The sequence below is a fragment of the Hyla sarda genome, chromosome 1, assembly GCF_029499605.1.
Source record: "Hyla sarda isolate aHylSar1 chromosome 1, aHylSar1.hap1, whole genome shotgun sequence".
In the NCBI taxonomy this organism is placed as follows: Eukaryota; Metazoa; Chordata; class Amphibia; order Anura; family Hylidae; genus Hyla; species Hyla sarda.
This window is the reverse complement of record NC_079189.1, coordinates 152,057,210-152,328,060: the sequence shown is the minus strand read 5'-3', so window position 1 is coordinate 152,328,060 and position 270,851 is coordinate 152,057,210. Positions and strand designations below refer to the sequence as shown.

At 41.5% G+C, this 270,851-nt stretch overlaps 1 protein-coding gene and 1 long non-coding RNA gene across 9 annotated transcripts; one reads left to right on the top strand and one right to left on the bottom strand.

Moving 5' to 3' along the window:
- Positions 1-82,720: 82,720 nt before the first annotated feature.
- Positions 82,721-107,777, bottom strand: LOC130359970 (uncharacterized). The gene is made up of 4 exons (XR_008890510.1): positions 107,641-107,777; positions 94,607-94,847; positions 93,757-93,856; positions 82,721-82,955 (listed from the first exon to the last, which is right to left on the bottom strand). It is a non-coding gene; the product is annotated as an uncharacterized LOC130359970 (long non-coding RNA).
- On the top strand, positions 107,588-247,202 carry GAB1 (GRB2 associated binding protein 1). 8 transcript variants are annotated; one of them, XM_056562890.1, is made up of 12 exons: positions 108,246-108,378; positions 197,164-197,284; positions 197,381-197,458; positions 201,440-201,638; positions 205,697-206,286; positions 209,018-209,097; positions 209,183-209,486; positions 233,759-233,848; positions 236,422-236,509; positions 237,385-237,508; positions 239,467-239,589; positions 241,174-247,202. In XM_056562890.1, exons 1-12 carry the CDS (start codon positions 108,277-108,279, stop codon positions 241,330-241,332), a joined length of 2,058 nt encoding a protein of 685 aa, XP_056418865.1. In that variant the 5' UTR covers positions 108,246-108,276; the 3' UTR covers positions 241,333-247,202. The 8 variants fall into 8 exon arrangements, with proteins under 8 accessions (XP_056418868.1, XP_056418865.1, XP_056418861.1 ...); XM_056562892.1 differs by lacking the exon at positions 108,246-108,378 and adding an exon at positions 183,883-184,043; XM_056562893.1 differs by lacking the exons at positions 108,246-108,378; positions 197,164-197,284 and adding an exon at positions 107,588-107,604.
- The last annotated feature ends 23,649 nt before the right edge of the window (positions 247,203-270,851 follow it).

Sequence of the window (270,851 nt, the reverse complement as noted above, 5' to 3'; positions counted from 1 at the left end):
AAGAGAAATGTAGCATGTTTCAGAAGTTATGAAACATGTTTGCTTTTAGTCAAAGAACCATATGCTAGTCTTGAAGATATACATTGCCTAATAAAAATAATAATAACAAATAATGTTAGTTTTGCTACAGCAAGCATTAAGCATTGACAGAGGTGTCTGATAGATGTCTGGGAACACATAGAAATAGCTTGACTTACTATACTAAGTAATTTTGGCATGACGCTGCTTCTATAAATAGAAGATTGCATTGAAAACATCAGGTCATATAGGTTTTGCTATATCAGTCTTGTGTTTTGGGGATATTTTGTGTAACCTTGTTGAGAAGGAATATGTGAACAATTAGGCTATGTTCGCACTCAAACTATGGCAAAATGGGTATAAAAAGTGGCATTTGTTTTTCACAATCTAATATTTAAGTCTGATAAAGCTGCACACAAATGGCCCCGTATTATCAATCTGCCTAATACAAAAAACACTGGTTTTGCCCATAGCAACCAATCACAGCTCAGCTATCACTTTACCAGTGCTTAACCCCTTAACACCTTAAAGGGGTACTCTGGTGCGGACTTTTTTTTTATTTTTAGGTCTTAATAAACTGGTGGCAGAAAGTTACAGATTTGTAAATTACTTCTATTAAAAATCTTAACCCTTCCAGTACTTATCAGCTTCTGTATACTACAGAGGAAGTTGTGTAGTTCTCTTCAGTCTGACCACAGTGCTTTCTGCTGACACTTCTGTCTGTATCAGGAACTGTCCAGATTAGAATCCAATCCCCATAGCAAACCTCTCCTGCTCTGGACAGTTCCTGACATGGACATAGGTGTCAGCAGAGAGCACTATGGACAGAAAAAAAGAAATGCAAAAAGAAAAGTATTTCCTCTGTAGTATACAACAGCTAATTAGTACTGGAAGGATTAAGATTTTTTAATCAAAGTAATTTACAAATCTCATATATCAGACGCAACAGTCTGCACAACCTTCTCCAGCAACTGAAGCTATGCTAACGTGATGAGTCCATACAGATAGGAGAATCTATGAGCCACAGAGGTGCTCAATCTCTATAGTGTTCATGCGACAAGAATCCAAGAGGAAAGCGAAAGGAAGAGAGTTCACTCACATCTTCTGGTGCTCAGGCTTTACTTCAAGGTGCAGTACAAAAAGCGCATAAAAGGGTTTGGGCTCGGACGCCACATAAAAGAATGACAGCACTGTTTTGCACCACCTTGGTGTTTCTTCAGACTCAATTTAACCTGTGCAGGGGAGGTATAAATTCACGCCCTGTCTGACGTAGGTAAGAGGCGTGTTTAAGAATACAAGTTAAAAACAAATATATGTACACACTGAATAAATTCTAAGCAAAATGTATTCAGGTCTTGTCTATCATTCAATACTGCATTCCCTAAGGCTCTTGTCCTAATAATCCAACAGGCTTCACTTTGTAATAAAGCTTTTTGTCTGTCTATATGCCATTCTGCGGGGGCACCCTTTCAATGCTGAGCATTTTGAGGCATTTATGATGTCCGTGTACTTCACGCATATGAGAGATCAATCTGGGTGCTCCTTTCCCTGTTCTCAGGGAGTATACATGCTCTCTAAAGCGGTTCTTTAGTGCCCTGCTCGTGCATCCGATCCAAACTTTGGAGATCACTGTGCGGTGGTTTCTAAGCCGTGGCCCTCTAAATCTTGTAAAACTACAACTCCCAGCATGCACCTCATGCTGGGAGTTGTAGTTGCGTACCTCCTGCTGTTGCATAACTACATCTCCCAGCATGCCCTTCGGCGATCAGCACATGCTGGGAGTTGTAGTTTTGCAACAGCTGGAGGCACACTGGTTGGAAATGCTGAGTTAGGTAACAGAACCTAAGCCAAGGTTTTCCAACGTTGCGTACTGGGAGTTGTAGTTTTGCAACAGCTGGAGGTTTGCACGGGGTACATTCACACGGGCAGGTTTACAGTGAGTTTCCTGCTTCAAGTTTGAGCTGCAGCAAATTTTCTGCCGCAGCGCAAACTCCTAACGGGGAACTCGACTGTGCGAATGCACCCTGAAAACACTACACTACACGAACACATAATAAAGGGTAAAACACTACATATACCCTCCCCCAATAAAAATGAAAAACGTATTGTACAGCAGTGTTTCCAAAACAGAGCTTCCAGCTGTTGCAAAACAATTACTCCCAGCATTTTCGGACAGCCACTGACTGTCCAGGCATCTTGGGAGTTTAGCAACAGCTGGAGGCACCCTGTTAGGGGTATTCTATGCCAGTGATTCCCAATGTCCACCCCTATGCCATCCCTAATTTAGTCCTCAAATCTGCATGGTGCTCTCTCACTTCGGAACCCTGTCGAATTTCAAGGAAACAGTTTAGGGCCACATATGGGGTATTTCTGTACGTGGGAGCAATTGTTACAAATTTTAGGGGGCTTTTACCCCCTTATGAATAGGAAAAGTTGGGGTCTACACTAAATTTTTTCACACTAACATGCTGGTGTTGCCCCATACTTTTTATTTTCACGAGAGGTAAAAGGGAAAAAAAATAAAAAATTTGTAACACACTTTCTCCTGAGTACAGAAATACCCCATATGTGGGCGTAAAATGCTCTGCGGATGCACAACAAGGCTCAGGAGAGAGAGCGCGCTATGTACATTTGAGGCCTAAATTGGTGATTTGCACAGGGGTGGCTGATTTTACAGCGGTTCTGACTAAATGCAAAAAAATTTATACCCACATGTGACCCCATTTTGTAAACACGGAACGTAACAAGATGTTTGACAAACTTTTGCTAAAGTTGGATGGGAAAATGAAAAAAAGTTTTTCACTAAAATGCTGGTGTTACCCTAAATTCTTCATTTTCACAAGGGAAAATATAAAAGCCCCCCAAAATTTGTAACCACATCTCTTCTGAGTAAGCATACCCCATATGTGGATGTAAAGTGCTCTGCAGGCAAACTGCAATACGCAGAAGAGAAGGAGCGCCATTGGGCTTTTGGAGAAAAAAATCTGACCGAAATTGAAGGCCACGTCTGTTTACAAAGTCCCCTTAGTGCCAGAACAATGACCCCCCCCCCCCCTCCCACATTTTGGAAACTATACCCCACACAGAATTTAATAAGGGGAGCAGTAAGCATTTGCACCCCCACAGGTATCTCACAGATTTTTGGAACAGTGGTCTGTGAAAATTGAATTTTTCATCTGCACAGCCCACTGTTCCAAAGATCTGTCAAATGCCAGTGGGCTGTGAATGCTCACTGCACCCCTTATTAAATTCTGTGAGGAGTGTAGTTTCCAAAATGGGGTCACGTGTGGGGGGGGTCCACTGTTCTGTCACCATGGGAGCTTTGTATACGCACATGGCCCCCGACTTCCATTCCAAACACATTCTCTCTAAAAGCTCAATTGCACTCTTCTTCTGAGCCCTGTAGTGCGCCAGCAGAGCACTTGATGTCCCGGTATTTCCATACTCATAAGAAATGGGGTTACAAATTTTGGGGGGCATTTTCTAATTACCCCAGCATTTTAGTAAAAAAAAAAAATAATTTTCATTTACACATCCAACTTTAACTCCTTAACTTTAGGGGGCTATAACACTGCACACACTGATCTTTTACATTGATCAATGATTCTGCCACTTTACCGCTTATGTCTGGATCTCGGGCACTGAGCAGTCATGCGGTGATCGGACAGCGAGGAGGAAGGTAGGGGACCCACCTGCTGTCCTACAGCTGTTCGGGATGCTGCGATTTCGTTGGGATGCTGCAATTTCAACTCTGAACGCCGCATCTAAAGGCTTAATAGGGCACGGCACCGCGATCAGTGCCGCGCGCTATTAGCCACGGATCCCGGCCGCTGTTGCCCCGTGTTATAGAACGGGAGCGGACTCGGGGTGTACAGGTATGCCCTAAGTCCTTAAGGAGTTATGGTGAAAATGGGCTCGGTCCTTAAGGGATTAAGGACCCAGGGCGTACCAGTATGCCCTTGGTCTTTGGTGCTTATATGGGCACTCTCATTAAAACAAATTAAAACACTCTCATTAAAACAAAGCTACCACTAGGTGTCTCCCTACTTGTCCAGAGCACATTTTCCCCTATCTCTTGCACAGACTTTGGACTTCTGCTGGCCTGGCAGAAGTCCAAGAACAGGAAATACTGAGGGGGGTGCATATAGCCTTATCCAATCATAGCTCATCTCACACACTGAATTGCTTTGGGCTGTGTGTGTCGCAGAGTGAGGGAGGAAGTTCTCCCCTGTATGGCTTCAGATGATGTCATGCCTGCTGAGGAACACCCCTTCCCAGTCTGTGAATCCGACTGAGAAGAAAATACAGAGCAATATCAAGGTAGTAAACTAAAAAAAATACAAAAAAAAATAAAGGCAGTGGGTGGTTTATCGTGATTGGGGCAGTGAACTGGGAGGATTATAAAATTTTACATCATGAGAGGTAATCTGTGAGGGGCGAGTGCTTACATGTATGCCTTGGTCCCATTACCGGTGTTTGAAGCGTGTTTACGAGCTGCACATGCTTCATATCTGTTGGGTCCCGGTTGCTATAAGCAGCCAGGACCCACGGTTAATGCTGGGCATTGCCAGTCAGGCCAATGCCAGACATTAACCCTTTACACGCCGCAATCAAAGTGGATTTCGGAATCTAAATGCTGGGTTAACCATGTCGGTTAACTCAGCGGAGCTGATTGGGATCACTGCGGTGAAATTGTGATGTCCCGATCAGCTGAATGGGCGGCAGGAGGGCCCTTACCTGTCTCCGATTGGTCCTCTGCTGCTCTAGGAAGCCCCAGCAGAGCAGAGCACCGATAACACTGATAAAGGATGAGCCATCAAAGCTCACCATTGAATAGTGTATGCAATCGAATGATTAATAAAAGTTAATCATGTTGTACCACCATGTGCGTAGAGGTCCGAACTATTAAAATTATAAGGTTAGTTTAACTGCACGGTCGATAGCATACACATAAATAAATTAAAAATACCAATGTCCAAAATTGCGCATTTTTGGTCACTTCATAAACCATAAAAAAATGTATAAAAAGTTATCAAAAAGTCCCATCAAAACAAAAGTGGTACTGATAAAAACTATAGATCACCGCATGAAAAAATAAGCCCTCATATAGCCCCATATGCGTAAAAAGTTATAGGGGTCAGAAGATGACCATGTTAAACATACTGATTTTGGTGCATGTAGATATAATTTTTTTTTAAAGTAGTAAAATAAAATGTATATACCATATTTATCGGGGTATACCGCGCACCGGCCTATAACACACACCCTCATTTTACCAAGGATATTTGGGTAAAAAAAGTTTTTTTACCCAAATATCCATGGTAAAATGAGGGTGCGTGTGTGCGCGTGTATACCCCGATACACCCCCAGGAAAGGCAGGGGGAGAGAGGCCGTCGCTGCCCGCTTCTCTCCCCCTGCCTTTCCTGGGGTCTAGAGCCCTGCTGCCGGCCCTTCTCTCCCCCTGGCTATCTGCGCTGACATCATGCGCCGCGCCGTGCAGCGCATAGCAACGACGCAGGGGACCCGACCCCGGCAACAGGTAATTATGCCACCGGGGATGGTGGGAGGCAACGGGGGAAGGCCGCTGCCCCTTCTCTCCCCCTGGCTGTCGGGGCGCCGGCAACGATAGTCAGGGGGAGAGAACGGGCAGCGGCGCCGATAGCCAGGGGGAGAGAAGGGCCGGAAGCAGGGCTCTAGACCCCAGGGCAGGCAGGGGGAGAGAAGCGGGCAGCGACGGCCTCTCTCCCCCTGCCTTTCCTGGGGGTGTATCGACGTATAACACTCACATAGACTTTAGGCTAAAAATTTTAGCCTAAAAAGTGCGTGTTATACGCCGATAAATACGGTAAATTGGATATCCTTGTAACCGTATGGACCTATAGAATAAAGAAAAGGTGTCATTTTTACCCAAAAGTGCACTGCGTGGAAACAGAAGCCCCCAAAAGCTACAAAATGGTGTTTTTTTTTTTATTTTACCCCACAAATATTGTTTTGGTTTTGACGCAGATTTTGGTATAAAATAAGTGATGTCATTACAAAGTACAATTGGTGACGTAAAAAACAAGCCCTTAAATGCTTATATGAGTCTGTAGGTGCAAAATTGAACGCATTATGATTTTTAGAAGGGGAGGAGGAAAAAAAATGAAAGTGCAAAACTAAAATTAGCCTGGTCCTTAAAGGGGTACTCCGGTGGAAAACTTTTTATTTATTTTTTAAATCAACTGGTGCCAGAAAGTTACAGATTTGTAAATTACTTCTATTAAAAAATCTTAATCCTTCTAGTACTTATTAGCTGCTGAATAATACAGATGAAATTCTTTTCTTTTTGGAACACAGAGCTCTCTGCTGACATCATGACCACAGTGCTCTCTGCTGACCTCTCTGTCCATTTTAAGAACTGTCTAGAGTAGAAGAAAATCCCCATAGCAAACATATGATGCTCTGGACAGTTCCTAAAATGGACAGAGATGTCAGCAGAGAGCACTGTGTTCCGAAAAGAAAAGTTTTCCACCAGAGTTCCCCTTTAACCTGTTAAGGACCCAGGGCATACCTGTACGTCCTGAGTCCGCTCCCGATCTATAACGCAGGGCCACAGCTTGAAAGAGAAACCATGCCGGTTAGCTCAGTGAGCTGTTCGGGATAGCCGAGGCGAAATCGCGGCATCCCGAACAGCATGACAGCTGGAGGATCCCTACCTGCCTCCTCGCTGTCCGATCGCCAAATGACTGCTCAGTGCCTGAGATCCAGGCATGAGCAGTCAAGCGGCAGAATCATCGATCACTGGTTTCTTATGAGAAACCAGTGATCAATGTAAAAGATCAGTGTGTGCAGTGTTATAGGTCTCTATGGGAGCTATAACACTGCAAAAAAAAAAAAAAAAGTGAATTAAGATCTATTAACCCCTTTCCTAATAAAAGTTTGAATCACCCCCCCCCTTTTCCCATAAAAAAAAAGTGTAAATAAAAATAAACATATGTGGTATCGCCGCAAATGTCCCAATTATAAAAAATATATTGTTAATTAAACGGTCAATGGCGTACGCGCAAAAAAATTCCAAAGTCCAAAATAGTGCATTTTTGGACTTTGGATCAATAAGTCCTATCAATGCAAAAATTGTACTGCTAAAAACTTCAGCCCTCATACCGCCCCATATTTGGAAAAATAAAGAGTTATAGGGGTCAGAAGATGACAATTTTAAACGTATACATTTTCCTGCATGTAGTTTAGATTTTTTTTTTTTCCTGTTTCGCCGTAGATTTTTGGGTAAAATGACTGACGTCATTACAAAGTAGAATTGGTGGCGCAAAAAATAAGCCATCATATGGATTTTTAGGTGAAAAATTGAAAGTTATGATTTTTTAAAGGTAAGAAGGAAAAAACAAAAATGGAAAAAACCCGGGTCCTTAAGGGGTTAACCCCTTAAGGACCAAGCCCATTTTAACCTTAAGTACCAGGCCAATTTTATTTTTGCGTTTTCGTTTTTGCCTCCTCACCTAAATTCCATAACTCTTTTTTATATTTCCATTTACAGACCCATATAAGGGCTTGTTTTTTGCGTGACCAATTGTACTTTGTAATGAAACCTCTCATTTTACCATAAAATGTACGGCGAACCCCCCCCCCCCCCCCAAAAAAAATTTTTTAGGGAGGAAATTTAAATGAAAACCACATTTCTGCACATTTTGGAGGGTTTTGTTTTCACACTGTACTTTTTACGGTAAAAATGGGTAAAAATTACATGTGTTCTTTATTCTGTGGGTCAAGTCAATATGACTAAAATGATACCCATGACTAGATACTTTAATATTTTTGTACCGCTTAAAAAAAAATCTAAAACTTTTTGTACAAAATCAGTACAAAAATCTAAAATCGCCCTATTTTGACCACCTATAACTTTTTCATTTTTCCGTATATAGGGCGGTATGAGGGCTCATTTTTTTTACAGTCATCTGTACTTTTTATCAATACCACATCTGCATATATAAAACTTTTAGATAATTTTTTATAAAAAAAATGTTGAATAAAATGTGACAAAAAAGCAGCATTTTTGGACTTTTTTTTTCTTTTTTACGTTTACGCCATTCACCGTACGGGATCATTAACATTATATTTTGATACTTTTGACATTTACACACGCAGAGATAGCAAATATGTTTCCAAAAAATATTTTTTTATTCTTTTTGGGGGTAAAATGGGAAAAACTGGCAATTTTAATTTTTAAATTTTTTCTTTACTTTTTATTTTTACATTTTTCAACTTTTTTTTTACACTTTTTATGTCCCCATAGGGGACTATCTATAACAATCATTTGATTGCTAATACTGTTCAGTGCTTATGCATAGGACATAGCACCGATCAGTATTATCTGTGATCTTCTGCTCGATCTCAGACCAGAGCAGAAGACCCCGGGAGATGGCCGGAGCCAGGTAAGGGGACCTCCGGCCACCATGCTGGATGATCGGATCGCCGCGGCAGCGCTGCGGGCGATCAAATCATCCATTCAAAGTACCGCACTACCGCAGATGCCGTGATCTGTATTGATCACGGTATCTGAGGAGTTAATGGCGGTGTCAGGCCCAAGGCCTGATTATGGAAACATGCATGTGTTTTTATTGTATCTGTGTATAACCGAAGACCTCGGGGTGAGAGGTCATTCAGACTGTGGGTTTGTGTATAGCATTTTATTGGGGGGTCTGGCTGTTTGTTTACATCTCCTTTGAAGTCAAAGGCTTTTTTGAAGTCATGCACTCTGGTCCCATCATATAATCAAACAGATAAGGGGCCAGGAAGAGAGAAGACCCCCTGGTGGGATCAGAGGGGAGGGCGGAATGGAGTCTCCCTTCCAAAAAGGCAGATATATAATATTTAACAATGCTAGACTCGGGGTGTTCAATGCTGTGCAACAAGCTGACAAGACCATCCTAAGAACAGCTGGAACTCACTCTCATGGACTGCTATATCATCATGCTGTAAGAACTTCATCTTTTGTTTCCTGAACTTGTCTTGCAAAACTTTTTTAGATATTGTTATACCTGTATGTCATTTGTTCCTGTATTTTTATATATTTAGCACTGTGATACCTTTTATCAGATTAAATGTTTAATTAATCAGTTCTGGTCTTTGATCTCTAAATATATGAGCTCACCTTTCTGAAGGCAGCTCTGGTGGAAACACGTTTATCTAAGGGTTAATTTGGTGACTTGCTGGGACTAGTAGTGGATACCCAGAGGTCTGGTGGCCTTAACCCTTGCACCATCACACTCTCTCTAGCGTCTTAGCTGGACCGATAGGGTGTGGTCGTGACAGGCGGACATCCGCACAATCGCAGATGTCTGCCATAACGGCGGGTCCCCGGCTGCCGTGTATGACGTGAGCACCGTTCCGATGCTCGCAGTCATACACAGGCCGTAAATGTACGTCCTGGTGCGCGAACTCCCGCCAAATCAGGACGTACATTTACATTCGTGGTCGTTACGTGGTTAAGGACCAGGCCCATTTTGGCCTTAAGGACCAGACCAATTTCATTTTTTGCATTTTCGTTTTTTCCACCTCGCATTCTAAAAATCATAACTCTTTTATATTTCCATCCACAGACCAATATGAGGGCTTGTTTTTGCGTCACCAATTGTTCTTTGTAATTACATCACTTATTTTACCATAAAAGACTATTTATAGCAATCATTTGATTGCTAATACTGTTCAGTGTTATGCATAGGACATAGCACTGATCAGTATTATCGGTGATCTTCTGCTATGGTCTGCTCGATCTCATACCAGAGCAGAAGACCCCGGGAGACGGCCGGAGCCAGGTGAGGGGACCTCTGGCCACCATGCTGGATGATCGGATGTGACAAATTTTTGGACTTTTTAATTTTTTACGTTTAAGCCGTTCACCATACGGGATCATCAACATTTTGATAGTTTGGATATTTACGAATACGGCGATACCAAATATGTTTATTAAAAAAAAATGTTTACGCTTTTTGGGGGTAAAACATGAAAAACGGACAATTTTAATTTTTATTGGGGGAGGGGATTTTTCACATAAAAAAAATGTTGAATAAAATGTGACAAAAAAGCAGCATTTTTGGACTTTTTTTTTCTTTTTTACGTTTACGCCATTCACCGTACGGGATCATTAACATTATATTTTGATACTTTTGACATTTACACACGCAGAGATAGCAAATATGTTTCCAAAAAATATTTTTTTATTCTTTTTGGGGGTAAAATGGGAAAAACTGGCAATTTTAATTTTTAAATTTTTTCTTTACTTTTCATTTTTACATTTTTCAACTTTTTTTTTACACTTTTTATGTCCCCACAGGGAACTATCTATAGCAATCATTTGATTGCTAATACTGTTCAGTGCTACGCATAGGACATAACACTGATCAGTATTATCAGCGATCTTCTGCTCTGGTCTGCTCGATCTCAGACCAAAGCAGGAGACGGACGGAGCCAGGTGAGGGGACCTCCGTCTGCCATTATAGATGATCGGATCACCACGGCAGCGCTGCGGGTGATCCAATCATCTATTTTAACATGCGCATTGCTGCAGATGCCGTGATCTGTACTGATCACGGCATCTGAGGGGTTAATGGCGGACATCCGCGCAATTGCGTACAATTGCGTACATAGCAAGTACGTACATTTACGTTCGTGGTCATTAAGGGGTTAAAGACGCAGCCCTTTTTTTGCAAATCTGATCACTGTCACTTTATATATTAATAACTCTGGGATGCTTTTACCTTCCATTCTGATTCCGAGATTGTTTATTTGTTTATTTATTTATTTTCAGGACATATTCTACTTTAACATAGTGGTAAATTGTTCGTCATTACTTGCATCCTTTCTTGGTGAAAAATCCCCAAATTTTATAACTTTGAAACTCTCTGCTAAGGAAAATGGATATTCCAAATAAATTATATATTGATTCACATATACAATATGTCTACTTTATGTTGTCATCATAAAGTTGACATGTTTTTACTTTTGGAAGACATTATAGGAAGTTCAGTAGCAATTTTTAAATTTTTCCTGAAAATGTCAAAATTGGAATGGTTGAATGGCTGAAATGGTTTTTGGGGGGAATGTTGCATTTATGAGGCCCCTCAAGGAAAGTTTTTTCACTAAAATGCAGTTTTTTCCCCAAATTTCAAAATTTTTTACAAGGGGTAATAGGAGAAAATTTTCTCTCCAAAAGCCCAATGGTGCTCCCTCTCTCCTGAGCATTGTAGTTCGCCCGCAGAGCACTTTACATCCACATATGGGGTAAATTTAGGGTAACACCAGCATTTTAGTGAATTTTTTTTTCTCATTTTCCCATCCAAGGTTAACGGAAATTCGTCAAACACCTGTGAAGTTCTGTGAGGGAAACAGACACCCAGGCACCTCTTGTCAAGTTCTGTGAGGGGTGTTGTTTTCAAAATGGGGTCATACGTTGGTATTTAATTTTTTTTCTGTAAAATCAGCCACCCCTGTGCAAATCACCAATTTAGGCCTCAAATGTACATAGTGCACTCTCATTCCTGAGCAATGTTGTGCACCCGCAGAGCATTTTACATCCACATATGGGGTATTTGCGTACAAAGGAGAACTTGTGTTAGAAATTATGTTTTTTTTTTTCCCCCTTTTACCTCTTACCGCACAGTGATCTCCAAACTGTGGCCCTCCAGATGTTGCAAAACTACAAATGCCAGCATGCCCAGACAGCAAACTGCTGTGTGGGCATGCTGGGAGTTGTAGTTTTGGAACATCTGGAGGGCTACAGTTTAGAGACCACTGCACAGTGGTCTCCAAATTGTTGCCCTGCAAATGTTGCAAGGCAACTACTCACCTCCTGCAGCAGGATTGCCGCGCAAGCTGGAGGATCGCCATTTGCCGCCCGGTAAGGGACCACCACCGCCGCTCACATCACAGTTCCATTGCTCTGCCTGGACTACCGTGGGTCGGCATAGTGGGGGAACCGAACTTTTAACCCCGCCTCCGATCTGCTATTGGTCAGTCGCTTCTGGCCGACCAATAGGAGGGGTGACGTAGGAGGGGTGGCACCCCTGCCACCTCACTCCTATCCTTTCCCTTATTTTCCGGGTCACCAGAGACCCGTATGACCCGGAATCACCGCAGATCGCCGACTTGGGGGGGTCTCAAGACCCCCTCGGCGATGTTCCGGGATGCCTGCTGAATGATATCCCGATTGGTTTAATTGACTTTATATTTTAATAGTTCGGACATTTATGCACACAGCAATACCACATACATTTGTTTATTTTTGTTAACATTTTTTTTATTTAAAAAAAAAAGGGAAAATGTGGTGATTCAAGCTTTTATTAGGGAAGGGGTTAATTCACATATGAACTTTTTTTTTTTTTCAATTTTTTTAATCCCCATTTTGTCCATCAGTGTTATCGGCCCTCTATTGCTCCAGTGCGCCGATCAGATGGCGAGGAGGAAGGTAAGAGACCTCTCTCCATACTCTCAGCTGATCGGGACACCACGATATAGTCGCGCTGGTCCCAATCAGCCCACTGAGCTATCCGGGATTAGGTTCCTCCCATTTTAGACACCACAATCCACTTTGATTGCAGAGTTTAAAGGGTTAATTCTGGACATTGGCCTGATTGGCAATGTCCGGCAATAGCTGCACATCCTGGTTGCTGACAGCAACCTGGACCCACCAGGTATGAAGTGTGCCCAGCTCCTGAGTGCGCTTCATACAGCGGGAGCGACAATGGAAGTAAATGTATATCCGTTGTCGTTCAAGGTTAAGGTCTGAAAGCTGAGCTGTGATTGGTTATTATGGGCAAAAAACAGAGATGTTTAATTTCAGGTAGATTGGTAAAATCTGGTTAGCCAAAGATACCTAATTGTATTACTTTTAAAAAATGTAAAGCTTTTTTCTTTTTAAGAAATATACTTAGAATCACCCTATTCTGACTACATATATATTTTTTTCTGTCTACGGAACTGTGATTATGCAGCCAGGGGGGGATTAATTTTTTTACACTCAGGGGTATGTATGCCTATAAATCACCCCCTGACTTTATAAACGTGTCCATCATTCTCATTATTAAAAGTAAGTTCACCCCCATCTGATAGACTCCCTGAATTGTCAGACAAACTCTAAACCTAGATATTTTAGGAACAGAAGTTCGTATCAAGAAACTGTAAAAAACTGTGTGCTAAGTGTACTATAAGCGATTTAATGGTAAAGCAATTTCATTTTTTTGAGGACTGGAAACCGGTCCTCTTTTAAAAGCGTACCTGTCATCACTGAGCCAAAAAAACAAACAAACACTGCAGTCATACTTGGTTATGATCTCTGATCTCCTTTCCAGCCTTTTCTTTTGTTTTGGTCTGCCCTGTTGCTCTAAGCACCCATAATGTCCAGTATAGGATTTTGCTGTTCTCCTGAACTCTGTGGGCGTTCCCAGGCAGTTATGATGCTCGCCCTCACTGCTGTAAGTTTCCTGTCCTTTAGTTGTCAGGTTGACAGCAGCAGCCAATCAGCTGCCGTCTCCTCTCTATTGGCCTTGGCAGTAGCTACAGAGAGGAGTGAAGTATGGAAGCTCAGTACACACACATCTCAGCCATAGACACTCATCTCCGCTACACACAGCTTAGCCATATACACACTCATCTCTACTACACACTCTGCTCTGCTACACACAGCTCAGTAATACACACTGTTCTACTACACACGCCTCAGCCATACACACTGGGGGACATGTATCAAAGATTTGACCCCTGTTTTGTGTGTATTTTTCTGCGCAAAATTTTGCGCAAGCCCTTTTTTTGCGCAATTTTTTTGCGCACGTTTTGGTAGAGCATGTCCTCCAGATGTGGTGAATCAGGGTACCTTGGAGTGACATCTATAGTACACATGGATTTATTACCTGAGTACTTTTTTTTTATAGCAAAAATTTTGCCGCAAGAGCTGTTTTTTTTGCGCAAATATAAGCCATCTTGGACTTAACGTAGCAAGATGCTCTAAATCATTGATTCTATTTTCCAAAGAGTGGATTTAGGAGATGACTACATTTACCCGCAATTTATGAAGCTCATTGCACTTGATTGATAAATTTAGCGCGTCTGCACATAATTTAGAATTCGGGAAAAGGGGTAAAATGCTTCTACCATACACAAATAATGATACATGTCCCCCACTGAGCTGTGCCCACCCCCACTTCCTGTGTCTCGACTGTGCAGCACTGTTGCTACAGTCGGTTAGGACATAGAGACAGGTGGACATAAATGTACGTGGTATGGGGAACCCCAGTAGACAGAACTTTTTCCCATAAAAAAAGGTCAAATATTTCATTTAAACAAGTTGCAAAGTTGCCTAATTTTATAGAATCTATTAAAAAATTAAGTAGTTTATGGTGGCAGTGCCCATTTAAGTCTCACAACATGTAAATAATTTTGCCAAAGTGGTGGGGACTAACCTGATGCTGCTGTAAGAGGAGGGAAGGATCCTGATGATATGGATAGTACTGTTGATGGTGTGGGAAAGTGCTCACCTGGTGATCGAAAAAATTGGGAATGCAATGACTGAATTACATAAAAATATGCATAATAGTTAATTGAACTTCTATCTGTAAAACATGGTCTACCTTTAAAAGATCGGTCACGCTGGTGCGAGCGATGGTGGTTGGAATGGCAAATATGGTAGACTGAAGGAGTGATATTCCTACAAATGAAACAATCTAGTTGTGGTGAAAAGTGTAATGAATACTTTCAGCAGTGTCGTTCTTATTAATACCTGTTCATTAGTTGTATTTCTGATTCTATATGGATATTGTAGAGGCGGATGCTTGATGCTGTGGGCTCTCCCTGAGGGTACTCCAGAGGTTTAAAAGAAATGCAAATGAAGCCCCTTTGCACCGTTCCGTTCTGTATGGTTGATAATAATAATATAGTCACCGCAGAGTCTGGTAAGCTGATGGAATGTCCACAGAGTATAGAAATATATACACAAGTAGATGATTACTATTATGACACTTAGGGGCGTACCTGGTAAATCTCCCGCGGGTACCTGTTGCGCGGTCAGCACTGTGGCGGGCCCTCAGTGAAGGTTTTCCTGAATTGATAAGCAAGTGTGGAGTTGAAGTTCAGTCCGGGAAATAGTTAGTTGTAATCCGATTAGTTCAAGGGAGCGTTTGACGGCAGTGGGAGTGCGCCCCGGCCGGTGGCGTCTCAACCTACCTGCACGCTCGCTGTTAGGTGAATCAGGTGGAGGTGATTTGGATCTGAGTGACGTCACTACGGTATCCTCTATGGTCCACAAACCTATCGACGCGTTTCGGAAGACTGTCGGCTTCCTTCGTCCAGACAACTAACTATTTCCCGGACTGAACTTCAACTCCACACTTGCTTATCAATTCAGGAAAACCTTCACTGAGGGCCCGCCACAGTGCTGACCGCGCAACAGGTACCCGCGGGAGATTTACCAGGTACGCCCCTAAGTGTCATAATAGTAATCATCTACTTGTGTATATATTTCTATACTCTGTGGACATTCCATCAGCTTACCAGACTCTGCGGTGACTATATTATTATTATCAACCATACAGAACGGAACGGTGCAAAGGGGCTTCATTTGCATTTCTTTTAAACCTCTGGAGTACCCTCAGGGAGAGCCCACAGCATCAAGCATCCGCCTCTACAATATCCATATAGAATCAGAAATACAACTAATGAACAGGTATTAATAAGAACGACACTGCTGAAAGTATTCATTACACTTTTCACCACAACTAGATTGTTTCATTTGTAGGAATATCACTCCTTCAGTCTACCATATTTGCCATTCCAACCACCATCGCTCGCACCAGCGTGACCGATCTTTTAAAGGTAGACCATGTTTTACAGATAGAAGTTCAATTAACTATTATGCATATTTTTATGTAATTCAGTCATTGCATTCCCAATTTTTTCGATCACCAGGTGAGCACTTTCCCACACCATCAACAGTACTATCCATATCATCAGGATCCTTCCATCCTCTTACAGCAGCATCAGGTTAGTCCCCACCACCTAGCCATAATAGCCATAATAGATTTGTGTCTGATACAGCGCTTGCCAATTCAATAATTTGTTTTGCCATATCCATTATATTTCGGTGTGCATTTTCAGGAGAGCACATATATTGGCTAAGCAGCAGTCCAGCCACTGATTACATCCAAATCCATTCAGCGCTAGTGAATCTTTTGAATTTTGCCAAAGTGTTAGTGGCTATTACCAGGTGTAGCATTCTTCCTACTGGTGAGGCCTTAGGCTATGTTCACACAATGGAATTTCCATGCAGAATTATGCAGCAGCAGAGTCCGATGGATATCAATGGAATTCTGCTGCGCTTCACAGATGGCGTAATTTCCGCAGCAGATGTTTCTGCTGTGGAAATCCCAATTCAGGAGTCCGCACTGAAATGCATTTTCGAGCAGTCCTAGCGCTGACATGAGATTTTCTGTGCAGACATTCCCTTGTCTGAACATAGCCTTTGAAGAAAAAGCTTGATCTAACAAGTACATGCATTTACTTCGCTGTGTCCTGGTACTTAGCACACAGCAACATACATCTATGTCGTGGCAATTTTACTTTTTATGTAGTGAGCGCAAAATCTGCGATTGTTTCATAGGCCGCAAGTTTCAGCTGATTTCAGCAGCCGGGGACCTGCTGCAAATTACTGCCATTATCCCTTTGCATCCAGTGACCAATGCCTATCATGGCATGTTAAGGCATACCGTCAGGTGCCAGTAAATTTGATAAGCTCATCAGATCCCTCGCAGTGAGATTGCAGGGGTCTGATGAGTTAAAGTGAGGAAGGAGGTCCCCTTACCCTCCTCATATTGATCCACAGAATAAAGCTATTGTGTCAGTTTACCAGAAAGTGCACTGTTTAACAATGAAGCCCCAAAAGTTGCAAGTTCTCCTCCACAAATAATATTTTGATCTTGCTGTACATTTTATGCTTATAAAAAAAAAAAAAAAAGCGTTTCCGGATACAATGGCAAATATTAAATGACCCCTTCCTCAGTAGCAATAATGTTCAAATGGGTTTCTCTTAAGTTAAACCAGATAAAGCCATTTGAAAATTATCGCTACTGAGGAAGGGGTCAGTTAATATTTGCCATTGTATCCTGAAACGTGTTTAGCCTTGTCTACATTCTCCCTCGTACCTCAAGGGTCACCAGCTGCAACAATTCCCCTGTATTCATGCAGTCCGGCTATTCAGGCTTAGTGGGCTGTGGGATGGCACATACTGCCGAGTATATCATATACAGTCCATTGGATTTTAAGCGCATAGGGGGAGATTTATGAAACTGTGTGAGAGAAAAAAAAAGAGTGATTTTCCCACAGCAGCCAATCACAGCTCAGCTTTCACTTTACCAGAGTCGTTATCTGAGCTGTGATTGGTTGTTGTGGGGAAATCCCTCTATTTTTTCTCTCACACAGTTTGATGAATCTGGACCATAGTGCTCTGAACTAAACTCTTGGGGATAGAATCTGAGTGATTTACTAAGTGATATGCACCAACTCCCCATAAACACCTGACAGCACTACAATATGTTGGACTTGAGGTTTTTGTGCATTTTTTATCAATAGCTCAGTACAGAACCCATCAGCCAAATTTATATGCTGGATGAAAAGTGATTGTTATTTAGGTCTGAATGGTTTTTATTTTTAGATCTTCATGAAACTTTAGGAATCTATTTGCTAGTGGAGTTCATATATCTATTATAATAGTTATTTTATTCATCATTCATGAGCGATATTACTTTATTAATTTATGTTTTTATCCCCTTCACAAGGGCCCTGTGATTGAGTTTAATTTTTAAATAATTTTCTATGCTTTTGCTCTTAACCCCTTAACGACCACGGGCGTATATACACCTCCAGGAGGGATGCACCTTCCTATACCTGGAAGAGTATACACGATGGTTCTCATTGGTACTGCCCAGTGTACCCGCGAGATTGCGGCAAGGACTCAGCTGTAACACACAGCCGGCACCCTGCTGCACTTTAACCCTTGCAGCCGCAGTCTGAAGTGACAGCAGGTTGTAAGTGGTATGACAGAGAGAGATGCTGACGTATACTGTAGCAGCCCCATACTTTTCTAAATGAGATTGCTACAGTATACACTGGTATGACTCCAATGGATTTTTTTTTTAACACCCAATGATGGTAACACATCATGGAATGTGCTGAACTGGCTTAATGTAGAGATGGTACAAGATAAGTTAAGTAAAGTAAATGTAAGCAAATCTCCAGGGCCGGATGGACTACACCCAAGAGTTCTTAGAGAAGTAAGTTCAGTAATATCTGTACCCTTGTTCATGATATTTAGAGATTCTCTGGTGTCTGGTATTGTGCCAAGGGACTGGCGCAAGGCTAATGTGGTACCAATCTTCAAGAAGGGCTCTAGGTCTTCGCCAGCCAATTATAGACCGGTAAGTCTAACGTGCATTGTGGGTAAATTGTTTGAAGGACTTATAAGGGATTACATACAGGAATACATAGGGGATAATAGTATTATAAGTGATAGCCAGCATGGGTTTACTAAGGATAGAAGTTGTCAAACCAATCTAATTTGCTTTTATGAAGAGGTGAGTAGAAGCCTTGACAGAGGAATGGCTGTAGATATAGTGTTTCTGGATTTTGCCAAAGCGTTTGATACTGTCCCTCACAGACGTCTGACAGGTAAGTTAAGGTCTTTGGGCTTGGAAACTTTAGTTTGTAACTGGATTGAACACTGGCTCATGGATCGTACCCAGAGAGTGGTGGTCAATGATTCGTACTCTGATTGGTCCCCGGTTATTAGTGGTGTACCCCAAGGTTCAGTACTGGGCCCGCTGTTGTTTAATTTATTTATCAATGATATAGAGGATGGCATTAACAGCTCTGTTTCTATCTTTGCAGATGACACCAAGCTTTGTAGCACAGTACAGTCTATAGAAGATGTGCATAAGTTACAAGATGACTTGGATAGACTAAGTGTCTGGGCATCCACTTACATAGTTACATAGTTAGTACGGTCGAAAAAAGACATATGTCCATCAAGTTCAACCAGGGAATTAAAGGGTAGGGGTGTGGCGCGATATTGGGTAAGGGATGGGATTTTATATTTCTTCATAAGCATTAATGTTATTTTGTTCCAGGAATGTATCTAATCCTGTTTTAAAGCTGTTAATTTTTCCTGCTGTGACCAGTTCCTGAGGTAGACTGTTCCATAAGTTCACAGTTCTCATGGTAAAGAAGGCGTGTCGCCCCTTGAGACTAAACTTTTTCTCCTCCAGACGGAGGGAGTGCCCCCCTCGTCCTTTGGGGGGGTTTAACCTGGAACAGTTTTACTCCATATTTTTTGTATGGGCCATTAATATACTTATATACGTTTATCATATCCCCCCTTAAACATCTCTTCTCAAAACTAAACAATTGTAACTCCTTTAATCGCTCCTCATAGCTAAGATGTTCCATGCCCCATATTAGTTTAGTCGCGCGTCTCTGCACCCTTTCCAGCTCCACAGTGTCCCTTTTATGTACAGGCGACCAAAACTGAACAGCATATTCCAGGTGAGGCCGTACCAATGCTTTATAAAGGGGGAGTATTATGTCCCTGTCCCTTGAGTCCATGCCTCTTTTGATACATGACAATATCCTGCCGGCTTTGGAAGCAGCAGCGTGACATTGCATGCTATTCTGTAGTCTGTGATCCATAAGTACACCCAGATCCTTCTCTACCAGTGACTCTGCCAGTTCAATCCCCCCTAAGACATACGACGCATGCAAGTTATTAGTACCCAGATGCATAACTTTACATTTATCCACATTGAACCTCATTTGCCAAGTGGATGCCCAGACACTTAGTCTATCCAAGTCATCTTGTAACTTATGCACATCCTCTATAGACTGTACTGTGCTACAAAGCTTGGTGTCATCTGCAAAGATAGAAACAGAGCTGTTAATGCCATCCTCTATATCATTGATAAATAAATTAAACAACAGCGGTCCCAGTACAGAACCTTGGGGTACACCACTAATTACCGGGGACCAATCAAAGTACGAATCATTGACCACCACTCTCTGGGTACGATCCATGAGCCAGTGTTCAATCCAGTTACAAACTAAAATTTCCAAACCCAAAGACCTTAACTTACCTGTCAGACGTCTATGAGGGACAGTATCAAACGCTTTAGCTAAATCCAGAAACACTATATCCACAGCCATTCCTCTGTCAAGGCTTCTACTCACCTCTTCATAAAAGAAAATCAGATTGGTTTGACAACTTCTATCCTTAGTAAACCCATGCTGGTTATCACTTATAATACAATTATCCCCTATGTATTCCTGTATGTAATCCCTTATAAGTCCTTCAAACAATTTACCCACAATGCACGTTAAACTTACCGGTCTATAGTTTCCTGGGGAACACCTAGAGCCCTTTTTAAAGATTGGCACCACATTCGCCTTGCGCCAGTCCCTTGGCACAATACCAGACACCAGTGAATCTCTAAATATCATGAACAGGGGTACAGATATTACTGAACTTACCTCTCTAAGAACTCTTGGGTGTAGTCCATCCGGCCCTGGAGATTTGCTTACATTTACTTTACTTAACTTACCTTGTACCATCTCTACATTAAGCCAGTTCAGTACATTACATGATGTGTTACCAGCGCTGACCTGGCCAATGTCAGCTCCTTTTTCCATAGTGTATACAGAACTAAAGAACCCATTCAGTAGCTCCACCTTCTCTTGATCGCCCTTGGCAAATGAGGTTCAATGTGGATAAATGTAAAGTTATGCATCTGGGTACTAATAACATGCATGCATCGTATGTCTTAGGGGGGATTAAACTGGCAGAGTCACTGGTAGAGAAGGATCTGGGTGTACTTGTGGATCACAGACTACAGAATAGCATGCAATGTCAGGCTGCTGCTTCCAAAGCCAGCAGGATATTGTCATGTATAAAAAAGAGGCATGGACTCAAGGGACAGGGACATAATACTCCCCCTTTATAAAGCATTGGTACGGCCTCACCTGGAATATGCTGTTCAGTTTTGGTAGCCTGTTCATAAAAGGGACACTGCGGAGTTGGAAAGGGTGCAGAAACGCGCGACTAAACTAATATGGGGCATGGAACATCTTAGCTATGAGGAGCGATTAAAGGAGTTACAATTGTTTAGTCTTGAGAAGAGACGTTTAACCCCTTAAGGACCAAGGACGTACCGGTACGTCCTTGGTCCTGCTCTCCTGATATAACGCGGGGATACACAGTAACCCCGCGTCATATCACGGCGGGCACGGCGTCATAGTGAAGCCGGGACCCGCCTCTAATAACGCGCAGCGGCTAATAGCGAAAGCGAAAGTTGCAGGCTAGCTCAGTCGGGCTGTTCGGGATAGCCGCGGCGAAATCGCGGCATCCCAAACAGCTTACAGGACAGCGGGAGGGCCCCTACCTGCCTCCTCACTGTCCGATCGCCGAATGACTGCTCAGTGCCTGAGATCCAGGCATGAGCAGTCATGCGGCAGAATCGTCGATCACTGGTTTCCAATGAGAAACCAGTGATCAATGATGAAGATCAGTGTGTGCAGTGTTATAGGTCCCTATGGGAACTATAACACTGCAAAAAAAAAGTGAATAAAGATCACTTAACTCCTCCCCTATTAAAAGTTTGAATCACCCCCCTTTTCCAATAAAAAAAAAAACACAGTGTAAATAAAAATAAACATATATGGTATCACCGCGTGCGGAAATGTCCGAATTATAAAAATATATCATTAATTAAACCGCTCGGTCAATGTCGTGCACGCAAAAAAATTCCAAAGTCCAAAAAAGTGCATTTTTGGTCACTTTTTATATAATTTAAAAATGATCAATAAGTCCTATCAATGCAAAAATGGTACCGTTAAAAACGTAAGATCACGGCGCAAAAAATGAGCCCTCATACCCCCCCATACACAGAAAAATAAAAAAGTTATAGGGGTCAGAAGATGACAATTTTAAACGTATTCATTTTCCTGCATGTAGTTATGATTTTTTCCAGAAGTCCGACAAAATCAAACCTATATAAGTAGGGTATCATTTTAATCGTATGGACCTACAGAATAAAGATAAGGTGTAATTTTTACCGAAATATGTACTACGTAGAAACGGAAGTCCCCAAAAGTAACAAAACTGCGTTTTTTTTCAATTTTGTTGCACAATGATTTTTTTTTCCGTTTCACCGTAGATTTTGACTGACGTCATTACAAAGTAGAATTGGTGGCGCAAAAAATAAGCCATCATATGGATTTTTAGGTGCAAAATTGAAAGAGTTATGATTTTTTAAAGGCAAGGAGCAAAAAATGAGAATGCAAAAACGGAAAAAACCCCGGTCCTTAAGGGGTTAAGAGGGGATATGATAAACGTATATAAGTATATAAATGGCCCATACAAAAAATATGGAGAAAAACCGTTCCAGGTTAAACCCCCCCCCCCCCCCCCCCCCCAAAGGACGAGGGGGCACTCCCACTGTCTGGAGAAGAAAAGGTTTAGTCTAAAGGGGTGACACGCCTTCTTTACCGTGAGGACTGTGAATTTATGGAACGGTCTACCTCAGGAACTGGTCACAGCAGGAACAATTAACAGCTTTAAAACAGGGTTAGATACATTCCTGGAACAAAATAACATTAATGCTTATGCAAAATTATAAAACTACATCCCTTCCCCTTATCCCCTTACACCCTTCACTTCATTCCTGGTTGGACTTGATGGACGTATGTCTTTTTTTATCCATACTAACTATGTAACTATATATTCGTCATGGGCGGGTGCTGATTCCCACACATGACGAATATATCCATCAGGAACTTTAATTGTCACAGACAGCTGTGCATCACTGCTAGCCGACCAAGAACCGATCAGAGCGGTCCCTGGTCCATCTAATACATATTTCTTTCTGAGACAAAAATTTTGCGGTCCACATGGGGTCACTTGTGGTGATGCGGTGTCGTTCTGCCAGCTCCAATTCTTTGCAGGCATGGACTGGGGTCTATAATTCATATAATGATGTCCTGAAAGCCAAAGGGGGCTCCTCTCCTTCTTGGTCCTACAAGGCGGTCAGGCAACCAGATATGGCCTCAGTGGGCATACTGCCCAGCCTGGGACGAATTTGTGAAAATGTAAGAATTTGTGAAAAAAAAAGCAAATTTCAATTTTTTTTTCATTGACTTTGAAATTATTCTAGCCACACAATAAGGGCTCAACTTTTGCTCTAGGTGAATATTTTAGGGGGTCTAGTTTCAGAAATGGGGTCACTTTTGGGGGTGCGGTATTGTTCTGACAGCTAGAATGCTTTGCAAAATGAAATGCGGCCTATAATTTTTATATTGATATCCTGAAAGCCAAATTGTGCTCCTCTCCTTTTGGGTCCCACCATGTGGCCATGTAACCAAATATGGCCTAAGTGGGGGTATTGCCGAACACAGGATAAACAGCGTAATAAAATATGGGGCGCATTTCCTCCTTTTCAGACAAAATGTACAAAAAATATACGTCCCACAAATGATGCATTTGTGGAAAAAAAGTTAATTTCGATTTTTCCACAGATTTTGTAACCATTCCAGCCACACAAAAAGGACTCAAAGTACTCCCTTTTGGCCTAGATGAATACATTATGGGGTGTAGTTTCCAAAATGGGGTCTTTTGTGGGGGTTCTGTATGGTTCTGGCAGCTAAAACCCTTCGCAGGCACAAAGTGCGGCCTATAATCCATTTGGCCTAAAATGGTTTCCTGAAAGCCAAATGGCGCTCCTCTCCTTCTGGGTCCTACCACACAGACAAGGAGCCAAATATGGCCTAAGCGGGGGTATTTCCAAACACGGGACGAGCAGCTCAATAAAATACAGGGTGCATTTCTTTCAATATCAGAAGCGATGTACAAAAAATATGTCCCACAAATTATGCATTTGCGAAAAAAAAGCAAATATCATATTTTTAACACTGACTTTGTAATAATTCTTGTAACAAATCTATGGTGTTAAAATGCTCACTGTACCCCCTAGCAAATACCTTGAGGGGTCTAGTTTTTAAAATGGAGTATCATTTGGTTGGGGGGGGGGGGGGGGTTCCTATGTTCTACCACCTTCAAGTTTTGCACACCTTGCTAGAGATGAGCGAATTTACAGTAAATTTGATTCGTCACGAACTTCTCGGCTCGGCAGTTGATGTCTTTTCCTGCATAAATTAGTTCAGCTTTCAGGTGCTCCGGTGGGCTGGAAAAGGTGGATACAGTCCTAGGAGACTCTTTCCTAGGACTGTATCCACCTTTTCCAGCCCACCGGAGCACCTGAAAGCTGAACTCATTTATGCAGGATAAGTCATCAACTGCCGAGCCGAGAAGTTCATGACGAATCGAATTTACTGTAAATTCGCTCATCTCTAAACCTTGCATAGCACATGGAAAAAAATGTACTTTTCAAATTTAGAAAATTTCAAGTAAAATTGTTAGGATTTTAATTCATTTTAAGTGTTAATAAAAAAAAAATAAGTGCTTTCAAAATAAAGTAGACATCTGAAAGTAAACGTTTCATAAACTATGTGCTCAGTAAGTATAAATATATGCAACCTATTAGTGTTAAAATAGCCAAAATCGATTTTTTTATTTTATGATTTTTTGCATTGTAAAAAAATAAATAAAAAAATATACAAATGAGATCAGCTTACTTTTACTATGTACATAAAGTACAACTTGTTACAAATTAGAATTATTGTGATAGTCAAAATGTTACCAGAGTTATTCTGTAATAAAGTAAGACATCCCGATTTGAAAAAACAGGCTTCATCTTTAACCAATTAAGGACGCAGCCCTTTTTCTCCATTCTGACCACCGTCGCTTTACGAATTAATAACGCGAAAACGCTTTTACCAAATATTCTGATTCTGAGATAGTTTTTTCGTGACATATTCTACTTTATTTTGGTGGTAAATTTTTGGCGTTTCTTGCATCCTTTTTTGGTGAAAAATCCCAAAATTTCATGAAAATTTTGCATTTTTCTAACTTTGAAGCTCTCTAATTGTAAGGAAAATGGATATTCCCAGTAAATGTTATTTTTTTTCACAAATACAATATGTCCACTTTATGTTGGCATCATAAAATGGACATATTTTAGCTTTTTGAAAAAATTAGAGGGCTTCAAAGTAGAGCAGCAATTTTCAAAAATTTCATGAAAATTGCTAAATCTGAAGGGACAGATGTTACAGAACTACAACTCCCAGCATGCCTGGGCAGTCTAGGCATGCTGATAGTTGTAGTTTGGCAACATCTGGAGGGCTACCGTATGGGCACCACTGTAACAGTGGTCTCCAAACTGTGACCCTCCAGATGTTGCAAAACTATAACTCCCAGCATGCCCTTTGGCTGTCTGGTCATGCTGGGAGTTGCAGTTTGGCCTTCCTAGTGGTTGCCACAGTAAAGATCGTTTTACTTTCACTTTCAATTCCCCTGTCCCCCCCCCCCCCCCCCCCCACTGTCGCTTCCCTACCTGAGCCAGGATCCAGCAGTCTCCAGCGAAGATCGGGGGGTCCCCAGGCATCTTCTTTGCAGGTACCGGCCTCCATCTTCTGTCCATGTTCCCCTCGACATCCAGGGGTGGGCAGAGTGAGGGGTTGCCATGGCACTGCGACCTCACTCCTAGCCCTCAGGATGATCGGGGCTGTCCCTGACAGCTCCGATCATCGCTATTTTCCGGGTGATCGGGTCACCAGAGACCCGATCAGCCCGGAATAGCAGAAAATCGTATGTCTGAATTGACATGCGATTTTCTGCGATCGCTGGCATGGGGGGGTCTCAGGACCCCCCTGGGCGATGTGCCAATGTGCCTGCTGAATGATTTCAGCAGGCATCCTGGTCCGGTCCCCAACCGGCTAGCGGCGGGGACCGGAATTCCCACGGGCGTATGCATATGCCCCACGTCCTTAAGGACTCGGGATGCAGGGCTTATGCATACACCCGGCGTCCTGAACAGGTTAAGGGGCATACAGGCTTTATTGTCTTGGTCCTAAAAGGGGTATTCCAGGAATTTTTATTATTTGACTATGCTACAGGGGCTGTAAAGTTAGTGTAGTTCTTAATATAGTGTCTGTACCTGTGGGTGACGGTTTTCGCACAATTCTTCGGTGATTTTCACCCCACTATTTATGTTTACCAGCATACAAAATGACTGTTGTCTCGGATTTTTCCCAGCTTGCAATGCGGCCGAGACCTGACTCACTAGTCAGCTGATGACAGGGAGCCTGTCTGCTTCAATGGGTGGAGAGATCGCTTCGTGGGAGAGAGATCAATCTGCAACTAATGCAACAGCTGTAGGCACCCTGATTGAAAACCACAGGTCTTTAGTTTCAATGGGTGGGGTGGCTTATGTGTGGGAGGGAGGAATATGGAATTGTGGGATTTGTAGTAAAAAAAACATAAGTCAAACAGGAAATACAAGTTCACAAAAAGCTAGCCACAGTGTTATGGTAATCTCATGACATAGCCATTTAGCCCCAAGACAAGCGCAGATCCTTCCTAAGCATGTCCATTACTGTCTGCCAGGTACGTACTAAAATCACCTTATGGTGGATAACCCCTTTAAGAGGTTAAATAAACAGTCATTTATACTTGAAGCATGATCTCTCATATCCATTTATTTTACAATTATTCTTACAATTACATCGCTACACATATTATTCAGAGGACATTATGCGCTGGTTCATTTTATTAACTAGTGATATCCTAGAGGACTGGAATTCTTTGGTATATTCTTTTAATTCTAATACACCATAGGGTAAAGGTGTTTCTCCAGTTGACCTCACTTTTAAGCTGTGAGCTGCACACACATTCATTCTCTTTTTGAAGAATTAAAATATGTTTAATTTCACTTTATGTATTTCTTACAATGTGCTTTGTGAGGAATTTCCTTACTAATCCCCCATGTGCCTGCTTTGTTTTTACCATATTATGAAATCCAAAAAGGTGGTCACATGCGCTCTGTTCAGCTACATTTTTGTGGTCTAAGCCCTGGAAGTATTGGCAGTTAATGTTAACTGCATATGCAAGCAAGGAGGATTGTGGGAAAGCATGTAAAACGTCACAGCATGGCCACCATTAATAGAGGAAACCAGCAAGTGATCGGGTCAATAGGTGGTGCAAGCTATTATGCCTAAGAATGGCACATATGTACTCCTGACCATTAGATATGGTGCACATCTGATTTTTCTAACTTTGCTTAATTGGAAACCCCTTTGAGACATGCAAAATGCAGGTAAAGTAGATTACATCCAGCAGAGCTTCACGAGTTCAAAAACCGCATCTTCAATGAAGCCTCAATAACATTTTGAAGGAATACGGTGTAATGTAATGCGGTTGAAAGACATCTTAGTTAAATTGTGCAGAGGTCTTTGATGATTTTGTCATTTGTCTTTATATTACAGTTTGCTATTCTCTTTACTCTCAGAGAAAATGATGGTAATATTGTGCTGTAATACTATATGAAAAGAGACAAGCCTAATAGTGCAATAATACAGCAGGAATTGATGGACAAAGTAGGCAGTTTTCTCCTGTAGGTCCATTAAAGGGGAACAAAGGCACTTTACTTTGTATTACTTCATGTGAGCTTAATGTTGGTTGGAAAATGCAGGCAAAGTTATAATTTTATCTGAGCAATAGAATGGTGCAGCACATCAAAGCCTCCGAGAACAATAGATTTGAAAAATAAAGATATTAGGGGTGTATTGTTATTACACATCACTCAGAGCATTATATTATTACATACATGTTCTTACATTTCTATAAGAGAATAACAATAATAATACTCCCATTTCTAGACAACTTTTGTTTAGCTAGATAGCAGAATGTATTTTAAAGTATTGAACATTTATATTTTTGTTTCTTTCTGCGATCATCAGGCACTAGTATTCTCTACCGTAACGGGTGTCTATCCTACTCTCTATCTCTAACTAAACAGTAGGGGATCTAAAACACAAAAACAGGGCGCTCCATAACGTAGTATATTCAGGATATTAAATATTGGGGAGGTAAACAATGATTGCGCTTACCCCAAGAAGTTGTGTACCCCATACACAACCATGGACAAAGCTTGAGTGTCCTGCAGCCTTTCCACCAGAGTAACCAATGATGTATAGAGAAAGCTTGCTTCAAACAGGGTGGATCAACATGTTGCTAGACACAATCAGGGAGTAAGCTCTTGGAAGACTTTATTTACCCAGAATGCAACGCGTTTTGCAGTACAGCTGGCTGCTGAAGCAGCCAGCTGTGCTGCGAAACACGTTGCATTTTGGTAAAATGAAGTCTTCCAAGAGCTTACTCCCTGATTGTGTCCAGCACCGCGTTGATCCACCCTGTTTGAAGCAAGCTTTCTCTAAACAGTAGGGGGAAGGATTTCATACAGTGACCCAGATTTATGAATCTGCCTGAAAAGAAAACTACCTGTTTATTTCCCATAACAGCCAATAACAGCTCAGCTTTGAGATGTTATGAGCTGTTGTAGAATGGGAGCTGAGCTGTTATTGGTTGTTATGGGCAAAGCCAGACCATTTTGGGTTAAGGCAGATTAATCTGGGCCATTTTTTCTCCCAATTTACAACGTTGTCAGTAACATCCATATACAGTCATGGCCGTAAATGTTGGCACCACTGAAATTTTTCAAGAAAATGAGATATTTCTCACAGAAAAGGATTGCAGTAACACATGTCTTACTATACACATGTTTATTCCCTTTGGGGGAGATTTTTGAAAACCTGTGGAGAGGCAAAGTTGACCAGTTGCCCATAGCAACCAATCAGATCACTTCTTTCATTTTTCACAGGCCTTGTTGCGAATGAAAGAAGCGATCTGATTGGTTGCTATGGGCAACTGGGTAACTTTGCCTCTCCACAGGTTTTGATAAATCTCCCCCTTTGTGTGTATTGGAGCTTAACCAAAAAAGGGAGGAAAAAAAGCAAATTGGACATAATGTCACACCAAACTCCAAAAATGAGTTGGACAAAATTATTGGCACCCTTAACTTAATATTTGGTTGCACTCCCATTGGAAAAAAATACTGAAATCAATTGCTTTCTATAACCATCAATAAGCTTCTTACACCTCTCAGCCGGAATGTTGGACCACTCTTCCTTTGCAAACTGCTCCAGGTCTCTCTTATTGGAAGGGCGCCTTTTCCCAACAGCAATTTTAAGATCTCTCCACAGGTGTTCAATGGGATTTAGATCTGGACTCATTGCTGGCCACTTCAGAACTCTCCAGTGCTTTGTTGCCATCCATTTCTGGGTGCTTTTTGACGTATGTTTGGGGTCATTGTCCTGCTGGAAGACCCAGTACGACCCAAAATCTGTTGGTAAACCTCAGATTTCATGATGCCTTACACACATTCAAGGCACCCAGTGCCAGAGGCAGCAAAGCAACCCCAAAACATCATTGAACCTCCACCAAACTTCACTGTAGGTACTGTGTTCTTTTCTTTGTGGGCCTCATTCTGTTTTCGGTAAACAGTAGAATGATGTGCTTTACCAAAAAGCTCTGTCTTGGTCTCATCTGTCCACAAGACATTTTCCCAGATTTTGGCAAAATGTAGTCTTGCTTTTTTATGTCTTTGTGTCAGCAGTGGGGTCCTCCTTAGTCTCCTGCCATAGCGTTTAATTTCATTTCAATGTCAACGGATAGTTTGTGCTGACACTGATGTTCCCTGAGCCTGCAGGACAGCTTGAATATCTTTGGAACTTGTTTGGGGCTGCTTATCCACCATCCGGACTATCCTGCGTTGACACCTTTCATCAATTTTTCTCTTCCGTTCATGCCCAAGGAGATCAGCTACAGTCCCATGGGTTGCAAACTTCTTGATAATGTTGTGCACTGTGGACAAAGGAAAATCTAGATCTCTGGAGATGGACTTGTAACCTTGAGATTGTTGATATTTTTCCACAATTTTGGTTCTAAAGTCCTCTTTCTGTTGTCCATGCCTAGTGTGGCACACACAGGCACACAATGCAAAGACTAAGTGAACTTCTCTCCTTTCTATCTGCTTTCAGGTGTGATTTTTATATTGCCCACACCTGTTACTGGCCCCAGGTGAGTTTAAAGGAGCATCACATGCTTGAAACAATCTTATTTATTCACAATTTTGAAAGGGTGCCAATAATTTTGTCCAGCCAATTTTTGGAGTTTGTTGTGACATTATGTCCAATTAGCTTTTTTTCCTCCCTTTTTTGGTATAGTTCCAATACACACAAAGGGAATAAACATGTGTATAGCAAAATGTGTTATTGCAATCCTTTTCTGTGAGAAATACTTCATTTTCTTGAAAAAATTTCAGGGGTGACAACATTTACGGCCATGACTGTAATGTATGAGTAAGCAGCATGTCAATTTACATTGCATATTTGGCACATAATTGTTGCTGAATTTCCCCACAGACTTGAATGGGGGCAGGCACAATCCAAATATGCAGGTGTAGTTTATTTATGTATGAATTTATTTAGTTATTTATTTTGTTTTCACAATACACCAGTTTAGATGCATACTCAACACCAGCAGCATGTTATGAGTTTTCCGGTATGTGTGTGTGTTTGAGAAAACTGTGTCAGAGTCTCAGTAAAAGGGCCATGGCTTAAAAAAATGCACCAACGTTAAGGAACCAACTAACAGTTGGTCTAAACTTTGACTAAGCAGTCTAAAACATAACAGACTGAGCCCCTTATCTTGCTAGTAATTTCTCTATAGACTGCTATTAATAGCATGAATCAAAGAGAATCTGTCAGCTCGTACTTATAATAAGAGCTGCAGACATGGTCAGATAGGTAGCTGGACAACAATATGAAACATACTTTTGGGACTGTTAATGGGTTCTCACAACTTATAAAATTATGATTTTTCTTCCTAGGCTCAAGCTGCTTAAAGGCAATGTGCCATCAGAAAATTACCTATTATTTAACCTGTTAAGGACAAGGGCATACAGGTATGCCTTTGTGTCCTGGTACTTAAGGAAGAAGGGCGTACCTGTACACCCTGGTCCCATTACTGGGGTTTGAAGCATGCTCACGAGCTGAGCATGCTTAAAACAAAGTGGGTCCTGGTTTCTATGAACAGCCAGGACTCAGGGTTAATGCAGGGCAAGGGTTAATGCAGGGCATCGTCGATCGGACCGATGCCTGTCCTTAACCCTTTAGATGCCATGATCAAACTTGATTGCGGCATCTGAAATATTAAAATGTTGTGCACCACAAGACTTGCACTTTCCAACGTCAAGTTGTAATTTTTGGCTTGGAAAATTGTGTATATATTGATCACTGTATACAGGTTAATGAGATTAACCCCTTAAGGACCGGGGGTTTTTCCGTTTTTGCATTTTCGTTTTTGCTCCTTGCCTTTAAAAAAACATAACTCTTTCAATTTTGCACCTAAAAATCCATATGATGGCTTATTTTTTCCGCCACCAATTCTACTTTGTAATGACGTCAGTCATTTTGGCCAAAAATCTACGGTGAAATGGGAAAAAAAACCCTCTGTTTTGTAACTTTTGGGGGCTTCCGTTTCTACGTAGTACATTTTTCGGTAAAAATGACACCTGATATTTATTCTGTAGGTCCATACGATTAAAATGGTACCCTACTTATATAGGTTTGATTTTTTCGGACTTCTGGAAAAAATCATAACTACATGCAGGAAAATTGATATGTTTAAAATTGTCATCTTCTGACCCCTATAACTTTTTTATTTTTCCATGTATGGGGCGGTATGAGGGCTCATTTTTTTGCGCCGTGACCTGAAGTTTTTAACGGTATTATTTTTGCATTGATAGGACTTATTGATCGCTTTTTATTCATTTTTAAATGATATAAAAAGTTACCAAAAATGCACTATTTTGGACTTTGGAATTTTTTTGCGCGCACGCCATTGACCGAGCGGTTTAATTAATGATATATTTTTATAATTCAGACATTTCCGCACGCGGTGATACCATATATGTTTATTTTTATTCTTATTTACACTGTTTTTTTTTTTTATTGGAAAAGGGGGGTGATTCAAACTTTTAATAGGGGAGGAGTTAAATGATCTTTATTCACTTTTTTTTTCACTTTTTTTTGCAGTGTTATAGGTCCCATAGGGACCTATAACACTGCACACACTGATCTCCTATGCTGATCACTGGTTTCTCATAAGAAACCAGTGATCAACGATTCTGCCGCATGACTGCTCATGCCTGGATCTCAGGCACTGAGCAGTCATTCGGCGATCGGACAGCGAGGAGGCAGGAAGGGGCCCTCCCGCTGTCCTGTCAGCTGTTCGAGATGCCGCGATTAGCCGCGGCTATCCCGAACAGCCCGACTGAGCTAGCCAGGAACTTTCACTTTCAGCCGCGCGGCTCAGCTCTGAGCGCGCGGCTAAAGGGTTAATAGCGCGCGGCGCCGCGATCGGCGCTGCGCACTATTAGAGGCGGGTCCCGGCTTCACTATGACGCCGGGCCCGCCGTGATATGACGCGGGGTAACTGTGTAACCCCGCGTTATATCAGAAGAGCAGGACCAAGGACGTACCGGTACGTCCTTGGTCCTTAAGGGGTTAAAAGAGGTAGTATGTTTTAAACACTAGAGGCTGACATTTAAGAGGATAAATGTACAGTACACATATTGAATTCATATCTAAAACTTGAAAAGCATTAAAAATGTATATCACATGAAGGGTAGCTTGAGGGTTAAACCTCTTTGTGATTGTGGGAATATAAGTGAATTTTGGGGGACGCTTGTTCAGACACTGCATTAAAGGGGTACTACCGTGGAAAACTTTTTTTTTTTTAAATCAACTGGTGCCAGAAAGTTAAACAGATTTGTAAATATGTTTGCATATGTTTGCTATGGGGATTTCCTCCAGCTCTGGACAGTTCTTGAAATTGACAGCAGAGGTTAGCAGAGAGCACTGTGGTCATGACATCAGAGGAATTGCATTTCTTTTTTGGATTTCTCTTTAGTATACAGCCCCTAAAAAGTACTGGAAGGAGTAAGATTTAAAAAAAAAAAAAAAATGTGTGCAGCTCACAAATCTACAATCCGAGGATATAGTTGGTTATATGCCGAAACCCCAACGGCCGGGAATAAATAATATGAAGAGAAAATATATAACCAATCCTTCTAGGATTTTACCCCGAAGGGTACACAATGAATTCAAAAATAATATAGAGAAATTGATATAAATTTTATTAAACATATATAAAACAGTTGATGAAAATGTATAAAATTATTCTAATCCTGGCACAGATATATATAGGTGAATATTCCACTGGGCCCTAGTGGTATTGATCACCTAAAGTGGGAAGACGTTGTTCTAACAATCATATATAATAGAAAAATTATTTAAAAATTATTAAAAATTATAGAAAAATATATATACCGGTCTGAAAAAGATATTAAGTCCTTCTCTGGTGCAGCTGATATATTATCTTAGCGATGAATAGATGGACCAGTAGTGTATCCACTATGCAGTTGATTTTATCAGTCTATTGACTAGTACAGGCTTACTGGTCTGTGTTAGATACTGCTGTCACAGTGTGTCTCACCCGCTCCTGGCGCTTGATGTTGTCTCCGTCCACCATACGCCGGCTGCGCTGGCACAGGGCTGTCACTTGTGCAGAGTTTTACTTATGCAGGGGTACGTTTGGCACAACGTCCCCAGTGGCCTCCGTGTTGCTCCTGTGATGGTATTGCAGGGCGGGCGCAGCGCTGGCGTCCCTCGTGGTGGATGATGATGGAGAGTGGTGTTTTCTCAGGGCGGGTGGAAGATGGATCTTTCCCAGCAGATTCGGGGTGGTAAGAAATCGCGGTGTGAGTCCAGATCGGACTGCAGCTGCAGTAATTGATGCTTCCAATATGTAGCAAGTCTCTGTGCCAGGTTCACACCATCGATATGTAACAAGGTGCGGCAATTTAACCTAGACGCGTTTCAGGGTTCTTTTGCTAAATTGCATGACCCTTTCTTCAGTAGGGTCATTTATATATGGTGGTTCACATTTGGAGCTAATTCGTTGAAAGAACAGAAATAATATCTGGCCTGGATTACACAACTGAATCTAGTATCTATTAGTCCAGTTCATACTGGATGATAGCGTTTTTGTTCACATATATATGTGTTATATTGCAGGAGAGGGGTTAGACAGCAACATGAATCTTACTACTATAAACACAAGAATATCCTATAAAATCGCATCCAACTTATTGGATGCAAAAAAGAACTACATCTTTACAATAAAACAATATTATCTATGAATACAATGAAAAAATAACAATAATAAAACATATTCATATATTCTTAACATATTTTATATAATAAAAAAATATATATGGAAAGAAAAATGTATTTGAAAGTGCATAAAATTAAATAAACAAAAAACTATAATAAATGAAAATGAATATAGATATGAAAATAAATAAAAACAAAAATTTATGTAAAAAATGAAAATAAATGATAAAATATGATATGATAAATAAAATGAAAAATGAATAAAAGTAAATAAAAATATAAATCAGAATAAAAATAAAGAAAAAATAAAATTAAAAATAAAATAAAAAGTAATAAAAATACAAATAAAAATGAAAATGAAATGAAAAATTAGTAAAAATTGATTAAATAAAAATAGACATAAATAAAAATAGAAATAAAAATAAAAGTGAGAATAAAAATAAAATACAATGAATATAAAAGTGAAAAAATATATTTTTAATACAAAGTAGCAAAATGGACATTATATATCATATTGGGGATGGAGATGACTTTCTTGTTGAGGTCGGGGGGGGGGTTTGTATCGTCTCCAGTGGGCGCCTCCTGTTGATTAAATAGAGGCGCACAATGGTAGAGGTGCAAACCCCCTCAAAGGAAACCGAATAGTTCCAGACTTGAATTGAGACCATTGGGTTCCAAAGAGCCGAACTCAAATATCTTTTTGCTTTCAGCTTTTGACATCTGGATCATATAACTTCCACCCCTCCAGCTTGGCTTAACAGTTTGAAAACCTATGAAAGTGAGACTTGATGGATCTTTTTTATGAAACTTAGTGAAATGTAATGATAGAGGGTGTTTTTGTTCACCTTTTTTTTTATATTATTAATGTGTTCTGCAATCCTCATTTTTAAAGGTCTTTTAGTTCTGCCCACATATTGTTTATTGCAACCACATTTAAGTATATGTAATACACCTTTTGTGGTGCATGTGATGTATTCATTTATAACCCATTTAAAATTATCACTTGAAGATGTTAATTCAGAGTTTTTTTTAGGTCCTGTAGTGTTTTTGCAGTTGTTGCAATGTCCACAACGAAAAAAAACTTTTGTGGCCAGCCATGTCTCACTTTCTTTATGTTTGGCAGGGGGTTTAATGGAAGGTGCTATTAATATCCCTAAATTGGTTGCTTTTTTATATACTATTGATGGATGTTCTGATACAAGTGTTCCAATTGTTTTATCCTCTTTAATGATGTCCCAGTGTTTAGAAATGATGTTTTCTACCTGTTATTACAATAATTTTTTTTTTCCATTTCGCCGTAGATTTTTGGGTAAAATGACTGATGTCATTACAAAGTAAAATTAGTGGCGCAAAAAATAAGCCATCATTTGGATTTCAAGATGCAAAATTGAAAGGGTTATGATTTTTTAAAGGTAAGGAGGAAAAAACGAAAGTGCAGAAAACCCCCTGGTCCTTAACCCGTACAGGACCTAGGGAGTATGGATACGCCTTCTGTACCTGTGTCTTAAGGACCCAGGGCGTACCTGTACGCCCGTGGGAATTTCGGTCCGCGCCGGGCGGGGACCGGGCCGGTGTGACTGCTGATATCGATCAGCAGGCACCCCGTGCAAATGCCCAGGGGGGTCATCAGACCCCCCCCCCCATGTCGGCGATCGGCGCAAATCGTAAGTGAATTCACACTTGCGATTTGCGCCGATTCCAGGTCATTCGGGTCTATGGTGACCCGGTAACCCGGAATATAAGGGGGATTGCGGTTGTCTAAGACACCCACGATCCCCCTGTAGCAATAGGAGTGAGGTGGCAGGGGTGCCACCCCTCCTATCTCTGCTATTGGTGGTCTAGATGCGACCACCAATAGCAGATCAGAGGCGGGGTTTACTTTCGTTTTCCCCGTTCTGCCCACCCACAATAGGCGGGGCAGGACGGGGAAACGACGGGGACCGAACGCCGAAGATCCACTTACCCGTCGGTGGAAGCTGCGGGACGGGATCGGCGGCGGTGATCGGCGCGGGCGGCGATGTCGTGCAGCAGAAGAGGACGGCTCCCTGGATCCGACGGAAGCCGGTAAGTTGCCTAGCAACATCTAGAGGGCTACAGTCTGAGACTGTAGCCCTCCAGATGTTGCAAAACTACAACTCCCAGCATGCCCAGACAGATGGTGGGAGATGCAGTTTTGCAACAGCTGGAGGTCTACAGTTTAGAGACCACTGCACAGTGATCTCTATACTCTAGCACTCTAGATCTCGCAAAACTACAACTCCCAGCATGCCCACATAGCTGTTTGCTGTCTGTGCATGCTGGAATTTGTAGTTTTGTCTATGTCCACCCCTATGCAATCCCTAATTTAGTCCTCAAATGCGCATGGCGCTCTCTCACTTCAGAGCCCTGTCGTATTCCAAGGAAACAGTTTAGGGCCACATATGGGGTATCTCCGTAATCGGGAGAAATTGCATTACAAATTTTGGGGGGCTTTTTCTCCTTTTACCCCTTATGAAAAGGAAAAGTTGGGGGCTACACCAGCCTGTCAGTGTAAAAAAATTTAAAATTTTACACTAACATGCTGGTGTTGTCCTTTACTTTTTATTTTCACAAGTGTTAAAAGGAAAAAAAGCCCCCCAAAATTTGTAACGCAATTTCTCCTGAGTACGGAAATACCCCATATGTGGGCGTAAAATGCTCTGCGGGCGCATAACAAGGCTCAAGAGTGAGAGCGCACGATGTACATTTGAGGCCTACATTGGTGATTTGCACAGGGGTGGCTGATTTTACAGCGGTTCTGACTTAAACGCAAAAAAATAAATACCCACATGTGACCCCATTTTGGAAACTACACCCCTCACGGAAAGTAACAAGAGGTATAGTGAGCCTTTACACCCCACAGGTGTTTGACGAATTTTCATTAAAGTTGGATGGAAAAATGAAAAAAAAAAAAAATTCACAAAAATGCTGGTGTTACCCAAAAATTTTCATTTTCACAAGGAAACATAGGAAAAAAGCCCCCCAAAATTTGTAACCCCCTTTTTTCTGAGTAAGAAAATACCCCATATGTGGATGTAAAGTGCTCGTCGGGCGCACTACAATGCTCAGAAGAGAAGGAGCACCATTGGGATTTTTAAGATAAAATTTGTCCGGAATTGAAGGCTACGTGTGTTTACAAATCCCCCATAGAGCCAAAACAATGGACCCTCCCACATATGACCCAATTTTGGAAACTACACCCCTCACTTAATGTAATAAGGGGTACCGTGAGTATTTATGCCCCACAGGTGTCTGACAGATTTTTGGAACAGTGGTCCGTGAAAATGAAAAATGTAATTTTTCATTTTGTTCCAAAGATCTGTCAAACGCCAGTGGGGTGTAAATGCTCACTGCACCCCTTATTAAATTCTGTGGGTGGTGTAGTTTCCAAAATGGGGTCACGTGGGGGGGTCCACTGTTCTGGCACCACGGGGGGGCTTTGTAAACCCACATGGCCCCCGACTTCTATTCCAACCAAATTCTGTCTTCAAAAGCTCAATGGTGCTCCTTCTCTTCTGAGCATTGTAGTGCACCAGCAGATCACTTGATGTCCACACATTGGGTATTTCCATACTCAGAAGAAATGGGGTTACAAATTTTGGGGGTCATTTTCTCCTATTACCCCTTGTAAAAATATAAAATGTGGGGGAAAACCAGCAATTTAGTGAAAACATTTTTTTTTTTTCATTTACACATCCGATTTTAGCAAAAAGTCGTCAAACACCTGTGAGGTTTTAAGGCTCACTGTTCCCCTTGATGTGTTCCTTGAGGGGTGTAGTTTCTAAAATAGTATGCCATGTGTTTTTTTTTTGCTGTTCTGGCACCATAGGGGCTTCCTAAATGCGACATGCCCCACAAAAACCATTTCAGAAATTTCACTCTCCAAAATCCCATTGTCGCTCCTTCCCTTCTGAGCCCTCTACTGCGCCCGCCGAACACTTGACATACACATATGAGGTATTTCCTTACTCAAGAGAAATTGGGCTACACATTTTAGGTAGATTTCTCTCCTTTTACCCCTTGTAAAAATTCTAAAACTGGGTCTACAAGAACATGCCAGTGTAAAAAATTAAGATTTTGAATTTTCTCCTTCAATTTGCTGCTATTCCTGTGAAACACCTAAAGGGTTAACAAACCTTTTGAATGTCATTTTGAATACTTTGGGGGGTGCAGTTTTTATAATGGGGTCATTTGTTGGGCATTTCTAATATGAAAGCCCTTCAAATCCACTTCAAAACGGAACTGGTCCCTGAAAAATTTTGATTTTGAAAATTTTGTGAAAAATTGGAAAATTGCTGCTGAACTTTGAAGCCCTCTGGTGTCTTCCAAAAGTAAAAACATGTCAACGTTATGATGCAGTCATAATGTAGACATGTTGTATATGTGAATCAATATATAATTTATTTGGAATATTAATTTTCCTTTTAAGCAGAGAGCTTCAAAGTAAAAAAAATGCAAAATTTTAAATTTTTTCATCAAATTTTGGAATTTTTCACCAAGAAACTATGCAAGTATCGACAAAATTTTACCACTAACGTAAAGTAGAATATGTCACGAAAAAACTATCTCGGAATCAGAATGAAAGGTAAAAGCATTCCAGAGTTATTAATGCTTAAAGTGACAGTGGTCAGATGTGCAAAAAATGGCCGGGTCCTACAGTGAAAATTGGCTGGGTCCTTAAAGGGTTAAGGGGTTAAGCTTCGTGCTCAGGCATCTGATACATTTATACATGTCCTATTAGGTGGTGTATGTTTGCACACAAAAAAATAGGCTTTGCGCAGAAGTTGTGCGCATAAAAACTATTTGCCGCACATGGTAACTTTATGCCCACTACACAAAGTGCTCCACGATGCCCCAAACAATACACTGGTTTGAAAAATGGTCACACAAAAAAGCTGCAACAACGGTAATTGCATAAAATTTGACGCCTAATAAATACCAGAAAAACGGTGTACATGCATTGATAAATGTATCCCATGGTATCTATTGATAAAATGCTTAGCCAGGAAGTACACCAAGAATTACCTTGTAAAGATTGGAATTTTTTTTTAAAATAATCTAGGAAATACCAATGAAATGGGACTTGATTATAAAATACAGTGGTCCATCAACATACGATGGTAATCCGTTCCATCGTTTGTTGAAACCATCGTATGTTGAGGGATCCGTGCAATGTAAAGTATAGGACAGTGGTCTACAACCTGCGGACCTCCAGATGTTGCAAAACTACGTGGGAGTTGTAGTTTTGCAACATCTGGAGGTCCGCAGGTTGAAGACCACTGGTATTGGAGGTTATACTCACGTGTCCCCGCCGCTCCGGACCGTCACCGCTCGTCACTGCTGCCCTGGATGTCGCCTTCCATCGCTGTCGCCGAGTCCCCGGGGTGTCCCCGACGCTCCAGCAAGGCCTCTGCTTCCCCAGCATCCTCGCTCTTACGTCGCCGCCATCACATCGCTACGCACGCTACTCCTGTTGGATGATGGGACGGCGTGCGCAGCGACGTGATGACGACCATGGAGAGTGCCGACGATGCAGGGGATCCCGAAGAGGACGCGTCGGACCCCCGAGGACAGGTAAGTGATCGTCAGTGGACCACATGGGGGCACCGTAAACGGCTATCCGGTTGCAACTGAAGCAGTCTGCGCCGCCGGATAGCCATTTATGCGATGGCCCTGACATACAAAAGCAACGTATGTTGATGCTGCCTTCAGCATGCGATGGCCTCTGAGATGCCATTGTATGTTGAAATGATCGTATGTCGGGGCCATCGTAGGTCGGGGGGTCACTGTAAATATTAACTTGCTCTCAATAAACTCCGGACATAGGTTAATCCAGTAAAATTGCTCCATTATTTTCCAATCAGATTGTTTCAGTGTATTCGGAATACCCTAAGGCTAAGTTTCTACTTGTTTTTTTGTCCCGCGTTTTTTGGTTTGAAAAAAACGCAAGAAAAAAAACCAGTGCAATTTCCTGCATCTGGCGTTTTTTCTGGCGTTTTTTCATTTGTGTGGAAATAGCATTTTTAGCGTTTTTTTCTGGCACCCAAAATTTGTTTGGTACCAAAAAAAAAAAAAAAAGGATGCAGTAGTGATGGGAAATAAATTTATTTAACTAAATTTATATTTATAGTACCTGCAGTTAAGGAAAGATCACAGTGGATGTCACTCCTGACACCCGCTGTGATCCTCCTGTATGATCTATAGATGCGGCCGGCCAATCTTCTATGGTCCCCTGCACTGATGTATATAAATACACCTATTAATATTTCCCACAGAGAGTTGTGATTGGCTGGAACCATCTGAAATATAAATAGGTGTATATATATATATATATGGCAGTGCAGGGGACCATAGAAGAGCGGCCGGCTGCATCTATAAATTATACAGAATGATCGCAACGGAACCCGGGGCGATCTGTCAATTAGTACAGGGACTACTACTACTCCCATCATGGAACAGTGTGTGTTCCATGCTGTGAGTAGTACCACCTAAAGAATAAAAAGTGAAAAACACACACACTACATCGGCTACATTTTTAGTACCTGCCCACATAAATTGATCCCTGTTTAAAAATTAATAAAAATTTTGCTAGAAAAAATATAAATTTTGGTTAAATACAATTTTTTCCATCACTACTGAATCTTTTTTATTATTGTTTTTTTAATGGTACCCTACGAAATAAAATAAAAAAAAGGTATCTCCATCACTTTTTTGGATCACTAAAGTCCAAAAGAGAATAAAAACTGCCTGAAAAAACACCAAAGTTAAAACCCACATGGCATCTTTCTTGGCATTTTTTTCTCCCATAGACTTCTATGGGAGAAAAACGCCATGATTTCATTGAAAAAAACGGCAGTGGCTCAACATGCTGCGATTTTGCAAAACCGCCAAGGAGCTGAAAAACGCCAAAAAAGAGTTTAAAAAAAACGCCAAAAGGATAAAAAAAAAAACGCCAAACTGAAAAACGCCAAGTGGAAAAATAATTTTGTGATTTCTCATTGATTCACAGCTAACATCTGGCCGCAGTGTTTTTTGGCCAAAAAAACACCATGCGGCAGAATTGGCGTTTTTCTTGGCGTTTTTCCCCCCCAAAAAGTAGAAATTTAGACTCAATGTAAGCAGGAACAGGCAGATTTGGTTCATATTATTTAACTATGATAGTTAATGTGGGAAAGAAGTCTGAAGATCGCTGCCAGAAGATGTGGAGAAACTGGCTTCCAAACAGATTGGGGAGATTTATCAAAACCTGTCTGGAGGAAAAGTTGCTGAGTTGCCAATCAGCTCGCTTCTTTCATTTTTTTAGAGGCCTTTTCAGAAATGAAAGAAGCAATCTGATTGGTTGCTATGGGCAACTCAGCAACTTTTCATTTGGACAGGTTTTGATAAATCTCCCCCAAAGTTCATATTGTCTGTCTATTCTTTTTCTCCTTGTCCAACTAGGGAGAGGAGGTTGAGTTATATGGAAAAAAAATTGTATCATGTATAGTTATGGATAAAAAAGAAAAAAAAAAGTATATATATATATATATATATATATATATATATATATATATATATATATTAAAAAAAAGAAAAAGCAGGATAGGGGATAGGTTTTAGATTGTGGGTGGTCCAAATGCTGGGGGTGATCTCCTCTATAGCCCCCAGCTCTCCCCAGGAACACAGCGCCACGACCCTTGCACAAAGAGGCGGCTGACACGCCTCCTCCATATATCTCTATGGGAGAGCCAAACATAGCCGATTGTGGGGGGCCCCAACGGTCAGATCCCCCGTGGTTAAAAAATTATCCCCTATCCTTTGGATAGGAGATAAGATTTCTTCCATGATACGTCTCCTTTAATGACATGTAATTTTTGTATTAGCTACTGTACTAATTACTTTAGACCTGGGTATAAGCAGGTCTGCCATAGGGCTACATATAAAAGAATTCCTAAATGTTTGTAAACAACCACAAAGTATCGATGAAGCTGCAGTGATTCATGTGTGTTCTCTGGAGGATGTCCAGTAGACGTCAGTGCTTCTGTCTCTCTCGCATGTGTATATTACAAGGTGTGGAAATCCCTCAAGGCACTGCATTCCACACAATCCAATCTCAGTATGACTTGCTATGTGATGGCACAAAGTAAAACAATGACTTCCCTTCTTGGGTGTGTTCCCTATTGTCATGCTGAGAAATGACCACTCTTTAGTTGCTCCAAGTTTTCATTAGGCCTCTAATTAGCCAAAAATAAAGGTTTACTGAAGAATCGCACCCAGGGGAGAATTCCCCTCCAGGTTGCTTTTGCTTTCCTTTCAAGAAGTGAGATTCAAGATTAAAGTGTAAAAGAAACTAAGGTTTCCTTCAAGCAGTTTTTGTCCTGCATTTTTTGTGGGGCAGAAAAAAAATGCACTTTTTCCTCCTTTTACAATCTTTTTATTGGGTTTTTAAAACATAAAAGACATTTTTAACATAGCGTTAAACAGTCATGACATCTCTTACATGGGGGATGCCCAAAGTTCTACATACTTGGCTCCAGGAACCCGTAAAAGAAAAAGAGAAAGGACTAAAAACTTTTTCCTCCTCTATGAAGCAGTTTTTGAGGTGTTTTTCCCTAAAATATATTATTTTAGTATATGCATTTATATGCAGAGCTTTTTTCCCCCCATTCATTTCTCTCATTGGCCATTTGATTCTGTGATCATGTGATTCATTGATTTCTTTAAAAAAAAAATGTAAGGAGAAAGATGGCCACACACATTTACACATGCATTTCTCATACACATTTTTTTTTCTACTTATAGACGTCTAGTAGAGTTAAGGTATGTTCACATGTGAACATACCCTTAAAACACAAACTGGATGAAAAACACTAGGGCCAGAGTATGCTGTGTTTTTAAAAATCTGAACCAGTCCAAAACAAGCACCACTAAAGGGAGATAAAAGGCCATGAATAACAAAAGCATTGTAGTTAAAGCATTTCCTATTTTCTATTGAATCCCATCTGGAAGTGGCGTTTAAAGGGGTACTCCGGTGGAAAATAATTTATTTTTTATTTTTTCCAAATCAACTGATGCTACAAAATTTTAAAGATTTGTAAATTAGTTCTATTAAAAAATCTTTATCCTTCCAGTACTTATTAGCTGCTGAATACTAAAGAGGAAAATATTTTCTTTTTGGAACACAGAGCTCTCTGCTTACATCATGACCACAGTGCTCTCTGCTTACATCATGACCACAGTGCTCTCTGCTGAGATGTCAGCAGAGAGCACTGTGGTCATGATGTCAGCAGAGAGCACTGTGTTCCAAAAAGAAAAGAATTTCCTCTGTAGTATTCAGCAGCTAATAAGTACTGGAAGGATTAATATTTTTTAATAGAAGTTATTTACAAATCTATAAGGGAAAAAAAGGGAGGTACCAAATGCCTCTAGACTAATACCATAGAATGGTACATGATGATGGAATTACAGAAAAAATAAATCGGACTGTGCTTCACTTTAAATGATGTACAAATGTAATATAAATATAAAATATTACAAATAAGACATGAAATAAATAATGCAAATCTAATACATAAATGCCTCCTACCACAGGGCCCTTGTGGGGAGGTATGATATTTGAATACAAAGCATATATTAAAAGATATTAAAATATAGCATGTGGATTATATTCTACCGCTATCCCAATATATTGCAAACCGACATAGTGTACTTTTGTGCGGTACACTCCGTTCTCATGTGATCTAGAACAGTTCACAAAGTGATATAGTTACCAACTCCTAATGGTGGTTTTGGCTGGACGTCCGAGAGATGCATATGTGGGGGCTGTGTCCAGCGCTAGCGTGCGCTTACGGTGACGGGCCCGGATGCCACAGGCCAAAAAAGGTCACCGGTCACTGAGTAATTGCAGGCTCGATGGCAGATGTAGTGGAGGCTGTGTCCAGCGCTGGCATGCGCTTGCGGTGACGGGCCTGGTTGCCGCAGGCCGAGGAGAAGTCACCGGTCACGGAGTAGCTCCGGAGGTGGAGATGTACTCGGAGATAGATGGATCTTGCTCCGGAAAGGAAAGCCTCGTGGAAGATCTCTCGGCGTCTGGTGGAATGGCGAATAGATTACAGCCAGGTGTGAAATCAGCAGATAATGGAGTTGTGTCGGAGGTAGGTGATGGCGGTTTGTGGGTTGCGGTGATCATGCGGTAAATATTTCTTTCTCTAGACGCGTTTCAGGGTACTTTATGTATGACCCTTTCCTCAGTAGAGATATCTTTAACAGTGAAGCTCAAAGTCCTTTTATACATGTTACCTGTCTAATTGTTACAGGTGTGTTTCTGTTTAGATCTTCCGCAAATAGCGGAATGGAACAGGAAACATGGGGTTGTTTCATCTTGATAAAGTAGTGTTCACATTTAGAATCAGTATGTATGCATTCTTATTTAAATATAGTATTATATATATTGTAAACATTGGAATGGTACATATAGCACACAGTAAGATGTACAGATAGAGTGTATAATACTGAGATAGAAATATTAATAAAAATAAATATAAAAATATGAAAAAATATAAAAAATAAAAAGTATAAAAATAAAAATAATACAAAAAAGATAAATAAAATATATAAGTAGAAATAAATGAAAATGAAATAAAAATTAGAAGTAAAGTAGAGAAATACAGAAAACAAAAATAAAAAAGGATAATAAATAAAAAGATAAATATAGAGTAGGTGCATAAATGAAATAAAAAACTATAGATTTACATAATAAAGTTACTGAAAATAATTAGTGTACAGGAAGGTTGAAGGATGGCCCGTCACGCAGAACAAAGATAGAGTGGGTCCAACCCCTCCATGGGGGCCCCCCATGTAGATTTACAAATCTGTTTAACTTTCTGGCCCCAGTTGATAAAAAAAAAAAGTTTTCCACCGGAGTACCCCTGTATTCATCATCTGCTGTATACTCCAGAGGAAATTGTGAAGTTCTTTTCAGTCTGACCACAGTGCTCTCTGCTGACAACTCTGTCCATGTCAGGAACTGTCCAGAGCAGGAGAGGTTTGCTATGGGGATTTGCTTTTACTCTGGACAGTTCCTGACACGAACAGAGGTGTCAGTAGAGAGCACTGTCGTCAGACAGAAAAGAACTACACAACTTCCTCTGGAGCATACAGCAGCTGATAAGTACTGGAAGGATAAATATTTTTATACAGAAGTAAATTACAAATCTGTTTAACTTTCTGGCACCAGTTTATTTAAAAATTATCTTTTCCACTTGTTCTCCACCGGAGTACCCCTTTAAGGGCACACTATAATCTCTCTCAGCTATGCAAATTGCCCAGTAGAATGTGTAATAGGCTGAGGTAAGCTTTTACATCTCTTATGAAACAGTTGTAAACTATGCATAACAAAAAAATCTATATATATTAGAGATGAGCGAATCGAAGCAGACGAACCCGAATTCGTTACGAATTTCAGGATTTATTCGATTTGCAATGAATGCGAATATTGCCGCAATTCTATCACGCAAATCGCTTAGTTAAACTCCATTTTACAGCGTTCCAGGCTCCAGGACACCTAAAATGGCGGATCCACATGTCAGTACATGGGGCAGGGGATGCTGGGAAGGCAAGGCGGGAAGGGAGGTATAGGCGGGATGACCCTGAATCACATGCGGGATGCAGCCTATCAGCATTCATTGACCCCTGTGATGTCACAGCCCTATATAATCGGCAGCCATTTTGCGGCTTCTCATTTCATGCCATTCACTGCAGAGAGAGAGGATGACTGCATGTCTCTGTGTGTTACACAGACACACTGAATTGATCATACTGCAGTGTTCCACTTCCAACTGCTAAGTCACATCAGCATTGTGGACAGAGAGCAGTGAAGTGCAGTGCTTGTTGTTACTGAGAAGGATTTTTACGCCAGCCATTAACCTCCCAGTCACTTTATTCAGCATTTTATCAGAGAGGGGCAGATAGCTTTTTGTTGCCTCATACATATCAACAAGCTGCCTGAACTTCATGAACCTTATCACAGGAGGCAGGAATGATTTTTCAGTGCAATTCTGTGTATTTTTTCCACAAGAAATCATCTGCTGCTTATACTAGTCTGTAGACGGTATAATAACCAGCAGTTCACACCATTCTCAAGACTCTCTGACAGAGTGCAATTTATTTATATATTTGTTTACCGGCTGGTATTTTACAAAATAAGTTTTCCAAGTGTACTGTAGCGCATTTTTTTGCCCTCATACATGCATACCACATGCCTACATCTAAGTAGTGCACTTTTTTGTACCTGTAAATCTTTAACAAGCCTACATACAGTGAAAGGCCAGGGAAAACTAATCACTGGCAGTTGTTTTATGAAAATATGTTTTCCAAGTGTACAGTAGCGCATTTTTTTGCCCTCATACGTGCATACCACATACCTACATCTAAGTAGTGCACCATTTTGTACCTGTTAATCTGTCAAGGGCCCACATACTGTGAAAGTTCAAAGCAATAGTACTCACCGGCTGGTGTTTTACAAACATACAGAGTTTTTAATGCGTATTGTAGCGCATTTTTCTGCCCTCATCAGTGCATACCGCATACGTACATCTAAGTAGTGTACCATTTTGTACCTGTTAATCTGTCAAGAGCCTACATACTGTGAAAGGACAGCCAATAGTACACACCTGCTGCTGTTCTAGACAAATATTGTTTTAAGTGTAGTGAAACGTATTGTACACCCTTCATATACGCACTAAGTATGTCAGGAAGAGTATTGCCTGGATGTGCACAGGGGAGTGGCAGAGGCCTAAATTCATCAGGCTCAGGCAGAAGTCGCAGCAGATTAGAGGTGTGTGCCAGCCGGAGTTGCAGCGAGAGGTCTGAGCTCCCGGTGTCAGCTAGCAGTCGTGTCGTGACCAGCAACCCAGCAGCCATGATTGATCGGTTCACTCGGTCATCCACTTCATCTCAAGTGACATCCCACACCCCCAGTCAACAGTCGGTGGGTTCCTCACACTCAACCTCAGTTGGTATGGCCCTCATGCTGCTGCTGCCACCTCCAGGCTCTTTCATTGTGCTGCTCTATGGTCTCCTCATGCTATTGCTACCACCTCCAGGCTCTGTCATTGTGCCACAACATGGTCTCCTCATGCTGATGCTGCCACCTACAGGCTCTCTTATTCTTCTGCTCTATGGTGGTCTCCTAATGCTAATGCTACCACCTCCACGCTCTGTCATTGTGCCGCCATATGGTCTCCTCATGCTGATGCTACCACCTCCAGGCACTGTCATTGTGCTGCTCTATGGTCTCCTCATGCTGATGCTAACACCTCCAGGCACTGTCATTGTGCTGCTCTATGGTCTCCTCATGCTGATGCTAACACCTCCAGGCACTGTCTTTGTGCTGCTCTATGGTCTCCTCATGCTGATGCTACCACCTCCAGGCTCTCTCATTGTGCTGCCATGGATACTGCAAAACATAATTAAGGTGCTGGTCCCCAGTTTCAGAAATCCCTTGCATTAAGATCACTTTCAGGACTCCTGATGCCACCTCCAGGCTGTGCCATTCAGCCACTAAATGGTATCCTCATGCTTCAGCCACCTACAGGCTGTGTCATTCAGCCACTATATGGTCTTCATATATTGACTGTGTATTGTAGGAAACACCTGGCTATCCTTGAGTTACTCTCCCAGCATTATTGCCATGTTGATACCAGACCAGTAATAAAAGGAATATTGCCAAGGATTAGCAGAAACAGGGAACTGTGGATACTGACCACCGGCTGTTGCAGAATTAAGTTGTATCATGTTTTCCTGTTCCTCCGATGAACTAATGTCACTGGAACACACAATACTCATATTGTCATCTAATGAAGGATCCTTTTCTTCAGAAAACGTATCTATCATTTTATTATTTTGAATGTCAGGTGGTATTCTGACAATTTTTGTGAACCCTGGGGTCTCCTCATGCTTCAGCCAACTCCAGGCTGTGCCATTCAGACACTATAGGGTCTCCTCCTACTGATGCCACCTCCAGGCTCTGTCATTGTGCTTACATGTGACATGGGACTCCTTGTTAGATTAGGTCCTTTGTACCCACACGCCGGGGCCCGGGCCACTAAAACTTGGGAGTTAAAAGTTCCATTTCAAAATCATCAATTTCATTTTCAAAATCTTAAATTTCTATTTAAAATTCTTGTATTTCAGTGGTTTCCTCATGTTTCAGCCACCTTCAGGCTGTACCATTCAGATACTACATGAGCTCCTAATGCTTTTCCCTCCTCCAGGCTGTGTAATTCAGCCAATATATCGTTTTCTGATGCTACTGGGACTGGGATATTAACTCCAAATATGTTCTGGTAGCACTAGCTAACATAAATGCTTAATTGAGATTTCAAGATTGATCTTTCAATGTAAGGGGTTATGAAACCCTCTGGTGTACTGCGGATGCCTGCTCCGGACTGTTCCTGTGTCTTTCAGGAATTACTTGGCTTACTGATGCTTCTGGGCTTGGGCCCTACATTTTTGGATGTTTAGCACAAGCTAAATACATGCTTAATAGAAATATCAACATTGATCTTTCAATGTAAGGGGTTATGAAACCCTCTGGTGTAATGCTGATGCCTGCTCCTGACTGTGTGTTTCAGGAACTACTTGGCTAATTGATGCTTCTGGACTTGGGCCTTAAATTTTTGGATGTTTAGCACAAGCTAAATACATGCTTAATAGAAATTTCAACATTGATCTTTCAATGTAAGGGGTTATGAAATCCTCTGGTGTACTGCTGATGCCTGCTCCTGACTGTGTGTTTCAGGAACTACTTGGCTTATTGATGCTTCTGGGCTTGGGCCTTAAATTATTGGATGTTTAGCACGAACTGAATACATGCTTAATAGAAATTTCAACATTGATCTTTCAATGTAAGGGGTTATGAAACCCTCGGGTGTACTGCTGATGCCTGCTCCTGACTGCTCCTGTGTCTTTCAGGAATTACTTGGCTTACTGATGCTTCTGGGCTTGGGCCTTACATTTTTGGATGGTAGTACTAGCTAACATGCATCTTCAATAGAGATTTCAACATTCACCTTTTAAGGTTAGGGGTTTTGAATCCCTCTTGTGTACTCATGCTGCTGCCTGCTCCTGTATGTGTCATATAGCAACTACATGGTTTAGTGATGCTGCTGAGCCTAGGACATTACCTATATATGTTTATGGTAGCACTAGGTACAATACATCTTCAATTGCAATTTCAAAATTCATCTTGAGATTGTGAGGCCCTATTGTCTCCTCATCTGCCGCCAACTCCAGGTTGTACCATTCAGACACTATATCAGTGGTTCTTAACCTTGTTGGAGGTAATGAACCCCACCAGTTTCATATGCGCATTCACTGAACCCTTCTTAATTGGAAAAATAAAATATGATTTTTTCAAATTCAAAACATAGGAGGTATATATTTAAGTATATATTTATACATAGGTGCACAAAATGAACAAAACCATTAAGAACAAAGAACAAAACCATGAAAACATGATTTTCACACAAAAACATAATGAATATTTACTGCAAATCAGTGTGACTTCTGCTGTTGTCTTTCAGAGACCAGTTCAGGAATGCGCGGCTTTACCTTGGCAAGTGCCACTCTCATGTCATTTTCGCAACAATGGCAGTGTTCCCCCACATTAGGCAGACAGAGTTCCCCCACAATAGGCAGGCAGTGTTCCCCCACATTAGGCAGGCAGTGTTCCCCCACATTAGGCAGGCAATGTTCCCCCAAATTAGGCAGGCAGTGTTCCTCCACATTATGTAGGCCAGTGGTCTTCAACCTGTGGACCTCCAGATGTTGCAAATCTAGTGGTCCACAGGTTGAAGACCACTGATGTAGGCAGTGTTCCCCCACAGACATACAGCCTCCAGCCATATACAGTGTATGGCTGTAGGTTGTATGCCTGTGTACTGCCCACTTCAGTGCTCCAACCACCGCTCTGGCTATAGCAGTAGGTCTCGGGAGCGGTGGTCGGAGCACCGAAGATGACGTGCCGCTGGTCACTTACCAAGCTGGCCAGCGCGCGTCTTCCTCCTTCTCTATCCTCCAGTCCTCGGCGCCTTCATTTCCATGGGCGCACACACGGGACGTCAGTGACGTCCCGGCAGCCCCTGCGTTTTTAAACTTAATAGTGATGGGGGGGAATTAATAGTGAGTTAATAGTGATGGGGGAATGGCCCCGTCGCTACAGGACGGGCAAACACCGGCTCTGCTCGGGGCCCCGGGTCAGCTCGGGGCCCTAAGCAATTGCTTGGTTTGCCTCTCCTGTTGCGACCTCCCCCGCCAAACCCCCGGGACTGACTCACCGAACCCCTGGGGTTCGATCAAACCCAGGTTAAGAACCACTGCACTATATGGTCTCCTCATGCTGCCATCACCTCCACGCTGTGTCATTCAGCCACTATATGGTCTCCTCATGCTTCAGCCTCATCCAAGATGTGTCATTCAGCCACTATATGGTCTCCTCATGCTGCCAACACCTCTACGCTGTGTAATTCAGCCACTATATGGTATCCTCATGGTGCCAAAACCTCCCCGCTGTGTCATTCAGCCACTATATGGTCTCCTCATACTGATGCCACCTCCAGGCTCTGTCATTGTGCCGCTCTGCGGCAGTGATTCTAAAAGCGATGCCGGTAATCTGCATGTTATTCTGAATAACAGTATTATTTCACTAACCCAGCACACTCCATATGCGTGTTCTATACCCCTGTTGAGGCTCTCTGTAGGCCAGACATAGCCGTTTTTATAGATTTGCCGCAAATAAATTCTGATGGAAACTATTTTTTTCGAAAAAAAATCGAATTTTTGAAAAGTTCGCTCATATATATATATATATATATATATATATATATATATATTTATATAATTTTTTTTTTTTTGCTAAACATTGATATCATTGGTATTGTTGTTTGGTTCTTGTAAACACCTCCCAATTAATCTTCCCTTATCCCTGGATGGCATTCATGTTTAAATATTCTATTCCTGACCACACATTTAATTTTTAAATCCTGAAGATATGATTTATACCAGGCAGACCTCTGACCTGTTCTGGTTATAATGGATCTACTTTGTAATGCTCCATATGATCGGGCAAGGTCTTTAGTGGATTCATTACTTCTAATAACAATTTGTAGTAGTTATTTAAGTTATAATTTTTCATTATGAGGCTATAGTGGATTTATCATACTTTGAGTGTACTGATCCTTATTATAGCACGGGACTATATTTTATTATCTATTATTTATACAGTGCAAACATAATCCAAAGAACAGACTGGCTCATTTAGTATATATCTTCAAAAAGGCTTACTTTACTAAATTTTTGCTATAGTATCAGACATACACATTTTCACGAAAACATTAAAATGCTTTTTAGTGGGGAAAATATCAAGGTGCTAAAAAGAAAATCCTATAAACATGGAAAGAAAATATAATCTTAATATATTTTACTGGTTAAGTACTTTTGAATATGTGATATATAAAAAATAAAATATAATAATATAAAAACAATATAAAAAATAAAATATGTCCTTAATAGTAATCCAAATGATTAAATTAAGAATTTTTTAAATAAAATTACTTTATTATAAATCAATCCTCATAAACATACTAACAAAAACAAGTACTGTGACGCAGCGCAGGCTGCACACAATAAATGTATTACCGTACATAGCAAGACAGTACAACATATGACCAACTGTGGCTAAAATTCTAAAATAGAAAAACGTGAAGTAAAATATACTTACACACACTGGCCACTTTATTCGGTACACCTGTTGAATTGCTTGTTAGCACAAATAGTTAATCAGCAAATCGCATGGCAGCAACTCAATGGATTGGGCATGTAGATGTGGTCAACTTCTGTCTATTTAAAAAATGTAAACCTTCTAATCCTTAGCTGCTGTATACTACAATGAAAGTTGTGTAGTTTATTCCAGTCTGACCACAGTGCTCTCTGCTGACACCTCTGTCTGTGTCAGGAACTGTCCAGATTAGAATCCTATCCCCATAGAAAACCTCTCCTGCTCTGGACAGTTCCTGACACAGACAGAGGTGGCAGCAGAAAACACTGTGGTTAGACTGGAAATAACTACACAGCTTTCTCTGGAGCATACAGCAGCATATACCAGCATAGTACTAGAAGGATTAAGATTTTTAAATAGAAGTTATAAACAAATCTGTTTACCTTTATGGCACCAGTTGATTTGATAACTTTTTTTTTTCCCCACCAGCGTACCCCTTTAATGACATCCGAATGCTAGACAACCAATGCCAACTTATGCATTTTAGGCTAGGTTCAGACTACGGAATTTCCGCCGGAATTTTCGCTTTGAAATTTCCGGCAGAAATTCCGCTTACTATAATGCATAGTGTAGTGAATGGTTTTCCGTTCACAAATTCACACTTCGGAATTTGTGAAGCGGAAAATCCGGATGAAAAATCTGCTAGAAAATTTCCGCCTGAAGAAAGGGGTTGCTCTTTCTTCAGGCGGAAATCCTAGCGGAACACATAGCAGTCTATAGGAGACTGCGGTGTCCGCGCGGTCCTAGCGCCGACTAATTCAGTCGTCGCAGGTGGAACTCGGAATCTCCGGGCGGAAATTTTCTGCCCGGAGATTCCATAGTCTGAACCTAGCCTTCAGGGCATTAGGGATCAGTCCCCTATGGTTTGCAGTGTCCTCTTATTTATAGTGCTTTGTAGTCCATTTTACTTGGTTATTTAGTTTGGGTTTCTAATGGTAAGAAGAGAAGCAACCTCGGCACAGCAGGTGTCTAATGTCAGCGATAGCGTTGGAGTAAGGGTGTAACTTCGCCGGGGTATGGGGTGCTACACGTCAGTAACAGTTCATGGCAACTACCGAGCATAAGAAGAATAATGACGTAGCACTCACCATCATTAGATATATTCTGTCTTTCTTGTAGAATTTTAATCTTAAAGGGGTACTCCGGTGGAAAACTTTTTTTTTTTTTTGTTATTATCAACTGGTGCCAGAAAGTTAAACAGATTTGTAAATTACTTCTATAAAAAAAAATCTTAATCCTTCCAGTACTTATTAGCTGCTGAATACTACAGAGGAAATGATTTTCTTTTTGGAACAGAGAGCTCTCTGCTGAATCACGAGCACAGTGCTCTCTGCTGACACCTCTGTCCATTTTAAGAACTGTCCAGAGTAGGAGAAAATCCCCATAGCAAACATATGCTGCTCTGGATAGTTCCTAAAATGGACAGAGATGTCAGCAGAGAGTACTGTGCTCGTGATGTCAGCAGAGAGCACTGTGTTCCAAAAAGAAAATAATTTCCTCTGTAGTATTCAGCAGCTAATAAGTACTGGAAGGATTAAGATTTTTTAATAGAAGTAATTTACAAATCTGCTTAACCTTCTGGCACCAGTTGATAAAAAAAAAAAAAATTCCACCAGAGTACCCCTTTAACAATGACACGAAGACGTGGTACAGTACACGGAGGGAAGACAGGTGCGGCGGTGTGGCTGAGACGACAGAACTATTTTGCATCAAAAGACACTTCCTCTGGCCAATTATAACTGAGGATTCTCTTGCTTAGAAATGCTGTAGGCCTTACTTGCACTCCACTCAATATTTTAATCAATTTTAAGTGCTTTTAAATGTCCTTTGTTTCTGTGCATCTATTAAAGTTTACTATTGTTCATTTAATTGTGGTATGTCCTCTTTTTTTTGAGTGTGCAGAATTATGCATTTTTTCATCAGTTGTGGTATCAGTTGCAGTCAGTTGTAGACTGGGTTCACTGGGTGAACTCAGCCTAAGCTGCACCTGAGCTGCATAGTCATAGGCAGCCACATAGAGGAGGAAAGAAGCACTGAGTGGGGAACTGCAAGGAAAGAACTGGATTGTCTGAAGAAGGGACAAAAGGGGTAGAACCACTCAATGTTGCATGACGCTACAAAATTGAGCTTAAATGGGTTGGCAACATTTATTACCTTTTTAAATAAATCATTGCTGTGATTATAGTGATGTTACTGACACACACTAAGAGGCTTCTCTGTGGCCCTGTTCTCTTACATCACATAAGCCTGATGGCTTATCATCCATACATGGCTACCTATGGAGGATAATGTGATGATACACAGCACTGTGCTTCCCCCATAGCTGTGCACTGCACTCAGAGAAGCAGCGCAGGTACAGTGGAGGAGGCATGGTGATGTGTTGATATCACATGTCATCACAATGTTCCAGAATTACAGACATATGTGGCTCCTGTCTCCTCTTCTGGTCAGAGATGATTCCAGAGTACCCCAAAGCCTCTGCCTTCCAGACCCTTCTGTCTTGTCCAGACCCCACTGTCTTCTCCAGACCCCTCTCTGTCCTCTGTCTCCTTCAGACCCCTCTCTGTCCTCTGTCTTCTCCAGATCCCTCTCTGTCCTCTGTCTTCTCCAGACCCCTCTCTGCCCTCTGTCTTTCCCAGACCCCTCTCTGTCCTCTGTCTTCTATAGGCCCCCTTTCTGTCCTCTGTCTTCTCCAGACCCCTCTCTGTCCTCTGTCCTCTCCAGATCCCTCTCTGTCCTCTGTTTTCTCCAGACCCCTCTCTGCCCTCTGTCTTTCCCAGACCCCTCTCTGCCCGCTGACTTCTCCAGATCCCTCTCTGTCCTCTGTCTCCTCTAGACCCCTCTCTGCCCTCTGTCTTTCCCAAACCCCTCTCTTTCCTGTCTTCTCCAGACCCCTCTCTGTCCTCTGCCTTCTCCAGGGCCCTTTCTGTCTTCTGTCTTCTCCAGGGCCCTTTCTGTCCTCTGTCTTCTCCAGACTCCTCTCTGTCCTCTGTCTGTCTTTTGCCTTCCGATTTCTATCCCCCAGACCTCTCTTTCTTTGGTTACCCCCTCCCATATGATTTCCTACACACATAAGATAATGTAATTGCATTTAATACACTTTACAAACAAATTCTGTTGACAATGAGGTGACTATATGCATAGAGAGCATGGAAGCGAACATATAGCTAATTTATGTGATATTGTGTGTGTTGTGTTTTATAAGTATGCTTTGTTCAGTTCAGTGCAGGTGTTGCCACTGTAAGAGGTTAACTGGATACACGCATGCCATTTATTAGATGACTACAAATCTGGTGCCATTCCCTCTGCTGAAAAGTTTCTCAGTAAATCTTGGCATTGTGCAGAATAATGTTGTGGTTGTGAACAGAAGCATGAAGGATTTGTTTGTGAATAATTTAGCAGCCAACTAAAATAAGATGCTGATTATATTACTACTCAAGAATGCTGTCTCTTCAATGATAAGCGTTTAGATTTTTGAAGTTTAAACAGTATGGATTCCTGTTATCCACATAATATATCATTATTATTCTATTACATGCCATACAATCCTCACATAGCTTGAACAAACAGCAATCTAATCTATATACAGTTTGAAAGCAATGGAAGCTGAAATGAACCACAGGCAGTCTTCCTGAGTAGGTCATAGTATCCCTAAAAAGACAGAAAGGTGAGAAGGATGTGCACCGGTGGTGAGCGTAATTGTACTATTTAACTCACAAGACACAAAACGTAATTCTCTAGTAATTTATTGTATATGTATCTGTAAAGAGGAACGGGTACCTGGCTAATACAGTTGTCGAAATGGGAAGTGATCTCATAATGCTTACTTCATAGTGAAAATTCTCATTTACCTATTTCCTGTAGCTGAGATATATTAAAATACAGAACTAGAATGGATTTTATAAGCCTTACTGATAGGTAGATGAAAAGAATTGGATAACTGAGATTTCCTTTTGTATTCACTTCCAGGCAGTGGAAAGAGAGGTGGTAACTATAAAAGAAAGTATACTAAGTGATTGTCTGAGCTAGTGATTGTGTTTGTATACAAGAGTGTGAAGTATACAAGTGAGTGTAAGTATAAAAGTGAAAGGGACTTAAAATTAAGGAAGTTTAATTGAAATATTTGATTGTTTTTTCAGTTAGTTTTTGCAATCCCCAAATCTAGTATGACCTCCATGTTGGAAAAGGCAGTCCAGTGTGCATCTTGCACAATGTAGGCAATCCTTGAACAGCAGTTTGAGGGTGCATATTGTTGTGCGAGATGTGTGCGAGTTGTTCATTTGGAAGCCTAGATCCTGGATCTAGAGGAGCAACCGGCAACACTGAAATGCATTGACAACTTGGAGAGGAGTCTCCTGCTCGCTGAGCAAGTACTCTCTGGGGTAGGGGTGGGGGGAGGATAGTGGGACGGAGGTGCAGGACAGTCAGGCAGCTAGCTGGGTTACAGTTAGAAAATGGGGTAGAGGAAAAAGTGTCAGGGAGGCTAGTCCTGATCTTGCACACCCCAAACAAGTTTGCCCCGTTGGCAGATGAGGGGGATGCAATTTCAGAGCTAGCAGCACTGCAGCAAGATACTGCCTCTGACTGCCAGGGGGGTATCTGCTCCAGTAAGGAGAGAAGGAGGAGTGCAGGTCAAGCCAGACAGGGCAATCTGTTGCAAAGACCAGGATCGCCGAACAGTGTGTTGTCTTCCTGTCGCTCAAGTTTGGCACATCGCGGATCGGGTTGACAGGTTGCTGGGTGGGGCTGGAGAGGACAAAGCAGTCATGGTACATATTGGCACCAATGACAAAGTAAGAGGTAGGTGGAGTGTCCTTAAAAATGATTTCAGGGACTTAGGCCGCAAGCTTAAGGCAAGGACCTCCAAGGTAATATTATCTTAAATATTACCTGTACCATGAGCCACACCAGAGAGGCAGCGAGAGATTAGGGAGGTAAACAAGTGTCTCAGAAGCTGGTGTAGGAAGGAGGGGTTTGTGTTTACGGAGAACTGGGCTGACTTCGCTGTCAAATACCCCCTCTACTGTAGGGACAGGCTGCACCTCAATGGGGAGGGTGCAGCTGTGCTTGGGGAGAAGATGGCTAGAAGGGTGGAGGAGGGTGGAGAAGTTTAAACTAGAGACTGGGGGGAGGGAATCTACAACGTAGAGGGGGAAGATAGTGTAGATAGAGAGGGGGGACTTATTAACCTGTTAAAGAAGGGGAATTTTGGTCCCCTCCGGGGGGCAACGGACCGGGATGCCTGCTGAAATCATTCAGCAGGCACCCCGTGCAAACCCCTGGGGGGTACCTGAGACCCCCCCATGTCGGCGATTTGTGGTGATTCCCAGTCAATAGGGTCCCCAGTGACCTGGAAAAAAAGGGTGATAGGTGCTGTCCGACATGGCACCTATCACCCTTTAGCAGCAGGAGTAAGGTGGCACTGGTGCCACCTCACGATTGTCCTGATTCATCGTCCGTTACCGGCCAACGAATCAGGACGCTTGCTGTGGGGGTGTCCCTAACGGCACCCGCTCCGCCCCTACTCCGGAGGGCGAGAGCGGGTGCCGGGAGTATGTATTTGAAGTGGGGGCCCCGCGATCCCCGACATCGGCGATGAGATCGGGGCCCCCAGAACAAAGACAGCAGCGGCAGGCAGGATCCGGCGTGTGCAGCAGCAGGAGGTAAGGCCGTGCCTCCTGCTGTTGCTTAGCAACAACTCCCAGCATGCACAAAAGGACATGCTGGGAGTTGTTGTTATGCAATAGCAGAAGGCACAACTACAACTCTCAGCATGCTCTTTGGTAGTTTGTGCATGCTGGGGGTTGTAGTTATGCAACAGCTGGAAGAACATTTTTTCTATGAAAAAGTGTGCCTCCAGCAATTGCATAACTACAACCCCCAGCATGCACAAACTACCAAAGGGCATGCTGGGAGTTGCAGTTGTGTGCCTCCAGCTGTTGCTTAACTACAAGTCCCAGCATGCCCTTCAGATGTAAGTGCATGCTGATAGTAGTAGTTTTGCAACAGCTGAAGGCACACTTGTTGCAAAACACAGAGATTGTTAACTAACTCAGTGTTTTGCAATCTGTGTCCCTCCAGCTGTTGCAAACTGCAACTTCCAGCATGCACTGATAGACCCTACATGCTGGGAGTTGTAGTTTTGCATCAGCTGGAGGCACACTGGTTGCAAAACACTGAGTTAGGTAACAAACTCTCAGTGTTTTGCAACCAGTGTGCCTCCAGCTGTTGCATAACTACAACCCCCAGCATGCACTGACAGACTGTACATGCTGGGAGTTGTAGTTTTGCAACAGCTGGAGGCACACTGGTTGCAAAACACAAAGTTTGTTACCTAACTCAGTGTTTTGCAACCAGTGTGCCTCCAGCTGTTGCAAACTACAACTCCCAGCATGCACTGACAGACTGTACATGCTGGGAGTTGTAGTTTTGCAACAGCTGGAGGCACACTGGTTACGAAACACTGAGTTAAGTAACAAACTCTCAGTGTTTTGCAGCCAGTGTGCCTCCAGCTGCTGCATAACTACCACCTCCAGCATGCACGGACAGCCAAAAAGCATGCTAGGAGTGGTAGTCTTGCAACAGCTGGAGGCTTGCCCCCAGGCGCATTCACATGGGCGTGGGTCTATAGTGAGTTTCTCTCTGCAAGTTTGAGATGCAGCAAATTTTCCTCTGTAGCTAAAACTCCCAACGGGAAACTACTTCCTGTAAACCCCAGCCCATGTGAATGTACCCTAAAAACACTACATTACACCTACACAAAATAAAGGGTAAAAAAATACATATACCCCTATACAGTTACCCCCCCCCCCCCCCCCAATAAAAATGAAAAACGTCTGGTATGGCAGTGTTTCCAAAACGGAGCCTCCAGCTGTTGCAAAACAACAACTCTCAGTATTGCCGGACAGCCATTGACTGTCCAGGCATGCTGGGAGTTTTGCAACAGCTGGAGGCACCCTGTTTGGGAAACACTGCCGTAGGGTAGTTTTGGTATTGTAGGCTAGTGTAATTCTTGCATCCGGGTCTGTCCCTATGCAAAACCTTAATTTAGGTCTCAAATACGGATGGCACTCTCTCACTTCAGAGCCCTGTCGTATTTCAAGGAAACAGTTTAGGGCCACATATGGGGTATTTCCGTACTCGGGAGAAATTGTTAGCAAATTTTGGGGGGCTTTTTCTCCTTTCACTCCTGTCTACTCCAGCATGTTATTGTAAAAAAAAATATATATATATATATTTTTTTTTTTTTTGCACTAACATGCTGGTATTGCCCCATACTTTTAATTTTCACAAGAGGTAAAAGGAAAAAAAAGACCCCCAAAATTTGTAACGCTATTTCTCCTGAGTAGGGAAATACCCCATATGTGGACGTAAAATGCTCTGCGGGCGCACAACTAGGCTCAGGAGTGAGAGAGCCATGTACATTTGAGGTGACTTGCACAGGAGTGGCTGATTACAGCGGTTCTGATGTAAAAGCAAAAAAATATTTAAAAAAACATGTAACCCCATTTTGGAAACTACACCCCTCACGGAACATTACAAGGGGAATAGTGAGCCTTAGCACCCCACATTTTTTTCCACTAAAATGCTGGTGTTATCTCAAATTTTTCATTTTCACAAGGGGTAATAGGAAAAAAGCCTCCCAAAATTTGTAACCCCAAATCCACACATGGGGTATACGAATACCCCATGTGTGGATGTAAAGTGCTCTGCTGGTATACAGTGAGCATTTACACCCCACCGGTGTCTGACAGATTTTTTGAACTGTTTCAAAGATCTGTCAAACACCAGTGGGGTGTAAATACTCACTGCACCCCTTATTACATTCTGGGGGTGTTGTTTCTAAAGTGGGGTCACATGTGGGGGGTTCCACTGTTCTGGCACCATGGGGGCTTTGTAAACGCACATGGCCCTCGACTTCCATTCCAAACAAATTCTCTCTCCAAAAGCCCTTCACTTCTGAGCATTGTAGTTCGCCCGCAGAGCAATTTACATCCACATATGGGGTATTTCCATACTCAGAAGAAAATTAGCGGAATTTTGGCAAACACCTGTGGGGTGTTAAGGCTCACTGTACCCCTTGTTACGTTCCTGAGGGGTGTTATTTCCCAAATGGTGTTCCATGTGGGGCTTTTTTGCTGTTCTGGCACCATAGGGGCTTCCTAAATGTGGGCAAACTACAATGCAAGCAAACTAAAAAGCCTCCAAAAACATTTCAGCTAAATTTACTTTCAAAAAGCCAAAACTTCTCTTCTGAGCATTGTAGTGTGCCCGCAGTCCACTTGACGTCCACACATGGGGTATTTCCATACTCAGAAGAGATGGGGTTACACATTTTGGAGATATTTTCTCCTATTATACCTTGTAAAAATGTAATATTTTTTGGGGGAAAAACAGCATTTTAGTGAAAAAAAAACATTTACACATCCAATCTACCCTGTTGAGTGTTTATGGGCGCAAACCTCCAGCTGTTGCAAAACTACAACCTGGGAGTTGTAGTTTTGCTACAGCTGGAGGCACATTGGTGGGAAAACACTGAATTAGGTAACAGACTAACTCAGTGTTTACCCACTAGTGTGCCTCCAGCTGTTGCAAAACTACAACTCCCAGCATGTACTGACAGCCATTTGCTGTTGGGTCTGCTGGGAGTTGTAGTTTTGCAAGATCTGGAGGACCACAGTTTGGAGACCACTGTGTAGTGGTTTCTAAAGTGTGGTCCTCCAGATCTTGCAAAACTACAACTCCCAGCATGCCAAGACAGGCATTGGCTGTCTGGGCATGCTGGGAGTTGTAGTTTTGCAACAGCTGGAGGCACACAACTACAACTCCCAGCATGCCCAGACAGCCGTTTGCCGCCGGACATTCTGGGAGTTGTAGTTTTGCAACATCTGGAGGACCACAGTCTGGAGGCCACTGTGTAGGGGTTTCTAAACTGTGGCCCTCCAGATCTTGCAAAACTACAACTCCCAGCATGCCCAGACAGGCATTGGCTGTCACACTAGGACATTAGCTAAATAACACGATCAGCACATTGGGAGCGCACATTTAATGAATGCCGTATATATATACAGCGGAATGCGGGAAGGTATCGTGTCATCCGCCGTGTATATACAGCGTTCTGTGTGAAGGGGTTAAAGAAGAAGTTAAAGGTCTGTGAGAGTCAGAAATCTTGCTTGTTTGTAGGTGACCAAATATTTATTTTTCACCATAATTTGCAAATAAATTCTTTAAAAATCAGACAATGTGATGTTATGGATTTTTTTTCTCATTATGTCTCTCATAGTTGAGGTAAACCTATGATGAAAATTACAGGCCTCTCTCATCTTTTAAGTGGGAGAACTTGCACAATTGGTGGCTGACTAAATACTTTTTTACCCCACTGTATTTACAAGCTGACACCGATACCGCTCCCCTTCATCCTCATCCTCACTCCTCCCTTGGCTAAACTATATGGACTCTTTTTTCATCTGTACTATGTAATGTCATGGAAATATTAAGTTGTCACATTGCCTTCATATTGTGCGATAGAGCGTAGAATTATGTGTTGTCAACTGGTCACCATAGCTGCAGATGTGGGGGTTATTGATGGCACATGGAGGTGTGTCATATATTCTGGAGGCTGAATCATTACCTTGTAACCTAATGCTGACTGTATGTATAGGCGGGGCTTTGTACGGTGTTTGTGGGAGTGGCTTTGTAAACCCTCCCTTTTGTTAGGTATAAATAAACATAACCCACACTAGCAAGGGGGATTCTTCCTGAAGCTGGTGGGAAAACCGCATTGTTGGATCACAATATTTTGTTTGTGCTTCTTCAACTATGGCGAATTCGCTATCCTGGCAGAGCACACTGAGCCCTAATTACTACAAGTCTGGATTCCTACAACAGTAACTACGATGATTTGGAATGTATATTCCTATGTAGGCCTTTACTGCAATAGGTCTCTATAGAGAGCCTTGTAGCACTGTGGAATCAGTACTTCACCATTAAAGAAAAAGTTTTTTTAAAGTTTTAAAAAGAAAATTGTAGATAACATTGTCATGCTATTTAAAGTTGTAAAATATATTTCTTGTTCATATTGACATGAGTATCCTAAAAACAGGAACAAGCTAAGTTGTGAAACATAATATGGAACATTTGCAAATAAAAAGTAAAGGTCATTTGATAGCTTTGCCTACTTATACATCATAAAACAATGGCTTTTGGGCAAAACACATAGAATCACAGAGTTATGATTACAGAATTCTTTAACCTCTTAAAGACGCAACAATTTTTAATTTTTGCTTTTTGTATTTTTTCTCTTCGCTTTCTAATAGCCGTAACTGTTTCAATTTTCAAACCTACAGACCCATATGAGGGCTTGTTGTTTGCACCATCAATTGCACTTTGTAATGACAACACTCATTTTACCAAAAAATCTGTGGTGAAACAAACAAAAATTTCTACTGTTTTGTAGGACCATAGCATTGCAAGGATTTCCACTTTATATAGGTTTTTATTTTATTTTACTACTTTTAAAAAGTTATAATTTTTTTGTTACAAAATGAGTAATTTAAAAATTGCCCTCTTCTGACACCTATAAAACTTTTATTTTTTTGTTTACGCACTGTATGAGAGCTCAATTTTTGCGCTGTGATCTGTACTTTATATCGGTACCATTCTTGTTTTGATGGGACTTTTTATTAATTTCTCTCTGGGATATAAAATGACCAAGAAAAGGAAATTACCATATTCATTACAAGGGTGGGCATATTGATGGATATTGAGGAGGCAAGGAAGCACCACGAGCCAGGAAGCCTTCATTGCGTAGAGAAGCACAATAGCAATAGGGGAATAAAACAGACAGTCGCAGACACAGCTAAAAACACCCAAGAATGGCTAAAAGCAGAACATTGTTCCAAAGTGTTCAAGGGAAAAGCATTGTAGCTCACCCCACGTAGTCGCCCCACTGCAGCATGGACAGAAGCAGACCAACTCCAAGGGTTCAAGCACATGAAACAGAAAACTGTCCAGCGCAGTAGCTCAGTGTAAAATCCTTAATCCTTTATTAGCAACTGAATACAGACATAGAGGGTAACAGGTGACGCGTTTCAGCTGTCTTATGCAGCCTTAGTCACTAGATAAGACAGCCGAAACGCATCACCTTTTACCCTCTATGTCTGTATTCGGTTGATAATAAAGGATTAAGGATTTTACACCAAGCTACTGTGCTGGACAATCTTCTGTATCATGTATTATTCCAAAGTGGCCTTCTTTTAGCCCTGAACTCAATCTTATTGAACATCTGTGAAAGTAGCTAAAACATGCAGTCTGGAGAAGGCATCTTTAAACCTGAGACAGCAGGAGCATTGAGAAGTAGGCCAAGATACTTGTAGACAAGTGCAGAAGTCTCATTGACAGTTACAGAATTCTTTGATCGTTGGTACAAAATACTGCAATATACTGGATAGCACTCATGGTTATTTGGTTTTCCATGGGTCCATGACAGTACCAGTGAGAGACTGCCTCCATTTGGAGAAGAAACAGGTATCATTTATGGGTCTGTTAGGAGGTATTACCTAATAACTACTAAAATAAGCATATACTGCTAAAATACAGATGTGGGCAAAATTGTTAATACTTTTCTGTTAAAGGCTTTAGGATGTAGTGAGGAAGAGCGTTCACGCAGCCGCATGCTCTCACACCCTAGTGTCATGAGAGTGAAGAAATTACCATATTTATTACAGGGGCTGACATATTGATGGATATTGATACCAATTAAAGTAAGTGACCACTCGTTTTAATGCTGTTCACCCCCCACTATAATCCAGTATATTGGGTTAAAGGGGTACTCCGGTGAAAAACTTTTTTTTTTTAATCAACTGGTGCCAGAAAGTTAAACAGATTTGTAAATTACTTCTATTAAAAAATCTTAATCCTTCCTGTACTTATTAGCTGCTGAATACTACAGTGGAAATTATTTTCCATTTGAAACACAGAGCTGTCTGCTGACATCATGAGCACAGTGCTCTCTGCTGACATCTCTGTCCATTTTAGGAACTGTCCAGAGTAAAAGGAAATCCCCATAGCAAACATATGCTGTTCTGGACAGTTCCTAAAATGGACAGAGATGTCAGCAGGGAGCACTGTGCTCATGATGTCAGCAGACAGCTCTGTGTTTCAAAAAGAAAAGAATTTCCGCTGTAGTATTCAGCAGCTAATAAGTAAAGGAATGATTAAGATTTTTCAATAGAAGTAATTTACAAATCTGTTTAACTTTCTGGCACCAGTTGATTTAACCCCTTAAGGACACATGACGTTCTCATACGTCTCCATTTCCGAGTCCTTAAGGACACATGACGTATGAGAACGTCATGTGTTTTACCGGCCCCCCGCAACCATCTGGAGCGGAGCCGGTCCCCGATGCCTGCTGAAATTGTTCAGCAGGCATCGGGGCATATCGCCCAGGGGGGTCATTATGACCCCCCATGTCGGCGATGGCCGCAGATCGCTGGACAATTCAGTCCAGCGATCTGCGGCGGATTCCGGGTCAATCGGGTCTCCAGTGACCCGGTGACCCGGAATTATTGGCTGATCGGGGCCGTCAGAGACGGCCCCGATCAGCCAGAGCCAGCAGGGGTGAGGTGGCACTGGTGCCACCTCACGATCGCCCTGATTTGTCGGCCGGATTACCGGCCGACCAATCAGGGCGCCTGCTGCGGGTGTCACTCCCGCAACCCGCTCCGCCCCTCTTCCGGAGGACGTGAGCGGGTGCGGGACGTGCACCCCGGGTGCTGGGGACCCCGATCCCCGGCGCCCCTGTTGGGATCGGGGCCCCAGGAGCAGCGGCGGCGGCGGAGACGACGAGGGACTGACCTGTGCGGCGAGGATCGTTGGAGGTGAGTGACAGCCTCCTGCTGTTGCTTAGCAACAGCTCCCAGCATGCAAAAAGGGCATGCTGGGAGCTGTAGTTATGCAACAGCAGGAGGCAGACCACCACAACTCCCAGCATGCCCTTATGGGCATGCTGGGACTTGTAGTTTTGCAACAGCTGGAGGCACATTCTTTCTATGGAAAAGTGTACCTTCAGCTGTTGTGTAACTACAACTCCCAGCTTGCACAATCAGCTAAAGTGCATGCTGGGAGTTGTAGTGGTGCATCTGGTGGTTGCATAACTACAACTCCCAGCATGCCCGTTGGCTGTCGGTGACTGCTGAGAGTTGTAGTTTTGCAACAGCTGAAGGCACACTGAGTTAAGTAGTAAACCAGTGTGTCTCCAGCTGTTGCATAACTACAATCCCCAGCATCCCCAGCCAAAGTAGTATGCCTCCAGCTGTTGCATAACTACAACACCCAGCATGCCCTTCCGCTGTCCGTACATGCTGGGGGTTGTAGCTTTTGCAACAGCTGAAGGCACACTGGTTGCAAAACAGTTTCACAACCAGTGTGCCTCCAGCTGTTGCAAAACTACAACTCCCAGCATGCACTGATAGACCGTACATGCTGGGAGTTGTAGTTTTGCAACAGCTGGATGTTCCCCCCCCAATGTGAACGTACAGGGTACACTCACATGGGCGGAGGATTACAGTTAGTATCCGGCTGCAAGTTTGAGGTGCGGCAAAATTTCTGCCGCAGCTCAAACTGCCAGCGAGAAACTACTGTGAACCCCCCGCCCGTGTGACTGTACCCTAAAAACACTACACTACACTAACACACAATAGAATAAAAAGTAAAAAACACTACGTATACACATACCCCTACACAGCCCCCCTCCCCTCCCCAATAAAAATGAAAAACGTCTGGTACGCCACTGTTTCCAAAACGGAGCCTCCAACGGTTGCAAAACTACAACTCCCAGCATGCACTGATAGACCGTACATGCTGGGAGTTTATAGTTTTGCAACAGCTGGATGTTCCCCCCCCCCCCCCCAATGTGAATGTACAGGGTACACTCACATGGGCGGAGGATTACAGTAAGTATCCGGCTGCAAGTTTGAGCTGCGTCAAATTTTCTGCCGTAGCTCAAACTGCCAGCGAGAAACTACTGTGAACCCCCCGCCCGTGCGACTGTACCCTAAAAACACTACACTACACTAACACAAAATAAAATAAAAAGTAAAAAACACTACATATACACATACCCCTATACAACCCCCCTCCCCAATAAAAATGAAAAACGTCCGGTACGCCACTGTTTCCAGAACGGAGCCTCCAGCTGTTGCAAAACAACTACTCCCAGTATTGCCAGATAGCCGTTGACTGTCCAGGCATGCTGGGAGTTTTACAACAGCTGGAGGCACCCTGTTTGGGAATCACTGGCGTAGAATACCCCTATGTCCACCCCTATGCAAGTCCCTAATTTAGGCCTCAAATGCGCATGGCGCTCTCACTTTGGAGCCCTGTCGTATTTCAAGGCAACAGTTTAGGGCCACATATGGGGTATCGCCGTACTCGGGAGAAATTGGGCTTCAAATTTTGGGGGGTATTTTCTGCTATTACCCTTTTAAAAATGTAAAATTTTTGGGAAAACAAGCATTTTAGGTAAAAAAAATATATATTTTTTTACATATGCAAAAGTCGTGAAACACCTGTAGGGTATTAAGGTTCAAATTACCCCTTGTTACGTTCCCCGAGGGGTCTAGTTTCCAAAATGGGATGCCATGTGGTTTTGTTTTGCTGTCCTGGCACCATAGGGGCTTCCTAAATGCGGCATGCCCCCAGAGCAAAATTCGCTTTCAAAAAGCCAAATGTGACTCCTTCTCTTCTGAGACCTGTAGTGCGCCAGCAGAGCACTTTTCACACCCATATGGGGTGTTTTCTGAATCGGGAGAAATTGGGCTTCAAATTTTGGGGGGTATTTTCTGCTATTACCCTTTTTAAAATTGTAAAAATTTTGGGAAACCAAGCATTTTAGGTAAAAAAAATATATATTTTTTTACATATGCAAAAGTCGTGAAACACCTGTAGGGTATTAAGGTTCACATTACCCCTTGTTACGTTCCCCGAGGGGTCTAGTTTCCAAAATGGTATGCCATGTGTTTTTTTTTTTGCTGTTCTGGCACCATAGGGGCTTCCTAAATGCGGCATGCCCCCAGAGCAAAATTTGCTTTCAAAAAGCCAAATGTTACTCCTTCTCTTCTGAGACCTGTAGTGCGCCAGCAGAGCAATTTTCACCCCCATATTGGGTGTTTTCTGAATCGGGAGAAATTGGGCTTCAAAATTTGGGGGGTATTTTCCGCTATTACCCTTTTTAAAAAATGTAAACATTTTGGGAAAACAAGCATTTTAGGTAAAAAATAATTTTTTTTTTTTACATATGTAAAAGTCGTGAAACACCTGTAGGGCATTAAGGTTCACGTTACCCCTTGTTACGTTCCCCGAGGGGTCTAGTTTCCAAAATGGTATGCCATGTGTTTTTTTTTTTGCTGTTCTGGCACCATAGGGGCTTCCTAAATGCGGCATGCCCCCAGAGCAAAATTTGCTTTCAAAAAGCCAAATGTGACTCCTTCTCTTCTGAGACCTGTAGTGCACCAGCAGAGCACTTTTTACCCCCATGCGAGGTGTTTTCTGTATCGGGAGAAATTGGGCTTCAAATTTTGGGGGGTATTTTCTGCTATTACCCTTTTTAAAAATGTAAAATTTTTGGGAAACCAAGCATTTTAGGTAAAAAAAATATATATTTTTTTTACATATGCAAAAGTCGGGAATCACCTGTGGGGTATTAAGGTTTACTTTACCCCTTGTTACGTTCCCTGAGGGGTCTAGTTTCCAAAATGGTATGCCATGTGTTTTTTTTGCTGTCCTGGCACCATAGGGGCTTCCTAAATGCGGCATGCCCCCCAAAAACCATTTGTCGCTCCTTCCCTTCTGAGCCCTCTACTGCGCCCGCCGAACAATTAACATAGACATATGAGGTATGTACTTACTCGAGAGAAATTGGGTTTCAAATACAAGTAAAAATTTTCTCCTTTTTATCCCTTGCAAAAATTCAAAAATTGGGTCTACAAGAACATGCGAGTGTAAAAAATGAAGATTTTGAATTTTCTCCTTCACTTTGCTGCTATTCCTGTGAAACACCTAAAGGGTTAATACACTAACTGAATATTTTTTTGAATACTTTAGGGGGTGTAGTTTTTATAATGGGGTCTTTTATGGGGTATTTCTAATATGAAGACCCTTCAAATCCACTTCAAAACTGAACTGGTCCCTGAAAAATAGTGAGTTTGAAAATTTTGTGAAAAATTTCAAAATTGCTACTGAACTTTGAAGCCCTCTGGTGTCTTCCAAAAGTAAAAACTCATAAATTTTATGATGCAAACATAAAGTAGACATATTGTATATGTGAACCCAAAAAAAATATATTTTGAATATCCATTTTCCTTACAAGCAGAGAGCTTCAAAGTTAGAAAAATGCAAAATTTTCATTTTTTTCATCAAATTTTGGGATTTTTCACCAAGAAAGGATGCAAGTTACCATAAAATTTTACCACTAAGTTAAAGTAGAATATGTCACGAAAAAACAATCTCGGAATCAGAATGATAACTAAAAGTATTCCAGAGTTATTAATGTTTAAAGTGACAGTGGTCAGAATTGCAAAAAACGCTCCGGTCCTTAAGGTATAAAATGGCCTGGTCCTTAAGGGGTTAAACAAAAAAAAAAAAGTTTTTCACCGGAGTACCCCTTTAAGTGTGGTTAAATTGCCTGTTAGTTTCCCTTTAGGCTAAGTTTCCACTTGGGTTTTTTTCTGGCAGTTTTTGGTAACTGCCACTGCGGTTTTTGAGCCAAAGTCAGAAGTGGATCCATAAGGGAGGAGAAGTATAAGTCCTTTCTTTATATGTCCTATTCCTTTTGAATACACTTCTGGCTTTGGCTCAAAAACTCCAGTGGCAGATATCCAAAAACTGCCAGAAAAAAACAAACAAGTGGAAACTTAGCCTTAAGGTTCATGGGACTGTGATCAATCTCCCAGGATGTGGCCGCAAGAGGAGAATAAAGGAAAAAATAAGAGATGGATAATACGCATGGTAACCAAAGAGCACATAATACCTTCCATAGACATTAGAGATAAACTCCAGGGTCAAGGTATGTCAGTGTGAGATCACACCATCCTTTGCTGTTTGAGCCAAAGTAAGCTTGAGGCTAAGTTTCCACTTGGTTTTTTGTCCTGCGTTTTTTGGTTTGAAAAAAACGCAAGAAAAAATGCCTGAAAAAATGCCAGTGCACTTTCCTGCATCTGGCGTTTTTTCTGGCGTTTTTTCATTTGTGTGGAAATAGCATTTTTGTCCCCTTTGGCATTTTTTTTTTTTTTGTACCCAAAATTTGTTGGGTACCAAAAAAATAAAATAAAAGAATGCAGTAGTGATGCAAAAAAAAATTATTTAACAAAATGTATAATTTTTATAATAAAATTTTATTTAATTTGTGTGTATGTTTCACTTTTTATTCTCTCTTTTTTGAAATTTTTTAGGTAGTACTACTACTCCCAGCATGGAACACACTGTTCCATGATGGGAGTAGTAGTACCTGTACTAATAGACATATAGCCCGATCGTCCATAATATAGCAGAGATGCGGAGCGGCTCTATACAGCGCTCACATCTCAGCGCTGTACTCCGGCCAGTGATGTGAATAGAACATCACTCATTCATATTTTCCGCCCAGAGTGGGGATTGGCCGGATGGTTGCAGCCAATCACAGCTCTCAGAGGGAAATATGAATGAGTGATGTTCTATTCATCTAGTGCAGAGACGAGGAGCACAGGAGAAAGCCGCTCCGCATCTCTGTAATAGATAGGACGATCACAGCGGATGTCAGGAGTAATACCCGCTGTCATCTTTCAACTGCAGGTACTACTACTCCCATCATGGAGCACACTCTGTTCCATGTTGGGAGTAGTAGTACCTGCAGTTAAGGAAAGATCACAGCGGAAGTCACTCCTGACACCTGCTGTGATCCTCCTGTATAATGTATAGATGTGGCAGCCGCTCTTCTATGGTCCCCTGCACTGACGTATATATACACCTATTCATATTTCCCAAAGAGAGTTGTGATTGGCTGGAACCATCTGGCCAATCACAGTGTAACACTCACGTTTCTGAAGACAGGAACTCCGTTGTATGTGGATCCGCTGGACCTGTGTGGCAGATGACTTGGACCGTACCAGGGAGCGGCATCTAAGGTGCCGCTGGTCTTCACCAGAGGCCGCCGCAAAGCAGGATGGGCTTGCAGCTGCAGGCGACACCCAGGTTGCTACCCCTGGCACAGCTCAACCACACAGGCGGCTGAGGAGATGCAAGGCACACGAGGGATGAGGCAACTTGTAGTCAGGATAGCAGAAGGTCAAGGCAGGCGGCACAGTAGCGTAGTTGGGACATAGCAGGAGTTCAGTAGGCAGGCGGCAAATAGCAAGGTCAAGTCACAAGAGCAGGAGATCTGGTACACGGCAAGGCAATACTAAGGAAAGTTTTCACTTGGGCACAAGGCAAAACAAAGATCCGGCAGAGAACTGAGGAGGTTGGAGGAATTTAAAAACAAGCCACAGGTGATTACATTAATGAGCGTACTGGCCCTTTAAATCTTAAAGCTCTGACGAGCACGCGCACGCCTTAAGGGACGGGGACACGCGCCGGGGCAGAGAGATGGAGGCGGAGGCAGGAGAAACACCTGGAGAGTGACGGACTAGGGCCAGCCCCGTTGGCAGTAGAAGGTAAGAGGACCATGCGATCACGGCCAGCATGTGAGGCCGGAGCGCATAGTGTAACAGTACCCCTTCCCTTTGGTCTCCCCCTCCTTTTAGGAGAGAGAAAATTCCTAAAAAGGTCACGGTCCAGGATATTCTCCTGAGGTTCCCAAGATCTCTCCTCAGGACCGTAACCCTCCCAATCGAGGAAAAATAATTGTTTACCTCTCACAGTTTTTGCAGCAAGAATATGTTTCACTTTGTAGACGTCAGATGACCAGAGGCTTGAGGAGAGAGACGTGGAAGGAATTGGGATTACGTAACGTAGCAGGTAGACGGAGTTTGTAGGAGACAGGATTGATCTTTTGTAGAATCTGGAAGGGACCAAGGTAGCGGGGACCGAGCTTGTAACAGAGGATCTTGAAGCAGATGTATTTGGATGAAAGCCACACCATGTCACCAGGAGAGAAGGACGGAGGAGGTCTTCTACTTTTATCCGCTTGCGCCTTCATGCGTGAAGAAGCTAGGGACAGCGACTGTCGGGTCTGTTGCCAGATGGTGGAGAAGTCACGGACCAGCTCATCAACATCAGGCACACCGGAGGAGTCTGGGAGAGGAAGAGGAGGACGGAGATGGAGTCCGTAGACAACAAAAAAGGGAGACGACCTTGTGGACTCAGAATCCTTAAGATTATATGAGAATTCTGCCCAGGGGAGTAGGTCGACCCAATCATCTTGGCGAGCTGAAACAAAATGCCGAAGATAAATCTCAAGGATTTGATTAACCCTCTCCACCTGACCGTTGGACTGAGAGTGGAAGGCCGAGGAGAAGTCCAGGTTGATGTCCAGACGGTTACAAAGGGCTTACAACTTAGAGACAAACTGCACCCCTCGATCCGAAACTATATGCTGTGGAAGACCATGTAATCGAAAGACATGCAACAAGAAGTACGGAGCAGAAGGAAGACCTGGTAGAGGAATGAAATGGGCCATCTTGGAAAACCGATATACCACGACCCAGATGACAGTGTTATTATGAGAAAGTGGCAAATTGGTGATGAAATCCATGGCAATATGGGACCAGAGAGTCTCTGGAATGGGTAAAGGCTGTAAGAGTCCTGCAGGTCTTCGTCGAGGAGTTTTGTCACGTGCACAAGTTACACAGGACCGAACAAAGTTAGAAACATCACGTTCAAGATGGGGCCACCAGTAGTGTCGGGAAATAAGAAGTAGGGTCTTGCGTATTCCAGGATGTCCTGCTGTCAAGGAAGAATTTCAGGACCCCATTTCAGGATCTTGCGTTTCAATCTGGTGGGCGCAAAGGATTTTCCCGGAGGAACTTGCTGAATCTTGGCAGGAGCGGCAGGAATCAAACGGTCAGTAGGAATAATATGCCTAGGCGTGGAGTCCGAACCAATGACGTCAGAGGACCTGGAGAGAGCATCTGCCCTGATGTTCTTGTCTGCTGGACGGAAGTGAATGAAGAAGTTGAACCTGGAAAAGAACAGTGACCATCTTGCCTGGCGGGATTCAAACGCTGAGCAGACCGAAGGTATAGAAGATTCTTATGATCGGAGTAGATGCTGACCGGATAAGAAGAACCCTCTAATAGAGGGTTCAGGATCTCCAATGGAGTAATTCCTCTCAGCAGGAGAGAAAGTCTTGGAGAAGAACCCACAAGTCACACTCTTGCCCTTGGTGCTTTTCTGAGTGAGGACGGCACCCGCTCCAATAGATGAGGCATCAACCTCCAAAGCAAAGGGCCTCTCTGGATCTGGTCTTGTAAGCACGGGAGCAGAAGCAAACGCAGACTTTAAATGGGAGAATGCCAAGATTTAGGATTAGATGGCTTTTTAGTGAGATCCACAATTGGAGCAACCAAGGATGAAAAATGTGGGATAAACTGATGATAATAGTTAGCGAATCCCAGAAAGGGATGGCTGGAACCATCTGGCCAATCACAGTGTAACACTCACGTTTCTGAAGACAGTGTATGTGGATCCACTGGACCTGTGTGGAAGATGACTCGGACTGTACCAGGGAGCGGAGTCTAAGGTGCCGCTGGTCTTCACCAGAGCTCGCCGCAAAGCAGGATGGGCTTGCAGCTGCAGGCAACACCCAGGTCGCTACCCCTGGCACGGCTCGACCACACAGGCGGCTGAGGAGATGCAAGGCACAGGAGGGATGAGGCAACTTATAGTCAGGATAGCAGAAGGTCAAGGCAGGTGGCACAGTAGCGTAGTCGGGACGTAGCAGGAGTTCAGTAGGCAGGCAGCAAAGGAGCAAGGTAAATTCACAAGAGCAGGAGATCTGGTACACGGCAAGGCAATACTAAGGAATGCTTTCACTTGGGCACATGGCAACACAAAGATCCGGCAGAGAACTGATGAGGGTGGAGGAATTTAAAAACAAGCCACAGGTGATTACACTAATGAGCGTACTGGCCCTTTAAATCTTAAAGCTCCAGCACGCGCACGCCCTAAGGGACGGGGACACGCACGCAGGAGCAGAGAGGTGGAGGCGTAGGCAGGAGAAACACCCGGAGAGTGACGGACTGGGGCTCACATGCAGGCGCGTCCCATGATGCGAGTCCCTTCCCCGTCGGCAGCAGAAGGTAAGGGGACCATGCAATCACGGCCAGCGTGTGAGGCCGGAGCGCATAGTGTAATACACAGCTCTCTGCGGGAAATATGAATAGGTGTATATATACGGCAGTGCAGGGGACCATAGAAGAGCTGCGAGCCGCATCTATACATTATACAGGAGGATCGCAACAGACACGGGTGATCTGTTAATTAGTACAGATACTACTACTCCCATCATGGAACAGTGTGTGTTCCATGCTGGGAGTAGTAGCACCACCTAAAAAATAAAGAATAAAAAGTGAAAAACACACACACACACACTAAATTTTTATCACTGTCGGCTACATTTTAGTGCCCTGCCCGCCTAAATTTATCCCTGTTTAAAAATTAATAAAAATGTTGTTATAAAAAAGAAAAATTTTGTTACATACAATTTTTTCCATCACTACTGTATCGTTTTTTATATATTTTTTTAATGGTACCCTACGAAATTTTATTTAAAAAGTCCAAAAGAGAATAAAAACCGCCTGAAAAAACTCCAAAGTTAAAACCCGCATTTTCTTTTTTACTCCCATAGACTACTATGGGAGAAAAACGCCATGATTTCAAGAAAAAAACACCAGTGGCTCAACATGCTGCGATTTTGCAAAACTGCCAGGGAGCTGAAAAACGCCACAAAAGAGTGAGAAAACACCAAAAGGATAAAAAAAAAAAATGCCAAACTGAAAAACGCCAAGTGGAAAAAGAATTTTGTGATTTCTCATTGATTTACAGCTAACATCTGGCCGCAGCGTTTTTTGGCCCTAAAAACGCCATGCGACAGAATTGGTGTTTTTCTTGGCGTTTAAAAAAAAAGTAGAAGCTTAGCCTAATGGAAGTCTGCTGAGGAGGACATCATAAAAATGCAAGACCAGAAATTGCCTAAATGCATATTGACAAACCACAAAGCTTCTGGGAGAACGTCCTTGGACAGATGAGACAAAATTGGAGCTTTTAGCAAGTCACATCAGCTCTATGAAATCTGAAAACTATCCAGGTATTTTGGAGGGAAATGTGCTCCCCAATGTCAGGAAGCTTGGTCTCAGTCGCAGGTTATAGGTCCTCCGACAGGATAAAAACACCCAAGAATGGCTAAAAGCAAAACATTGGACTACTCCAAAGTGGCCTTTTATTAGCCCTGATCTCATTCTTTTTGGACATCTGTGGAAGTAGCTGAAACATGCAGTCTGGGGAAGGCATCCTTCAAACCTAAGACAGCAGGAACAGTGAGCAGTGGGACAAGTGCAGAAGTCTCATTGAGAGTTACAGATATCGCTTGATCACAGTAACTGCCTCAAAAGGTTGTGCAGCAAAATATTAATTTCAGGGAACCATCATTTTTGGCCAAGCCAGTTTCATTATTTTATACAATTGCAGCAGGTCTCAGGCATGAGACATGGTGAGCAACATGCCCAAAAATTTTTAATGACAGTAAACTATCACCTGGTCTAAATGACCTTTACTACTGAAGGAATCACATTCAAATGCCATGCCATTGTATGCAGATTTCCATGGATCCTGAAATAACAAGTCCTTCCTCCCTGGCAGAACTCAAGGGTCTGTGATAGGAAACCTTCTGTACCAGGTGAACTGCATCATCTTTGGCCATAAATGAGCTATAACTATAACCCTGACTTCCATCTCACTTATCTTATTATTACCTTTGAAAGACAACAAAATGGGGAAAAGACATAGGGGGAGATTCATGAAAACCTGTCCAGAGGAAAAGTTGCTGAGTTGTCCATAGCCACCAATCAGATCACTTCTTTTATTTTTCAGAGGCCTGAAAGAAGCTATCTGATTGGTTACAATTGGCAACTCAGCAACTTTTCCTCTGGACAGGTTTTAATAAATCTCCCCCAGAGTGAAAGTGAACTTTTCAGGAATGACAAAGGGCATCTATCTCAGCTGGGTGACCCAGAGGATCCATATTATTTTCGCAGGAAGAGGGAGATAAGTGTCTTACCCTATCTCTAGGTAGACAACAGAATCAATCCGGCTGTGTAATTCTCCCTGGGATGGGAAGAGTTAACCTTCTTTACTTCAGCACTGGGAGGATATATAAGACCTCTTCAGGTGCTGTTCTGTGCTGGTGATTAGACCTGTATTCTTGCCATGTTGGCTTGATCGTCACTATATCTGTCTGTGCACATATTCTGAGTTTTAACCATGGTTATCTGTCCTGTTTGATATATAGATTTCAGCCTGCTTTGTTTTAGTACATTTGTCGGGTTTTAGTATTCTTGTATGTTCCTTCTGCATTTGCTTTGTGTTGCTTAGTCTGTATTCACACTGTGCGTTTTGTCAGTCCTGTTTTGACCTTGTTTGATCCTTCAAATCTGAGGATAGAATCCTGTTCTGAGCCTTGTGCTCTCCATCTATCTAGGAGTGAGTTAGTCTTGTGCCTGTATCCGTGTTTATTTTGTTTGTTTACATTTAGGATTTTTATTTCCTCCTAGGCCAGTATTCTGATCAATCGGTGGAGAGTGCCCACTGGCTAGAAGCCTATTTGGCTTTGGTATTGATGTTCCTCCATGCTTGGAGTGGGTGTCTGGTATGTTCCTTGTTCTGAGTCCTTGTTCTGAGTCCAGTGTTCTTGGTTTCCTGACCCGTTTAGTGTTCTGACATTCAGTTAACCTGTTCATCCCCTGCATCCCATGGTTTTGTCTGCTGTAAACTTATCCCCACATCTAGTTCATATAATCATATCTGATGTTAATCTTGATTTCGGTTTCTGAACTGTATCTTAGTATGCTATATCCTGCCTTGTTTGTATTTATATATCTGTTTATTGGTTCTGTTATGTTCCTGACTTGTTTCCCAATTTTGTACAGTTCTTTTTGTTTTGTCACTTTAGTGCAGGAAGAGACCGGGTTTAGGGTGGACAGGCAAGTAGATGGGGAGAGTGGTTCATAACAGGCTGATGTTCAGAAAATCTTATTAAAATTGGCAAAATACTCTGAGGTCTTATGCTTGCTTAAGTTCATATATTACATTGTGGTAAGTATTCACGTTTGAACTAGCATTAACCACAAGAATGTAAAAAGGAAATTTTCCACTATTTACAATAGAAAAAGATTATGTACATCACAACTAGCAGGCAGTTCAAGGTATAATGCATTATAATGTTTCAAGAGATGTCAAACAGACATATGGATTGTAGGAAAATATTTAGCCATTTATAGTAAAAGATATATATTATTATGCAAACTCTATTGATTAGTATAAAAACTGATCATAACACACTGATGCAATACAAAGAAGATCATCAGCTCACACGGGCGAGATGCATGGCTTTATTCACAGAAACAAACAATCAACATTCCAAAATCATCTTAAAAATGGCCCATACAAAGTCTTCTCAGGTATATAAAACATGGATTAAATGCAGAAGAAAAATGTCTAGCATGTTTCACATCTCTGAAACATGTTAGACCTTTTTCTACAGTATTTAACCCATGTTTTATTTATTTATTTATTTTTAGGATGGTTTTGGAGTAAATAAGATTTTATCAGCGTGCCAGCATTCGTCTGCTGTTGGTCATCACACATGGACCCTATGTCCTCCATATTTAACTCCTTAAGGACCCAGCCATTTTACACCTCAGGACCCGGCCATTTTTTGCAATTCTGACCACTGTCACTTTAAACATTAATAACTCTGGAATGCTTTTAGTTATCATTCTGATTCCGAGATTGTTTTTTCGTGACATATTCTACTTTAACATAGTGGTAAAATTTTGTGGTACCTTGCATCCTTTCTTGGTGAAAAATGGATATTCCAAATAATTTTTTTGTTCACATATACAATATGTCTATTTTAAGTTTGCATCATGAAATGTACGTGTTTTTATTTTTTGAAGACACCAGAGGGCTTCAAAGTTCAGCAGCAATTTTCCAATTTTTCACAAAATTTCCAAACTCACAATTTTTCATGGACCAGTTCAGGTTTGAAGTGGATTTGAAGGGTCTTCATATTAGAAATACCCCACAAATGACTCCATTATAAAAACTGCACCCCCCAAAGTATTCAAAATGACATTCAGTCCGCGTTTTAACCCTTTAGGTGTTTCACAGGAATAACAGCAAAGTGAAGGAGAAAATTCACAATCTCCATTTTTACACTCGCATGTTCTTGTAGACCCAATTTTTTAATTTTTACAAGGGGAAAAAGGAGAAAATGTATACTTATATTTGTAGCCCAATTTCTCTCGAGTAAGCACATACCTCATATGTCTATGTAAAGTGTTCGGCGGGTGCAGTAGAGGGCTCAGAAGCGAAGGAGCGACAAGGGGATTTTGGAGAGTATGTTTTTTTTAAATGGTTTTTGGGGGGCATGTTGCATTTAGGAAGCCCCTATGGTGCCAGAACAGCAAAAATCCCCCACATGGCATACCATTTTGGAAATTAGACCCCTTGAGGTACGTAACAAGGAATAAAGTGAGCCTTAATACCCCACAGGAGTTTCACGACTTTTGCATATGTAAAAAAATAAAAATAAAATTTCACTAAAATGTGTGTTTTCCCCCCAAATTTCACATTTTTGCAAGGGTTAATAGCAGAAAATACCCCCTAAACATTGTAACCCCATCTCTTCCGAGTATGAAGGTACCCCATAAGTTGACCTGAGGTGTACTATGGGTGAACTACAATGCTCAGAAGAGAAGGAGTCATATTTGGCTTTTTGAGAGCAAATTTTGCTCGGGGGCATGTCGCATTTAGGAAGCCCCTATGGTGCCAGGACAGAAAAAAAAAAACCACATCGCATACCATTTTGGAAACTAGACCCCTTGTGGAACGTAACAAGAAATAAAGTGAGCCTTAATACCCCACAGGGGTTTCACGACTTTTGCATACGTAAAAAAAAAAAATCACTAAAAGGTGTGTTTCCCCCCCCAAATTTCAAATTTTTGCAAGGGTTAATAGCAGAAAATACCCCCCAAAATTTGTAACCACATCTCTTCTGAGTATGGAGGTACCCCATAAGTTGACCTGAAGTGCACTACGGGCGAACTACAATGCTCAGAAGAGAAGGAGTCATATTTGGCTTTTTGAGAGCAAATTTTGCTCGGGGGGCATGTCGCATTTAGGAAGCCCATATGGTGCCAGGACAGAAAAATAACCCCCACATGGCATACCATTTTGGAAACTAGACCCCTTGAGGAACGTAAGAAGGCGTAAAGTGAGCATTTACCCCCTACTGGTGTCTGTCATATCTTTGGAACAGTGGGCTGTACAACATTTTTAATTTGCACAGCCCACTCTTCCAAAGATCTGTCAGACACCTGTGGGGTGTAAATTCTCACTGCACCCCTCATTACATTCCGTGAGGGGTGCAGTTTCCGAAATGGGGTCACATGTGGGGTTTTGTTTTTTTTGCGTTTGTCAAAACCGCTGTAACAATCAGCCACCCCTGTGCAAATCACCTCAAATGTACATGGCGCACTCTCCCTACTGGGCCTTGTTGTGCGCCCCCAGAGAAGTTTGCGCCCACATATGGGGTATCTCCGTACTCGGGAGATATTGCGTTACAAATTTTGGGGGGCTTTTTTCCCCTTTACCTCTTGTCAAAATGAAAAGTATAGGGCAACACCAGCATTTTAGTGTAAAAAGTTTATTTTTTTACACTAACATGCTGGTGTAGACCCCAACTTCACCTTTTCATAAGGGGTGAAAGGAGAAAAAGACCCCCAAGATTTGTTAGTCAATTTCTCCCGAGTACGGTGATACCCCATATGTGGCCCTAAACTGTTGCCTTGAAATACGACAGGGCTCCGAAGTGAGAGCGCCATGTGCATTTGAGGCCTGAATTAGGGATTTGCATAGGGGTGGACATAGGGGTATTCTACGCCAGTGATTCCAAAACAGGGTGCCTCCAGCTGTTGCAAAACTCCCAGCATGCCTGGACAGTCAACGGCTGTCCGGCAATATTGGGAGTTGTTGTTTTGCAACAGCTGGAGGCTCCATTTTGGAAAGAGTTTCGTACCAGGCGTTTTTCATTTTTATTGGGGAGGGAGGGGGGCTGTGTAGGGGTATGTATATATGTAGTGTTTTTTACTTTTTATTTTATTTTGTGGTAGTGTAGTGTAGTGTTTTTAGGGTACAGTCACACGGGCCGGGGATTACAGCGAGTTTGAGCTGCCGCGCAAAATTTGCTGCATTGCAAACTTGCAGCCCGATACTCACTGTAAGCCCCCTGCCCATGTGAATGTGCCCTGTACATTCACAGGGGGGGGGGGGGGGGGCCTCCAGCTGTTGCAAAACTACTACTCCCAGCATGCCTGAGAATGTTTGGGAGTTGTGGTTTTGCAACAGCTGGAGGCACACGGGTTGGGAAACACTGAGTTAGGAAATGTTTCCCAACCAGTGTGCCTCCAGCTGTTGCAAAACCACAACTCCCAAACATTCTCAGGCATGCTGGGAGTAGTAGTTCGGCAACATCTTTAGAGCCAGATGTTGCCGAACTACAACTCTCAGCATGCTTGGAGTTGTAGTTTTGCAACATCTGGAGGACTACAGTTTGCAGACCACTAATACAGTGGTTCCCAATCTGTGCCCTCCCTTCCAGATGTTGCAAAACTACAACCCCCAGTATGCCAAAACTGTCCAGGCATGCTGGGAGTTGTAGTTCTGCAACATCTGAAGGGCCAGATGTTACAGCACTACAACTCCCAGCATGCCTGGACAGTAAAGGCATGCTGAGGATGTGTAGTTTTGCAACATCTGGAAGGGCACAGTTGTCCAAAAACTGTGGACCTCCAGATGTTGCAAAACTGCAACTCCCAGCATGCCCAGACGCCAAGGGCTGTCTGGGCATGCTGGGAGTTGTAGTTTACAGGGTCCTATTACAGCAATGCATGTCGCTTTACGGCGACGTGCATTGCTGTAAAGGGCCCGACCGCGGCTGAAGATATACTGACCTGTCGCCGCCGCCGCCATCTTCATCGTCTGGATCCGGGTCTTCAGGGAAGAGGTAAGTACCGGGGCCGGTCCCCAGCACTCCCCTGTCCCCCGCCGCGTCCTCCGGTCTTTCTCCCGTCCTCTCCGGACTTTCAGGGGCCGGGCAGGACGGGAGGAAGTAACCGCCCCCCCCTCCTGCGATTGGTCGGTTAACTAACCGACAGATCGCAGGGTATAGGAGGAGGTGGCAGGCTTTCCACCTCACTCCTATACGTTAGCATGGTCCTGGCTGTCTGTGACAGCCGGGATCATGCGAAATTACTGGGCGGTCGGGTCCCAGAGACCCGATCAGCCCGGTATCGCCGCAGATCGCAAGGGCGATTTCCCTTGCGATTTACGGCGATCGCCGACATGGGGGGCCTACATGGCCCCCCTCGGCGTTTGCCCTGGATGCCTGCTGAAGGATTTCAGCAGGCATCCGGTTACGATCTCTGCCCGCCAAGCGGCAGAGACCGGAAAACGCCAGGACGTACGGGGACGTCCTGGGTCCTTAAGGCCCAGGGTGCGGGGAAGTCCCCGTACGTCCTGGGTCCTTAAGAGGTTAAAATACTATCATAGGGGGTTGATAAATTTGGAGCTTTTCTCTCCATAATAGACAACACAGTTCATAAATATAAAAAAAATTGGTATATAAAACATTATGTTCATCCAGGGTCCTCCTACTAGACGTGCTAGACACTCTTTGTTTGCCGGATCATTTTCGCCCACTCCCAGGCAGGAGGAGTGTCTAGCGCGTCTAGTAAGTGCACCCTGGGTGAACGTAATGTTTTATATACAAATTATTTTATATTTATGGACTGTGTTGTCTATGATGGGGAAAAAAAGCTTACATAAGAAAAATAGACTATCTGTGTTGTTTGAATTCTATTTGCTATGGTTGTATACTTAACGTGGAGAGGGAGCCTCCACATTGTTCACACTGCTTCACCCGGGTGCTAATAGGTTATTTTTATATTTCTTTTATAAAATAGGTAAACGTAAGTAAAACAAAAAAGTTGCAGCTGAGATTTTTGTGAGATTTGTTTTGTGACTGTTTAAATTTGCTCATGTACTAGAGTTTTGCACTCAAGGTCAGACCTGAAGCAGACTTGCGACTTTTTTTTTAAAACTGAAATTTGCTTAGGTAAGGCTGTTTGTAAGTTTTTGCTCACCCACAAAAGTCACACAAAAAAGGGCTTAAGCGCACGTGCGACTTTTTGTGCTCTTGGTGTAAGCAAAAAAAAAGGCTCTAAATACCTTGATAAATGTCCCCCCTATGTGGGCACATTTCTGCACCTATAACATGGCTGACCAACCACGTCTCTTATGACCTGAACTTGTACTGATTGTTTGGGAGAGAAGGCCCACAGTCAGGATGGGATTTAGGGATGCAATACGCGCAAAGAAATGTGCCCGCAGTACACTTATGTGACTTGCCTAAATCTTTTCCTATACAATACTTTAGTCATGTTGAATTGAAGTTTGGCTGAATTACTGCTACTGAATAGGAGGGGGCCTCCACCAAAATCTTTATCCAGTGTCTTCCAGCAATCTTGACCCAGGGCTGACCTGCATGCATAGATGAACTAAGCCAAAACAATGGCTTATCCAAGAAAAATGGCTTATCAAAAAACATTTTTGAGTTTCACTTGTCACGCTTTTTTCATGTCGTAATTCTGCAGTTTCCAATTTATTCACTGTGTGTTAGGAGCCTGTAATAATATCTGAAGTGCCATTATTTAAAGAATAGGTGTACTGATTTATACAGATAGCTTATGCATATCATTGCATCAAAAGTTATACACACTATAAAAATAGCCAGATTATTTTCACTTACTTAACAGCATAGCATGAATTTAGTAAATTGGTATTGTGGCTCATCTCCAACCTAATACGCTATATATTGTCTAACTTCATCATCCTTCTGTGAGCCAAAATACCTTTCAACCATATTATATATCCTAGAAGAGTAAGAAGCCTAATGGTTTGTATGACTGCCCTTCGATTTCTTCTGATGTTTTACTGCTAAGTATATTTAGCAAACAAATCAAATTTAAAGCACACCAAACACCTCAAAAACTTGTAAATTGTATGTACAGCTATCTACAAGGTACAGTTCATCATTACATAACAAGTAAAAAAACAAGTAAAATCCCATAGCCATGTGACAAAAATTCATGAGACTAAAGTTCAGTTGAATAGACCATCTAATTTATTGTGCAACCTAAAACTGTAAGATTCTACATCTGATACATTTACAAGAGCAATGTAATAATTTCCAAAAATATATAGTCCTCCAAGTATTTTTGTTTTTGTCTGTAACAGTGGTGGCTAAGAGTAGATCATATTCTACTAGTATACTTCATAACAAAGATCAGTAGATCACCATTCTCCTTATGGCTTCCACATAGATGTTCTTCCTCATAGGTTCATGTTTCATTGTTCCTGTCAGCACAGCTTTCTAGTAAATTACTCTAGTGGATCGTGACTTGTGATCCTTGACCAAATGCTATTAGCTGGAGTAAATCTCAAACACTTCCTGACAGCTAATATATACTCTAGCACAGGCGAGGGCAGGGGAAGAGCATTGCAGTCATGTATGAAGAAGGCATTGCTGTAGACAAAAAGGTAATCAGTAATTAACAGGTAAAATTACATTTGCATTCACATCTCTTCCTCTCCAATTAAATATATAAGAAACAGAAAAATTTCCTACTTTGACTTCCAATATTGATCCAATGACATACATCTATATTGAGTATAATTAGGCTTCCTTTACATATGTCTGGCATCCGGGGACCTTTCCCTTCTGTACTGTAGAAAAAGCACCAGAGGGAAACTGTTTGTAGAAATAATCCCATTCATTTTATTGGGACAGTTAATATTCATTTGGCATCTCCAGTTGGACGCCAGATGGTGGAATACACTGCATGGGCGCCGGAGAGGGAAACGCATCTTGCTGTGCAAATGTGAACCCAGCCTAACTATGTGTTTGCTCCTTTATTAAAGGGGTACTCCACTGGAAAACATTTCCTTTTAAATCAACTGGTGCCAGAAAGTTAAACAGAATTGTAAATTACTAAATTACTTACTAATCTTAATCCTTCCAGTACTTATCAGCTGCTGTATACTACAGAGGAGGTTCTTTTCTTTTTGAATTTCCTTTCTGTCTTACCACAGTGCTCTCTGCTGACACCTCTGTCCATGTCAGGAATTGTCCAGAACAGGATAGGTTTGCTATGGGGATTTGCTCCTACTCTGGACAGTTCCTAAAATGGACAGAGGTATCAGCAGAGAGCACTGGGGTCAGACAGAAAGGAAATTCAAAAGAAAAGAACTTCCTCTGTAGTATACAGCAGCTGATAAGTACTGGAAGGATTAAGATTTTTTTTAATAGAAGTCATTTACAAATCTGTTTAACTTTCTGGCACCACTGGATTAAAAAAAAAAATGTTTTCCAGCGGAGTACCCCTTTAACCCCTTAACGACGCAGGACGTAAATGTACGTCCTGGTGAGATGGTACTTAACGCACCTATGCATAACCGCAAGCATCGTCATGCGCGGCAGGTCCCGGCTGCTGATAGCAGCCAGGGACCCGCCCGTAATGGCGGACATCACCTTGCTCCGGCCGTCTCCCGGGGTCTTCTGCTCTGGTCTACGATCGAGCAGACCAGAACAGAACATGACCGATAACACTGATCAGTGCTATACATAGCACTGAACAGTATTAGCAATCGAATGATTGCTATAAATAGCCCCTATGGGGACTATTAAAGTGTAAAAATAAAAGTAAAAAAAGGAAAAAATAAAAGTAAAAAAAACTTGAAAAACCCCCTCCCCCAATAAAAACGTAAATTGTCCCATTTTCACTATTTCAACCCCAAAAAGTGTAAAAAAAAATATTTTATATACATATTTGGTATTGCCGCGTGCGTAAATATCCCAACTATTAAAATAAAATGTTAATGATACCATACGGTGAACGGTGTGAACGTAAAAAAAAAAGTCAAAAATTGCTGCTTTTTTATAACATTTTATTACAAAAAAAATTATTAAAAAAGTATTAAAAGTTTTATATAAGCAAATATGGTATCATTAAAAAGTACAGATCACGGCACAAAAAATGAGCCCTCATATCGCCGCTTATATGGAAAAATGAAAAAGTTATAGGTCTTCAAATTAGGGGGAATTTAAACGTACTAATTTGGTTAAACAGTTTGCGATTTTTTTTAAACGCAACAGTAATAGAAAAGTACATTATCATGGGTATCATTTTAATCGTATTGACCCAAAGAATAAAGAACACATGTCATTTTTACCATAAATTATACGGCGTGAAAACGAAACCTTCCAAAATTTGCTAAATTGCGGTTTTCTTTTTAATTTCCCCACACAAATAGTATTTTTTGGTTGCGCCATTTTTTGGTAAAGTGAGGGATGGCATTACAACGGACAACTGGTCGCGCAAAAAACAAGCCCTCATACTAGTCTGTGGATGAAAATATAAAAGAGTTATGATTTTTTGAAGGTGAGGAGGAAAAAATGAAAACATAAAAATAAAATTGTCTGCGACCTTAAGGCCCAAATGGGCTTCGTGGTTACCGTATATACTCGAGTATAAGCCGACCCGAGTATAAGCCGAGACCCCTAATTTCAACCCAAAATCCCAGGAAAAGTTATTGACTCGAGTATAAGCCTAGGGTGGGAAATAACTCATCCCCCCCTGTCATCATCCAGACCCGTCATTAACATCCTCATCATCATCCCCTTGTCATCATCCCACACATCCCCCCTTCATCATCCCCTTATCATCCCACACATCCCCCTTCATCATCCCCTTGTCATCATCCCACACATCCCCCCTATCATCCCCTTATCATCCCGCACATCCCCCCTTCATCATCCCCTTATCATCCCACACATCCCCCCTTCATCATCCCCTTATCATCCCGCACATCCCCCCTTCATCATCCCCTTATCATCCCACACATCCCCCCTTCATCATCCCCTTGTAATCATCCCCCCCCCTTCATCATCCCCACCCCCCTTCATCATCCCCACACCCCCCCTTCATCATCCTCTTCTCATCATTCACCCTCAGTGGTCTTCAACCTGCGGACCTCCAGAGGTTTCAAAACTACAACTCCCAGCAAGCCCGGGCAGCCATCGGCTGTCCGGGCTTGCTGGGAGTTGTAGTTTTGAAACCTCCGGAGGTCCGCAGGTTGAAGACCACTGCGGCCTTCAACATCATCCAGCCCCCTCTCACCCCCTTTAGTTCTGAGTACTCACCTCCGCTCGGCGCTGGTCCGGTCCTGCAGGGCTGTCCGGTGAGGAGGTGGTCCGGTGAGGAGGTGGTCCGGGCTGCTATCTTCACCGGGGGCGCCTCTTCTCCGCGCTTCCGGCCCGGAATAGATGCGTTGCCTTGACAATGACGCAAATGACGCACCTCTGCGTCGTTGTCACGGCAACGTGACTATTCTGAGGCCGGGCCCGAAGCGCTTAGAAGAGGCCTCCCCGGTGAAGATAGCAGCCCGGAACCACTATCCCACCGGACCACCTCCTCACCGGACAGTCCTGCAGCACCGGACCAGCGCCGAGCGGAGGTGAGTACTCAGAACTAAAGGGGGTGAGAGGGGGCTGGATGATGTTGAAGGCCGCAGTGGTCTTCAACCTGCGGACCTCCGGAGGTTTCAAAACTACAACTCCCAGCAAGCCCGGACAGCCGATGGCTGCCCGGGCTTGCTGGGAGTTGTAGTTTTGAAACCTCTGGAGGTCCGCAGGTTGAAGACCACTGCGGGTGGGGGAGTTCACTCGAGTATAAGCCGAGGGGGGTGTTTTCAGCACGAAAAATCGTGCTGAAAAACTCGGCTTATACTCGAGTATATACGGTAAGTGTATGTCCACATGGAAATGCTATACAATTTCTGAAGTGGAAAATCCACTGCATTTCCACATTAAAACTGCAGTGATAAATTGTGCTGATTATGGTGTGGTTTTGCTGCTGTGGATTTGAAGTATATCCATAAAATGAACTAACTTGTAACTGATTTAAAGCATTACTGTTATTTGTCAAAAGTTAAGAGTGGTTGGGGTCTCAATTATGGGCAGGTGAAGCTTGTGGTAGGAGAGGTGGAGCTTCACTCCCTGGCTCACGGTAAATGCTGGTTCTGCCGACAACTGTCTCTTCCAATCCCCATCTACACATAGGGGGAGAGTTATCAAAACCTGTAAGAGGAAAAGTTGCTGTGTTGCAACTCAATCAGATTGCTTCTTTAATTTTTAAAAAGGCCTCTGAAAAATGAAAGACGCTATAGACAACTCAGCAACTTTTCCTCTGGACAGGTTTTTTATAAATCTCCCCCATAAACCCTTGGATTGGGTGTTTATGTGTGTGAATAGGGGAGAGGTAGAGTAATGTGCCTGATCATTCTCTCCTCCATCATCATCAACTGGTGGGATTGGTCGCTACATGTGTAATATTTATGGGGGCCTTTTTTATTAAATCACACAGAAACAAGACAAGACATTACAACTACTGTTCAGGGGTGGACTTACAACACTCGGGGCCCCCAGACCAAAAAAAGGCAAGGGCCCCTGCTAAGCTCTGCAGCTCGTCAATCTTCTGCCACGCCCCTATTCCACCCAAATCCCACACACAATAAACTAAAATTTATATATGTAAGAAACACATTAACGTAGGTAAATTTCCATGACCAATAATACTGGCATACAAGGAGTAAATATATACCACTACACAATAACTGGATAATACCGCCATATTGTACTGAATATAACCACTATACACCAGTATACTACACAGGATCTGTATACTATATAAGTGATTATACACAGGACCATATGGCAGTAGATATCAGCTATACACAGGATGTGTATACTATATAAGTGATTACAGTTACATTTTGGGACTCACGCCTCCTCTTTCCCATAGGTATATGCAGAGTTAAAACAATAAAAAATAAATTATGCTCAGCTGATGTCCCACGCAGCGATCTCCTCAGCAGCAGGGCCCGTGTCTTCTCCACAGTCACGCCGGCACACGGCTCTGCCTCCAAAACTCACTACACGCATAGGGCTGCCGCCGGAAAGCTGCGTATACGCCAGGTGGGAACGCACCCTAAGTATGTATTAGGCGAGGGCTACACTGTGACTTTTTGTAGTGCTACAGATGTTCATTACTGAGTGACATCTGCAGTCCAGAATAAACTGTCTATGACACAATGAGGGAGATTTTCCAAAACCTGTGGAGAGGAGGAATGGTGCAGTTGCCCATTGCAACCAATTAGATGACTTCTTTCAATAAAAAAAAATGAAAAAAGCTATTTGGTTGCTATGGACAACTGCCCCTCTCTTCATCTACACAGGTTTTGATAAACATCCCCCAATGTATTGATATGCCCTGCAGTTGTAGCTCAATATTGCAAATACATTAGTAGGGCTACAAAAGGTAGCAGTGTAGCCCAGACCTGTATACATAAATGATCTTGGGTTTATTTGTGCTGTGGGATCCAGATGTTGACGTCATGCTACTCATGCAAAATGTAATCATATTGCTAAAGTGTTTAACATAAGTTCTAACATACTGTTCTTGTGCCATTTAAGTGCTCTAAAATGTGGTTGATGTGGGAGAAAACTGTGCAAATTTCCATTCCTAAAATGGTTCTCTAGATCCTACTTTTTTTTTTTTTTTACATAGGGGGATTTTTTTTATTTTCACCATCATTTAGATGTGATCTTCTGTTTAGATACCATTGTTTCTAGTGTACACACCTGTGTTTGCCAATTACCATATCCAAGGGCAATCTACCATCTGACAGCAGCTATGTAGTTGGTATTAATAAAGCTATAAAACAACATATGTATGTATGTTCCAGCATAACTTCCAAATGGCTGAAGATATTTAAAAGAAACTTGGTGCATGTTTGTCTACTGAAAAATATACTACAGATAAATCCGTCCTAACCCACCCCCTCAAGTGATGGTGGGGTTTTTGTCTTAACTCCTTAACCCCTTAAGGACTCAGGGTTTTTCCGTTTTTGCACTTTCGTTTTTTCCTCCTTACTTTTAAAAATCATAACCCTTTCAATTTTCCACCTAAAAATCCATATTATGGCTTATTTTTTGCGTCGCCAATTCTACTTTGCAGTGACATTAGTCATTTTACCGAAAAATGCACGGCGAAACGAAAAAAAAATCATTGTGCGACAAAATCGAAAAAAAAACGCCATTTTGTAACTTTTGGGGGCTTCCGTTTCTACGCAGTGCATATTTCGGTAAAAATTACACCTTATCATTATTCTGTAGGTCCATACGGTTAAAATGATACCCTACTTATATAGGTTTGATTTTGTCGCACTTCTGGAAAAAATCATAACTACATGCAGGAAAATTTATACGTTTAAAAATGCCATCTTCTGACCCCTATAACTTTTTTATTTTTCCACGTACGGGGCGGTATGAGGACTCATTTTTTGCGCCGTGATCTGAAGTTTTTATTGGTATGATTTTTGTTTTGATCTGACATTTTAATCACTTTTTATTCATTTTTTAATGTTATAAAAAGTTAACAAAATACGCTTTTTTGGACTTTGGAATTTTTTTGCGCGTACGCCATTGACCGTACGGCTTAATTAATTATATATTTTTATAGTTCGGACATTTACGCACGCGGCGATACCACATATGTTTATTTTTATTTTTTTTTACACTGTTTTATTTTTTTTATGGGAAAAGGGGGGTGATTCAAACTTTTATTAGGGAAGGGGTTAAATGACCTTTATTAACACTTTTTTTTTACTTTTTTTTTGCAGTGTTATAGGTCCCATAGGGACCTATAACACTGCACACACTGATCTCTCATCCTGATCGCAGGCGTGTATTAACACGCCTGTGATCAGCATTATCGGCGGTTGACTGCTCCTGCCTGGATCTCAGGCACGGAGCAGTCATTCGTCGATCGGACACCGAGGAGGCAGGTAAGAGCCCTCCCGGTGTCCGATCAGCTGTTCGGGATGCCGCGATTTCACCGCGGCGGTCCCGAACAGCCCGACTGAGCAGCCGGGATACTTTCAGTTTCACTTTAGAAGCGGCGGTCAGCTTTGACCGCCGCTTCTAAAGGGTTAATACCGCACATCGCCGCGATCGGCGATGTGTGGTATTAGCCGCGGGTCCCGGCCGTTGATTAGCGCCGGGACCCACGCGATATGATGCGGGATCGCGGCGCGATCCCGCTTCATATTGCGGGAGCCGGCGCAGGACGTAAATATACGTCCTGCGTCGTTAAGGGGTTAAGGACCCAGCCATTTTACACCTTAGGACCCAGCCATTTTTTGCACATCTGACCACTGTCACTTTAAACCTTAATAACTCTGGAATGCTTTTAGTTATCATTCTGATTCCGAGAGCGTTTTTTCGTGACATATTCTATTTTAACATAGTGGTAACATTTTTTGGTAACTTGCATCCTTTCTTGGTGAAAAATCCCAAAATTTGATGACAAATTAGAAAATTTAGCATTTTTCTAACTTTGAAGCTCTCTGCTTGTAAGGAAAATGGATATTCCAAATAATGTTTTTTTTATTCACATATACAATATGTCTACTTTATGTTTACATCATAAAGTTGACATGTTTTTACTTTTGGAAGACACCAGAGGGCTTCAAAGTTCAGCAGCAATTTTCCAATTTTTCTAAAAATTTCCAAACTCACTATTTTTCAGGGACCAGTTCAGGTTTGAAGTGGATTTGAAGGGTCTTCATCTTATAAATACCCCACAAATGGCCTCATTATAAAAACTGCACCCCCCAAAGTATTCAAAATGACATTCAGTCAGTGTTTTAACCCTTTAGGTGTTTCACAGGAATAGCAGCAAAATGAAGGAGAAAATTCACAATCTTCATTTTTTACACTCGCTTGTTCTTGTAGACCCAATATTTTAATTTTTACAAGGGGTAAAAGGAGAAATTTTATACTTATATTTGTAGCCCAATTTCTCTCGAGTAAACACATACCTCATATGTCTATGTAAAGTGTTCGGCGGGCGCAGTAGAGGGCTCAGAAGGGAAGGAGCGACAAGGGGATTTTGGAGAGTACGTTTTTCTGAAATGGTTTTTGGGGGGCATGTTGCATTTAGGAAGCCCCTATGGTGCCAGAACAGCAAAAAAAAACACATGCCATACCATTTTGGAAACTAGACCCCTTGAGGAACGTAACAAGGAATTAAGTGAGCCTTAATACCCCACAGGTGTTTCACGACTTTTGCATATGTAAAAAAAATAAAAAATAAATTCACTAAAATGTGTGTTTCCCCCCAAATTTCAAATTTTTGCAAGGGTTAATAGCAGAAAATACCCCCCAAAATTTGTAACCCCATCTCTTCTGAGTATGGAGGTACCCCATAAGTTGACCTGAAGTGCACTACGGGCGAACTACAATGCTCAGAAGAGAAGGAGTCATATTTGGCTTTTTGAGAGCAAATTTTGCTCGGGGGCATGTCGCATTTAGGAAGCCCCTATGGTGCCAGGACAGAAAAAAAAAAAAAAAACACATGGCCTGCTATTTTGGAAACTAGACCCCTTGAGGAACGTAACAAGGAATAAAGTGAGCCTTAATACCCCACAGGGGTTTCACGACTTTTGCATACGTAAAAAAATATTTTTTTTTCACTAAAATGTGTTTTTTTCCCCCCCAAATTTCACATTTTTGCAAGGGTTAATAGCAGAAAATACCCCCAAAATTTGTAACCCCATCTCTTCTGAGTATGGAGGTACCCCATAAGTTGATCTGAAGTGCACTACAGGCGAACTACAATGCTCAGAAGAGAAGGAGTCATATTTGGCTTTTTGAGGGCAAATTTTGCTCGGGGGGCATGTTGCATTTAGGAAGCCCCTATGGTGCCAGGACAACAAAAAAAAACACATGGCATACCATTTTGGAAACTAGACCCCTTGAGGAACGTAACAAGGGGTACAGTGAGCATTTACCCCCCACTGGTGTCTGTCAGATCTTTGGAACAGTGAGCTGTCCAAAAATTTTTATTTGCACAGCCCACTGTTCCAAAGATCTGTCAGACACCAGTGGGGTGTAAATTCTCACTTCACCCCTCATTACATTCCATGAGGGGTGTTGTTTTCGAAATGGGGTCACATGTGGGGTTTTGTTTTTTCTGAGTTTGTCAAAACCGCTGTTAACAATCAGCCACCCCTGTGCAAATCACCTCAAATGTACATGGTGCACTCTGGGCCTTGTTGTGCGCCCCCAGAGCACTTTGCACCCACATATGGGGTATCTCCGTAGTCGGGAGAAATTGCATTACACATTTTGGTGGGCTTTTTTCCCTTTTACCTCTTGTCAAAATGAAAAGTATAGGGCAACACCAGCATGTTAGTGTAAAAAATTTATTTTTTTACACTAACATGCTGGTGTAGACCCCAACTTCACCTTTTCATAAGGGGTGAAAAGAGAAAAAGGCCCCCAAAATTTGTTAGGCAATTTCTCCCAAGTACGGCAATACTCCATATGTGGCCCTAAACTGTTTCCTTGAAATACGACAGGGCTCCAAAGTGAGAGCGCCATGTGCATTTGAGGCCTGAATTAGGGATTTGCATAGGGGTGGACATAGGGGTATTCTACGCCAGTGATTCCCAAACAGGGTGCCTCCAGCTGTTGCAAAACTCCCAGCATGCCTGGACAGTCAACGGCTGTCCGGCAATACTGGGAGTTGTTGTTTTGCAACAGCTGGAGGCTCCATTTTGGAAACAGTGCGGTACCAGACGTTTTTCATTATTATTGGGGAGGGGGGCTGTGTAGGGGTATGTGTATATGTCGTGTTTTTTACTTTTTATTTTATTTTGTGTTAGTGTAGTGTAGTGTAATGTTTTTAGGGTACAGTCACACGGGCGGGGGATTACAGCGAGTTTCCCGCTGCGAGTTTGAGCTGCCGCGCAAAATTTGCTGCATCGCAAACTTGCAGCCTGATACTCACTGTAAGCCCCCTGCCCATGTGAATGTACCCTGTACAGCTGGATGCATTTCAGCAGGCATCCGCTTCCGATCTCTGCCCGGCGCGCGGCAGGGACCGGAAAACGCCAGGACGTATGGGGACGTCCTGGGTCCTTAAGGGGTTAAGTCCCATGTAGGTCTATGAGATTTACAGTACATCTCCTGATCACGTTACTCTTGAGTAGGGATCGACCGATTATTGGTTTGGCTGATATTATCGGCCGATATTCACTATTTTGGACATTATCGGTATCGGCAATTACCTTGCCGATATGCCGATAATGAGGGAGGCAGACGCGAAGATGTAGTTTTTTAAAAAGATAATCTCTGGTTATCGGCATATCTGCCATCTCTGGTTATCGGCATATCGGCAAGGTAATACTTCTGGCTTTACACTATTTGTGGACGGATTTCAGCTCCTACCCACTACCCCACAGCTCTGCACCTCCTCCATGAATCGGCACGTGTACCCAGCTAGTTTGGGCTATATGCGCATAAATTTAGCGCTCCAGGTGAACACAAAAATATCTTTCCTAACACATTTTTCTGTCCAAAAGGTAATGCACTAGGCGCCCTGTGTGGTTGCTTTTCTTTTTTTCCCTGTCACCGTCAGTGCGCACAATGACCGTTCAGGAAGCCGCCAGAGCCAGAAGTAGCGCGGACCCCGGGAACATGTTATTATAAAACCGGGGATGGGGGAGACAACGGGGCAGCGTGCAGTTCATTGATCTGCAGCGGCTTCTGCGGGGGGGGGGAGTGTTAGCCGATAACTTATCGGCCTGAAAGGTCACTGATTCGATCTCTACTCTTGAGCTGCAGAGATTGCTAGGGACTTTTAACCCCTTAGCGACAATGGATGTACATTTACGTCCATTGCCAGCTCCTGCTATATGAAACGCGCTCAGGAGCTGGGACACGCTTCATACTTGGTGAGTCACAGTTGCTATCAGCAACCAAGATCCGCAGCTAATGCTGGACATCGCCAATCGGGCTGATGTCCGGCATTTAGACGCCGCGATCAAAGTGGATTGCGGCGTCTAAACTGGAGAAAACAAATCCTGACTGGCTCAATCGGCTATGAAATCGTGGCATCCCGATCAGCTGAGAGGACAGCGGAAAGTCCCTTACCTGGCTCCCAGCCATTCGATTATAAAATAAACATAAACTAATGTGGCGTTGCCGCGTGTAAAAATGTCCAAACTTTTAAAATATGACAACGTTATTGCTTTTGACATAATAGCTGTTGCTACATCTACAGAGTGACTCAAAAGTCTCCATATGTATAGACTACTGCAACTCATGAATTTTGTGTTCCTGGATTGTGTTTATAAGGTAATGGTAAGCGCTAATAGGGATTTACAGAAAAGTGATATGAAGCAGTGTTACTTGTGCATACCTGAACTTGAGACAGTGATGAACTTGTCAAATTGGAGAGCTTGTCAGTGAAGCAGGTATAAGCAGAGAAGTTGCAGTAAAAAGATGATGAACTGAGAGATCTGTGTAGTTAGAAACATAGAATGTGTCAGCAGATAAGAACCATTTGGCCCATCTAGTCTTCCCAATAATCTGAATCCAATCAATAGTCCCTGGCCCTATCTTATTTGAAGGATAGCCTTATGCTTATCCCATGCATGTGTAAACTCCTTCATTGTATTTACAGCTACCACTTTTCCATGCATCCACTACTCTCTCAGTAAAGTAATACTTCCTGATATTACTGTATAAACCTTTGCCCCTCTAATTTAAAACTATGTCCTCTTGTGGTAGTTATTCTTCTTTTAAATATGCTCTCCTCCTTTATCGTGTTGATTCCCTGTATGTATTTTAAAGTGTCTATCATATCCCCTAGTTGGACAAAGTGAAATAATTATTAAATCTTGTATAGTAGTGGGGGTACACTTTCCTCAAGCCTGGGCTTGGATAAACCAATAGTGTTCGGTATGTGATGTAAAATAGTGTAAAATGTCCAGTATATTAAAACAATTGATTTAAACAACAAATTCAAACAATAGTGCTCTCTGTGGTGTCCTTTGTAGGGCCCTTTCATCAGACAAACCACAATAGAAATTTTTATATGCATAGTCAAAATATATATGAAAATGTTCATATAATAAAATCGATGAATAAAATATATTAGACGGTAAATTCAACTCGTATGATAACAGTACCCCAATTAGCAAAATATAAGTAGCGCTATATACGTGCAGACCGAGGTTGTGCTGTAATTGGCAGACTGTGCCTCTTACCAGTACTGCCGTGGAGTGTGATTGCCAGACTCGGATTTCCACCAGGGAAATGTTCGCTGGCCAGCGAAATGCGTACTCTTGTATAATCCTTGCAGTCCAGTTGGTGGTGGTGAGGATCATCAGGCTTGCCAATGTTAGGGTAAAAGCAGGTGTCTGGTATAGGCTAGACGCATTTCGAGATACTCCTCTATCTCTTTTTCAATAGCAAGTCTCCCTCTATCTCTTTTTCAATAGCAAGTATCTAAAATAAAAGAAGTAAAGGAAGAAGGGGGGGAGGGAAAAGGAGAGTGAAAATTGTGGGTTGGAATGAGTAGACTGAGCTGAAGAAGTGGTTTTAATAACTGCAAAGAACTTTAATTATCTTTCATGCACATGGCTATTTTTACTGGCTATTTTTCTTTTTCTTTTATCTTTACTAGTGTTCTGCGCGAATATTTGAATAGCGACGTTTAATCACCAATATCGGCACTTTGCTATTTCCCAAATATTTAGAATATAGCGAAATATATTCCTTATGACGAATATTTTTATTTTTTTCACAGTACACATCAAAAAAATGTTTCACAGTACACATCAAAATTATGTGAACTGTGTAAATAAAAAGTGATCATCCCTCCCTTCTTTTAGCTTGTGGGCCAATGAGAAGGATGCAAATACAGTTGTCAGAGGTTAGCAACATCCCTAGTAACCAATAGGAAAGTAGTTGAAAGCTATAATCGCAAATGTGCATTTTGCTAATTTCATTACGAATTTCGCATGGAAAAAATTGAACAAATACGTGAAATTTGTGAATATAGGACGAATATCGAATATCGCGAATTTGAATATGGCCTATGCCGCTCATCACTAATCTTTACACTACATCTTTTTGTTTTGTATCTTTATCAATACACTTTATGTACTATAGAAAGGAGTTTATTTATAAATAAAATTAGTTCTTTATAGCTTTGTTGTTGATCAATGAACGAACATCTAGGGCTAACCAAAACTGACATTAACATGTTGCGGAATCTGTCAAAGAGCTTTAAAAGTATGATGACTCAATTTTCCTAATGTGAATGCACATACTTATTGCCTTTATGATTGTGACACTGAATTTACTACATCAGAACAAAGTACTGGATCCCCCTAAAATAAAAGCTATTTAACTGTTTAACCACCCAATTTAAAGGAGTACTGTGGTGCCATAAAACTTATCCCCTATTTCCTATCTTGGGGGAGATCCGACCGCTGGGATCCCCCGTGATCTCTATGCATCACAGTACTCCTTTAAAGCGCAACTGTCATACTTTTTTAACCCCCCAGACTACTACAATGTTGATGCTGATAACTATAAAGTGAATGTAGCCATACCTTTATTGCCGCTTTTCCTTCTTTTATAAGTTATAAAAATAATTTTATCCAGCAGTCAGGCACAGTCAGATAGGTGTGGCTTGGGGTTCGCAAAGCCCCACCGCAACACCTATCCTCTCTATCAGTGCTGAGACCGCTGTGTGGTAAGACACAGCGGTCCACAGGGCATACGCCCCTCCCTGCTGGCTCTGACGTGTGCGAGCCGCACATAGCTGTAAAGTTATGTGTAGTGAAAGTCATAATACAGCTATATTATAGCATGTAATACTGTGGAAAGTAAACATTCCAAAAAGTGTTCCAATTGATTATGCATTTTTGCGCCAAAAAAAACAGGAAAATGTACCACACTGGACAAGTGTGTGTGGCCTTCCTCCCTTTTGTTGTTAGAAACTCTTCTCATGTATTGTCTACATAATTTGGTGTACATTTGGGAACACTTGCCCAAACGCCCTGTTGAGTGGATACCCTATGACAGATCTTTTCAATGTGACAGCTCTGGAGATGCACAATTCATTTTGACAAATTCGGCAATTTGCTCCAAACTATAAATTAAAACAAAAGGACTTTTTTATTTTTAAATTTGTTAAATGGGCACTGTCAGATTCAAAAACATTTCATATGTTGTACATCTTCGCAAAAAATTAAATGGGCGCTGTCATTAAAAGTTATTTTTAATACGTTGTAGATATTATATTATAAAACAACTTTGTAATATATTTCATTAAAAATTTACATTTATATGTTTAATTTCACTGTAAATTTTTGGCCACTAGGTGTCTCCCTTTCAGGTCCCGCCGCATTCTCTGTCTCCTCGCTTTGGGGTTTTGGTCTCCCTTCAAGGAGCGTGCTCTCAATTCACCCTATGCAAGCAAAAAGTGCAATTGTTCACACACATGTGCACGAGGATGCAGTCCATTGCAAGCCTTTCTCCAACAGGAGAGAGCCCCCCCCCCCCCCCCCCCAACAAACCAAACCCTTCACCTTTGGGCTAAAAGGCTCCTGCAAGGCTCCAGGTACAATGTCTCCTCTCGCTGAAGCTACTCAGAAGGGACTGAAAAAGTGCTCCTGGCAAACAACTAGGCATTAACAAAGTTGCCACTGAGGAACCAGTAAAACCCTGTGATACAGGAATGCCTGGGGTATGGCAGGGAGGTGAGGGACCTAATGGCCACACACTGGCAGGAGGGACAACTCGAAGGGCTACCGCACCCAGGTCAAATCCTAGTGTACATAAAAAGAACATTAACGTGAGCACAGTGACAAAATATAAAGAATAAATAAGTGGATGTGCCAGTGTGCAGTGCTGGCGCGGTCTGAAAGCATGTGCTGGTCAGCGCTCCCGGCAAGAACTGTCAGACCACGCCAGCGCTGCACACACACAGGATCCCCACCAGCCAGCACCTTCTCATTCTACTAGTCTTGGGAAGTGCATTGTATATTTGGACCTGAGGAAGGCACTCCTTGTGTGCCGAAACGCGTCGTCCGTATTTTCAAAGATAAAATATTTATTGTCCTGTGCTGGCTTGAGTCTATCCAATTTGTGACAACCCCCTGAGCAGTGCCTCCAAGACCATTCTTCTTTTTCCTTGTTACTTGCATTCTTCTGCTGGCCCCCATATGGGAGTCCAGATCCGGTCGGAGTGCAGCAGCCATCCTTATACCTACCCCTACCTTATATCTACCTACCGTCTGTGAGCCACGACCCATAGGAGCCATGGGACATTTCACCAAATTAGGTGAGTACATCACTTAGGTGTGGTGGAGGGTCACAACATGCGGATGTACATTACAAGGAAGCGACCCCTGTTTTTTTTTTTTATCTCTCCCAAGATCGTCATTAGCGGATGAAGAGACCCAGCACTCAGGGAGGAAGATGAGTCATGCAGAGTGAGAACATGCCCCCTTCAAAGCACAGAATGACAATGCAAGTGAGAAAAAGAGAGAAGGTATTTATGAGAAATATAGGTGCTAGACACATAAAAATTATTTGTACATGATCAGGATTAGGTACTGAATAACATATAACTTTTTTTTGTGGGATATGACAGGTACGCTTGAATAATATTTCAGAATTTATTGGGCATTATTTCAACAGAAGACTTTAATGATACATTATTTAGACGTGTTGTAAGAGTCACACTACTTGAAGGTTTGGAACCGCAACCCACATCAAAAACAACTTGAACTCCACTGAAAATAAGTTAAAAGTTCATTATTGTTAAAAAAAAAAAAAATAAATCACAAACTTAAATCAACTACGTCTGCCAAGCGGTATATAAGTATTACAGCAGATGTCTGCTTAGATAATTCCCATCCTTTGGATTAAGTTCTGATAGATTTAGTAGAGGATGTTTTCCTAGAAGGTTTTCTGTTATTTTGGGGTGTACATACATAAAATCTATAAAAATTCATATCTACTTATGGTGAAAACAGTTATGCAGGTCCTGATCTATTTTGTTTACATACTAATCAGTTATTCCAAGTATTTTACTTCCAGAAATCCAGGAGAAACACTACAGGAGAAATACTACAGTTTTGTAAATCTGGCTTGTTTAAGTTATATATCGGGATGTGGTATTTAACAGCTGCCTTTGTGGCAACCCAGCAGAATAAAAGAAGAATATGTTTTGAGATGTGAGAATCCCATAAGATGACACAATTCAACACCTATTAATTCAAACAATTTCCTGATTTTTTTTTTGTGATACTGAGTTTTTTGTAATGCAACTATAATAAAAGTCAGAGTTTTTCCTAGTAAGAGAGAATGTTAGAGCAGTAGTAGACCCTACATTTTCAGTTCACATTACTTCTGTGTATTTCCTGCCATATATGAGAGGATATCCCATCAGAATTAAGTAGTTAACCTCTACTATAACCTCTTCTATAACCATGTAAATGTGTCCAAAGGTTATGGTGGAATGCCCTGCATATCTGACAATCAGGGATATCCAGAAACAGAATCATGTACTCCATTTGGTGACTTTACCCACAGGATGTGAATTACACTCAAAAGACAGTGAAAGCTCCAAAAATAGAACACACGTGTACAATACAACTTGTGGAGTTCCCTCTAAGAAAAAACTATTATCTGGGTCTTAGTTCTTAGGTATAAACTGAGATGTTATAACTATTTCATGAACCAATTGGCATAAATATTCTTCACCTGCTGGCAAAACATATTTACATGGAAGATAGTTACAAGTGGTAAAACCTGTATTATATATTAATTCTAATATTACTCAATTTAAATCATTTTCTCAGTGAGACACAGATAACGTGTACGTAAATCTTAGCTTATTCTTACAAACCAAAATAAGTGCATACTTGATGGACTTTCCAAGCATAATCTGCCAAAAGAAAAGGCAATTCTATTCTTTATTTGCAGATGCCGGAATTGGGGTTTCCACAGTAGAAACATCTGCCACGGATATTCCACCGTAAGAACAGTGCAGCTCTGCTGCAGCGGAATGTCCGTGAAGAATATACCATTAACATACCCTAAGTCTGCCTGCTGTCCTTTCATTTACCATCAGTATCTGTCTTAAAATGGATCCAGCACTGCATCATTATTTAAATCTAAAATAGAAAATTTTACATGGTGGATTTAAAGGGGTACTCTGGTGGAAAACATTTTTTTTTTAAATCAACTGGTGCCAGAAAGTTATACAGATTTGTAAATTAATTCTATAAAAAAATATTTATCCTTCCAGTACTTTTTAGCAGCTGTATGCTACAGAGGAAATTCTTTTCTTTTTGAATTTCTTTTTTGTCTTGTCCACAGTGCTCTCTGCTGACACCTGATGCCCGTATCAGGAACTGTCCAGAGCTGGAGAAAATCCTCATAACAAACCTATGCTACTCTGGACAGTTCCTGACACGGACAGAGGTGTCAGCAGAGAGCACTCTGGACAAGACAAAAAAGAAATTCAAAAAGCAACAAATTTCCTCTGTAGCATACAGCTGCTGTCACGGAGCTGGATGTGGATCCTCTAACCTGTGTCACTGATGACACGGACCGTATCGGGGAGCAGAGTCTAAGGTGCCACTGGTCTTCACCAGAGCCTGCTGCAAGGCAGGATGAGCTTGCTGCGGCAGGTGACACCCAGGTCGCTACCCCCGACACGGCTCGACCACACAGGTAGCTGGGCATGGCGAGGTACCAGAGGATAAAGCAGTAGCGTAGTCAAACGTAGCAGAAGGTCAAGGCAGGCGGCAAAGGTGCGGATTCGAATAACGTAGCGGAAGGTCTGGATACACGGGTAAGGCAACAGGCAAAGTGGAACGCTTAATCTCAGGCTAGGGGCACTGAAGATCCGGCAGGGAAGTGTGGGAGGTGCAGGGATTTATAATGTGGTGTCAGGTGCAAACACTAATTATGGGCGAGCTGGCCCTTTATCCATGGTCGGATCTTGCTGTCACGGAGCTGGATGTGGATCCTCTAACCTGTGTGGCTGATGACACGGATCGTATCAGGGAGCAGAGTCTAAGGTGCCGCTGGTCTTCACCAGAGTCCGCCGCAAGGCAGGATGGGCTTGCTGCGGCAGGCGACACCCAGGTCACTACCCCCAACATGGCTCAACCACACAGGTAGCTGGGCAAGGTGAGGTACCAGAGGATAAAGCAGTAGAATAGTCAAATGTAGCAGAAGGTCAAGGCAGGCGGCAATGGTGCAGAGTCAAATAACGTAGCGAAAGGTCTGGATACACGGGTAAGGCAACAGGCAAAATGGAATGTTTAATCTCAGGCTAGGGGCACTGAAGATCCGGCAGGGAAGTGTGGGAGGTGTAGGGACTTATAATGTGATGTCAGGTGCAAACACTAATTTTGGGCGCACTGGCCCTTTAAATTTCAGAGCTCCGGTGCGCCCGCTCTAGGACACGGGGATGCGCGTGCCAGAGCTGAGACACAGAGGCAACGGAAAAAGGTGAGTGACGGGCTGGGATTCGCATACGGACGCGTCCCGCAATGCAAATTCCAGTCTCGCCGGCAGACGGGGACCTCGGGACACTGCGCTCACGGCCAGAGCTTGCGGCCGGAGTGCAAAGCATGACAGCTGCTAATAAGTACTGGAAGGATAAAGATTTTTTCATAGAAGTAATTTACAAATCTGTTTAACTTTCTGGCACCAGTTCGTTTAAAAAAATAATAAAAATAAAAAAGCTTTCCACCGGAGTACCCCTCTAATGCAGATTTTGACAAGGACTCTGCATCAAAATCTACATGGAATCCATGTAAAAAAAAATCAATATGCCAACCTTTGAATGCATTTTATATTGCTTTGTTCCTGTTATGGTAGATACAATAAGTTTAAAAAAAAATGTTGAGAGATAAGGGCTGAAGACAGACCTATCAGGCTATTCTTTTATGGAACTTCACTGTGATTGAAACATCAGTCAGTACTTTATGTAAAAACCATGAGGCTGTAGAAGAAAAACTTGGCAACATTTTTATTAAAGACCTATTTAGAAAATATGTATTGCGCCATAATAAGAGCAAAAAGAAAGAATAAAAGGTGTCCATAACTTTTAACATGATGATAATAAATAATAATTTTATTCAGGCTAGGTTTCCACTTGTTTTTTTTTTCTGGCAGTTTTTGGAAAACTGCCACTGCAGTTTTTGAGCCTAATTCAGAAGTCGATCCATAAGGGAGGAGAAGTGTAAGTCCTTCCTTTATATGTCCTATTCCTTTTGAATACACTTCTGGCTTTGGCTCAAAAACTGCAGTGGCAGATCTCCAAAAACTGTCAGGAAAAAAAACCAAGTGGAAACCTAGCCTTACTGTATATAGCGCCAACAGATTCCGCAGCGCTAGAGATTTATCTTCACAGTAAACATAAATCTCTACAAAGAGATATATATTCATTACAATTTTCAAACACAAGATTATTGAAAAAACAAATGTTTTAGGGAATATCTTATTTATGTATGTTTTGTTGATGATGGGGGAGTTATTTAAAACTGCTTGCCCCCAAAATCCAGTGCAATTGACACCAAAAAATGTAAATACATGATGAGTACCACATTTTCATTATGTTTTAGACCCTAAGCTGTCACTTTTGAGCCCTGCTCTATGCTTAAATGCAACAAAACTGCACCAATTTTTGATACAGAGTTTAAATGTAAAAGTAAGCTAACTAATAAAAGTTGCAAACTTAGGCTAGTCTAAAGACACTCTAAAGATGTGTCAGATTTTCAAACAGCCTGAGGCATTGATATAAAGCGGGAGGAATCTAGAATGCCAAATTTAAGTTTACGCTGTCTATGATTGAGACCTTATAATCTTGATTATCTCCCCCAATATGTTTGTTCTGGTTTTTAAATGATCTAGGTATTGATTTTCAAAAACTTTCCTAGGCTGGCAAATTTGGAGACACAGATTTCCTTTCTGTATTTTCTGCATACACAGTACAGCAGGGTGAGATAACCTCTTAAAGGAAAACTGTCACCAGTAACACTCACACTAACCTGCAGTACTGGCTGGTAGTGCTGGTGACACTGATTAAAATGATGCCTACCTCGAACAGATTTGTGGCTCCATTATCCCCCTTTTTCCAATTATGTTAATTAGCAGCTTAGGTGTGGGCAGGGTTAAGGTGTTCGTTCAGCGCTCGGCCTAACTTAAAAATATTGATATCCTCCCTTTGCCTCCCCACTCTGTTTCATGCCCTAGTGTGCATTTGCGCTTCAAAGCCACAGCAATCTGAGACCAGTCCTGTCCAGTCTCCTTCTGGCCACCAAATCCTCACATATGGATTCCACTGTGTTAAAGATGCGTTGTTCTCTGATCATTTAATTTCCGTTGTGGGGGGACAGGGTATGTGTGGATATATTGAGTCCTTAATGTAGCCCCGCAGAAAGAAGTCCTAGGTTGATAGATGTGGCAATCTCAAAGGGCAGTGCAACATTTCAGCAGAGCTGATCTAATGTTCTAGTAAAGTTTTATTCAGAACATAAAAAAATTTAAAATTAAAAAATGTTTCAAAATATAAATAAACCCCTACCACAATAAAAATGGTACAGTGCACTGAGACGCAGAATCCAATGGAGAGCAAAGGGCTTCTGCTGCAAATGGATTTTGCTCTGTATTAATTCCATAGTGTGCATGGGCCCATATTAGGTTTTAAAAGGGGAGCAGGAAAAGTGAAAATGCAAAAAATCAAGGTTGGCTGCGTCATCAAGGGGTTAAAATCTGAAGGTTCCACATAAGTGTGGGAAATTATTATTTTACTGAAATAGTAAAGAGAACAAGGCTCACACTGTGTGAAATGTTGTGGCGTATTTTATTTGACACATTTATTTTATGGGCCTAAAATATGTGCGTAAAATTAAATATGCTACTAAATTTTACACTGTGTGAACATAGCCTTCTATGAGAATGTAAACAAAATGATATAAGGGCAGATGGAGATTATATAGACTAGATGGGGACTAGATTTGATGGATCAGTGTTGTTTTGTTTTTTTAAACACCTCCCACAATATAAATTAAAGGGGTATTCCAGGCAAAATCTGAAGTTTTCTGTCTAACTGCTCAATGATGATGTCACATCCCGGGAGCTGTGCATGATGGGAGAATATCCCATAGGAACTGCACAGCTCCCGTGACGTGAGTCATCACAGAGCAGTTAGACAGAAAACAACAACTCAACTTCAGAAGCTAATAACTATTGGAAGGATTTTTTAATAGAAGTAATTTACAAATCTGTTTAACTTTCCGGAGCCAGTTGATATATAAAAAGTTTTGGCCTGGAATACCCCTTTAAAATCACCCCCCTTTTCCCATTTTGCAGGCGAAAAAAATAATAATAATTATCATATTTGGTATCTCTGTCTACCCCAAAATGGTAAAGATCATGCTGATATCCATCATTTATTCATTTGTTGCATTTTAATGTAAAAATAACAGGTGCAGAGGGTACGGGGGTCTAATCACCTCCTCAGCGCAATTACAGGGGGTGGTCTTCAGTTAATATGGCCAGCGGAGCACCAGTTGAATACAAGTAAAATAAAAAAAAATTTATAAAAAAGTAACCAAGAAAAAAAAACTATACATGATAAATATATATATATATATATATATATATATATATATATATATATATACTGTATATAAATTTAAATATATTGCTATGTGTAGAAGTTGAGTTGTTGTTTTCTGTCTGGCAACAGTGCTCTCTGCTGACATCTCTGCTTGTCTCGGGAACTGCACAGAGTAGAAGAGGTTTGCTATGGGGATTTGCTTCTAAACTGGGCGGTTCCCAAGACATATGTTCATTATCTTGAAAATTGAAGTTGTATAGGCCTATGGACACTACGAAAATTAAGCAAGAGATTTCCTCACTGAATTCTGTTAGTGGATTTGCGCCATCAGGAATCTGGGTTAAAGGGGTTATCCAGGAAAAAACTTTTTTTTATATATATATATCAACTGGCTCCAGAAAGTTAAATAGATTTGTAAATTGCTTCTATTAAAAAATCTTAATCCTTTCAGTACTTATGAGCTGCTGAAGTTGAGCTGTTCTTTTCTGTCTAAGTGCTCTCTGATGACACGTGTCTCGGGAACCGCCCAGTTTAGAAGCAAATCCCCATAGCAAACCTCTTCTACTCTGTGCAGTTCCCAAGACAAGCAGAGATGTCAGCAGAGAGCACTGTTGCCAGACAGAAAACAACAACTCAACTTCAGCAGCTGATAATCATTGAAAGGATTAAGATTTTTTTAATAGAAGTAATTTACAAATCTGTTTAACTTTCTGGAGCCAGTTGATATATAAAAAAAAGTTCTTTCCTGGAATACCCCTTTAATTTTGTATGAAATTTGCAACCAGCAGCAGAATCCCACTGGGATCAATAGGATTCTACTACAGTGGTCCCTCAACATACGATGGTAATTCGTTCCAAATGGACCATCGTTTGTTGAAACCATCGCCACGTCCCCCGGGGTGTCGCGGCCATGCCAGACCATCTTCGCTGCACGGGATAGTTGTCCCTTATCGCCGTCATCACATCGCTGCGCACGCCACTCCTATTGGATGACGGGACGGCGTGCGTTGCGACGTGATGACGACGATGGAGAGCGACGGCGATGCAGGGGATCCCGAAGCGGACGCTCTGGAGCCCCGGGGAGAGGTAAGTGACCATCACCGAAGCACATGGGTTGCCGGATAACTGTTTATGCGATGGCCCCGACATACAAAAGCTGAAATGATCGTATGTCGGGGTCATCGTAGGTCGGGGGGGTCACTGTATTTTATTTTATGCAGCACTTGTGGCCCCTACAATGAACCTGTATAATAAAACACGCCACAACAGTTCACACAATGTGAGCCTCACTAAGGGTATGTTCACATTGAGGAATGTGAACGGAATCTCCGCAATCGGAGATTCCATCTGGCGGCCGGCACCATTTATGGCAATGCAGGGCTCGTGGACTTCCACGCAAAGAATGAACATGTTCTTTCTTTGCATGGATTAATTTCAGCAGCGGAATTCCTTAGTGCGAATGGGTCTTGCTTAGGGGATTTCGCTCTGTATTAATTCCATAGTGTGCATGGGCCCTTATTGGTTTTAGAAGGTGAGTAGGAAAAATGCAAATTGGCTGCGTCATCAAAGGGTTAAAATCTGTAGGTTCACAAAAATGTGAGAGATTATTATTTACTGAAAGAGTAGTAGATGCTTGGAACAAAGTTCCAGCAGATATGGTTGGTAAACCTACAGTAAGGGTAGGTTCACACGCGTGGATTTTCACAGCGTATTTAGCTGCGGATCCGCTGGTGAAGGCCCCACTCTATGCTGGCTTTACATGTGCCTGCTGGTAGCGGCAATACGCCGCTACGAGCAGACACACTGCAGCGATGTGCGCGGCGTACTCGCACATCGCGGCCGCTCTCCCTGCTCTGAGCTAGGCAGAGAGCTCCCGCGATGTGCGAGTATACAGCGAGCTCCCGCGATGTGCGAGTATACAGCGACTCGCACATCGCAGTGTGCCTGCTGGTAGCGGCGTATTGCCACTATGAGCAGGCACATGTAAAGCCAGCATAGAGCGGGGCCTTCACCAGCGGATCTGCAGCGTAAAATCCGCTGAAAATCTGCGCGTGTGAACGTACCCTAAGGGTCTGTTTACATCAGTGTGAATAGGTCTTCCACAAGACCCGTTCACACTAAGGAATTCCACTGCTGAAATTGATCCATGCAAAGAAAGAACATTTATTCATTCTTTGCGCGGAAGTCCGAGAGCCCTGCATTGCCATCATTGGTGCCGGCCACCAGATGGAATCTCCGATCGCGGAGATTCTGTTCACTTTCCTCAGTGTGAACATACTCTTAGTGAGACTCACACTGCGTGAATTGTTGTGGCGTATTTTATTATACAGGTTCATTGTAGGGGCCACAAGTGCGTGCATAAAATAAATGTCACTAAATCTTACACTGTGTGGACATAGCCAAATATAGGAATATAAGGGAAATTATACAAGGGCAGAGCGGCATAGGCCATATTCGAATTCGCAATATTTCGCAAATATATGGACGAATATTCGTCATATATTCTCGAAATTCACATATTCGCTTTTTTGCCGCATATTTATGCGCATATGCAAAAATATGTGCGCATGTTCGGGAATATTGAGCCCTCCCTCCTTTAATGGTATAGGGAACTAATGGGCTAGTGCAGTGGTCTCCAACCTGCGGACCTCCAGATGTGGCAAAACTACAACTCCCAGCATGCCCGGACAGCCGTTGGCTGTCCGAGCATGCTGGAGTTGTAGTTTTGCAACATCTGGAGGTCCGCAGGTTGGAGACCACTGCACTAGCCCATTAGTTCCAACTGTAGTGGAACACTTTTATATATGCCTGTGCCAGGGCCCCAAAAATAAACAAAATAAACTCATACATACCTTCCTACGAGCCCCGTTGGTCCGGCACAGGCCTCACGGTCCGGCAGTGCTGACGTCATTCCATTTCCTGGGGACGGGGACGCCGCAGAGCCTTCGGCGTATCACTGGCCGTAGCGATGTCCCGCCCCGGCCTGTGATAGGCTGAGCCGACTGTCATGTAAGAAGCCGGCCAAAGCTCCTTACATGATAGTGGACTCAGCCTATCACTGACCAGGGCGGGACATCGCTACGGCCGGTGATACGCCGACGGCTCTGCGGCGTCCCCAGGAAGTGGAATGACGTCAGCACTGCCGGACTGTGAGGCCTGTGCCGGACCAACGGGGGCTCGTAGGAAGGTATGTATGAGTTTATTTTTGAGGCCCGGGCATATATAAGTGTTCCACTACAGTTGTCCTTTAAAGAAGGGAGGGCTCAATATTCGCGAATATGTGCATATGCGAAGAGCAGAGAGGGATGCAGTGATCACTGTGATGTGTACTGTGAACAAAAAAAAAAAAATTTTAAAAAGCGAATATTCGTAATTGCGAATATATAGTGCTAAATATCCGATATTTGCGATTAAAATTCGAATTGCGAATATTCGCGAGCAACACTAGGGCTTTAGTCTTTTTACTATTCTGTTTCCAGTTTGGGGGTCCCCAGCCCCAGACATCAAATGGGGTCCTCCTCAGATTCCCAAGGACTTGACAGATTTGTCTTCTTGAACATTTGTTTTTCTTTTTCTTATTCCTAGTTGAACAAACAACTTGAGGTAAACGTGTGATGACACAATGTAATGGAGCCAAACCTAGAAACCACTGCAGGTAAAGCTGAGGCGACTCTCCATAACCCGCCTGTGTGTGCGGCTCCTGAGGGGAGAAGGCGGGACAGGACACTGGGAGGGATAGCGGGACGACGATGACAACGAGGGGCGGAGGGAAAAGGAGGAGGGGAAAAGAAAAAGGGAAAGAGGAGAAGGAGGAGGGAGAAAGAAACACAGATTCACAGTTGGGAAAGAAAAAAATAAAATGTGTTTCTTCCATAATTTATCACGCGTGATATCTGAAGAAGACGGGACATAGCACGGCTCCCCCCGCCAGACGCCAGTGCACCGCTCCTTTTCTACTCTAGTGCGGGGGGACAGACCCGTCCACTGTTATCCAAGGGGTGGGGGGGAAACTTGTGGCCGAAGGAAGAAGAAGACAAGGCGGAAGAGACCGACCGCCCGCCCAGCGACTCCTGCCGGGGAAAGGGGCGCTGGAGAGGAGGGAGGGAGCCGTCCACTACTCAGTCCCCGGATTCTGCTCCCGTTGCCAGTAATAATAGGAGCGGGGGCTAAAAGTTTTCCTGAAGTTTCCTTGTGTACAGTAGTGAGCGAGGAAGAAGGAGGCTGCGAGAGTCCCGAGCCCTGTGCGCCCGTCTGGAGGGGACACTGAGGAGACCCATGATGATGAGCTCGGGCGGCGGAGGAGCGGGCGGCGGCGGAGAGGTGGTGTGCTCGGGCTGGCTCCGTAAATCACCGCCGGAGAAAAAGTTAAAGCGCTTCGTAAGTATGGAGTCCTGTGTACGGCCGGAGGGTGGAGAGGAGGGAGTGGGCCCGGCTGGAGCCAGGCATGGGAGAGCAGAATGGTGGGAATCCTATTCCAGCACGGTGCCAAGACTATGGGGGCACTACAACCCCCAGCAGCTGTGAGGGTTTATTGTCTTATACAAGTTGTGCTGACATAGACGGGTACATTCCTCCAAAGCGCTATAAATCTATTACATTGCAATGATCGCGTTTGTCAGTGTGTGAACAGGGTTGTAACCTCCAGCAGTGCTGTGTTTACCTGATCCTTCACCACCTGTCAGATATCACTACATGATTCCAGCATGGATCAAGTCCTACAAGCTTCTCCTAGCATGATGGTATATGTTGGCGCTATAAGATGATGTGATGCTTATGACTGTAGTGTTGGCTGTTGGTGCTGTGGTTGTTTATCTTTCTTATGTTATGTTGGTTTATTAAATAAAAATAAGACACAGGCTGAAAATAAACAATAAACATCACTCGGCTCCAATCGCACTAAGGAAGCACCCCAACACCATTTTACTATACGTTCCTGGTTTATTTTGGCATCTTGCCAAAAAAGTCATGCCCATGTATACCACCACATACTGACAGTGACCCCGTTGTATACCACCACATACTGACAGTGACCCCGTTGTATACCACCACATACTGACAGTGACCCCGTTGTATACCACCACATACTGACAGTGACCCCGTTGTATACCACCACATACTGACAGTGACCCCGTTGTATACCACCACATACTGACAGTGACCCCGTTGTATACCACCACATACTGACAGTGACCCCGTTGTATACCACCACATACTGACAGTGACCCCGTTGTATACCACCACATACTGACAGTGACCCCGTTGTATACCACCACATACTGACATTGACCCCGTTGTATACCACCACATACTGACAGTGACCCCGTTGTATACCACCACATACTGACAGTGACCCCGTTGTATACCACCACATACTGACAGTGACCCCGTTGTATACCACCACATACTGACAGTGACCCCGTTGTATACCACCACATACTGACAGTGACCCCGTTGTATACCACCACATACTGACAGTGACCCCTGGCTCCAACTATTGATATACATTTACTTTGCGGGACTAAAGAGCACGGTTTGCTAAATAAATGTATGCATGTGGGAAGTGACCTGAATGTCCTAACTAGCTGACTAAATTTAGGACTTTAAAGTGTACCCGTCATGAACAAAAACCTTTTATATAACCTAGAAAATACCATTGTATATTTGTAATATACATTGGTTAAAAATATATATATATTTTTGTCTCTGCAACTATTGCCTGTGTTTCTCTAGGAGTCCAAATACAGGAAGTGTGGGAGGACAAGCGGGGCCCTGTGCAGTGGGGACAAGCGGGGCCCTGTGCAGTGGGGACAAGCGGGGCCCTGTGCAGTGGGGACAAGCGGGGCCCTGTGCAGTGGGGACAAGCGGGGCCCTGTGCAGTGGGGACAAGCGGGGCCCTGTGCAGTGGGGACAAGCGGGGCCCTGTGCAGTGGGGACAAGCGGGGCCCTGTGCAGTGAGGACAAGCGGGGCCCTGTGCAGTGAGGACAAGCGGGGCCCTGTGCAGTGAGCCCTGCTTGTCCTGTCCTCACTTACTGTATTTGGACTCCTCACAGGCAATAGCTGCAAGGACAGGACTCAGGACCCATAAATACACTTTTTTTTTAACTAATGTATATTACAAATATACATATAATTGTATTCTCTTCATTATATAAAAAAGTTTTTGTTGACGACAGGTACACTTTAATTCAATGGGACCGCTGCCTGCAAACAGTGGTATATGGCAGCATCCCTTTTTGACAAGTATAGTGAATTTGTACCCCCCCCCTTATATTTGTTCTGTCATGGTTGTTATGCTTGTTCTTTTTAAGTGTCTTCAGCTGTCGAAAAGCTATACCCCTAAGCATTCCTAGATAGCCTTTTAGCTGTTCAGGCATGCTGGGAGTTGTAGTTTCACAACAGCTGGAGGCACCTTGGGTGGGAAACACTGCTGTACATTGCGGGTATTCAAACTGTGGCTCTCCCTCGACTCCGAAACTATAACTCCAGCCAACATCTGTCTAGGCATGCTGGGAGTTATAGTTACATTTCAAAACAAATAAAATGATTAAAACCTTTTTTGATACTTTCCAATGGATTTATTTTTTATATCATGCAGAATCTGTAAGATTTGTGTTTCCCTATTTTCATCCATTTCATAAAGAAAACGATGTGATGGCTTACTTTTTTAATGCAGAAATTGTGCCAGGTTACTGCATCAGCAGATGAGTCTAGTGAACAGGGCAGTGTTTCCTAACCGAAGTGGCCCCAGCTGTTGCAAAACTACAGCTCCCAGCATGCCCGGACAGCCTTTGGCTGTCCGGGCATGCTGGGAGTTGTAGTTTTGCAACAGCTGGGGGCACCCCGGTTGGGAAACACTGGAATAGGGGCAAAGTCTGCCCTGTACTGTCTTCCAAATCCGCAATGGATATTTCCTTTGGAAGAAAATGTTGTGTTGTGTATGAACATACCCCGTTTGAACCCATTTATGTCGAAGGGGAGGGCTGATCATCCTTCCTTGTAAACACAAGCTATGATGCCAGTGTGAACAGAGACTAGGTTTCATGTGAGAGTGGATGAGTATGTGTTTATATAGGCACTCATGATTATTATGGTATGTATGATTATCATTCCATTACTACATTTAATATGTAAATATGGCTCTGTTCATGCTTTGCATTTTAATGCAGATTTTTGCCGTTTAGTCAGCCGACATTAGTTAATGTTGGCACTCGCCCAGTGCGGCATGTACCAGATATGTCAGGGGGGTTGTGCCATCTACATTGTCTTGTTCTCTGACAATTCTCTGTAGAAAAGCATCAAAATGAATAATTGTCGATTTGGGTAGATTTATCAAACTGAAAGAAAAGCTCTGTTGCTTGTAGCAACCAATCACAGCGCTGCTTTACTTTTTTTTTTCCTGGTTGCTATTGACAACAAGTGAAGCTTTTCTTTTAAAACCAGTGTTTCCCAAGCAGGGTGCCTCCAGCTCAAAACTTTAAATGTACCCGTCAGATCCAACAAAATTATAATTTTTTTTTTAAATGTATCACTCAGTACTTAATCCTGACCATGTACATCAAATTTTTATGTGCGTAGCACCTTTTTATTATTTTTTTTTATTACACTTTTAATTTAGCTCACTAGTCTGAATTCCTCTCAAAGGGAGGGGGTGTGGCCTCACTGTGGTCTACGCCCCCTCCATCAGTATTCTGTCTGCTCACATCTCCCCTAGCATTAGCAAAACTACAACTCCCAGCTTGTCCTCACTGACAGTAGCGGGACACAAGCTGACAGTGGGAGGATTCTTCCTCCAGCTCTGAGCCCTGCACTCACAGCTGTCAATCAAGGAAGTGTGTCCATGACATAGGTGATGACGCATGGACACAGCAGGACTAGTATGTGTCCAAGCAGGCAGGGGGGCAGTTGTTTGACTGCCTTTTTTAGTATGAAATACTGAAAATTTTCTAATGAAAGCAATTGCAAAACTTATTGGCTTTATATGCTTTACAACATATCAAAAGTTTTTGTATCTGACAGTGCCCATTTAAGGCTAGGTTCACACTACGGAATTTCCCCCTGCAATTCCGCTTTGAAATTGCAGACAGAAATTCCGCTTACCAAAATGTATAGTAATAGTGAATGGGTTTCCGTTCACAAATTCACACGTCAGAATTTGTGAACGGATAATCCGCTTGAAAAGTTCCGCCTGAAGAATGGCGTTGCTCATTCTTCAGGCGGAAGTACTCTCAGAACACATTGCAGTCTATTGGAGACTACAGTGTCCCTCGCGGTCCTAGCGCCGACTGATTCAGTCGGCCCTGGACACACTCGGAATCTCCGGCCAGAAATTTTCTGTCTGGAGATTCCGCAGTGTGAACCTAGCCTAACTAGTCTGTTCGGGCATGCTGGGAGTAGTAGTTTTGCAACAGCGGGAAGCACCCTGGTTGGGAAACCGTTTAAGCAGTTTTATAAATCTGCCCTATTGTGTTGGAGAAAGTGAACCTCATAATAATTTTTTAATGTTTTACATCAGAAAACTAGATTAGGTTCTTAGATCTGTGACAGGTTAACAAGTCACTTGAATTGCACAGTACTTGTACAGGAATAAAACCGAAAGGAGACTGTCCTGTCAGATTCTTGCTTCCCGTTTTCTTCTATTCTGTTGTAAATTGCTTCCTCAGCATAGCACATTTTGGCATTCACATGAAGTTGCACAAATTGTGTTCCCTTTTGCTTTTATATGGGTGATTGTATCAGTCGAGCACTGGCCTGTAGTGTATATATGTAATTTATTGCCAAGTTACTTTTATACAATGTGTCCAAAAACCCAATAGAACATTATGTGGATGCAGTGAAAAATCAAGCATATATTTGTTGTTCTAGTCATGTCAATGTGCTCATGTCTAGATAATACTGTTAGTTACTTGCTATGGTGCCCAATTCTATCCTTTTTATTTATTAGGCCCCTTTCACACTACAGGTATTATCCCGCTTTTTTACTGTCATTATTGTACAATAGCAGATGGGGGGAAAAAAAAACGGATGCAATAACTGGTAATAACGGATGATAACTGATGACCATCATCCATTATTTTTAATGTTTTTTTTCTTAAAAAATCATGCTGTTCATCCGTCATTACCAGTTACATCCGTTTTCTTTTTATCAGGTTTTTAACCCCAAAAAACGGATGTTAAACAACCTGACAATAACTGATAACGGATGTTTTTTTTGAACATCCAGTTCCCATAGACTTCAATGTCAAATTTTAACGTCCGGTTTTTCACCATTTTATTATTCTTTTTTTTTTTTTTTGCCGGACCAAAAATTAGTGCATGCACCGCCTTTTTTGCCGGCAAAAATAACTGACGTTAGTAAAAACCGATGTGCCTGATGCAAAAGGATGTTCAAAAAATCCCATTGACATGAATGGGATTTTTTGATGGCTGTTTTCAGGACTTTTTGCCGGGAGTAAGAACAGAGTTTTTTTTACAGGATACCTCTAGTGTGAAAGGGGCTTTACTCAGAATGTCCACCTCATACAGTGTTCCCCAACCTGTGGCTCTTTCTGTTGCAAAAACCACAACTCCTATCATGTGCTGCTCGGGCTTGATGGGACTTGTAGTTTTGCAACAGCTGACACTAACTTAATTCGTCAAGTACAGATGAGAGCCTGCTTCTAGTGCACATGCTCTTATTGACTGGTCTGTACAATAGCAGGAATCATTGTGTCTGTGGACCAGTGTTTCCCAACCAGGGTGCCTCCAGCTGTTGCAAAACTGCAACTGCTGGGAGTTGTAATTTTGCAACAGCTGGAGGCAAATAAAAAGGCAAAATATAACTATACGGCTATTTTATGTCAGCATATGCACTGAAGCATAGGACCTATTGTGTACTCCTACATGATTATAATTTACCAAAAAAGAGGAATGGAGTTACTATTACAGTATAAAAATATATATTTTATTGGTATACACTAAAATAACAAAAATAGATAAAAAATACCTATCAAGGGAAGAAGAAATTCCACTGGGTGAGAATAAATGAGCGTCACTCCAGATCAGACCCGCATCCCCATAAAAGAAGAAATTACATTGTAGATGTTCCCCATCATATATATATCTCATACACACACACACACACACACACACACACACACACACACTGTGATTAACCCCTTAAGGACCAAGCATTTTTCTGTTTTTACACTTTCATTTTTTTCCTCCTTACCTTTTAAAAAATCATAAACCTTTCAATTTTGCATGTAAAAATCCATATGATGGCTTAATTTTTTTGCACCACCAATTCTACTTTGTAATGACATCAGTCATTTTACCCAAAAATCTACAGCGAAACAGGAAAAAAATCATTGTGTGACAAAATTGAAGAAAAAACACCATTTTGAAAATTTTGGGGGCTTCTGCTTCTACGCCGTAATTTTTTTTGGTAAAAATGACCCCTTCTCTTTATTCTGTAGGTCCATACGATTAAAGTGATACCCTACTTATATAGGCTTTATTTTTTTCGTACTTCTGGAAAAAATCATAAGTACATGCAGGAAAATTTATACATTTAAAATTGTCATCTTCTGACCCCTATAACTTTATTTTTCCACATACGGGGTGGTATGAGGGCTGTGCTCTTTAATTGGTACCATTTTTGTTTTGGTCAGACTTTTTGATCACTTTTTATTCCTTTTTTTTTTATCATATGAAAAGTGACCAAATACGCTATTTTGGACTTTGGAATTTTTTTTTGCACATACGCCGTTGACCTGCGGCTTAATTTACAATATATTTTTATAGTTCGGACACTTATGCACGCGGCAATACCATATGTTTATTTTTATTATGTTTATATTTTTTTTTATATGGAATTTGGGAAAAGGGGGGGTGACTTAAACTTTTAATAAGGAAGGAGTTAATGTGTGTCTTTAAATTAAAATTTTTTAATTTTTACACTTTTAGTGATTAGATTCTTCATACAGATCATTATGGTTCCATAGAACCATATTGATCTGTGTGCTCTGCATTTGATTGATAAAGCCTGGCCCTGGCTTTATCATTCCGAGCACTGGAGACGGCATGGAAGCAGAGGTAAGCCCTCAGGCTACCTCCACAGTCGATCGCCCCCCTTGATCGCGCTGCATGGGGGCGATCCACCCCACTGGATCACCAGGGACAGGATAAAGGCACCTTTAGACGCCGCTGTCAACTTTGACAGCGGCGATCTAAAGGGTTAATAGACGGCCGCTGCGAACGCCGCATGTCGGCTATTAACGCCAGCCCCCAGCTACAAGAATCACCCCGTTAGCATAGACGAGCATAGACATCCATGGTCGTTATCGGGTTAAGGGCAAAAAGATTTTCCCATTCTATCCATAAGTAAAAACAATTGGGAATACATACCAAGATAATATATACAGTTTTCTGTGGAGGTCTGCTGGAGCAACACCACCTCAACGCATGTTTCGAGATGTCCCTCGTCCCCCAGGACGAAGGACATCCCAAAACGTGCATTGGGGTGGCGTCACTGTGAGATTACCATAACACTGTGGCTAGCTTTTTGTGAACTGGTATTTCCTGTTTGACTTTTCTCTTTTTGACTACCAATCCCATAATTCCATTTTACTCCCTCCCATACATCAGCCACCCCACCTAATTAAACATAAATGAGCTGCATCCATTCAAATCAGTGTGGTTTTCAATCAGGGTGCCTACAGCTGTTGCATTAGTTGCAGATTGATCTCTCTCCCACCAAGTGATCGCTCCACCCATTGAAGCAGACAGGCTCCCTGTCCTCAGCTGACTAGTGAGTCAGGTCTCGGCCGCATTGCAAGCTGGGAAAAATATGAGACAACAGTCATTTTGTATGCTGATAAAAATAAATATTGGGGTGAAAATCACAGAAGTATTGTGAGAAAACTGTCACAAACAGGTACAGACACTATATTATGAACTACACTAACTTTACAGCCCCTGTAGCACAGTGAAATAAAAAAAAAATCCTGGAATACCCCTTTAATCACGTATAGTTTGTGTGTGTATATATCTATATATCTACCATGTAATTTCTTCTTTTATGGGGATGTGGGTCTGATCTGGAGTGAGCCTCATTTATTCTCACCTAGTGGAATTTCTTCTTCTCTTGATAGGTATTTTTTTTAATCTTTTTTTTGTTGTTATTTTGATGCATAACAATAAAATATATATTATACTGTAATAAGTGACTCCATTCCTCTTATTTTTGGTAAATTAACATCTGGAGGCACCCTGGTTGGGAAACACTGTGCTGGACCGTTACTAGGTAGATGTTCCAATTGATGATGTTTTTCTTGCTCTACCAGAGCAATGTAATATTGGGGCAGCCCCTTTAGTGCTCCACTCAGGGTTTTGCATTGATTGCTATGTAGCACCAAGTGTCCCAAATAGAACTGTAAACCATGCATTGCACATTCCATTCTAAATTCCAGTCAGGATACATGCCACCTATGTAGGGGGAGGGGTGATATCTGTGCCAGTTGTTGTTACTGAAGGGTAGTAGGGAACAGCGCTTGTGTTTGTAGTGTGCACTGCTTGTTATTCACAGCTAAGAGTTCTATTTCAAAACAGTCTGCTCCTATGAGTAGTAAGTAGTCTGAGTGGGAATGTGTGGGAATGTTGGCTGGCAGCATGGTCAGGAGGCTTCACGTAACACTGATCGCTGAGAGGGCAGATTCCTGCGCACAGTGGAAAGACAAGATCTCAGCAGCTTTTTAGACGTGTAAAAAATATTACAGTAATGAGTGTTTACCTTCACCTATGGTTTGTGAATATGCCATAAGCCTGGTTACTTTTAGAGAAACAGAAAATCATTGTCCGTCATTCAACATGATAGAGAATGTTCATTTGATCATTGTTTTAAATGCTGCTCTTGCAGCCTTTTCAGTGGTCGGATTAAGAACAATTAGTTTTTTTGGGATTCTTTAAATAGCTTGTCCAAGAGTTTGAAGAGATGTGCCAAGCCACTCTGTCTCAGGGATGTGGAAATCCTATCGCCCGACGCCCGGGACATGTAGTTCTGGGCAGGTGAATTTTTCATACATTTAGCCCTGTATCGGGCAAGCGGGACCGGATGATTTTATTTTTATAATGCCGGTGTGAGGTGCAGACTGATGGGAGGAGCGGGCACAGACTTGCACATCACACCGGCGCTCAGGGTGTACGGAGCAGGCTCCTGACTCGAGCCCGCTCCATACCCAACGGCCCCCGGCTGATTTCACAGGCCGGAAGCTGCTGCTACTGGCGGGACATGCGGCACTCGCTTGGCGGCAATCCCCTGCGTAGGTAGCCGGAGGGCTTACCTCTGCATTCATGTCTGCCCCCTTAGATCTGCATTTGATTGAGCCCGCCTTGAGCAGGCTCAACCAAATGAACACAGATCAATGAAATTCAATAGAACTGCATTGATCTGTATGAGGAGTCTTATGATTCCTCCTAATAAAGTGTATTTAAAACAAAAAAAAGTTTAATAAGTTTTGAAAAACACCTATTAACCCCTTCCATATTAAAAGTTCAAATCACGCCCCCCCCTTTTTCCATTTTCCATTTAAAAAATATGTAAACATAATAATATTTGGTATTGGCGTGTGCCTAATTGTCCGAATTTAAAAAAAATTACATTTTATTTCCTGTACGGTCTATGGCATTAATGTAAAAAAATAATAATCACAGAATAGTTTTTTTATGTTTATATCATTATATCCCAGAAAGTAAAAAAGTGTTTAAAAAATCCGATCAATACCAAAATGGTACCGATACATACAGCAGATTACGGCCTAAAAATGGAGCCCTTATACAGCCCAGTATATGGAAAAATAAAAATGTTATAGGAGTCAGGAATACATTTTTTTTTTTTTTTTTTTTTTTTTTTTAAAGAAGAAAAAAAAAATTGTTATTGGTATAATCAGGCCGGCCTAAAGTATTAAAATAATGTGTAAGTTTGACCACAAGGTGAATGTAGAAAAAAAAGGAAAACCCCAAATTGACGTGCTATTTTGATTAAAATAATTTTATCTACCAGGACAAGTGGATTTTCATGAGTAGATTGTGCTCTGTTTTAGTCCCTTGAACAAGTAGATTTTTTTTTTTTCATTTCCACACCCCTGACTGTTGTACAGGTGACCATTCTTGACATGGGTTATTCTAGCTTCTCATTCACTTTCTGGCAGATAAACCAATAGCATATGTCCTTACCCTTATTGGCATTTTATGTGTAGTGAATATCAATACAATGCACAGCTCAGGGCGTGGATACAGGGAAATACACCACAAGTATATCCCTCATTGGCTCAAGATTTGTTTGCTTAATCCCTAGAATACAAGTGACACTGTTTAATAAATAGAATTCTGAACTTTGCCTTTTTGAAGTACACTTGTGTTTTTATTTTATTTATTTATTTTTTTAATATGAGATTTGAATTGTTCTAAATTCCACAGCTTTAAAGGGGTTATCCAGCATAAGGGGATTTTAGTACGTACCTGGCAGACAGTAATGCTTAAGGAAGGATCTGTGCTTGTCTTCGCCTAAATGGCTATGCTGTTAGATTACCATAATACTGTGGCTAGCTTTCTCTGAACTTGTATTTCCTGTTTTCTTGTTTGCCTACAAATCCCATGATACCATTTTCCTCCTTCCCACATATCGGCCACCCCACCCATTGAAACATAAATGAGCTGCAGACCTGTGGTTTTCAATCAGGGTGCCTACAGCTGTTGCATTACTTGCAGATTGCTCTCTCCACCCATTGAAGCAGACAGGCTCCCTATCATCAGCTGACTAGTGAGTCAGGTCTCGACCGAATTGCAAGCTGGGAAAAATCCGGGACAGCAGTCATTTTGTATGCTGTTAAAAATAAATATTGGGATGAAAATCACAGAAGAATTGTGAGAAAACCGTCACACACAGGTACAGACACTATATTATGAACTACACTAACTTTACAGCCCCTGTAACAGAGTCAAATAAAAAAAAAAATTTCCGGAACACCCCTTTAAGTTGACAATATCCTAGTAGAATTGGTCTGACATCTTGGCTGCCCTAGTCTGTGATTTATATGTGCAGTGCTGAGGATTTCTTTTATTACCTAGTGTCGTGGTATTTTTACTTTACTGAAATGTGCTACACAGAAGTACAAGGGGTATATCACAAGGTAGGAGGATATGGAGAATTCAGATCACAGATAATTATCATAATTTTTTTTTTTAAATACATTTCTTCAGCTTTTTCCTAGTTATAACGGTCTCTGCAATCTGTGTTTACATACCTACCATTCCTTGGCTCCGGAATTGGTAATCTGCCAAGCAGTGTAGGGGCAGGAGTATTAACTCTTTTTGCTTCCAGGACATTCTTCTCACTTTTACAATCACAAAAACACAACTTATCCCCATCCTCTGACATGCCTGTGAGGCCTTAAAGGGGTACTGCAGTGGAAATGTGTTTTCTTTTCTTTTTTTCTTCCTTCATATCAACTAGCTCCAGAAAGTTAAACAGATTTGTAAATTGCTTCTATTAAACAATCTTAATCCTTCCAGTACTTATTAGCTGTTGTATAGTTCTTTTCTGTCTGACTACAGGGATTGCTGCTGACACCTCTCTGTGTCAGTAACTGTCCAGAGTAGGAGCAAATTCCCATAGCAAACATGCTGCTCCTGACATGGGCAAAGATGTCAGCAAAGAGCACTCTGGTCAGACTGAAAAGAACAACTCAACTTCCTCTGGAGCATACATATAGCAGCTGATAAGTACTGGAAGGATTAAGATTTTTTAATGGAAGTAATTTACAAATATGTTTAACCTTCTGGCACCAGTTGATTTGAAGAAGGAAAAAAAAAATAAAAATAAGTCCACCGGAGTACCCTTTTAATGCCAGAGCACTTTTTTAATTTGAATTTTTTTAGTTTTTCATTGTCGCCTTCCAAGTGCTGTTACTTTTTGTATCTTCCCCGTCAACAAATCCATATGCGAAGACAGAGCACTTATCAGTGTTATCTGTGATCTCCTTCTCTAGTCTGCCAAAAGGCAGATTGCTGATGTCTGCCATTACCGTCGAGTCCCTGGCTGTTGATAGCAGCCAGAACCAGCGGTGTGTGAAGGTCTGGCCACCAGCTCTGGGCGAACTGCAAATTAGAGAAGAAGCCAGCAGAGCAGAAAACAAATATACAAGATTTATAATGGTGGTGATGGTGATGCTCCTCGCCTCGTACACACACACACTTCAGGACACAGGGCGTATCCATATGCCCGTGGGAAATCCGGTCCCCCACCGCTAGCCGGATGGGGACCGGAGCCGGATGCCTTCTGAAATTGTTCAGCAGGCATCGCGGCATATCGCCCAGGAGGGTCATTATGTCCCCCCAGCGATCTGCGGCGGATTCCGGGTCAATCGGGTCTCCTGTGACCCGGAATTACTGGCTGATCGGGGCCGTCATAGCCAGTAGGGGTGAGGTGGCACTGGTGCCACCTCACGATCGCCCTGATTCGTCGGCCGGTTTACCGGCCGACCAATCAGGGCACATGCTGCGGATGTCACTCCCGCAACCCGCTCTGCCCCTCTTCCGGAGGACGTGATTGGGTGCGGGAAGAGGACCCCGGCAGCTGGGGACCCCGATCCCCAGCGTCCCTGTTGGGATCGGGGCCCCAGGAGCGGCGGCGAGGGACTGACCTGGGGAGCAGCAGTTGGAGCTGAGTGACAGCCTCCTGCTGTTGCTTAGCAACAGCTCCCAGCATGCAAAAAGGGCATGCTGGGAGCTGTAGTTATGCAACAGCAGTAGGCAGACCACCACAACTCCCAGCATTCCCTTATGGGCATGCTGGGACTTATGGTTTTGCAACAGCTGGAGGCACATTCTTTCTATGGAAAAGTGTACCTTCAGCTGTTGTATAACTACAACTCCCAGCTTACACAAACAGCTAAAGTGCATGCTGGGAGTTGTAGTGGTGCATCTGCTGGTTGTATAACTACAACTCCCAGCATGCCCGTTGGCTGTCTGTGACTGCTGAGAGTTGTAGTTTTGCAACAGCTGAAGGCACACTGGTTGTGAAACTCAGAGTTTATTTTTACCTAACTCAGTGTTTCACGACCGGTGTGTCTCCAGCTGTTGCAAACTACAACTCCCAGCATGCACCGCACATGCTGGGAGTTGTAGTTTTGCAACAGCTGGAGGCACACTGGTTGTGAAACACTAACCAGTGGGCCTACAGCTGTTGCAAAACTAAACTCTCATCATGTACAGTCTGTCAGCGCATGCTGGGAGTTGTAGTTTTGCAACAGCTGGATGTTCCACCCCCTCCGCCCCAATGTGAACGTACAGGGTACACTCACATGGGCGGAGGTTTACAATAAGCATCCGGCTGCAAGTTTGAGCTGCGGCAAATTTTCTGCCGCAGCTCAAACTGCCAGCAAGAAACTACTGTGAACCCCTTCCCGTGTGACTGTACCCTAAAAACACTACACTACACTAACGCAAAATAAAATGAAAAGTAAAAACACTACATATACGCATACCCCTACACAGCCCCCCTCCCCAATAAAAAGGAAAATCGTCTGGTACGCCACTGTTTCCAAAACGGAGCCTCCAGCTGTTGCAAAACAACTACTCCCAGTATTACCAGACAGCCACTGACTGTCCAGGCATGCTGGGAGTTTTACAACAGCTGGAGGCACCCTGTTTGGGAATCACTGGCGTAGAATACCCCTATGTCCACCCCTATGCAAGTCCCTAATTTAGGCCTCAAATGGGCATGGCGCTCTCACTTTGGAGCCCTGTCGTATTTCAAGGCAACAGTTTAGGGTCACATAAAGGGTATCGCTGTACTCGGGAGGAATTGTGTTACAAATTTTGGGGGTATTTTCTGCTTTTACCCTTTTTAAAAATGTAAAAATTTTTGGGAAAACAAGCATTTTAGGTAAAAAAAAAAATAAAAAAATATATATATTTTTTACATATGCAAAAGGCGTGAAACACCTGTGGGGTATAAAGGTTCACTTAACCCCTTGTTACATTCCCCGAGGGGTCTAGTTTCCAAAATAGTATGCCATGTGGTTTTTTTTGTTGCTGTCCTGGCACCATAGTTTTTTGCTGTCCTGGCACCATAGGGGCTTCCTAAATGCGGCATGCCCCCAGAGCAAAATTTGCTTCCAAAAAGCCAAATTTGACTCCTTCTCTTCTGAGACCTGTAGTGCGCCAGCAGAGCACTTTTCACCCCATATGGGGTGTTTTCTGAATCAGGAGAAATTGGGCTTCAAATTTTGGGGGGTATTTTCTGCTATTACCCTTGGGAAAACAAGCATTTTAGGTCAAATTTGTTAGACAGAAAAGAACAACCTTAACTTCAGAAGCTCATAAGTACTGAAAGGATTAAGATTTTTTTAATAGAAGTAATTTACAAATCTGTTTAACTTTCTAGAACCAGTTGATATATAAAAAAAAGTTTTTTCCTGGAATACCCCTTTAAGGCTTAAAGTGTAACTCTAAAGTTCAACTAGAACCCGATCTTTAGATCTGGTATGAAGAGACACATTCTAGACTGAGCAGTCGGGTATTAATTAGAAACTCGTATAGAACTCGCTGGGCGTTTGTATGTTTGTCTCCGCAACTACACCTCCCAGCATGGAATGTGACCCTCAAAATGCCTGATCTGAAAATTGGGTTGAAATTGAACATTAGAGTTTAAGTGGTATGTCGGCCTTAGACATCTTTTCCCCTATCCAAAGGATAGGGGATAAGAGGTCTGATCGCAGGGGTCTCGCCCCCCGCACTACTGTTCTAAAAGTACAGGATTCTCAAAGGTTATAGATGCTATTTATATTGATGTTTACATAATTTCACATTTACCAGAATTAAAGAGTACCTGTCATCACAAAAACATTTTCTTTTGTTGTTAATGTATTAGAAACAACTTTCTAATACCATGTCATTACATTTTTATTTATATTTATATATTTATTTTGGCTTGTAAAAACTGACCACTAGGGGTCTCCCTACATGTCCCAGCAACAAGTCTCTGATAGAGTTCAGACTCATGCATGAGTCCTAACTCTCATAGTGCAGCCTGGACACTGACGAGCACAGCGCAGCTCCCTGCCTGTCAATCAGACAGACGGGAGAGAGCGCTGTGCACGCTGCATGGCACACCTCAGCTACATTGAACACTGCCTGCAGTGAACAAGCTTTGAAAGAGGATTATGAAGGAAATTACGGGGCAAAAATGAAAAAGGAAAAACTGCGGAGGGCAGGTAATGAAGAGGACAACATACCAGCGGCATAATATAAAGTAATGAAGATGGTGGCAGGTACTCTTTAAATAGACCAAATATTTCTGTGGTCCAAGTCATGAAGAGGACGATAGTACGGATTGGGTGCGGGGAAGGTCTCATTTGGCTGTTTCTCTTAGAATTCTGCAAACTGGATTGTTGAAAAATGAACCAGAAAGACAAATACCAACCCAGTCACCAGGATGCCAGAGGTTTGGTGCACTATGTGCTGTTGAGTATACTTTTAGCGCTCCAGTCCCCCACTTCCTATTCATTTTCCACAGTGGCTCTAAATGTTTGCTTTACTTCTCTTTTTCTGACTGTCATCGCTGCCTGTCATCGCTCCATTCTGTATGCAGCTCAGTAGCAGGGGGCCCAGTCTTATAACTCCAGCTGGTACTACATGTGCAGAATCTATGCACCCTCTCATTAACCCCTTGCCCTATTCTTTCCCCTGAGGTCTATTTGAGGAGGCTCTGCAGGCTTAGCCTATGTCCCAATTCTCCTTTCTTTGTGTGCTGGTGACTGCAAAGCATGGATGAGCGGAAAGTCTCTGCACCGTTTATCATTTAGAAATGTCACAAAGATGCCAGGTCCATTCCCCAGAAGATGCCCTATTAAAGTATGTCTGTATCTAAATGTACGATACATATATATGCATTTTGGGTTATACACAGGGCTGTGGAGTCGGTAGATAAATGTTCCGACTCCGGAGTTATCTGTACTTCCTCCCATAGACTTGTATTGAGGGGGCTGGCTGTGACATCACGAGGGGCGGAGCCGTGACGTAACAATGCTCCGGCCCCTGAATCACCCATCATTACGCACAGAGCGAACTCTCTCTGTGCAGTAACGATAGCACAGTGCCACAGCGGCAATCCTGGGGGTCCCCAGCAGCGGGACCCTGGCGATCTGACATCTTATCCCCTATCCTTTGGATAGGGGATAAGATGTCTAGGGGGCGGAGTACCCCTTTAAGCTAACAATCAAGTTTACAAGTTTTTATAGCCTTAGCTGAATGGCAGCAGTTTTTCTAATGGTTTACAGCTTCAGTCTTGAACTATAGACTCTCCATTCCCTTCACTTACACAAGTGTCTCTAGTCCTGCAAAAAATATATCTACTTAATCCCTTATCAGTGAGAGGCTAGGTTACCCATGGGTTCCCTGTAACAGCAGAACACAACACTATGGAAAGTATAAGTATTGGCTCCTAATTGTGCGTTGTGTGCCATATAGTAAAGCACATGAAAAGCTTCTTCATGGTCACTTAACGTGTTCGTTTTGCGGTTACATGAGGCACTGCATGCATTGGTCTTTATTCTTAAAGTAGAGAAGTCATTAATTACAACTTTTTGTGAATTGGGACATTTAAACTTGCTTTTTTTTTTTTATTCCAATCTAAATTTAGTAGGAGTCGGAGTTGGTGCATTGTTTGCTGACTTAGACTACAGGTACCCAAAATTTAGTCCGACTCCGACTCCACAGCCCTGGTTATACAGTGGGGCAACAAAGTATTCAGACTCTCATAGTTGAGGTAAACCTATGATGAAAATTTCAGGCCTCTCCTCATATTTTTAAGTGGGAGAACTTGTACAATTGGTGGCTGATTAAATACTTTTTTGCCCCACTATATGGTTGTGTGCACTAGTGTTTGTGTGTATGTAAAGGGAGAAAGAATGATAGTGTTTTCCGGTGGTCACAATTTGTGCACTGTATGAGGGCGCTCAACGAGGTAGGGGTTCATTCCAGTTGTTAATACAGTTGATAATGTTTAAACCATATTGCGGAACCACTTGCTGGCTGAATCCAAATCACTGAGAGCAGTTTAGGGTATCCTGGACCATAATCCGCATCCTCCGTAATACTAGTGGTTCACCTCTTTCCAGTGTCTTGAGCAGCTGCTCTAGATAGTTTAAATTCCTTTATTTTTTTTTAATTTTTTTTTTTAGTATAGAAATATTAGGAAACCCTGACCCATGATTATTCTGAAAAATTTAACTTGTGTTGACTTTTGTGTAATAAAAATATTTAATATGTAGCATATTTACAGTGTTGCCTTTATGTATGTGACATAGCAGTGACTTGTTGTTTTGTCAGTTCAAAATTACTATAATAACATAAATAGGATCCTGTATCTCCAACCTTTGGGGTCACTGGAAGGTTAATAGTGGGAGAAATGACAAGAGGAGTCTTAGGTCTTCCTGATGTCACCCTCTTCACAAAACCATTAAATAAAACTTTTCACCTGCCTTCTAACTTCAGATAAGTGCTGCATCGAGAATATTGTGACTGGGATCATTTAAAAGCTAAGGTTCTGCGCTTTAGTATAGTGCCATGTGCTCTAGCATGAATGGTCCTGCTGCGGAGAGCATTTAAGATCATGACAAATCACATACACATTACTTGCCAGTAAAAGGGGTTAAAGGGGATTTCTAGTTTCATGTAAACAAAAATCTGTTCACAGAAATGTATCATTGGATCTGTCATGGGTACACCAGAGTATACATTGGCAAAACATTCTGCCAGTTTGCCGACACAACGTAGGATACTTAAGTGTGAACATGGCCTGTTAAAAAATAATCTATAATGCATAGTTGTTTATTTTTCTGACTTGCTTTGATGCTAATACTCAAGCCTCCTCCTTTCTTTAGCTTCAGTTACAGCCAGCAGCAGAATGCTTTAAAAAGGATTAGAACAAAGTGTGTTCCAGTCATTTGACCCTCTTAGTGTAAGAAAACAGCTATCTTGTAAAGATGTTCACTGTTAATGGACTACAATACCACACATTTTCTGTCTATATCTTGATTATTGAGGTTGAAAAGCATATTGTTAGTCTGGGTTTAACCCCTTAAGGACCCATCCAATTTTCACTGTAGGACATGGCCATTTTTTGCACATCTGACCACTGTCACTTTAAACATTAATAACTCTGGGATGCTTTTACCTTTCATTCTGATTCCGAGATTGTTTTTTCTTGACATATTCTACTTTGTTAGTGGTAAAATTTTGTAGATACTTGCATCATTTCTTGGTGAAAAATTCCAAAATTTGATGAAAAAAATTGAAAATTTTGCATTTTTTTTTAACTATGAAGCTCTCTGCTTACAAGGAAAATGAAAATGAATATTCCAAATATAGCAGCAATTTTTCACACATTTTTCGAAATCGAAATTTTTCAGGGACCAGTTCTATTTTGAAGTGGATTTGAAGGGCCTTCTTAGAAATACCCCACAAATTACCCCATTATAAAAAATGCACCCCTCAAAGTATTCAAAATGACATTCAAAAGGTTTGTTAACCCTTTAGGTGTTTCACAGGAATAGTAGCAAATTCAAGGAGAAAATTAAAAATCTTCATTTTTTTACACTGGTATGTTCTTGTAGACCCAGTTTTTGAATTTTTACAGGGGGTAAAAGGAGAGAAATCTTCCTAAAATGTGTAACCCAATTTCTCTCGAGTAAGAAAATACCTCATATGTGTATGTCAAGTGTTCGGCGGGCGCAGTAGAGGGCTCAGAAGGGAAGGAACGACAGTGGGATTTTAGAGAATGAGTTTTTCTGAAATGGTTTTTGGGGGGCATGTCACATTTAGGAAGCCCCTATGGTGCCAGAACAGCAAAAAAAAAAATACATGGCATACTGTTTTGGAAACTACACCCCTCAAGGCCCGTAATAAGGGGTCCAGTGAGCCTTAACACCCCACAGGTGTTTGACGACTTTTCGTTAAAGTTGGATGTGTAAATGATTTATTTATTTTTTTCACTAAAATGCTAGTTTTCCCTCAAATTCATTTAAAAAAAAGGGGAAATAGGACAAAATGCCCCCCAAAATTTGTAACCCCATTTCTTATGAGTATGGAAATACCCCATGTGTGGACGTCAAGTGACCTGCGGGCGCACTACAATGCTCAGAAGAGAAGGAGTGCCATTGAGCTTTTGGGGAAAATTTTTTTTGGAATGGAAGTCAGGGGCCATGTGCGTTTTACAATGCCCCCCGTGGTGCCAGAACAGTGGACCCCCCCATATGTGACCCCATTTTGGAAAATACACCCCTCACAGAATTTAATAAGGGGTGCAGTGAGTATTTACACCCCACTGGCGTTTGACAGATCTTTGGAACAGTGGGCTGTGCAAATGAAAAATGCTCACTGTACCCCTTATTACATTACATGAGGGGTGTAGTTTCCAAAATGGGGTCACCTGTGGGTATTTCTTTTTTTGCGTTTATGTCAGAACCGCTGTAAAATCAGCCACCCCTGTGCAAATCACTTATTTAGGCCTCAAATGTACATGGTGCTCTCTCACGAGCATTTTACGCCCACATATTTCCGTATTCAGGAGAAATTGTGTTACAAATTTTGGGGGTCTTTTTTTCCTTTAACCGCTTGTGAAAATAAAAAGTATGGGGCAACACCAGCATGTTAGTGTACAAAAATAAAAAATTTTACACTAACAAGCTGGCGTAGCCCCCAACTTTTCCTTTTCATAAGGGGTAAAAGGAGAAAAAGCCCCCCCAAATTTGTAGTGCAATTTCTCCCGAGTACGGTAATACCCCATATGTTGCCCTAAACTGTTTCCTTGAAATACGGCAGGGCTCCGAAGTGAGAGAGCACCATACACATTTGAGGACTGAATTGGGGATTGCATAGGGGTGGACATTCTACGCCAGTGATTCCCAAACAGAGTGCCTCCAGCTGTTGCTAAATTCCCAGCATGCCTGGACACTCAGTGGCTGTCCGTAAATGCTGGGAGTTGTAGTTCTGCAACAGCTGGAGGCTCCATTTTGGAAACACTGCCGTACAATACGTTTTTTATTTTTATTGAGGGGGGACAGTGTACGGGGGTGTATATGTTGTGTTTTACCCTTTATTATGTGTTAGTGTAGTGTTTTTAGGGTACATTCGCACTGGCGTGTTACGGTGAGTTTCCCGATAGGAGTTTGCGCTGTGGCGAAAAATTTGCCACAGCCCAAACTTGAAGCAGGAAGCTTACTGTAAACCTGCCCGTGTGAATGTACCCTGTACGTTCACTTGGGGGGGGGGGGCAAACCTCCAGCTGTTTCAAAACTGAAACTCCCAGCATGATGGGAGTTGTAATTTTGCAACAGCTGGAGGCACACTGGTTGGAAAACCTTCAGTTAGGTTCTATTACCTAACTCAGTATTTTCCAACCAGTGTGCCTCCAGCTGTTGCAAAACTACAACTCCCAGCATGTACTGATCGCCGAAGGGCATGCTGGGAGATGTAGTTATGCAATGGCTGGAGGCACGCAAGTACAACATGCCGAGACAGCTGTTTGGGCATGCTGGGATTTGCAGGTTTGCAACATCTGGAGGGCTACAGTTTTAGAGAACACTGCAAAGTGATCTCCAAACTGTGGTCCTCCAGCTGTTGCAAAACTACAAATCCCAGCATGCCCAGACAGCTAACAGCTGTTTGGGCATGCTAGGAGTTGTAGTTTGCAAGATCTGGAGGAATACAGTTTAGAGATCACTGTATAATGGTCTCAAACTGTACCCTCCAGATGTTGTTAGGCAACTCACCGGCTTCCGTCGGATCCAGCCGCACGTCATCGCCGCCTGCTGATCTCCGTCGCCCGCTGCCTCCGACGCCCGCCCAGATAGGTATGGATCTTCGGCGCCGGTCCCCGTCGTTTCCCCGTCCTGCCCCGCCTATTGTGGGTGGGCAGGATGGGGAAAACGAAAGTTAACCCCCCCCACCCCTGATCTGCTATTGGTGGTCGCGTCTAGACCACCAATAGCAGGGATAGGAGGGGTGGCACCCCTGCCACCTCACTCCTATCCCATCAGAGGGATCGTGGGTGTCTTAGACAACCACGATCCCCCTTATATTGCGGGACACCATAGACCCGGAATGACCCGTAATCGCAAGTGTGAATTCACTGGCGATTTGCCGCAATCGTCGACATGGGGGGTCCTAATGACCCTCCTGGGCGTTTGCACGGGATGCCTGCTGAATGATTTCAGCAGGCATCCCGGTCCGATCCCTGCTCGGCTGGGACCGGAATTCTCCATGATGTACCCGTACGTCATGGGTCCTTAAGTACCAGGGTGTCATGACGTACGCGTACGTCAAGGGTCCTTAAGGGGTTAAACACAGTGATAGTGTGCCATGCAGCAAAAACTGAGTGTGATGATGAATTAGGGAAATGTATCTACAGTCATAGCCATAAATGTTGGCACCCCTGAAATTTTTCAAGAAAATGAAGTATTTCTCACAGAAAAGGATTGCAGTAACACATGTTTTGCTATACACAAGTTTATTCCCTTTGTGTGTATTGGAACTAAACCAAAAAAGGGAGGAAAAAGAGCAAATTGGACATAATGTCACACCAAACTCCAAAAAGTGGCTGGACAAAATTATTACCCTTAACTTAATATTTGGTTGTACACCCTTTGGAAAAAGTAAATGAAATCAGTCGCTTCCTATAACCATCAATAAGCTTCTTACACCTCTCAGCCGGAATGTTGGACCACTCTTCCTTTGCAAACTGCTCCAGGTCTCTCTTATTGGAAGGGCGCCTTTTTTGCAACAGCTATTTTAAGATCTCTCTACAGGTGTTCAATGGGAATTAGATCTGGACTCATTGCTGGCCACTTCAGAACTCTCCAGCGCTTTGTTGCCATCCATTTCTGGGTGCTTTTTGACGTATGTTTGGGGTTATTGTCCTGTTGGAAGACCCAAGATCTCGGACTCAAACCCAGCTTTCTGACACTGGGCTGTACAGTGCCACCCAAAATCCGTTGGTAATCCTCAGATTTCATGATGCCTTGCACATCTTCAAGGCACCCAGTGCCAGATGCAGCAAAACAACCACAAAACATTGAACCTCCACCATATTTCACTGTAGATACTGTGTTCTTTTGTTTTGTAGGCCTCTTTTTTTTTTTTTTTTCTCTTCCCCCATTAAACAGTAGGATGTGCTTTACCAAAAAACTCTTATCTTGGTCTCATCTGTCCTCAAGACGTTTTCCTAGAAGGATTTTTGCTTACTCATGTTCATTTTGGCAAAATGTAGCCTCCTGCCATAGCATTTTGTTTCATTTAAATGTTGACGGATAGTTCGCACTGACACTGATGTTCCCTGAGCCTGCAGGACAGCTTGAATATCTTTGGAATTTGTTTGGAGCTGCTTATCCACCATCCGGACTATCCTGCGTTGACACCTTTCATTAGTTTTTCTCTTCTGTCCACGCCCAGGGAGATTAGCTACAGTGCCATGGGTTGCAAACTTCTTGATAATGTTGTGCACTGTGGACAATCGCAAATCTAGATCTCTGGAGATGGACTTGTAGCCTTGGGATTGTTGATATTTTTCCACAATTTTGGTTCTCAAGTCCTCAGACAGTTCTCTTCTCCTCTTTCTGTTGTCCATGCTTAGTGTTGCACACACAGACTCGCAATGCAACGACTAAGTGAACTTCTCTCCTTTTTATCTGCTTTCAGGTGTGATTTTTTTTATATTGCCCACACCTGTTACTTGCCCCTGTTTTGTTACAACAAAAACTGGAACTTTACTCTGGCACTTCCCTTGATGAAACGTGAGTTTTATGTAGTGTTTAAAACATGGTTGGTTTATTCAGACTAATCTCATACAGTGCAACACCTTTTTTGCCTGGATTGGGCACTTTCTCAGGATGCTGCAGATGCCAGTGGGACTATGAGGCTGCAGACCATAGCTCCCTGTTATATGTTCAAGGAAGTGTTGTGCCCTTAGTGCAATACTATCTGGTAAGCGGCCATTTTTCTCTTACCAACTAAATTCCCTTGGTTATTATGGTTTCACTAGGTGCATATCTTTTTTTATTTTTTTTACAGTAAAATATTCTGCACACATTTAGAAGTTAAAAACCTTGCTGTAAAACTGCATCAATTTGCTGACTAATGCATGCAGTAATACTTTTGACAACTCATAGAAACGTTTAAAAAGTTTTGATCATTTACGTTCTGGGTGCTGAAGCCCCCACTGATCCCTTTTCAAGTTGCTCTATTTGGTATGTGCATCACTTCTGAAATCTTTCCATATAAGAGTGCTTATAGCTCCAGCAACTAAAGCTGGGCGTAGACATGATATTTTTCTGCAGACCCAGCTAAATTTGGTGGGATTTGCTTACAAACTGATGTCTGCTGTATGATGATTAAAGGTAACCTGTCAAATGTTTTGCATTGCCTGAATCACAGGCTCTCTCTACAATGCACTATGACTTACTCTAAACATTAAAGGACAACTGCAGCGGTAGGACACTTATCCCCTATCCACAGGATAGGGGATAAGTGTTTGATTGCGGGGGGTCCGACCCCTGGGACCCCCGTAGATCTCCCTAACAGGTGCGTAGCGTCGATGTAGAGGTCGACGGTGACGCCCCGTCTCCTACCCGTCCCCATACAGTTCTATGGGGGAGGCTGTGAGGCACAAACGCTGCCTCTCCCATAGAGATGTATGGAGGAGGCATGCCAGCTGCAATGTCATGCTGCGGCCAGCACGCCCCTGCACGGGACAGCCGCGGCCCCGTACAGGAGATCACAGGGGGTCCCAGCGGTCGGACCCCCCATGATCAAACACTTATCCCCTATGCTGTGGATAGGGGATAAGTGTAAATCACACTGCAGATGTCCTTTAATGATGAGCTGGAAATGGAGTTTAATTTAAAGTCAATGAAGCCATCTTTCTGCTGGGTTCGACTGACAAAACTCTCTCTGTACACACATAGGGAGAAATCTGTCAATCAAGCTCATCCCTGCCCTGCTGAGTGTGTGGGGGTGACTTGTCAGTCAAGCCCAAAACATCAGGGAGAATCTGGTGGAGAGCCAACTCCTTTATTTATAGCCCATCCCCGACATGCCTTTAGGGTAGGGTCACACTCGCCGTATTTTGCTTTGTATTTGCTGCTGTGCATTTTTCTATCCATTGGAGTCAATGGATAGCAAAATCAGCTGTGTATTTTGCTTCCCTTTCACTTCAATTGGTAGAAAAACTATGCAGCAGCAAAATATAGCACGTGTGACCCTACCCTTAAAGAAAATCTGTCAACTGCAATTTATGTTCCAAACTGCTGATATTGTTAGACACATGGGCCAACATTTTTCATTGTAGGTGTAAGTGAAGCATTTTTCTACACCTTTTTTTGTGTGTTGATAATTAAGGATGTTCCGATACCATTTTTCTTAGTACGAGTACCGATTACTTTTAATTTTAATACTCGCCGATACCAAGTACGAGTACTTTTTATTTTAACACCAGGGTGACCCGGTCTCTGGCGCTGCTTACTGAGCTGATATGTAGGTTTCTTGTTGTGTACAATGGAGGTGGCTGCTGTAGTATGAGCCAAGATTTCTCTCTTCTCCATTGGGCAGAACAGGGAAATTTGCATTGGCGGGAGACCGATGTCTCAGGAGCGATTGCACCGATGTTCACATGGTAAGCAGCGGTAGAAACCAGGTCACCTGCACTATCTACATATAAATTAACGTTAGTGCAGGTGACTCTGCTGTAAGATTGCCTTAAATACTAGGTAGTATTCCCTTGTAGGTAGTATAGATAGTTGCAGACATTAGACCCCCTTGTAGCGCACAGGACCGCTTTGTAGCCAGCAGTACCCCCCCCTGTAGACAGCAGCCCTCCTTTGTATCCAGCAAGACCCCCCTGTAGACAGCAAACTCCCTTTGTAGCCAGCAGACAGCAGCACCCCTTTGTAGCCAGCAGGATCCCCCTGGTATCTGCACCGATACTGGTATCGGGACATCCCTACTGATAATGTGTAGGAGCACCAAATTTATTAAATGTTCGCAGAGCATTTGATAAATTTTGTGCAGGAAAATATTTTCTGAAATTTCTGTCTTGACATACACCAAAAAGCTAAGTCTGGGCTGGTATAGTTTTAGAGACTTTTCAGTGGCGCTTTGCCTTTTTTCATAAAACCCTTCCATATCATGTGTATTGCAATGCAAAATTCGCAGAAATGTGCAAATAAACCCTGCTTGGCCCTTTTTTGCGCCTTTTCTAGACACAAAAGGTATCTGTCCATGCTTCTGGAACATAGAAAAATGCTTGTTGTTCCTTGGTGTCAAGGGGGTGTTTCCAGGCCCCTGAAGTTGTAAGGGCTAAAACACCTTCTCCCTTCCCCACTTTAATTGACAGTCAGGGCTTAGCTTCCGGCACAAAGCCCTGTTTCCGAATCTCCTTCCTGTTCTGTACATGCCAGTTGTTTGCAGATACAAGATTCAAAAACAGAGCGGTTTCTAGCTGAGTGCCAATCATGCAGGGGGCAGGGTTAAGGGGTTGGGGGGGGGGGGGGGGCTGGGGGGGGGGATGCAAAGATAATTTCCAGTCCACAGCACTTCAGGGGATTGGGAGCACCACTTTGGCACATTTCACAGGAGAATAAAAACATTTTTCTACATTTATGGAAGCACAACAACAGACATTTTATATACATATTTTTAGCGCTTTTCTCCTTATGGCCCCGGTAGAAAACAAATGTTTTCAAGATCAACTGGTGCCAGAAAGTTAAACAGATTTGTAAATGACTTTTATAAAAAAAAAAATCTTAATCCTTTCAGTACTTATCAGTAGCTCTATGTCCACATGAAGTTGTATAGTTTTTTTCTGCCTGACCACAGTGCTCTCTGCTGACACCTCAGTCTGTCTGTATCAGGAACTACTGTCCAGAACAGTAGAGGTTTTCTATAGGGATTTTCTCCTACTCTGGACAGTTCCTATCATGGACAGAGTTGTCAGCATAGACCTGACACTGTGGCCAGACTGAAAAGAACTATACAACTTCCTCTGAAGTATACAGCAGCTGATAAGTACTAGAATGATTAAGATTTTTAAATAGAAGTAATTTACCAATCTCATTCACTTTCTGGCACCAGTTGATTGGAAACATTTGTTTTCCACCGGAGTACCCCTTTTAAAGGGGTTATCCACCTTAAGGTAATTTTAGTACTTGCCAGACAGTAATGGACATGCTTTGGAAGGATTTTTCTCCCTCCCACACATCAGCCACCCCACCCATTGAAACACACTAGAGATCCTTTCCATGCAATAGGCCATTGTTTTCTAATCAGGGTGCCTCCAGCTGTTGCAAACCTACAATTCACAGCAAAATTATCTCGCTCCCACCCAGCGGTTGCTCCACCCATTGAAGTAAAGACATACTCCTTCTGATCACTGGATGATGTAATGTCTCGAGCTGTACTTCAACCTGGGAAAACCTGAGATGACACTCATTTTATATGTTAAGCACAAACATTGGGCCAAAAATCACATAAGAATTGTGAGACCACCATGAAAACAATTAATAGGTTCCCCTAACAGAAGATGCTACTGAAGTAAGGGGAATTTGCCAATGATCTGTGTATACATACGTCATGTCTATGACTAACCTAATAATCCCTACTATTTTTTTCCTAAAAATTGACCAGTCTAAATGTGCATAATTGATTGTGCATACATAAAAAAAATCACATTAACAGTATTGCTCTTCCACATTTACTATATACAGTATATCAAACATTTAGCATTTAAAAGTAAAAAGGCAGCATGTGATTGATTACTCGTAACAGGTGATTTCAACTATTGGTATATGGGTCTTATGTTGTGATAATTGTTCCCCACTAAGCACAATTACATCTTTTTGATCCTGATCTGGCATTTCTGGCTTTAGGTATCCTTGATGTGTGAGTCACTATACTGTGCACGAACTTCAAAAAGGCTTTACTAAGAGTTTGCTGGGACAGCAGGACTTAAAATGGTTAAATGGTTCCTACTTTTATTTAAGAGTGTTAATTTAGTAAAATGCTGACCGGCAGATATGACCGTTCAGTGGTGACTATTTTCACATTATCATTTTGCTTCAGTATTTGTAAGCTAAAACTAAGTAATGTTCTAGGAGATGGAAGGAGTGCAAATATTTACATTATTGTCATACTCTATGAAGGTATCACTTCTAGTTTTTGGCTTGCAAAAATAAAATGTAAAATACTGAGCAAAGCACTGTCATGTAAAAGTGGCCTTTAGGGTGCATTCACACATGCATATTTTAGCTGCAGATTTTACTGCCCATTTCACTTATAATCTGCATAAGCAAATCTGCAGTAGTAAATACGCACATGCTAACGCACCCTTAGGGATCGTTCACACAAGTGGATTTGCGGGTTTCCCGCTGCGTGTTAGAAAGGGGGCAGGCTCTCCGCGGCTGTCTGCAGCAGATGTTCCTCTGCGGAATTTGACCTAAATGGGTCAAATCTCACAGGCAAAAATCTCCTGCGAACAGCTGCAGAGAGTCCACCCCCCTTTCAAACACGCAGCGTGAAACCTGCAAATAAATCTGCTTGTGCGAAAGAGCCCTAAGAGCTTGTTCACATGGGCGGATCCGCAGTGTAAAATACGACAATGGACCCCTACAGTGTGTCTCTGCATGCGCAGTGTACTCGCACACATCGCGGCTGCTCTCGGCCTAGCTAAGGGAGCGATTTTTGCGAGTGCACCGTGCATGGGAGGGGTGACTCGCACATCGCAGCAGTGTGTCTGCTCGTAGCGGAGGATCACTGATCCGAGCAGGAACATCTGAGACACACTGTAGGGGTCCATCATTGGCGGATCCACAGCATAAAATAAGCTGTGGATCCACCTGTGTGAACAAACCCTTAGGGTCTGTTCACACGGGCGGATTACCTGCAGAATTTCTGCATGGTATTTGCTGCATAAAATTTTGCTACTGTTGACTTCAATGGGTCAGCAGAAAATCCGCAGTAGAGGCAGATTTTCCTTCGAACTCTTTGAAGTGAATCGTAGCAAAATCTGCTGCGGATTTCCGGAAGCAAATTCCATTCACACTGGCGTATTTTTTTCTGCAGATTTGCTGTAGCTGATTTTCCTCTTGAAGTCAATAGGCAGCACATTCTGCAGCAAAAATACGCCCATGTGAATGGACCCTAAGAGTATATTTACTCTTGGCAGATTTGTTGCAGAAATATATGCAGTTGGTCCCATTCATATGCATAGAACTTCGGGAATTTCGTTCACAGAAATTTCTGCAACAAATCTGTCTCATGAATGTACCAGTTGAGTAGGGTCACAGGTGCCATATTTTGCTGCAAATTTTCTGCAGCTGATTTTGCTACCTATTGACTTTACTGGGTAGGAAAATGCAGAGCAGCAAAAATGCAGAAATATACAGCATGTACCCTTAGGCATCCTTTGTATGGTGCCCATACATAAGAGAAAATGTCAGGTGGGCATGCTGAAATCATGAATTATATTGCTATAGCATTGAAACTCCATAACTTAACAGGTCTTTGGATGTGGATGTGAGTATTAAAAGGGTACTCCACAGCCGTCATGCCCCCTCCCGTAGACATTCATTGAGGGGGCATGGCTGTGACTGCACAAGGGGGCGTGGCCAACCCCCGCAGCACAAAAACAGCGTTCGGAAAATTTTGTTCCACGCTGACCAGTGGAGTTCCCATTTAACTGTGATATATATGAGTGAGTAGCAGGTTTGCAGTTGCGTTCCACATATTCTCTACAGTATTGTATTACGGTAATTTTGTATTTTGCAGCTTACATGGTATTTCTTCTTGATTCAAATAATCAGTGTGAGACACTTTCTAAACAGTCAAAGCGGTTATTTTGGTAGCCTTGTATATAAATAGAGATCATTTTGTTGGGTGTGGCTACTATGGTATTATTTTTTTATTGTTAATGATCAGGTTTTACAGGGACATCTAGAACTAATTATTAACAATTAAATAAGTAACAAGTATGAATAATTTTTTTTCACCTTATTAGAATAAAAGCACACAGGTCATAATACTTGTGAAATATATTTACAGAAATGCTGACCGACAGATTTCCTAAGGGAAAAAAAAAATAGATATTTAAAAATCCTCGGTTGAATATTTTAGCAGCTGATCCAGAGGTAATCAATCTGCTGCAAATCCACACTTACTTATAAATGTAGGTGTTCATTAGGCCTGCACGATAAATCGCAATTGCAGTCGAATCGCGATTATTGTGGATTGTGATATTTCGATTTGGCCTTAACCAAAATCCGGAGATTACCTGTTCTGACAGCTGCTGGCTCAGTCAGCGGCAGCTAGGCCCGGCATGCCACAGCCTGGCTGCAGCAGCGTCTCTGCATCCCACAGCCTGGTTGCAGCAGCGTCTCTGCATCCCACAGCCTGGCTGCAGCAGCGTCTCTGCATGCCGCGGCCTGGCTGCAGCAGCGTCTCTGCATCCCACAGCCTGGCCGCAGCAGCGTGGGGCAGGGGCTGTATGAACATGGGCCATATGAGGGGGAACATGGGCTGTATGAATTTCATACAGCAATTCTCATATAGCTGGTCCCCTACTATAGTCTATATTCCCCCTCATATAGCCCTGTGTTTCCTTATCACAGAGGTCAAACAGCTTAACTTAAAATTTGATTTTTGTGCAGACCACACAAATGCTGCCCTGTCTGTAATTTCTGACTAAATATGAATGTAAGTGTTTTTATATTAGATTTCAGATTCATTCCCTACATGATGTCTGCACAAAGAATAAGAGAAGAGAGAAATAGATACAGTGGGGGACGTGTTTACCCGTTTTGTGTTAACATTTTTGCACAAAATCTTGCGCAAGCTGTTGTTTGCGTCTCTTTTTGCATACATTTTGGTGGAGCATTTCCTCCAGATGTGTATGTTTAGGTGTACCTTGGAGTGACATATTTAGTATGCACAAATTTATTAACTGCGTACATTTCATTTACCTGCAGAAGTCTTGCGCAATGACCATATTTTTTACGCAAATATAAGCTATCTTGGACTGCATGTAGCAAGATGCTCTAAATCATGGATTCCATTTTTCGAAGAGTGGATTGAGGCGATTACTATATATGCCCGCAATTTATGAAACTCATTGCGCTTGATTGATAAATTTAGCGTATCTGCCCATAATTTAGAATTCGGCAAAAGGGGTAAAATGCTTCTACCATTCACAAATAATGATACATGTCACCCAGTGTGTGTGTGTGTGTGTGTGTGTATGTATATGATATATATCTAATTATATATATAATATACATACACACACAGTCATGGTCGTAAATGTTGGCACCCCTGAAATTTTTCAAGAAAATTAAGTAGTTCTCACAGAAAAGCATTGCAGTAACACATGTTCTGCTATACACATGTTTAATCCCTTTGTATGTATTGGAACTAAACCAAAAAAGGAGGGGAAGAAAGAAAACTGGATATAATGTCACACCAAACTTAAAAAATGGGATGGACAAAATTATTGGCACCCTTTCAAAATTGTGGAAAATAAGATTGTTTCAAACATGTGATGCTCCTTAAAACTCACCTGGGTAAGTAACAAGTATGGCCGCTATAAAAAAAAAAAAAAAAAAAAAAAAAAAAACACACCTGAAAGCAGATAAAAGTGAGAGAAGTTCACTTAGTATTTGCATTGTGTGTCTGTGTGTGCCACACTAAGCATGGACAACAGAAAGAGGAGAAGAGAACTGTCTGCGGACTTGAGAACCAAAATTGTGGAAAAATATCAACAATCTCAAGGTTACAAACCCATGGAACTGTAGCTAATCTCTCTGGGCATGGACGGAAGAGAAAAATTGAAAGGTGTCAACGCAGGATAGTCCGGATGGTAGATAAGCAGCCCCAAACAAATTCCAAAGATATTCAAGCTGTCCTGCAGGCTCAAGGAGCATCAGTGTCAGCACAAACTATCCGTCGACATTTAAATTAAATGAAATGCTATAGCAGGAGACCTAAGAGGACCCAACTTCTAACACGGAGATAAAAAAGCAAGACTATATTGCCAAAATCTTTCTGGGAAAATGTGTTGTGGACAGATGAGGCCAAGATAGAGCTTTTTGGTAAAGCACATCATTCTACTGTTTACCAAAAATGGAATGAGGCATACAAATAAAAGAACACAGTACCTACAGTGAAATATGGTGAAGGTTCAATGATGTTTTGGGGTTGTTTTGCTGCCTCTGGCACTGGGTGCCTTGAATGTGTGCAAGGCATCATGAAATCTGAGGATTACCAATGGATTTTTGGTCGCACTGTACAGCCCAGTGTAAGAAAGCTGGGTTTGCATCCAAGATCTTGGGTCTTCCAGCAGGACAATGACCCCAAACATATGTCAAAAAGCACCCAGAAATGGATGGCAACAAGGCGCTGGAGAGTTCTGAAGTGGCCAGCAATGAGTCCAGATCTAATTCCCATTAAACACCTGTGGAGAGATCTTAAAATTGCTGTTGGGAAAAGGTGCCCTTCCAATAAGAGAGTCCTGGAGCAGTTTGCAAAGGAAGAGTGGTCCAACATTCCGGCTGAGAAGTGTAAGAAGCTTATTGATGGTTATAGGAAGCGACTGATTTCACTTATTTTTTCCAAAGGGTGTGCAACCAAATATTAAGTTAAGGGTGCCAATAATTTTGTCAATCCCATTTTTGGAGATTGGTGTGACATTATGTCCAATTTGCTTTTTTTTCCTCCCTTTTTTTTTTTTTTTTTTTTTTGCTGCTTTATTTTCAATACACACAAAGGGAATAAATGTGTATAGCAAAACATGTGTTACTGCAATCCTTTTCTGTGAGAAATACTTCATTTTCTTGAAAAAATTCAGGGGTGCCAACATTTACGGCCATGACTGTGTGTGTGTATATATATATAATCTCTATATCCATATCCTTGTATACTAGGAGATAGAAGGCTAGGCACTGCTCTCAAACTACGGGTCAATGAATATGATCGGTACAGGTATAAACAGTCCCTCTTGGCTCAGTGGGGTGCTAGCGTGGGAAACATGTAGCAAATGATATGATACTTGGTAGAAAAGAAGCACGCTGCGACTCACCACGTATGATGCTGTGTCTTTTATTGCCGTTCGTAGAACATCATGGTAGATACAGGCAAAACGGAGACATCGGGGGCTGTGCGGTGGGGAGAGGAAGGTGACTTCGTCCTCACCTTCCTCTCCCCACCACACAGCCCCCGATGTCTCCGTTTTGCCTGTATCTACCATGATGTTCTACGAACGGCAATAAAAGACACAGCATCATACGTGGTGAGTCACAGCGTGCTTCTTTTCATATATATACACACATATATGAGAGAGAGAGAGAGATCCATAGATAGATAGATAGATAGATAGATAGATAGATATATATATATATATATATATATATATATATATAGATATATATATATATATATAAATAAAATGTGTGTATGTACACAATATAAAATACATTCTTTAAAAATGGGTGGTCATATATTGGAGGGGCCTTCTTGTCTGTAAAGACAGAGCAGCAGAATGTGTGACTTTATGGCAGTTGAAATTTTATCTTTGTTAGGGTAGGTGTATGCGCAGTGTACTCGCAGACATCGTGGTCGCTCCTCCTGCTCCCTAAACTAAGCAGAGAGCGGCCACCATGTGTGCGAGTACACTGCGCATGTGTGCAGCGGCTAGCAGAACATTATGTGTCTGCTTGTAGTCCCACGTTGTAGGGGCAGTCATTGGCAGATCTGCAGCGTAAAATATGCTGCGAATACGTATGTGTAACCCTAGCCTTAGGGTGCATTCACTCCGCGTTTTTGCAATACAGTTCCCGCATATGTTTTCAATGTGAAAACCGTATGGAACCGTATTAAAAACCGTATGCATTGAGTCTCCATTGAAAAGCGTATGCCAAAAGATGCATCAGGTTATGTCAGTTTGGCATCCTGTACAGTTTTGTCAGATTATTTTTTTTTTTTTCCCATATCCAAAAAATTAGTCTACCACGGTTTTTGGCCCGGGTGAAAAACTGTATTAAACTGTATATGTTTTCTTTTTTTTTTTTTTTAAACATGGGAGTCAATGGGAACCGTGCAGAACTGTGTGTGCGTACGGTTCCATCCGGTTTTCACCATACGTTTTTTGACTGCACAGTTTTTTTTCTTGGAATTTCAATCAGACAAGTGCAACTTTATTCATAATGGAGTGAAAAGTTAAAAACGTATACGTTTTTTTCTTAAAGAACGGATGCAACCGGACATCATTTTTCAAACCGTATACAGTTTTTAACTGTAGATGGATTGCAATTTGTACACACGTTTTGATAAGTCAGGGTTTGAGGAATCTGTTTTTCATCAAAAACCTGATACGGGAACTGTATTGCAAAAACGTGGTGTGAGTGCAGCCTTAAAGGGATTAGAGTATATGAGTTTTTGTTTTTATTTTGCTGTGGCTGCAATTAAAATAAGTACTCTTCCACCTCGGTCCCCTGCTTATCCCACTTCTTTCAAGACAAACTAGTCTCAGCAGTGACGATCTGCACAGCCAATCACTGACTGAGAAAGGACACCACTGTGGGCTCTGATTGGCTGAGCGGACAGACACTGCTGAGAAGAGCCTGTCTCATAAGTAAGAAGTAGCGGGGTGAGTGGAGGACCAGATGAAATAACACCAGGGGATGCAGAGGACTGACGTGGGAATTCCACTTTTTATTTTTTATTATAGTAGCTACAACAAAATATAAACATTTTCATATCAGGATAACCACTTTAATTGACAGAGAAATACCAGATTATTAGGGTTCATGCACAGGAGATGGATTACATAAAACATTCTGCACGAAAATGCTTTGCGGATTTAGTTTTAGATTTTGGAAATTTATAACAATCATGAAATAGAGTGGATTTGGTGTGGCTTTTATCTTCCCCATTGATTTCAGTAGGTAAAATCTGAGACCTCGAATTGCCATGCTGCACATTTTATATCTGCACTGCAAGTAAAAATCAGTCAGGAAAATTTCCACTTAGGGACCCAGGGCGTCTCAGCAGTGACTGTCCTCTCAGCCAATCAAAGGATAGGGGATAAAATGTCAGATCGCCGGGGTCCCGCTGCTGGGGACCCCCGGGATCTCGTCTGCTGCACCCACCTGTACGGCTTCCACCTCACACCGGCAATGCTAGAGGCTTCGGATCCCGACCACAATGGCGGAAGAGTGTGACGTTACGACTCCGCCCCGTGTGACGTCATGCCCTGCCCCCTCAATGCAAGTCTGTGGGAGGTCCATCACGCCCCCTCCCATAGACTTGCATTGAGGGGGCGGGGCGTGATCCTTTGGATAGGGGATAAGATGTCTAGGGGGGCGGAGTGCCCCTTAAAGGACATGGGAGTTTCGGTCCCCACCGCTAGCCGGGAGGCGACCGGTCTGGGATGCCTGCTGAAATCATTCAGCAGGCACCCCGTGCAAACCGCCCCCCCCCCATGTCGACTGTCACTGCAAATCGCCGGTCAACTCAGAGCTGCGGTGCCACCCCTCCTATCCCTGCTATTGGTCGGTCAGAAGCGACTTGCCAATAGCATATCGGGGGCGGGGGTTAAAGTTCGGTTCGCCCGTTCTGCCCACCAACGGTAGTAAGGGCAGAATTAGGCAACTGTGGTGTGACCGGCAGCAGCGGTGGATCCTCTCTGATGCATCAATCCTTCGACTACGGAAGCAAGTGAGTTGTTGTCTAGCAACATCTGGAGGGCTACAGCTTGGAGACCACTATACTGTGGTCTCTAAACTGTAGCCCTCCAGATTTTGCAAAACTAAAACTCCCAGCATGCCCAGACAGCTGTTTGCTTTTGCAACAGCTGGAGGGCCACAGTTTATAGATCACTGTACGGTGGTTTCTAAACTGTGGCCCTCTAAATCTTGCATAACTACAACTCCCAGCATGCATGAACAGCAAATGGCTGTCTCGTCATGCTGGGAGTTGTAGTTGCGTACCTCCAGCTGTTATATAACTACATCTCCCAGCATGCGCTTCGGCGAACAGTACATGCTGGGAGTTATAGTTTTGCAACAGCTGGAGGCACACTGAGGTAACAGAATCTAACCAGTGTGCCTCCAGCTGTTGCAAAAGTACAACTCCCAACTACGGTCTGTCAGTGCATGCTGGGAGTTGTAGTTTTTCAACAACTGTATATGTATTGTTTTACCCTTTTTGTGGTAGTGTACTGTTTTTAGGGTACATTAACATGGGGCAGGTTTACAGTGAGTTTCCTGCTTTATGTTTGAGCTGCGGCAAATTTTCCACCGCAGCGCAAACTTGTAGCGGGAAACTCGACGTAAACCCACCCATGTGAATGTACCCTAAAATCACTACACTAACACAAAATAAAGGGTAAAACACTACATATACACCCCCTTACATAGTCCCCCCCCCCCCTAATAAAAATGAAAAACGTATTGTAGAGCGGTGTTTCCAAAACAGAACCTCCAGCTGTTGCAAAACAACAACTCCCAGTATTGCCGGATAGCCACTGACTGTCAAGTCATGCTGGGAGTTTTGCAACAGCTGGAGGCACCCTGTTTGGGGAAACACTGCTGTACGATATTGTGGTGGCGGATGCAAATCTCCAAAATAGGCCTCAAATGCGCATGGCGCGCTCTTGCTTTGGATCCCTGTCGTATTTCAAGGCAACAATTATGTGCCACATATGGGGTATTTCTGTACTCAGGAGAAATTGCATTACAGATTTTGGGGGGCTTTTTCTTCTTTTACCCCCTTATGAAAAGGTAAAGTTGGGGTCTACACCAGCATGTTAGTGTAAAAAAACTAATAAAAAATTTTACACTAACATGCTGGTGTTGCCCCATAATTTTAATTTTCACAAGCGTAAAAGGAAAAAAACAAACTAAAATTTGTAATGCAATTTTTCCTGAGTACAGAAATACCCCATATCTGGGTGTAAAGTGATCTGCGGTCGCACAACAAGGCTCAAAAGTGGGGGCACACTATGTACATTTTAGGCCTAAATAGTTGATTTGCACAGGGGTGGCTGTTTTTACAGTGGTTCTGACATAAACGCAAAACAATAAATACCCACATGTGACCCTATTTTGGAACTACACCCCACACGGAATGTAACAAGGGTTATAGTAAGCCTTAACACCCCACAGGTGTTTGACAAATTTTCGTTAAAGTTGGATATGAAAATGAAAAAAAAAAAAAATAGTTTTCACTAAAATGCTGTGGTTATCCTACATTTTTGATTTTAACAAGGGAGGATAGAAAAAAGCCCCCCAAAATTTGTAGCCCCATTTCTTCTGAGTAAGAACATACCCCATATGTGGATGTAAAGTGCTCTGCAGGCGAACTACAATGCTCAGAAGAGAAGGAGCACCATTGGGCTTTGGAGAGAGAGTGTGTCCGAAATTGAAGGCCATGTGTGTTTTACAAAGCGTCCATAGTGCCCGAACAGTGGACCCCCCCGACATGTGACCCCATTTTGGAAACTACACCCCTCACGTAATGTAATAAGGGGTACAGTGAGCATTTACATCCCACAGGTGTCTGACAGATTTTTGGATGCACATGGCCCTCGATTCCAACCAAATTCTTTCTCCAAAAGCTCAATGGCGCTCCTCTTCTGAGCATTGTAGTTTGCCCGCAGAGCACTTTACTTCCACATATGGGTTATTTCCATACTCAGAAGAAATGGGGTTACAAATTTTGGGAGTTTTTTTTCTCTATTGAGGTAACACCAGCATTTTAGGGAAAAAATTCAAATTTTTTATTTTCACGTCCAACTTTAGCGGAAATTTGTCAAACACCTGTGGGGTGTTACGGCTCACTATACCCTTTGTTACGTTCCTTGAGGGGTGCAGTTTCTAAAATAGTATGCCATGTGGGTTTCTTTTTTTGCTGTTCTGGCACCATAGGGGCTTCCTAAATGCAACATGCCCCCCAAAAACCATTTCAGCAAAATTTTGCTTTCCAAAAGCCAAATGTGGCTCCTTCTCTTCTGAGCATTGTAGTGCGTCTGTATTGAACTTGACGTCAACACATGGGGTATTTCCATACTCAGAAGAGATGGGGTTACAAATTTTGGGGGGGCATTTTCTTCTTTTACCCCTTGTAAAATTTTTGGGGAAAACCAGCATTTTAGTGAAAAAAAAAATTCATTTACACATCTGAATTTAACGAAAAGTCGTCAAACACCTGTGGGGTGTTAAGGCTCACTAGACCCCTTGTTAAGTTCCTTGAGGTGTGTAGTTTCCAAATGAGTATGCCAAGTGTGTTTTTTTTTTTTCTTTTTTTGCAGTTTTTTAGGGACTTCCTAAATGAGACTTGCCCTCCAAAAAGCATTAAAAAAATCCCATTGTTGCTCCTAGTCCTCTACTGCGCCCGCCGATCACTTTACATCTACATATGAGATATTTCCTTACTCAAGAGAAATTTGATTACACATTTTGGGGGCCTTTTTCTCCTTTTTACCCCTTGTAAAAATTCAAAAACTGGGTCTTCAAGAACATGCGAGTGTAAAAAATTTTGATTTAGAATTTTCTAAAAACCTAAACAGTTAAGTAATTTTTAATACTTTTGAGGCGTGCAGTTATTTTATAATGGGGTCATTTATGGGATATTTCTAATAAGAAGACCCTTCAAATCCACTTCAAAACTAAACTGGTCCCTGAAAAATTCAGATTTAGAAAATGTTGTGAAAAATTGGAAAATTGCTGCTGAACTTTGAAGCCCTCGGATGTCTTCTAAAAGTAAAAGTAAAAACATGTCAACTTTATGATGAAAATATAAAGTAGACATATTGTATATGTGAATCAATATATAATTTGTCTATTTTCCTTTTAAGCCGAGAGTTTCGAAGTAAAAGAATGCAAATTTTTCATCTAATTTTTCATCTAATTTTTTTATTTTTCACCAAGAAATTATGCAATATTGACAAAAATATACCACTGACATAAAGTAGAATATGTCACGAAAAACAATCTTCGAATCAGAATGAAAAGTAAAGGCATCCCGGAGTTGTTAATGCTTAAAGTGACAGTGGTCAGATTTGCAAAAAAATGCTCTGGTCCTTAAGGTGTTAAAACTAGGGATCGACCGATTGTCGGTATGGCCGATATTATCGGCCGATAATCACGATTTTGGGCATTATCGGTATCGGCAATTACCTTGCCGATAATGCCCCGCCCCCGCACCGCGACCCCGATCCGCCGCACCGCGACCGCCCCCCGTAGTGCTGGGCGGTATACCGGTATGGATTTTTTCCCTTACCGCTATACCGGTCGGGCCCCTCCCCCACCCTCCGAGTCAATAAAAAATGACTTACCCGTAATGGGGGTGGTCCGGGCCATCCATCGTGTAGTGTACGGCGGCATTCCGGATGGAGGGTGAACCGGTCCGGGCTGTCCTTCTTCTCCGGGGGTCCTCTTCTCCACTCCGGACAGGCTCCGGCCTAGTACGCTGCATAGACGCCGCTGCGCAGTGACGCCCGTGCGCAGCGACGCACCTGACGTCACAGCGTAGCGGCGTCTATGCAGCGTACTAGGCAGGAGCCTGCCCGGAGTGGAGAAGAGGACCCCCGGAGAAGGACAGCCCGGACCGGTTCACCCTCCACCCGGAATGTCGCCGGACACTACAGGAAGGGAGGATGGATGGCCCGGACCACCCTGACAGGTAGGGGGAGAGAAGCGGGTGGTGGTGGCGGCGGCGGCCTATGGCACCGCAAAAGCCACCGCAGTGCATTGATTTAAAGCGCACGCTTTAAATCAATGCTCTGCAGCGGTGTCGAGGGGGGATAAATAGCCGATAACGTATACCGGAATATCGGTATAAGTTATCGGCTATCGGCCCTAACCTCCACCGATTATCGGTGTCTGCCCTAAAAAAACGATATCGGTCGATCCCTAGTTAAAACCATATCTTCTTTGCTGGAATTTCCGCACTGGTAATCTGCAGCAAATATGTCTAGTGTGCGTTTACCATTAGGCTAGGAACACACTTCTGCGTTATTTCTACAATGGTTTAGTGTTGAAATACCCCCCCCCCCCCCCAAGAGTTTAAAGGAGTGATTCATACAAAGCCTTGTTTAATTAAATAGCAAGCTAGCCATGTGGCTTATGTTGGCCGTAACCGCCTATCCTGGGCTGTTCACATGCTTGTACTTTTTGGAGGTTAGATAGTAATCAGTCATACTTGGGTTGCTGGGAACACACTATGATACTGGTTAATTACTTGATGTTACTATGATCTTTTGCAGCTTGTTTAACCTGGCATTGGATAGAAACAGATAATTATAATAGTTATAGCTATTACAGATTCTGAACACCCTTTGGTTTGGTCCCCCATTCATTTTTTACATGTAAACATGTTGAAGGCCAAATCAAGCTTCTTAACAGCCTGGATATGTGTAAGGGCATAGAAAAGGTTTAAAGTTGAATTTTGCCACTCTGAAATTAAACCAATTCATTTAGAATACTTTCCTTTTTCATTCTTTGGGACCCCCTAAACAATGGAAGGCAAAGCAAACATCTTGTACAATGGTGAATTGGCCTGTATGTTAGTGTGGATAGATTATATGACGGATTATAGAGAAACCTGTGGAATCCTAGAAAAGTGTAAAAATCTATTCCTAATAAATAACCTTTTTTTGGTTTGTTTTATTTGAGCTATTTCAATTCTTAATGCTGATTTGCAGATGACTCAGTAGAGAGAGACACACAGAAGTCTCAAGCGCTGAAAATGTACTTATCTGACAAATGTTTCAACTTGCCACAGCTTTGCCCTAAGACCTGTATGCATGCTATGTAATTGAAACTTGATTTTCTGGTTTGGTTTGCTTTGTGGTAGACCGTCTTGGGCAGGTGATCTGCCTTTTTTTCTTCTCAACCACTTGAGTGCATTTTCTTGTGGCTAAATAAAAATGTGTGCTAGATTTATGATTGGTGAAAATATGAAGCTTGTTATGTTTGTGTCTCTTCTAATGACTGTTAATGCTAACTTTTATCCTAGAAACTTAACAATGGGTTAGGTGATATGTTTATGGGCAGCCTTGTACTGCAGCATAAAGGATAATTCAGGTAACTGAGATATGCTTGTGAAAGGGAAAATATGCTTAAAAATGCCCTGAAGTGTCTTGTCATCTTACATTCCCTTCTATTTGCCATAAAACCTTTTAAGCTAGCTTTCTACTTGTTTTGTTTTTCATTTCCAATGCTGCTTCTTTTCCAACTTTTTTGTCTGCCACTTTTTTTCAAGGCTGTGGAAATACCATTTTTTTTTGTCCTGGGACAGATTTTTACTGCCTTCAGGGTACCAGTTCGTAGGTCAGATGCAGTTCACCCAGCCCACAGAGTGTAAGGAGGTAAGTAGTGATACATTGTATACCTCCTGGCCCGCAAGAACATACAGTAAATAAGTGATCTGTATAAATTGCTGCTTTACTGTAGGCCCTTTGTTTGCTGAGCGCTATGCTTACTTTGGGAATGTACAGTGGACAGCCAACTATATATATATATATATATTGTATCCAGTGAGCAAAAGTTCACTTAGCCTCCTGGTCCCTGCTCTAACCTGGTCCAAAGTAGCCCGGCTCCTAGAGATGATGTCACTAGTGGTAGAACAAAAGCAGGAATGAGGGTGAGGCTCTATTCACATTGTGTGTGTGTGTGTGTGTGTGCGCGTTTGTTTTTAGCATGCCTTTTTTTGTTTTAAAATGGTATGTAAAATGTGAACAGACCCTTTTTGGCACTGTGTTCCCAAACAGGGAGTCTCAAGCTGTTGAAAAAACTACAACTCCCAGCATTCTCGAATTTTGTTTAGGAAGACACTGCTTTATGCACTATATGAGAGCACCCAAAACGTACTAACCCATTTTTTGTTTTTTAACTAACCCATTTTCTGTGAAGAAAAGAAACACACAAATTGGTTAATACATTTTGGGTGTTCTCTCCTGGAAAGAGCACCCATAAAGTGCATGAAGCGGTGTGTTCTTAAATAGCGAATGTCCCTCTGTTGCTAACCTACAACCCCTAGCATTCACAGAAAGCCTTTTGGGAGTTGTAGTTTTGCAACAGCTTGAGACCTCTTTTACCACCCTCATTCCTGCTGTAGCTCTACCTTTTAATGACGTCAACACTAGAGGCAGGACTACACCTGAGCAGGAACCAGGAGGGTAAGTGAATACTGTAAACAGTAATCTATATTAAAGAGGAAATCTCATTGTAGAATGGTTACATTGGACTAGAGGAGCTCTTAGGGTATGTTTGGGTGTGTGTGTGACTGGAATTGTCTGTACTGTGGTCTTCCTGTGTAGTTGTTCTGTGTGGCTTCCCTCCCCTCAATGATGGATTTTTGTTTCAGTTCTTGTGTTAATGTTCTATTGGCATGACTCTGTTGGGAGTGGAGGGGGAGGGTCTATCAGAACTGTTTATATGTCTGTTGTTCAGTTGAGGAAAAAAAAATAATATATGTTTAATAAAAAAAAGGATATCTCATGCAAGAAAACGTATCCTCTAGTTGTGGGGGGTCCGAGCACTGGTTCCCCCTGCGATCTCCAGCGCATCATGACCCCCGCTTGAAGCGGGGGCAGCCACACCTCCTCCACCTATCTCTATGGTAGAGCTGTTCGGCTCTCCCCATAGAGATATATGGCGGGGGTCGTGATGCGCCGCTCCGGGGGAGAGGTGGGCCCCAGTGCTCGGACCCCTGCGATCTAAAACTTATCCCCAATTACTGAGACAAATAAACAAGGCAGCAAATCAGAATGAGGTGATAATAATGTGGGACTTTAATTATCCTTATATAAACTTGGAGACTGAGACCTGTGAATCTCATAAAGGAAACGGGTTTCTGACTATAGCTAAAGACAATTATCTGTCTCAAATGGTGCAGGGCCCGAACAGAGGCGCTGGACTTATTAACCAACAGACCTGACAGTAACTAACGTGCAAGTAGAAGGACACCTAGAAAATTGTGATCATAATATAATACATCATAACTTGTTCTTCAATAAGGGAATCTCTTGAGGGGCCACAAAAGCAATTAACTTTAGGAAGGCAAAGTTTGATCAATTCAGAGAAGCCCTTAACAATATAAAATGGGATAATGTCTTCAAAAATAACAATACTGACACTAAATGGGAGACTTTTAAAAATATCTTAAATACTCACTGTAAGAGGTATATACCTTATTGGAATAAAAGGGTGAGAAATAAAAGAAAACCAATATGGATGAATACAAATGTTAAGTGAGCAATAAATGACAAAAATAAAGCATTTAAACTTTATAAAGCATTCATACTTAAACAGGATGGCAGTGAAGAAGAATTAAAAAGCTATAGAGAAATATATAAAAAAAATAAAAATAAAAAAAAAGACAGACTCATTGCCAAAGAGAGTAAAACTAACCCCAAAATGTTCTTTAACTATATAAATAACAAAAATAGTTAAAATGAAAGTGTTGTCCCTTTAAAAAAAAAAACGATAAAGAACAAATTATAAACGGGGATCAGCAAAAAGCAAATATTTTAAACAAATTCTTCTCCACTATATTCACCGAGCAAAATGAAATGCCAGGTGAAATACAGCGAGATAAGGTAAACTCCCCAGTACAGGTCACCTGTCTAACCCAGGAAGAAGTACAGTGCCGCCTACAAGAAATCAAAATAGACAAATTGCCAGGTCCAGATGGCATTCACCCCCATGTTCTAAAGGAATTAAGTAATGTAATAGACAGACTATTTTTAATATTCAGGAACTCTATAAAAATGGACTGTTCCCCAGGACTGGAGCAATATTTAAAAATGTGGTGCCAATATTTAAAAAGGGGTAATAAGGTGACCCCGGGAATTATAGGCCTGTTAGTTTAAGCTCTGTCGTATGTAAATTGTTTGAGGGTTTTCTAAGGGATGCTGTTTTGGAGTATATTGATAAAAAAAAATGCATGACTCCATATCAGCATGGCTTTATGAGGGATTGGTCCTGTCACACTAACCTGATCAGCTTTTATGAGGAGATGAGCTCCAGACTGGACCAGGGGGAATCGCTGGATGAAACAACCAGGACTCTAACTTAACCACCTCACTAAACAAAGTAATCTGGGGAGAACAAGCTTAGTATGAGAGATGACAAGGAACCCAATGGTCACTCTTTATGAGCTCCAAAGATCCTGAACTCATTTGAGAGAATCCTCCAACAATTACTGTAGCACACCACCAATCTGGGCTTAATGGCAGAGTGGCTACAAATTAGGGATCGACCGATATTGATTTTTTTAGGGCCGATACCAATAAGCTGTGGACTATCCAGCCGATAGCCGATAACTTATTCTGATATTATCAGCTATTTCACCACTTCCCCCCAAACCCCCCCCCCCCCTCAGCCCTACAGAAGCCGGTGCAGATCAATGATTTAAAGCGGGGGCTTTAAATCAATGAACTGCAGCGGCTTTTTTGGGGCCAAAGACCGCCGCTGCCGTCACACGCTTCTCTCCCCCTGCCGGTCCGTGACCGCTGCTGTCCGGTTCTCTCCCCCTGCCTGTCCTGAGTTTAACCACTGCTGCTGCCCCATCTCCGATTTTATAACTACCTGTTCCCGGGGTCCGGAGTCTGCTTCTTCTGGCTCCCGTCCTGAGCTGTCACTGTGCGTACTGACTGTGCGTCGCGTTGAGGACGTCACTCGTCATTGCGCATCGCACAGCGTAACGCAGGACAGCGCAGGACACCGCAGGAGCCACAAGTAGCATGGCCCCAAGGCCCCGGGAACAGGTAATTATAAAACCTGGGATGGGGGAGGCCGCGATCGTTGGGCCACGCGCTATTAACCCTTCCGAGCGCCGCATCGAAAGTGAAACTAAATGCTTCCCGGCTGCTCTGTCGGGCTGATCAGGGTCATCGCGATAAAATCGCGCGGCCCCGATCAGCTGCCCAGAGTGAAGAAGGTCTCTTGCCTTCTCCGGCTGCGTCCAGGCTCCGATTGATTACTCCCAGCCTGAGTTACAGGCTGGAGCAATCAATCACAGATTTCACTGATTGTTGCCATGCAACGGCAAGGCAGCAGTCTGTGAATGAAATCAGCCATTGCAAGCTGATAGGTCTCTTTGGCAGTCTGATCAGAACAAAAATGGTACCGCTAAAAACTTCAGATCACGGCGCAAAAAATGAGCCCTCCTAGCTCCCTGAACGCAGAAAAATAAAAAAGTAATAGGGCTCATAAAATGACAATTTTAAACACTATATAAATTTTCCTGCATGTATTTATGATTTTTTTTCTGAAGTAATGTACTATCAAACCTATACAAGTAGGGTATCATTTTAACCATATGGACCTACAGAATAAAGATAAGGTGTCACTTTTACCAAAAAATGTACTGCGTAGAAACGGAAGCCCCCAAAATTTACAAAATGGCATTTTTTCTTCAAGTTTGTCGCACAATGAATTTTTTTTCCATTTCACCATGGATTTTTCAGTAAAATGACTGTCACTGCAAAGTAGAATTGGTGGCGCAAAAAATAAGCCATAATACAGATTTTTTTAGGTGTAAAATTGAAAGGGTTATGATTTTTTAAAGGCAAGGAGGAAAAAACGAAAATGCAAAAAAGGTGAAATCGCTCAGTCCTTAACCCCTTCAGGACCAAGCCCATTTTGGCCTTAAGGACCAGAGCGTTTTTTGCACATCTGACCACTGTCACTTTAAACCTTAATAACTCTGGAATGCTTTTAGTTATCATTCTGATTCCGAGATTGTTTTTTCGTGACATATTCTACTTTAACATAGTGGTAAATTTTTGTGGTAACTTGCATCCTTTCCTTGTGAAAAATCCTAAAATTTGATGAAAAATTTGAAAATTTTGCATTTTTCTAACTTTGAAGCTCTCTGCTTGTAAGGAAAATGTATATTACAAATAAAAAAATTTTTTTATTCACATATACAATATGTCTACTTTATGTCTGCAAAAGTGACGAGTTTTTACTTTTGGAAGACACCAGAGGGCTTCAAAGTTCAGCAGCAATTTTCCAATTTTTCACAAAATTTTCAAACTCACTATTTTTCAGGGACCAGTTCAGGTTTGAAGTGGATTTGAAGGGTCTTCTTATTAGAAATACCCCACAAAAGACCCCATTATAAAAACTGCACCCCCCAAAGTATTCAAAATGACATTCAGTCATCATTTTAACCCTTTAGGTGTTTCACAGGAATAGAAGCAAAGTGAAGGAGAAAATTCACAATCTTAATTTTTTACACTCGCATGTTCTTGTAGACCCAATTTTAAAATTTTTACAAGGGGTAAAAGGAGAAAATGTATACTTATATTTGTAGCCTGATTTCTCTCGAGTAAGCACATACCTCATATGTCTATGTAAAGTGTTCGGTGGGCGCAGTAGAGGGCTCAGAAGGGAAAGAGCGATAAGGGGATTTTGGAGAGTACGTTTTTCTGAAATGGTTTTTGGGGGGTATGTTGCATTTAGGAAGCCCCTATGGTGCCAGAACAGCAAAAAACCCTCACATGGCATAACATTTTGGAAACTAGACCCCTTGAGGAACATAACAAGGAATAAAGTGAGCCTTATTACCCCACAGGTGTTTCAGGACTTTTGCATATGTAAAAAAAAAAAAAAAAAAAAATAAATTTCCACTAAAATGTGTTTCCCCCCTAATTTCACCTTTTTGCAAGGGTTAATAGCAGAAAATACCCCCCAAAATTTGTAACCCCATTTCTTCTGAGTATGGAGGTACCCCATAAGTTGACCTGAAGTGCACTATGGGCGAACTACAATGCTCAGAAGAGAAGGAGTCATATTTGGCTTTTTGAGAGCAAATTTTGCTCGGGGGGCATGTCACATTTAGGAAGCCCCTATGGTGCCAGAACAGCAAAAAAAAAACACATGGCATACCATTTTGGAAACTAGACCCCTTGAGGAATGTAATAAGGAATAAAGTGAGCCTTATTACCCCACAGGTGTTTCACGACTTTTGCATATGTAAAAAAAAAAAAAAAAAAAAATACATTTCCACTAAAATGTGTTTCCCCCCTAATTTCACCTTTTTGCAAGGGTAAATAGCAGAAAATACCCCCAAAAATTTGTAACCCCATCTCTTCTGAGTATGGAGGTAACCCATAAGTTGACCTGAAGTGCACTATGGGCGAACTACAATGCTCAGAAGAGAAGGAGTCATATTTGGCTTTTTGAGAGCAAATTTTGCTCGGGGAGCATGTCGCATTTAGGAAGCCCCTAAGGTGCCACAACAGCAAAAAAAAAAAAACACATGGCATACCATTTTGGAAAATAGACCCCTTGAGGAACGTAACAAGGGGTACAGTGAGCATTTGCCCCCCACTGGTGTCTGACAGATCTTTGGAACAGTGGGCTGTACAAGTTTTCATTTTCACGGACCACTGTTCCAAAGATCCATCAGACACCTGTGGGGGGTAAATTCTCACTGCACCCCTCATTACATTCCGTGAGGGGTGTCGTTTCCGAAATGGGGTCACATATGGTTTTTTTTTTTTTGCGTTTGTCAAAACCGCTGTAACAATCAGCCACCCCTGTGCAAATCACCTCAAATGTACATGGTGCGCTCTCCCTTCTGGGCCTTGTTGTGCGCCCCCAGAGCCCTTTGCGCTCACATATGGGGTATCTCTGTAGTCGGGAGAAATTGCGTTACAAATTTTGGGGGGCTTTTTTCCCCTTTACCTCTTGTGAAAATGTAAAGTATAGGGCAACATCAGCATGTTAGTGTAAAAAATAAAAAATGTTTACACTAACATTCTGGTGTAGACCCCAACATTTCCTTTTCATGAAGGGTTAAAGAAGAAAAAGCCCCCCAAACCTTGTAACGCAATTTCTCCCGAGTACAGCGATACCCCATATGTGACCCTAAACTGTTGCCCTGAAATACGACAGGGCTCCAAAGTGAGAGCGCCATGTGCATTTGAGGCCTAAATTAGGGTTTTGCATAGGGGTGAACATAGGGGTATTCTACGCCAGTGATTCCCAAACAGGGTGCCTCCAGCTGTTGCAAAACTCCCAGCATGCGTGGACAGTCAACGGCTGTCCGGCAATACTGGGAGTTGTTGTTTTTCAACAGCTGGAGGCTCTGCTTTGGAAACAGTGGTGTACCGGACGTTCTTATTGGGGGAGGGGGGCTCTGTAGGGGTATGTGTATATGTAGTGTTTTTAACTTTTTATTTTATTTTGTGTTGGTGTAGTGTAGTGTTTTTAGGGTACAGTCACATGGGCGGGGGATTACAGCGAGTTTCCCAGCGCAAAATTTGCTGCATCTCAAGATGCGAGAAACCCACTGTAAAAGCCTCGCCCATGTGAATGTACCCTGTACATTCACGGGGGTGGCGGGGGGGGTTTGCACCAGCTGTTGCAAAACCACAACTTCCAGCATGCATGGTCTGTTAGTGCATGCTGGGAGTCATAGTTTTGCAACAGCTGGAGGCACACAGGTTAGGAAACACTGAGTTAGAAACAGACAATGTTTCCCAACCAGTGTGTCTCCAGTTGTTGCAAAACTACAACTCCCAGCATACCCAGACAGCTGAAGGGCATGCTGGGAGTTGTAGTTTTGCAACAGCTGGAAGAGCACAGATTGGAGACCATTATACAATGGTCTCCAAACTGGGGCCCTCCAGATGTTGCAAAACTACAACTCCCAGCATGCATGGTCAGTTAGTGCATGTTGGGAGTTATAGTTTTGCAACAGCTGGAGGCACACAGGTTAGGAAACACTGAGTTAGAAACAATGTTTCCCAACCAGTGTGTCTCCAGTTGTTGCAAAACTACAACTCCCAGCATGCCCAGACAGCCAAAGGCTGTCTAGGCATGCTGGGAGTTGTAGTTTTCAGACTCCTAGAAGCAGCAGTGAAGATCTTCACTGCTGCCTCTGAGGACTACATACTTACCCGTTGCTGCTCGTCCACGTGGCCGGTCCTGCCGCTGCTCCTCGGTCCCGCCGCTGCTCCAGGTAAGTCCGCCGGTCCCCACGTGTTCCCCCCCGAATGCCGCAGGTCCCCGCGAGCCCCTGCAGCCTTCGTCCCCCGTTCTGCCCGACTTCCAGGGGCGGGCAGTGCGGGGGATCTGAACTTTCACCCCAGATCACTGTGATTGGTCCACAGGGACCAATCACAGTGATCGCTGACCAGGACCATCAATGGATGGTCCTCGGGGTGAATCAGAAGTTGTCCCCTGCTGGAAACAGCGGGACTTCTGCCAGTTAACCCGTGCGATGCTGCGCATCCCCAGGTTAACTGAATGTCATTTATAAACGCCGGGATGCGCGAACGCACTGCACAACCCGGCGTTTATATATGACATTCTGCGGGAAGGGGTTAAGGGGAGAATTCTACTTTTCTGAATTCCACTTGAATTCCGCATGAATTCCGCTTGAAAACGATGTTGGGTGGAATTTTTCTTTTTACCATTTACTTCTGTTGGATTCTGCTTGCGGATTCCACTTGAAGAATGAACATGTTCTTTCCTCAAGCGGAAAAGGAATTCAGTGTCAGAATTCCGCTAGTGGAAAACATTAAAGTCAATGGGCAGAGGAGATGTGCATTAATATGGAGCGGAGAATTCAAGAGGAATTACTCAAGTAAATTCCTCTTGAATTACTCAGTGTGAACGCACCCTTACAGTAAAGCATGGTGGTGGCAGCATCATGCTGTCAGGGTTGAGGGAAAGCTGAAAAGTGCGCAAAGATATCTTTAATGATAACCTGATCCACACTGCTCTGGATCTCTGTCCAACAAGACAGTGACCCTAATCCAGGACAACACAGCAGTGGATAAGGGACAGCTCTGTAAATTTCGTTGAGTGGCCCAGCCATAGCCCTGACACCAAGTTGAACATCACTAGACAGACTTGAAGATGGCTTCCATCAACGGTCACCATCCAACCTGACGGAGCTTGAGAGAATCTGCAGAGACGAATGGCAGAAAATCCCCAAATCCAGGGGTGCAAACTTTGTGACTTTATACTCAAGAAGACTGGAGGCTGTGATCGCTGCCAATAGTGCTTTAAGTAATGAGTAAAGGGTCTGAATACTTAGAATGTTTTAGTTTTTTCCTTTCGATAAATTAGCACAGAGTTTCTAACTTTTGGTCTTTACTTTGTAATTATAGGGAATTGAGTGCAGAATGATTGGGTGGAGGGGGAGGGAAACTCGTTTTTTTTTTTTTTTTACATTTATTTTTATTTTTGTTCACAAACTAACAAAATGAAATGGTGTGAAGACTTTATGAATGCACAAGACTGTAAACCAAATGGATCATAATGTATGTGTATAGATTCTCATCTGTTTCCTTTAATACACAGGTAATAGCTTTGGCATGTTTTGCATTCCTTTTATTACATCACTTCAGGAAGGTTTTCACAAAAGTGAAAAGTTAAAATATTTTACTTTGTAAAAAAAAATGCATCATTTTAATTTTTTCATGTACAGTCCTCACTAATTTAAATAAACTAAGTTTTTAGAGATGATATAAAATAAAAATGTTCACCTTTTATGTGTTTTGTAGTGCTGAAGACTTCTCATTCTGCCAGTTATCTTACATCTAAGACCCATCACCAGCACCCGTACACACAAGTCTTATTGTGTGTCTTGGAACCACAGTCAGATGTACAAAGAACCATAATTGCTTCACATTTACCAAGAGCAGACAATCACCTACTTGTTCCATACAATTAGAAGGGTTTTGAGTATTTAATGTTATAAGTGTGCTTCTGGGAATGAGAAAAAATGTCCTTGCTATAGGGTCTTCGAACCGACAAGTTTCTTCATTGCTGTGAGTAACCACAGCAAATGTAAAATGCTGAAGCAGTTTTCTAATACTCCAAATACTTGATTGAACTAGGTTTATATAAGTTAAAATGTGTATCTCTTAGGCCACGGCTATGCCTAAACTTTGCGTAGACAACCTTGGAGACTGCACCAACTCTCTTTCCCTGCACAGCAGTCCTTGGCTATTTAAAGGGGTATTCCAGGCAAAATCTTTTTCTATATATATCAACTGGCTCCGGAAAGTTAAACAGATTTGTAAATTACTTCTATTAAAAAAAAATCTTAATCCTTCCAATAGTTATTAGCTTCTGAAGTTTTCTGTCTAACTGCTCAATGATGATGTCACGTCCCGGGAGCTGTGCATGATGGGAGTCATCAGAGAGCAGTTAGACAGAAAACAACAACTCAACTTCAGAAGCTATTAGAATTTTTAATAGAAGTAATTTACAAATCTGTTTAACTTTCCGGAGTCAATTGATATATAAAAAAAAGTTTCGGCCTGGAATACCCCTTTAAGGAACCCCAGTATTGTCCCACTCAAGTGAATATAGTGGACTGAATTTATCTGCACAGAAAGGTGGCTGGTTTTCTGCTGCACAAAGGAAAACTGAAGGACATGCAGCACATTACGCTAGTGATCTCTGGCAATCATAAATTAATGGTATATGATATGAGAATACCACTTTAGGTACTTTTTTAAAATGTTGCCTACAGATAGGATCTACATCTTGCCACAAATCCAACAAGAACGTCAACCCATACACACACACACACACACACACATTTCCATATAAACCTACATAGTTTAAAAGATATATTAACACCTTCCCCAACCTTGATGTACCGGTACGTCATGGGTCGTATGAGGGAAAGTATGGTGTGGGTAGTACTAGCGGACATCTGCTGGTAATTACTGATATCAGAGACTGCTCAGATGTTTGTCATTTAAATGGTTAAATGATGCAGTATTTAAAGGCCGCAGCATTTAAACCTTAAATACAGGTTATTCCTGTTGTCTAGTGGGCTCATCTGCACCCTCTTGCAGGGTGCCGTTGGGTTGCTGGGGAAGCCCTGAGCCTTACCTCTGCTTCCGGGTCTTACCTGGCTCTGTGATTGTTATGCAGGCTTTAGCAATCGTACGCAGATTGAGCAATGTAATGCAATGGCATAAGTTGCAAAATTGTGTGTTTTTCGTTGTTTTAATTTCCCCACACAAATATTTTAGTTGCACTATACATTTTATGGTAGAATGAAAGGTGTAATTACAAAGTACAATTGGTTGTACAAAAAAAAGCTCTTTTTTATATAGGCCTATATGACTGTCTTCATGCACGGCAGGACCTCGATCGTGCTGATTTCCACCATAAAGCCCTCAGATGCTGAAATCAGTATGGATTACGGCATCTGTGGTGGCTCTGCTCATCTAAACACCTGCAGCACAACCACGGGGATCAGATGAGCCAAGATGACTGATCGTGTGAATTTGTTTTTTAATGGAGGTCAATGGATCCAACTTTATACAGTGATCCCTCAACTTACAATGGCCTCAACATACAATAGTATCAACATACAATGGTCTTTTCTGGACCATGGTAACTTGAAACAAGACTCAACATACAATGCTATGGACAGTCCAGATCTGTGAAACGTGTCAATGGCTGGAAGAACTGACCATTTAGAATGGACATTCACTGGTAAAACGCTTGTATTACTGAAGTACATGCACTGACTGGCTGTCTGGTAGTGCACCTTACAGTACAGGGAGGTATTACATGTTCTGGACTACTCTTTACACATTCCAGGGCTAGCTTCTCGTTTGGACCCCAGGTGAGGTCGGCTCAATTTAACTTTTTAGGACATTGCGTGTAGTGTACAGGACCCTGAAGAAGCTCCTGTCCTCTACATAGACAGTGATTTACAGCTTCCAGCAGATCTTTCTTACTTTTATATATAAGGACTTGCTTTATCTCTATTACCGTATTTTTCGCCCTATAGGACGCACCGGCGTATAAGATGCACCCAATTTATAGGTGCAAAATTTAAAAAAAATAAAGATTTTGAACCCAATAGTGGTCTTCAACCTGCAGACCTCCAGATGTTGCAAAACTACAACTCCCAGCATGCCCGGACAGCCGTTGGCTGTCCGGGCATGCTGGGAGTTGTAGTTTTGCAACGTCTGGAGGTCCGCAGATTGAAGACCACTGCATAGGAGGTAATACTCACGTGTCCCCGCCGCTCCGGACCCGTCACCGCTGCCCTGGATGTCGCCGTGTCCCCGTCGCTCCGGAACGTCTCTGCTGCCGGCCGGGTATCCTCGCTCTCCGTCGCCTCCATCACGTCGTTACGCACGCCGACGCACGTACGTGATGACGAGGAAGGAGAGCGCCGGCCATACAGGGGATCCCTGAACGGAGAAGACACCGAGGAGGCAGGTAAGGTCCCTCCCGGTGTCCTGTAAGCACTAACACTGCTATTCAGTCCGGCTGTTCGGGACCGCTGCAGTGAAATCGTGGCGGTCCCGAACAGCCCAACTGAACAGCCGGGTTAGTGTCACTTTCCCTTCAGACGCGGAGGTCAGCTTTGATCGCCGCGTCTGAAGGGTTAATACAGGGCATCACCGCGATCAGTGATGTCCTGTATTAGCCGCGTGTCCCGGCCGTTGATGGCCGCAGGGACCGCCGCGATAGGGGTGTATTCGCCGTATAAGACGCACCGACTTTTTCCCCCCAGTTTTGGGGAAGAAAAAGTGCGTCTTATACGGCGAAAAATACGGTAGTTATCTACTTATTTATCTTTAATCCTCACTTTTTCCTATTTCTGGATGACATTTTGGTGGCTTCAGAACCAATTACCAGGTTTCCATAGAGTTATGGTCTCAACATACAATGGTTTCAACATACAGTGGTCGTCCTGGAACCAATTAATATTGTAACTTGAGGGACCACTGTATATGATTTTATGTTATAAAATTGTGTACACGTCAGATGGAGAAATCGTGATGTGAACGCTGCCTAAGCAAGATGTGGCGTACAGTATTTGTAACTTCTATCATGCAGCAGAAATGTTTATAAATATATGCAGGTCCTGTAGAGTACTCTCACTCCTCCTATTGATCCACCAGTATCATCCTCTCATAGAGGTTTCCCCACGGCATTATAGTGTTGTGGTGTTTCTCCAGCTTGAACCTCTTCCGAGGAAACATCTATGAGAGGAAGATACTGGAGGAGCAATAGAGAGACCTTAGGAGTGGTGAGAATACTCTGCTGGACCTGCAGATATTTACAAACGTGTTCTGTATTCTAGAAGTTACAAATACACTATATGCAACATCTTGCTTACAAATTAGGGCAGGATTTAGATTTATAGACTGCATGCAAATTGAATGTGTTCTATATGGTAATATATTTTATGGTGTGTAATCTTGGAAAATCTCCTTACAACTTTTCTAATGTTTTATGTACTATCTAATAGGCCTGTGATATTAGGATAGGGAGTATTTTTAAGTTTTAATGCTATGGCTGATCAGCACCAATAAGCAAAGGACAATTCCTGTCCGCCCCCCCAGACGCACAGGATTGTCCCTTGCTTAGATTTTCTGTAAGCAGCAGATTTTACTTCTGCTATCCTATTTTGGGTTCAGACAAGTTCATCCTGCTAGTTGTATGCCTCTTTACTCAAGCTTCATTCCAGGGCTGCTTTCTCTGGATGGTGTGAATTGTCCTTCAACTAGAAACCATATATGTAGCAGTTCTGCTCATGTTTGTTCATCCCAGATGCAGAATAATAACATATTATCTATAATATCTCTCATGTTTTGTAACCTGTGTTGTATGATCCAGTTTTAAAAGGACATTGCAAAGTGGTGTGGTCTGTTAACACGATTATTCCTTGTACTTCAAGGTAAAGGCTGTGCTTTCTGTAATGATAGAATGTTTATACCAAGAAGTATGTAACTGATATTTGTAGGCAATATGCTTTAACCTAATGCAATAAAATTTGAAGAGATGGTATTGTTGGACCTGTAGAGAAGGCATTATATAGAAGACACGTTCGAGTTGGCTTGTGGTATAGTGCACTTTATCTTCTAGGCTGATGAAAATCTTCAACCTTCTGCAATTTTAATGAGCATTAAAACATTTCAAGCATCTGTAATGGTATTAGAGTGTGTTGTCAGTCATAAAGATGGCTTGCACGCTGGATATATTTGATTTTGTATATAGTTTTTTCTATTTTGTCATTTTTACTATGAAAAATTATTTAACGTTCCATAATTGGTCATAGACACTTGCAGTAACCTATTGTGTCATTAAGTGTTGTCCTTTGGACAGTATAGCCCAGACTTGGTATACTCTAGTACAAATTTAATATAAATTTGTAGTTTTTACAGGTAATATTAATAATAATAATAATAATACATGTTAATTTGCATATTTAGATTTTTATTTATTTTTGCCCGCAAAACAAAGGCTTTCGATAACACTTTTCTAGTAAACTATGAAAGCCGATATGATCTATCGAGAATGCTTGGTGTTTAATATTGAATTGTTCTGTCAATAGGTTGCTATAAAGAGTGGTGTCTACAAAGGCTGATTTATAACAGGTTTATGACATGCGAGTGAAGTACATGATAAAATATATTATTTCTGAAGCAGATTGTGTACATGTGAATTTACCTTTAAACAAAAATGGTCATGCACATTAGATCATTGTGTCAATCCCACCTCTTTTGGTGAGACAGACCATCTAATATATGTGAAGGCTGGCCATTAACATTCTGGGTACACTCACATATAAGTATTTTCTGTTGCAGATTTTGCTACCCATTAAAGACAATGGGCAGCAAAATCTGTTGAAGAAAATCTGCAGCAGAAAATACTAGGGATCGACCGATATCGATTTTTTTTTTAGGGCTGATACCGATAATCTGTGGAGGTTAGGGCTGATAGCAGATAACTTATACCGATATTCCGGTATAAGTTATCGGCTATTTATCCCCCCCCCCCCCCCCCATGACACCGCTGCAGATCATTGACTTAAAGCGGGCGCTTTAAATCAATGAACTGTTTTTGCGGTGCCAGAGACCGCTGCCGCCACCAGCTTCTCTCCCCCTGTCTGTCTGGGGGTCCTCCTGAGTCCTATCACCGCCACCGCCCCCCCTCCACCACCGCAAACCGCACCCCCCCCCCCCCCACCGCCGCACCGCACCCCCCACCGCACTAACCCGGCCTCATTGCCTCCCCCATCCCCGGTTTTATAATTACCTGTTCCCGGGGTCCACTGTACATCTGGCTCCGGTGGTGCCATCCTGAGCTGTCACTGTGCGCACTGACTGTGACGTCGCGTCACTCGTCATTGCGCACAGCGTAATGCAGGACGCAGCAGGAGCCAGAAGTTACGTGGCCCCCGGCCCCCGGGAACAGGTAATTATAAAACCAGGGAGGCAATGGGGTCGGTGTGGTGCGGGGTGCAACACGGTGGGGTGGGTCTGTGGGGGCGGTCGCGGTGCGGTGGGGGCGGGGCATTATCGGATTATCGGCAAGGTAATTTCCGATACCGATAACACCCAAAATGGTGAATATCGGTGGATAATATCGGCCAAACCAATAATCGGTCAATCCCTAGAAAATACACACATGTGAATGTACCCTCAGAATGGAATTGGCCAAGCAAAGCTACCTCTACTCATCCTCAAATATTTGTATGGATCCTTCCTCAGTACAAGAGTTTTTACTGGGGAGAGGGAAGAAAGCCGCTAACAGATTCCTTTGCACATGGTTGCTTATCTCTCTTGTGAATGGCCTGTTTAAAACTCTGCCTGAGCCTGGTGTCACAATATATGGTGGGTCACGATGATCACCCACTACAGAAAGTGGCAACTTGTAGTGAACTTGAATAAATTTGGATTTTATGCAGTATTAAGCTGAATGCACACAATGAGGGGAATAAATGAAAAGTCTGGTAACGTATGCTTATGTGTTTTTGCTGTTCTTGTCAGCTTGATTTTTGAAAGTGGAGCATTCTTTAGTTAGTGCATTGTAAACTTTTCCCTGCTCCAAAAATTATCTTTGAAGCCATTTCAAAGTTAAGTATTTTGGTTTTATTTTAATTTTTTTGGTGCAATACTAAACACAAGTGCTGCGCAACACAAAGTAGGCACAATACCCGACAAAAAGAACAAGGCAAAGTTTTATTTATTCCTTCCCCCCCCCCCCCCATGTGTTTTTTCTGCCATCTTTAAAGAGTACCTTTCACTAAATAAAACTTTTTAATATAGTGTTCCTTGTGTAATTAGCAGACACTTTCACATTCACTTGCTTTTAAAATTATCAACCAAAATGTTTAAAATGTAATATAAAAAACGGCCACTAGGTGGCTCTGTTCTGTTCCCTGCCACAATTAAGAAAGTAAGTTTGGTCTCCTCCCAGCCTGGCAGGAGTACAAACTGAGGAAGTGCTTCTCTGCAGTGAGCTTGATTGACAGCTGCACAGAAAGTAAAAGCTCCACAGATTCTCACAAAAACCTGCACAGACTTAAAGCTGCAGGAGAGCCTCACTGATAGCAACACAGACTGAAAGCTGATTAGAGCCTGAGGTCTTCTATTCATCACAGCTCTGCAATCATATCAGGACGGAAGTGGTCCCCCAGCAGGCTTCAGTGATGTCATGCCTGCTGGGAAACGCCCACTTTTTCCTGCTGGGAAATTGCACTGTGAGCAAGAAGGTATGATGCACAGCTTTTTAAATATCTAAAAAAAATTCAGGGGTGTTAGGAGTAGTTAGGGAACTGAGTTAGTTTAGAACAGTTTATTTGGTGACATGTGCTTTTTAGATCTGTCATATAACAGGATAAAAAAAAAAAAACTGTGGGCTTATCCTAGGATTTTTTTTTCACTATGCCACAGATTGCTGCCACTTTTCCATGTTCCAGTTTTCAAAACTGCCTGTTGAAGATTTTGTTTTGTGTAGATTGCAGCACTGATTTCAATTCAAAACTGTAAAATGCGGTTTGTGGGCAGGATGGATGCAGGTTTTGACAAGGAATGCATACTGTAGATTTTGTGCCAAAGTTTGTGTGAAAATTTGTTGTGCATGCAGGGCTGTTGAGCCTTTACAATTTTGGCGTTATCATGATCATTTTGCTTTGGTTATATTGTCTGTTTATTCCATTTTGACTGTCAGGATGATTATTAATTAGCTAAAGGGTATTTATATATTGTTGCCAGTTTTCTTTATAGGGACATGAGGAAGGCAATCCTATCTCTCAAGTGTACTAACTGATTTGTAGATGGCACAGCTACATTAGGATGTCAGGGGATTAAAGTAATGGTTTACCATCAAGCAGTACAGTGGAGCAGCACAAAAATTACGTCATCTCATTAGATGATGGAATCCAGGATTAATCTTTATCTTGCAGTTTATTTTAACAGGAGAACAATATATTCACAACAAGAATAGTTGTATTTAAAGTTGGGTGTGTGAAAAGTAACCTTTTTTATGACTATTCTTATGCTAAAGGCTTTGACAGAATCATTTTGTGAATAATCCTTCTGACAAACACGTGCCTAAATGTTTTTTGGGGGGCTAAATATAACCTGAATATGAAATTAATGTGTGATCTGTTTTACTAAGGACCTCAGCTACCCAGTGTTCACAACAATGAAAGAGTTTGGTCAAACTCACTAGGCGTGTGATCTGCACCACAGTTCCATATGTCACATATACATTAAAGGAAATCTGTCACCTTGACTAACCTGCCGGAAGTGAAAGATAGTGCAGGTGACACTGATGACAATGGTATTCACTTTGTCCCGTGGCGGAGACCTTTGGTAATTTCCTCAGTTCTGGCAGCCTACTTCGGGCACAGGCGGAGCTTACTGACATCACCGCTGCTGCTTCCTGCTGGGTCTTGCTGTGAGAGAACAGCAGCGGTGACGTCACTAAGCTCTGCCTGTGCCCCAAGTCAGGTGCCTGGAGTGGGGCTAAGAGAAGATTACCGAAGATCCCCACCATGGAACAGGAAAAGGTAAGTACCGTTGTCATCAGTGTCACCTGCATTGTCTGTCGGTACCGACAGGTTAGTGCAGGTCACACTGGTGACAGATTTCCTTTAATCCCTTACTGACCACGGACATATATTCATGTCCTGTGGCCGGCTCCCGATCTTTGAAGCTTGCTCAGAAGCTGAGTGCGCTTTGTATCTGTGGGGTCCCGGTTGCTATCAGGACCGACTGCTAATACCGGACTTCGCCGATCGGGCTGATGTCCAGTATTAATCCTTTAGACGCCGCGATCAAAGTTCATTGCGGCATCTAAAACGGGAGAATACACTGACGGTTAGCTCAGTGGAGCTGTTCGGGACTGCTGCGGTGAAATCGCGGCGTCTAGGACAGCGGGAGGTGTCTTACCTTCTTCCCGGCTGTACGATCTTCGTTTGATTGCTTTTAAGCCTGAAATCCAGGCTTGAGCAATCAAGCGCAGAAAACACTGATCAATGCATTCCTATGGCAATGCATTGAACAGTGCCTGCAATGTTACAGCCCCTAGAGGGAGCTATAACACTGCATAAAAAAGTAAAAAATAAATAAATGAATAAATGTGATTATGTGATATAAAAATCAGAATCACCCCCCTTTTCCCATTTAAAACAGTGTGTAAATTAAAATAAAAACAAACGTGGTATCGCCGCGTGTGTAAATGTCTGAACCATAATATATTGTTAATTAAACCGCACAATTAATGGCGCGTACGCGGTGAAAAAATTTCCAAGGTCCACAGTAGCGTATTTTTTGGTCATTTTTTATACAAAAAAAAATTTAATAAAAAGCGATCAAAGTCCGATCAAAACAAAAGTGGAGCCGATAAAAACTTCAGATCACGGCACAAAAAATTAGCCCTCATACCCCCCCGTTTGTGGAAAAATAAGTTATAGGGGTCAGAAGATGACAATTTTAAACGTATAAATATTCCTGCATGTAGTTATGATTTTTTCCAGAAGTATGACAAAATCAAACCTATATAATTAGGGTATCATTTTAATTGTTTGGACCTACAGAATAAAGATAAGGTATCATTTTTACTGAAAAATGTATTGCATAGAAACATATATAGATAACATATAATAACTTTATTTTTCCGTCTATGGGGCAGTATGAGGGCTCATTTTTTGCGCCGTTACCTGAAGTTTTTAGGGGTACCATTTTTACATTGATAGGACTTATTGATCACTTTTTATAAAAAATTTTCATGATTTAAAAAGTGACCAAAAATGCACTATTTTGGACTTTGGAATTTTTTCGCGCGTACACCATTGACCGCGCGGTTTAATTAACGTTATATTTTTATAATTTGGACATTTCCGCACGCGGCGATACCAAATATGTTTATTTTTATTAACTTTTTTTTTATGGGAAAAGGGGGGTGATTCAAACGTTTATTAGGGGAGGGGTTAATGATCTTTATTCCCTTTTTTTTTTTCACATAATTTTTTTTTGCAGTGTTATAGCTCCCATAGGGACCTATAACACTGCACACACTGATCTTTTACATTGATCAGTGGTTTCTCGTAAGAAACCACTGATCGATGATTCTGCCGCTTAACTGCTCATGCCTGGATCTCAGGCACTGAGCAGTCATTCGGCGATCGGACAGCGAGGAGGCAGGTAGGGATCCTCCGGCTGTCATGTAAGCTGTTCGGGATGCCGCGATTTCGCCGTGGCGATCCCGAACAGCTCCCTGAGCTAACCGGCATGGTTTGACTTTCATTTTAGACACGGCGTTCAACTTTGAACGCCACGTCTAAAGGGTTAATAGCGCGTGGCACCGCGATCAATGCCGCGTGCTATTAGCCACGGGTCCCGACCCGCTATGATGCTGGGGACCGTTAATATATTTTGTTTATTTATTTATTCATTTTTACTTTTCCCGTTTTGCAAAAAAAAACAAAAAAACTAAAAAACCTTTTTAAATTTAATTTACACCCCGCATCCATTAGGGGTTAAGTGGAATGTGTAATCAGAAAATTACCTATTGTTTAAATCACATTTTTATGTTAACAGTGTTTTGCGTATCTTACCCCCCCCCCCCTCCTCATTTTTCATTTTACTATCTATATATATATATATATATATATATATATATATATATATATATATATATAAAAAATAAAATAAAAAAATTCTGAAATATTACAGTTTCCATTCTGGCCACTAGGCCTAAAACTAAGCTGAGGCTTCTTGTTCTATACAGATCACTTTCCAGAAATGGCCATCTTATCAGAGACAGGATTAGGGGCAACGCACACTACGGTATCTCTGCCCGGAGTTTATCCCGAGGGCTGCGCTTGGACAATGTGGACATTGCCGAACCCCATTGCCAACACTGCATTCTGCCCTGTATACTTCTGGAATTCTGTAGTGTACATGGGTCCTTACAGTCAGAGGTACACACAATGGGGTAGATTTATCAAAACCTATGCAAAGGAAAAGTTGCCCATAGCAACCAATCAGCTGCTTTAATTTTGCACAGGCCCTTTTAAAAATGAAAGAAATGAGCTGATTGGTTGCTATGGGCAACTCAGCAACTTTTCCTTTGCACAGGTTTTGATAAATCTCCCCCAATATCTGTGGGCCACCCCAACCGTAGAATGATCTTTGAAAAGGTCTCAGAGAATGCTCAGTAACTTTTCCAATTGATGTTAACTCCTGTCCATTGTCATCTATGTCCACATGTCCTCCTGTGAAGCATATTACTAAATGTTGCTAAAAAAAAAAAGGCTGTCAGAATGGTAGACCCCATGATGATGTACAAACAGGGAAATAAAGAAATCCAAAAATAGAAACAGGTTATAAAAAGAACATGTTTTAGTATCTGTCTCTAATCAGGAAAACTTCAAGGATTTTTCTAATTTGCCACAATTCGCCTTTCGGTGAATAGTGCGTGCACTATTTCTCCCGTTACTATCTTTCGTCACAAAATAATGGCCGTTATTAATAACTGGCTATAACGGGTTAAAACGGCCATTAGAAAAACCCCATAGACTATATAATGGGATTCTCTAACGGCCGTGTAGGATTTTGTAACTTCCGTTTTACAGCTGATTTTCAGATAGAACTTTGTGCGGAGTCATTTTGTAGTGTGAAAGGGGCCTTAGACATGCTAGCTCCAATGCTTTCCTAGCAATATTTTATCATTTTAACTCATCACTTACTAGTCGAATACCTGTGTATTCTTGGGGATAAACACTAGGGTTTTTTTTCCCTCCCCTCAGCTGTAAGGAGGCAGCCCTCCACCTCTCATGCATTATTAAATCATACTGGATGATTGCAGCCACTGTTATTTCCACTTCCATTGTGTCTGCTTCCTGTTGGTCAAAGGTTATAAGGATGGGGTACTGCATGGAGATGGAAAGCTTACAGGAAAGAGAGCCTTCGCTGCATGTTTAAACTCTGCACTCACAAGCTTGGGCATCATTTTGGTTTTCTACTGGGAAAACAAAGGTAATTTGCTTCCCCCCTCTGTGTCTGCACTTTGCTTTCAATAGCAAAGATTTCTCGCAGCGAGGATGTGTCTGCTGCTGTATGGAATGGGATTTTAGACAAGCGTTGCTACCGTCCTGTCGCATGAATGAAGGCTGCTTTTCTTCTGTCCACGCTTAGTTGCCAGAGAGGATGCGGTGCATTGCTACAGGAGATTTCTACCAGGTTTGAGAAAAGTCTATTGATAATACAGGTTACGTAAGAAAACTGCTTTTAGCTGTAGTAGAGGGTAGTTGAATGGACTCCTCCCTTGCTTTGTATTCCTCACTTCACTGTGTTTCAATGTGGTAGGGGTTTTTGGTTCCCCTTATTAATGTGATTTTGTTGTTCTTTTAGTTTGTGATTGCTATCTGTTTCATTTGTCAAAGCATGTGATTGTGTAGTGGGGGTTGGTATGTTTTGTTGGTCAAAGGAAACTGAGTGATACAATTGAACTTTTCAGTAGTGTGCTACACAAACTGTCCATCAGACTCTGTATACACATATTCTCATCTAAAAAATATTGCACACAGACCAAATCAGCCGTGTACTTAAAGGGGTTTCCATGATTCAAAAAACATAGTGTATTTCTTCCAAAAACAGTGCCACACCTGTCCTCAGGTTGTGTGTGTGTATGGTATTACAACTCTGCTCCATTCACTTCAATGAAATTTAGCTGAATACCATACACAAACTGAGGATAAGAGTGGCACTGCTTCTAAAAGAAAGCAGCCATGTTTTTATAATTCTGGATAACCCCTTTTAAAAGGGGTACACCGGTGGAAAATAATTTATATATTTTTTTTAATCAACTGGTGCCAGAAAGTTAAACCAATTTTGTAAATTACTTCTATTTAAAAATCTTAAACCTTCCAGTACTTATCAACTGCTGTATGTTCCAGAGGAAGTTCTTTTCTTTTTTAAATTTCCTTTCTGTCTGACCACAGTGCTCTCTGCTGACACCTCTGTTCACGTCAGGACCTGTCTAGAGCAGGAACAAATCCCCATAGCAAACCTATCCTGCTCTGGACAGTTCCTGACCTGGACAGAGGTGTCAGCAGAGAGCACTGTGGTAAGACAGAAAAATTCAAAAAGAAAAGAACTTCCTATGGAGCATACAGTATCTGATAAGTAAAGGAAGGATTAAGATTTTTAAATAGAAGTAATTTATAAATCTGTTTAACCCCTTAAGGAGAGAGCTTTTTCTGTTTTTTTTTTTTTGCACTTACGTTTTTTCTTCCTTACCTTTTAAAAATCATAACCCTTTCGATTTTGCACCTAAAAATCCATATGATGGCTTATTTTTTGCGCCACCAATTCTACTTTGTAATGACATCAGTCATTTTACCCAAAAATCTACAGCGAAATGAAAAAAAAAAATCATTGTGCGACAAAGTGGAAGAAAAAAACGCCATTTCGTTACTTTTGGGGGCTTCCGTTTCTACGCAGTACATTTTTCTGTAAAAATGACACCTCTTTATTCTGTAGGTCCATACGGTTAAAATAATACCCTACTTTTATAGGTTTGATTTTGTCGTACTTCTGAAAAAAATCGTAATTACATGCAGGAAAATTTATACATTTAAAATTGTCCTGTTCTGACCACTATAACTTTGTAATTTTTCCACGTACGGGGGCATATTTTTTGCGCCGTGATCTGAAGTTTTTAGCGGTACCATTTTTGTTTTGATCAGACTTTTTGATCGCTTTTTATTCATTATTTTATGGTATAAAAAGTGACCAAAAATACGCTATTTTGGACTTTGGAATTTTTTTGTGCGTATGCCATTGACCATGCAGTTTAGTTAACAATATATTTTTATAAAATATAAAGGAAAAATTGGGGCTCAGAGTCATGAATATTAGATTCAAATTAATTTATTGATAATAAGATATTCGTTTAGCAAAAATGGAATGAGGCCTACAAAGAAAAGAACACAGTACCTACAGTGAAATATGGTGGAGGTTCAATGATGTTTTGGGGTTGTTTTGCTGCCTCTGGCGCTGGGTGCCTTGAATGTGTGCAAGGTAGGGATCGACCGATGATCGGTATGGCCGAAATTATCGGCCGATAATCACGATTTTGGGCATTATCGGTATCGGCAATTACCTTGCCGATAAGTCGATAATGCCCCGTCCACCGCACCGCGACCAACCCCCCCGACCCGCCGCAACGCGACCGACCCACCGCACCGCGTCGCACCCCCCCACCGTAGTGCTGGGCGGTATAGCGGTATGGATTTTTGCCCATACCGCTATACCGGTCGGGCCCCTTCCCCACCCTCCGAGTCAATGAAAAAAATTAAACTTACCCGTAATGGGGGTGGTCCGGGCCATCCATCTTTCCTGTAGTGTCCGGCGGCATTCCGGGTGGAGGGTGAACCGGTTCGGGCTGTCCTTCTCCGGGGGTGCTCTTCTCCACTCCGGGCAGGCTCCGGCCTAGTACGCTGCATAGACACTGCTACGCCGTGACGGCAGGTGCGTCGCTGCGCACGGGCTTCACTGCGCAGCGGCGTCTATGCTGCGTTATTAGGCCGGAGCCTGCCTGGAGTGGAGAAGAGAACCCCCTCAGAAGGAAAGCCCGGGATGGTTCACCCTCCACCCGGAATGCCGCCGGACACTACAGGAAGGAAGGATGGCCCGGACCACCCTGACAGGTAGGGGGAGAGAAGCGGGTGGCGTCGGCGGCCTATGGCACTGCAAAAGCCACTGCAGTGCATTGATTTAAAGCGCCCGCTTTAAATCAATGATCTGCAGTGATGTCGCGGGGGGATAAATAGCCGATAACTTATACCGGAATATCGGTAAAAGTTATCGGCTATCGGCCCTAACCTCCACCGATTATCGGTATCTGCCCTAAAAAACAGATATCAGTCGATCCCTAGTGCAAGGCATCATGAAATCTGAGGATTACCAAAGGATTTTGGGTCACACTGTACAGCCCAGTGTCAGAAAGCTGGGTTGGCGTCTGAAATCTTCCAGCAGGACAATGACCCCAAACATAAGTCAGAAATCACCCAGAAATGAATGGCAACAAAGCGCTGGAGAGTTCTGAAGTGGCCAGCAATGAGTCTAGATCTAAATCCCAATGAACACCTGTGGAGAGTTCTTAAAATTGCTGTTGGGAAAAGGCGCCCTTCCAATAAGAGAGACCTGGACCAGTTTGCAAAGGAAGAGTGGTCCAACATTCCAGCTGAGAGGTGTAAGAAGCTTATTAATGGTTATAGGAAGCAACTGATTTCAGTTATTTTTGCCAAAGGGTGTGCAACCAAATATTAAGTTAAGGGTGCCAATAATTTTGTCCAGCCCATTTTTGGAGTTTGGTGTGACATTATTTCCAATTTGCTTTTTTTTTCCCCTCCCTTTTTTGGTTTAGTTCTAATACACACAAAGGGAATAAACATGTATAGCAAAACATGTGTAACTGCAATCCTTTTCTTTGATAAATACTTCATTTTCTTGAAAAATGTTAGGGGTGACAACAATTTATGGCTATGGCCAAAAAAAAAAAAAAAAAAAAAAAAAAAAAATATATATATATATATATATATATATATATATATATATATATATAATATGTAAATAATATATAAAATGCTCCAAAGCCAACACACCACCTGGATATTGGATATGTTCCCTGTAATCCATCCTGCCTGATATGCATGGCTCCTGTGGCCCCTGATGTCTTCTCTTGTTGCTTTGTATTCTTTGCCATCCTTCTGTATCCTTGCCTAAATCTTCCAGCAATCATTGCAGCTCTACTCTGCCAGCCCCCACACTCCTGCTTTGAGCAGCAGAGAGAAAGAGAGAGATTGTCTGTCTGATTGTCTGAGGCTGCACACACCTCCTAGTTTTCATCACTATAGAGAGCATCACTCATTAGTGCATGGTAGAAACCACATGGTCTGTCTCTCTCAGGGGGGTGGGGGCTGCTTTCAGAGAGGTATTTGGACAGAGTTGAGGTGAGGGATGGTTTATTTTCATTTTTTTTTTTTTGCAGGACGGAGCAGGAGTACTCTGCACCAGAGTACTCCTTTAAACTATTAAATAGGTTGATAAGAGAGAAAGGACCCTTTTAATGTTTTGCCAAGATGTACAACTTATAAAATGTTATTGAATCGGACAGTGCCTATTTAAGGAATTGGAAGATCTGTAACCCTTTTTCTGGATTTCTTGAACTTGATGGACGTATATATTTCCCATACTAACTATGTTAGTATGTAACTATGTCACTTGTTTGCAAGATCTCAGCTGTATTGTGAATTTTCAAGAATCAGACCTGACTCCATTAAGAAACAAACAAAATACTGTATGACGTTTCTTCCCACAGATGAGCTCTCCTCTCTTCAGAAAAAAATGATAAAGCTCTAGCAAAGAAAGACCACCAGGATAAGAGAGGCAATGTTGATTCTTGAGTCCAGGCAATGTTGGTTCTTGAGTCCATGACCTGCAGTCCATGTTTGCAGGCAGTCCCATGGTGCCAGAGTCACTCCAGAATCCTTTTGACCCAGATTCTGAAGGTGTGAGATCTTTCTTAATTTTCTTTGGAAAAGAAGATTATGATTTCATATCAAGTAAAATCTTCTCTAAAGTGGTGGCTAAAGAAGAAGAACCTGACTCGTGGGATCTCCTGAAATCTGGACCCATCAATAACAAGAAGGACGGATGCCAGCCTTTGGGTGGCTTAATGACGGAGACCTTCAGTTGCCAGGTCCCTTGTCCCAAGAAACTCTGGGTCGTTCCTCACACTTTTAAGAATTGAAGGTGGTCTTCAAAGCATTAAAAGCTTTAAAAGACCTCCTAAAGAATCCACATATCAGGTTATACTGGAACAATCTTACAACTGTAGCCTTAATTAGTCGTCAAGGTGGAAGAAATAGTCGACATCTAATAGATGCAGGCAAATGGGAGCTAAATCCCTAAGTATTTGTCTTTAGTACAAAATTTGGGCTATCCAGAGATCGACCTCTTTGTCAGCAGAAGAAGCCGAAAAATTATTTTGCTGCTTCTCTGTGATCTTGAGAAAAACAATAGAGGCAGTAGATGCTCTTCAGCAAGAATGGAACATTGTCAAGCCTACGCTTTTCCTCCTCTGATAACTAAGTCCCCTCAGAAAATCTGGATGGAGAAGGTACAGGCAATCTTTATAGCCCCGATGTGGCCAAAGTGAAGTTGGTTCAGCTTGCTGAAATGCCCTGCACTAGTGGATCTCATACTCCTTCCAGAAAGAACCAACCTGCTATGCCAAGGCCCTCTATATTACAAAGGTCTAAAGAACTGTCAGCTAGCAACATGGATCTCGAGAGATGTGCTTTAGAACAAAAAAGCCTCCCTTAAGGACGCAGGGTTTTTCAGTTTTTGTATTTACATTTTTTCCTCATTACCTTCTAAAAATCATAACACTTTCAATTTTGCACCTAAAATTCCCTATTATGGCTTATTTTTTGCGCCACCAATTCTATTTTTGCAGTGACATTACTCATTTTACCAAAATATCCACGGTGAAGCGAAAAAAAAAAAATTATTGTGCGACACAATTGAAGACCAAAAGCCATTTTGTAACTTTTGGGGGCTTCTGTTTCTACGCAGTACATTTTTCGGTAAAAATTACATCTTATCTTTATTCTGTAGGTCCATACGGTTACAATGATACCCTACTTATATAGGTTTGAGCTTGTATTACTTCTAAAAAAAATAACTACATGCAGGAAAATTTATACGTCTAAAATTGTCATCTTCTGACCCCTATAACTTTTTTTGTATTTTTCCGTGTACGGGCTGGGATGAAGGCTCATTTTTTGCGCCGTGATCTTAAGTTTTTATCGGTACCATTTTTATATTGATCAGACTTTTTTTTATCACTTTTTATTCATTATATAAAAAGTGACCAAAACGACACAATTTTGGACTTTGGAATTTTTTTGCGTGTACGCCATTGACCCTGCGGTTTAATTAACAATATATTTTTTATATTCCGGACATTTCTGCATTCGGCAATACCATGTTTATTTTATTCTTTTTTTAAATGGGAAAGGGGGGGTGGTTCTTACTTTTATTTGGGAAGGTGTTAAATCATCTTTATAAACTTTATTTTTTTTTTTATCCTTTTTTTTTTTCAGTGTTCTAGCTCCCCTGGTGTCTATATCACTGCACATACCGATCTCCTACACAGATCATTGCCGTGCATTGACATGGCAAAGATCAGTGTAATCGGCAGTCGAATGCTCAAGCCTGGATTTCAGGCTTGGAGCAATCAATCGCCGATCGGACGCGACGGAGGCAGGTGAGGGGACCTCTGCTCGCCTTCTAGTTGATCAGGCCATTGCGATTTCACCGCAATGGTCCCAATCAGCCCAACTGAGCTGCCGGGAAGATTTACTTTAATTTTAGACGCGGCGATCAACTTTGAACGTCGCGTCTAAATGATTAATAGCGTGGCACAATGATCGGTGCCGCACGCTATTAGCCCAGGGTTAATAGCTGTATTAACCGGTATGATGCGTTTTATACAGGGAGCGGGCGCAGGGCGTACAGGTACGCCCTGTGTCCTCAAGAGGTTAAAGTTATAGATACCATGTTAAAATGTAAAAAAAGGTTTTAATTGAATTTGAAACAATTCCTCTTGGTGCGGATCATCTCCTTGACCCGCTTAACCCTGATATACCAAAGATATTTAACTTTTCCAGTTTTTTTTTTTTACCTATCATGAACTAAACTCTCCATAATACCCCCCCCCCCCCTTCTGTCCCTGTTTATTTTCATTAAAAAAACCTCTTTCTACCTGATTTATTGTCTTCTTGGCTGCTCATTCAGCCATCCTAGTGTGAGGGAGGAAGGGGGCTTGGCCAAGCATAGAGGCTGTGAACACAGCTGTTGGCAGCTTTGAATCTTCTCTCTGTTTACAACTTCATGTGCAGAGAGAAGAAAGATTGGAGCTCAGATAGTAAAATGAATGAGGGCATGCAGTAAGGCTGAGTCTGGAGTATGCTCTGCTGTGCTATGAGCACAATGCTGGCTCCTGCCTTTCTGATTGACAGGCAGGGAGCAGTGCTGAGCTTGTCTGTGTCTTGGCTACAGTCTGAGATTTAGGACTCCAGCATGAGTCTGAAATCTATATTTAAAAAAAAAGAAAAAAAAAAGGCTTGCGGCCAGGACTGGTAGGGAGACCTAGTGGTCATTTAAAGAAGCATATTTTTAATAACATGCTATTGGAAAGTTATTCTGCATACATAAATCTATAATATATCCAATTTTTTTTTGGATGAAAGGTACCCTTTAAATTTAAACTCTTCAGGACGCAGGGCGTATGGATGCGCCCTGCATTCCGAGTCCTTAAGGACGCAGGGCGTATCCATACGCCCGTGGGAATTCCGGTCCCCACTGCTAGCCGGTTGGGGACCGGAGCCGGATGCCTGCTGAAATCGTTCTGCAGGCATCGCGGCATATCGCCCAGGGGGGTCATTATGTCCCCCCATGTTGGCGATGGCCGCAGATCACTGGACAATTCAGCCCAATCGGGTTTCCAGTGACCCGGAATTACAGGCAAATTTTCTGCCGCAGCTCAAACTGCCAGCGAGAAACTACTGTGAACCCCCGCTCGTGCGACTGTACCCTAAAAACACTACACTACACTAACACAAAATAAAATAAAAAGTAAAAAACACTACACTAGAAATTGTACTTCAAATTTTTCGGGGGTATTTTCTGCTATTACCCTTTTTAAAAATGTAAAATTTTTGGGAAAACAAGCATTTTAGGTAATTATTATTTTTTTTTTTTTTTGACATTTGCAAAAGTCATGAAACACCTGTCGGGTATTAAGGCTCACTTTATCCCATGTTACATTCCCCGAGGGGTCTAGTTTCCAAAATGGTATGCCGTGTTGTTTTTTTTTTTTTTTTTGCTGTTTTGACACCCTAGGGGCTTCCTAAAGGTGACATGCCCCCCAAAAACCATTTCAGAAAAATGTTCTCTCCAAAATCCCATTGTCGCTCCTTCCCTTCTGAGCCCTCTACTGCGCCTGCCGAACACTTTACATAAACATATGAGGTATGTGCTTACTCGAGAGAAATTGGGCTACAAATATAAGTAAAAATGTTCTCCTTTTACCACTTGCAAAAATTCAAAAATTGGCTCTACAAGAACATGCGAGTGTAAAAAATGAAGATTTTGAATTTTCTCCTTCACTTTGCTGCTATTCCTGTGAAACATCTAAAGGGTTAAAACACTGACTGAATGTCACTTTGAATACTTTGGGGGGTGTAGTTTTTACAATGGGCTAATTTATGGGGTATTTCTAATATGAAGACCCTTCAAATCCACCTCAAAACTGAACTGGTCCCTGAAAAATATGGAGTTTGAAAATTTTGTGAAAAATTACAAAATTGCTGCTGATCTTTGAAGCCCTCTGGTATCTTCCAAAAGTAAAAACTCATCAATTTCATGATGCTAACATAAAGTAGACATATTGTATATGTGAACCAAAAAAATTTTTTTTTGAATATCCATTTTCCTTACAAGCAGAGAGCTTCAAAGTTAGAAAAATGCTAAATTTTAATTTTTTTCATCAAATTTTGGGATTTTTCACCAAGAAAGGATGCAAGTTAACATAAAATTTTACCACTATGTTAAAGTAGAATATGTCATGAAGTCACAATCTCTGAATCAGAATGATAAGTAAAAGAATTCCAGAGTTATTAATGTTTAAAGTGACAGTGGTCAGAATTGCAAAAAACGTCCGAGTCCTTAAGGTGAAAAAGGGCTAAGTCCTTAAGGGGTTAAACACCTGTATTGCAGACCAAAAGTGGATCAAAATGTTTTTAGGGCAGTTTCAAGACTGAAACCAAAAAGTTTCAATCTAACCCCCCTGGGACTTGAATCAATTTTTTTTTACTTAAAATTTTTTACTTAAAATATTTTTTTTACTTAAACCCAAAAGCCTTTTAAACCATTACAAGGCGCTGCTATTAATTTTCTTTCACATAGAACACTGTTTTTCTTCTGGCTATCACCACGGGTAGGTGAGATACAAGAATTGGGGGAGATTTATAAAAACCTGTGTAGAGGAAACTTGACCAGTTGCCTACTACAACCAATCAGATTGCTTCTGTTATGTATTAGTGGCCTTTTTTTTAAATTAAAAGTGATCTGATTGGTTGCTGTGATCAACTGGTCAACTTTTCCTCTGCACCATTTTTTTTATAAATCTTAACCATTGTCTATAAAAAATTCTTCTTTATTCTAGAAGATAAAATCCATATTGAAGTCAAAGGGGGTACTCCACTGGAAAATATTTTTTTTTTTATTTATTTTTTTTATCAACTGGTGCCAGAAAGTCACAGATTTGTAAATTACTTCCATTTAAAAATCTTAATCCTTCCAGTACTTATCAGCTGTTGTATAATACAGAGGAAGTTCTTTTCTTTTAAAATTTCCTTTGTCTTACCACAGTGCTCTCTGCTGACACCTCTGTGAATTTTAAGAACTGTCCAGAGCAGGATAGGTTTGCTATGGGGATTTTTGCTCTGGACGGTTCCTGACATGCACAGAGGTGTCAGCAGAGAGCACTGTGGTCAGACTGGAAAGGAAATTCAAAAAGAAAAAAACTTCCTCTGTAGTATACAACAGCTGATAAGTACTGGAAGGATTAAGATTTTTTTAAATAGAAGTAATTTACAAATCTGTTTAACACCAGTTGATTAAATTTTTTTTCCAGTGGAGTACCCCTTTAAATCTTGCTTTTCTCCTTTAAAGTAGTGACAAATTTTCATAGATTTCAAGATATAGGGGGATATTTATCAAAATCTGTGTAGAAGAAAAGTTGACTAGTTGCCCATAGCAATCAGATTGCTTCTTTTATTTTGTAGAGGCCTTTTAAAAAATGAAAGAAGCGATCATGGACCAAACCATGAACAATAGACTCCAACTTATTCTTTCGATTTCAAGGGCCCAGTAAGGGCAAAAAAGCATCTACAAATTCCATCTCTAGATTGTTTAAATCATCTCAAGATTGTTAAAATCATTTGGGAAGCCTATAAATCTTTGGGTAATCGAGTACCAGAAGGATTAAAGGAGATATCTTGTGTAGCAATTTTTTCCATAATGCCTGGGCTGAATGCAAATTAAACAATGAAGAGGATTCACCTGCTGCCACTCCCCCTACCTCGCTCCGCTCCTCCGCTTCCATCTTCTTCCTTGTCCGGCCGTGGTCAGTGTGTCACAATGCCTGTCAGCAAATCCCCGATCACAGTGATGTCCTGCCTTGGCCAGTGATAGGCTGAGCAGCAGTGTAATGCATTGAACCACTGCATTTGCCGCCTAGGTTCAGTGCTTCACATTGCCGCTAGGCCTACCGTCAGTTGAGGCGGGACATGGCTGCAGTCGGGGATTTGCTGACAGGCATAGTGATGCTGACCATGGCTAGACCAGGAAAAAGACAGGGCCAGGGGAGTGGACGAGGCAGTGGAGTCGTCCTTCTTTTTAATTTATTTATTAATTAATTAATTTTTTTTTTTTTTTTGCATGCAGCCCGGGCAGTATGGGAAAAAAATTGCTACATGAGCACTTCTTTAAGCGCACGAGTTCTCATGAGTCCATTACAACAGCATACGTTCATTCCCACCTGTAAAGTGGATTTTGTGTGTATTCTTACTAACCATTGAATGGTTGAAGGGCAGGGGCCGGTGCTTTTTGTTCTTATGTAGGCCAAAAGAGGACAATCTCATGTGGTGCTGTTGTGATGGACTCTGAAAACTGAATTATCGGTAAGTGATAATTCTAACTCTAAACCTTTCTGACATGTTTTGATCGTAGGAGCACCACATACAGATGCTAAAACAAAGAGCCAGAATTTCTCAGTTCATCCTGGACAACTTTCCTCAGAGTGCTTTGTGTATAGATTTAGGAAAAGTCTTATAATAAAACTTCAGTAGCTGCATTGTATTTCACAGTTACTTTACCCTTTGTTGGGGAATACTTCTAAGACCACTCTGGAATTACATCACCAGTGTTCTAGTCTGTGTTAACAACCACAACCACAATTTTTTTAAATAGTACAGTGATTGGAAAATGTTATATTGTGGAGATAAATATTGTAGTTTTGAAATGCGATTTCCATATAATAAACTGTAACAATTTTATGTCCATCCCCTTTAATATCGTGCCAGGGGTGCTGATGCTTACCTAGCCCCGGCTCCTGTAGGTCTGCCACTGATTCTCCTCTGAGCCGTTTTGTTGGGTTTCCTATTTCAGAAGCAAGCAGTTGGTTGCAGGACCTTCCTGCTTAACCAATTGCTAAGTAGTAGCAAGCTGCTTCTCTCTGAAGAAGAAAGCACAGAGAAGACACCGGGACTGCACAGAGGAGAAAGTGATCTGCGTCGGGGAACGAGGCTAGGTAAGCATGAGGTTTTTTTATGTTTCCCCTGGTTTGTCATTTGGCACACTTGGTGCCATCCCAGTACGTTATCTATGGTTTTTCATAGGACTACTGCCATTATTACGATACACTTTTTTCTTGGAGAAAATATTGGTATTAGGGCTCCATTATTTATGGGCAAAAACAAGCTAATTATGATATTAACCAGTCACTTTTACATGCCCTAAAAATCCTGCGATTATTGCATTTGAATTTAGCTAGCCGTCTGTTCCCAGACCTGATCTGACCCCGTATGTATGTTTGTGTGTAATATGGGGCCCAGCCACTTTCGAAATTCAAATGCAAGGTAATAATCTCAGGATATTTTTTGTTAACATTAACAGCTTATCTACGCTCAACTCAGTGCAGTGGATACTCCGCTCAATACAGTAGTATGACAGTACTTGTACTACACATTACAGCACCTGATGCACCTGCGTTAACAACATTTATATTCAGTAGAGCCAAGCCAGCTCATTTAATTTAGGCATATCAAAATTAAAGGTTTCGTTTTACTGATACATACCTCACAAGTAGGCAGTGCATGGTGATGGATAGAAAAGTGTCACTTACGTTATGGTAATTTGAGAAAAAGAGAACTAGATTTGTTTTGACTCCTAGCTACTGCTTTGCTAATTTTGTGCTTTACCTACTTCATGTTTTCCACTTGCCATTGCCCCAGTCTGTCTAGGCTTTCCAATCTTTTTCTACTTGGGCCTCACCAGCCAGAACATTGTGATGCCTGTGCCTCATCATTGTTCAAAATTTCCTCAGTGTATTTTAAAATTGGATTTCCCAGTAATTGGTTCACAATATGACCCAAAAACTCTGGGTTAGTTTTGCCCACATTCTTTGCCCTTGCGCTTTTTCTACGCCACGCTACCTTGATACCTTACCCTTCTCCTACTCTACATGCCATACTCTGGCCTCCGTACATACTTCTGGCCCTGCTGGCTCTTTTGATAGATCGGTCTGGCCTCTTCCTTCCGATTTCAGATAATCTGGATTTTGCCCCGGGCCAGTCCTCAGCGGGTGGGATCTTGGGCTCCTCCCTCTCCTGTCGGCTGTGCTTTTTTCATGTCTTAGCTGATGTGCTCTCCAGCCTCTTGATGTCATCCTGGCATCTTGCTGAGCCCCGTTTGAATATCTCCAACTTAATCATTTCTACTCTTCGATGTCTGATGGATTTGACCTGCAACGCTCCCTCACCCCCTTTGAGGTACTCTGTACAGCTTAGCCCTGCCCCCGGCACTCCATATCACATATATCTACACTCTGCTATTTTCTTCCAGATCACAGGTCCCCCTATTTTGCGGCTGAACTGGGTAAGCAATATACTCCCTGGTGATTTTATCTGACTCCTGAAGTGGTTATTGCTACTAAGGCCCAGGAGACCAGTTTTAAAATTCTCTCTTGATGATATTTAGTGCAGTCGGTGCTTCACAGTTGGTACCAGTCGGTGCCAGTTTCATGCTGAAGGACTGGAGCTGCTGGCGGCACAATGACGCACATTTGGTGGGGTTGTTCGGTTATACCTCTGGACGGTGTCTAATGTAACAGGCGTGCAGATCCCTGGTGCCGTATTGTTGTTTGTGTTCCCACTAACCTTCTCAAAATACAAATGCTCCCTACTACGCCCTCTTATCCAGGCAGCCAAAACAGTCATCCCACATCACTGGCGTTCCCCTAATGCCCCCACCATTGCTGAATGGGTTGCTGAGGGGGCCCTAACTCAGTGCTTGGAAGAACTCCTTACAGACACCCCAAGTGATCTGTACCGCTTCACCTCCACCTGGTTGCACTGGTCAGAATTCTGCTCTTTTGATCATTATGGTGTGCTGTTCTAGCTGGGCTGGGCTCAGATTCCCTGTGGTTGCCTGCTTATTGTTCCACTGTTTTCTTGTCCTGTCCTTTCACCTGTGACCTCTTTTCTTTCCCTTGTCCCCTTTTCTGCTCTCCCCCTTCCTCCTGTTTTTTTTTTTTTTTTTTTTTTGTGTCTGTCTTTTAGGTGTCTTTGTTTTTGTGCTGTCTGTTTTTAAGCCTCCGACCCCCTCCCATATGGGACCGAATGATTGGCTTTGTTCACTACTTAAAGGGGTACCCTGCCCCTAGACATCTTATCCCCTATCCAAAGGCATCCTATCCCCTATTTGTTTTTTAAAAGCAACAGCTCTTGATATATATTATTGTGGTATAAATTTGGCCTGCACGATATATCGCAATTGAATCGTGATAAATGCGGATTGCAATATGTCGATTTTGGCCATGGAAAAAAATTGTGATTACCTGTGGCGGGGAGTCGGTCGGTTCTGGTGGCTTCCTAGGTCCCAGCCAATTGCCAGCGTGCACGGAATGTTGCTCCTCCCAGCAGTGCCTAGCACTGGGAGGAAGTGATTTAAAGCTACTTCCTCTCAGCGCTCTATGGTGTTGTCATGGTAGCAACATAAGAACAACGCTGGACGGTTTGTGCAAAGGCCAGGCACTGTATGTGACTGTCCATGAAATCGAGGAGGAATTAAATAAATATCTACCCATTTTATAGTTATAGGAGGGGAGTGACTGTGGGGGTGGGGGAAGCGAGTGCTATAGGAGGAAAAGGACCTTAGGAGAGAAATGGTTATTGGGGGTGTGTGGCTTCAGGAGGAAAATGCCTATAGGAGAGAAATGGCTATAGGGGGTTGGCTTTAGGAGGAAAATGGCTATGGAAGGGTGGCTATAGGAGGGAGATGGGCTATATGAATATAATCTAGTAATTCCCCTCATGTTATATAGCCATCCCCCTTCTATCGCCCATTCCCTTCATGTTTTATAGCCCATTCCCATCATAGTTATTCCCCTCATGTTATATAGCCCATATATTGCCTTCCTATAGCCCATTCCCCAACCGCACATTTTCCCCAAAGTGTGCAGCCCTATTATAAATTAACCTTTCAAATTTTTCCAAAATAGATCGATAATAATGAAAGCTGGCCTAGTTCTTCGGGGGAAGTCTCTAATCCCCCCCAACCCCCCCCCCCCCCCCCCATCCAATGTTGTTTAGATCTAGTTTGGTAAAAGATGCTGAGTGACAAGCCATCCCTGCACAGGAGAGCAAGTAGATGACTTAGAAATTCAGCACAGGCTGTGCGTAACAGGGCTCCAGAGAAGAGGAAAAGTCTATGGTGCGGTTATGGCAGAACCTGTTGGAAGCAGTTTGAAAAATTGGTGCCTAGTGGACCAGCCAGGCTACCCCATAGAGCCCTAAGGTATAAGGCTGTTAAGGGTTTGGTGATAGTTGCATCATTAGTAGTCCTAGGGTCTATAAACATGGATAGCCCTGTAAAAGTACTCCGTGACTTTGCTGCTAACCTCTCTTACAACAATGCTACCTAAGAAGGTAGGGTATAATTAGCCCACTAAAAGTTTATTTGGGGTTTTTCTTGGTTTGCCATAAATGCATCAGTTAAAGATACCTACATCAAAACTGCATGTAATGTGAACTGACACCAGCCCAGTTATAAGTCAGGTTTCTGAAGTCTATCCAGGTGATTAGATCAGTCTCAATAGGTGAATTGAACCACCCCCTCTCTTAGCAAAGCCAGAGGATTCATGTGAAATGTAAGTTGTTCTGTCTACCTCAATCAATTATTCAGCTTGCTCTGCCTTGCTGTCCTGTATGTAGCCCCCAAACACCCCACAAAAGTTCATGCCAAATTGGCTTGTTTGTGTACATTCTGGGGAATAAGCTGAGGATGCTGTCCTTCCTTCCCAGGAAGATATGGACCAATTGCTTAAAGCTATTAGAGCTACGTGTAGAATAGTAGGGAACATGTCCACCTAGTATTCTCACCTTAACGGATTAACAACAATTAGCCAGTAAAACTTAACTTTTACTATAGATTAGGGTAAAATCCACCCAAAAATCATACTAGTGATAAAAAATATTCAATCACCAATAATGCTAAAAATAGCAATGCATCCTGTCAGAGAGGTTAGGATGCCATATTAAAAGACACCATATAATATAGCATAGCGAAATTCTTGATCAAAAGCCAGTAATTATATAGCATTGGTGGTCCCGGGAACTTAGGGGTCTCTTGCCACTGCAGGATTTATGCAAAGCATTAAGGCTAGGTTCACTCTGCGGAATCTCTGGGCAGAAAATTTCTGCACTTAGATTCCAAGTGCGGCAGCAATAGACTGCAATGTCTCCAAAAGACTGCAATGTGTTCTGCGAGTATTTCCGCCTGAAGAATGAGCAACGCCATTCTTCAGGCGGAAATTTTAAAGCGGAATTTCCGTTCGGAATTTGTAAAGCAAAATTTGAAGTGTGAATTTGTGAATGGAAACCCATTTTCTATACTATACATTTTAGTAAGCGGAATTGCAGGCGGAAATTCCGTAGTGTGGACCTAGCCTAACTCTACCAACCAGATGAGCAGCCGTCGCTGGGTCAATGGTTCTCCCCTAGTTGTATGGTCTATAATGAAACCGGTCTACGGGGGATCCATTGCTAATTAATAAGAGGAGTATTACATTTTTACAGTCTATCCCAGCATATGTTACGGTCACTTTACTGGTGACTGGGTGGTTATTAGTACTTACTCCTACTTGTTTCTGCTGTTTTTTTGTTCTATACTATATTTTGGGTCTTGATCACAACCTCATACAATCTTGTTATACCCTTTATGTTTTATAAATACCCCTGATGACATTCTGCTTGCTGAAAAGCCGTAACAGAAACACATTGGGTGATCTCATTGAGGGTTTTGTTGTATTTATGCTATGTAATTACTGGCTTTTGATCAATAATTTCACTATGCTATATTATATGGTACCTTTTTTAATATGGCATCCTAACCTCTGTGACAGAATGCATTGCTATTTTTAGCATTATTGGTGATTTGAATATTTTTTGTTTGTCACTCTTTGCACTAGTATGATTTTACCCTAATCTATAGTAAAAGTTTTACGACACCTTTTTTCTTGGATAATTCTCCTTTATTTTATAAAGAGTGGTAGAAACCAGATAAGGAAGTTTTATTGCCAAGAGTGTTAAAGTGCATCTGCCACATGGTTTTAGCTAATTAAAACGCTGACACAATCAAATGGAAGTTAGTGAAAGTATACATGGCATACCTTTTATCTAAGCTGATGCTGCCTTTTATGTAAGCCCAGATCAGTGTTTCCCAACCAGGGTGCCTCCAGCTGTTGCAAAACTACAACTCCCAGCATGGCTGTCCGGCATGCTGGGAGTTGTAGTTTTGCAACAGCTGGAGGCACCCTGGTTGGGAAACACTGGCCCAGAGTATCAGAGCTGTGTCTGGGGGTCTGCTGTTCCACAACGCCTCTTCTCCCTGTTTGATTCATGAATGCAGCTTCTCTTCTATAGGGTAGCTGCGTTGGTTTCCCACGCATGCAGTGTGAATGGGGAATACTGAGTTAGGTAACAACCTAACTGAAGGTTTTCCAACCAGTGTGCCTCCAGCTGTTGCAAAAGTACAACTCCCAGCATGCATGGTCTGTCAGTACATGCTGGAAGTTGTAGTTTTGAAACAGCTGGAGGTTTGCCCCTCCGCCATGTGAATGTACAGGGTACATTCACATGGGCAGGTTTACAGTAAGTTTCCTGCTTGAAGTTTGTGCTGTGGCAAATTTTTCGCAGCAGCGTAAACTACTAGTGGGAAACTCACTGTAAACCCGCCAGTGTGAATGTACCCTAAAAACACTACACTACACTAACACATAATAAAGGGTAAAACACTACATATACACCCCCTTACACTGCCCCCCCCCCCCAATAAAAATGAAAAAGTATTGTACGGCAGTGTTTCCAAAACAGAGCCTCCAGCTGTTGCAAAACAACAACTCCCAGCATTTATGGACAGCCACTGACTGTCCAGGCATGCTGGGAGTTTAGCAACAGCTGGAGGCACCCTGTTTGGGAATCACTGGCGTAGATTACACCTATGTCCACCCCTATGCAATCCCTAACTTAGTCCTCAAATGCGCATGGCGCTCTCTCACTTCGGAGCCCTGCAATACAAATTTTGGGGGGCTTTCTCCTTTTACCCCTTATGAATAGGAAAAATTGGGGGCTACATCAGCCTGTTAGTGTAAAAAAATTTAAAAAATTACACTAACATTTCGCCATACTTTAATTTCACAAAATTTGTAACACAATTAGTACGGAAATACCCCATATGTGGGCGCAAAATGCTCTGCGGACGCACAACAAGGTTCAGGAGTGAGAGGCCTAAATTGGTGATTTGCACAGGGGCGGCTGATTTTACAGCGGTTCTGACTTAAATGCAAAAACATAAATACCCACGTGTGACCCCATTTTGGAAACTACACCCCTCACGGAATGTAACAAGGGGTATAGTGAGCCTTATCACCCCACAGGTGTTTGTAGAATTTTCATAAAAGTTGGATGGGTAAATGAAGAAAAAAAAATTTTCACTAAAATGCTGGTGTTACCCTAAATTTTTCTTTTTCACAAGGGAAAATAGGAAAAAGCCCCCCAAAATTTGTAACCTCATTTCTTCTGAGTAAGAACATACCACATATGTGGATGTAAAGTGTTCTGCGGGCTAACTATAGGGTGGGCCATTTATATGGATACACCTTAATAAAATCGGAATGGTTGGTGATATTAACTTCCTGTTTGTGGCACATTAGTATATGTGAGGGGGAAAACTTTTCAAGATGGGTGGTGACCATGGTGGCCATTTTGAAGTCGGACATTTTGAATCCAACTTTTATTTTTTCAATAGGAAGAGGGTCATGTGACACATCAAATTTATTGGGAATTTCACCAGAAAAACAATGATGTGCTTGGTTTTAACGTAACTTTATTCTTTACAAGTTTCTGACCACTTATAAAATGTGTTCAATGTGCTGCCCATTGTGTTGGATTGTCAATGCAACCCTCTTCTCCCACTCTTCACACACTGATAGCAACACCGCAGGAGAAATGCTAGCACAGGCTTTCAGTATCCGTAGTTTCAGGTGCTGCACATCTCGTATCTTCACAGCATAGACAATTGTCTTCAGATGACCCCAAAGATAAAAGTCTAAGGGGGTCAGATCGGTAGACCTTGGGGGCCATTCAACTGGCCCACGACAACCAATCCACTTTCCAGGAAACTGTTCATCTAGGAATGCTCGGACCTGACACCCACAATGTGGTGGCGCACCATCTTGCTGGAAAAACACAGGGAACGTGCCAGCTTCAGTGCATAAAAAGGGAAACACATCATGTAGCAATTTCGCATATCCAGTGGCCTACATGATGATGTGTTGAATGGCCCCCAAGGTCTCTTGATCTGACCCCCTTAGACTTTTATCTTTGGTATCATCTGAAGGCAATTGTCTATGCTGTGAAGATACGAGATGTGCAGCACCTGAAACTACGGATACTGGAAGCCTGTGCTAGCATTTCTCCTGCGGTGTTGCTATCAGTGTGTGAAGAGTGGGAGAAAAGGGTTGCATTGACAATCCAACACAATGGGCAGCACATTGAACACATTTTATAAGTGGTCAGAAACTTGTAAATAACTCATGAAAGAATAAAGTTACGATAAAACCAAGCACATTGTTTTTCTTGTGAAATTCCCAATACGTTTTGTGTCACATGAGCCTCTTCCTATTGAAATAACAAAAGTTGGATTCAAAATGGCCGACTTCAAAATGGCTGTGAAACACCTAAAGGGTTAACAAACCTTTTTAATACTTTGAGAGGTGCAGTTTTTATAATGGGGTCATTTATGGGGTATTTCTAATATGAAGGCCCTTCAAATCCACTTCAAAACTGAACTGGTCCCTGAAAATTTTACGATTTTGAAAATTTTGTGAAAAATTGGAAAATTGCTGCTATACTTTGAAGCCCTGTGATGTCTTCCAGAAGTGGAATATCCATTTTCCTTATAAGCAGAGAGCTTCAAAGGTAAAAAAAAAATGCAAAATGCAAAGTTTTTTCATAAAATTTTGGAATTTTTCATCAAGAAATGATGCAAGTATCGACAAAATTTTACCACTAACATAAAGTAGAATATGTCACCAAAAAAACAATATCAGAATCAGAATGAAAAGTAAAAACATTCCAGAGTTATTAATGCTTAAAGTAACAGTGGTCAGATGTGCAAAAAATGCCCGGGTCCTACACTGAAAATTGGCTGGGTCCTTAAGGGGTTAAAGGTCATAAACTATCCATGGGATTTAAACTAATCACCAATCCACTGATCTGGGAATACTATAAGTATCTGATTGGTGGGGTCTGACCACTGGGATTCCCACAGATTTTGAGAGCTGAGATCTGTGTCCTCTAGGTAAATAAGCAGTAGCACATGATCATCCACATCTCCATACAGTCAATTATGAGACTAATAAACATTGCTGAGTGCCGAACTTGTCAATATGCAGAGATGTAATAGAGAATGACTGGAGCAGCAGGCAATCGTGCCCTGCTGCTCCATTCACTGGAGGGTGACAGGGACAAGATCAGATACTTAGTGTCCCCAGTTCTGATTGATTAGTTTATACCTTGGGAGAGCACTATAATTTCACAGCTTGGTTCGGGGCCCATTAACATAGTGTACATAGTTTATTATTTTTAAAAACATAATACAGCACAGGCACTTCCCGAAACAAAAAAAGGCGCATGTTACACAGTGAGTACAGTGATCTACTCAGCCAGTAAAGAAGACTCCTAAGAATTCATGCAATGAATGTCTGTGGTTGAAAGATGCACCACTACCAATCTGAACTAGACTGGCAGAATTCCACTATATGAACATAGCCTTAAACGGGATATCCAGTAAAAAAAAAAAAAGCTAATTTCTTTGAAAAGCAGCACCACACCTGTCCCCAGGCTGTTTGTGATATTAAAGTTCTTCTCCATTCTTTTTAGTGGAACTGAGCTATAGTACCACACACAACCTCAGGACAGGTGTGGTGCAGTTTTTGGAAGAAATGGCTTCTTGTTTTTATAATCTTGGATAATCATTTACACCAAAATTAGATACTGAGCATAGTTTTTTGTAAATATTTAGCACCATAACATTTTCCTAAGAATGTCCACCTGCACATTTCTAGAGTCATAACTTCCATTTACTTCATTCTTTTTTGTAGGCTGAGAACTTTCTTAGCATTGTTATAAATGGGAATATGCAATTTTTGTTCAGTATATGTGTTTACCCACTGATACCATAGGAATTAAGTTGTTTGGTCTATTCTCGGCAGTTGTCATATTATGCTCTCCTGTTGCATATGCCTTAGACACAGCTAATGCACTTTATAGCAAGTTGTGTCTAAAAATGTAACCATACATTTAAGGCATTGTGGAAAGGGGTTAAGCACAAATTCGAAAAAAAATCTTGCCATTGTGAATAATAAGTGTAAATGAGTAAAATTTAAAAAATATGTGTGGCCAGAACTTTAAAATCTTGGCTTACTTTTATGTGTATGGCCATCTTTAGGTACTAGGCTTTTACGCCTTATCGTTTCCTGTTTAAGACTAGTGTAAGGATTTTGTAAGCAATCTGTGTATCATTTTGGCCTATCCATTGTGTGACATTGTATTGTATATGACCAGACAGATATTGAGCTTTTTGACCATTTACTACCATTTACGCTTTAAGTTCAGGGCAAGGTTACCTTAATAGCACACTGCTTCCAAGTGGATGAACAAATTTACATCTATAGTTGTAGAATCTTCTTGCATTGAGCTTATTATAAGGTAAAAATGTCAATGGCAGATCAGTTAAATGCCCCTTTGAAGCATCGGAAGTGATACGTTACTCTGATGTGACAATCTGTGCTGTTGAGGATTAAAAGCAAATGTAGCCGATGCCTTTCAACCTGTGTGTTGGCATTTGAAGGCAGTATGGCCAATTTCAACTGGAGGTATAAAATAGTGGCAAACAAGAAACTTATCAGTCAATAGTAACATCTATATCGAGTGAAAATAAACTTTGCCTTTTAACAAATGTGCTTCAGTCCTTATTTTTAGTGCTTTTGACTGTTTACACAGTTCAGCTAAAGTTAGAAGCAACAGCATAAAAAAAAACCTAAAAGTGGTGACAATAGTTCAAAAACAGGAAATGTTATCCAAATGTGCATGCGGAACAGATGATCAGGATGGTGGTTTGCACAGTGGAAACTTCCATTCAGCCTGTTTTTTCCTTATTTTGTTCAGTTATATATCAGTTTTACTTCCTGGAAAACAATTTCATAAAGTGTTAATTGTCATGGATTCATTTGCATTTACCTTGTCAACAACCCTCAGCTTCCCAGGAACTGCTTCATGGTCCACAAATTATATTCATGTTTTCATTACATACGATTGATAAATCATAGTCTTTGGCTTGCATTACCTGAATGAGGAACCTGTACTGATAGATTTACTGCTTTCCAAGTGTATGCGTGTTCTGAGAGAGGTCATCCAGAGCGAGAGCTGCTCTTATTCTCTCATGAGAATAAGCAAGAAAATTGTGCCATGCTTTATTGCATTCAGTATTATGGAGGTAGAAGAAATGCTTCTAGAGAAAACTGAGGAAATACAGTGTCTCATACATTGACTAATTCCCCTCACGTCTGTACCCTCTGGGACATGGATATGTCGACAGAATTAGAGGTCATCATGGACAGGCCCGGACCATTATGAATGTAGTCAGGCAGTAAATAAATTGGGACATTTTCTGAGTGTATATATTTTTGGGCTTTCGACTGAAGCACAGCAAGCCCCACTTTAGGGTCCAAGTACAAAAAAAAAAAAAAAAAAAAAAAAAAATATATATATATATATATATATATATATTCATACATACACTGAACAAAAAGATACCGGGCACTACCTGGATAAGGAGCTATGTGCTGGCGAGATGGAACAATACGGTTTCCTGGTAGCAAGTGCAGATCCTGGTTGCGGTGCTGACTACGTTCAAACTGGTAGCAATAGGTATATGTACAATATGAGAAAGAAGAAATGCGGAGCACTCACTCAGGTATGCTGCTGAAGATTTCATTATTCGTTCATGAGAACCTGTGCAGTGGACAAGGTAGTGGGGAGGCAGAAGGAAAGACTCGGAGGGGGTGTGGAGCGACGGGCCGTGTTCGCGCCACAGCGCTGCGGCGCGAACACGGCGTGTCGCTCCACACACACCCCCCCCCCGCATCTTTCCTTCTACCTCCCCGCTACCTGGTCCACTGCACAGGTTCTCATGAACGAATAAAGAAATCTTCAGCAGCATACCTGAGTGAAAAAACCACCATATATATTTATAGGAATATGCAAAGCAGCTCATTACATCATCTTTTCAGGTAATGTTCCCTGGTATCAGCTTAGCTCCTGCTAAGGAATATAAAAAGCTGATCGTGATTTTATGCCAAGCCAGACTACTCCCCAAAAGGGAAGTTTTCACCCATCTGCAGACAGCTGTTTCGTGGTTTTTGCCACTCGTCAGTACAGAGCAGGGTGATCTGGCTTGGCTGGGGTAAGAGGCCTGAGAGTAGCTAAAGGGGGTGAGTATTTACCTTAGGGCGAGGCCACCACTCCTGGTGTAACGGAGCTTCAGAAGGCCATTAAGCACGCCCGCGGAGTGCTTAATGGCCTTCTGAAGCTCCGTTACACCAGGAGTGGTGGCCTCGCCCGGAGGTAAATGCTCACTATATATATATATATATAATTTTATATATATACACATACACACACACACATCGGGAAGTGACCTGAACATAGTAACTAGCTGACAATATACAGGCCATTAAAGAGGTACTCCATTGGCCAGCGTTGGGTAGTAAATGTTCCGAATGATGTTTTTGTGCTGCCGGGGTCGGCCACGCCCCTCGTGATGTCATGGCCAGGCCCCCTCACTGCAAGTCTACGGGAAGGGGTGTGACAGATGTCACGCCCATCCCACAGACTTGCATTGAGTGGGCGTGGTCATGATGTCATGAGGGGGCGTGGTCGACCCACAGCGAGAGAACGGCATTCAGAACACTTACTTTTGAACGCTGGCCAGTGGAGTACCCCTTTAAAGTCTATTGTACCTATGCCTTTCTGTATTTGGAGACCAGAGCCTCCCATTTAGACAGGATGCCAACGTATACAAATCGCAATGTGAACTCGGACTTACTCTGGCCTGTAGTAGGCTTGGGCTGCAAATTGTAAAATTTGTGTGTAACTTGCTTTTTTTCCCAGTGCATTTATATTATAAGCAACATAACTGTTTGAAAATGTTGTTTTTAGATGCAGTACCTTTGTAAGTATGTTCACAAACAGACAGGGAAGATTTCTTCTGCAGTCCTGAATATGTTAAATCCAAAAATAGAATTGCTGTAAGAATGTGAGATATTCTCCAATAACAAAGAGTAATTTATGTGGCGTTTTGTGCAATCTGACATAAACAGAGCCACTTTTGTACTATGATTAGCATGGGTGCTGATGTCAGTTTGCTTGTCTGGCATTAAGCTTTATGCTACTACTAAACTCTTCTTTGTACTCGCAGCCAGAAGACCTTTGTATATGCCCTATTAAAGTGCACAGTTAGTAATTTGCTCCCCCCATTCTCGTTTAATCTGTGCCAGTCCCAATGAGTGACTCATTTACTGAAAGGAACCAACATAAAGAGTAGCAGGTGCTTATATACTAAAGATAGCAGTGTAGTTATGTACAGCACAGGGCAATTAGACGTCTGAGGAAGCACCAGAGTCATTTTGATGAGCAATCCAAACTATTCAGACATTTTATTCGGGGGAAGAGGAAATAGAGGATGTGTTGAAAAGGATGACTATTTTGTAATGAGGTGACATGTTTGGCCTCTGAAACTTACAGGTTTTGAAATGGTGTACTATATTGCCATAGTTAGTCTAGCTCTATGCCTGAGGGTATGTTCACACGTTGATAAGGCACAGCAGGTTTTAAAACTGTTCACTTTAATGGATCCGCCAGCATAGACCAAAATATGTGTAGCCACAAAATATTTCTATATACTGACATATAAAAGCAGGAACTCTGATCAGTCATACAGTTCATCATTCATACAAAATATACTATTGTACAAAATAACAAATAATCAGCCATACTTAATTCAGCCAGTCAATTGTGCCATATGCTACCAACATGGCAGGTCAGTGTTCTGGCAGAAATTGTGATCAGCCATGGAAATGAATATTGTGCGTATAATTTTAAAACAATGGTTGGCTTAAGTGGTCAAATTCTATGTCATTTTACTAGACTTTTTTTTGTATGGCCAACTTTAACCCCTTAAGGACTCAGCCCATTTTGGCCTTAAGGACTCAGACAATTTCATTTTTACGTTTTCATTTTTTCCTCCTCGCCTTCTAAAAATCATAACTCTTTTATATTTTCATCCACAGACTAGTATGAGGGCTTGTTTTTTGCGCGACCAGTTGTCCTTTGTAATGACATCACTCATTATATCATAAAATGTATGGCGCAACCAAAAAACACTATTTTTGTGGGGAAATTAAAACGAAAAACGCAATTTTGCTAATTTTGGAAGGTTTTGTTTTCACGCCGTACAATTTCTGGTAAAAATGACATGTGTTCTTTATTCTGAGGGTCAATACGATTAAAATGATACCCATTATTATATACTTTTATATTATTGTTGCGCTTAAAAAAAATCACAAACTTTTTAACCAAATTAGTACGTTTATAATCCCTTTATTTTGATGACCTATAACTTTTTTATTTTTCCGTATAAGCGGCGGTATGGGGGCTCATTTTTTGCGCCATGATCTGTACTTTTTTTTGATACCACATTTGTATATAAAAAACTTTTAATACATTTTTTTATAATTTTTTTTTTAATAAAATGTATTAAAAAAGTAGGAATTTTGGACTTTTTAATTTTTTTTTCGTTCCTGCCGTTCACCGTACGGGATCATTAACATTTTATTTTAATAGTTCGGACATTTACGCACGCGGCAATACCAAATATGTCTATAAAAAATGTTTTTTACGCTTTTTGGGGGTAAAATAGGAAAAAACGGACGTTTTACTTTTTCATTGGGGGAGGGGATTTTTCACTTTTTTTTTACTTTTACTTTTACATTTTTTTACATTTTTTTTTACACTTGAATAGTCCCCATAGGGGACTATTCATAGCAATACCATGATTGCTAATACTGATCTGTTCTATGTATAGGACATAGAACAGATCAGTATTATCGGTCATCTCCTGCTCTGGTCTGCTCGATCACAGACCAGAGCAGGAGACGCCGGGAGCCGCACGGAGGAAGGTGAGGGGACCTCCGTGCGGCGTTATGAATGATCGGATCCCCGCAGCAGCGCTGCGGGCGATCCGATCGTTCATTTTAATCGCGAACTCCCGCAGATGCCGGGATCTGTATTGATCCCGGCACCTGAGGGGTTAATGGCGGACGCCCGCGAGATCGCGGGCGTCGGCCATTGCCGGCGGGTCCCTGGCTGCGATCATCAGCCGGGATCAGCCGCGCATGACACGGGCATCGCTCCGATGCCCGCGGTTATGCTTAGGACGTAAATGTACGTCCTGGTGCGTTAAGTACCACCTCACCAGGACGTACATTTACGTCCTGCGTCCTTAAGGGGTTAAAGAGTATCTATCACGTTGTAAGTAGGATATGTTTAAAGCTCCTGTGCAGTCTTGTAGTCCAGGATTTCCTCAGGGACCAACACAGGACAAATTTTAGAGGTCCATAGGCTTTGCAATTTTAAGAAATTCTTCTTTGGGCTACGAAATTTCTCTGGAGCCGAGCTCGCTTCATACTCATTTGATCCCAGCTGCTATTACTGGACATTGCCAATCAGGCCGATGTCCAGCATTAAACTTTTTGACGCCGCAATCAGAGTTGATCAGAGTGAGGGACATTTATCAATGTTTGCTTATGTATTCTTTTTTTTTGTATTTTTTTCTTTACTTTTTTTTTGCTTATGTGTGACTTATTTATCAACTGGTTTCAGCCTGTTGATAATTTTCTTTCACGTAAGCAATTTTTCCTTTTTTACTTTGGTAGTAGCTTTTTCTGCTCCATGTTTGAGCTGGAGTAAATTTAGTCAATTTTTAACCCTGTTGCGACTTTTTTTTGCGCAGTTGCGACTGTCGCAGTTATTAACTACCTGACTACCCGTAGTCCATTTTAAAATTATTACTACGTAGTTAATTTTTGGAAAACTTGCTTTTCTCGCTTTCCAGTCAAAATAACGCACAAAAAATTGCGTAGTCGCAGTTGCGACAATTTTACGACAATTATAGTAAAGAAAACCTGACTAAACCCGTTGATAAATGTCCATAACTGTGTCTAAATAAAGTAAAATAAAGTGCCAGTAGCTCAGTGGAGCTGTCCAGGACCACTGCATAACATCTCAGGCTTCCGATCAGCTGAGCGGATGGGGCAGAAGGTCCCTCTCTACCTGCCGCCTCCTTGTCCGATCACGCTCCAATAGTGAAAGCAGCCTCACTGTCATCACTAATAGAGTGCCGGTAACACTGATCAATGCTGTGCCATGGCAGAGCATTGTTCAGTGTCTACAATCAAGATTTCATGTAATAGTCCCCAATGGGGACCAAAAAATAGTGACAGATGGGGGAAAAAAAGCTAATAAATGTAATTTAGCCTTATTTCTAAGAACAGTTTAAACCACCCTACTTTTCCCATTTTTAAAAACAATGTAAACTAAAATAAACCTATTTGGTATCTCTGCATGTGAAACTGTGTGAACTATTTTAAATATGTTATTGAAACCGTACAGTCAATGGCATAACAGTAAAAAAAAAAAAAAAAAAAAAAAGCCAGCATTGCTGATTTTTGGTCACTTAAGAAAAAAAATTTATAAAAAGTCCCATAAAAATGGTACTTAGCAAATCCTAATATAATTTGGGTATTATTGTAATGGTATGGAACCACAAAATAAAGAGAACATGTTGTTTTTACCAAAAATAGAACTGCATAGAAACACACACACAAAGTTGCTAACTCTTTATTTTTTTTATTTTTTTCAATTTCTCCCCATAAACATTTTGTTTTTCGTTTCATTGTAAATTTTGTGGTAAAATGAGTGATATTGCAAAGTACAATTGGAGGTCCAAAAAATATGCCCTCATATGAGTCGGTAAAGGGAAAATGTAAAGCAATATGGCCATTAGAATAACTATTTCATATAGCCATTTGATTCATTTAATTTACCTATATTATGAAATAAGGGGAATAGCTATATGAAATGAGTGTATCAAACATGAAATGGGGGGATTGGACATGACTTTGAGGGGATTTCCCCATTTACTATACCGCAATAGGTACATTAGTTGCAATCTTACATTTTCCCTAAATCATGTAGCCCTAATAGCTGATTGATAACGGTCTTTCTTTTTCTTCTAGGCATGGAAGCGGAGATGGTTTGTCCTACGCAGTGGACGTCTAACAGGAGATCCTGATGTGCTAGAATATTATAAGAATGACCATGCTAAGAAGCCTATTCGTATTATTGACTTGAACCTTTGTGAGCAAGTTGATGCTGGACTGGTTTTCCCCAAAAAAGAATTTGAACATAGTTATATTTTTGATATCAAAACTATTGACCGAATATTTTATTTAGTGGCCGAAAGTGAGGAGGAAATGAATCGGTGGGTTCGAAGCATATGTGACATCTGCGGATTTAACCCCACTGAAGAAGGTAACCCTCATTACAAAGCCATTTCTTGGTTAGCTTTAAGAATGCAATAGACGGGACTATGTAATGTAGACGAGCTCTTGTTCCATTTTCCTTAGTGCCTATTGTGCTAAAATAAGATGCTCTGTTTGAAAGTGAGGCAGGTTTGCTGTTCAATTGCATAACAGGCTATATCTGCAAATGCAAAAAATGTATTCAGTACTGAACAGTGGTTTCTTACAGATTATGATCAGGTGATCTTACAGGTTATATAGCTTGATCTTTGGTAGTGGACTGTTTGTGCCTTTGTCCATATGCAACAAGTTTCCTTTCAACCTGACATGTTAGATAATTCATACATGAGGGACTAGCTGCATTTTCCACAAATGTCCAAAAACCCTTTTGTAAACAGCGTTTATTATGCAATTTTTTTAGCAAAAGCAATAGTCAGAATGCCCAAAAATATCAAAAGGTGTTATTAGGTATTGCTAGTTGTGCACAGACCTCTATTTACACACCAATTGTGGAGCACCCTAAATAGATGTGATGCCTGTACCGAGGTTAATGTATGCTGCAGATCCGTATTCTGTAAGTAAACACAGTACAGTCCTGCAGTAGGACCTTGTAATGGTGAACCGAAATGAACATTTTGAAAATTGAAACGGAGTTTCCCTGCCCACGTTAAAAATAAATGAATAAAAAATGTAGTACAGTACTAGTTTTAGGTCAGCTGTAGAGTCATAGGCTGTGTTAGGGCATGCTGGGAGTGGCAGTTAGTTACTGATGAACTACCACTTCCAGCATTCCCAGACACAGTCTATGGCTCTGCAGCTGTCCCCAAAACTACAACTCCCTGCATGCTTTTTGGCTGCTACAGCCTTTGGCTGTCTGGGCATGTTGGGAGTTGTAGTTTTGTAACAAGTGGGGAAACATTGCCATAGTCTCTATGGGCAGTGTATTACTGCCTGCAGGATGACAGGACAGCACTACTCATATTTATATTTATATATTTATATTCACTGGGCATTTTGCACACAACCAGGCTTTTTGTCAGTCAGCGAGGCTCTAGCTGTTTAGGATTAGTCAGTGATGTTCTCGCTGTAGCCATTGTGTGTACAGCTCTGCCGTTGACACTTCTATGAGTAGAGGTTTAGAGTCTCCACACACCTTGATTGCAGTTTGGGGATGAACTACATAAACACTTGTGATGCCATCCCCAGGGCTGTCATGGATGCACATGTTTGGCTTGTTTCACTCTAGCAAATTACTCCGTTTAGCAAGTTCCTTCACTAGTTCCTTCTTAAAATCAGCTGTCACCGGCAGTAACCAAATCCTATACGTCCATTAGAAAATCCCATTATAGTCTATGGGATTTTTCTAATATCCGTTTTAATCCATTATAGTCCGTTATTGATAACAGACGTTATTTTGTGACGGAAGATAGTACGGAAGAAAATAGTTCATGAACTATTTTCTTCCGTACTATCTTCCGTCACAAAATAACATCCGTTATCAATAACGGACTATAATGGATTAAAACGGATATAAGAAAAATCCCATAGACTATAATGGGATTTCCTAACGGACGTATTGGATTTGGTTACTGCCGGTGACAGCTGATTTTAGGACAGAACTTGCTAAACTGAGTAATTTGCTAGTGTAGCCTCCTCTGGCAGACATGTCTTGTTGACTACAAGTCTCTTTCGCAGACTTTAGAGGTGCAAATTCAATTTTTAAGGGGCACAGAACCTGTTTGGCTCTGGTCCGATGCGCCCTTCAGATCTTTTTACTCTTTTAACTTTGCTGCTTCTTTTTTAAATCTTACTTCATGTAACAGGAAGGTCCTCCTGGACTTGTTGTAGTCCGTTCTTGCAAGAGCCACTCCCCCTACTGTAAGCCATGACCCAGATAGTTTGGGTGCATATTTCCCTTTTTGGTAAAATGCCTCATTTTCGGATAATAATTTTCAGTTGCCAAAAATTCTGTGCATCTCTACTTGAAATCCTACTTTTTGATTACACAAACAGATAAATTGAGGCTTTTAGAAAGTGTTATAGAAAGTGGTTTCCCTTTCTTTAGATGCACTTAAAGGGGTACTCCGGTGCTTAGACGTCTTATCCCCTATCCAAAGGATAGGGGACAAGATGCCTGATTGCGGGAGTCCCGCTGCTGGGGACCCCGTGATCTTGCACGCGGCACCCCGTTTGTAATCAGTCCCCGGAGCGTGTTCGCTCCGGGTCTGATTACCGGCGACCACAGGGCCGACGGCGTGACGTCACGCCTCCGCCAACGTGTGATGTCACGCTCCCACCTCAATGCAAGCCTATGGGAGGGGGCGTGATAGCTGTCATGCCCCCTCCCATAGACTTGCATTGAGGGGCGGAGGGAGCGTGAGGTCACACAGGGGCGGAGGCGTGACGCCACACGCCGCCGGCCCCATGATCGACAGTAATCAGACCCGGAGCGAACACACTCCGGGGACTGATTACAAACGGGGTGCTGCGTGCATGATCCCGGGGGTCCCCAGCGGTGGGACTCCCGCGATCAGGCATCTTATCCCCTATCCTTTGGATAGGGGATAAGATGTCTAAGCCCCGGAGAACCCCTTTAACGTTTGTGACACATTGTGTTCTTTTGTATACTGAGCATTTTTTTTTTCAGTGTTTAAAGTATGTGAAAGACTTGATGAAGCCCTTATAGCATAAAGTATTATAATAATAATAACAATGACAAAAATTATACTTTTGCTTGAAGAAGTAAAAACACTGGTCTAACACCTGAAATACACATTTGTCAGGCAGTCTTTATTCTTTGCTTGACACATGTAAAGTACATAGCTAGTGTTGACAGGATACAATTATCACCATTAAAGTAACAATTTTTATTTTTATTTAATATATGCTTTTAAAGGGCCAGCAGATGTAATGGTACATGAAAGGCTTATAATGGCAGTTTTTAAAATCTCTAGTCCACCACATGACTTTGACTGGTGCATAAAAAAAAACACTATCTGTGTGTAATGTTTTAGGAAACATGTTACAATAAAGATTTAGATGAAATATTACTATGACATTCTCAAGTATAATCCCAATTCTTGTATAATTATCAATAAACTTGGTGCTCGGATGTTGTGAAACTGGTTATTTTGTTTTATCAATCCTTACATACAGAAAATGTCATTTTGGTCCGAGTAGGACCTTCTTCAGATAAATCTGTATTGCTGCAGAGGAATGAGATATGAACGGAAAACGGCCAGATACTGTGCAAGTGCTGGTGCAGTGAGTGCGACCTATAGTCTCTCTATGGCAGGGTTTCCCAACCAGGGTGCCTCCAGATGTTGCAAAACTACAACTCCCAGAATGCCTGGACAGCCAAAGGCTGTCCAGGCATGCTGGGAGTTTTAGTTTTGCAACATCTGGAGGCACCCTGGTTGGGAAACACTGCTCTGTGTGCTATGTACATGGCTCTTTACATCAGCCATAGAGGGTCTGGGAGGTTAGGACATGCGAGGAGGCAGGGTCCTGTTCTGGAGGTCGTGAGAAGTCCTGTCCCTCCACACTATGTGGAAGCAATCAGACACTGTGGATAATTTTTTTCGTTTGTCTGTTTTTGGCTGAGCAACCCCCTTTAAAGCCTTGCTTACACAGTACAAGTTTTATGCAAACTGTTTACCCAAAATCCAGATTATATATCATCTTCTAGATTTGGTTATAAAGATTCATGCAAATACATTTTTCAAAATATGCACTGTGCAGAACAAGGCCTTAATACATATTTTATATTAAAAAGGTAATGGTAAACTCTGTTTTATATATATAAGTAACTACAATTGTTTGAAGACAAACATCCTTTTATTGTGGAGAGTTAGTAGCTGCATTCCTGGAACTTTCTCACTGGTAAAAAATTCCTACAACATCCTATTAAAACACACTGCTAGCTAACTGCTTGTCAGAGCATGCCATCAATGGGAATTTGTTTTTATTAATTTTAACTCTGCTTCTGTAGATGTGAAACCTCCCAGTGTTCCCCTGCAAGCCCCCATCGAGCTTCCCATGACTGGTTTAGAAGTCTCTACTCACCACGGTCAACTCCCCCAACCCTACCAGCTTCTCAACGTACCACCTTTAGAGCCGAACAGCCATGAAGACCCCCCAGACTATTTACTGTTAATAAACTGCCAAAGCAAGAAACCAGAGCCATCAAGGTACGTTTTCATCTTTGCTAAGAGTTAACAGGACAATTGGAGCATGAGAAAAATCCTTTATCAGGACAAGAAAAGTTCTTTTTTAATTAATATATTCATTTGAAATGTGTTCTTTTAAGCTGGGCACCAACAATTGTTTGGATTAGGCTACTGTACATGTATTGGGGCCTCCTGGTGGCAGATGTCAGGGGCACTTAAGTATATGGCATTGCCTTGTCTCCTGCCTCTAGCCAAGAGAGCATGGTTATGAGTAGATGGGTGAAGAGATAGTGGCTAGGCAAACTATGTAGCTAGCTTTATTCACGACTGATATTCACAAATAACACTTCCTGTATATTGTCTCTGCACAGAGAAACACAGGCAACTTGAAAAGTATAAGACAGCATTTTCACCCAAAAGTATACACATTTTTTTTTTTACCAAAGTATTTTACTAATATACAAATAATGTTATCTACTACATTAAAGAAAAAGTTTTTGCAAATGACTGCCCATTTAAAGGAGTACTCCGCCCCTAGCATCTTATCCCCTATCCAAAGGATAGGGCATAAGATGTCAGATCGCGGGGTTCCCTCCGCTGGGGACCCCCGGGATCTCGGTTGCAGCACCCTGCTTTCATTACTGCACACAGCAAACTCGCTCTGTGCGTAATGACCAGCGATACAGGGGCCGGAGGATCATGATGTCACAGCTCCGCCCCCTCGTGACGTCACGGCCCGTCCCCTCAATACAAGTCTATGGGAGGGGGCGTGGCGGCCGTCACACCCCCTCCTATAGACTTACATTAAGGGGGCGGGCCGTGATGCCACGAGGGGGCGGTGCCATGACGTCACGATGCTCCAGCCCCTGTTTCGCCGGTCATTATGCACAGAGTGAGTTTGCTGTGTGCAGTAATGAAAGCAGGGTGCTGCATCCGAGATCCCGGGGGTACCCAGTGGCGGGAACCCCGCGATCTGACATCTTATGCCCTATCCTTTGGATAGGGGATAAGATACTAGGGGCGGAGTACCCCTTTAAATGGGCAGTCATTTGCAAAAACTTTTTCTTTAATGTAGTAGATAACATTATAAAAAGTGTATACTTTTGGGTGAAAATGCTGTCTAATACTTTTACAGTTGCCTGTTTTTCTCTGTGCAGAGACAATATACAGGAAGTGTTATTTGTGAATATCAGTCATGAATAAAGCTAGCTAGATAGTTTGCCTAGCCACTATCTCTTCACCCATCTACTCATAACCATGCTCTCTTGGCTGTGTTCCCGGGGTCCGCGCTGCTTCTGGCTCCCGTCCTGAGCTGTCACTGTGCGCACTGACGGTGACGTCGCGTTGAGGAAGTCTCTCGTCATTGCGCAGCGCACAGCTTAACGCAGGACGGCGCAGGACACCGAAGGAGCCACAAGTTGCGCGGGCCCCGGGAACAGGTAATTATAAAACCGGGGATGGGGGAGGCAATGGGGCAGCGGCGATGTGGTGAGGGGGCGGGGCATTATCGGCAAGGTAATTGCCGAAACCGATAATGCCCAAAATCATGATTATCGGCCAAACCGATAATCGGTGGATCCCTATTATTATGATATATTACCTACAAGCCTAGCGGCTAATCCAAAACTCAATTATATACCTACAAAAATTAGCCCAGAAGAATTATTTATGTAACCAACATCTCTTTATTAATCACAATCAACAACAATAGGTAGAAAAAACCCATAAAAAATACCCACCCTTAAAAATGCCCCCCCACACACACAAGGCAGGATGTGGGGAACCCAATATATAGATTCAATGAAATGTACAAAGTCCCTATCAGCATGCCATCATATAACAATTAGATCAAGTACTGTACCTGTCGGTAGCATGCTGAACAAGTCCCCACGTTCCTACCACCTCGACACGTGTTTCGGGCAATCCCTTTCTCAAGAGGCTCATGGGAGTGAGGAACTGATGGCCCTTTATGTGGCGTGCCCTCCAATGGCGCATGAGTGGTCCGAACGCCGCGCGACTTCCGGGTGGCGTCATTGGCGGAAGTACGTCATAATGACCACATCCGCCATTACTGACTGCCGAACGAAAGATCGCGCTACGTCGGAACCACGCGCATGCGCACCGGGCAACACATAGTTGTAATGAGGAATAATTGCAAGGAGGAGCTATTCAGCACCCCACCGACAGGTAGGTAAACAAAAGGGGAGATACAAACATATGTATATTCTAGTCCCTTTATACAACCCATAATCCATTAGTAACAATGATATAGAATCACTTAAACAATAGCATCACATATACAAACTAATAATTATGTATTTTTCTGTGTTCTAAATTATACCACCTCCACATTAACATATTGTATATGTTGTTATGCTAATCCATCATCACATCTTACCCCTATAAACAGTATGCCAAACCTTCATGGCTCCTCTTCCTTATCCCTCAAACAGTGAACATGGCATAATGGATACTGCTCAAAGCTATGGAGTGGTTGATAAAAAAGTACCCATGGAGATAATACTCACAGTTTCCATAGCTTTGGGTACAGATAAGTATGCAAAAGCAATACATATTATCTTCTGTAAGAAGGAATTCATGTTGTCCTGTTCATTCCTATGTCATTTTGTTAATAAATCAGACATGGGTCATCATCTCTCGCATCAGAGGAGGATTATCTACTACTTGAAGATTTTGTCAGCAAAAAGATTTCCTGGCAGTGAGTGTGAGGTTATTGTAATGCTTAGTGCACTTTGCATGGTGTAGTTGTTCACTCAAGTGTATATTTTTGGTTGAAAACTTAACAGACATGCAGACATAACTGCTATTAAAGTATATCTATGTGGTTTTCTGAAATTCTGTTATTTAAGTTCATCATTCATTATGTTCTTATTGTTTTTGTTGGTTCATTTTGCATGTTTTTAGTCATTATGTAATGATTATTATTATTATTTTTTTTTTTTTATACATACCGAGAATCCTTAGTCTTCGCTCACACTGCGGAAATTTACCGGAAAACATGGGCAGACATTCTGCAAATTTGCATGTTCTATCGTGTGAACATGTCCTTTAAAGATGTTGTCCCACATTGCGGTTTACGACCATCCAAAACATAACACACTTTCAATTGGGTTTATTTAAAAAAAAAAAAAAAAAAAAGTGCTCTTATGTCTATATATGGTCTTAAATACTTTGTTTTGGTTCACTTTGGTGCTTGATTCTGTTTTAGAACATCCATCTAATGTCTTAAATGCTGATAGGGCTAAGTTACCCTCGCAATCATGTTTTCCATGGCATGTACATGTCGGCAACCTGTCGAAATGGGATGCTGATGTATACGTGCACGGGTCCCAATGACTTTAATGGTCCGAATGTAATCGCACCCAAAAAGCACCACAAACCATTCTTTTGGGTCAGAGCCCAAATATGTATATGTTAAGAAAATTACCTAGCTGACTATCTGGTTGCTGTAATGTGTTTTAATTAACTACTTAAAATATATTGCATTTTTAAATTTTTCTTTCTCCTGCGCCGTCTCCCTACGGAGTTGCGTAAAAGATCTACTCTTTTATTAATGGTACCAGTAGTATGCCAAGTATTTGTGTCTGTTTTCTGCTCAATTCCAGTTCTAAAGGTAGTCTATTGCGTAAAAAAAAAATATCTAGACTTACATTTGTAGGACCCATGACAAAAGGAAACACTTGGCATACTCCTCCTCAATAGACTTCAAACATGGTGTGGATTGAGCCTAAGTGATAGCTGTCTCTAACTTTTGAAGTAATATACTTTGTTGGAACCTGAGAATAAAAGTCCAAGTTAAATTTGAGAATAGTTTCTGCTGACGTACTTTATGGACTGAATTAATTTTCTTCCTAACATGTTTAGTGAATTTTAAATAAACCTCTGTAAAGAAACAAGTTTTTTGAAAATGGGAACGGCACAGCAGAAAATTGATTCACCTGTACTAATTTCTAATGTTGTTTGCCAGTTTTGGGTTCATGATACTTATTACGTACTAATATTCAGCTTACAGTATTTTTTGTAGATGAAGATAAATAACGTATTTATTTCATGTTTAGATCTCACCCTGATTCTACTAAGACGGTACCATCAGAAACAGACTGCAATGACAACGTTGCTACTCATAAGAATTCTTCAGCACACAAGCACACCTTAAATGGATATTTTCAGCAATCTAGTGTATATGACTCTCCATCCCGTGCTGGATCCTGTTCAGAATCTAGTTTGTATAACTTGCCGAGAAGCTATTCACAAGATGTTTTACCAAAAGCAGTGTCTCCTTCGGGTACAGATGTGGATGGGGATCAAAGTGTCTTTAATATGTCGGGAGCATCCTTATTGGAATCACAGCTAAGGCATATGTCTGTAAGCTATGACATTCCTCCCAGCTCGGGAAGCACTTATCAGATACCCCGGACTGTACATGAAAACTCTTTAGGGCAGTCTACATCAAAGTTAGAGACAATTGCAGACGTTCCCCCTCCAAGACCACCAAAGCCTTATTACTCTTCTGAACGCTCCCCAGCAGAACATAGTTTAAGCCGCACTGCCTCAGAGACTGATAGTACCTACTGTGTCCCTACAGGAGGAATGAACTCCTCGCGTAGTAATACAGTTTCTAGTTTAGAACTTAATAAATACAGGAAAGGTAAGGTTGCATCTTATTTTATGTTTTATTTAAGAAATGTAACATTTTCACCAATATGATGTACAGTTAGAGAATACCCAGTCTTTGTTGCCCAAGGCGGGTCACTACTGTGATAAATGATTGGCTTAGCAGGCAGTTCCTGGGGAGTTGACACATCACAGGAACTAGGAAGCATCAGTAAGTAGCAGGACCAAGAGTGTCAGACCAGCAGCTGTGGGGATAAGAACAAATTACTTATGGATTGCTTTTTTTATTTGTTTGTCAAACCTCAGTATCTGCCTCTCCCTGCATTAAAACAATGCATACTTACCTACCCCTGCACTACCACTGTCAGATGTTTCGGTCAGCACTACACTCCTGTCTTGCCAGTTGTCAGTGATGACTTGCTCAGCTCTGTGATTGGTTTAGTGGTAAGTGGGACAAAATCAGAAAAGGGAAGAACACCACAGGAGTGTGGACTAGAAGATTTTACAGCTGTAGCATTGGGCAGGTAAGTATGCAGTCTTTTTGTTATTTTAATGCAGGGAGAGGGATAGTAAAGGTATATTACCATCCGGAAAAGAGTGCCTCCTGGCCCCTTCCAGTGTGTGTGTATGCTGGAGGTGGCCAAGAAACCAAAAACAGATGATTTGTGGCTATACCATTAAAGGGGTAGTCCTGCCCTAAGACATCTTATCCCCTATCTAAAGCATAGAGGATAAGATGTCTGATTGTGGGGGACCTGCTGCTGGGGATCCCCACAGTCTCTCATACAGCACCCACCTGTCTCAGCTGCACGCAGCACTGGAGGCTCAGTGTCTGAAGCCTCACGACCACAGTGCCGGAGTATTGTGACTCCACGAATCCACCCTCTTGTGACATCACGCCTTGCTCCCTCAATGCAAGTCTGTGGGAGGGGGTGTGACTTCCTCATGTTTTTAAGAATGTTTTGTGATGTTTTTTCAAATTTTATGTTTAATTATGTATAAATGGTAAATTACTCTTGAAAACTTGCAGTTTTTACTTTGCCTACTAGACCTAAAAGTAAGCTGAAGTCCAGACTGTAGAAGGTCGGCATTGTAGTTGGTATGGAGCTCAAAGATCAATGAGAATCCAAATGAAAGAAAGAGAATCTCTGCACTCAAAAATCTTGCTGAAGTCTTCTTGACTGATGTATAAAAAGAGCCTCTAACGTTAACCTGGTAAGATGCTCTTTTTATACGTCAGTCCCTTGACTGACTGGTTAAAGGGGTTGTCCAGGAATAGAAAAAACGCTAATTTGCTTCAAAAACTGCTCCCTGTCTGTGTCCAGGTTGGGTGTGGTTCTGCAGCTTCGTTCCATTGAAGTGAATGGAGCCAAGTTGTAATACCACACCCAACATGGGGACAGACGTGGAGCTGTTTTTGAAAGAAATAAGCTCTGTTTTTCTATTCCTGGATAACCACTTTTAATGTTATGTTGTTGAAAAAGGCCTGCGTGTTGTAAAGCGTGCTGCTTATAATATGCGCAACACTTTACTTTAGTAAAGATAAGAAGACTTCAGCAAGATTTTTGAGTGCTGGGATTCTCTCTCTTTCATTTAAAGTAAGCTGAGACTTCTTGTTCTGTCTACAAAGTATAGAGTCTGGATATGTTCATTGGGGGAGATTTATCAAAACCTGTCCAGAAGAAAAGTTGCTGAGTTGCCCATAGCAACCAATCAGATCACTTCTTTCATTTTGCAGAGGCCTTTTCAAAAATGAAAGAAGCGATCCGATTGGTTGCTATGGGCAACTCAGCAACATTTTCCTCTGGACAGGTTTTGATAAATCTCCCCCATTGTGTCTAAATGCTGTTAAAGGGGTATTCCAGGATCTAAGCTTTTATCCCCTATCCAGAGAAAAGGGGATAAAATGTCTGATCGCGAGGGCCCTCCACTGGGACCCCCCGCAATCTCTCTGCAGCACCCGCATTGTATGTGGGGCTGTGTCTCCAATGTTATAAACTTCCGGGTTTCCGTGACTGGAGATGTGAAGTCACACGCCCTCCATTCATGTCTATGGGAGGGGGGCGTGATGGCCATTACGCCCCCTCCCATAGACATGAATGGAGGGGGCGTGGCGTGACGTCACGGAGGAGGCATGACGTTACGTCAGATTTCCAGTCTCGTAAACCTGGAAGTTTCCAACACTGGAGATGCAGCCCCGCATACAATGCGGGTGCTGCAGGGAGATCGCGGAGGGTCCCCCGCGATCAGACATTGTATCCTCTATCCTCTGGATAGGGGATAAAAGCTTAGATCCCAGAATACCCCTTTAAAAACAGATCAGGAAAGATGGCTGCCCCATAATAATGTACCTTTATATGAGTAGAAAGAAAATCTAGGAGACACATTTACTTTAAAGATATCAATTGTTGGCAGTACATGTTCTGCTGTAGACTTGGGATGGGCTGTTGACAAACGGTGTCGATGAGAGAAGAGATTTGAGCAAACTTTCCTAAACCTCTCCCAATGATTGTCAATGTGAAGACGAAAGTAAACAAGCACTGAACTATTTCCTTTATCATCTATCGATACTCATTATGGGTAATTCATCTTCGCGTGTAAAAAAGGTCTTGTCCTTATATAAATAAATGTCTGACTTGTAAATACACAATTAATAACACTTGCTAATTCACGATTCCAGTTATCAGTATATGCTATTGAAGTTAATCGTTTTACCCTCTTGTTTTGTCATATAACTTTATGACCAATTCTGTATGTTCTTATAGATATGAGTTCTCAAGAGTTGTATGATGTTCCACGCCCCTTCGCCAGCGATAGATCTAGCTCACTTGAAGGCTTTCATTTTGTAAGTAACTGTGCTATAGTTGACACTGCATGCTAATAATATGCTTTTGTGCATAATTTTTTAAAGGTTTACCTTATTCTTTCAGAAAAACAGAAGCATGCTGGCAATGGGAAGTTTTTCCACAGAAGAATTAGATGAAAACTATGTTCCTATGAACCCCAATTCTCCTCCTAGGCAGCATTCCAACAGCTGCACAGAACCTATCCAAGAAACCAACTACGTCCCCATGACTCCCGGCACATTTGATTTCTCAGCATTCGGGATGCAAGTTCCACCTCCAGCTCATATGGGGTTTAGAGCCAGTCCACAAACTCCACCAAGGAGGTCTGTGCCCTCCACTGACTGTGGCCCTCCACCTGTGGATAGAAATCTGAAACCTGACAGAAAAGGTAGGTTGGGATTACAGCACCAACTGCTGCTTACTGCTGCATCTAGTGAGCAATATTACCAAATGTTCCTAAAATTTTAACCCGCTTTCTTAAGAGCAACTAAAGACTGGTGATAGCTTGGTGTGTGAAGGTGCTACTGGAATCTAATGCAAAAAGACTAGAAACTAACATTTTTGTGTTATACCATTGGGTCCACAGTAACCCCTCATTCTTATAATGTACTGTTTTATTAAATAAATGCAGAAGATGGAACGCTAATCATTACTAAACTAATGTAATGCTGTCTGTAATTACAGATTAACCTGAGTTCCTGACTATTAAAGGCATATTACCCTTTTATTTTATATATAATTTTTTTTTTTTACTTTCCTGTGTGTGTTTAAAGCATTAGTTTTGACATATAGAAGCCATGAGAAGCGCATGGCTGAGTACATAGCCCTCTGGCTCCATCCAGGGATCAGGTACAGATAGAGCCAGGATAAGATACAGATAGAGCCAGGATAAGCACACAGCTGAGCTCTTTGGCTTGGCTTGATCTAGTGATCAGTGGAGCTCTCAGCACAGAGACCCTGACTGATCAAAAATTTTCACATGTCTGTTTTGAAGTGACAGTAATGCTTTAAAGGGGTACTCCCCCTGCTCAGCATTTGTAACAAACTGTTCCAAATGCTGGAGCCAGCGCAGGGAGCTTGTGATGTCATAGCTCCGCCCCTCATGACATCACGATAGACTTTCATTGAGGGGGCATGACGTCACAAGCTCCCGGCTACAGTGTTCAGGACAGTATGTTCCAAATGCTGAGCAGTGGAGTACCCCTTTAAGGGTGATACCCCTTGAAGGGTTAATCCAGAATAGGCTATTTAGATTACTAAATTCTAGTTCTAGACATTTAATATAACAAAACAATAAAGTCAGTAAATTATGAGCTATAGTTGCCACTTTTTAAATATAGTTTGAACCATGCCTGAGAATGTTTTAAACCTGTCAAAAATAGATGCACAAAAATAATCATTTTTGTTTTTAGTTTTTCTATAAGGCTAGGACTACACTGAAGATTGCAGTGTCACACGTAATGTTAGCGAATGGTGTCGCATTGCGACATAGCAGTCTTAAAGGGGTACTCCGGTGAAAACCTTATTTTAATTTTTTTTTTTTTTTTTTTTTTTAAATCGACTGGTGCCAGATAGTTAAACAGATTTGTAAATTACTTCTATTAAAAAATCTTAATCCTTCCTGTACTTATTAGCTGTTGAATACTACAGTGGAAATTCTTTTACGTTTGAAACCCAGAGCTGTCTGCTGACATCATGAGCACAGTGCTCTCTGCTGACATCTCTGTCCATTTTTAGGAACTGTCCAGGGTAAAAGGAAATCCCCATAGCAAACCTATGCTGTTCTGGACAGTTCATAAAATGGACAGAGATGTCAGCAGAGAGCACTGTGCTCGTGATGTCAGCAGACCTGTGTTTCAAAAAGAAAAGAATTTCCACTGTAGTATTCAGCAGCTAATAAGTATAGGAAGGATTAAGTTGTTTTAATAGAAGTAATTTACAAATCTGTTTAACTTTCTGGCACCAGTTGATTTAAAAAAAAAAAAAAAGTCTTTCACCGGAGTACCCCTTTAATGTGAGTCTTAAAAAATCCACAATATTATGGATTTTCGGTTACAAGCTGCACACAACTTGCTACCACTGACCTCAATGCTGCTTATGACTGCAACCTGCTTGCAACTTCTGTGCAATTTAGCTTTTTTTTCCCAACAGCCAAATCTTAAATGTAATAAAGTGGTGTGACAGCAATTTGCTGACTAGTCACACAAATAGCCGCACAACACTAGCCCTAGCCTTTACTTCTTTAGGGAGCATAGGGAACCCCTATATGCATTCTCTGTTCCGCCTATTGTTAACAAGTAAATGTCTCGGGGTAAAATGCCTTTAATTGAAGCATAAAAAATGTTGGATTTTGTTCATGTTATGACAGGATGAGATAACTGTAATCCATCTGTGTATCCTACTAATTCATATCTGCAGTTTTCCTTCATAAAAGTCACATGTTTGTCTACAATGCTGAGGAATTAAACACAAGCTGCTTCTCTATAAAGGTAATCTGGTAAAATTAGTGATAATGTAGCAATATAAGTAATACATAAAGTTATAAAAGCTATACAGCCTTATCCTAGCTGAACCCGAGGTTTAAAGGGTACCTGTCATCAAAAAAACTTTTGATATATTATAGATTAATTTATGCAGAATAACTTTACAATTGCATGTTATTAAAAAATATGCTTCTTTCTATTTAATTTTCCACTTTGAAGAAATGACCACTAGGGGTCTCCCTACCAGTCCTGGCAGCAAGCATTTAAGACTCATGACGGAGTCCAAAACCCTACCAGCTGCCAGTCTGCTTTGTTCACAAAGCAGAACACTCAGAGCTGCCAGCCTGCTTTGTTCACAGCCTGTTTGGCTGTGAACAAAGCAGGCTGGCAGCTCTGAGTGTTTAGGACTCCAGCATGAGTCAGAAATGCTTGCTGACAGGACTGATCGGGAAAAATACAATAGAAAGAAGCATATTTTTCATTAACATGCTATTGGAAAGTTATTCAACATTCATTAATCTAAAATATATCAAAAGTTTATTTGATGAGAGGTACCCTTTAATGACCTGACATTCTATTATGCTCCTTTTCTGCCTTCAGTTTGAGACATCTCTTAGTGTGGCTTATTTTACTATGGTTGTACATAGAGATGAGCGAACTTACAGTAAATTTGATTAGTCGCGAACTTCTCGGCTCGGCAGTTGCTGACTTTAGCCTGCATAAATTAGCTCAGCTTTCAGGTGCTCCGGTGGGCTGGAAAAGGTGGACACAGTCCTAGGAAAGAGTCTCCTAGGACTGTATCCACCTTTTCCAGACCACGGGAGCACCTGAAAGCTGAACTAATTTATGCAGGATAAGTCATCAACTGCCGAGCCGAGAAGTTCGTGAAGAATCAAATTTACTGTAAGTTCGCTCATCTCTAGTTGTACATCCTGACAACATTTTAAAGGATTGCACACCATTTTAACCAATACAAATAAAAAGGCTGCTTGTGCTGGTAAAAGTTGCAGAAACTTTGATTCATCATACATACAAAATAGTGCAAAATGACACAACAAAACTGCTACGTTCTTTGGCTTCTTATTACACCACTTTAAATTAAAACCTGTAACTCCATAACCTTTTATTACACCTGAGCAGATCTCCAACTGTTATTTTTTTCTTCTTAGAAACAATATCAGCACTTTGCCATTTTTGCCTCTTTCCTGACTTCAGGAATCTATAACAGTTTTCCAATATTGAAATCCATCACATTACAATCTCATAAAGCCAGATACAAATACTTTTCTGCCATTTCCTGTTTAAGTTCCTGTTTCACAGAGACAGGCATTTATTGTGATTATTCTGTTGGGATCTTGATACTGTGGTAGAATTGTCTTTTTACTAGTTTCACTACCACTAGTGTTACTGTCACTTAAAAAAAAAAATATGTCATACAGACATGTCTAAGGTATTGATCGATCTGGGTCTTTGTGCTTTGACTCCCACCAAACGCTTCACTCCCTGGCTCACTATTTGATCTGACTTGTAGCAGGAGGACAAATGTCCTCTGAATGGGATGGCAGTGCACACGTGTAGCCAGTGTGCCATTTATTCTCAATGTCTGTGTTCTCCAACTTGTAGCTCTCCAGCTGTTGCAAAACTACAACTCTGTGCGCAGACATGCTAGGAGTTGTAGTGGAGAGCCACAGTTTGGGAAACACTGCTCCAGGGGACTTTCAAACATTGCTGAGCACTGAGCAATTTTTGGAAGCCCCATAGAGAATAAATGGCGCACAGGCCTCACACTTCGCACTGGCACTACATTCATTTGGAGGACATTTTTCATTTGTTCTAGAAATCACTAGGGTCCCAGTTGTCCTGTGGATAGGGAATAAGTTAAAGGGGTACTCTGGTGAAAACCTTTTTTCTTTTAAATCAACTGGTGGCAGAAAGTTAAACATATTTGTAAATTACTTCTATTAAAAAATCTTAATCCTTCCTGTACTTATTAGCTGCTGAATACTACAGAGGAAATTCTTTTCTTTTTGGAATGCTCTCTGATGACATCATGAACACAGTTCACTCTGCTGACGTTATTATAATAACGCTTTATTTATTGTTGTCCTTAGTGGGATTTGAACCCAAGTCCCCAGCACTGCAAGGCAGCAGTGCTAACCACTGAGCCACCATGCTGCCCTTAGCATACATCTGCTATGCATGGTTGCTAAAATGGACAGAGATGTCAGCAGAGAGCACTGTGCTCGTGATGTCATCAGTGTTCCAAAAAGAAAGGAATTTCCTCTGTAGCATTCAGCAGCTAATAAGTACTGGAAGGATTAAGATTTTTTAATAGAAGTAATTTACAAATATGTTTAACTTTCTGCCACCAGTTGATTTAAAATAAAAAAGGTTTTCACCGGAGAACCCCTTTAAAAAATTCAGCCTGTCTCTTTCCCAGATATCAGATGTTGAAAGTGCAATCAGTTCTATACATGATCTTACTAATCCTCATTTGAAATGAACCCTTCTTTTTGGTGATTATAAAGATATACTATGCCTCTCATTTCAGAGCTGTTCTTTTTTTTTTTTTTTTTTTTTTTTTTTTTTTATATATAATCAAATTAGCTTTTTAGATTGAAGCAACTTGTGCTTATTGCCTTAAATTAAAACTCATTTTCAACAAATGTTTTATGGAAGGAAACTGCAGTAAAAAAAAATTCACATTTTGGGTAAATGGTTTATTTTTGTAATAATTCAATTATTTTGATGTACCTAAAAATAATTGCAATTCTGTTTTTACTATTCAATTTTGTGAATACTTCAGTTTTTATGTTGTGGTTTAAATAGGGTAGGCATGCTTTGCTTCCCATTTGCACAAATTTTATATTTTTAATTTTTTTCTGCTTGCTTGTAGGTACAAAACCAAAACAATGGGCATTGTGCATAAGACCATGCATCAGGACTTTATAATCGAAGGTGGTTAAAGTTTTTATAACATTTTTAGGGACAAATTGTGGGGTTGTGGCACTATCACTGACAAAAATGACACTTCAGTGTCAATTAGCTATCTTTAACCAAAAACAATTCACAGAAATAGCTAAAATATCACTTTATTGTAAACCACATTAAAAACCGTATTACACTAATATTCAAAAATGTTATTAGAAAATTGTGGGGATGTGGCTATAACTATAGTCTGTACTATTTTATGAAGATATAATCCTGCTTAATAATGCACGGTCTTATCACAAAGCCTAGTGTTTAACATGCTTTTCTGCTGTGTTCATGTCATACAATACCTTTACATGCAATTATGCTACAGGGAGGATTAAAACTTTATGCCTTGGATATAATTTCTTCTGATTAAAAAGAAAATGTGATATATTGTCATAACAATGTACAATTCTTGGTTAAGGAGAAGTTTTGGAAGTTGCGCGTAGACAAAAAATGGATCCATCTGACTTAAAAAACCCATTTTTGTTGGGTTTGGTTTAATACTTTAAAATGTAAAAAAAATATTGTTCCTAATGCTGTAAGATTAGAATTTTCATGGAGAAGATGTAAAGAAAATCTTTGCTTGTTTTGTATTATATGAATAGATGTTCTTAAGTAAAATAAAACATATACTCCCCAAGAATGACATTTGATACTCAATATTTTTTATTTTTCTTCATTGCTGTTTTTGTCTAGTTAGGCTTTTTCCACTTGGTTTTTTTTCTGGCAGTTTTTGAGCCAAAGTCAGAAGTGGCTCCATAAGGGAGGAGAAGTGTAAGTCCTTCCTTTTATATGTCCTGTTCCTTTTAAATACATTTCTGGCTTTGGCTCAAAAACTGCAGTGGCTGTTTTTCAAAAACTACCAGAAAAAAAATAACAAGTGGAAACTTAGCCTAATAAGGGTTTTCCTTCTGGTATTTATTAAAAATAAAAAATTATCTGTGTAGCTATCCATATGTGGATGTAAATAAAAATAGTTTTCCAAAATAAATAAAATGACAGTCTGCTATGGTTATAAAATAACAAAACTTCACTATATGCAACTTCTTCTGCTTTCTTAGTCGAGTGTTGTTGCTTTGCTCTGCTGCCTCTGCTTACTTTCAGGGAAGACTCTTTTATCTCTGCTATACTGATGGCAAATTCAACACATTGTACTGGCTGCTGAGGCCAGTCATTGGCTGCAGTGGGTCCTGAACGTCAACTGAGCAGTGAGAGCACGCCATCTAGAGAAGTAAACAGATGCAGAGGGACAGACCGTGTAGTTTATCTTTTGACCATAGCAGACTATAACTTTTGTTGTAACTTTTCTAAAAAGTGATTTTGAAAAATCTATTTAAACCCTTAGTGACCACCCATACTTGTTTTTACAGTGGTCACTAAAGGGTCAGAGGCTAACCGGCACGGCTTTATAAATTGCCTGTCAGCATAATACACTGCACTACAGTACTAGTGCAGTGGAGTATATGAACGATCAGAGGATTGCTGACAAAAAAGCCTATATATATTTTGTATCGCCATGTGTGTAACAATCCAAACTATAAAAATAGATCCTTCCTTATCCCACATAGTGAATGCCGTAAATAAATAAATTAAATAAGTAAAAATCCCTTATTTAGAAAACAAGCCCTCACTAAGCTCCGTCAAGAAAAAAATGTAAAACGTTATGCATCTTTGAAAATGGTTAATTTGGTATTGTTGTAATCGTTTTTTTTTTTGGTTTTTTTTCCATTACCCCTATTCCCCCCAAAAAAAATGTATTTAATGTAACTAGTAAGTTATATGAATACCAAAATGGTGCGATTTAAAAAAAAAAAAAATTATAATAAAATTACACTTGTCCCCATAAAAAAGAACCCAAGTCCAAATAGGACTGTAGGCTCTATTACAGAGGATGATTATTAGCAGAAGAAGCAGTTATCTTATGTAATAGGGTTAGTAAAAAGCCAACAAAAGAGTAAAAAAAATATATTTTTACAGAAATGTGAATAACCCCTCCCTTTAATAAAATTAAAACAGTCCAAAATGACTGACATGGGTCATAGCCCAGAATAAAAAATATATACACGTATTGATGTAAATGTGAGTGTGTATATATGTATATGTAATAAGAGTTACTAAGCTGGCAGTGGTTTGTTCATGATAACAGGAGTGTGCCAGTGGTTTGGACCTGCAGTCATGATGATGGTGGTGGTAGTAGTAGTGTGTGAATTTCCACTTATCACGACTCAGCATTTGATGATATCATTCCCGATGCCACGATACTGATGACTGCTTCATCCAAGACAATATAGTATGCAATTTAGATAGGATTTAGGTAGAATTTACATTGAAGCTGGTGATCTTGGTAAATAGCCACTGTCGCCGACTTAGTAAAGATTGTGGAATCTGTAGTACTCTTGACTAGACTTTTAGACTTGAAGCTGACTTTGACTTAAAGGGGTACTCCGGTGAAAAACTTTTTTTTAAATCAACTGATGCCAGAAAGTTGAACAGATTTGTAAATTACTTGTATTAAGAAATCTTAATCCTTCCAGAACTTATTAGCGGCTGTATACTACAGAGGAAATTCTTTTCTTTTTGGATTTCTTTTCTGCCACAATCACATTGCTCTCTGCTGATACCTCTGTCCATTTTAGGAACTGTCCAGAGCAGCATATGTTTGCTATGGGGATTTTCTCCTGCTTTGTACAGTTCCTGACATGGACAGAGGTGTCAGCAGAGAGCAATGTGGTCGTGACAGAAAAGAAATTCAAAAAGAAAAGAATTTCCTCTGTAGTATACGGCCGCTAATAAGTACTGGAAGGTTTAAGAATTTGTAATAGAAATAATTTACAAATCTGTTTAACTTTCTGGCACCAGTTGCTTTAAAAAATAGTTTTCCACCGGAGTACCCCTTTAAAGCGTACCTGTCAGATCCCACAAAAAAAAAAAGTAAAATATAGCAGACACTTTATATGGCGCAGACTTGAGATACAATTTACATTGAAGCTGGTGAACTTGCTGCTGACAATCTCCTGACTGGCGCCCTGGCAGTGAGAGGAACTGATGCTACAGGTGGCATTTTTATGGGAGCGCCAGAGAGACCAAAGCGCTGTACTTAGGCATTTCCGGGGCTCCCGTAGAAATGAATGGAGCGCGTGTCATCTGTAGCACATGCTCCTCTCACAGAGTTGGGGTGCCAGGCAGGAGATTGTGGGGATCCCAGCAGTTCCACCAGCCGCCCACGATCTCCTATGGATAGGGGATAAGGTGTAGCCCGGCGAAATACAACTTTAAGCCCCTCTTTAGTTGTGTTACAATCTCGGCAGTGGGATCCGACAGGACTTCGTCAAAGTCTGGGTCAGCAATGGTGTTGTTTGGGGCCTATGCTCATTTAAGGTATGAGAACAGGGTGTGGAAATACATACCCCTGAGGTAAGGTAAGAGGAGAGTGACACAGGAGCTGTTGCATCCTTACTGGCCAAAACCAGACTCTCAACTAGCTGTTGGATTTCTTCCATATCCCTGATGGGTAGGGAGGCAACAGATTGGTTGCTCTGATTGGCTGTAGAGAACATATGACTGACAGTTGGGAATTTCTTTCATATCCCAAAGGGATGACTTGCCTGATTGGTTGCAGGAGACATGTGGTTATTCACCAGCTGTTACAGTTGAAAACAGTTAACCCTTGCACAGCATTTAAAGTGACAGTATGCTGATAATACTGAAAAACACAAAATACATTTTTGTTAGAATCGCATTAGGAATAATAAGTGAATATACACGTACCTATACAGCAAAAAATGTGGCAAGAGAAGTAGTAATCAAAAAGTCACAAACACACAGAAATGGTACTTATAAAAACTATAGATCATTGCGCAAAAGATGAGCCCTCATATGGGAAAATAAAGTTATAAGGGTCAGAAAGGGGCAATTTTAAACATATTTTTTTTTTATTTTTTTTAGCAGTACAATAATAGAAAATCATGTTAACATTTAATTATATTGACCCACAGAATAAAGATTGCACGTCATTTTTACCATAACTGTGTAAACACAACCACCCACCTCAAGTTACAAAATTGTGGTTTTCTTATTAATTTCCCGCAACAAATATATTTTTGGTTTTGCTGTGCATTTAATAGTAAAATAAAAGACGCCATTACAAAGTACAATTAGTCTTGCAAAAAAAAAAAACAAGCCCTCACATGGGTCTGTGGATGGAAAAATAAGTTATGCCTCTTAAAAGGGAAGAAGGGAAAGAATGAAAATGCAAAAACGGAAATTGGATGTGTCCATAAAGGAGATATCTCACGAAGAATTTTTTTTTTCCAAAATGCCCGAGCTGCAAGAAAATAAAACAAAAAACAGGACTCACCTTCCACCGCTCCCCCGTTATCTTGCTCTGTTATGCCGCCGCTGTCTTCTTCCTGGCCCGGCTATGGTCAGTGAGTCACGCTGCCAGTCAGCTAATCGCTGAGTGGCAATGTGATGCATTGAGCCTAGGTGACCAATGCCATGGCTCAATGCATTACACTGCCACTCAGCCTATCACCGGTTGAGGCGCATCATAACTGCTGTCGGCAATTTTCTGACCAGCAGTGTGATGCGCTGACCACGGCTGGACCAGAAAGAAGGCAGCGGCGGAGGAACAGAGTGAAATACCGGGACGTCAGGGGAGCGGCAAGAGTAGAGTCATCTTTATTATTTTATTTTCTTGCAGCCTGGGCATTTTTGAAAAAAAAATTCTCCGGAAGAATACTTCTTTAAGGAGTTAATTGTGATAAGTGCATTAGAATAAATAGGTGTTACTTCATTTTCATAAATCTGTGATTAGATTATATATTTTTTTATATTTGATGATTCTGCTAATACTCTGAAGGAGGTTCACCATTTAAGCATCCATGCAAAGTGGAATCCCTTTTAAAGTGCTGTAAAAGGATTTGCCTATTACTTTCCACATACCTATATCTCCTTGTGAAATACATCCTGAATACATAATTTAAATGCTGGATTGCTATTGATTTTTAGAAATGCAAATGCACTTTACTCTAATTTATAACACTAAACAAGGGATAGATACTGTGGTGATAAATGTTCCATTCTCATTTGCCTTGTTATGCCTTCTGAAGCAGTGTTTTATAATATTGTTTAGTTTCTATATAGGTTTAGGTTTTTGCTGCCAATTTTTGCCGTAATTCCAGAGCCCTGTTTTTCAAATTTTAAATTAGTTACTTTATGTGGTACTGAGATTATTTTTTTTTTAACACGTTGTACGGTGTTAGTGCTAAACCTTGGTTACTACATTTAGCATTTTTTTGTGGAAAAATGTGAAAAATGTAAGTAAAAATTTTGAAAAATTTATATTTTTATAAATTTTGAAATTTCTTCCTGCACAAAAGATACATATGCCACATACATGATTTATTTATGTTGATAGTTATTAACCCCTTAAGGACCAAGCCCATTTTCACCTTTAAAGCGCAACTGTCATGACATTTTGGTGCAATAACCTGCACACAGCCTTTGTACTGTGTGCAGGTGGTGGGTATAGCAATGTTTTTACCTGAAATTTGGCGGCTTTCATGACTGCAAAAAAGGCTTTTATTCAAAGCCACTGACGGTCGAATAGGTGTGGCGCGAGGTACACGATGCCACGTCCACGCCTACCCCGTATGTCCGCGCTGGGACCTCTGTGTGATTGACACACAGGTCCCAGCGCATGTGCCCTTCAGCTAATCTAACCTGCGCGCTGCTGTGTGTCATCCAGCAAGCGCTCGCTCCCGCCGCAGTCTTCCTCCTCAGTGCGCCTGCGCAGTGCTAGGAGCAGAGAGCGAGCTTCCTCTCTGCACCTAGTATCGAGAACTAACCTGAATGCGCGCTGCTCTGCGCAGGCGCACTGAGGAGGAAGACGGCGGCGGGAGCGAGCACTTGCTGGATGACACCCAGCAGCGCACAAGTAAGATTAGCTGAAGGGCGCATGCGCTGGGACCTGTGTGTCAATCACACAGAGGTCTCAGAACTGACATATGGGGTAGGCGTGTGGGTGGGCGTGGCAGCGGCGGGGCATCGCGTACCTCGCGCCACGCCTATCCGACAGTCAGTGGCTTTGAATAAAAGCCTTTTTTGCAGTCATGAAAGCCGCCACATTTCATGTAAAAACATTGCTATACCCACCACCTTTGATTGAGATTGTTTTTTCGTGACATATTCTACTTTAACATAGTGGTAAAATTTCATCGATACTTGCATTATTTCTTGGTGAAAAATTCCAAAATTTCATGAAAAATTCCAAAATTTAGCATTTTCGAACTTTGAAAATCTCTGCTTGTAAGGAAAATAGACATTCCAAATAAATTATATATTGATTCACATATACAATATGTCTACTTTTATGTTTGCATCATAAAGTTGACATGTTTTTACTTTTGGAAGACGTCAGAGGGCTTAAAAGTTCAGCAGCAATTTTCCAATTTTTCATAAAATTTTCAAAATCTGAATTTTTCACGGACCAGTTCAGTTTTGAAGTTGATTTGAAGGGCCTTCATATTAGAAATACCCCATAAATGACCCCATTATTAAAACTGCACCCCTCAAAGTATCCAAAATGACATTCAGTAAGTGTAACCCTTTAGGTGTTTCACAGGAATAGCAAAAAAGTGAAGGAGAAAATTCTAAATCTTCATTTTTTTTTTTTACACTCGCATGTTCTTGTAGACCCAGTTTTTTAATTTTTACAAGGGGTAAAAGGAGAGAAATCCCCCCAAAATTTTGAAACCCAATTTCTCTTGAGTAAGGAAATAAATCATGTGTATGTAAAGTGTTCGGCGGGTGCAGTAGAGGGCTCAGAAGGGAAGGAGCTACAATGGGATTTTGGAGAGTGAGTTTTGCTGAAATTGATTTTGGGGAGCATGTCACAAAAAACCACGTGGCATACTATTTTGGAAACTACACCCCTCAAGGAACGTAACAAGGGGTACAGTGAGCCTTAACACCCCACAGGTTTTTGACGGTTTTTCGTTAAAGTCGGATGTGTAAAAAAAAAAATTTGCACTAAAATGCTGGTTTTCCCCAAAATTTTAAATGTTTTCAAGGGGTAATAGAAGATATGGGGTTACAAATTTTGGGGGGCATTTTCTCCTGAGTATGGAAATACCCCATGTGTGGACGTCAAATGCACTGCGGGCGCACTACAATGCTCAGAAGAGAAGGAGCCACATTTGGCTTTCTTAAAGCAAATTTTGCTGAAGTGGTTTTTGGGGGGCATGTCGCATTTAGGAAGCCCCTATGGTGCCAGAACAGCAAAAAATAAATACCATTTTGGAAACTACACACCACAAGGAACGTAACAAGGAGTACAGTGAGCCTTAACACCCCACAGGTGTTTGATGACTTTTCGTTAGTCGGATGTGTAAATGGAAAAAAATATATTTTTTCACTGAAATGCAGTTTTTTTTACCCCAAACTTACCATTTTTACAAGAAGTAATAGGAGAAAATGCCCCCCAAAATTTGTAACACCATTTCTTCTGAGTATGGAAATACCCCATATGTGGATGTAAAGTGCTCTGCAGACGAACTACAATGCTCAGAAGAGAAGGAGCGCCATTGGGCTTTTGGAGAGAGAATTTGTTTGGAATGGAGGTCGGAGGTCATGTGCGTTTACAAAGCCCCCCGTGGTGCCAGAACAGTGAACGCCCCACATGTGACCCTATTTTGGAAACTACACCCCTCACAGAATGTAATAAGGGGTGCAGTGAGCATTTACACCCCACTGGCCTTTGATAGATCTTTGGAACAGTGGGCTGTGCAAATGAAAAAAATCTGTCAGACACCTGTGGGGCGTGAATGCTCACTGTACCCCTTATTACATTATGTGAGGGGTGTAGTTTCCAAAATGGGGTCACATGTGGGGCGGGGGGGTCCACTGTTCTGGCACCATGGGGGCTTTGTAAACACACACATGGCCTTCAATTCCATGCACATTCTCTCTCCAAAAGACCAATGGCGCTCCTTCTCTTCTGAGCCCTGTAGTTCGCCTGAAGAGCACTTCATACAGATATGGGGTATTTATATACTCAGAAGAAATGGAATTAAACATTTTTGGGGGCTTTTCAACTATTACCCCTTGTAAAAATAAAAAATTGGGGATAACACCAGCAAAAATACAAAATTTTCATTTTCACGTCCAACTTTAAGGAAAATTCGTCAAACACCTGTGGGGTGTTAAGGTTCACTATACCCCTTGTTACGTTCCGTGAGGGGTGTAGTTTCCATAATGGGGTCACATTTGGGTGTTTTTTTTTTTGTTTGTCAGAATCATTGTAATCAGCCACCCCTGTGCAAATCTCAAACCTTACATGTACATGGTGCGCTCTCACTCCTGAGACTTGTTGTGCGCCTGCAGAACATTTTACGCCCACATATGTGGTATTTCCGTACTCAGAAGAAATTGCGTAAAAAATTTTGGGGGTCTTTTTTTCCTTTTACCTAAAAAGTATGGGGGCAACACCAGCATGTTAGTGTAAAAAATGAAAACATTTTTTACAATGACAAAAAAGCCCCCCAAAATTTGTTAGGAAATTTCTCCTGAGTACAGAAATACCCCATATGTGGCCCTAAACTGTTGCCTTGAAATACGACAGGGCTCCGAAGTGAGAGCGCCATGTGCATTTAAGGACTAAATAAGGGATTTGCATAGGGACGGACCCAGATGCAGGAATTACACTTGCCTCATATACCAAAAATACTCTATGGCAGTGTTTCCCAAACAGGGTGCCTACAGCTGTTGCAAAACTTTCACCATGCCTGGACAGTCAGAGGCTGCCTGGCAATACTGGGAGTTGTCTTGCAACAGCTGGAGGCTCTGTTTTGGAAATAGTGTCATACAAGAATTTTTTCTTTTATTTTTTTACTAGTGGGGCTGGGAGTTTGAGCTGTGGCGGAAAATTTGCTGCATCTCAAACTTGTAGCAAGAAACTCGCTGTAGACCCCCGCCTGTGTGAATGTAAACCTCCAGCTGTTGCAAAACTACCACTACAAGCATGCCCTTTGGCTGTCCGTGCATGCTGGGGGTTGAAGTTATGCAACAGCTGGAGGCACACTGGTTGCAAAACACAGTTTGTTACTTAACTCAGTGTTTCGCAACCAGTGTGCCTCCAGCTGTTGCAAAACTACAACTCCTTTCATGTACGGTCTATCAGTGCATGCTGGGAGTTGTAGTTTGCCACAACTGGAGGCACACTGGTTGCGAAACACTGAGTTAGGTAACAAACTTTGCAACCAGTGTGCCTTCAGCCATTGCAAAAACTACAACTCTCAGCATGCAGTGACAACTGAAGGGCATGCTGGGACTGGTAGTTATGCAACAGCTGTAGGCATACTACTAACACTCCCAGCATGCCCTTTGGCTGTCCGTGCATGCTGGGGGTTGTAGTTATGCAACATCAGGAGGCACACTGGTTGCAAAACACTGAGAGTTTGTTACTTAACTCAGTGTTTCCCAACCAGGGTGCCTCCAGCTGTTGCAAAACTACAACTCCCAGCATGCCCAGACAGCCGAAAGACATGTTGGGAGTTGTAGTTTTGCAGCATCTGGAGGGTCACAGTTTGGAGACCACTGTGCAGTGGTGTCCATACTGTAGCCCTCCAGATGTTGCAAAACTTCAACTCCAAGCATGCCCAGATTGTCCAGGCATGCTGGGAGTTGTAGTTTTGCAACATCTGGAAGGGCTACAGTTTGGACACCACTGCACAGTGGTCTCAGTGGTCTCAAACTACAACTGTAGTTGTAGTTTGGCAACTCCTGGAAGGCAGCAGTGAAGATCACTTACCGCTGATCTTTTTTAACCCCTTAAGGACACATGATGTACTGTAACGTCATGTGTCCGCTCCCAATCTATAATGCGGGCCCATAGCGGGTCAGGACCGGCCTCTAACAATGGCCGGGACCCGTGGCTAATAGCGCGCGGCATTGATCGCGGTGCCGCGCGCTATTAACCCTTTAGACGCGGTGTTCAAAGTTGAACGCCGCGTCTAAAATGAAAGTATGCCGGTTAGCTCAGTGGGCTGTTCGGGATAGCCGTGGCGAAATCACGGCATCCCGAACAGCTTACAGGACAGCAGGAGGGTCCCTACCTGCCTCCTCACTGTCCGATCGCCGAATGACTGCTCAGTGCCTGAGATCCAGGCATGAGCAGTCAAGCGGCAGAATCATCGATCACTGGTTTCCTATGAGAAACCAGTGATCAATGTAAAAGATCAGTGTGTGCAGTGTTATAGCTCCCTATGGGAGCTATAACACTGCAAAAAAAAAGTGAATAAAGATCATTTAACCCCTTCACTATTAAAAGTTTTAATCACCCCCCTTTTCCCATAAAAAAAAAGTGTAAATAAAAATAAACATATATGGTATCGCCGCGTGCGGAAATGTCCGAATTATAAAAATATATCATTAATTAAACCGCTCGGTCAATGGCGTGCGCGCAAAAAAAAATCCAAAGTCCAAAATAGTGCATTTTTGGTCACTTTTTATATCATGAAAAAATGAATAAAAAGCGATCAATAAGTCCGATCAATGCAAAAATGGTACCACTAAAACTTCAGATCACGGCGCAAAAAATGAGCCCTCATACCACCCCATATGCGCAAAAATAAAAAAAATTATAGGGGTCAGAAGATGACCATTTATTTTCCTGAACGTAGTTATGATTTTTTCCAGAAGTACGACAAAATCAATCCTATATAAGTAGGGTATCATTTTAATCGTATGGACCTATAGAATAAAGATAAGGTGTCATTTTTACCGAAAAATGTACTACGTAGAAATGGAAGCCCCCAAAAGTTACAAAACAGCGTTTTCTTTTTTTTCAATTTTGTCTCACAATGATTTTTTTTTTCCGTTTCGCCGTCGATTTTTGGGCAAAATGACTGACGTCATTACAAAGTAGAATTGGTGGTGCAAAAAATAAGCCATCATATGGATTTTTAGGTGCAAAATTGAAAGAGTTATGATTTTTTAAAGGCAAGGAGGAAAAAACGAAAATGCAAAAACGGAAAAACCCTCAGTCCTTAAGGGGTTAAGTAGTAAAATAATATAAAATAAAAACATATAAATTGGGCATCATTGTATCCGTATAGACCTACAGAATAAATATATGATGTCATTTTTACCTAAAAGTACACTACATAGAATCGGAAGCCCCCAAAATTACAAAATAGCTTTTTTCTTTTCCCCAATTTTGCCCCACAAATTATTTTTTTCTGGTTTTGCCATAAATTTTTGGGTGAAATGATTGATGTCATTACAAACTAAAATTGGTGGTGCAACAAACAAGCCCTCATATGGGTCTGTAGTTGCCAAATTGAAAGTGTTCTGATTTTTAGAAGGTGAGGTGGAAAATACGAAAGTGCAAAAACAAAAAACCTGTGGTCCTTAAGGGGTTAAATGCCTTTTTTTTTTAAATGAATGACCAAAAATTATCCCATTTTCAGTGGTACATGGTGTTTGTATGCTCACAGAGGTATGGATTGAAACAGTGGGTTTTTCGAAGCGGTCCTAATCCTATCTGTGGTGTTCCCTGCTTAGTGGCCCTCACAGAGACCTTCACATAGCACTTTTCATCTGTATAATGGCTGCTGCAGCTATGTGCATAGTTTTCTACTCCTGATTGGCTGGGAGAGCACTTTGAAGGGGAATTATGGGATTTCCTGAGATCATGTGATCTTTCCTCCTCCTTTCTGCTATTTGACTGATGCTATTTTGCCAAAGTGCGAGTTCTAACCAAAATAAACTTTTTTTTTCCACTCAACGCCAGTAAAATACTGAACACCCGACTGACCACATTCAAATCAATGGCAGCTCTAACACTGCAAAAAAAAGTGAAAAAAAAAAAGATAATAAATGTGATTTAACCCTTTCCCTTAAGTACAAATCACCCCCCTTTTCCCATTAAAAAAAAAAATAAAAAAAATGTAAGTAAAAATAAATATAAACATATGTCGTATCGCCGCATGCGTAAATGTCCGAACTATAAAAATATATAATGAATTAAACAGCACGGTCAATGGCATATGCGCAAAAAAATTCCAAACTCCAAAATAACACATTTTTATATCATGAAAAAATGAATAAAAAGCTATCAAAAAGTCCGATCAATACAAAAATGGTACTGCTAAAAACTTCAGATCACGGTGCAAAAAATTAGTCTTCATAATGTCCCATACGTGGTAAAATAAAAAAAGTTATAGGGGACAATTTTAAATGTATAAATGTTCCTGAATGTAGTTATTTTTTCCAAAAGTATGACAAAATAAAACCTATATATGTAGGGTATCATTTTAATCGTATGGACCCTCAGAATAAAGATAAGGTGTCATTTTTACTGAAAAATGTACTGCGTAGAAATGGAAGCCCCCAAAAGTTACAAAATGGCGTTTTTTTTTCTTCAATTTTGTCGGTGCAAAAAATAACAATCCTATGGATTTTTAGGTGCAAAATTGAAAGGGTTATGATTTTTTAAAGGTAAGGCAGAAAAAACTGAAGTGCAAAAACAGAAAGACCTGTGGTCCTTTAAGGGGTTAAAATAACAAAAAAAAATCAAGAAAAACTTAAAATAATCATCATTACAAAATCATGTCCGCAAATAGATGGTCACAATAAACACTGAACTCCTTTTATAACAAAATATTTTTTGTATGTGGGTAATAGTGATTACATTGTGGGGGATAGCAGCACCTATTTCAATAAAGTGCACAGTACAATGGCCCTAATGGTATCTGGGGTGCTACCATAACAGACTGAATTAAATATTCACCAGTCCCTCCCCATGTATAAATAGCATAAATGCTCACCCATAATGATGCCAGTCCAGACTATTTGCTGACACAGGACTTTGTAATGATGATTATTTTTTGTTTTTCTTGATCTTTTGTTATTTTAATGATTACTCAATGAACAGTATTTTTTTCATGCAGTGGTTATGCTCGTTTTTCGGTCTATGTATTAAAGAGCTACACTGCTGATGATGGTGTAGATTAGGACCCTCACATAGATCATGGTACATAGTATTAGATTGTGTTGGTGTGGTCCATGGGAACTGTTTTTGTTGATGATTTATTAAAATATAATGTTTATGATCCCAGGCGGTAAACTGCGTAAACGTTAAGAAATACTAAACACTAAAAATACAGATTTTTAATCACATCATGTATCAGAATTTTTTTTTTTTAAGTGATCAATAAGCCCCATCAAAACAAAAATGGTGCCAATAAAAATTACAGATCATGGTGCAAAAATATAAGCCCTCATTTTATGCATACCGTTTTTGTTAAGAAAAGTTGAAGGGGTACTCCGGTGAAAACCTTTTTTCTTTTAAATCAACTGGTGGCAGAAAGTTAAAAATATTTGTAAATTACTTCTATTAAAAAATCTTAATCCTTCCTGTACTTATTAGCTGCTGAATGCCACAGAGGAAATTCCTTTCTTTTTGGAACACTGATGACATCACGAGCACAGTGCTCTCTTCTGACATCTCTGTCCATTTTAGCAACCGTGCATAGCAGATGTATGCTAAGAGCTTTATGGTGGCTCAGTGGTTAGCACTGCTGCCTTGCAGTTCTGGGGCCTTGGGTTCAAATCCCACTAAGGACAACAATAAATAAAGAGTTAATATTATTATAATGACATCAGCAAAGAGCACTGTGCTCGTGATGTCATCAGAGAAAATTCCAAAAAGAAAAGAATTTCCTCTGTAGTATTCAGCAGCTAATAAGTACAGGTATGATTAAGATTTTTTAATAGAAGTTATTTACAAATATGTTTAACTTTCTGGCACCAGTTGATTTAAAAGAAAAAAATGTTTTCACCGGAGTACCCCTTTTAACCTTTTTTTTTTAGTACAGTAATAGAAAAACTATAAAACTTGGGCATTGTTTTATCGCATAGACCTACAGAATAAAGATATCATGTCATTTTTACCATAAAGTGCACTGTGTAAAAACCAAACCCCCAAAAGTAGCAAAATTACAATTTTCTTATTTTCTACCCACAAATAATATTTTTTTTGTTTTGCTTTACAATGATCGCGCAATAAAAAAAAAAAAGCCCTCATATGGGTCTTTAGGTGGAAAAATAAAGTTATGGATTTTAAAAGGAAAGGAGGAAAAAACCAAAATGCAAATATGAAAATTCCTCAAAAGGGGGGGGTACCTTTGGATAGGGGATAAGATGTCTAGGGCAGAGTACCGCTTTAAGGACAAAATGGGCTGAGGGGTTAAAGCAAAGCAAAAAAAAGAATTTTTTATTTTTTTTTGCAGATTTTTTTCTATTTTAATTTTATTTTTTAACACAGTTGTTTGACAGAGAAATGCAACTCACTATTTATTCCCCTAATTCTAAAGATTTTAGAAATATTCTACATGTAGCCCTGGGCTTTTGTGTGACTCAGGCCTCAGACATAAAAGATCACCTAATGAATTTTGGGGCTTCTTTAATTTAGTATCTGTATTAATTTGTCAAGTTGCAAAAGTCTTGGGAGGCCAAAATTTTTAATGTTTTGTGAGACCAGTTGACTTTTTTTTATTGGTACATATGACACTCTGATGGCCTTCTACTATTCATCTATTTTATTATGTTAACTTTTTTTTTTCCTGCACTTTCTTTTTTTGACATTTTCACTTTTATTTTGTCTAACTAGGGAACTGGACAATGCGATCTGCCGATCGCAGGTATAATGCACAGCATGAATCATCATTAAGTCTGTAACACGTTAGTTTCTTCTGTGTACAGAATACTGCATTGCCTGTCTCCTAAATGTTCTGAATAAATAATTTTTTCCATGCTGTTACCTCACTTGATTGCATTTTTGTCAATCAGACTTTGCCTTTCCCAAGCTGGTGGCCCTCCAGTTGTTGCAAAATTTCAACTTCCAGCATGCCCAGACAGGCGTTGGCTGCAGTTAACTAGAGGACCACCAGTTTAAGACCCCTGCCTTAGGCAGAGCCTGATTGACTTTCATAGCCAGGAGACTATATGCCATTCTGATCTCTCCTGTTGCCATGGCTACAATTAGCCCCCCTGCAGTGCTGAATGAGGGGAGCCCCCTCCCTCTGTTATGCTGTTAGATGCTGCGGTTGCTACTGACCACAGCATCTAAAGGGCTGTCAGGACTGGAGCTCTGTCTCCACTTCTTACAGTGGCGGCAATAGACTGACAACAAGTCACAGTAGGCTCCTGCCTTGGAATAAACCAGTACTGCTTACGAGACAGAGTCATCCTCATGACGTACCAGGTACATCAGGTTGCATTAAATTTGAAATCCTATTGGCCCAAATTTATCAAACTGTATGAAAGAAAAACTTGCTAGATTTTCCCCCAGCAACCAATCACATCTTAGCTTTCACTTTACCAGAGCTCCTTAAGATAGGAAAGCTGAGCAGTGATTGGTTTCTAGGGGAAAATCTCTCACACAGGGCCGGTGTCTACATTTGCAGGAGGGGGTTAACAATTAAAGTTGTTTTATGCATTTAAAGAGAACCTTTGGCCTTTCCTGACCTGTTTAGTAAATACATGTATCAGGGATGTGGAATTCCTAACGCCCGACGCCCGGGACATGCAGTTCCGGACGCTAGGCAGGTGAATTTTTCCGGCCCTTAGCCCGGCTTCGGGCAATCAGGGCCGGACCTGACAAGCGCTGCGGTGCTCTGCAGTCTGTATGGAGCGGGCTCCGGACTCATGCCCGCTCCATACAGACTGCAGAGCGTCCTCTGAAGCAGAGCAGGGGGAGATGAGAAGCGGTCTCTCCCCTGCTCTGCAGATGTGCAAGGGGGAGATGAGGCAGCGTGGCTTCTTTCACCCTGTGCAGACCTGCGTCCTCTGCCTTCGCTCCCCCCAGCTCTAGCTTGGGAGAGCTCAGGGGAGGAGTGGTCGCACGTCTGCACAGGGCGCAAGTTTCACACCGCTCCTAATAGCCCGGTGCATGCGGCGCTCTGCAGTATGTATGGAGCGGGCTCCGGACTCCTGCCCGCTCCATACTCTGCAGCCCCCAGCTGTTCTCAGTAGCACGGGGCCGCCGCTAATAGCCAATGGCTATTAACCCTTTAGATCGCCGCTGTCAAAGCTGACAGCGGCGTCTAAAGGGACATGTGAATGCTCCCTGGTGGGCTAGTGGTGTGGATCCTCCCCCCCCCCCCCCCCCCCCCGCAGCGTGATCGCAGGGGGGCGATCCACTATAGAGGTAGCCGGAGGGCTTACCTCTGTTCCCTGCTGTGTCTTCCCATGGCTCTGTCATTGATAGATCCTGGCTGAACTAGGCTCTATCAATGGATCACAGAGCACACAGATCAAGGAGTTCAATAGAACTCTATTAATCTGTATGAGGAATCTAATGATTCCTCTTAGAAGTCTAATAAAAGTCTAATAAAGTGTAAAAAAAAAATGTTTAAAAAAGTTAAAAAAACACACATTAACCCTTCCTTATTAAAAGTTCAAATCACCCCCTTTTCCTGTTTAAAAACATGCAAACATAATAAAAATGAAACACATTTGTTATCGCTTCGTGTGTAATTGTACGACCTATTAAAATATAACATTATGTATCCCGTACGGTAAATGTAAAAAAAATACCAAACCGCAGATTTTGCAATTTTTATAATATCCCAGGAAAAAAAAATGAAAAAGTGATTAAGAAGACAGATCAATATCAAAATGGTACAGATACAAAAAACAGATTATGGTGCAAAAAATTAGCCCTCATACAGCTTGGTATATGGAAAAAAAATAAAGCTACAGGGGTAAAAAATGGCAATTAAAAAAATTCTAAAAAGTTCAGAATTTTTAAAAAATTTGTAGAACATGACATAAATTATACAAATCTGGTATTGCTGTAATCAGGCGACCTAAAGTATGAAACTAACATGTTATCTCAACCACAAGGTAAATGGTGTAGAAAAGAAAACCACCAAATCTGCAAAATTATCTTTTACTATTTCACTTTCACATTTACCTAATATATATTTTTTGGTTCAGAGAATATGTTATTGAAAAATTTAAAGGAATCATTATAGTAGGTAGTTATGGCTATTATAGGGCGAGGAGGAAAAAATGAGTGTAAAAGCGAAAATTGGCCCGAACAAGTGGATCGTCATGAGGGACAAGTAGATTTTGCTCCATTTTAGTCCCGTGGACAAGTAGTTTTTTTAATAAAATTTCCACACCCCTGATGTATTGTCCATGAAATAACAATTCCTGATCATCTTCTCTTATAGCTGTGTGTTCAGCTGTTATTCTAGAAATGTAGACTAAATTGTCAACAGGTTGTCCTTACACGGTGCAGGGACAGGCCCCCCAACTAGTGACACCCAGTTGCTATTTAGTCATGCAATACTTGAAAAATAAAAAATAAAAAAAACTTTTATTCCCATGCTTACTAGTTCCTTACTGGTCAGTACTTTCTGTTCCCTTCTTGACACAAGGAATCACCCTCTCAGCCATTCACAGCAGGGACACCCCTCAATCAGTGTTTGGTCGAGCAGCCATTCCCTACTTGTCAACCAGGAAGTAGTGATCAGTGGGGACCCGGAGAGCTTCTCAAGGGCAAATGATATGTTTTATATCTACCACTGGACAACCCCTTTAGGGAACAGCCAAGATAGTGATAAGGCTTAATTTACATGTACATCTTTAATCCAGTTTTACTGTTCAAGATCTGAGGCACCATCAGTGCATTGACTAATGAGGTCTTTCTCTGCCTGCTGCACTTCTCTTATGTTTCCAAACCTTTCCTGCTATCTCCTACTCCATATAGTTTAATAGATACTTCCTGTGCAATTGTGGAAGTGCTGGTAGCACATATTACATTTTGCATTGTTACAGGAAGCAGGAGGGTGTGTTCACACAATGTAAAAAGAAGGCCGAAATATAAATGTCTCGGGCCATATACACTGTAAATACTCCATCTTTATAATGGCTATCCACCATAAGTACAAAAATTATTCTCAAATCAGCTGATAAGAGCATATTCATACAGATTTGTAAATAGGCCTTCTAGTACTTTTTGGCTGCTGTGTGGTCTGGAGAAAGTCATGTAGTTTTTCTTCAATTTGACATCATGCTCCATGCTTCCATCTATGTCTGTGTCAGGGACAGTTCAGGAAAGCGAAGAAGTTTGTTCTGTGGGTTTTCTGTTGCTCTGGACAGTTTGTGACACAGAGGTGGCAGTAGGAAGCAGTGTGTTGTACTGGAAAGAGCTACACAACTTCCTCCAGGGTATAAAATTGCTGAAAGTACTGAAGGAAGGCTTGGGATTTTAAACTAACAAATCTGTACAACTTTCTGGATCCAGTTGATCTTATTTTTTCTTTCTTTTGCTGTATGCCTATAAATCATAGTGGTGTAAATGTTTTTTAATATTTGGAGAGACTTGAGGGACTTGTGGCATGATGTTGTATTGGTAGCTGCTTAGGTTCAGTGAGTTTGTTGATGCGGCATGTTAAAGGGGTACTCCGCCCCTAGACATCTTATCCCCTATCCAATGGATTGGGGATAAAATGTGTGATGGCGGGGGGCAGCACCCGGCGTTCATTTGGAAAGCCAGCAGGGGCACTGTGCCTGCGGACTAGCAATGCGGCGCTGATGTCACGGCCACCACGCCCCCTCCCATAGACTTGAATTGAGAGGGAGGGCATGACATCACGGGGGGATGGCTGTGACGCCACCGCTGCATCGCTAGTCATCAGGCACGGAGCGAAGTTCACTCTGTGCACCTGATGACTGTGGTGCAGCAGGAGAGATTGTGGATAGGGGATAAGATGTCTAGGGGCAGAGTTCCCCCATTAACCTAGTTTAGTTGTATTATAGTGATATGGATCCCATACAATGAGTAGTTCATTAAGAGATTATAAAACTTCTAGGTGTTTATTTATTCCTAAACTTAACTTGATGTGGTGTTCTGTAGTAGACCGGCTCCTTTCTGAATTATTTTGTAGTGTTGGCTTCAGAAAGCTTCTGGCATGTGGCATAATTTTTCGTTTTAATTTGGTGCTTTCACTTTTAGCATGAAAGCAGCTCCGCTGTTAAACCTCTTTTGGACAGGGTTGCTTTTGCTGATTACATTAACCCTGCTGTGCTGCTGCTTTCCATGCAGAACTTCGTTTTTTTTCTCCTCCTCTTTCTTTTTTTTATCAGACAACTGTTTTATTAAGAGAGTCTTCTTTTTGCCAATCAGGTCAAAGCCCTAAAATTTTAAGACCTAAACCTCATGGTTTAGAGCGAACTGATTCACAAACCATAGGTGAATTTCCCCGAAGAAACAAGGGTATGTATTTAGTTTTCCACCTATGTCCTGTTTTCAGCTGTTATGCTTATCTGTATTGCTGTAATGCAGAAAGCTATTGTATATGGTAAGAGAAAAGTGCCATAACCTGTGGCTTAATAAAGTGATCAAAGTGTTTTTAACTTAAAAACTTAGTTTTGTTTTAGTATTGGTTTTATTTCCTGTTGCTTACATATATATGAATGTTTTTATACAGTAACCACAAAAAATATGGACTATTAACCTAGCCTTTTCTAAACTTTTTTCTTACTGTCTGTATATAGAGAGAGTAAAATCAAGATATGTGTTTATCATTTATGAGTTAAATTACTTTTCCTATTTAAAATTTGTATTTTTTTTTGAAATTGTGAAAACATTTTTTTCATGGTGTTAATGTAATTTTAAAGGCCCATCATTTGACCTCACATAAAATATAGTACCCATATAAAGGGGGGGAGAAATCTGTGGTAGATTGAGCCTATATGCAGTATTGGTTTATGGCAGGGGGCTGCATCTGCAGCCCATAATGTAGTTCTTTGTTACTGCCAGTGCTGTGACTTCTCTCTGTTCAGTACTCACATAGGAGATGAAGTAGAGTGTAGTTTCTGGGAGTTACAAAATACTTTGCTGATTCCAAAACTCTCATAAACTACAATGGTGGTAGCCATGATTTTGTCTGGCAATCTATGTTTGTCCTCTCTGGAAAGCTATATGGGAGGGTCAGCAGTCCATATTTTCCTGATAATTCGAAGTCTCAAATGGAAATACATTTTACCTGACATTAAAAAATACAACTTTTAACATATCCGAGAGACCTGTCAAAAGTTTTGATTAGTCTGGGTGTCAGTACCAAGACCCCCACATTCATTAGAACAAGCGTGGGAGAAGTGTGTGCAGTGATCGTAATCCAACTTATACTGGCAACATCTAGTGACAGTGGTAGCTGCGAGCTGAGGGAGTATAGTGCACTGCGGAATGCTTTTCTTGGCTCGTACTAATGATCAGTGGAGGTCTCTGCATGGAGACCCTGAACATGTCTTTGTCACTTGTCAATTTTTATTTAATATGACTTCAACTAAACTTTCATGATGGCTGTTGGATTAAAATTGTGCACCCCTGGTTTATAGCAGTATGTACAAGACAGCTATTGTAAAAAGGGGAAAAAAAAATTCTTACTTCTGAAGAGCTTTTAAAGGAACATCTGCAAAAAAATGAAAAAAATTTGATCCGTTGAGTTAGGTCAAGCAGAATTTAGGGGCACAAATCTGCAGCAAAATCCTATTACACTGAAAGGGGAGAAATATCTAGTAAAAATCTGCAACATTGACCTGGATTTTTCACCACAAATCAGTTTTTATGCAGAAAATGTCCACACCAAGTGGATGACACAGCATTTCAGTTTCCACAACAAACTGTATTAGAAGCAGATCATTTTATCAATTGAAATAAAAGCAGAATTATCACTTAAAGGGAACCAATCATCAGATTTTACCCTATATAATGCTTGGTAAAGCGTTATATAGGGTAAACTTGTTGTCCTCACCATCCCCAGGGGATGCTCCTGCCTCCAGGGATGGTGAAGATATGAAGTTATAAACTAGTCACCGCTGCCGCTGTAAGTAGTCACCTGGGCGGGGAGCTCCTCTCACCTACTCCCGTTCTTCGGCCGGCAGCGACGCCCCTTCCCCTTGATTGATGGGCCGCGTCATTGTTCCGCTCACTGAACAGACAAAGCAGAGCGATGACGCGGCCCGTCAATCAAGCGGAGGGGGCACCGCTGCCGGCCGAAGAACGGGAGTAGGTGAGAGGAGCTCCCCGCCCAGGGGACTGCTTACGGCGGCGGCGGTGACTAGTTTATAACTTCATATCTTCACCATCCCTGAGGGCAGGAGCGTCCCCCGAGAATGGTGAAAATAAAGATTTTACCCTATATAACGCTTTGCCAAGCTTTATATATGGTAAAATCTGATGATTGGTTCCCTTTAAGCAGTCCTTGCACTTTAGTGCTATTGCCTCCCTGTTCCCTGGACGGAATTTTTTTCTCCCCCATCTGATTCCAGAACCACAGGAAAATTGAACTTGTATGCAAAATATAAAGTTTCATCAACATAAGTAATATAAAACAAAATACTACTTATTTTGCAGTTTGGTGTAATTTACACATTATTATGAAAGCAATAGCTTCACATTGGTTGTTTGGGAATGACAACCCCTATTTAGAATAGAACATCACACTAGGATATCCAGATTTTATTGGGGTTGCCTGTTTGGCACACCTAGCCCATCCACACTCTGAATTTTGTAGATAGATAGATACAGATATCTTACAACCATATGCTAGAATGTTTAATGCCATTAACAAAATGTCATAAGTTTATGGAGTTTTCTAGAGATGGTGAAGGAACATTGTGGCGCTCAACACATCACCAGATATCTCTGTTTAAAATTATTATATTGTATGTTGAAATGTTACAGCCCCTTCATTTTTTATTACTAAATGATACTTTATCCCTTAAATTTCTAGTTGTTAACATTAAATCCATTGTCATGTTGTATGTTGTTTTTTCTTTGTTCAGTAAAGCCAGCACCACTAGAAATTAAGCCTGTCCCTGACTGGGTGGAGTTGCCTGTACGCTCTCCAGTAACCAGAAGCTTTACACGAGAGTAAGTATGTTAGTGACATCTGATGTAACATCGTGGAGGCAAACACATTTCATTTAATAGAATTACTTCTTGTCACGAGATTTATATACATTAAAAGGGAACCAATCATCAGATTTTACCCTATATAACGCTTGGCAAAGCGTTATATAGGGTAAAATCTTTATTTTCACCATTCCCGGGGGACGCTCCTGCCCCCAGGGATGGTGAAGATATGAAGTTATAAACTAGTCACCGCCGCAAGTAGTCACTTGGGCGGGGAGCTCTTCTCCCCTACTCCCGTTCTTCGTCCAGGAGCGACGCCCCCTCCGCTTGATTGATGGGCCGCGTCATTGTTCCGCTCACTGAACAGACGGAGCAGAGTGATGACGCGGCCCATCAATCAAGCGGAGGGGGCGTCGAGCCGGCCAAAGAACGGGAGTAGGTGAGAGGAGCTCCCTGCCCAGGGGTCTACTTACGGCGGCGGCGGTGACTAGTGTATAACTCTATATCTTCACCATCCCTGGAGGCAGGAGCATCCCCCGGGAATGGTGAAAATAAAGATTTTACCATATTTAACGCTTTGCCAAGCGTTATATAGGGTAAAATCTGATGATTGGTTCCCTTTAAGATTGTGCAGACTTACCTTCAACACAATATGCTCTTAAGTCCATTCCTTACCTGATATTGTCTGTGTTCTGTTGCCATATGAACACTATTCCCACATAGTGGAGGAAGAAGTTGCTGGAATTGTGTAACTTATAAAGCAGCTAGACCATCTGCTCTGTACACAGTTGGTTCCTCTATAGGTTGTATTCTTGCTGTTCCCAGTTGCTAGACATTTTATCTGTAATATGTTATGTTTAAACAAGGTATGTCTAATAGTTTGTTTTCTATAGTTCTTCCAGGTTCCCTATGCCTCCCAGACCAGACTCTGTTCACAGCACAGCTTCAAGTAGTGACTCACTGGACAGTGAAGAAAACTATGTACCTATGAACCCAAATCTACCTACAGATGGCCAAGTATGTAAAACCTGAATCTTATTTATTGTTCTTTAGCTGTGTAATGTTCCCCGTGGGTTATGAGCTTTCTATGTATCTGGTACATTAGGTTTTAGGTGCTTAGAAACAGCAGAGCTGCCAACAATAGCATTGTCTTATTTAAGTGAAAATAATTAAAGTGTACCTAATATTTTAGCATCATCTGACGTGTGTACATCAGAAGTACCCCTATCTCTGGCCATTGTATTACAGTGCATACGGAAAATTTTCTGATCCTTTAACTTTTTTCGCATTTTGTTATGTTGCAGCCTTGTGCTTAACTTAAAAACTAAACAAATGAGGACCCATGAGCAGCGCAGGAGATCGACGACGGTACCCGGCTGTTAATCACAGCCGGAGTCCCGCCGCAGCTGCCGGAGCCGCAATCGCGCCGGTCCCGGCAGCATTAACCCCCTAGATCCTGTGATCAATCCTGATCACGGCATCTATGGTGTTGACAGGTGGAGTGCTCTCCCCCTGTTCTCCAACGGCTACGCCGCGATACGATTGTGGGTCGCCATTGGTTGCTATGGCAGCAGGAGGTCAGATCATGACACAGGCTTTAGTGTGTGCAGCTCATCAGGTAATACTGTGCTGCAGTACAAATGTATTGCAGCATAGTATAACCTGTAAAAATTCTTCAATAAAAGTATGAAGTATAAATAAATAAAAAAATAAAATGCCCCTTTCCCAATAAAAGCCCTATATTATCACCAAAAAAGATCAAAAACACAAATCATATACATAATAGGTATTGTCACGTCCGTAATGACATTTACTATAAAACTATAATGTAAATTATCCCGCACGGTTAACGCCGTAAAAAAACCCGCAAAATTTGCCAATTTTGGTACAAGTAACGGAATAAAAAAGATCTAAAGGTAGCACATAGCACAAAAATGATACCAATAAAAAGTACAGCTCATCCCGCAGAAAATAAGCCCTGGCGTTGGACGAAAAATAAAAAAGTTCCGGCTGTTGGAAAATGAATGGCAGAAAGAGAATTTTGCTCAGAAAAGGAAAAAGAACATAGAAAGTGACATAAAATGGGTATCGCCATATTCGTACTGACCCACAGAATAAAAATAACATCACTTTTTTACCGCACAGTGTGTACACCATAAAAAATGTAAAAAAAATTTACGGCAGAAATTTTCCAGTTTTTCACAATATTTTGAGGTTTTTCACAATAAATGCTGCATGTGTCAACAAAAATGCACCGCTTATATAAAGTACAATATGTCACGAAAAAACTATCTCAGAATCGCTCTGCTCAGAAAAAGCATTCTAAAGTTATTAGCAACCATAGCAACCAATCGGATCGTTTCATTTTGCAGAGGCCTTGTCAAAAATGAAAGAAGCAATCTGATTGGTTGCTATGGGCAACTGGGCAACTTTTCCTCTGGACAGGTTTTGATAAATGTCCCCATAGATCTTCTTTTTTTTTTTTTTTTGTTCTTTTCAGCGCTGCGCAATGAAGGCGGGAAGCCGTCCTTTCAACCTCCTTATTGAATATGCAAATATCTGCTGGGAGTAAGTTCTCTGGCAGAGAGCTTGCGCCACTGCCTCGCTACACCCAGAGAGCTCATTAAACGTCACCCAGCCATGTTTGCATATTTATTATGGAGGCGGGCCAGACAGGGCAATATGGAGGAAGCTCCCCGTCTCCACTGCGCAGAGCTGCACAATAGAACTAGAAGAAAGATGACATTTTCCTCTACAAATAATGCTTTGGGGCTTATTTTATTTTTTAACTTTTATTTATATAAATTAAACTGTTTACCCACACCATAACCCAGTATATTGAGTTTAGTGCAGATCAGCAGCTTGTCAGTTTCTCCATAAAGACGATGCCCAAGCTTAAATAAACTGATTAGATGTGTTTGGTGTATTGTACTTGCTTTAGTAACTTATATAATGTACTATATTTACAATTCTAGTGCATATTTGAGAGCAACAGTCTTGATGGAGGGAACAGCCCCATGGTGAAACCTAAGGGTGACAAACAAGTGGAATATCTAGACTTGGATCTGGACTCTGGCAAGTCAACACCTCCAAGAAAAGTATGTGAAATAATTAAACAGATTATAAAATGGTCTTTTCTGACAGTCTAATTTTATCTAAACACTTCAGATAGCTATCATTTGTTTGTCTTTTGGCAGACAGCTATGTCTTCTGATTTGTTCAATCCACCCCACTAACCGATCATAGACTTTCATGCTTGGCATAGGTAGGATTCATGTGATCTGAATGGGAGAAGGAGGGTAAGCCATTGCTTAACACTCCTGGTGGCAGCTTCTCTCTCCTGAGAACAAAAAGATCGTGTTGAAATCCAACTTAAAAGAGATCTGTAGTGCTCTGAACTTTATCCCCTATCCAGGGGATAGGGGATAAGTTTTAGATCGCGGTGGGTCCGAGCGCTGGGGCCCCCCGCGATCTCCTGTACGGGGCCGTGGCAATTTACAAGAAAGGGGGCGTTCCGTCCCCATATGTCGCGGCAGCCGACACGCCCCTCCATGAATCCCATAGAGTTACATGGTGGGGCGTGCCGGCTGCCGCGTCATGCGGGGATGGAACGCCATCTTTCCTGTACATTGCCGCGGCCCCGTACAGGAGATTGTAGTGGGCCCCAGCGCTTGGACGCCCCGCAATCTAAAACTTATCCCCTATCCTTCGGAGCACTACAGATCTCCTTTAACTGATCCTTCTCTTCCCCTGGCATCTGCCAAGGTGGTCACCATACATATTAGATGTGAATTCAGGTAGAAGAGAGACATTGTGCACATCTACAATCTTGCACAATGATCTAATACATATTTGATGATTGGTTGGTTTGTTCAGCCAACCTCAGTCTAATGTTTGGCCAGCTTAAGCAGTGTTATTTTTGTTTTCTAGGGCATTACACAACTATGCCACTATAGTTGTTATATGTTCATATGTTGTATAACTGTATAGACTATAATTCACAAGGGGATATTGGGCTTTTCACATCTGCATCAGAGCCACCATTTCAGATTGATTTGGTTAAAATGTTAGCGTTTTTATTTATATCTATTGATATCTGGATTATCAAACTGGCAATGTGCTTTATATTTTGAGTTGCAATCTGTGTACCATTAATAAATGCTGGTTTTATGACTTATCAATAAGAAATTTTAAAATATGTAATTTGCTCCGGTTATGGAACCAAGACTTCCACACAATGAAGGGATCTCGCTCCTCTTTCTTGGAGTAGAGGTGACTTCTTGTGAGCAATACCTTAAAACAGAGCATAGCATTGCTGGACAACAGACAAACATTAGGTGATGCTGATTATGAAAAGTAATGATGTGATGCCTCTGTGAAGTTATCAGACTCAAGTTGCTGGCAATGCTGGTACAGTGGTGTCTCAGGTTACAATATTTGTTCCAGGATGACATTTGTAAGTTGAAAACACTGTAAATTAACACCATATCTCAAACTGGAAAACTAGTAATTGTACATTTACTGTTACTGTAAACTAAAGCCAGTGTAGCTTGAGGAAACCCCTGTAGTATTGTTCCAGCAAAGAGGACAAGATTGTTCTAGTTCAGGTGGGCCACCATACTTTGGATACCAAAGTTGGGTTACCTATAGGCAGATCTTAATGGTTTCTTCTCTGTTTTTAGAAAAAGAGCACTGGGTCTGGAAGCAGTGCAGCAGAAGAAAAGGTGGATTATGTTGTTGTTGACAAGGAAAAAACCCTAGCACTGACAAATACCCGGAAGGCATGGACTGATGAAAGACAGTCTACCGAATCGGAAACCCCAACTAAGAGCGTCAAATGAATGTTTCTAAAGCTGAAAATCTTATTTCCTCCTTGCAAGCTAGTCAAGCTTTTTATGGTGCAACATCATATAATCTGCATTTGAAGGCAAAGGAACTTGTATTTTTAGAAATATTTTAGATGACTTGGTAAAGAAAAAAAAGACTGAATCATGCACTGTGTAGTCTGTATTACTCAGACATGTAAATACCCAAAAATGGAGCAAGGACCATTTGTTTGACACAGTTAGCCATGTTTTTTAGTATTACTATGTTTAATGCACTTTGTGTGTTTGAAACAATGGTTCTTGTGGCTAACTTTTGTTTTGCCATTAACACCGCTAATTTCTTTGTTTTATTTCATATACTAATATCACTAAAGGCTAGATAAAACTGAGTGATAGATGGTCAACCAGTGCATTGCAGTGCATGGTAGCATAATACAGGCCTTCTATTACTGTCACAACTGAAATTGTTGTATCTTTTAATTTAGATTTTATGCTTCCTTTAAAGTTGATATGATCATGTATGTGCCTGGCAAGTTCTAGATGTATAGTTTCAGATAAGGGATAGTGGCTGTCCATACCTGCAGAATCATGTGCTTTTTTTTTTTTTTTTTTTTTATTAGAGATCATGAATGTAAAAAATAATTTTTATCCAATGTAATTTTATTTTGCCTCCTTTAAGTGTAATAAGAGGCATTGTTGGTTTACTCAGAAGGACATGTTATTGCTTTGTATGGGAGTCCTATTTTTCATGCTTTTGTGATGTTTTTGACAGAATCAAAAAACATCACAAAAAAGGAACATATGTTATTTTTGTTATCGTTGAACAACACACCTTGATATAAATCTTTTTACAAACTAGGGACAGTTATGATGAACGGATGTCAATAAAGCTTACAATCATAGTTTACAATTAAAGGAGTATTTCAACAAAAAACATAAAGTTCAATCTATATCCCTACCAAGTTGATTTAGAGAAAGACAAAAAACTCTTATGAGGCTAATGCCTATTACTAAAGGAAAAATTCCTTCCCGACTCCAAATATGGCAATCTGAATAAATCCCTGGATCAGTGTTCTATCCCTATAAATTTGTTATTCATAACCTATAATGCTATTACTCACCAGAAACGCCAGCAGGCCCCTCCTTATCTCTTTTGAGTTCCCCATGACACCTACCTCTAGCAGAAATTTCCATAGTCTCTCTGCTCTTACTGTAAAGAACCCTGTCTGTGCTGGTGTAGAAAATCTTCTTTCCTCTAGATGTAGAAGATGCCCCCTTGTTGTAGATACAGTACAGCGTATAAATAGGTCATGTGCCAGAGCTCTGTGCTGCTGTCTTTTTTCCAAACTAAATAACCCTAATTTAGTTAATCTTTCTGGGTACTGTAGTCCTCCCATTCCCCTTATTACTCTGGTTGCCAGTCTCTGAACCCCCTTCAGCTCCACTATATATATTTTTTTACACTGAAGCCAAGTACTGTACACAGTATTTCATGTGTGGTCTGACTAGTGATTTGTACAGTGGCAGAATTATTTCCTTGTCGTGGGCATCTATGCCCTTTTTGATGCATCCCATCATACTATTTGCCTTGGCAGAAGCTGCCTGACTCTACAGGTGAATTTACTATTGAGTCATTTTCCATGTCGGTTGTCCCCAATGTTTTCCCATTTAATATATATTCCCAGCCTGTATTTTTCCTTCCCATGTGCATAACCTTAGATTTATCAGTGTTGAGCCTCGTCTGCCACTTCCCAGCCCAAACTTCCAACCTATCCAGATTCATTTGTAATAGTGCACTGTCCTCTATTGTATTTACCACTATACAGAGCTTAGACACTTTACTATATAATCCCTCTACAAGGTCATTAATAAATATATTAAAAAGAAACTGACCCCTTTGTTACCCCACTAGTAACAGTCACCCAATCAGAGTAAGTACCACTAAAAACCACCCTCTGTTTCCTATCACTGAGCCAGTTACTTAGTCACTTACACATATTTTCCTCCAGCCCATGCATTCTCATTTTATGTACCAACCTGTTATCTAGCACAGTATCAAATCCTTTTGAAAAATCAAGATATAAGACTTCCAGCGACTCGCCCAGGTCCAGTTTTAAGCTCACCACCTCGTATATTTCCCGGAGTCACTGTTTGGCCCCTTTTTGAATATTGTCACCACATTTGCAATGTGCCAGTCCTGGTGAACAGAGCTTGTCACTATAGATTCCTTGAATATGAGATATAAGGATCTGGCCATTACATTACGTTATTTCTTTAGAATGAGGGGGGGAATGCCATCTGGATTTTTTTGTAGGTGGCACTGTACTTCTTCCTGGGTTAGACAGGTGATATGTGCTGGGAAGTTTTTTTACCCTGCGGTATTTTGCCTGACTATTCATTTTCCTCTGAATACAGTGAATCATGTGTTTTATGTATTTGATTTCTCCTCATAATTGGCTGTTATTGCTTCCTCATTACCTTTTTAATGGCCAGTGCTTACATTTTTCATTTTTTTTACTTATGTAGTTGAAGAACATTTTGGTTTTACTCTGGTTGGCAGTGAGTCTGTCTCCACTTATGCTGCTTTTATCTGTTTTTGTTTTATTTTTTTTTAATATTTTTTCCCTATAGCTTTTTAATGCTCCTTCACTGCCTTTCTTGTCATTTATTTGACCCCTTTGCATGTTTATTTATCCAGATTGGTTCTCTCTTGTTCCTGACCCTTTTATTCCCATAAGGTAGGTACCTCTCAGAGTGAGAATTTAAGATATTTTTTAACATCTCCCAGAAGTGTCTGTACTGTTGTTTTTGACAACATTATCACAATTAATCATATTAATGGCTTCTCTGGGCTGATCAAACATTGTCTTCCTAAAGTTAATTGTTCGTGTGGCTCCCTAGTGGTTCCTTTATTTAAAGAAAAGTTAAAATGTATTATATTGTGATCATATTTACTAGGTGTCTTCCTACCTGCAAATAGGTTACTCTATCAGGTCTGTTGGTTAATAAGTCCAGTATGGCGCCCCCTCTGGTCGGGTCCTGCACCATTTGGGATGTTTTCTTAATTATGAGATTTACAAGTCTCTGTTTCCTAGTTTATATTGGGATAGTTAAATAATTCCCCCTTTATAACCACCCCATTGTGATTTGCTGTCTTGTTTAATTGCCTCAATAATTGTCTTTCTGCCGTTTCCATAATATTTTCTGGCTTCTAGCAAACTTCCATGAGCATTTACACTGATATATACATAAAGGCAAACTCCTCCCCTTTCTGATTTTTCTGATCCTTCCTGTATAGATTTAACCCTGTGTGTTAATCACCCTCTTATAGCTATTGTCCAACCTGAAAATGCCATTGGTATGCAGTAGGATTATATGAAACTAATGAAGACATGAATTAAGTGTTATGGGCAGTGTGCCATTTTATGTTCTGATCTCTAATATTTGGGAGCCAAAGTATACTTGTAATCTGTAATATGTAAAGCAGCTATGATTACATTATGGTAGTCCATCAGTTATGATGAGCATTTCTTACAATACAATAATGTATTTTTATTTACATATTCTATGTGGTGTGGATTCTGCAGGGTAGGATCTTACGCTAAGAGATAGTAAAATAATTGACATGATATGGGCTGTACTCATCCCATTTGGTGCCTACAGACCTCATATCATGTTATTTTAAGTAGCATTTTTTTTATCTGGGATGCAGAAGGTGGATTAATGTTAATTAGGTACTTAGACAGCACTGGGTGCGAATACAATGATCAGGTTGTTACAGTGAAATTTAATCATGTAAAACTGTAATGCTTTTTTGAGACAGCTGCCATTAACTTTTATAGCGCAAGTACAATACTGTGATTTGTGTTTATAAGCCAAGTATAGAATGTTTTGACACCACTGTGCCCTTTGCATTTGCGTTTTTTTAAATTAACACCCGCTTTGCCTTATATTTAAATTTTCTATGCAACTTGTTTTATATAAGCCTTCTTTATTTACCTGTTTAAACATATTATTTAATAGTTCCCATAATTTGCTACAATCTATTACCAGTTGATGGCCTCCCACACTTGAGGTAAAAGCAATGCAACAGTGTACATAAGGGGCTTTATAAATATGGTGTTATTAATGTTATCCGATTTTTAGAATAAACTGATCCATGCAAATATTTTTTAAAAGGGACACCATCACTGAAATCTATTTAGCCTACTTAAAGGAAAACTCTCAGCAAAGTCACCCACACTAACCAGTGGTACTGGCTGGTAGTGCGGGTGATTCTAATTAAAATGATGCCTACCATGTCCCGATCCATTCTAACCTGTTATGTGCCGAGCCTCGGGCATTGTGACGCCAGCGCTGTTCGTTCAGCGCTTTGCTCGGCTAATGAGTATTCATTCCCTCCCTCTGTTGTAACCCCGCCCATGCCACTTGTGCCTCATTAGCATATTTAGAAAAAAAAGATAACATCGAACACAGGGATGGATCTGGGCATGGTAGGCATAATTTTAATCAGCATCACCCACACTACCAAGCAGTACCACTTGTTCATGCGGATGATTTTGCTGACAGTTTTCTTTTAAATATCTTACTTTTTTATTTTTTTTATATATATATATTTTTTCCAGATTAGTGTATAAAATTTAGTTCATGATTTAATTTCTAGAACAGTTATTTAAAGGGATTGTTTTAAAAGTATAACCCCTTTTTGCATGAAAACCGAAGGTTTAGAAAAGTTAAACTCTCAACAAACAGCTGTAATTACTAGAGGAAGCCACATCTGGATGCACGTTTCCACAGAGCAACTCTTTTTCAAAGTTTTTTTCTATTAGGCATATGAGAAAGGAATGCCTTTTTGAGACCCCCCCCCCATTTTTTTTTCTATTTGCCCTCCTCTCCATCCATTTGTTCAGAGCAGTAAGGGATGATTTACAGGAAAGTCCACAGAGTCTGGAACCCTACCAGGTTGGTGGCCTCACCAGCCCTTCCCATTTAACCTAACATCCTTTTCTTCTTCTCTTATCTGAGGCAGTACAATAGGACTGTTATTCTGCATACTAATAAGGAAGCAATGCTGACCTAGGCTGTAAAACAAGATTATTTTAACACTAGATGTTAGCAGTTATAGAACTTTAAAAAAAACACAACAAATTTTATTGTATATACAAGGATAGACACAAAAGTAAAAAGAAAAAAGCATATTGTTAAAAAAGCTGCATAATTAATAACAGCCGAAATGTTAATTTTATGTTGATAGTGTCTCTTTAAACAGGATTTAGACTTTTTTTTGTTATTTGTGGACAAAATTTAATATGTAACCCCTAAGTTTTAAAAACGTTATAATTCTGTGCATAATACTACTGTTACAGCATGCAAGTTCTTCATGTTGTATGTACTGTAAAGACATTTGTCAATTGGTAACTGATAAAATCTTTTACATCATAGAACGGCGTTTACCCAGTAAGCAAGTAATTCTTGTAAATGGTTAATATGTCTGTACTAGATAATGGTATTCACAAATGAAATGTGCTTCCTTTAGGTTCATACACTTGGCCAGTGTTTCTGTGCCCATGAGTCTCATATATTTTGATCCACACCGCTGGTAATGTTTATTTGGAATCAATTATGGAATTGGTTAAAAAAAACGGAGAACATATGAACAACGGGCACAGGGAAGGGTGTCCATAAGTACGAGCTGTAACACAAGCTAATGACCTGGTACTTAGATTTCATGTGGAAGAGCGTGAGAAATTATTTTGCCCATGTGATTTAAGAATGTGTCTTTTTGTTTTAAGTGTGTTAAACTGGTACTGACTGTCACTGAAACCAGTGCAGGAGCTAACAAACACGCACCGACGTCTACAGAAATAAACCTTTTGCTCACTGTATATTTTTCTGCCTCTTGTATCCTTTCACAGTAAATGTCTTATCTTTCTACATTGGCCATGCGGCTTCTTTTAGAAGGTATAACTATTTCGGAGTTTAGAGAAGCAGCCGTTTAAATTTTTCAGAAAATCTTTTAGGTACCCAGTAAAACTGTTTATTAATCAAAATGAATCCGTTTTTCTAAGATGATAGGTGTGATGTGAATTTGACAAGCACATGTTGTGTTCCACTTTATGCAAATGGGATTTTTTTTTCATCTTTTATTTTTAGAAAGCTTAACAAAATCACATAAAACAATACTTCTCTTTAATGAATACCAGTCAATTAAATAAATCAAATGTTAAACCCCTATAACCCTTTAACCCCCATGGCATTGCCCATACCCCAACCTCCAATTGTGCTGTAAAAGTTAGATACTTTAATCTCGCCCTCTTTCTGCCCCAAATGAATTTATTAAAAACCTGGTTTATTTTCTGTAAACCAGAACTCCGGTATCCATGTTGCACCCCAAGCATTGTTGACAAAGAGGATTTGAGGGAGTATACTCATCTTTATAAGGGATAATCTATCGGCTATAGAAAAGGGCAATCTCGACAAAATATCAAATTTCTTATTTATGTTGTTAATCAGTGGCTTTAAGTTGAGGTGTACAAAGTCACCCGGCTTTGCTGAAATTTTTATCCCCAAGTATTCCATCGGATTCTCCCTATTTATCTGCTGCATGTTACCATCAAAGAGAGGATCGCTAAGATCTAAGGACAAACAGGAGGTGTCACAAACCGAGACGTGCGGGTGGTAGGATTATCTATAAAATCACTATTTGTCTACACTAGACCGGAAATAATGATAAAAAAAATCCCTTTTACACCACCCCATTAATCTCTCTGCCACCACCTGCCTATTTCAAGCCGACAGGAAGCTATCATTCCAATCTGGATATGCTACAATTCCCAAATATAATCTGCTATCCCCAGTAGTATATAAAACAGGAAAAAGATTAATCCAAATCTATAATGTAGCCAAACAGGTAAGTACATTTAAGACTATAACTTCAATCTCTCCAAGGACAGTGTACGTCCGTTTTACCAGACATAAGGCGGTACTTAATAAATGAATGATTTATTATGAAAGAAAAATATTCACAGTACATGTAAAAACAGATATTAACAAGACAAAGTTTCACCACACAGAAAATAAAATAAAAGGGGAAAAAAAACATAGAACCCTTACTTACAGAAAGCTACAGAGGTCTATCCCATGGGGTCTGGTATGAAATGGCGTCTGGCATCCAAAATTAGATCTCGTCCCCCATGCAAGCGCCCCTAGTCCCCCCAGGTCTGCAGTTTTATACCCTGCTATGGACAAGAGACACCTCTATGTTCAGCCCCTGGGCAGGACAAGGAGGAGAGGTAGATGTTGCCACTCCCTTATGATACCTTTATGCCCAAAGAATAGAAAATGTCTTCTATCTTCTATCATGGGTCAGACACCCACATAATTTTGTTATATTTGGGTTCTCCATCAAATCCTCTTTCTAGGGGTACCTGACATGACCCCCTTATTGTGTATAATTTTCCCAGTGCATACAGTTCGGGCAGGGATCAATACACAAGGGTCATGTGAAAACTCATTTTAAAGGTAGTATGATGGAGAATCTAACCGTACAACATAGGGGCTGCGAGCATACTTCCCTGACCCCCCCCCATATTTCATATTTGGAAAATATGGCATCTTCATCAATTGATCTGTTGACATCAGGCCTTGGAGTCTGCTTGGCTGTGAAGGTGTTACCTTTCCTGTCATAGAGCAGCTGTGTTAATGAACCCCCTGCTAGGATTAGTCACACCTATACCCAGGCTGGATAGACATGTAGGCTCCATGGTGCCCTGATCAAAAGAGAATTAATTGACCCCCACTGGCCACTGGATGCTATTGCTCAGATTGTCGTCTCCGGACAGTTAGACCAAACAGAAGGGATTCTTTGAAATGTTCAGCGATGCAGATAGGTGTGTAATGGAATTAACAGCGTGCATACCGATGAAATTTGGCAGACCATGTACCTCCAGTAATGAATGACAAGCAATCCCAATGCTACATGAATACATATTTTGCCATGGTATATGACAACAATCGCCCTGCAACATGGATATATGTTGCCATGGTATGACACCTCCCCCCAATAAGAGACGCACTGGGAGGAGGCTCACACTCCTCTAACTTGCGTCTTCCACTTGACATGGCACTGCAGGTAGGGCTGTAATTTATTTGTAAACGTCCAAGACGACCACATTTTTCAAATGTTTTAATAATCTCTGGGATCCCTTTTTGGGGGTTCCTGACAAACAACATTGTATCATCAGCATATAATGAGTTTTTATCCATTTCGCCCCGAACTCCAAATCCCTCAATCTCAGGTTTGCCTCTTATTGCCGCCACCAAAAGCTCCATATACAGAGTATATAGCAGCAGCGACAAGGGGCAACCCTGTTTAGTACCTCTTTTCAATTCAAATCAATTAGTCAGCTCTCCATTATATCTGACCCTAGCTCTGGGTTGCTGGTAAAGCAACTTGATCCATTCCAAATACTTTTTATCTAAACCAAAACTCTGCAATACCTTTCATAGGAACCCCCACTCCATCCTGTCAAACGCTTTAACTGTGTCTAGGGACAGGATGGAATCTGGTCCCTCTCCTGCAAGTTGCCTATTCACAATCAGTCTCTCCAAACTGGAGCTAATCCAGTGCCCAGGGACAAATCCGGTCTGATCTTCATAGATAATTGAGTGCACCACCTTTTTCAATCTCCCTGCCAACAATTTAAAAAAAAAAAAAATAATCTGAATTTAACAATTAAATTGGTCTATATGACTCAATAAGGGCATGTTTTTTTTTTTGTTTTTTTTTTTCAAAATAAGAATAATTACAGCATCCAACATAGATGCTGGGAGGGATCCCCCTTCACATGATTCATTAATTACTGAGGTAAGTATGGAGGAGAGGACTGAGCTAAACCGCTTATAAAACTCATATGGCAACTCATCTGACCCTGGTGCTGATCTCCAAGGGGCGGAGTGAATAACCTTGTTCACCTCTTCACACGTGATCTTTTTACATTGTCCATAGTTCTGCTACAGGTTTAATTTAGGAATATCGATTAATTTCTTTCGGTTGCGCGGTGCTGTCGGATCTATAAAGTTTGGAATAAAATTTTATAATTTCTGAGGCTATTATTTCCGGGTCTGTTGATGTCTCCCCTACTCCAGAACAATTTCCTCAATATCTTTCCTAGCACTCTGGACCTTGATGAAGTTAGCAAGGTATATCGTGGGTCTACAACTCTCCACAAAATGCCTTGCCCCCTGAAAAAAAAAGTTTATGCTGTTATTTCAAAAATAATCGGATAGATGTTTTTGAGCTTTTTTCAATTTTTCAAAAGCTGTAGGTGAACCCTTTATTCCAAAGTTATTTTCCTCTTGTCTTTATTCATTACTCCTAACCAATACGGGTTGAGGGAAAAACCTTATACATATCCCGACCCCTTTTATGTACATTAATAACGATATTTAGTGGGACATGGTCCGATATGGACCTCACCCCATGTTTCATACTATGAATCAAAGGAGAAAGCCGATTTATTACCATATTTCTTCCGCCAAGTATCCAACCAGCCCACTTCTGCCGAGAATTTTGCAAGCAGGGACAGCCCAGGAAGTCTCTCTCCTCTGCCTCCCTTCCTATCCAAACTATTGCCCAGTACTGCATTAAAATCCCCAATTATCAAGAGTGGAAGGTGAGCAGCATCTTCACAAAATTTTTACAATTTAATCAAAATGTCAACCCAAAACAGAGGCGGTATATAAAGAGCAACCAATGTCATCTCCTGTTCCTCTATTTTGGCATGGGTAAACACAAATCTCCCTTTATCATCTATTTTGATTCTAATTGGAGTAAATCTTATTTTTTTGGTAATATAGACCGTGACTCACACAGAATAAGATGAAAAAACTGAGTTATATTCTCACCCAGCCCAATTACATTCACCTCTATTTACTGTGTCCTTGGAAAAATGAATTTCTAGTAATATTACTATTGCAGGGATATGACATTTGATCTGATCATACACCGCACAACGTTTGTTTATCATGTAGACCTCTTATATTCCAGAAAACAATTGTCGCTATCCTGATTTCTTGGAAAACGGTAAAGAAAAAAACAAACAAACCCATTCCCCCTCGGTCTCCTGTGAACCCAAAATTTATATTTCAAGTTCTCTAACTTACATCTCACTCCATCTCCTCTTCCCCGCCCCCCCGCCTCCAACACATATTTATGCAAAACCCAAAGAATCCAACCATTCCATTCCAAAAATATCTTATCTTTCTACATTGGCCATGTGGCTTCTTGTAGAAGGTATAACTTTTTTGGAGTTTAGAGAAGCAGCCCTTTACATTTTTCAGAAAATCTTTTAAGTAACGAGTAAAACTGTTTATTAATCAAAATGAATCAGTTTTTATAAGATAATAGGTGTGCTGTGAATTTGACAAACACATGTTGTGTTCCACTTTATGTAAATTGGATTTTTAAAACTCTATTCACAAGTACTTCATTGTAATGTGTTACTGATTTTTTCTTTGCTAAACTTTTAAATTCATTTTTTAAATTTATACAGGTACTAGAGCAGGAACACTCCATCTCTTATGTGCCTTTAAATACAACAAATGCCCAGGTAATTGGATCTGAGGTATAACAATACAAATAACCAAATGCCTATTGAATGGAAAATAACCATGGGTATAAAACCCCCTAAATAGAGATCCACCCCTAAAATTTATGTTGTATTTGTATTTTAATAAAAGGTTTTCAGGAAACAAGCTTAACCCCTTTGTGATCCGATAATGGATTTAATGTGTAATGTTTACCAGGTGACTGCTATTGTTAATTATGTGTAGCTGGTATGTCAACCCAAAGCATGTGCTTTACTTCTCTATGTGACAGCTGATGACATCAGTTAGTACAGGGTATGCGCGTGTCTTCATACTTAGTCTCCTTTTTGAGGCCCCAAGCCACTGTACAGAGACCCAGTCATAACTGTGCATAAATTCACACTCATTGAAGTCATTGGGGCCTGTGGCGAATTTTCCACAGTGAAGATTCCATTGCTGAAAATCAGCTGAGGAGAGCCGGCAGAGAGCACGCTGCGAGTTTGAAACAAAATATGCTTGTGTGAACGAGCCTGAACACTAAATTCTAATGTGCATGAATCTAGACTAGATATACCTTTGGAAAATACTTTTCTGGTGTGATTTTGAAGTGACAAGATATTTTGTATTATTTCTTCTTCTTGCCTCTGTCATTTTTGGCCTGAGTAGCATTATATTTCACATGGGGGTATGTATAACTTTGTGTGAAATAAAAGGACTTTATATTTCACCTGGGTGTTTTTTTTTTTTTTTTAGTTACCTCTGTACCATCTTTCATGTAATATTTAAATGGCAATGATGTACAGTGGGGATCAAAAGTTTGGGCACCCCAAGTAAAAATGTGTATTAATGTGCATAAAGAAGCCAAGGAAAAATCTCTAAAAGGCATTAAATTACAGATTAGACATTCTTATAATATGTCAACAAAAGTTAGATTTTATTTCCGTCATTTACACTTTCAAAATAACAGAAAACAAAAAAATGGCGTCTGAAAAAGTTTGGGCACCCTGCAGAATTTATAGCATGCACTGCCCCCTTTGCAAAGCTGAGACCTGCCAGTGTCATGGATTGTTCTCAATCATTATCTGGGAAGACCAGATGATGTCAATCATCTGGTTAAATGCCCAGACTCATTTGACCTTGCCCCAACAATCAGCACCATGGGTTCTTCTAAGCAGTTGTCTAGAAATCTGAAACTGAAAATAGCTGATGCTCACAAAGCTGGAGAAGGCTATAAGAAGATGGCAAAACGTTTTCAGATGTCAATATCCTCTGTTTGGAATGTAATTAAGAAATGGCAGTCATCAGGAACAGTGGAAGTTAAAGCAAGATCTGGAAGACCAAGAAAAATATCAGACAGAACAGCTCGCAGGATTGTGAGAAAAACAATTCAAAACCCACGTTTGACTGCACAATCCCTCCAGAAAGATCTGGCAGACACTGGAGTTGTGGTACACTATTCCACTATAAACAGATACTTGTACAAATATGGTCTTCATGGAAGAGTCATCAGAAGAAAACCTCTTCTGCGTCCTCACCACAAAAATCAGCGTTTGAACTTTGCAAATGAACATATAGAGCCTAATGCATTTTGGAAACAAGTTCTGTGGACCGATGAGGTTAAAATTGAACTTTTTGGCCGGAATGAGCAAAGGTACGTTTGGAGAAGAAGGGGAGCAGAATTTAATGAAAAGAACCTCTGTCCAACTGTTAAGCATGGGGGTGGATCAATCATGCTTTGGGGTTGTATTGCAGCCAGTGGCACAGGGAACATCTCACGGGTAGAAGGAAAAATGGATTCAATAAAATTTCAGCAAATTTCGGATGTTAACTTGATGCCATCTGTCAAAAAGCTGAAGTTAAAGAGAGGATGGCTTCTACAAATGGATAATGATCCTAAACACACCTCGAAATCCACGGGGGATTACATTAAGAGGCGTAAACTGAAGGTTTGCCATGGCCTTCACAATCTCCTGACCTCAACATAATTGAAAATCTATGGATAGACCTTTAAAGAGCAGTGCGTGACAGACAGCACAGAAATCTCATAGAACTGGATGACTTTTATAAGGAATCATGTGCAAAGATACAAGAATAGAAAGACTCTTGGCTGGCTACAAAAAGCGTTTACAAGCTGTGATACTTGGCAAAGGGGCAGTACAAGATATTAACTCTGCATGGTGCCCAAACTTTTGCAGATGCCATTTTTTTGTTTTCTGTTATTTTGAAAGTGTAAATGATGGAAATAAAATCAAACTTTTGTTGACATATTATAAGAATGTCTAATCTGTAATTTGATGCCTTTTGGAGATTTTTCCATCTTTCCTTGGCTTCTTTATGCACATTAATACAAATTTTTACCTGGGGTGCCCAAAATTTTGATCCCCACTGTACCTGCCTGATCCCATGTCGATAAATGCAAAGATAATAACATGGAAAGATTAAAGCTTGCGAAAATTGGCAATTAGATACATCCACTTTATCAGGCAATACAGTCAGGGATACAGAATGTCAAGGGACAGCTGTTTCACGGCTCAGTGCCGCTTTGTCATATCCCTACATCAGTAGGTCCCTTCCCCGATTAAATACTCTGTTTTTCTAAAAAAAAAAAAAAAAAAAAAAATTACTAAAACACCAAATCCTTTTACAAATACATTTAGAGCACTAGGACAGATCAATCTAATTAATGTAGCTATCTCAATGCTCTGTACCAGGACATTCAATTCTACCATAACGTAATTCCTGTGTGGTACCATACAGACACATTGGTTACATTGTATAGCCCCTTTCCTTATGTTTTTAGTGATTTGTGATTTTCTAATAAAATATTTAAACAGGAAAGGGATCTAGAGTTTGACGTAGGGCTGTGCAGAGTTGTTGAGTACTGCAAGGGATTATCCGCTGTAATTAATTTACTATTGTCCCCAGCCTGCCTACAAACATAATAAACATAATAATAATAAAATAAAATTTAACTCCTTCTACCACTCCCTCGTAGCTCTGGGATCCAGGCACCCCGTGTCCGGTTGGTCTTCGCTGACAGTCTGCTTCAGCAGAGACTGCTGGAGCTGTAGATCACTGGCTGCATCGTTGCCCTGTTTCGGCCAGTGATTGGTGAGCAGTACTGTCACTTTCCACAGCTGTAGATACTGTGCTCTGCAGCTTGGGAGAAAGCAGCATTACTGGACGTGGATGAGCCAGAGCTACGAGGGAGTGACGGAAGAGGAGTTAGTGTTTATTGTTTTTGTAGGCAGGCTGGGGACAATAGTAAATTAACTCATTCCAACCCTAATAATCTTGTAACATAATCTTGTAACACTTGCATACAAATCCATCGAAATGTGAATGTGAAAAATTGCCACCCCATATTTTGGGGCGTATTTCACAGTTTATTTATGAAGTAAGCAAATGAAATCTGTGGACCACAAACCCTTTCATTTTCTTTTTCTTTATTTTTTTGTATGATTACCTTTACCCTTACTAAATGTTTCCAGGACAATATACTTTTTTTTTTTTTTTTATTACATGTAATGAATCCATTACAGGAAATTAAAGATTAAAACAGGTTTTTTTTTCCACTTCTCTCTATTTGTATGGTTAGTTCTGCTTTTACATTATATGGTTTTAGGACAGTGGTAAGTTTATTCCATTTTATATTTCTAGAAAAATACATTCTCGTTGTCAATATTTGTTACCATCCTTAGGCTGTATTCACACACTTAGTTTTTTTAATTGCAATTATGGAAACCAAAGCTAATGGATTGGAAATAAAGTAGAAGCCTCAGTCTTTCCTTTCATAAGTGTCCTTAATTTATGATCTGTTCCTGGCTTCATACAAATAGAAATGCAACTAAATAATAGAATATGTGAACACACCCTGTGTTGATTCAGGAGTCTGCTCTATTTAGGTAGAATCCCTGTTAAAATCCTACTAATATTAATGACCCCAATAATTTTGTCTCCAAAACAGTCCATCTAGATTTATGCACATTAGAGTTCAGTGTTCAGCAAAAAAAAGCGAAGTGTCTGTTAATTCGCAATGTTTTATGTGGGCAGCTCTAGTGGCTACTAAGTATACTGACCTTAGTAGGTCAATGATTGTTTCTGACTGGCATGGGACTAAATCCCTTTGTGTGTGCAGAATGAAGTAGTGGTAAAGGATGCCTCAGGATGTTGTACCAGCTACACCTAATCCACATGAGCCATCACCTGGTAAACATGTCTAGCAATACTGTGATGACATTTTAGAAATGAAGATGCTGACAGGTGGCTGGAGTGAGTCTTTAGAATGAAGGTTTTGCAGTTCCTGGTTATTTAGCGAGAGGAAAGGTCATTATAGGTGAAGCACACCATTATAGCCCCACTATTCCTGATGATGCAGTTAGAACTGTAAAAATTCAGTCATAGCTGAGTTTCAAAATAGTGTTTATTATATACACTTAAGGACTAGATATTTTTAAGTTTTTCTGGAAAACATATTTATATTAAAGTACAAATAAAACATATAACTTTTAAGGTAGGCCTTTTTGTGAGAGCTTAGAAGTAAGCGTGGAGACAACCAGAGGTGTTTTTATTTTATTTTTGTAACATAGTAACTTAAACACTTGCTTAATTCACAATGTTACAAAAGGTTAAAAAAAAAAAAAAAAAAACGATTAAATTATAGGGGTGATCCAAATAGCACCACGTCTTTAATAATTTTGTCTCTTGAGCTACGCCGGCCCCAGAGGAGAGTAAGTTTTACTCCCAGGGATAGGAATTCTAGAGATAGTTAAAACCAGTTTAGTCAACCCTTGATCGTATTATATATAATCTTAGAATATAGGAGAGATATAGGCAGCAGACAGACTACAGGGTGGGCCATTTATATGGATACACCTTAATAAAATGGGAATGGTTGGTGATATTAACTTCCTGTTTGTTGCACATTAGTATATGTGAGGGGGGAAACTTTTCAAGATGGGTGGTGACCATGGTGGCCATTTTGAATCCAACTTTTGTTTTTTTCATTAGGGAGAGGGTCATGTGACACATCAAACTAATTGGAAATTTCACAAGAAAAACATCTGTAGTATCCGAAGTTTCAGGTGCTGCACATCTCGTATCTTCACAGCATAGACAATTGCCTTCAGATGACCCCAAAGATAAAAGTCTAAGGGGGTCCAGATCGGGAGACCTTGGGGGGCCATTCAAATGGCCCACGACAACCAATCCACTTTCCAGGAAACTGTTCATCTAGGAATGCTCGGACCTGACACCCAAAATGTGGTGCTGCACCATCTTGCGTGAAAAACTCAAGGAACGTGCCAGCTTCAGTGCATAAAGAGGGAAACACATCATCATGTAGCAATTTTGCATATCCAGTGGCCTTGAGGTTGCCATTGATGAAGAATGGTCCCACTATCTTTCTACCCCATATACCCCACCATACCATCAATTTTTGTGTTCCAACAGTCTTGGAGGGATCTATCCAATGTGGGTTAGTGTCAGACCAATAGCGGTGGTTTTGTTTGTTAACTTCACCATTCACATAAGTTTGCCTCATAACTGAACAAAATCTTCTGCGTAAACTGAGGGTCCTGTTCCAAGTTTTGTTTTGCCCATTCTGAAAATTCAGTGCACCGATCTGGGTCAGCCTCGTTGAGATGCTGCAGTAGCTGGAGTTTGTAAGGGTGCCATTTGTGAGTAGCTAATATCCGCCGAAGGGATGTTCGACTAATGCCACTTTTCAGTGTCATGCGGCGAGTGCTACGCTGTGGGCTCTTACTGAATGAAGCTAGGACGGACACTGATGTTTCTTCATTAGTGACAGACTTCATGCATCCACATTTTGGCAAATCCAACACTGAACCAGTTTCACGAAACTTAGCAAGCAGTTTGCTAACTAGCATGGGAGATGGGTGGTCTCGTAGGGTGTCTTGCATTGAAATCTGCTGCAATGACCCGGTTGCTGCGTTCACCAGACATCAACACAATTTCTATCCGCTCCTCACATGTTAACCTCGACGACATGTCAATGGCTGTAAACAAAGAGAAACTTGTAAATAACTCATGAAAGAATAAAGTTACGTTAAAACCAAGCACATCATTGTTTTTCTTGTGAAATTCCCAATAATTTTTGTGTTACATGACAGTCTTCCTATTGAAAAAACAAAAGTTGGATTCAAAATGGCCAACTTCAAAATGGCCGCCATGGTCACCAACCATCTTGAAAAGTTTCCCCCCTCACATATACTTATGTGCCTCAAACAGGAAGTTAATATCACCAACCATTCCCATTTTATTAAGGTGTATCCAAATTAATGTCCCACCCTGTACTTCTCAGAGGGAACAGTACACAGCAGAACGCACTTCATATCAAAACAAACAGGATGTTTCTGGCATACAAAATTAAGCAGCTTTCTAAATGGTCTTTGTTAAATATTTCATACCATTTATTTGCAACTCAGAGAAAGATAAGCTTCAAGATAGGTAGTGGAAAGGGTTACCCACCAGCTCAGATAGTTTACAGAGATACAATGTGGTTTACAGGGTAGAAGCACATGGGCACTGTTTAAGTGTAGAAAGAAAGCAAAGCTTACTGTAAACATTAGAGGAAAAACAAAGCAACATTTTTTGAGAAAGAGAGAAAGTGAAAAAGGCATTTTTCAAAGGTTTCCATAGCCTTTTAAAGATGAATGGAGACTTTGTTTTTTGACCATAAGAAGTTGAAAAATTCTGACTTGTCAATAGCCTTTAGGTGTGACTGGTAGTGATGTCGCGAACATAAAATTTTCGGTTCGCGAACGCAAACTTCCGCAAATGTTCGCGAACGGACGAACCGCCATTGACTTCAATGGGCAGGCGAATTTTAAAACCCACAGGGACTTTTTCTGGCCACAATAGTGATCTAAAAGTTGTTTCAAGGGGACTAATACCTGGACTGTGGCGTGCTGGAGTGGGATCCATGTTAAAACTCCCATGGAAAATTACATAGTTGATGCAGAGTCTGGTTTTAATCCATAAAGGGCATAAATCACCTATTATTCCTAAATTCTTTGGAATAACGTGCTTTAGCCCCCTTTAGGCAGCACATAGTTAGAGCCCCCCTTTAGGCAGCACATAGGTAGAGCCTCCCATTAGGCAGCACATAGAGCCTCCTTTAGGCAGCACATAGTTAGATCCCCTTTAGGCATCACATAGTTAGATCCCCCCTTTAGGCAGCACATAGTTAGAGCCCCCCTTTAGGCAGCACATAGAGCCCCCCTTTAGGCAGCACATAGATAGAGCCTCCCTTTAGGCAGCGCATATTTAGATCCCCCTTTAGGCAGCACATAGATTCCCCCATATTAGGCAGCACATAGAGGCCCCCTTTAGGCAGCACTGGGTTTTTTTTCACAGCCAAAAAAGGAATTTTTTTATTTGAACAACTGTCACACCAAATGTGATTTGCACTAGTGTGACAATGAGCAAAAGAGGTTGCCAGCGGAGTTCCCCTTTTAAGCAGAGGTCCCCAACCAGGGTGCCTCCAGCAGTTGCAAGACACATGGACTGAACTTATAGCCCTTTAAATACTGTAATTAGTTGCTTGAAGGAACTTAAGTTTTACACTGGAGTACCCCTTTTAACCAGCGGTCCCCTCCCAACCAGGGTGCCTCCAGCTGTTGCAAGACACACGGACTGATATTTGAGCCCTAAAAAGGGCTTTTATGGGTGATGTCCTTAAAGCAGATGTTAGACTAGTGCTTTAGGAGTAAAGTGGACCCTGAATACACCACCTAGCAGCAACCTAGCTATCGCTTTCCCTATTACATCAGGAGCAGCTTCTCTGTCCCTCCACTTTCTAAGACTGCAGCATGCTGAATGAAGGTAAAATGGCGTCCGTGCAGGAGGGTCTGGAAGGGAGGGACTGCTGCTGATTGGCTGTAATGTGTCTGCTGACTGACTCACAGGGTCAAAGTTTACCGCAATGTTAAAGTATAGGGGGCGAATCGAACTTCAGATATGTTCGCCCAACGATGCGAACATGCTAAATTCGCAGGGAACTGTTCGCCGGCGAACAATTCTCGACATCTCTAGTGACTGGTCTTAATCCCCCCTCCCCCTTTTTGGCTTTTCTAAGTCTAATCTAGAGGATGTATAAGGATTAACAAGATTAGGAATGCATCGCTATGGTTTTAGGGGTAATTTTTTATTTTTTAATCAGCTGGTGCAAGAATGTTAAACAGATTTGTAAATTATTTCTATTAAAAAAAATCTTAATCCTTACAGTATTTATCAGCTGCTGTATGCTGCAGAGGAAGTTCTTTACTTTTTAAATTTCCTTTCTGTCTGACCACAGTGCTCTGCTGACACCTCTGTTTGTCTCAGGAACTGTCAAGAGCAGGAGCAAGTCCTCATAGCAAACCTATCCTGCTCTTGACAGTTTCTGAGACAGACAGAGGTGTCAGCAGAGAGCACTGTGGTCAGACATAAAATAAATTTGAAAAGAAAAGAACTTCCTGGAGCATACAGTGGCTTATATGTTCTGGAAGGGTTAAGCTTTTTAAATAGAAGTAATTTACAAATCTGTTTAACATTCTGGCACCAGTTGTTTAAAAAAAAAAAAAATTCACCGTAGTACCCCTTTAAAAGTCCGTGGTGGAAAGACATATTTCCACTTCTGAAAAAAGGTGTCTGTTACCAGAGGATGGTCTTCTGGATTCAGAAAATACAATCTTTACACAGGTAAAAATACCTTTTGTAAAGAGAACTCATACCCATGCCATTAACTGAAAAGTGAGGATTTTTCCTAAAATGAGCTTGGTCTTCCAGTAATACCAAAAAGTTTGTAAGGGAGTACCAGTTGGAAGGACTCAAGCATGACTTGTAGAAACCAAAAGTTGTCCACAAGCTTATTATAGCAAAGGATTCCTTGAAATCTTTTCCAGGGGTACTTGCAGTCACAGCTGAGGCTGTTTGGAAATGTGGATGCAGTGGGCAAATGGGCAAACAATCCTGGCATGGATGTCCATTCAGGAAGGCATGCCCACAAACTTGGCAACACCAGGTACTGCTTGAGATGTCCATAAGCTGAGGCAATAACTTTGAAACTTTTTGGCAGTGCCCTTTGCCCAGGCCCTTTTAAGTGGTCTTGAATATGAACTCAGAGATTCTGTTCCCAGAAGCAACATCTTACATCACTTGTGACTTTACGCACTACAGAACACGTGGTTGGGGCTATCCAGGAGGTCTGCGCCTTATGAACTGTTATAAGGATGTTTAATTGCTTGTTAGGAAATGTCTGATAATAAACTTTTAGAGGATGTCCCTAAAGGTGTGCCGCAGGCTAGTCCACAGCCTACTCAGAATAATCCATCATAGTCTGGACATCCAGGAAGGAGAGGACTCATCCCCATCTACTCTCTATCTTAAGATCTCCTCGTTAGAAAGCTTGATTCCTGTAATTCTGGCTACCTTTTCAGACTAGTAAACACACAAAATATCTTTTTATATGCAGTACTTATATACTTGCAAAAAACATAAGATATACTGAATTTATCTAAAGGACATCTCTGCTTACACGGGTATGCCCACTGTTATAAACTAGAATAAATAGAATGAATAATATTGCATTCAAACTACTATACAAAATAGAGTTTATGTACAGACCACCTTATTGCAATGCACAAAAGTGTCCAGTAGATGGCAGCAAAACACAATACAAAAACTAAATTTGCCAGATTTTGGTCCGGTTTCAATTGTAATTTTAAGGTTTCAGGCTCATTAACATATAAATTATTTGGACCTTTATTAAGAGACTTTGTACTTTTTTTTCACACTAGATCCTTTTGAACTTTTTATTATTGTCCCAAAATCCGTATTATTACTAATTTTAAGTATGATTTCTTTTTACATATAAATATCTGTTTTACACGATTATAACGTGTAATGCTATGTATGAAAATGTACATGGTCTTTAGTAGAAAAATTATCTCCAATTTTAGGACATGGTGTATTAACATATTTGCTAATAGGATAATTGTTAAATGTTTTCTATATGTATTTTTTTTATTTTATTTTTGCAAATTTTTCTAAAATAATAAACAACAGTACAAAACACCAGACAGGGAAATACACAGGAGAGTATGATACAAAAAAAAAAACTCCACCAACCAACATGTCAGCAAGAGCTGTCCTTATGCAGCCTTCAAATAGTCATAGTGGCAAAGGGTAAATACAAAGGCATGTACCGAGTAGCCCCCAGAATAGAACAGGCGCTAAAACATACAAACAACACACTCCCCTCCCTCACAGTATGAGAAACCCAGAAACGCTACACAGACTGGGACCTCCTCTCGGGAGAGTCCGTCGAGGCCTTCAAGACCAACCAGGGCATCCAGATGTCTGATTTCTTAAGACACTTACTGCTAAGCTACAGGGCATGGTACAATGGCACATTTGTATTGATTAGGTTAATCCACCGAGAAATTGAAGGGGTAGTGGTGTCTTTCCAAGCCATATTTACCACTTTATGGGCACTTAAAGGGTTACTCCGGTGAAAACCTTTTTTCTTTTAAATCAACTGGTGGCAGAAAGTTAAACATATTTGTAAATTACTTCTATTAAAAAATCTTAATCCTTCCAGTACTTATTAGCTGCTGAATGCTACAGAGGAAATTCCTTTATTTTTGGAACACTGATGACATCACGAGCACAGTGCTCTCTGCTGACATCTCTGTCCATTTTAGCAACCATGCATAGCAGATGTATGCTAAGGGCAGCATGGTGGCTCAGTGGTTAGCACGGCTGCCTTGCAGTGCTGGGGACTTGGGTTCAAATCCCACTAAGGACAACAATAAAAAAGCGTTATTATTATTATAATAACGTCAGCAGAGAGAACTGTGCTCGTGATGTCATCAGAGAGCATTCGAAAAATAAAAGAATTTCCTCTGCAGTATTCAGCAGCTAATAAGTACAAGAAGGATTAAGATTTTTTTATAGAAGTAATTTACAAATATGTTTAACTTTCTGCCACCAGTTGATTTAAAAGAAAAAAGGTTTTCACCAGAGTACCCTTTTAATAATGGTGTGGAATCAGGTTCTCACTGAAGGCTCCAGCTCCGCTTTCTGTATTAAGACCCAGCAAGCAAACCGAACCAAGAAAAATGGAAAATTTAGATGGTTTGTCAAAAACTGCACCTCCCTCCAGAATGGGACAAAACACGAGCAACTCCACGCAGCATGGACGAATGTCCCTTCCTCCCTCGTGCACTGGAGACAAAGATCTGTAGGGGACAAACCAATCAGTTTCAGTTTTACAGGAGTATAATATAGGAGCAGAATGAAACGAGATTGGATCAGCAAGTCTCTGACACTAACCACCATGGGGTAGTACGTCTGCTCCATCTTCTATTACTCATCAGACAGAGAAAGCACATCCTCCACCCACTTCGCAAAAGCAAGTGAAAACGGGCTGTGCCCCACGAATTGGAGCAAAGCATTGGCTTGGAGAAGTCTGTAGTGCCCAGGAGCAACTCCACATCAGAGAATGCTGGAGTAACCACCAGGGAGCCAAATTGTGCTTGCATTGTGCTTGACTTCACAGCGGCGATTTGCGCGATTCCGCGTCATACGGGTCTGTGGTGACCCGGAAAATAAGGGGGATCAGGGTTGTCCAAGACACCCACGATCCCCCTGAAGGGATAGGAGTGAGTTGGCAGGGGTGCCACCCCTCCTATCCCTGCTATTGGTTGTCTAGAAGCAACAACTAATAGCAGATTGGGGGTGGGGGTTAACTTTCGGTTTCTCCGTTCTGCCCACCCACAATAGGCGGGGCAGAACGGGGAAACCGACGGGGACCGGCACCGAAGTCCACTTACCCATCCGGTGGCAGCGGAGGCGACTATCAACGGGGGAGACATGATGCGGCTCCCTGAATCCTACGGAAACCGGTGAGTTGCCTAGCAACATCTGGAGGGCTACAGTTTGAGACCACTATACAGTGGTCTCTAAACTGTAGCCCTCCAGATCTTGCAAAACTATAACTCCTAGCATGCCCACACAGCTGTTTGCTGTCTGGGCATGCTGGGATTTGTAGTTTTGCAACATCTGGAGGGCCACAGTTTGGAGATCACTGTGCAGTTGTCTCAAAACTGTAGCTCTCCAGATGTTGCAAAACTGCAAATCCCAGCATGCCCAAACAGCTGTCTCGGCTTGCTGGGAGTTGTAGTTGTGTACCTCCAGCTGTTGCATAACTACATCTCCCAGCAAGCCCTTCGGCGATCAGCATACACGGTCTGACAGTGCATGCTGGGAGTTGTAGTTTTGAAACAGCTGGAGGTTTTCCCCCCATGTGAATGTACAGGGTACATTCACACGGGCGAGCTTACACTAAGTTTCCTGCTTGAAGTTTGAGTTGCGGCAAAGTTTTTTGCCGCAGCGCAAACTCCTAGCAGGAAACTCACAGTAAACCTCTGCCAGTGTGAATGTATCCTAAAAACACTACACTACACTAACACATAATAAAGGGTAAAACACTACATATACACCCCCTTACACTGTCTCCCCCCCCCCCCCAATAAAAATGAAAAACGTATTGTATAGCAGTGTTTCCAAAACGGAGCCTCCAGCTGTTGCAAAACGACAACTCCCAGCATTTCTGGACAGCCACTGACTGTCCAGGCATGCTGGGAATTTAGCAACAGCTGGAGGCACCCTGTTTTGCAATCACTGGCGTAGAATACCCCTATGTCCACCCCTATGCAATCCCTAATTTAGTCCTCAAATGCGCATGGCGCGCTCTCACTGTCGTATTTCAGTGGGGTGTATATATTCACTGCACCCCTAATTAAATTCTTTGAGGGGTGTAGTTTCCAAAATGGGGTCACATGTGTGGGGGGCTCCACTGTTCTGGCACCACGGGGGGCTTTGTAAACGCACATGGCCCCTGACTTGCATTCCAAACAAATTCACTCTCCAAAAGCTCAATGGCGCTCCTTCTCTTCTGAGCATTGGAGTTCGCCAGCAGAGCACTTGACGTCCACACATGGGGTATTTCCATACTCAGAAGAAATGGGGTTACAAATTTTGGGGGTAATTTTCTCCTATTACCCCTGGTAAAAATTTAAAATTTGGGGAAACAAATGCATTTTATTAAAAAACATATTTTTTTATTTACACATCCAACTTTAACAAAAAGCCGTAAAACACCTGTGAGGTGTTAAGGCTTACTGTACCCCTTGTTACATTCCTTGAGGGGTGTAGTTTCTAAAATAGTATGCCATGTGTTTTTTATTTTATTTTTTGCTGTTCTGGCACCATAGGGGCTTCCTAAATGCGACATTCCCCCCAAAAACCATTTCAGCAAAATTTGCTTACCAAAAGCCAAATGTGACTCCTTCTCTTATGAGCATTGTAGTTCACCTGCAGAGCATTTACGTCCTAACATGGGGTATTTCCATACTCAGAAGAGATGGGGTTAAAAATTTTGGGGCATTTTCTCCCATTACCTTTTACAAAAATGGTAAATTTATTGGGGAAAAAAACTGCACTTTAGTGAAAAAAATATTTTTTTCATTTACACATCCGACTTTAACGAAAAGTCGTCAATCACCTGTGGGGTGTTAAGGCTCACTGGACCCCTTGTTACGTGCCTTGAGGGGTGTAATTTTCAAAATGGTATGCCATGTGAGGGGGTTTTCTGCTGTTCTGGCACCATAGGGGCTTCCTAAATGTGACATGCCCCCCAAAAACCATTTCATCAAAATACACTCTCCAAAATCCCATTATTGCTCCTTCCCTTCTGAGCCCTCTACTGCGCCCGCCAAACACTTGATATACACATATGAGGTATTTCCTTACTCGAGAGAAATTGGGTTACAAATTTTGGGGGACTTTTTCTCCTATTACCCCCTTGCAAAAATTCAAAAATTGGGTCTACAAGAACATGCAAGTGTAAAAAAATGAAGATTTTGAATTTTCTCCTTCACTTTGCTGCTATTTCTGTGAAACACCTAAAGGGTTAACACTCTTACTGAAAGTCGTTTTGAATACTTTGAGGGGTGCAGTTTTTATAATGGGGTCATTTGTGGGGTATTTCTAATATGAAGGCCATTATAATCCTCTTCAAAACAGAACTGGTCCCTGAAAAATTCCAATTTTGAAAATTTTGTGAAAAATTGGAAAATTGCTGCTGAACTTTGAGGCTCTTGAATGTTCTTCCAAAAGTAAAACATGTCAACTTTATGATGCCAACATTAAGTAGACATATTGTATATGTGAATCAATATATAATTTATTTGGTATGTCTATTTTCCTTACAAGCAGAGAGCTTCAAAGTAAAAAAAAATGCAAACTTTTCAATTTTTTCATCAAATTTTGGAATTTTTCACCAAGAAATTATGCAAGTATCGGCGAAAATTTACCACTGACTTAAAGTAGAATATGTCACGAAAAAACAATCTCTGAATCAGAATGAAAGGTAAAAGCATTCCAGAGATATTAATGCATAAAGTGACCATGGTCAGATGTGCAAAAAATGGCCGGATGACTCGCATTATGCTTCCAATATTCCCTATGCGCCAGGGTAGGGCCTAAATTAAGGGTGAGTATTATGGCAGAATGTTCTGTAGATGCCTCTACTAGTGTATATGAGGTCTCTTACAGCTGGTAGACAGTCCGCTGAAGCAAAGGCAAGATCAATACGTGAGAAGGACTTATGCACCGGTGAGTAGTATGAGAATACAGACTTTGTTGGGAATTTCCATCTCCAGATATCCATGAGACCAAATGATAAGTGTCAGGAGAGGAGCGAGGAGCAGCCAGGGTCTGCAGCACCGATACAATCAACCGAGGGGTCAGGAACAGCATTAAAGTCACCTATAAAAAGGACAGGGTCAGATGGAAAAGAAGCCAACTTATTAGTAATCACATCCAGCACACCACCCTGAAAGGGGGAGGGACATTCATCTGTGTTTGCTTATGTATTCCTTTTTTTAGTAATTTTTCCGTTACATTTTTTTTTGCTTACGTGCAACTTATTTATCAACTGGTTGCAACCTGTTGATAAATTTGTTGCACATAAGCAGATTTTAATTTTTTTTGCTTTTGTAGTGACTTTTTCTGCTCCAGGTTTGAGCTGGAGTAAATTTAGTAGTTTTTTTTTCATGCAATGTGACTTTTTTGCGACTTTTGCACTTGATAAATCTCTGACCACTGCAAGTCAAAAATCACTTTTTGCTTTGGTAAGCAAGTTTCTTTGATTTTGCTTAGGGCACTGCACAATAAAAAAAGTCAGACAAAAAATAGAGTAGTCGCACATGTGACTTTTTTGCAACAATTTTAAGCAAAAAACTACTAAATTCTTTCATAAATGTCCCCCATAGAGAGTAAAACTGAAAGACATCAAAGCACAACGTAGAATGACAAATCTCCCATAGTGATCACACACAGCTTGGGACACCACAATGGGAAGCAATTTGCAAGCCAGCACAGAAACGCCCCTAGAGAAAGACGAGTATGAAGGATGATAACCCCTCGCAACCCACGCCCTCTTTAGAGCTAATACCTTTTGGTCTGTTATATGCATTTATTGTACACAGATCAAATGAGGAGAGTGCCTTTTAACAAAATCTAAACAGAGGGCCCACTTAAACTTAGAGTTCAAGCCTCAGACATTCAAACTTATTTTTAGCGTCCCCATATTAAAGAAGGAATCCTAGCAGTACAGGAGTTTGCCGGCTATCCGCGCCAACTTAGGGGGCGGGTGCTCCGGAACACTGCCAACAGTCATACCACATGCGCACAGACAGACGGGACACACACATGAACAAAAACAAGCAAAGAATAACATTTCCCAAAACTCCCCAGAACACAGTGCAGACCTAGACCCTAAACAGCAACTATGGGGCATCACAGAGAAGCAAGACTAAGTACCTTCTATCCAGACCAACTTAGCCACTGCCTCTCACCATCCTGGCTAATCTAACTAAACAAGTACTCAACTCAGGGGTCCCTGAAGGGGTCTCGAACCTAGGAGGACCTAAGCCGAAAAAAATCTTACTCCCTGTCCTACTAGCTAACTAAAGGTGTAGGGCAGGTGCCATTTGCCCAGGTCAGTCCGGAGGGGGAACTGGAGGAGCTGCATCAATCCACTGCAGGGCCTCAGCCAGAGATGTGAAGATTTCATTGAGGTTCTATCCAGCACCCTCTGACATGCCGGATACAGCATGAAATATTTATATCCCTTGGAGTGGGGCCTTGAACGAACTCTGCTTTCGGAGTTCAACCAAAAAATGTGGATATAAGGATAATCTGCTGTCATTGAAGATAACCTCACTCTTGATCTGCACAGCTCTCAGGTTAGCCAAGAAAGGGCGAGGCGGACCTCCCGGGGAAGGAGGTCTAGCTGGGACTCTGTGCACCCTCTCTAGAGTGAAATAAGGAGAGACGGTCTCAGCAGGCTGGATTTCTTCCAGCCAAGATTCGAGGAATGCCACTGCATCGGCACCCTCCGCTTTTTCTAGAAGGCCCACCATTACGCCGAAGGCGGTTTTCCGAGGTCATCAACCCTCTCTGTCACCCCATTCACCTGCTGCAGGGTGGCAATTTGTTGAGAAATGGGATGTAGGGTATTCTCCGTATTACAAACCCTGTGGTCCACCTCTATAGTGTGCTATCTAAGCTTTTGCGTCTCATGACGAAGTCCTGGCGCAGTTCATGAACCTTAGAGACCATCATAGTCTGGCAAGTTGTAATAGCCGCTAAGACCTCTGAGAACTACTTATCAATGGTGATGGCATTATACTGTGAGCATTCAGGACAATAGAGAAGTGCTTGACTCATGGAGCCTTCAAGCAGAGATAAGGTCGGCTCAGGCAACTCTTGCCTCAACCAGTCCGGCGGCCTTGAGAACTGATTGAGCATCTTTGCTGCATGTGCCGCCACCCTGGATGTGAGCGGAGTCCGGGTACAGACATTTCGCTTTAACGGGCCACAGGACCGGGATCGACCTTCATCAGAGGAATAATCTTCATCGGATGATTGCCTGGAGGCCTCAGCCGCCACCTTGGATCTTTTAGTTTTGCCGTGGGAGCCCACCATAGTGCTACCCAGAGCACACTTAGGGCACAGGCAGGGAGAGACAGCCAAAGGATTACACTGGCAGAAGGGGCCAGAGGGCAGGAGAGATCAGCAGCAGGAGATCTAGGCACAGGCAGGGATAGAGGACAGAGAGCCCACATTCCGAGGCACTATAAGTCACAGCAAGCCTGCCAGAGGAATGGAGCAATGCAGCCCACCCAGGAGATCTGACACAAGAGACAGCACTCACAGACCAGTGAGACAGATAGGGCAGTCCACTACAGCAGCCTTGTAGCAGCAGTCCAAGGGACCAGTTGGATCAGCAGGGGAGCTCCACTGATGGTGAGGAAGGCAAGATGACAGTGCCCTACAGCAGCCTCATATACGGAACCCAGGCACCTCTGGGACAGAAGAGCAGTGCAGCAGGGCCGGACCTCAGTGACTAGTCCAGCACGGGAGTTGCCACGGAGACCCAGGTTTTAAGCCACCCTTACGAACCCTCGGAATGATGGACACCATGAGGCCTGGCAGGAGAGTTTCAGGCACCAGGTAGAACAGCCAGAGACATCACCAGCCACAGCAGGAGCCACACTCCACCCTCAGCCAGCCACAGAAGCAGCCCGGACCTCCTGCAGCGCCGACCCGAGAGAGCCGTCGGCATTGCAGACCCGACACCGGCCCAGCAAGGAGACTGGAGCAGCACAGGATCCTTCAGGGGACCACTGGCATCCAGGGGAAGTAAGTAATGGCCCGAAAGGGTGATTTTTTTTTCAGGATATTGCGCCGGGTCAGCGGGATGTAACCGCTCAACCATGCATGCAAGCCATGAACTCTATTCTCCATGTATTTAAATTGTGATCAATATGCTTTTGCATTACTGCAGTTAGTGAAACTCCGGTACTGAAGTTCTTATCCCCTTTCTGCAGGATAGGGCATAAGTGTCTGATCGCAGGGGATCCGACTGTTGAGGCACCAAGATCTCCTGCATGGCGAAACAAAAAAAAAAAATTTTGTGAGAAGAAATTGAAAAAGGCAGCAATTCAGCAACTTTCTGGGGCTCCCATTTCTATGCATTGTTTTGGTAAAAATTACACATTATCTTCATTCTGTAGGTCCATACGATATTAACAATACCCAATTTATATAGGTTCTGTTTTACTTTACTCCTTAAAAAAAACTAAAAACTTTTTGTATGAAAAGGAGTATGCTTAAAATTGTGTCCTTCTGACCCCTATAAATGTTTTACGTTTCGGTCTACAATACTGGTGTATAAAGTACCAGTCTTTCTGCAGCCTTCATGCCTGAACATCACGACAAAGAAAGGATACTTTTACCAAAGCTACCAGATTCCAGGGTGCTGAGCAGACCAAACAGACATGTAAAAAGGGAAGTGATGTTTATTAACCAAAATTCAACGTGTTTCATAGCGCTATGGCTGCTTCCTCAGGCATGACACACATTATTCCAGTGTTGTGTATGTTTTACACAACCTTTTGGGGTAGGCATGACCATTACACTGGCATCGTCCACACCTCAGAGTTACACTATGGAGCGCTTTTCTTTTAGTGTTCGAATTTGCTTCGCTCTGGGTTCCTTAGGAGCCATCTGTCAGAAGAGTTGCACCTAGTGATTTAACTTGGACTGTATTTTATTACGGATTTCATTTACTCCAGGATCTTTGTGTGGTTTATATCATGGATTTCCTAGTCAACAGAGAGACTGTTTGGGATAGTTTGATGCCCAGATGATCGGGACTACAAGAGGAGTTGCTACACCTGTTATCCCAGCAGAGGCTGTTTCCATTGCTGAATCTGGGCTACAGACTATGCATAAATTTTAATATACATGAAACATAGTGGTCAAACTTGAAAGTCAGCATAATGTGGATGCATTATTTCTTCACAGGTATT

Coding starts and splice junctions, on each gene's coding strand:
- GAB1 (XM_056562886.1), top strand. CDS start 108,277: ATGATGATGAGCTCGGGCGGCGGAGGAGCGGGCGGCGGCGGAGAGGTG. Junction 209,487..233,758: donor TCTGAAACCTGACAGAAAAG/GTAGGTTGGGAT, acceptor TTTGCCAATCAG/GTCAAAGCCCTAAAATTTTA. Junction 239,590..241,173: donor AGTCAACACCTCCAAGAAAA/GTATGTGAAATA, acceptor CTCTGTTTTTAG/AAAAAGAGCACTGGGTCTGG.